The 215,556-nt window shown below is 47.2% G+C and overlaps 9 protein-coding genes across 13 annotated transcripts; 5 read left to right on the top strand and 4 right to left on the bottom strand.

Moving 5' to 3' along the window:
* Positions 1-31,431: 31,431 nt before the first annotated feature.
* Positions 31,432-54,657, top strand: LOC310831458 (E3 ubiquitin-protein ligase RBBP6-like; the record flags this gene model as incomplete). Of its 2 annotated transcripts, XM_083712004.1 has the most annotated exons (14): positions 31,432-32,293; positions 37,222-37,321; positions 40,597-40,633; positions 45,270-45,314; positions 47,618-47,706; positions 47,835-47,931; positions 48,508-48,647; positions 49,300-49,472; positions 50,424-50,527; positions 50,845-51,164; positions 52,202-52,301; positions 52,383-52,461; positions 52,556-52,613; positions 54,288-54,657. In XM_083712004.1, exons 1-14 carry the CDS (start codon positions 32,128-32,130, stop codon positions 54,655-54,657), a joined length of 1,878 nt encoding a protein of 625 aa, XP_083568130.1. In that variant the 5' UTR covers positions 31,432-32,127. The 2 variants fall into 2 exon arrangements, with proteins under 2 accessions (XP_083568130.1, XP_083568131.1); XM_083712005.1 differs by lacking the exons at positions 45,270-45,314; positions 47,618-47,706; positions 47,835-47,931; ... (6 more) ...; positions 52,556-52,613; positions 54,288-54,657 and having other exon boundaries at positions 40,597-42,083.
* Positions 54,658-55,012: 355 nt separating this feature from the next.
* RBBP6 (RB binding protein 6, ubiquitin ligase) lies at positions 55,013-61,045 on the top strand. The gene is made up of 3 exons (XM_083712006.1): positions 55,013-55,114; positions 56,160-58,026; positions 58,163-61,045. The coding sequence occupies exon 3, from the start codon at positions 59,357-59,359 to the stop codon at positions 60,854-60,856; it is 1,500 nt and encodes a 499-aa protein (XP_083568132.1). The 5' UTR covers positions 55,013-55,114; positions 56,160-58,026; positions 58,163-59,356; the 3' UTR covers positions 60,857-61,045.
* A 26,025-nt stretch (positions 61,046-87,070) lies between these two features.
* Positions 87,071-124,804, top strand: TNRC6A (trinucleotide repeat containing adaptor 6A). Of its 2 annotated transcripts, XM_083711988.1 has the most exons (24): positions 87,071-87,324; positions 89,232-89,279; positions 98,329-98,419; positions 98,910-98,931; positions 103,368-103,727; positions 104,802-107,429; positions 108,358-108,522; positions 108,846-109,027; positions 109,182-109,262; positions 109,507-109,558; positions 110,364-110,506; positions 111,578-111,727; positions 113,777-113,908; positions 114,288-114,416; positions 114,504-114,598; positions 115,975-116,195; positions 117,315-117,446; positions 118,762-118,920; positions 119,484-119,624; positions 120,401-120,514; positions 120,723-120,941; positions 121,506-121,576; positions 121,720-121,859; positions 122,601-124,804. In XM_083711988.1, exons 1-24 carry the CDS (start codon positions 87,320-87,322, stop codon positions 122,980-122,982), a joined length of 5,862 nt encoding a protein of 1,953 aa, XP_083568114.1. In that variant the 5' UTR covers positions 87,071-87,319; the 3' UTR covers positions 122,983-124,804. The 2 variants fall into 2 exon arrangements, with proteins under 2 accessions (XP_083568114.1, XP_083568115.1); XM_083711989.1 differs by lacking the exon at positions 111,578-111,727.
* A 206-nt stretch (positions 124,805-125,010) lies between these two features.
* On the bottom strand, positions 125,011-143,963 carry LOC310831448 (uncharacterized protein). Its single transcript, XM_083711990.1, has 11 exons — positions 143,392-143,963; positions 143,030-143,287; positions 136,554-138,809; positions 135,336-135,448; positions 134,610-134,668; positions 131,990-132,138; positions 131,484-131,649; positions 131,187-131,378; positions 128,357-128,587; positions 126,324-126,480; positions 125,011-125,543 (listed from the first exon to the last, which is right to left on the bottom strand). The coding sequence occupies exons 1-11, from the start codon at positions 143,474-143,476 to the stop codon at positions 125,469-125,471; spliced, it is 3,741 nt and encodes a 1,246-aa protein (XP_083568116.1). The 5' UTR covers positions 143,477-143,963; the 3' UTR covers positions 125,011-125,468.
* Positions 143,964-145,206: 1,243 nt separating this feature from the next.
* NDUFAB1 (NADH:ubiquinone oxidoreductase subunit AB1) lies at positions 145,207-149,907 on the bottom strand. Its single transcript, XM_083712003.1, has 4 exons — positions 149,656-149,907; positions 148,430-148,552; positions 147,879-147,966; positions 145,207-146,338 (listed from the first exon to the last, which is right to left on the bottom strand). Exons 1-4 carry the CDS (start codon positions 149,839-149,841, stop codon positions 146,247-146,249), a joined length of 489 nt encoding a protein of 162 aa, XP_083568129.1. The 5' UTR covers positions 149,842-149,907; the 3' UTR covers positions 145,207-146,246.
* Positions 149,908-152,085: 2,178 nt separating this feature from the next.
* On the bottom strand, positions 152,086-167,726 carry PALB2 (partner and localizer of BRCA2). 2 transcript variants are annotated; one of them, XR_014557872.1, is made up of 13 exons: positions 167,286-167,515; positions 165,888-165,947; positions 165,300-165,399; positions 161,964-163,634; positions 160,373-161,127; positions 158,798-158,872; positions 157,469-157,630; positions 156,938-157,182; positions 155,774-156,128; positions 155,482-155,598; positions 154,348-154,435; positions 153,575-153,723; positions 152,086-152,785 (listed from the first exon to the last, which is right to left on the bottom strand). XR_014557872.1 is itself a non-coding variant. In XM_083711962.1 (13 exons), the coding sequence occupies exons 1-13, from the start codon at positions 167,466-167,468 to the stop codon at positions 152,551-152,553; spliced, it is 3,843 nt and encodes a 1,280-aa protein (XP_083568088.1). In that variant the 5' UTR covers positions 167,469-167,726; the 3' UTR covers positions 152,086-152,550. The 2 variants fall into 2 exon arrangements, 1 of the variants encoding a protein (XP_083568088.1); XM_083711962.1 differs by having other exon boundaries at positions 155,774-155,935; positions 157,097-157,182; positions 167,286-167,726.
* Positions 167,727-167,783: 57 nt separating this feature from the next.
* DCTN5 (dynactin subunit 5) lies at positions 167,784-178,732 on the top strand. Of its 2 annotated transcripts, XR_014557873.1 has the most exons (7): positions 167,784-167,941; positions 169,085-169,153; positions 169,779-169,897; positions 170,929-171,040; positions 176,837-176,939; positions 177,076-177,256; positions 177,293-177,432. XR_014557873.1 is itself a non-coding variant. In XM_083711963.1 (6 exons), exons 1-6 carry the CDS (start codon positions 167,894-167,896, stop codon positions 177,171-177,173), a joined length of 549 nt encoding a protein of 182 aa, XP_083568089.1. In that variant the 5' UTR covers positions 167,784-167,893; the 3' UTR covers positions 177,174-178,732. The 2 variants fall into 2 exon arrangements, 1 of the variants encoding a protein (XP_083568089.1); XM_083711963.1 differs by having other exon boundaries at positions 177,076-178,732.
* A 21,092-nt stretch (positions 178,733-199,824) lies between these two features.
* Positions 199,825-201,533, top strand: LOC310830957 (ras-related protein Rap-2c-like). The gene has a single exon (XM_083710794.1). It carries the CDS (start codon positions 200,114-200,116, stop codon positions 200,759-200,761), a length of 648 nt encoding a protein of 215 aa, XP_083566920.1. The 5' UTR covers positions 199,825-200,113; the 3' UTR covers positions 200,762-201,533.
* Positions 201,534-203,254: 1,721 nt separating this feature from the next.
* Positions 203,255-214,606, bottom strand: PLK1 (polo like kinase 1). Its single transcript, XM_083711987.1, has 10 exons — positions 213,594-214,606; positions 211,617-211,785; positions 210,620-210,764; positions 209,869-209,962; positions 208,649-208,868; positions 207,585-207,743; positions 207,392-207,469; positions 206,427-206,581; positions 205,460-205,642; positions 203,255-204,023 (listed from the first exon to the last, which is right to left on the bottom strand). The coding sequence occupies exons 1-10, from the start codon at positions 213,993-213,995 to the stop codon at positions 203,817-203,819; spliced, it is 1,812 nt and encodes a 603-aa protein (XP_083568113.1). The 5' UTR covers positions 213,996-214,606; the 3' UTR covers positions 203,255-203,816.
* Between the last annotated feature and the right edge of the window lie 950 nt (positions 214,607-215,556).

Below are 215,556 nucleotides of genomic sequence, written 5' to 3'. Positions count from 1 at the left end.
ACCTTTACCTTTAAATGGTGACCTAACTTGATGATGTTGAGCCCACCCCAATTTTCATCCTACTTTTGATCCGAGAATGCCCAAGGCACTCTGTTTCTGTTTGTTTAAGCTGGTTGGCATTTCCCTCTATGCCCACCCAACAGTTTCTCCAAAAGATACCAGCCAAGTGCTCTTTAATGCAAGAGTCTTTTAATGGGTTGGGGGGAGTGCTGAATCAGGCAATTATTGGTGGGAAGTGGCCTCTAAGGGAGAGCTCTTTCCCCTAAATACAGGCTGTATTCCCCCCCCCCCACCCCTTATCTAGAAAGCTTTACATAGTGCTTAATCAGAAAAGGGGGGGACAACAAGCTCTAAGCAGTTTAGGTAAAAACAATAGAAAATAGTCAAAAGGAAAACACTGGTAAAATCAAACTTTAAAGACAAGTAGATGTAGAAAATTGAATAAAAAAAACAGGGAGGAAACAACAGTTTTTAAACAAATACACATATCGCAATTTTGTGTCTGGGTAGACTGGTCTGAACAAACAAGCCTTAAGCATTGGAAACAGTTCAACAAAGGTGTCTGAAAAATAAGAACATTTTAAGAGTTGGGTCAGCACAGCATTCTTTTCTCACAGTGGCCAACCAGATGCCCGTGTGAAACCCACAAGCAAGATTTGAGCACAAGAGCCCTCTCCCCTCCTGTCGTTTCTGGCAACTGCTATTCAGAAGCATTGCTGCCTCCAACTGTGGAAGCAGAGCAGAGCCCTTGTGGCTAGCAGTCATTGATACCCTCCTTGAATCAGTCCAATCCTCTTTGGAAGCCATCCAAGCTGGTGGTCATCCCTACCTACCGTGGGAATGAGTTCCATAGATTAATTCTGTGCTGCAGGAAGAAGGACTTTCTTTTTATCCTTCCCAAATCTTCCAACATTCAGTTTCATTGGATGTCCACGAATTCTAGTGTCATGGGAGAAGGAGAAAAACTTTTCTCTTTCCACTTTCTCCGTGTCATACATTATTTTATAAACATCTATCACGTGTCCTCTTACTTGCCTTTTTTCTGAACTAAAAAGTCCCAAACAATGTAAGTTTTCATCATAGGGAAGTCGCTCCCTCCCCTTGATCATTCTGGTTTTCTTTTTCCGAACCTTTTCCAACTCTACAATATCCTTTTTGAGGTGAGGCAACCAGAACTGTACACAGTATTCCAAATGCGGTGACACCATAGATTTGTATAATGGCAAGAACACCTATTATGTTTGCCTTGGTGTCCTGAAACTCAAACTGTGGCCAGTCTCTTTTGGAGGAAAAACTGTTAAACAGTACCGGTATTTAAAATAAAGAGCAACATAGCAGGAGAGCAAAGTTAAGCAGCATCCAAATGTTTTCTTTTACCCCCAAGTTCCCACTTGACTATTATTATTATTATTTTAAAAATAGTATACAACCCTTCATGTGTAGATCTTTGGTGGGCTTAGGGGAAACATCATGTTGAGGTGGGTGGAGGACAAAAAATTGGAAATACTCAAATGGCTGAAGCTTCTTTTTTAACCTCTCTGAAAGAAAGAAAACTGCAAGCATATTCCCTCTGCTTGCAAACGTATTTCGAGAGCACCCTTCCTAGGACCTCTGTGTCCTTGAGAAATATTTAAAATGCAAAACTTATCAATATTAAATGCAGCTTTTTTGCTAGAGGCAGTGTTCCTGACTGTGAACCATAAAACAGACATAGACTTCCTGTATGGTCTGTAGGAAGGGTTGTGGTTGGAGGTGGAGAAGACTTTTGCTAGGCTGGGGTGTGATGGGAGGGGGGCTCCTTACGGCAGTGGGAGACTTTGAGACACGCATGCTCAGTGGTGGAGCCTCTGGTTTGCATGCAGAAAGTCCCAGGTTCAATCCTAGCATTTCTGTCTGAAACCCTGGAGAGCTGCTGCCGGTCAGTGCAGACAGTACTGAGCTAGATGCAGCATTGATCTAACTCTGTATAAAGCATGCTCCAATGTGTCACTTGAGCACCATCTTAAATACATGGTGACTTCCAAATGTTTCAGCCTACAACTTGCACCAGCCCCAGTCGGCATTTTGGAAATCGCAGCTTAAACCTGCGACTGTAAGAGGAGGATCAAAGTTGTTGAGGGTGTTTGTTTTTGAGAGAGAGAGAGAGAGAGAGAGAGAGAGAGTCTCATCCTACCCCTGGAAGAAGATATTTTGAGAACGAAGAACTCGATTCCATTGAGTTAGATCCAAGAATGAGATATTTGTGGCAGCGATGGGTGACGTGGCCAACTGTGGGATGCTGACTCGCGATGCCAAGCACAGACCAGCTGCTTTGTGGAGGAGAGATGTGCCTGTGGATCAGCAGAGGGGGCGGATCCTGGTGCCAGCTCATAGCGGAACCCTCTGGAGGTATTTCTCTCCGGAGCGTAACACATGGAGCCATGTGGGGCATTCGCCACACTGAGTGGGAGGGGGCCACTCTAAAAGGAAGGTACAAAATGCCAACAGCAGGAAGGTGACCTTCAAGCCCACCGGCAGTGGAGGTACGCAAGCTGGCGACCCCTGAAAGACATCATGGGTGGAGGGGAGGGTCCCAAGCAGGTTCTTTCAATTTGGGTTTGCTTGGAAAATATTCAATTCCTTCTCATCCTTTTTAAAACAAGAGCTATACCACCCATTACAGAGACTCTCCTGGAAAGCTCTGGTGCTTCTGCTGGAAAGCAAAGTGTGGGAAGAAGAACCATGCAGCTCACGGTTCAACTATGGAACTCATTCCTGCACACAACTGTCAACTTTTCCCTTTTTTAAAGGGAAATTCCCTTATTCCGAATAGGATTCCTCGCAAGAAAAGGGAAAAGTTGACAGCTATGTTCCTGTAGGAGGCAGTGATGGCCACCAACCTGGATGGTTTAGGCTGGTGCAAATTCATAGAGGAGAGGGCTAGCGATGGTTATTAGCCACAGTGGCTATGCTCTACCTCCACAGGTAGAAGCAGCAATGCTTCTGAATCCCATTTGCTGGAAACCCCGGGAGGGGAACGGTCTCTTCTCCTCTAATCCTGCTGGAAGGTTTTCCACTTGGGCATCTGTTTGGCCACTGTAATGACAGGCTGTTGGACTAGATGGGCCAGTGGCCTGATCCAGCAGGCTCTTCTTATGCTATGTTCTTGTGAGTCCGTCTGTATGAAGGTCCCCAAGCCATGCAGGTGTCAGGATGCTGTCAGCGGCTCCCAGCTGGTTGCCCAGGAAAGTATAAAGACAAAGGAAAGTTTCTCACCGGCCTTTTTTATTTCAGTCTTTATAGAGAGAGGCTATAGAACCCATCCTCTTGGATAATGGTGTTGTCCCAAGTGAATCTACACACACACACACACACACAATATCTCTCTCACTTCCCTCATTCATCACTTCTATGGGTGCTGCTATGTGGCCTCTGTCTCCGAGTTCTTTGCTCTCCTGCTTTTAAGGCTCGCTGGGTTCTGGGAGATGGAGGGTCTGGAATGCTTTCTAATGACAACGTGTCAGCCAGTTACTGCTCTGGCTCCTCCACTCCCAACTTTTCCCCAACATCTGCCTCTGAGCAGTAACCTCCCTCAAACTACTGTTGTAAATCTATACTGTCTTCCTCTTCTCCCTGGAAGGGTCAGGATGGGGAGGCAGTCTCGGCCATTCCTCCTCTGCCCAGTCCCTGACAGCAGGTGACTCTGCAGCATTGTGCCCTCTGACTGGCAAGCACCTTGAAGCCTCTGGATTGGCCAGGCCTTGTGCTGTAAATACAGTTGGTTGGAGAGCATAGGAAGATGCCCTATACCAAGTCGGAACATCAGTCCCTCTAGCTCAGTATTGTCTGCTCTGACTGGCAGCGCCTCTCCAGCATATTCACCTCTCGACAGAAGTGGAGTCAAACCTCATAAGGACTGAGCAACTGGAGCTCAATTGAGAGAGAAATGGGGGAAAGGGGGGCTGAAAGGCAAACCTCTGTGTCTCTTTTTCCGCCATAGTTCTTGCCCAGGATCAGGGTATTGGCCAAGAGAGGACCAGATTGTGTTACCAAGATCAGGTGCATAAACTCACTGTCTCTTTAACTGTGACCAGCAGGTTGCCTGCTGGACCTAAATCATCCTATTCATTGAGCTCTACACAGCTTCTGGAAACTAAACTGCTGCATTTAATTGAGTTACATATATAAAGATTCCAGGCAGGTTTCTTAGCACACGCGTGCAGTCCAGATGTTTAATTCTGCTGGAATGCAATCTCCTTTGCAAGAAAGGGAAGGGGCAATACTTTGCTGGTGATGGTTCTGCTTCCACTGCCATTAGCAGATCTCGTCATCCCTACCTGCAAAAGCACAATCCTGGATTAAGAATCACAGCTGGTTTATTGACTCATCAAATGATTCTGCAGGCAGGGCCTCAGTCTATTCCCTAGAAAGATTTTCTCCATGTGAAAGTTGTAGGCAGACCCAAATCCTGCAATCGGTCCTGCCTGCTCCTATAATATTTTCACCAGAGACCCACACTTCAACAAAAAAAATAATAATATTTTTTTAAATCCCTCTATTTGAAGAGTTGAAGACTTCAGACAGGAACAGCAGGGAAGCAATTTGGGGTCCACATTACATAATGAACTTGTCATTCTACAACTCTAGAAGTATTGTGCTTGTCAGAACATGGCATGCTCCAGAATCACCAATCCTGCCAGACTGGAAGAAGATGGCCTGAAAATTGCATTAGAATCATAGAATTGAAAGTTGGAGGGTACCCCAAGGGTCATCTAGTCCAACCCCCTGCAAAGCAAAAAATCACAGCTGAAGAACCCCTGGCAGATGGTCATCCAATCTCTGTTTGAAAACCTTCAAGAAAAGAGAGTCCACCCCCACCTTCGAAGGGGGTCCATCCCATTGTTGAACAGCTCTTACCATCAGAAAGCTCTTCCTAATGTTTATGCAGTTTCTTGCCATTTGAATTCATTGGTTTGGGTCTTCCCCTCCGGAGCAGCAGAAAACAAACTTGCTCCATCTTCTGTGTGACAGCCCTTCAGATATTTGAAGATGTGGTGATGCTTCATGATATGCTGTCCCTCCCGGTGGGTACTGTAAGGATGAAGATGAGAAATGATGACTGCCCCCATCAGTCAATGGGAACAGTGTGTCTTCATGTGCCGCAGAATCCAGGGACCTTTTCAGATTCTTTTCATACTGGTGTGGCGAGCTGTAGCCGCTCCAAGTGGCTATAGTATAGATGTTTTTACAAAAAAGGGAAAAATAAAAAGCAGCCCTTGGGCCGCAATGTAAAATTGTAAGTAGTTTTTGAAAACAGAGGCAGACATTTGTGTGGATTTTTAAAAATCTGCTCATGCATCTGAAAATGGACCTTCAGCCGGTCACATATGAAATAGACATGGGCTGTATTAAGACCGTTCCATCCATCCTTAGCTGCAATAATACTTCCTTTTGGCTCAGTGGTGAAGGGTCACAGCTCAGTGACAGAGCATCTGCTTTGCATGCAAAAGGTCTAGGTTGAGTCCCCCTGGCATATCCAGGTAGGACTGGGAATGCCCCCTGCCTGAAACCCTCAAGAGCCACTGCTGCCATTCAGTGTGTGGACAAGAGTGAACTAGGCAGACCAGTGGTCTGATTTGGTATGTTCTTCCCTGATCCTGTTCATGCAAAACTGAGCTCTATCAGTTTCTTCAGTCGAGTCTCATTCTCAGCAAGGCTCCCCATTTCAAAATCCAAGAGAGGTACATTCTTTGCACTGCTCTACATAGACTTCATTGTATTAGGTATTGTCTCTTGTACCACAGCTACAGAGGCTTGCTGTCTGAAGTGGGGCTCAAATCTCTGCTGGGGTGGAGGGAGAACACATTTGAAAAGTGTTACTCCACCACTGAGGCTTCAGTTCCTGCCCATATCTCTCCCGGACACACAAAGGTGGTTTCTCAGCAGATCACCGCGCCCAGTCGCAAGGCGGGATCAGCTTTGATTCAGGCTCCATACGAGCATTGCCAGGGCCAGACAAAGACATTTTGCAGCCTGAAGCAAAATAGCTCGTGTAAAAGTGCCCTAGGCTGGTCACGCTATTTTAGCACTTGAGAGAGGAAATCTCACCAACCATTCTCTCTGGGAATAAAAATGCAATACGGTGGTACCTCGGGTTACATATGCTTCAGGTTACATACGCTTCAGGTTACAGACTCTGCTAACCCAGAAATAGTGCTTCAGGTTAAGAACTTTGCTTCAGGATGAGAACAGAAATCATGCTCCGGCGGCGCGGCAGCAGCAGGAGGTCCTATTGGCTAAAGTGTTACTTCAGGTTAAGAACAGTTTCAGGTTAAGAACGGACCTCCGGAATGAATTAAGTACTTACCCCGAGGTGCCACTGTACATGGCATTCAAAGTCAACTGCCTTGAAGGGTTCTTAGCAGCAGTGGCTGCTGTCCATTGAGAATGGCGAGGCAGAACCAGTCTTGGGTGTTGACAAGGTGGCAGGTCCAGCAATAACATGTTTCTGCAGATTCCTAGTGGTGTGCACACTCTCTGTTTCACAGTTGCAAGGACATGTCAAAGGGAGACCTGCCCTGTGAAACTTGTGGATTACAATACAGGCAATGACCATTTTGCATGGGGGTTACATTACCGACCAACCCCACCCCACATACACACTGACAGAGTGCACATAAGCCCGCTTGGCCCCACCCCATTATGCCCCCCACCCCTGTTCTGCCCCCACCCCCTTTTCCAGCCACTTCTATGTTGCAGCAATATGCACATGCGCAGTCACACAAATATTGGACAAGCATAAAACGGTTGTTGCCTTATGTAAAGCATTTCAGTGCCATGGTTTGCAATTTGAATGGAGACAAAGGATGTTTAGCACATTATACATATTAATTGGCTCACCAATGCCAAGGTGTTTGTCTCATCAAGAACTGTTTAGTGATTGTCCACTGTTTACATAATTATCCCTGTACTTTTATGAATTTCATTTCCAACCGACCTCACTGTTTACAATCCCTCCCTTCCAAAAAAAGCCAAACCCACATGTGAATGTATACCTGGTGGCCGAAGATCTCACTCCCATGCATTTGGTGAAGTGGACTGTTGGTCATGGAAGTTTATGTCTTTTTGAGGTGCCAAAGGACGTGGTTATTATCTGAAGAGGATTACCAGATATAAGTTGAATCCATGCAGAAGAGAAGGAGGTCATTGCATAGCGAGTATCACTTACTTCCTGAGCAGCATCTAATATAAAGTATACATTTTTACTGCTCTTTATAGACATGCTTTGAATTTCAGGCACTGCTGGCTGAAATCCTCTCACACACACACTCGCTCTTCCCCTTGGCATCAGACTCCTCCTCATCAACTGGGTGAGGAAGGACTGCTGCTGCCTGCATTACACCCCATTGGTGTGCATCTCATTGCATCAAAAGCATCCAGGGCTGGGAGCTGAGCTCCAGCTGTGACCAAACAGCTGGGCAGATGAACTCAACGGTTGTATGGCCTGCAGCTGATCAATCAGCTTGGGGTTAAAGCATCCCCTAAGCATCCAGCCAGTGACACACTTCTGGCTTGCCTCCCCAATTTCCACAATAATACTTAGTTTCAACAGTGAAGGTCCTTGTGGTTATTTGATTCCCCTCCTTCCTTTCAGGAACTGACTGGTTTTTGAGGTAGATTAATTGCTTTATGGTAATGCTCAGCACTGGAGCTCATTAATAGATTAGAGTATGGTGTGATTTGAGCCTGTTTCAGTCCAACCTTTTCAACTATTGATAAAACACAGATGGAACCCAAATGTTTTGGAGATGGCAGAGCAACTCAGCCCCAGCCCCTCTGATCTTAAACCCTATACTGGAATCTCTTGGCTCTTATTTTCAGTCTATTTTTAATTGTAGATAGTTAAATCACACACACCTTCCCTCATTGTCTAGAGAGGAACATTCAGTCATTTGTTCATGAGCATTTTAGTGTCCATGTGTGTCAGAGAGGAGCATAGCTACAAATAAAATGTGCAACTCCTCCACGGTTCCCCAAGTCCCCAAGTGAAGGGGTGGAGGTGTTGGGCCTAGTTTCCTTTTGAATGACACAGAGCAAGGGCATTTTTGTGGTATCTTTATATTTACTCTGCCTTGGTTCTTTGCAAGTAGCAAAGCAAGTCAGATGTTACAGCACTATGGAGAGCTCAGAGGGACCCACTTGCTCCAAGGCAGCACCATGGACAGCTCCAAGGTAGCAAAGCAGGTCGGTGTTGTAGCACCACAAAGCACTTAAAGTGGGCAACTGGCTTGGACAAGGACTAGGAGTGCCTCCAGTCTACCTCTCTTACGGTGTCTTTTCCTCCAGGGCACAATTAAAGTTGTTGTTTTCCGCCCAAAATAAAATAAAATAAAAGCTAGCCCGATCCATTGGGGGACTGCAATGGGGAAAGGCATGAAGAAGAGCAAGTTGGTAAGTTTATTTTGATGAAATACAATAATTATCAGGCTTAGCAGCTGTTGCTATTTAAAACAAGCAAAAAAAAAAAAAGCAGGGCTCGCATTGAAAAATGTTTTGCAAACCAGTTGCACCAACAATCTGTTCCAGCCAAACCAGCCATTATGGAATCCGTATAATAGCAGCAGCTCATTACAGAAAAGTTAAATTGCAAATCATTTTTTTTCCTCCCCTGCACAAAAGCAGGGAGATGAATGCACAATTTTGTCTCAAAGAGAGAGTCTCTTAATTTTTGATGTGGCTGCCAAAAGATACCTCACTTCATACTGCAGCTGCTTCGCAGGGACTGATTGTCCGTTTCAATGACAGGAAGTTTCTGTTTCAAAAGAAGGATTTAAGAGCAACAAAAAAATGCAAGTTAAAAAGCCAGAAGTTTACCAAACTGATATCCATTTTTTTTAAAAAAGAAAAAAGAAAATTGGCTGTCCTGACTATTCAGGAGTATGTTTTAAAAGGCAAATTGCCATGTGTTCTTGTTTGCAATTTTAGGTGCCACTTCACCCATGACAAATTTAATAGGCACATGTTAACAGCCTCTCATGGTGCACCCACAGTGCTGTCCCACAATAGTGCTAAAAAATGAAGAAGCACCTCAAATGTTATAGTCTTAGTGGATATACGTACCTTTAATGCATTGGACTGTAGGAAGCTGCCATATACAGACCACTGGTCCATCTAGGTCTGAACTGTCCACACTGACTGACAGTGGTTCTCCAGGGTTCCAGGCAGGGAAGACTTTCCCCAGCCCTATGCAGAGATACTGTGGATTGAACCTGGGACCTTCTGCATGCAAAGCAGAACCTCTATTCCACAAGGCCCTTCCCCCTAAAGATAACAAGTAAGATTCTAGTCCTCATGGTTGTGAAGAAAGAGCTGATAGAATAGGAACACAGGAAACTGCCTCATTGGGGTCCACCTCTCTCAGTAATGTCGACACTGACCAGCAGTGGTGCTCCAGAGTATCAGGCAGGGGATGGTCCCAGCCCATCCTAAATATGCCCTTAGTGATTGAACCTGAGACCTTCTGCAAGCAAAGCAGATGCTCTACCACTGAGCTACTACAGCCCTTCACGACACTGACCTGTAGACCACTGACCTATCTAGTGCAGTACCATCTACACTGATCAACAGCCAACTCTACAATTCTATAATTCTATCTAAAGTTAGAGATGGGTGGATTAGTCTATTTCCAGTCTGCAGTCAGTTTCATTTGCATTCATTCAGAACTCCATCTGTCCTGTTTTTTTGCTTCTTCTTTTTAAGGTTGTGTCCATATTCAAAAGAAATTGAAACACAGGCAAGGAGCATCTTATATTCTGTAGCATTGATTGTCCACTCCAGAAAGAGTTGATTAATCCAACAAACACCTTGGATTCTATAAGCTGGAAGGTTCCTGGAAGATCTTCTCGATATTGGGCGATATCCAATGTTAGTCCTATTCTGAGTGTGGCTTAGTTGGATATCACCCACCATATATTCTTCTTCTCCCTAATACAAATAAAGAAACTGTAGCTAAATTCCTGTTCCTGTTGGGAGCAATGAAGACATGAGAAAAAATCTTATCCAAATATTTGCAACCTTGTTTTCCTAGCTGTTGAAGCAGATGTTTAGTAATCTGGTATCTTACTTGGTATGTAAATGGATGTGTATGTTTTATTGTGAGGTCGTTTGATGGGATCGATGATGGATTGATTCTGCTTTTTTTAATAATAAAAAAGGAAACTGCACAAAGTTTTGCATTTAAATTGTACACGGGTGGGGAGCTCTTTACAGTCCGCATTCATTTCTGGATAACCTTGGGAGAGGGGCCTACATGCCAGTGGTGAGTGGGGCCAGAGGCAAAAGTGGGTACGGGAAGGAATGTCAATGCTACCTTTGTACACACCTGTCTCTATTACCCCATCCCAGTGGTTTTCAACCAGTGTGCTGTGGCACCCTGGGACGCCTTGAATGATGGTCAGGGGTGCCGCGGACAACACTGGCCTCTGTCCCTCTTTCCTTCCCTCCCTCCTCTGATGCCCTCTTCCGTCTCTGACTCCCAAAGGCTTGCACAGCTGTTTGTTGCAGTAGCTTTCCTGGCTACAAGCTCCACAGGTGAATGATGCCCCTGGGACTGGCCAGGGGGTGCTTCTCAGTCCCCTGTGGGGCAGTGTGAGCAGGCAGGGAGGGGGTAGCTCAGAGACCAGAGGTAGCAGCTGCGGCTGCCCAGAGGACTCCCAAGGAGAGGGGAGAGGAGAGGAGGCTGGTGGAACACTCCACAAAGCATGGTGTGTGAAAAAGGGGGAGAGTGTGCCAGCTCTGCAAGTAAGGGGTGACATAACTGGGCACTTGAGGGCCACAGGGGTGCCGCAGAAAGAATGCAGTTGGTCAAGGAAGCCGTTGACTCAGAAAGGTTGGAAACCTCTGCTCCATCCAGTCAAGGAAGAGGCATCATCAGCACTCATCCAGTGTGTGGCCTGGAAAGAATACAATGGGCCAGGTTGAGGGGCTGGAGGGCCACATTCAGCTTCCTGCAGAGGTGAGTTCCATAGTTTAATCATGTGCTGCGTGAAGAGGGAGTTTATTTTATCTGCCCTGACTCTTCCAGCATTCAACTTTCTTAGATGTCCCTGAGTTCTAGTGTTATGGGGAAAGGAGGAAAATGTTTCTCTATCCATCAGCTCAGGATCTCCCTTCATTCATCTGATGACATGGACAGCAGCCCTCAAAAATTCATCTGATAAAAATGTATTCCTTTACGCAACAGCAGCGGCCAGAATACTGATCGCAAAGAACTGGAAGGGGGAGAGAATACCATCATTATTAGAATGGCAAAGTAAACTCTGTGAGTTTGTAGAAATGGTAAAATTGACAGCAACTATTAGTGACCATTCAAATCAGAGAATAATTAAAGAGTGGGAGGGAGTGAAGGAATATACGAAAAAATATGGTTCCGGAACTGGAACCATAATTGATAACGTGTAAATGTGCAGGGGTAAGCAAGGAAATAATAAAAGAATCAGCTGAACAATGATTAAATTATAATAACACAACAAAACGGAAGGGAAAAAAATCACACATGGGTGAAGGGGACCGGGGGGGTATAGGGGAATTTGAAATATTATTTATAATATAAAAGCTTTAATATAAAATTTCTAACTGTGTTACATTTGGATACAGCAAAGAGAAGTTTAGAGTATTTGGTATATTTTAATTTAGATAATTATGTAAAAGGTTTATGTTAGAAAATGAATATGGATGTTGAATTTGATGTTTGTAATTTTTCTTTTTTTTGGTTTTGGAAATATATATATTTTTTAAATGCATCTGATAAAGTGGGCTGCAAAAACAGGGGGTTGGGGTTTTGAGCCTCCGGCGAGCGACAACAGCTTTAAGAATTTGCTGCATCGCATCACAAGTTCCATTGGCCCCACCGCTGCTGCTGTGTTCTTTGAAACCTAAAAATATTCCTCTCCAGGACCGAGCACATAACTTATAAACACGAAAGCACTTATTATCGTTTAATCACCGGCTTTGTCCTCGCCACCCTTAGCAGTCGCTCCGTGCTCCCATCAAGATGAAAATTAATTTGTCATTTCAGCTGTATTTTTAGGAAGGGATTTCTCTCCCTCTCCCCCTCTCTCTCTCCCACTTCAAAACAATACACAGCGCTTGGAGATTGCTCCAGAAACACCCGTCTGCCCTCCTTGCACCTTGACTGACCTCATGCCCTAGAACAGACTTCTCAACCTGGTGCCTGCAAGATATTGGGAACGACAACTCCAGTCATAAGAATGTAAGAAGGAAAGATGAGCCTATGGCATCAAGCCAGTGGCTCATCTGGTCCAGCACCCTCTTGTCACAGTGGCCTTTGGGAAATGCACAAGCAGGATTCAAGGACAAGAGTCTTCTCCCCTCCTGTGGCTTCCAGCAACTGGTATTCAGAAGCATTGCTGGCACCAGCTGTGGAGGCAGAGCACAGCCATCCTGGCTAGTAGTCATTAGTGAGCCTCTCTTCCATGAATTTGCCCAATCCTCTTTTAAAGCCACTTAAGTTGGTGGCTATCACTGCCTCATAGGGGGTGGGGGGTTTCCACAATTTAACAATGCACTGAATGAAAAGGGTTGTTTTGTATCTGTTGTGAAATTCCAACATTCAGCTTCATCAGATGTCCACAAATCTAAAAGGCCCCAGATGCAGCTACCTGTCTTCATAGAGGAGTTGCTCCATCTCCTTGAATCATTTATTGAAGGTTGAAAAAGGAGTACAGTGGTACCTCGGGTTAAGAATTTAATTCATTCTGGAGGTCCGTTCTTAACATGAAACTGTTCTTAACCTGAAGCACCACTTTAGCTAATGGGGCCTCCTACAGCTGCCACACCGCTGGAGCACGATTTCTGTTCTCATCCTGAAGCAAAGTTCTTAACCTGAGGTACTATTTCTGGGTTAGCGGAGTCTGTAACCTGAAGCATCTGTAACCTGAAGTGTCTGTAACCCGAAGTACCACTGTAACAGCATTGCATTATCTGGATTTGGGGGATACCCTGTGAACTAACACAGATTCCTATGTGCTAACTCAGCCAGGATTCATAAAAACTGCATATACACTAAACACAGAGACTGGAGTTTGAATCTGTGAGGTGCTTTATCAACCTTCTATAGGAATGGTTCAACAGATGACAGCTGCTCAATGAGCAAGGAAGACAGACTTTGGTTTTTCTGCTGGGCTACCTGAAGGTGGCAGCTGAAGAATATTTGTGCTATTAAGTTCCACACAGCTCTTCATTGCTTAGAGCGAAGGCATTTATACTGTTGACATCAGAAACTTGCCAAATATTTTGAAGAGTGACTGCTATCTGAAATGTAAATGCTTCTGGGCATTTGCAATGTAAACCAACACACACAAAACCCAGCGCAAAGAGTGTTGAGCTTTGCAAATAATTGAAAGCAATTATGCTGTCATGGTTTTTATGCTGCTGTAAGACACCTTAAAATCCTATGGGCAGAAGGGTGGTATGTAAACATTTTGAATAAATAAATGTAGTGCACTATAAGCCAGCAAAATATCAATCTATTTTTCTGGCCTGGTTTAGGGACAACAGCTGCTTTGATAACTATGTATTAAGTATTAATGTGTAAGTATTTTTATAGAGTTATATACATTGTTGTATGATCTGTGTATGTGCTGGTTACCTTAGGAAACCTGGACCGTATAAGCATATAATATGCACATGTTATTATAATGTAATGATGCATATAATAGGCAATCATTGTTCACATTTTAAGTGGAATCAGTGGGAAGTAGGGGGGAATATCTGCTTCTTCTTGCACTAAAGGAGCAAGATTGGAATTGGGAGGAAATCTGTGTGGATAAGCACAACATTAAGGGCAGATCTACACCATAAGAAAGCACATCCAATGGCTCCCCCGAGGAATTTTGGCAACTGTAGTAAAGGGCACTGAGAATGGTATCTCTGTGAGGGGGAGACTACAGATCTCAGGATTCATCTGCAGAGTCATGTGCTTTAAATGTGCGTTGAATGTGTGGATCTGCTGCCAGATTTTCAGAAAATGCCATGCATCCATGACATCCAGGCAGCACAATGGAGAGCTCCAAGTGACTCATAAGTTGCTCTGGCAGAAGCTGGAGGTGAACTGAGGCTGTGGGAGCCTCTTCCCCCAGATCACCTTTCCCAAACTCTACCAACTTAGCCTGAAGACCTGGCATATTCCCAGCACTGTTGGGCAGGTGTGGTAGTGCAGCAAGCACTTGGTTGCTCTTGGTTGCAAGTCAGGCTCAGGAAGGATCCCAACATGGGCTATGCAGAGCCCAGGCCGCCAGACTCAGGTTTTCTGGGCTCTAAGCCATCAGCATCAGGACCCTGGCCCAATTCCCCAGTGGGTGATGCAGCAGCTTCCTGATTCCACCCATAACTGTGGGGAAAAGTTGCAGGCTCAAAGTTTTGTGCAGTTGTAATATCAGGGCTGATATTGAGTTCTATAAGGCACCCTCAATTCAGTTAGCTCATACGTTGCTTAAGTAAGTGTTAAGTATTCATGGGAATAGCAAAAATGAGAGGTGAAGAATCTGAGATCAGCTGAGGCAAGCTAGGACTGAGCTAGCTGAGAAGTGAATAAATTACTCTTTCTTTCTTTCTTTCTTTCCTTCCTTCCTTCCTTCCTTCCTTCCTTCCTTCCTTCCTTCCTCCCTCCCTCCCTCCCTCCCTCCCTCCCTCCCCCCCCTTCTTTCTTTTGCAAGTCCCTTTGGTGTTACCTCTGAAGGTTCAAGGACCTGTGAAATAAGAATGGAAGAAGGTGACTTATACTGAGTTCAAACCCTTAGTGCATCAAATTTAGTATTGTCAAGACTGAATGGCAGATGCTCTGCAGGGTTTCCAACAGAGATCTGGGGTCTTAGTGGACCTCAAGCTTAACATGAGTCAACAGTGCAATGCTGCAGCAAAAAAAGCTAATGCTATTCTAGGCTGCATCAACAGAAGTATAGTGTCCAAATCAAGGGAAGTTAATAGTACCGCTCTATTCTGCCTTGGTTTAAGAAGGATATTGAGAAGCTGGAATATGTGTAGAGGAGGGCAACCAAGATGATCTGGAAATCAAGCCTTATGAGGAATGGTTGAAGGAGCTGGGTAAGTTTAGCCTAGAAAAGAGGAGACTGAAAGGAGATATGATAGCCATCTTCAAATATTTCAAGGGCTGTCACATGGAAGAGGGAACAAGCTTGTTTTCTCCTGCTCTGGAGGGTATGACTCAAACCAATGGCTTCAAGTTACAAGAAAGGAGATTCTGACTAAAAATCAGAAAAAACTTTCTGACGCTAGGAGCTGTTTGACAGTGGAATGGTCTCCCTCAGGAGGTTGTTGACTCTCCTTCCTTGGAGGTTTTTAAGCAGAGGTTGGATGGCCTTCTGTCATGGATGCTTTGGCTGAGATTCCTGTAAAGCAGGGGGTTGGACTAGATGACCCTTGGGTCCCTTCAAAACTCTTCAATTCTATAATTCTGTTCTCTCTCCCAGCCCTACCTAGAGATACTGGTGATTAAACTGTCGGAATCTCCACTCAACCGAGCTCCTCCGAGCTCCTCTGGAATCGCCCTCCGACGTGATTAACGACCTGAGCCTCTGATAAGGCTCCAGGCTCCCTGTTCATCAGAGTTTCCAGCACAGGGAAGAGACGAGAAGTTTGAGCTACATTGCTAGGTTTTATTACTAAGCTACGAAGACAGAAAAGAAATACATCCTCTCTCTGTGAGAGCAGAGAGCAACTGAACAAACAAAGAAGACAGGAAACCAGTAACGTCACATCCATCTCCCATGAGACTGCCAACAGTATGGAATCTCTGGAATATAAACAGAGTCTTGTGACTCCAAGAACTGCACAGTGGCAACAAACAGAAACTAACATAAACCTGGGACCTTCTACATGCAAAGGGGTGGTCCTCCTCCAGATTGTGGTCTCTCCACTTCCTTAAAGTCCTGGAGAGCCACTACCAGTCAATGTAGACAATTCTGAGCTAGGTGGACCATTGGCCTGACTTGGTATAAGGCAGCTTCTGATGTTCTTATGTTCTCCGCCAAACATACGGGGTCAAGCTCCTGGTCCATGTCGCTGAAGTTTGTTTGAAGTTCTTTTCCAGGCAGCGGCTTCTCAAGATTTCAGACAGGGAATCTTTCACAGCCCTGCCAGCAGATACCATCAGGGATTGAACCTGCAACCTTCTACATGCAAAGCAGGTGGTTTTCCACTGAGCTTGACCTCCTTGTGCATCTTCTGCAAGGGGAGCAGGAGCTCTCTGTCAAGTGTCTGCAAACTGAAGCTGTGAGCTCTAAACAGGCTGGGGAGGAACAAAAGGCTCAGGAGCGCAGGATTGGCCCTCTGGAGGCTCTGCAGAAAAACAGCATAGAAAACCATGTCTGTCCCCAAAGAGACACTGATGCCTTTCATCTTTATCAGCCAGAAAAGACAACAGAGGAGAAAGTGTTTCAAGTGTGTAATGGAAGCAAGACACCTCTACAGTCCAGGTGTGAAAATCACCTAGGCAGCTTCATGTGAAAGAGAGAAAGGAATCTGTCACACGGGTGAAGGGGCACAACATCTCCTACCAGTGTATAGGAATGTTCGGATTTTCAATGGCTGCAATGTAGCCAACAGTACAAATTTCAGCTACCCCTGAGGAAGGGACTCCTGCCCTGTTCAGAGCTTGGGACTAGGAGTTGAAAATAGGTTAACCCTTGTATCTTTGCAATGCAGGAAATAATAAATAAAAGGAAGAAAGGAAATAGGATCTGGGGCTCTGCTCTGCTCGGTCGGCACTGCTGCTTGTTTCAGATGCAATTTGCAATAGCCTCCCCACCTCATTATCTCCCCTTTATTTAGTGAATGGATCTCCAGCCTGAGAACTCCATTGATACTGTGGAGGCTGCTCCATTAGGCTAAATGGTGAACGGCTTTGCCACTGTAATAGGAATTTTGAGGTCTTAGATATATGTTAAATGTTCATAAGTGTACCAAGAGCCTTCCCATTGGCTCAGGAATTGAGTAATCAGCATTTTAATGGGTGACAGACTATCAGGAAAGACAATCAGGAAAGGCAATCAGGAAAGGCAATCAGATAAGCTGGCAGACAGGAAAAACAACAACACCTTTTCTGTGATGTAGATAAGTTTGTGAGGAGTGGTCTTGGGTTACACCCCTTCTGTGATGTATGTATGATGTATGGAAGGGTGGTCTTGAGCTCCAGAGCAGGGAATTTAAAATGTCTATATAACGCCTTGTGAGCCATTCTTCTGGGTTCCTCCTCCTTTCCTGCGTGAGGGGAGCACCCTGTTGAAACAAATCAATAAAGATCAAGCTCACTAGCTGCTTTGCTTCTCAATATTCTCTGGTTGGCCTCTGTTATTTTCTCCTACCAATAGGCAACCTATGTAAGGACTCTATATGGGCTCTTGGATACCCCATAAGGAAAAAGGGCAGATTTGGTTTACAACACCACCCCGCTACCTGCCTTCAGCCAGACCCCAACTACCTAGCTGCTTTCTCAGAAGCAGGAGTACTGCCAGTCAGCTTCTTCTTCCTCTACCAGCTTGGTCTTGCGTTTGTTGAGCTCAGCTGAGAGGAGGATGTCCTCATGTCTGGCCCTGGCCTGGTGCTGGATGCTGAGTCCTGGGTGGCGGCGGCTGAAACCAGACACTCCCCAGACCAAGGATCTTGAGGAGCAGGCAGGAGCCCCAAATCCAATGCTGAAGATCCCCTTAAGGGGCCCTTTCGGTAGAGTCCTGGGACTCAGCTACATTGGTCAGAAAACAGCAATTTGAATGTCTTATAAACGTGCAACACCAGATGGCGACAGAGAGCAGGAAATTTCTGACTTATTTATAGTGGGGTTTTCCTGTGTGTAGATCCACGCCGGTGGGGAAAAAAATCCTGGAACTGTCATTCATGGGTCTACTCATGAGTAAGCAGTCCCTGATACTGCTTCGCTGCCAGCAGCTGTGATTAGGGTTAGCTATGATTCCTACATTCCTTCCTCTTGCATAACAATAAGACCACAGTAGAGTCATCTAATGAAGCTGAAGAGTTAGAGATAAAGGGCAGACAAAAGCAAGGACCTCTTTAGACAATCTTTGGAATGAACATATTGAAATCCCTGCAGCTGGGTAATAGTAACAGCAGCAACAATGATACAGTACAGAAGGTGCGAGGTGGGGAGGGTTCATTTTAGCATTGCACAGAGCGCCACTGACACTTGAAAGTCCAAATTCCATCACTGTCATAATTGAGCTTCGTAGCTAACTGGGACTGTGTCCAGCCTTCCCCAGTCAGGTGCCAGTCAAATGTCTCAGATTGCAGCTCTCATCACCATCATGGTCATTTGATCCTGGGGGTGATGGGAGTTGCAGTCCAAAGCATCTGGAAGGCACCAGATTGCGGTAGGCTGGTCTGTCCATTGCAGCTGGCTCTCTGTCCAGCAGAATCTCCACTGCAGGACATAACAGGGGGGAAAGAGGATTGTTGCAGCCACTAGGTTTGGTAGTTGAGGGGTTGGGGTGGGGTAAAACAGCCAGAGCTCTCTTCCTTTGACAATTATTTTAACGAGCTGCAATCTCTGGCAGCCTGACATCAGTGCAGTGCACGCTGCATTAAATGCACAAATAATGAATATATATTTGTTTCTATCTGATCAGCATCTTTGAGGTTCAGAAAGCTCTCATATCATCAGATGCTCCAGCAGGGATGGTCACATTGTGCTTTGCTCTGCAGGAGCGAATCTGTCAATAACTTTTTAAAGCCCTATTAGGAAACATGAATTGACAGGAAGAGCCAGGAGGGAAAGTTTGCTATTCCGGCTCATGGCCAAGTCTTCATTATGCACAACAACAAGAACTCTCCCCCATTTCTGTGCCGAGGCAACCGAAAGCCAGTGTACTAAATACAAGATGTAAATTAAGCAAATGGGCAATTTAAAAAACCCCTATCATTTTGCATTCTGTTTCTGCAAGCCATGGCAAGAAAGAAGGTGCTGAACTTTCCTCTCCTGATCAGTGGAAACTCCTGCTCAGTCTCATCACTGGGTTCTGTGATTTCATTTGCTAATTTTCAAGCTTATTTCCTACAGCCATGAAGACTAGAAACTTGCTTTTTTCATACGTTATTTACTTAGCACCATCCATACACAGAGATGGCTCGTGTGTGTGTGTGTGTGTGTGTGTGTGTGTGTGTGTGATTTCATTTTAAACTGTTATTGATATTAATGTTGTTGTTTTTTAGTTTTAGATTTTATGATTTATGTGTAAATTGTATTCCATTTGGTTGTGTACCTTTTGATGTGCTTTATTCATTGTCTATGACTTTTGTTATGTTGGTAATTATATAAATCTTGTCATGTTGTAAGCAGCCTTGAGCATAGTTTCAACTATGGAAAGGCGACATACAAATAAAATGATGGTGATGGTGATGATGACGCTTTAGTAAGGATGAAAAGTCAAGTCCCTGATTCAGGGGAGCTTATAAACAAGAAAATGAAGGGGGGGATTGAGGAAGCCTAAGAGGTTGGGGTGGGGAATATACCCTTATTTTCATTGCCCCTGTTTAGGCTTAACTGCATCTAGACATGAAAACTAGGTGGGTTTTCTGCTTACCCATGGCTGGGAGCTCAGTAGCTCTCATTAGACTACCACAAGATTAACAGTTTCAGAGTTGATTTGGCCTCTGGAAGTGGAGCACATATTGATGAATGGAGACAGCAGTGTGGGGTAGATTTGGTTAAATTCACATTTTAATGCAAACCCACCTAATCTGCACTTTCGGAAACAGCAGACGGACTGAAATGCAACCATCCTTTAAAATTGACACTTTTCCGAATTTTGCATCAGAATTATTCAACTCAGAAATGTGTACAAAAAGGCATGTATGGGGTGGGGTTAATTTCATTTTATAACTTATATAAAACAGAGAGAACAAGTATAACAACAGATGAAAATTAAAGGATGAAAAACAGGCACATAGAATGAATGCAGTTGCACGTGGGTTAAAACAGCAAAGTCCAAGTACAAAGTATCAGCACTATCAGATTATCAAGTTGGGGGGAGTCTTTATATTGCTGAAAATGCGTATATTGCTGAAAAATGCAGAATGTCCAGGGAAATTATTTGCCAAAAAATGCATACAAGAGCAGAAGTGCACACTAAGATGCCGGTGAAATTTCATGAGGACCTTTTAAAAAAATATATTGCAAACTGATGCGGAAATGTGGCAAATTAGAATGAGGCAAATAGGAAAGTGAGAGAAGCAAGAATTGACAGCTGCATCCATCGCTACGTGAGAGGGAAGTTCTGTGCTGTGCTGACTGAGCTGCCATTTGGGTTACTTTTAAGAAGCAGCCACATGGCTGGTGGGTTGTTTTCTTCTCCCGCAAGACCTTTACACAATGCGCAGTGAGGCAAATTGGGGCAAAGAGAGCTGACCTTTGACAAAAGTGCAGGCCTCCCATCCCCTTCTGGGAATAAGAATTACCTGTAATTTGGTGAGGACTTACACTACAAGGAGATTAAACAGGTGCAGGCAATGGCTCAGCTTGGAAGGTGGTTGGGGGGCAGGCAGGCAGTGTTTCGGAATAAATCAAGAGCCCGCAACACCTTCCTGCCAACTGATAATCACCCGCCACCTTTTCTTGAGCACAGGCGGACATTTCCTCCAACCAAAAAACCATAAGGGTTGCTCTTAGAGTGTCTCCCCACCCCCCACCCACCCCCCGGCAGGTTTTAAAAAGTTCCCTTCTGTTTTTAGAAGCGGGTCTGGAAATAGAGATCAGAGTGTTAACGGAACTGTTAACGGAGAAATCTGAGGGCTCCCTTGGACAAAAAAAACAAGGACACCAGTTAGGAATACCAGAGCAAAACAGCAGCCAGTAGGTTTGGTCTTTACTGAAGCCTGTCGCAACAGGACTCCCACCTGCCACAAGGTGGAACAAGATGGAAGCCCCGAACAAAAGAGAACCCAAACTTTTATTAGCTGCAAATCCCCATGTTACACACACCCCCAAACTACATCACTAATACATCATGGTTATATCATGAAAGGGGAGGTCTGGTGGCAATAATCTGAGAATCCTGGACCCTGCCCCGTGGTTCCCCTTGCCCTCCACCGAACACCCATCAAGTGTAACAAAAGAGATATTTACAATATTTACATTTCCCTGTTTCCCACCCAAGTTAATCACACCCTTTTGTCTTCATCTGGGTTTGTTATTTCTGCAATGGCTACCTGTCTGGCACTCAGGTATCAGGATGCCAGGAATTATCACTCAGGCAGAGGGGCTGCTGAACAGCTGAGCTCACATATCTAAATGAATTTCCGAAGTTCTCCCAGTTGTGATAGGAATTTTGAGGTCTTAGATATATGTTAAATGTTCATAAGTGTACCAACCAAGCACGTACATAGATCAACACAAGAAGACCAACCTGGAACCATTTTGATTCCCAAACTGGGCAAATGTTTTCCCTGCAAGGAGAGAGGGGGGTCAGGGAGCCCTCCCATTGTCTCAGGAATTGAGTGATCAGCATTTTAATGGGTGACAGACTATCAGGAAAGGCAATCAGGTAAGGCAATCAGATAACCTGGCAGACAGGAAAAACAACACCTTTTCTGTGATGTAGATATGAAGTTTGTTGGGGGTGGTCTTGGGTTACACTCCTTCTGTGATGTATTTATGATGTATGGAGGGGTAGTCTTGAGCTCGAGGGCAGGGAATTTAAAATGTCTATATAAGGCCTTGTGCGGCATTGTTCTGGATTCCTCCTCCTTTCCTGCGTGTGAGGGGAGCACCCTGTTGCAACAGATCAATAAAGATCAAGCTCGCTAGCTGCTTTGCTTCTCAATATTCTCTGGTTGGCCTCTGTTATTTTCTCCTACCAATAGGGAACCTTCGTAAGGACTCTATATGGGCTCTTGGATACCCCATAAGGGAAAAAGGGCAGATTTGGTTTACAACACAGTGAGCCAGTACACAGACACATTTATCAGTGAATTCTTACATTTGGTATCATGCAACAAAGGCCCTTTGAATAGATAGGAAGAAACTGTGATGAAGTGTTTTGTAGGGACAAACCACAAAAGTCACAAAAGTGATTGTACTGATTTTGGCAGTGGGCTGCATGTGCATGATATCTGCTGGAGGGGCAACCCCCCCAACCTATACATAAATTCCTGCAAAAAGAGGAAGTAGGGAAAGTAGCTATACAGTGAAGCAAACAAAATTCTGTTTTTAGACGCTGCATTTCCACTGCTGGCAATGCAAACGTTTGTGTCCTTACAGAGAGAGACATACATTAACCCAACTTCTCAGAAGGTCAAAGCAGAAAGTCTGCAGTTGTAAGACTATCAATGTAAGACTATCAATGGCTACTAGCCATGATGGCCCTGCTCTGCCCCACAGTCAGAGGCAGCAATGCTTCTGAATCCAAGCGACTGGAAACCACAGGAGGGGAGAGTCACTGCTGTTGTGCTCAGGCTTGCTTTGCGGGGTTCCCATCTGGTTGGCTACTGTGAGAGGACAGGAGACTGAACTAGATGGGCCATTGGCCTGACCCAACAGGCTATTCTTACGTTCATTAAGTTGGTAGTAATGTTCTGAGCCGGAGAGATAACTCGGGCAATGGCCATGGTGGCTCTAGGAGCACTCCCAAACTATGGACAAAACTACACCATACATTTAAAGCTCATCCAACACACATTTAAAGCACATGACTCCTCCCCTTGAACTCTGGGAACTCCTGTCTGGCAGGTTACTTGATTGGATTTCCTGGGGAGCCTGGCTAGTCTTTTGTAATGATAAATACTAAGTTCCTGGGCCAGGTCACAGGCTCACACCCTATTCTTATCTTAAATGTTCTCTTAAGACAGGATTTGTGAGGAAAGAGACAATGGGGAGGCTTTTCCATTTTCCTTTGACCTTGCAGAGAAAACATTTGGTCAGTTTGGGACAGTTTGGGAATCAAAATGGTTCCGGGTTGGTCTTCCTGTGCTGATCTATGTATGTGCTTGGTTGGTACACTTATGAACATTTAACATATATCTAAGACCTCAAAATTCCTATCACAATATAAACTACAGTTCCCTGGGACAGCCGTGCACTTTCAATATGCAGTGTGGATCTACCCTACATACCTGCTTCTTCAGAGGGAGTGCAAACCCATCCATATAAAGACATGGCTTCAAGGGAAATGGCTATTCTTGCAATGCCCCCCACCCCACAGTCACTCCTGCTTCTCTCCTAACACTGTGGACTGTATTCTATGATCCTTTGACCGCCAAGGATCAGATGCTCCTCCTTTCCTACTCGGTACCCTGGGCTCCTTCAAGAGGAAGGGGGTGATATATAAATTCAATAAATAAATACTTCGTCAGCCTACTTTTTGCATGCTGCACTTTTGCAGATTGATTCTTGGCAGTTGTTGGGTTTTTTTATACATATATATAAATGTGTCTGTCAGCTGCTTTGAGAAGCTACAGGTGTATGTTAAATGCTTGGAGAGGCCTGGCTTGAAAAGCAACGTGCTAGCACTATAAATAAAAGGGACGCGGGTGGCGCTGTGGGTTAAACCACAGAGCCTAGGACTTGATGATCAGAAGGTCAGCGGTTCGAATCCCCGTGACGGGGTGAGCTCCCGCTGCTCGGTCCCTGCTCCTGACAACCTAGCAGTTCAAAAGCACGTCAAAGTGCAAGTAGATAAATAGATACTGCTCCGGTGGGAAGGTAAACGGCGTTTCAGTGCGCTGCTCTGGTTCGCCAGAAGCGGCTTAGTCATGCTGGCCGCATGACCTGGAAGCTGTACTCCAGCTCCCTCGGCCAATAAAGTGAGATGAGCACCGCAACCCCGGAGTCGGCCATGACTGGACCTAATGGTCAGGGGTCCCCCTTACCTTTACTTTACCACTATAAATACATTAAAAAATGGGAAACTGAAAGGGAAGCCAAATGTAGGGAGTCACAGGCTAAATGGCTTGGAAGGACCAAGATCCCAAATAAGCCACCTGGGTAGATTTGATACTGATAATAGAGGCAAGATACTGGAGAGGCCTGACCCCTATCATTCAGGCTTGGGTGGCTTTTAGGTTAGACAACTGTAATTCACTCGATGTGAGGCTGCCTTTGAAGACAGGAACTTTCCTTGGTACAGAATGACACTTCATTTTGAAGCAGGTTTTCTTTTCCTTTTTTATAATATACATAGGCTGGGAGGGAGAGAGGGGAAAAAAACATATATTTACATTCCCACCAAGCACAATTAATTTTTGAAAAGTCTTGTCCGCATCACCAGCAAATTGCCCCTGACAAATTATACATCTACTGCTATTTATGTGCGGTCAAATACTATAAATAAAGCATTTAGTAATGAAATAAATTGAATTCTTTCACAGCTAGATCTAAAAAGTGTTTTGAAGTCTGGCGTTCAGAAGTCCTGCCTTGTTCAGAAACTGAAACAGCAGGCTTTCCAAGAGAGTTTTGCTCTGGCTTCCATCACAGGGTTTTTGCGGGGGGGGGCAGGTAGCAAGATTGGCTGCCCCTCACAGCAAGCCCCTTTTCGGTTAGAGCCATGGTAACTCTTTATTATTTATTTGAAAGCCTTTATACACTGCTTGATATTTCAAAAAAAATAAATCTCTTTTTTAAACTATGACAGCAATCTCCTACACACAGAGACACTCACACAGCCCCTTCTCCTCCCTGATCCATGCAGATCAGCGGAGAAAGAGTGTCTGGTTACCCCATTCATCACCTGATCAGTCTGAGGACCAAGGAGGCGGGACCTGCACCCCCTTCAGGCTGCTTGGGGCTCCTCCAGATGTCCCTTTTTACTGCACATTCATGATTGAGTTGTGCTTATGATGTTACTGGGCTGGTCATATGCAATTCCACGTTCTGTACTGCTTGCCCACAAAGGGGGAGGGAAGTTCATGTGATGAAAGACATATAATCCCCACATGCCTAGACACTTGGGGTTCATGCTAGTGGCAGTTTAGGATCAATGTTGTAAGAACCATAAAAGGTAGAGGTAAAGGGACCCCTGACCATTAGGTCCAATCGTGACCAACTCTGGGGTTGCGGCGCTCATCTCGCTATATAGGCCGAGGGAGCCGGCGTTTGTCCGCAGACAGCTTCTGGGTCATGTGGCCAGCATGACTAAGCCGCTTCTGGCAAACCAGAGCAGCACACGGAAATGCCGTTTACCTTCCTGCTGGAGTGGTACCTATTTATCTACTTGCACTTTGACGTGCTTTCGAACTGCTAGGTGGGCAGGAGCCGGGACCGAACAACGGGAGCTCACCCCATTGCGGGGATTCAAACCGCTGACCTTCTGATCGGCAAGCCCTAGGCTCTGTGGTTTAACCCACAGTGCCACCCGCGTCCCATATGTAAGAACCATAGAAGCATATAATTGTAGCATTGGAAGCGACCCTGAGGATCATCTAGTCCAACCCTCTGCAATGCAGGAATATGCAGGTGTCGCATGTGTTGTAAACAAAAATCTGCCCTTTTCCCTTATGGGGTATCCAAGAGCCCATATAGGGTCCTTACGTAGGTTCCCTATTGGTAGGAGAAAATAACAGAGGCCAACCAGAGAATATTGAGAAGCAAAGCAGCTAGTCTTGATCTTTATTGATCTGTTGCAACAGGGTGCTCCCCTCATCCGCAGGAGAAGAGGAGGAACCCAGAACAATGACGGGCAAGGCCTTATATAGACTTTTGAAATTGCCACCCTGTAAATCAAGACCACCCCCCAGAAACATCATACATACATCACAGAAGGGGTGTAACCCAAAACCACCCCTCAGTTATATCGCACCTATATCACAGAAAAGGCGGTCTAAAACAGAAATTTGAATGTTGTTTTTCCTGTTTGCCAGGTTATCTGATTGCCTTTCCTGATAGTCTGTCACCCATTAAAATGCTGATTACTCAATTCCTGAGACAATGGGAAGGCTCCCTGACCCCCCTCCCTCCTTGCAGAGAAAACATGTGCCCAGTTTGGGAATCAAAATGGTTCCAGGTCGGTCTTCCTGTGCTGATCTATGAATGTGCTTGGTTGGTACACTTATGAACATTGCCATATATCTAAGACCTCAAAATTCCTATCACACATACGGAGATCGAACCTGCAACCTTGGCACCTTCGTACACTTCTGAGATCTGGGAGGGACTTGGGGGATGTGGGCTGCCTTTACACTCTGAATAACTTATAAAGAAGCTGTCTGGCGAATGCAGGGTGTTTTGGTCTCAGAGTTCCTGGGTTTTAGGAAGTTTAGTAGGGTCTGGTAGGTAAACTAGCAAACAACTTTGTTCTTGGACTAGGACAAGGCAACACTTGAGTGCAAGTTGAGTGCAGGTTAGCAACTGCTTTGGTACATACCAGGTCCCTTCCCATCTAGGCTGCGGGAGTAAGTAAGAGGGTGGCAGCAGCAACCATCTGAGAATAAGACCAGTAGCAACACTCCAGTGCTGTTGTGTTGCAGCAGAAGAAGGAGAGGGGTACGAGAGGCTCTCTTGGACATCCCTGCCACCGGCCGCTTCATCACAGGTCAACTGCCACTTTACCAGTCAGTGTACATCCTGTAACTTCGTGCTGAAATCCCATAACTTTTCATAAAACAAACACTCTGAGATTTCTCCCCCTCCACACACACACACTTTTCTTGTGCTTTGGCCCCATCAGACAGCAATGAACAATACATAAAGCGTAACAAATCAGAACTGATGTTATTGTGTCAAGAACATGGTGCAGAATATAATGGTGCAATAAATCACCAATCTAGAGGGGCTCCCAAGTGGGTGAACAGGTCTAATCTTAAACCCACCACAGCAATGTGTTTACAGTGGTACCTCGGCTTACATACGCTTCAGGTTACATACGCTTCAGGTTACAGACTCCGCTAACCCAGAAATAGTGCTTCAGGTTAAGAACTTTGCTTCAGGATGAGAACAGAAATTGTGCTCCGGCGGCGCGGCAACAGCAGGAGGCCCCATTAGCTAAAGTGGTGCTTCAGGTTAAGAATAGTTTCAGGTTAAGTACGGACCTCCGGAACGAATTAAGTACTTAACCCGAGGTACCACTGTGTTTGACTTTTTTTGCTGCCCTAACCACAACATTCATGGGGTCTCAGGGAGCCAGAAAAACTGAGTCTTGATCAGATTCCCAGACTGGGAGTTCTAGAAAATATGGTTGGGCTCTGTCTGCCAACTTCATTCCTCCTACAGTTTCCTAGCAGCTAGCAGACCACCTGTGTGCTCTGCCTCCTCAGGGCTGGAAAATTTCAAAAGGAGAAAGGGGTGCATTTGAATGGTAGGCTAGCAAGGGCTTGGCTAGTCAAACACAGAAAGTCTGCTGGGCTTCGTGGCCTGCATCAAGAGATTGCAACATCTTCCGTTGCCTCCCAGTGCCCACTGCTGGCCAGTTGTGGGAAGGCGCCACAAGCCAGGATTGCATCCCACAAACTCTGTTTGAAATGCAGATCAAGCAGGAGAGCAAAGCCATTTTTCAAAGTCCTGGAAGCCAGCAACTCTCCTTACAGCTAAAGCGCTGAGGCCAAGACAAAAAGTGGGAGAATTCAGTGTTACATTTTTAAGCTTGATGTTTACCAGCCTGTGCCTCTTGGAAAAGAACAGCTGCACAATTGGGGGGGGGGGCTTGTTTCAAATTAAAGTTTTGTTTTGTTTTGTTTTGTTTTGTTTTGTTTTTTGTTTTGTTTTGTAATCCCATGAAGTGTGGGATGCACCTCTAGACAACCTGGTTTCTGAGCATTCATCCTGACCCGTTTTCAGAAGAACAGACCGTGTTGACTATTTAATAAGCATTCATTCTGATTTGTGAGCAGAGATGTTAGATGTGCAAGTGCTATTATCCCACACTTTCCAGGGCATTTCCCTGCTGCAAAAAGTCTGATCCTTTGGAGAAGGATGTTTGTTGTACAACAGCTTCAAATCAACATGCATTGTGCAGCCTGTATTTGCTGGCACATAACAGCTCCTTTTTACCATTTGAGCTCGCCTTGTATTTTTTAATTGCGTTGTTGCCTGCCACTCTGTAATGCCACTTACAGATTCTAATATAAGTAGCTATGAATTAGGGTCCTCAGTCAGAATGGATGCCAGTATGCTCCAAAGTGACCAGAAAAGGTTCAGTGGCCACGTTGACTCTTGCCACTCGCCCACCCTCCTTAAATAAGATTAAAATGAATATTCCGCTCCGGTGGGACATCACAACTCTTTCCTGGAGGCTGGAGGCCTCTCGGGAGGCTACTTTCTCCCCTTGTGTCTTGAGCAAAGAGTCTTCCCTCCTCTCCTCCCCTTCAAAGGATTGTTGCAGACCCCTCCTTCTATGCACCCCCTGGCAACTTTTGTCATTTACTCCTTTTTGTCCTTCTCCCTAGACAGTGTTCTCTCTCTCTCTCTCTCTCTCTCTCTCTCTCTCTCTCTCTCTCTGCCAAGCCTGTAAGAGAGCACAAAGTTGCTGTTGTTGTTGCTAATTTAATTTACACTGCATAATTGCCCAAGTGGCTTCTATGCAGTTTGAAGCACAGCAGAGGAGCCCACTGATGCTTGACCAGGTGTGCTGGCACCTGTGTGACATCTGCTGAATTAACATCGGCCAAATCTCAGAGAGAGTGGCATTTCAGAGAGAGTGGCAAATTTCAGAGAGAGTGGCATTTCCCATCTCCAGCATGTAATGCCATTTCAAATGGACCCTTTCAGAGTTGGTGGAGGGTGGTCTCCCTATAGATTTTTCTTGTTCCTTCAGGTATAAAAACATCTAAGCCCAGGAACTTTTCTGAATTAAAAATTAACCAAGTATTGTTATGAGTTTGGGGGGAGGAAGTAGGCTGTATGTGAAACCCTTCTAACCCCTGAATCCAGCAAGGGTTAAAATATAACCCAGACTAGCTTCCTGTGTTTAGGCGATCACCTGGGTGACAGGCAGGGCTTTTTTCAGCCAGAACTCAGTGGAAATCAATTCCGGCACATCTCAGATGGGCACCATGGCCATTATAATAGCACAAGGGAGGAGTTCATGGTGAGTTCTGGCACCTCTATTTCTAGAAAAATAGCACTGGTGTTGGGCCATTATGAAACAAAGGAAAGGGGGCTCTGAGCAAGAAGGCAACTCAACTGAGAGATAGTTATAAGGTCAAAGCCTGAGTTTAGAATTGAGAATTGGCAGTGATGTGACCTAGAGGTAAAGCAACAAGTTGGAGAGAGAGTCAGAGCAATGCTTGATTTCTGTTTGAATCCGAGGCTGCAGCTTTGGGAGAAAAAACCCTTTTTGGGTGTTAATGCTATGAACCCCTCTGGTTCAGGTTGTATATACGTGTAAATAAACACCACCTATCATAAAGACACGGCAGTCTCCGCTGTGCCTCATTCTAAAATGAAACAGGAACCCTGGGTAAGCTCCTGGAACCCCTGAAATCTCACACTGCTCAGAGAGTGGAGAGGTGTGCAACAGTATATTCATTGAAAAGATCTTGCTACTATGAGCCATTATGTCACATCCTTCCACAAAGTGCTTGCTCCATCCCTCTCTCTCCAATGTTGCCAAATGCCTAGCACAGTGGTGAGGTTCCAGGGGCTGCAGTAGAGAAGGAGAGCCACAAGGGGGCATCCCGTGAACATCCACATTGGCTGTGTTTATGTCTGCCCGATCAAATCCTGGTTTTGTAAGCCATGCAGGTGCTTTCTGCACCCATCCAACGCTCTTTCACTCCTACCTTTGCACAAGCAGGGTCTTAGTTGATCACAGCACAATAAAATAGAATCAGAATTATAGAGTTGGAAGGAACCCCAAGAGTCATCTAGTCTATGGATGTAGCAAGAAATGATGGTTAGCTGCATCTTCCTGGTTAGGTTTCCCTGCTTGTGGCAAGGCAGAAGTGAAGCATGAGCAGCAAAGGATCTGGACTCCAGTGTGCAGCACCCACACATACTCTTATCATGCAATAAAACTTGCACATATTAAGCCAATAACTGACCATGTGAACACAGCCACTGAGTGTAAGGTTGTGGGTCAACTCAGTGGCAATAAATCCTTCTGTTCTGTTACAAACTAATATGCAAGGAGGGAGGGGGGTCAGGGAGCCTTCCCATTGTCTCAGGAATTGAGTAATCAGCATTTTAATGGGTGACAGACTATCAGGAAAGGCAATCAGATAACCTGGCAGCTAGGAAAAACAACAACACCTTTTCTGTGATGTAGATAAGTTTGTGAGGAGTGGTCTTGGGTTACACCCCTTCTGTGATGTATGTATGATGTATGGAAGGGTGGTCTTGAGCTCCAGAGCAGGGAATTTAAAATGTCTATATAACGCCTTGTGAGCCATTCTTCTGGGTCCTCCTCCTTTCCTGCATGTGAGGGGAGCACCCTGTTGCCACAGATCAATAAAGATCAAGCTTACTAGCTGCTTTGCTTCTCAATATTCTCTGGTTGGCCTCTGTTATTTTCTCCTACCAATAGGGAACCTTCGTAAGGACTCTGTATGGGCTCTTGGATACCCCATAAGGGAAAAAGGGCAGATTTGGTTTACAACACAGTGAACCAGTACATAGACACATTTATCAGTGAATTCTTACATTTGGTTCCAGTTACTGATAGGTAGCCGTGTTGGTCTGCCATAGTCAAAACAAAAAACAAAAAAAATCCTTCCAGTAGCACCTTAAAGACCAACTAAGTTAGTTCTTGGTATGAGCTTTCGTGTGCATGCACACTTCTTCAGATACTTCTTCAGATGGTATCTGAAGAAGTGTGCATGCACACGAAAGCTCATACCAAGAACTAACTTAGTTGGTCTTTAAGGTGCTACTGGAAGGATTTTTTTTGTTTTTTCTTACATTTGGTATCATGCAGCAAAGGCCCTTTGAATAGATAGGAAGAAACTGTGATGAAATGTTTTGTGGGGACAAATGACAAAAGTCACAAAAGTGATTGTGCTGATTTTGGTAGTGGGCTGCGTGTGCATGATATCTGCTGGAGGTGCAAACCCCCCCCCCCATACATAAATTCCTGCAACAAAAGGTACTTCCCTTCTTTATGGCAAGGATTTGGGCTTCCCCACTCACTGTGCTTTCTTTCACTAGTCCATTATTTCAATTCATGTATCCTTGTATCTAAACATATGCACTGTATCCTTGTACGTATTTTTCATATATTGGACTGATTTTTTTTAAAAAAAATATGTATATTCCATATTTTAGACTTTTATATAAAATAAACAATAGACAGGGCGAAATTTAAATAGGTATCCTGCAATGTATCTTTGAAAGCTACAAGAGGGCTGCGTGCCTCCAAAGCCAGCCCCCTCCTCCCCATCCACCATCTTCGGCTTCTCTCCTAGAAGGGCCCCCCACCCCGTGCCCTTGCTGCCTGCACCTTTAAGAGGGAGGAGCCCCGGGGGATCACGCGGCTGAGAGTTGAAGGCTAGGAGGAGGAGGAGGCGGAGGGCTAAAGCCCGGAAAGCACCGCTCTCCTTCCTTCTTTGCCCTCCCTCCCTGCTTGCCACCCCCGCCCTTTTCCTTTGTCATAATGCGCAGGGTCACGTGAGGCCGAAGGTGGCGCACTGTGACGCATGCGCAGACCAGTAACCCGGGAGGGGGGAGGGACCGCCTGCGCCTTGCGCTGCTGTTGTGCGTGGAGCGGCAGTTCCCTCCCTCCTCAGCCCCTGCGGTCGCTGCCCGGGAAACCCCATCGAGCGGAGGAGCGGTAGCGGCGTCGTGAGGGGAAGGAGTTGGAGGCCGAGGCCCAAGACGACGAAGGAGGAGAAGGAGAAAGAAAAGGAGCGGAGGGAGACCGGGGAAGAGGAAGAAGGAAGGAAGGAGAGAAAAGGAGAAGAGAGGTGTTTTAGGAAGCCGCCGCCGCCGCCATGATGGCGGCCTAGCCGGCCCAGCGCAACGCCTGACGGGAGCCGCCGTTGCTGCCGTCGCGTTGGACCATGGCGGAACGAGGCGGCCTTTGAGGAGGAAGAAGCCGCCGCCTCACACGGGAGGACGCCCTTCGCGGCCCTTTTTCTCCCTCGAGGCATCTTTCCCTCCCCGCCCGCCGCCGTAGTCTCGGCGCCTGCCCATCCCCCACCCGCGTAGCGCCCCCCCGTCCCTCCCTCCCTTCCACCGCCATGTCCTGCGTGCACTACAAGTTCTCCTCGAAGCTCAAGTATGACACGGTCACCTTCGATGGGCTCCACATCTCGCTCTGCGACCTCAAGCGCCAGATCATGGGCCGCGAGAAGCTCAAGGCCGGCGACTGCGACCTCCAGATCACTAACGCTCAGACCAAAGAAGGTAGGAAGGACGACGACGGGCGGCTCTCGTGCGCTGTTTTCTCGTGTCGTCGTCGTTTGGCTTTCTTCTCTTCCTTCTCTCTTGTGGGGACACGACCAGCATCCCTCACACACGGCGCGCGCACACCCACCCACCCACCCGCGATCCAGCTCCCCCCCCCGCACGCGAAGTGCTTACCCACATGATGCGTACACACATACACAACAACATGGGTTTAAAGGGCACGTTTGCACACACAGGGAGCAGAAATAATCCCGGGGGCTGGGAATTGTGGCCTTGTGAGGGGTGGAGATGTGCTTTAGATGTATGGATGGTGATGTATGCAGCCACGGTCTAAATCGGGGCATGAGTGACAAACATCCTTGACTCAGAAAGCTCTTCCCTTATGAGGGTTGTCAGGCCATCTTTTCTCCAAAGTGTATGGGTCTTTATCTTCACATGCTTTCACTTTGCTTTCTACAGAGTCAGGCCACTGGGCCTGTTTGGTATCATTGACACCTTTGGTTTTCAGGGTTGGGACCCACTACTGGGTCATGGTCTGATCTAAGATATTAAGTGCCAAGTGGGTTTCCCAGTGCATATTTGGTGGGACTCAGGCCTGACAGTATTGAAGACTGCTGCCAGAGGCTCCCCATGATGTCAGTCAGACTGGGGAAATTCCCAGCCTTACCGAAGACGCCAAAGTGTGAACCTGGGGTTTTCCACTGTGCCGGTTTTAAAATTGTGCAAGGGTTGTTATAAAATTTTAGGATGCACACACATATCAGACACACACTCCACAGAAAACCAATCCTTCACCCTTCAAAATTTAGGAAATATTTCCTGAGAAAATTGCTCATTATTTTAGCACACAGAACAATCCCAGAAGCTATATTGGCTCTCCTAATACTAGAAGAGAAACCTTTCCCAATAGTTCTTTCAGTTCCAAATCCTTCAAATCCCATTTTAAGGGGGTATTTTGTGTATGAATAGGAAGTGACCTGGATTCAAGAACTAAAGTATTTACCATCTCAAAAGAATGGTCAGACTGCCCAGGTACAGTCATACCTGGGGTTGCGATCACTGCGGGTTGTGCGTTTTTTGGGTTACGGATGTGCTGAACCCGGAAGTACTGGAACAGGTTACTTCCGGGTTTCGACGCATGTGCAGAAGCGCTAAGTCACCTCCCGCATGGATCACGTCCACAACCCGAGGTTCCACTGTAATGCAATTAGTTAAAGGGTTATTAGGTATCCTGGCAGGCAGGAGAGGAGCCTCTCTCAGTTTTTTGTTGTAGACTGCCTCCTTGTTCATGATGTTTTTAGGGTGGTCTTTGGCTAAGGGGTTGGGCAATGTGTAAAGTCTTTAAAGGGGCTTGCACATCTTTGTTCTGGATCTCTCACCTTACAATGAGGCAGTGGCTTTGTTATAACAGAAAAATAAAGATCTGCCTTGCTTTCACTGGATCCTGCCTCCATCCATCTTACCCATTATGGACTTGGGGAACTCAGAGTCCCTTGGTGAGTTGGGCAGCAAAAACTAACCCCCAGTTCTACAACAGGCTAAATACAAAGGGAAAAATACGAAGCAAATGCTCCACTGTTGAGCTAGGCATAGGAAAAGTGAGGGCCCACAGTTAAGCTGTGGGCAATATTGGGAATTTGAACCTGGAACTCCTTAGTCTTTGTCCAGGACTCTTAGCCATCCCCAGCCTGATGTTTTAGAGAACAGCTCCCATCAGCCCTAGCAAGCATAGGGTCAGAAACTATGGGAGTTGTGTTCCTAAAAATCTGGAGGGCTCACACCACTGTACACCTTTTCCGTTACCTACCTTCCTTTCATAGATTGGTGTGTGTATGGGTAGCCAGTGGTCAAGCTGTTGCCCTGTATGTGATGAGATGAATTACTAAGGTAGTAGCATCTTTAGTCTTGTGATCTTCTAGGTCTCACCACCCCAGACCCAAGGGTATATGGCCAATAAAGAATGCAACTACTCATGTAAGCAATTTAAAGTTACATTATATAGCACTTTTGTGCCTGCAACACTATGTTACTTCAGTAGTCCTTACAGCAGCTTGAAGCACATGCTTCCCCAACACTACCTAGTGTGCTAAAGGTAACAGTTGAATTGGGGAAACAGTTTAAAACTTGTTTCATCAGTGTTACTTAGTTTCCCATTCCAATACCAGAGTGGTACACAAAATTTTTACACTGCTTCCCTGAATATGTAATAAATACCTAGAAAAATATGTAGATAAATAAGTAGAGAGCTTGGCTTGTATCTGGTCATAGTTGAATCCATCAGAAGTTGTTGAATCCATTAAGAAGGCCCCTCAGGTTTTTTTTGTTTTGACTGCAAGTGAGGCTCAGGTGGCCTGATTAGCTGGTGTCTGTCTGTAGCAGCAGTCAGCAGCAGATGCGTCAGAGGAAGTGCGTGATAAACAGTTGTTGGCATGAGCCATTCCAAGCCACTCACTCCCAGTTTCCGGCAGTTCCAAGATTCCACATACTGTTTAAGCAGTTACATCATGGCTAATAGCTACTGGTGGCCTACTTACCTCTGAATTAGTTAAAATCTTATTATCCTTGTTGCCTGATGGTGTGGCATATGGTGTTATGTCAAAACATACATACTGAATTTGTGTATGAATAGAGCTGCTTGAGTAGATTTACGATCTCCTGATTTCACCATTGGTACAGTATAGGGACACTCTGTAAGAGCCTAGGATGAGGAGGGGTGCTTTGTAACAGTTATGTCAGGAATAGGGAACTTGTGTTCTCCAGGTATTGTTGGCCTCCCGGCTCCCATGAGTTCCAACCATCATAGTCAGGGGTGACTGGAAATCTAGTCCTCCCACATCTGGAGGAAACAGGTTCCTTATCTTTGGCTTATGTCAGCCTAGGGTGAATACACTGGATACGATTCGTTTCCTGATTGGTGGTATGCCTGGTGGACAGTGACTTTGATAATGTCAACACTCATCTCAGTAACCTCCTTGGCATGCTAAAAAGTGGACCAAGACTGTCTTTATGTGAATCTTTAGGAAAGTACAAGTCATGTTGGCCCTGCTGAGGATATGTGCATTTTAAACATTGTGCTTGTTACCACAAATCATGGCAAAAAAGCAGACTTCAGACTGCCACAAAAGCTTCTCATATGTACAAGACTTTATGGAAGAAAGAGTGTTTGTCCTGCATGTATGTGCATTGTGTGTCTAAGGCAAGTCCCGGAGGTTGTCGTGTGCAGACAAAAAGCTCCAAACTAACTGCTCACTGAAAATGGCATGCACCCCACTGAGAGAGTTCACTGTAAATGTAGATTAGATGTGTCAGGACTGAATTAGGCAATTGGATTAATGTTTATTAGGCAGCAAGGTTATAGTAGTTCATCTAGTAAGGCACCCCAGACAGGTATCCTGGGGGAAATAGGCTGTGTCACATTTATCCTCACACTCCCTGTTTTCCTCCCCCTCCCCCCACAAAGTATGTGTACTATTACACAAGTTTTGTGTTAATTCCTGGAAAGTGTGCATAATTCCGGCAGAATTGCTGTAGAAAGACTGTTTGGGAAAATAAGTTGAAAAGTAAACTATGGCAAGTTCTTGGTGTGAACACAAGCCATTTATTTCCTCAAGAGAATTGTACAGTGAATTCCTTAATTAATTTTCATGTCAGCTAGTTAAATTTTTATGACAATAGCTGTTTCAGTTGCTGAACTATCTGGAGTTTTTAAAAAAACAACCACCAGGTCCCTGGGAAATTCAGTCATGTGTTATGCTTGCCATTTTTATGCTCTTGTCCAGGGAAAATCAGAGACATCTTCACCAAACACACTGTTAGCTTATTGTGCCCATGCATATATGATGTGTGTTAAAACATCCACATTGGCACAATGATATTAGCAGCTCCAGGTTGGTGGGGGGTAGTTAGTTGTAAGCACCCATCCTAACTATGGAGCCATGTGTTAATCATTTTATAACTGGGTGCTTTTTAAAGAAATAGGGGTATGATTTCAATGTATGGGGTTGGGTGGCTTAAATATTTTGGGTGGAATCCAACTAACTCCCTCTCTGATTAAACCCATTGGAATTGCTGGACCTAAGATAGCTGTTTTTATTCATTTCAGTGAATCTCCTCCAACTATAACTGTTATTAGATAAACCTTTTATAATAGGAGGGAGATCCATGTAATCCAAATACTAAACTTGTGGTTTGTACATTAACACATCCTGTTCTTTGCAACCTTTCACAAGGACAAGCTAACATTTTGGTTATGTGATTTTGGCAAAAAGAGATAGAACATTTTTCAGTATTCCCAAAAGGGTGAGTCCAGTGAAATTGCCACCTCAGATCATTGTGCTATAGTAACTGCCATACCTGCTTTCTTGGGAACACTTTGCAAACTAGACTACAAATTCATAGACTTAGGTTGCAGACATATATATTGCAGACATATATACCCTTACCTGATAAACTCAGTAGGGTTTACTTTTGAGTATACATGTATAGGGTTGCAGACAGAGCGTGCATTCCCAATGCAGTGTGAAGTTCCAGACCACTCTGTACATAAGTTATCTTTTTCTTTAAATATCTCCCTATGAAATCCTTGTTCTGGAGTGCACTCTTAATTGGCAGGGTCCATTTAGCATTTTAAAACTATCCCAAAGATGCTAAATACGGTCCTGTCATACTGTGCTTTTAGCCAGTGTCCTAATAAATTACATTTCCATTAGTATACATTCTACAGGTCTTGGGTATATTAAGGAAAGTGGTCCAAGGTCCACTAAATGCTACTTCAGTAATTGTGGGATAAGTATTAATGATCCCAAATGGTTACAATTGCTGAAAAGTCCCAGGGTTTTGTGGCTTATTTTGAGAAAATTCCACATTGGTTTTCTTTTCTTTTATTCTGAACCTAGCATACATGTGTTTTTTCTCTCCTTTCCTAGAATATACTGATGATAATGCCCTGATTCCCAAGAACTCATCTGTTATTGTCAGAAGAATTCCTATTGGTGGAGTAAAATGTACAAGCAAAACATATGTCATGTAAGTGTCTTTTTTTTTGTTCCAAGTACTAAAATAAACATATGGGTTCTAACGAACATGTAGAAGCTTAGTGATGCAAGAAACATAGTTTATTTCTGTTACATGAAAAACATGCATGCAAATTCATTTTGTCATATTTGACCATGCCAGCATATGTAAGTTGCACATTTCCATTTCAGTCTATGGCAGTTACATTCCTATTTATTCTCCTGACAAAGTTACACTTTCCAACAGAAGTTACAGGAAAAGCAGTTTTCTATTTGCTAGTTTGCTGGGGATTTCCATCAGAATCCTCTCCCCCACCCATGCAGTCTTGAGTTCCATGTGAGTGAATTAGGCACATCCAGCTTCTAGTTGGTAATAAGTTATGTGTTTTGATATGTTTGGTGAGAGAGGGACAATAAAGTCAAAAAGGTTATTTTGTTTACTGAATAATACTTTAAAATTATACTGTGCCCTTTCTGGTAGTCCTTTGAAAATGATGAATCGGAGTTGGAATGGACCCCTGAGGGTCATGCATGAATGAAGTCCAACCCCCTATAATTTGGCATCACAGCTGTCCAACCTTAAAAACCTCCAAAAGGAAGTCTACCACCTTCCAAGGGAGTCTGTTCCACTATTAAACAGCTCTTACCATCAGATTTCTTCCCCCCCCCCCCCAATGTTGGGGGGGATCTCTTTTTTGGGGGAATCTCTTTTTTGTCATTTGAATCCATTGGTTAGGATCGTCCACTCTGGAGCAGCAGAAAACAAATTTGCTCCATCTTCCTTGTGGCAACTCTTCAACTGTTTCTTCTCCAGGCTAAACATCCCTAACTCCTTCAATAGTTGTTCATGAGGCCTGGTTTCCAGACCCTTGATCATCTAGGTCTTCCTCCTCTTCACACGTTTCAGCTGACCAACTTAAACAGCTGTGCCCAAGAATTAGCCCTACATCTATTCTTGTTTAATTTTTTACATTCTTTTACTTAGAGGCACTTGAAGTAGATTATTCCTCTCCAGTGAATAGACTTGTGTTCCTGCAGTTTTGGAATTTGGAAAATAAACTAGACTGAAATCCTGAGTGTGGGGCTGATTCTTTGTTGTTCAATTCTGATTCTTTGTTGTTCAATTCTGAACAACTCCTGGAGATAGAATATTTTATGTTTGGATTGACTTTGGGATGATAGAGATTAAATTGTAAAAGGAGTGGCTTTTTCACATTATGATGCATTATAACATTAATTATGATCAGACAATGTTGAGCTGAATGATGAAAACAAATTTCTATGGTATGTAGAGACAGGATGAGGAGAGAAACCCTTGGGACTGGTTTTTCATTATAGGAGTTTGGGCTTGTCTACGGATTGCTTAATGAGATCTGCATTCTACATGTGGGTAGGAGTTCCTGGACACAGGACTCATTCATATTGCCTTTTGGGGAGGAATTGGGTGGAAGCAAGCAAGAGCAGCGGATGCTGGGCAGGGCAAGATTCTGGTGGATTGTGCTTCTGAAGATCATGTTTTGAATATTTTAAGCAGATACTGTTCTAGTCCTCTTGTGCATTTGTCATAGCATGGGGTAGTTCATGATATCACCTCTCAGCCATCAATAGCATAACATGTGAATGGTGTGTTTGTGTGTGAGAGGGGGGGAGAATAAGAAAGAGGGAATCATAGAATTGTAGAGTTGGAAGGATGATCTAATCTAACCCCCTGTGATGCAAGAATATGCAACTGCCCCATACAGGGATCAAACCTGCAATCTTGGAGTTATCAGCACCACACTTTAACCAGCTGAGCTGGTCTTAGGTTTGATACTTGGTAACTGGATGGCACCCTTCCACACAGCTGACATAGGTATGATGGGTTAGCACTCAAGCATAATATACTCTAGAGTGAACATTGACTTGTTCCTTTAAAGTCAAGTGAATACAGAGCACATTTGCTTATGTTTGCAAGAGTTGCTTATGGTAAAGATGTTGTACATTTGTAGGGTAAAATGTATCGCAAACATATCCTCAGGAACTCTTGAGTGTAATTTTTGCTGCCTGCTGAGGCCAGGTCTGGTGTCTACTCCATCCCACCTGCCAGGCCAACACTAAAATTTCTTGCTGCACCATTCAGGCACTTAATGCCTGTCTTCCCACCCCAATGCTCGCTTAAGCAGCCTGCTTTCTCATCCTACAGAAAAATACTATTCCTGGTGCAAGGACCAGTTTTCTGCTTAGAGTTCCATTCCTTGGTATCTGTCCACCCACCCCTCACACACACACCATGGAACATGCTAGTTGAGTGTGCAGTACTAACCCCTCACCCCATGTGTAGTTTTAACTTAATGTGTGCCTGTGGCCTTCGCTTTGTACCACCAGAGATCATGGTTAGGATTAGTTCTTTCCCCGTAATAAACATGATAGACATCAACCTCAAAAATGAGACAACAAAATAGCAGGATTCAGAGAATTTTTTAAAAAAATACAAAATTGCTTTTATCTTGGGTTACTTGCTGCTTACATTTAAACTCTTTTCAGTGACAAATATGTAAGGCATGTGGTATAAGGCCCTATGCAGACATTGGCTTTGGACTTGCATGCACTCACTCCTTAACAATTGTGAGGAGATCAGTAACTTTTAAGCACCGTGTGGTTCTCTGTAACATCTAGGCTGTGGTTACTTAAACAACTTCTAACGAGAAGAAGCTAGCAGTTTCAAATCCTGCCTTGTTATCACAAACCTTAGTTTAAACACAGTTCCCCGAAGTTAAGATTTCATGGACAGTTGTGCTTTGTATAAAAGCAGGTGCTTCTGCTCACCCACAGGCATTAAAGAAGGGGAGGGGCTCACCATAGCTTATGCACATAGCAGAAAACCATGGTTTCCCATTACATCTGAATCAAGCTTAAGTGTGTTCATTTTATGATGGCTATTCTGCGGGAGATGCAGTTGATTAATACTGTTCTCTAAACAGTTCTCTCTGGGCCAAGTTAGCTTCCTTGTTCACAGTTTGGGGAGTTGACCTTTTGTATAACTTTGTGCAGTTTCTGTCTCTCATGAAATGGGTAAAAAGTTGTAAATCTAACAACAACAACAACAACAAAATAATTATTTATACCCCGCCCATCTGGCTGGGTTTACCCAGCCACTCTGAGCGACTTCCAACAAAATATTAAAATACAGTGGTCTGTTAAACATTAAAAGCTTCCCTAGACAGGCATACGGTTTGTATCTAAGGTTTCCTCTGTTTTGTGCTATATGCCATTACTGTTTTTCTGACATTCTCTATTTTCTCTTTTTAGAAGTCGAACTGATCCAGTGAGTGGAACTTCAAAAGCAGTATGTAAAAACACAATATCACACTTTTTTCCTTCTACACATTCACTTAATGTTTTTAAAGTAATGTAGCAATAAAATACTTTTCTAAATATTAATTTACATTGATTTCTCACAGAGAACCATTTATATTGTAAATACAATGTATTTTGAATCAGTATAGCAAAATAAGCAATGCAGATCATTTTAATGTGAATATTGACACTTGTGCAAAGTGACGCACTGTATTGCATATTGAATGCAAGATTATTTCCTGTATGACTATGTGTTGTACAGATACTGTATGATCATTTATAGATCATGTAAGATAAGGGTTTCACTGCTAAACGTGATTACCTTGTTCAACATCTGTGTGTCTCTAGTTAGTAGCTATATGTTTGTATAGGTTGTTGTGTGCCTTTTTGTTTTCTTGAAATAAAAACATTTGGAGTGTATCTTTTTTTTGCCACTATTGCATTGTATCACCTAGGCTTTGTTCTAAGTATTTCCCTTTATGGTTTTTGAAAATGTTGTCAAAAACCACATTAGTGTTAAACTTGTTTTTTTCCCTTTTAACTTGGGGTTCAGGCACATGTTGAAACATCAAGAGCAGTTTTATGCAGCTATAAATGTACCCTGTCATACACAGTCTTTGCACACGACTTCCAATAGCAATAAGAATTTTTTAAAAAACCATCTAGAACTGGTATCCTGCACTTGCTTCCGGTTTTTTGTGAGCAAGCACATAATTTAAATTTGTCACAGTAGTCAACATACAGGAAACATATTTTGGCATAACAACCCAGCTACAAGTCCTGCTACCTTTTTAAGAAACCTTCCCAGTTGAGGATAACTTGCCTTACTTCTTTCCTCTTCACCAGACAAATTCCTTAATGTTATTTTATATTAGATAAACTCTTAAATTGAATACTCTAGTAAATCCTTCTGTAGCATACCATTGTTTGTGTATGATAACATTGGCAGCATTTTTGTTTGATTCTGGTGTATTAATTTTAGCCAGTACTAACACATATTCTGTTCAGTATGGTTTTCTTAATTTAAGATAATGCAAACCTAGTTCTAATTATTTTTCAGCTTGGCATATCTTAAGTGTACTTGTTTAAGTGTAGCTGGCTTTCTTTTTAGAAGAATCAAACCCAAAAAGTTATTTTGTGGATTTACTGGTCTTGGTGACCAGTGAGAATATTGATGAAATCATGGTTAACTAGAAATGTTTGGTCTTTGTGTAGCCTTTCAAAATGTTAAACCATAGGCTGCATTTGACAACTCGTCATACATGTTTTAAAACTGCTTCCCATTTATAGTGACCCAATGACTGCTGTAATACATAATATAGTGGATTTGTGTAAGCTACACTTACCTAATTCTTTTTTCATGAGCAGTCCTTTTCTTTGCTAGTATGTATATAAACACGACTATATGTTCGTAAATAAAGTTCAACATTCATTTAGAATATTGTGTTCCCTGGCATGTCTATTATACATCTGGGTAGTTCTTGTAGTTTGATCAAATGTTTTTTAAATGTGTTTTTTTAAAGCAGGCTTGCAAACAGGTCCACAGAACTTGCTAGCCTACAAACTTTTATCCACATTGTAACTTATTTGCGTTCTAAAGTGGGGGGGTGATGGGTGTATACTTTTTTAAGCTTCCCTGTCGTAAGTACCTGGAGGTGATTACTACTTCCTGGCCTAGAGGGTGGCTGTTTAAAGCCTGCTTTAAAGCTAAGGCGGAACACTTAGTTCCTTTACATAATTCATCTGCTATGCTGTCTTGCCCAGATGTCAACTGAGAATTCAAAAGAAAATTCTTTTTGGAAATAGGTCTTTCCAATTCTGTGTGAAGTGTTCAGTGCTCTGGGAAAACTTGGTCTAGATGGTGGGGAGGAGACTTTAGTGCTTCCATGTGGTATATGACAAAGCGAAAAACTGTAGGCTTGGCACTGGGCTGAGAGGTATAGAGTGCAGGTTTCTGTAGTCTAAAAAAGTCAACATGTTCTGGATTGTCAAGAATTCCCCAAAGTAGTACCTCTTTGATTGTTGTCTTAGTATCCAAAAAGTACAGCAACTTTTTGGGTGGGCTTTCTGCATCTAATATAGACTGCTAATGTTCTTGACAAGGCCTCCACAAGTCAGGTTTCCTAAGAAGGCAAGGTGTCCCACACACAGATTTCCTCTCCTGTGTTGCAAATAACTTGGGATCTAGGAAGTTGTGAACTCAATCATGTGCAGGGCTGGATCTAACATGATCCTTAGTGCCATGGCTCTGGGGTTTTCTTAGCTTTTTGTGGCGCTCTGAGTTCATTGTAGGGCATGGGTTTGACTGGGTGTGAAATGTGAATCAGCTGTTTGTGGCCATGCAAAGGAATGGAAATCAGGGGACTGACAGAAACCTCAACTGGAATTGATGACTTTTAAGACCAAAGAGTTTAGCATTAAAGGAATGAAAGCAGCCAGAGGACTTCCAACTACTAGGAGACCCAAAATTCACTTGCTTGTGGTATTTTAGAGGCCAGGATGCAGTGTGTTCCCTTGTCCCTATTCTCTTAGGCAATGCTTTGCTTGTAATCTGTTCAGTGCTTTCCATGGGAAATATTACCTCTGTGCCCATGTTCCATAACTTGCTTCATATGGCTGCAGCTGCTTACAGTAAATAACACTTGATGAGCTGTTAAGCTCTTCAGTTTACCTGCTCAGCCCGTTACCACACACAAAAATAACTGCCATGATACAGGTTATGAACTCATTTTCTTGAAAAGGCTGCCTTTAGAAAGCTGTGTTTGAGTATACTGCTTTAATTAAATTGCTGCATAGTTCAAGCTACAAAAAATGTTAGTAGTCAGATAGCTCTGATTGTGATTGGTGGGACATTATGGAGATGAGGTCATTGCAAATAACTCTGCGTTGGCTGATGCTGGCCACCCAGCTTTAGGAATGGTGACCAGGATCCACTCTTAATGATGTCCAAGTGTAGTGCTGGTGGGGTTGAATGGCAGCTATTCACTTGAGCAGGAGAAAGTAAAGGGGTACTCTCATAACTTTGGGCAAAGTGTGAAACCTATTGACTCGAGCATGTTCCTCCAGTCCTGCCAAACAGAGTCCTACAGAACTCCACAGAGGCAAGCTTAATTCTTTTTCAGGGTTAGCTTCTATCTGCCTAACCCCATGTTTCACTGTCCCCCTTTTAGGCAGACATTATTGTAACACTAGTCACAAACACCTGAAATGTTGGGAGTTAGAAGGGAAATGTGTGTTTTATTATCTTAACATAAATCCATTTTTCTTCTTCAGCAACTTTTTGCATTACACTTGAAGACCATAAAACAATGCTAGTGTTTTACGATGTTATATTTCTGATTGCTTTCACTTCAGAGCTACCTGTAGGCACTACTTAAAATGTGTCTTAAAACTTAACGTTGAATGTTATATCCTAGGATTAGCCTCTCAAAAATGTGGCTTTATTTACTTGGCGCCAGGCATGTAAGCGCTTGAGAGCCAATCCTGGTACCTTCAAGCAAGATACCACCATGAGAAGCAATACATGTTTTCATTGAAATTGTTTTCTAAAGTAGTAGCTAGAGTCCTATTCCTTATGTCACAAGAAGAGCTATCTTATCTCATTACTGTATTTCTGGTATTGAATGCCGCCTTATTCCAAAGTTAGTTCAAATGCAGCCCTTGCATGCACAAGTCTTTAGGATGCTGAGGCTGATGCACACCAAAACATCTGGAGTGCACCAGGTTAGTGAAGGCTACTGCTCTACAGTAAATGAAAGAAAGTTGATCTACACAATCTGGTTTAACACTCATGGCACCTCCAACAAAATAAAATCTTTTGCTTTAGGGGGCTTCAGTTCATTTTCTGAGCAGCATCCCAAGACTTGTCACAGCACTGAAGTCTGATTTCTTGCTATATTATGCCATTTCTCTTAAATGGACAGTAGCTGTAGTTTAGCCCAGTGCTAGAAATCAAGTTCCTGAACTGATCCCTGGACTTCGAAAAATATTTGCCATTACTGATTTAGATATTACAAACAAAATTCTTTAAATGTTACCTCTTTATTTCAATAGTTTCCATTAAAAATGTACCGTAATTTGAGAATCATATAAATATTTTAAGCACTTAATTCCAACACTTTTCCTGCCACAGAGCATTTAATTAGTACCCTGTTGCTATCGACATTGGCTTTTTTGAGTTAAGCATTAACAAGTTTCCAGAGGCTTGAAATCTGCCAGTTTTATATTTTTTAATATAGGAAAATATTTGGCTATTTTGTGTGACTGCTTTGTGGAACCTACTACAGCATGCTATTACATGCAGAATGAAGATTTTTAACTATTGAAAAAGCAATTTATTTTTATTGTGAAAAAATGTAGGCTTGTTTATGTTGATCTCTGAACATAAGCCTGATGAGTTGATTCCATTGAGTGAGTGCAGCATTAGTTGCTCTCCTGTGAAACTGAATATTATGTATACCTGACTGCACAAACTGTACAGACAATGATATGTTTTGGCCAAAGGCTTCATTACTTTGAAAAAATGCCTCTCTGTAGGACTAGATCTTAATAACACAGTAGAGGCTAAATATTTTGCTTCATTTTGATTGTGGAACTTGAATGTGTGTTTAATTTTTTATGAACAGATTGATGACTCTTCTGCATCTATTTCTCTGGCCCAGCTTACAAAGGTATATATACATATATTCTTGTCAAATATAGCCAAATAAATTGTTGCTTGCTTGGTATTTTCAATGTTTTTATGCTGTGATCCTTATCTGGTTAATTTCTGTTACTAGTGCAAAGCATTTTTAGTAAAAAGTACCGAGCCTAAACATTGAAAATGTGTGTATATTTATTGATAACTATCCTGTAAAGAGTAGTTCCCAGTATGGGAAGATAGAAGGGGAGTCCCTTATCAGCCTCAACATAATGTTGCCGTTTTACTCATCTTCAAGACACAAAGAAGAAGCACCTCCGAAGCTGTTTTATCGTTTCTTTCATACGTTCCATTAATTTTGCATTGGAAAAATAGCACAAAGAAGAATTTTAATACTTTGGCTATTTATGGACTCCTAGGATTTCTCGGTGTGACAGCCAAAATAGAAGTATTTCCCTATCACATGGACACTTTACATGATAATTTTGGGATTCTGCATTCAAAGCCAGTGATAGTGCAATAATTTGCATAAAATTTGATAAAAGTTGTACACTTGTAGTGTATGCAGTGGGCAGCAGCTATGCAACTAATTTGTTTGAACACAGACTGCGTAAATGTAACTGTTTATAGGAATATACCAATGTGTATGTGTGGCATATTAGCAAATGTGACCTTCTGAAACTGTTGTATCTGCCTTGTTTTGCTATGAAACTGCTTGCATTTTCTGCTCAATAATGTGTAACTTTGTCTGGGAAAGCACTAGTGATAACGCTCATCAAGTAAATTAGCTGCTCTTTAAAATTCCTATTAAGCAGTGTTACCTAATACATTTGTGTTCCCTTTGTGAATAAAGACTGAAGTTATGTGTTTCCAAGAAAAACTTTATCTAGTAAAGTTGGGAAACTCTGAAGTGCATTTGCAAATACAAAATTTAAGTCAAGCAAGGTAGCTTTAGTTTGGTTTCCATTAGTGCTGTCCTTAAATTTGTCCTCAGTTCTGTAAGCTCATGTCAAGTTCTATTTTTATTGAGGTGTGAAAAAATGTCCAAGGGGTATACAAGTTACAGAGAACTTAAGTATTTCTGACTATTTTGTAATATAAAGTAGTTGAAAACTGTTACTTGCTTTAAAACCTCTTCAATGCACAGAGTCTTTGCATAGAGGAAATGTGTTTAACAGTTTTCTGTTTTATTCCTATTATGTATTAAATGCCATATTTGAATTTTGGTCTATTCCTACTAATGTTTTGTGCTATTGGATGTGTTCTGTAAAACTGTTTGGGTTCAAACAAATTAGCTCAGTATTTGTAAAATAGTCTTCTGTAAATGTGAACAATTTAATAGTTGTTAATCTGGAATGTTAAGAAAAAATATGTATTTTAATCAACTGTTTAATAAAATGTTGAAACTAGCTGGTTGCTTTTGTGGATGAATGTATAAAGTATGTGTGGCTGATCTGAATGTTAAGTGACTGAATATCTGAACAGTTAGTAAACCAGTCCCTTAGACCCTGCTTGTATCTGTTTATAGAGTGTAATGAACCATCCTAACAGGTACCAAGTTTCTGGAAACATTAGCTCAAAAGGGAGCCTCACATTTAGGGCTTGCACCTTAAGGGTATTGTCATCTTGAAAGTTGTGTTTCCAAAACATTTTGTGCTGTCTTTAATTCCAGTTGGGAAAAATTATTTTGTCTGAATTTTTTTGTGCGTTGGTGCGATGCAGTTTTTTTTATACATTCAGTTGCAATCAGGCATTTTCCTATTAAAGACATCTGAAAGGGAATAACAAGCCCATTTCCCAAGTTTTTAAAGGTGGTCTAGCTGGGCTTTCTGAACCCTCAGTTTTCAGGATGACATTGTCCTTTTAAATATTTTAAGCATAAATAATCCATAGCATTATATGGCAAATTGAGGCAGTAGTGAACAGCATCACTTTACAAAAGGAAACAGCTCAATGCCTTTTATCTTGTAAGTATTACAGAAGGCATCTTTCAGAACACTTAACTCCAGACCATTTAAATTTATCACGGCAAACTGGAGCAGTTACACAAGCCATTACATAAGATACAAACTGCACCTAAGGTTTAGTTAGAATGCCCCAGCAGAGTTTTTTATCTTTTCATTTTAGGTTAGCAAGTACACAAACATCATGTAATGGCATAAGGACTCCCTGGAACATCTTCAAGACAATCTGATATTAAAGAGCTGTTTTTGAGGCAACTTTCAGTTAGCTTTGTGCTGCTCTTTACAGGATTGGATGAGTGGTGTTTGTCTTTGACTGGATGGACTTAAATGTGTTTCTAATGTGTGTGTCAAATGATTACCTATTGAACAGACCGCCAATCTGGCTGAAGCCAATGCTTCCGAAGAAGATAAAATTAAAGCTATGATGTCACAGTCTGGCCACGAATATGATCCAATCAAGTAAGTCTTCAGCATGCCACAAACCAATTTTTTTAAAAAGCTAACTTTGGAAAAATTTACAGATTTACTATCTTCTTAATTAAAGCAAAACAGCAAAGAAACACACTTCTCTTCTTACACCTTTTTAGTTACATGAAGAAACCCCTGGGTCCGCCTCCGCCAACATACACTTGCTTTCGTTGTGGAAAAGCTGGCCATTACATAAAGAACTGCCCGACCAATGGGGTAAGGGAGTGTGGAATGGAAGTTTTGATTAGTGTTAACTTGTTTATCTTTATTTTCATAGACCTCCATTAAACCTGTAGCAAGAAAATTAAAGTTTTATTCCTTGGCTTATTGTATATGGGGGAGTGTAATATCCTGTTAAGTCCTTCTTTCTCTCCACTTTCAGATTGTGTCTGTCTCTTCAATGATCCATTTGCTAGTGCCACCTTGTATTTCTATCACTGACTCCAGTAATGCAAGATCAGTGGGGTTGAGGGAGGGCTACCTGTCATGGATTATTATTGCGGGGCACTGCTCACTATGAAAAGTAGTTTCTTAATGCTAGCTTACAGTAAACATTCTAAGAGCAGTAGACAATTTTGTTCAATTCTTTCATGCTTCAAATGGGATGTGACTGACTTAAATAGCATCCTTGGTGCAGCTGCAAAGTTCATGTGCCTGAACAATGTGCCTGAACAATGTTGTTTCAACACAAGCCAAGAAGCTTGTGTTGGGCAGGGGTTCTGTTTGGAGAAGCTGTTGAATCTTTCCCTTAGAGCTTAGAGAGATCTTTTGTGTTTTTTACCCCTTCGATAGGACAAAAACTTCGAGTCTGTTCCCAGGATTAAAAAGAGCACAGGAATTCCCCGAAGTTTCATGATGGAGGTGCAGGACCCTAATACCAAGGGTGCCATGCTCACAAACACAGGGAAATATGCCATCCCGACTATTGATGCGTAAGTATGCAGGTCTTTAGAACCTTTAGAACAGAAATGTTGTCTCTAACGTTCAATATTCCTAGCTAGAGCTTTGCAACTAGGGAATCTTATTTATTGTAAACAGCATATTTGTTTAAAAAAAAACAAAAAAATGTCATAATAAGAAATAATTGTGAGTGTTTGTGACAGTTCATTTATGGCATCAGACAATGTCTTCAGCATCAGACAAAAACATTGCTTTTCAAAAACACCTCCACAAACACCTGGTTTTACCATTTTGCTGCTGCAGTAGAGGGAAAGCCTCCTGTTTATTGATTTCTCCTGGAACTATTCTCTTTGATAATTCTGGTTTGATTCTGTCCTCCAGTGTTTTGGTTTGAAATTGTAAACTGCTTGAGTTCATTGAATATAAGGCAGGATGTTGTTAGAATATAGTATTTATTTGACTAGGCCTGTGACTTGGGTCAAATCCACACCATAAACAGAACATTACTTCTATCCACAAACTGTAGCTTGTTAAGAGTGCTGGGAATTGTAGTGTTGAGTTCTTTGGGCAGAAAGGTGGGACACAAGTGGAATAAATAATAATAAATATTAAACACATATTTAATGCTTAACATCATTTATTGTCTCACCTTTTTAAGACCAAGATGTGTGTCTGTGTTTTCAGTGCTGCTTATGCTATAGGAAAGAAAGAGAAGCCCCCTTTCCTGCCAGAGGAGCCATCGTCTTCCTCAGAAGAAGATGACCCTATTCCAGATGAGCTTTTGTGTTTGATTTGCAAAGATATAATGACTGATGCTGTGGTCATTCCCTGCTGTGGAAACAGCTACTGTGATGAATGTGAGTTCCATGAACTGGCTTGTGTGTCTGAAGGGGATGGGAGAAGAGCAAGGCTGATTGGGTTTTCCCACCTCTAGCGTTACCTGAGAAGGAGAATAGAAGGGTTGCTTTTACTTTAAAGTGTTGGGTACTTACTTGCACCTGGACTGCTTCATTACTTTTTTTAAGAGGCAGGAACTGGACTGGGGTTTTTAAACCAAAATTTTTACTCTTCCTTTGACCCACAGAATTCTACTTTTTCCTTAAGTTCATTGGTGTTTTGGGTATATGATACACTCTTAAGATATCAAAAGCCCATTCCACAGTAACTCAAAAGTGGCTTAGTGTAGTTGCACCTGTTCTATGGAACAACATCCCACTTGAGATAAGACAAGAGCTGGCTATCTGCACTCTTTTGAAACAGTTGAAGACATTTTTGGTCTGCAAGGCTCTGCCATGGGTGCTTATTTTGTGTGGTTTTCAATTTCATCCACTATTATTTTCTGTAGATTATAGCTGTTTTGTACATCATCTTGATGTACAAAAGAAGGCAATTAATAATAATATTCATAATAAAAAAGCTGAAACTGTTGTCTTGCATAAATTCTGACCTGGAATGCTTTATAAAGCAAGGACATTCCTTTTCAGGCATTGGAGTTTCCCTCTGCACCTCCATGCCTCTAGAAGGACAACCACCCACCCCCTTCTGGAGCAGCGGCTTTTCAGGAGGCATATGGGACTGCAGTGGGTGTACAGCTTTGGGACATGCTATTAGATTTCTGTACTGATCTACTATTTTGTAGCCTTTGCAGTGTCCTTTTAGTTACAGTACATCCACATTTAGAAGTCTTCTGGAATGTGTTGTTGTTTGCAGTCTTAGTAGCTGTGCTAGTACATGTGTACCATTGAGCAGAGTGTGAAGATTTATATAACAGTTACACATTTCACATGGCATTGAAAAATCATTCACAGGTATCAGAACATCACTGCTAGAATCGGAGGAACATACCTGCCCAAATTGTCATCAGACAGATGTTTCTCCTGATGCGTTAATTGCCAACAAATTTTTACGCCAGGTAACTTGAGATCTATCTGTATCCAGTTCTGCATGCCTGAGTGTACATCTCTTTCCCCCTTATTCTTACTGATCCACTGTGTTTGCCCGGATGAGATGGGGTGGGAGTTAAGCTGGTTTGGTTCCTCCATGACCTGCCACCCAAGAAATTGACCCACATGCTGTGTCCTTTCCTGCAGTAAAGGTATCCACAGCAAGATCTGATTTTTTATGACCTCACCAGGCCTGATAACAAGTAGCACAGGTGTTTTGATGCAATTTTAGGGAAGCTTTGATATGCTTAATCATTTCTCTTGACTGGTGATTTTTCTTCTCTAGGCTGTAAATAACTTCAAAAATGAAACTGGCTACACAAAAAGACTTCGCAAACAGGCCCAGCCACCTAGACCGGTAGTTCAGCGGAATGTGCCTTCATTACAAAGGCCAACAGGTTCCAGACAGCAGGATCCCCTCATAATTCCAGCCACTTCTGCTCCTCTTCATACGCCTGCATCCCTCACCTTGTCATCAGCTCCTGGCCAATCAGTATCTTCAACAGCCACGTTGTCAGTCAGCCATTCTGCCACCACATCTGCTAGTGAGGTCTCTGCACCAATGTCCCTGGGAATTCATGCTGACAAGCCAGAAGGACCTTTCCGGTAGGTTGATTTGTAGAAAGAGGCCACTAGATTGACAGCTTGGCTTCGCTTTTAAACTGTCCTGGGCTCTGGTGGTGTTGTGTCTAACCATTTGTATGCCTATCTCCCTGGAAGGATTGACTGCCAGTTCTTGAGTGTGTTTGTATGTCTTAGTAACTTTTCTAAGGCTGGCAGTGAGTTTTCAAGTTACATGGGGTTCTTAGAAATCAAATCCAAAGTAAGGTATTTCAAGTCCAATGCTTGCTTTTGGCCTGTTAAAATTGAGTGTTCTTATGAGAGGGAAATGATGCTTATATGTTTTAATGAGTTACTACATTGTTTTGAATTTCATTCAATCTCCAGGGATTGATTCATATTGCTATGCTTTTATCACATTTTGCCTTTTAAAATTTTAGGTTTGAAATCTTAAAAGACAAAGTGAGCTAGGTGAAGCTGTGAGAATATCCTAGTGAATTTCAAGAATTTCTCCTTTGGGTGCTGCAAGCATCCAATAAAGCAATAATCACTCTTTATTTGTATTATTTGATTAAATTTCAAACTACAATGTTCTCATCGGCCGTCAGCTCAATTCAGATAGTCCTCAAGAGCCATGCCATGCTATAAATTGCCAATTTGGATATCACAGCAAACTGATTAACTTTAAACAAGAAATGGAGAATGGGAGGCAGGGCAGGAGGGACCTGGTGAATCCATAGCATGTCAATTCTCCTGAAACCATGCCTTGGAAGGTTCTCTGGAGCCTATCCACACCACATGAGGCAGATTAACATCTCATTGAAAAACTTAGTCATAGCACAGTTCCTTTCTGATATATGCACCTCATCTGTTTAACCGCAAAACACTTTCTTCATAGAGAGGTTCTCCCAACCATTTAATTATGTGTGTTGATTTGTTTTGCCTGCCCTTCCCCACCTTTTTAAAGTATTGTGAATATGACTACCTCCAGGGTCTGCAGAATGACTTTGTAGCACCCAGTCTCTCGTTTTCAGTCTCTTGCCTAGTAGTTCCTAACCTTGAATTTGCCTCTTTCTCTGCAGTGAGGGCGATGGTATTGGACCAGCTGCTGCTATAGTGACTGCCTCAGAACACTCAAAGCCACCTTCCACACTGTCAATTAATACTGTGATGGAGGAGAAGGTAAGCTTTGTTTTGGAACTAAACTTGTTTGCACATTTTAGCAGCATCACAGTCTAACTCTGTTCCTCTTCCTTTCTGCAGGGCTATCAGGTTCCTGTGCTTGGGCAGCCAGCTTTGCCAGGACAGATGGGCTGTCATGGGCATTCAATACCCACCATGGGTAAGTGGTACAACTTTGCTCTTGGCTATTTTTTACAATAGGCCTGCCATCTACATTTAATAAGCAATAAAACTTCTTCCCCTTTTCAACATAGGTCAACCGATGAGAACTAATCCTCTTCGCTCTGCAGGCAATAGGTCAGGCTGGGAGCCGTAAGTATACCTCCAAAACATATTTTTTGTATCTTAGGTAGTAAGTTTAGAACATGATAAGCATATTAAACAGCTTGATATGCATAGAGAGGCTTTTTTAAAAGTTGCTGGTTAAAGGATCTAGCTTGGTATCGAGCAACACTCTAACCTCACTCCATTTTTTAAAGTGTCAAACTGTTATTGGGATCCGGGGACACCTTTAAAGTCCTAGATTAGAAATAAATATGATTGATTTCAAAATAACTCCAGTTTATTATAAAAAATAATTTTTATCGATACTGCATTCCAGAAAAATAGAGCTGTATCCAACGAAGACATTGCATGATTGAAACAACTTCTGCTTGTGCAATGGACCTTCTCCTCCTGCTGCAGCCCCACCCCTGAATCTGCTCTGGAAGTTCCCCAATACCCCATGGCAGGTTTGGGAAAAGATATTGGGGGTGCTTATGAGGAGGAGAGAGGGAAGTTCCGTTTCACAAGTGGAAGTTATTCAACTCAACACAGTTGAATACAAACTCTTATCTAGTCCAAAAGCTATTGGGGATACATTGAACCCTACAATGTCTATTCAAACTGCTCTTTGAGCTATCGGTAAGCCCTAGAGGAGAAAACAGAAGAGATGCATAAATGAAATACTGAACTTTTAACAGAAGAGAAGATGAACTAGAACCCAAGCAAGGCCTAGTAGGTTTTTTCTTACAAATGATAAATCAGTGTTGAAAGCCAGCTTAGAGGAGAATTAACTGCTTAAGATAAGATTCATTCCTGTGATTTAGTGGACCCCTGCAATACTTCGTTCTGGGGCTTTGTACACACAGGAATGTACAGAAAAACTGGACAGAAGATGTACTCCAGTACGCTGAACACTAAAGTTATTTTACCTACCCTGTTTTGATAAGTTGCTGGGGATATAACAGACCCCAGTTAGTGAGTAGTTTCACTTTCCCATTCATTTCAACAGGGTAAATCAGCCTCGGACAACTTAGTAAATTAACAATTTTAAAAATAATTGAAAGGAGGCAGGGAGCAAAATGAGATGTTACAGGACAACTGACTCCATAATTGCTGAGGAATATGTGGAGTAGGTTTGCAAAACATTTTAAGCATATTTGCAGCAGTTGCAGGTACCAACATCAACATCATTAGCTGCCATTGGGCTAAAATAGGTAGTTTTTAGCACAGGGTGAGAGCCGGGGTTTCAAATTGCCAGGCAGCAGAATTTAGATTGCTTGAAGGCACCCTCAAGTTTTTGAATTGCAAGCCATAGGCAGAGGGTAGAGAAATCCAAACCCTGACAGGTCTGTATTAGACATACTGTGCTAGGTATCCTTTTTTAACATCTACAAAATGCCAGTGTACAAAAGAAATGCAGTTGTGATGGGGATGCTGGATGGCAGGCATTTAAAACAGCAGCAGTAGCAGATTAACTAATGTTCATGAAAGGCTTGGAGGAGGAAAACTGTGGTAAGTGTTGTGTGTGACAGGGAGGGCTCTTGGGAGGATCTGTTGAACCGGAAGTGCTGAGGGGGAGCAAAAGAACAGTTTAGACTGGGTAGGCTGTAAGACTGAGGATGGGCAGTTACTGCAGAGGGGTGCTATCCATTTCACGTTTCTCTCTTGAGAACAAGGGGCAAGTGTAACACTCAGTGACAACGTGTTTTTGGGTTTCTTTAGAAGTTCAAACCGAGGACGCCCGCATAGTGACCGTACACAAAGGACTCAGGCCCCAACACTGCCAGCATCAACACCAGTCTTTGTGCCCGTGCCTCCTCCTCCCCTGTATCCTCCTCCTCCCCATGCACTTCCTCTTCCACCGGGGGTACCTCCACCACAGTTTCCTCCTCAGTTTCCACCTGGTCAGCCTCCACCTGCTGGGTACACTGTCCCCCCACCGGGATACCCCCCAGCTCCAGCAAACATATCAACACCTTGGGTACCAACACCAGTACCAACGGCTCATTCAAATGCCATCCCAACGACACAAGCACCTCCTCTCTCTAGGGAGGAGTTTTACAGAGAACAGCGGAGACTTAAAGAGGAGTAAGTATTTGGCTCTGAATGAAGTTCCGTTATATTTCATTCTTCTGTTTCCGTAGAATATCAGACTGCAAAACTATGCTAAAAATGCGTCTGCCGTAAGCAAAAATGACATATAACGTGAGATTTCAAATGTTGGTTTTCACCAATAAAAATAATCCTTCAGATCTCAAACCCAGAAAACTGTAATTCTAACAAAATGCCATGAAGCATCTCTTGGAAACCTGCGTTGCTTTTTGCTTTGTTGTAGCATGTTCACATCTCAGTTGCATGCAGAGTCCTTTTTTGAGTGGTGTGGTTCTCTTAATGCCGCCTTTAACATTGCCCAATGACCTGACATCACGATCTCTCACTTTTGACAGGGAAAAGAAAAAGTCAAAGCTTGATGAGTTTACAAATGATTTTGCTAAGGAACTGATGGAATATAAAAAAATCCAGAAGGAACGCAGGCGCTCTTATTCCCGGTAATTGTTTTTATTGTGCCTGTATAGATGAGCCGGAACAAAATCCCCCGTTCTTTTCACCTTGCAGATCCCCTACTCAGTCCCTGGCATCATATCTAGTTTTTGGGTCTTATGTAGTACAGAGATGGGGAAAGATGCTACCACTCAGTGCCAATGGTACTGGGCAAGGTGGGCTAACAGTCAGACATAGCATGGCTTATTGCAGGTACAGGGAACCTCTAGCCCTCCAGATAATGCTGAAGTACATCTCCCATCAGCCCCTCAGCAAGCACAACCAATGGCCAGGGATGATGGGTGTTGTAGTTCAGCAATATCTGGAGGGTCAACACTTCCCCAAGCCTGGCTTACTATGTTCATAGGCATTTTTCCTATGAAGACTAATGCAGGATACAGATTTGCATCTGTTGCCCTACATTTCAACCTTGATGCTAACTGCAGGCAATGAGATACAACTTCTTTTCCCCAATATTCAGAGTAACAACATGCTCTGAATTTGCTAAGGCTTTGAAAGAAATATTGTTTTGGATTTTTAAGGGTTAAATAGTTCCTGGGCTATTTTGAGAATGCGCACAAAATGTCCAGTAGTAGCTTTCTGTGAAAGTAAACTCTGAAATAAAGCCTAACAATTGTCTGCAGACCAAATAATTTCTGGATACTTTGTTAGCTAGTCACATAGTGCATGAAAATGTTTCCCAAAGAGGAGCTGTCACCATCAGCTGGTGAATTGCTTCTTAAATATTGGGTGTACAAAAGCAATTTCTGATAACTGATTTGGTGCAGAGTGAGGAGCTATTCTTCATTGACAATAGTGATAATAATAAAGCTGTAAAAGTCCCACTGAGCTTGAATGAGTTGTTAGGGGTGCCCAGAAGAGCTCTGTGCATTGTCTCCTTCTAGGTATCTGCAGTGACTGCTTCATAACAGATTCTGTGACAAAAAAAGGGAATGCTCTTCACTGTGGTTGTGCCACATAATTTGTACAAAAGTGAAGAGGCTACAGTTACACATCTTTCCTTCCCCCACCCCCTTTGCTTTGTTTCTTAAGGTCCAAATCGCCATACAGTGCATCTTCATACTCAAGAAGTTCCTATACATACTCCAAGTCCCGATCTGGCTCATCTCGTTCTCGATCCTATTCTCGGTCATTCAGCCGTTCCCATTCCCGCTCCTACTCACGATCTCCTCCATACCCACGGAGGGGCAGGGGGAAGAGTCGGAACTACCGTTCCAGGTCAAGATCCCACGGCTATCACCGCTCAAGATCCAGGTCACCCCCCTACAGAAGGTATCATTCTCGATCGAGGTCTCCAGTTTACAGAGGCCAGTCCCCAAACAAGCGCCCTGTTCAGCAGGCAGAAGGGGAAAGGGAATACTTCGGCCGATACCGAGAAATTCCACCTTACGACATGAAAGCATACTATGGCAGATCCGTGGATATGAGAGACCCATTTGAGAAAGAGAGATTCCGGGAGTGGGAGACCTACCGGGAGTGGTACGAGAAATACTACAAGGGCTACACAGCTGGAGCCCAGCCCAGGCCTTTGCTTAACAGGGAGAACTTCTCCCCAGAGCGCTTTGGTCCTCCTGGCCCTAGGCGAGAGAATTCCCCATACGTTCGGGGCCGTAGAGACGATTACCCTGGAGGGCTGGGCCATCGGAATCGGAATGTAGGTACTGGCTACTCTGAGAAGCTTCCAAGTAGAGAGGGCCATGGCATGAAAGAGGTGGCCAAACTGAAAGACAAGGAGGTTGAGATCCCACCAGGAGACGGGAAGGGAAACAAACACAAGAAGCACCGCAAGAGAAGGAAGGGGGACGACGGCGAAGGCTTCTCCAATGCTGACCTTTTGGAAGGCTCACGGAAGCCACGGGATCCTGCCCCTGGGGAAGAGGGCAGCAAGCCTGACCCACTCTTCATGCTCCCAAGCAGGGATGATGCTACTCCTGTCCGAGATGAGCCAATGGAAGCAGATTCCGTTGCCTTCAAACCCACTTCTGACAAGGAAAGGAAAGAGAAGCCAAAGGCAAAAGCCGAGAAGACAAAGCGAAAAGCAGAAGGCCCTGCCACTACCAAGAAAGAGGTGCAAGTGAAGCCAGCTAAAGCACCCCAAGAGAAAGTGGAGGCAGATCGTGAAAAATCCCCCCGGGCAGAACCTCCTGTGAAAAAAGCCAAGGAGGAGTTGCCAAAGGCTGATCCTATTAAGTCAGTGTCCTCTCAGAAAGATGAGAAGGCACTTGGTACGCCACGCAAGGTTCATCCCCGAAGCTCAAAAGAGCATCCAGAAACCAGATCAACCAAGGAGGAGAAGGCCAAGAAAGATCCCCCCAAGGAAGTCAAGCAGGAGAAGCAATCGAGTAAGGAGGAGAAGTCAAAGAAACCTGTGGACAAGAACAAGCCTGTGGATGCAAAGCCAGAGAAAAGGAAAAGGAAAGCCGAGGAAAAAGGAGACAAAGATCACGAAACACCGTCAGTAAAAATGTCCAAACCTGACATTGTAGAGTCGAAACTGTTGCCAAAGGGGAAAACTGAGCCAGAGGGTGAAAAAGCAGAGAGGACCCCTGAAAAAGACAAAGCTGTTTTGCCAGTTGCTCCTGCAAAAAAGATTAAGCTGAACCGAGAAACTGGCAAGAAGATTGCCAGTGTTGAAAATGCCCCCCCAGTGAAGGAGGCTCCAGCCGAGAAGCCTGAGCCACCCCCCAGCAGCAAAGGGAAACAAGAGAAGGCGAAAGGGAAGCTGAGGAGGAAAGCTGCAGCTGCCGATGGATCTGGTCTGACGCTGGTTGATTATACCAGGTACCTCCTGATTAAAACTTAAAAATTAATTTCACTTCCTCTCCATGTCATGTTGAGTACTGCCTCCTTTCTTAGGCTTTGATTTGGCCTCTTAAACCCATGTGGGAGTAGAAGATAAGTAGCTGACGTTGGCTGGTCTGGATCTGGATATTTCGTCTTATGGACAAGCCAGATCAATCCCTCTGATACAGATCAGTTGCCCTCCAGTCCCAAGCAGTCCAGACTGAGTTGTGGCCTTTTAATTTCCCTTCTAGCATGAGGTTTTTTATGAAGCAATTTGCCCACCTTTCCTTGAAGTCTGGGCTGTGTCGGTTATTTTGTGCCTGTGGCTAGGTAAAGTGCACTTGCCATTGGCCCTGGGTAGCCCATTGGAAATCTCATTTCAGCATTTTCCATCGAAGGGAAGGAATCATTGCCTGATGTGGCTTACTAGTGTTAATTTATCAGTTCTACTCTGATCTGTGGGTGAGGGGGCCGTTCAGAGTTCCTCATTTGCCCTGGAGGCCCATCCCCCCCCCGTCATCATACCCACCTGTCACTTAATATCGTTTGATGTCAGGTGAGCAAAGTGCCCACATGACAGGTGGGGAAAATAGCCTAATCGGCTGTGTCAGGCAATGATTATTTTCCCTTGGTGGAAAATGCTAAAATAAGACCTGCAATGGGTCACACATGCTTGATAGGAAGGCTACATCTGGATTTAGATCCACTCAGGAGCTCCTGATTGAAGTTCCCAAGCAGACCTAATGTCTGCTGAAAGCAGTACAGTTTTATATTCCATGCCAAATACAAAGAAACAATTGGGAGCCTCTGCAAGAACCACTTGCATTTGGCACTGTTTCAGTTTGGCACTGAGTGCCCACTATGCTACTTTTGGCCAGGTTAGATCCACTCCAGTGGATCTGATCTGGCAGCATTCCTTGCCGCATTTTAACAACATTGAATGCATGGCACGCTCGCAAAAGAACAATCCCGCCTGCCAAGCGTGGCCTGCAGAAGGTTTGCCATAGCTGAATCCAGCCCACTGTGTCAACAAGGTTCCCTGCGCCTTTTGTTGTCAAACAGAAATCTCTTGAGTCACGACAGCCCCTCTCTCTAAAGTGTAGGCTGTGAAGAATTAAGGCTTGGTTACTAAGTTTAGTTTTCTGTAGTGGGAAAATGCACATGTGGCCTGGAAAGGGGGGATGGGACTCTGGACCCCAACGTTCCTGAGGGAAAAAATAAACCCCAGGCCAGTTCCTTGATGCAAGGGCTGTTTTCTATGTGAAAATAAAATAGAAAAGTGGGGCTTTTAGCCCTGCAAAATAATGAATATCCCCACAATCTAAATTTGGAATGAAATTATGCTGCTTTGATGTCTTCCTTAATAGGCTGTATTTGGTTTTTCCTTCCTTAGCACCAGCTCTGCTGGAGGAAGCCCTGTGAGAAAGTCAGAAGATAAGCTGGACATGAAGCGAACTGTCATCAAGACCATGGAAGAGTACAACAATGACATAACAGCCCCTGCCGAAGATGTCATCATCATGATCCAAGTTCCTCAGTCCAAGTGGGATAAAGACGATTTTGACTCTGAGGAGGAAGAAGAAGAGGAGGACGTTAAATCTGTGCAAGTTCCCTCTGCAGCTGGGAAGCCCTCAAGTGTCATCAAGAATGTCAGTACAAAGCCATCCAACTCCCTCAAACACAGTGAAAAGGATCCTGAAAGTTCACAGCCTGAGTCCAAAAACTCCAAAACAGTGTTATTGTCCAATGAGAAAGGGAAACTCAAAGAGAGGGATCACACTGCATCTGACAAAGACTCTTCTGAGAAAAGGAAGAGTGGCACTCAACAGGAGAAGGAGCGCTCCGAACGCAGTGCTGAACAAGGCAATGCAAAGAACTGCTCTTCTAACTCTTCCAAAGAGGCCAGGTCTTCAGATAAACATGAAGCTGCCCATGGGTCCTCTGGGAAGGATTTCACTCCTAACTGGGACAAAAAGTCTGACTATGACAGCAGCAGTAGCAGAGACTATTCTGGTTCCAAGCGAAGAGAGGAAAGGAGCGACCTGGCACGGAAAAAGGTCTCTCCTCCGCGCAGCCGTGATTCTGCCACCTCTGGACAAAAAAACAAGGCCAGGGATGAGCGAACGGAGCAGCCCAAAAAGGAAGCTGGGGACTCAAAGCGAGGCAGTTACAGCCCTCCGAGGGACCGGAGGCCAAATGACCACAAAGCTGCTTATGACTCCAGGCGTTCTGCAGAACAACACAAGTCCCAGGAGAGAAGTTCGGGCAAGGAGAGAGAGAAACGCCTGTCCTCTGAGACTACCTGGAGCAACAAGGAGAGGGTGGCAGGTGGGAACAAGTCCTTGCACCGGCGCTGCTCACCAGAGACAAGAGAGCCAGGGACAACGGTGCCGAATGACAAGGGCACCACCAAGCCAAAGCCTCTGCCCAGCCACTCTGCCCGCCTCTCGTCTGACCCAACGAGGGAGACCGACGAGGCAGCTTTCGTCCCAGACTACAATGAGAGCGACAGCGACAGCAACGTCTCTACAAAGCAAGAGGACTCCCCTGGAAGAGCCACCCGGGAGGGGAAGGATAAGGCCCCTGAGAACAGTAAGCCTAAGGAGGGAGCGGTGGGGGCAGCAGTCTTGGCCCCCCCAGTTGGCGGGAGCCAGAGCCAGAGCAGCCCCAGCATCAGCCGCAGCCAGAGCCCTTCCGAGAGCCAAGGCCGGAGCCGCAGCAGCAGCGCCAGCTCGGCCGACAGCCAGGACAGCAAGAAGAAGCGGAAGAAGAAGGACAAGAAGAAGCACAAGAAGCACAAAAAGCATAAGAAGCACAAGAAGCACGGCGGGACAGAGTCGGAGGCAGAGCGGAGCCAAAAACACAAACACAAGAAGAAGAAGTCGAAGAAGAACAAGGAGAAGGAGAAAGGAGACGACCAAAAAGCTAAGGCGGCCCCCCTCTAGGGCGGAGGGCGGGGCAGGGGGTGAACCGACCTACAGAGGGACTGAGTCGCCTGTGTGAAATTTTGTTATAATGTAAACAAACGAGAGCCTTGTAAATAATGCCATGACGGGCCCTGTGCTGCACTTACACAATTGCTGCTTGATTTGATTTTTACATCAGAGCTTTATAAAGTGAACATTTTGTACAGACTTGTGAGTTGTGACCATGTGATATGGGGGAGGGAGGTGGGTTTTTTATTTAATTTTATTTTTATTTGGGGGGGGCTCTTTTAACCACCATTAAAATAGTTTGGGTGGTGTTTACTGTACTGTGAAAAAATTCACACTTTTTTTTTTTTAATTGCCTGTCAGGAAAAAGAAGGGCTGATATCGGTTCTAAAATATCAGCCAGAGGACTTGTGGAATGCATTACAGCCCTGTTCTGTTACTTTTGGATTACAATAAAAAGAGAATTCATTAAACTTTATAATCAATGTGTTAGATTTGCAGCACCAGCTTTAATCAGGCAAGGAAGGGAAGGTGACCCTCACCTCCCCAATGAGCTCTACCCTTCATGAGAAATTGTCTGTCTCCGACAGAACTTATTGGTTTAACACAGAGAATGTTAAACTGGAGGGTGGGTGGCTAGGAAGCTCTGTGAGCATTAATCTTTGAAAGCAGTCAAGTTTGCTCTTCCATGTAGAGAACTTGGACTAATAAATGCATCATCCTAGGAGGCTGAGTGCTTAAAGCAGCACTCCTCGAGCTTGTGGGGGTGGGCTCCCTTTGGGGACCTGAACACGATGTGTGACCCCTTGCCATTGGACCCATATTGGTCCACATTTTGATGCATAGTGAGGATGGTGGTTGGGGTAAACTGGTTTAAATGGAAGCTTGGCTTTCCAACCTGGCTGATTCAAGGTTACATGACAGCCAGCAATAATTGCCTCAGGCAGGATTCCAGACTGTCACAGGGCCCTTTAGCTTGGTGAGTAACAACCCAAACCCTATGCTCTGCTAAGCAGCCAGAGCAGGTGGCTGGGGCTCATTCTGTGCAGCTAGCCAGCATTGGCTCCTGCCAGCAATTTGGGAGAGTCATTTCAGCCTTTCATTGTCAGCACTGTCAGTTGTCAATTCTGTCAGACTTAAGATTTTTGGAGGGGAAATTGTTGTTTTTTTTGTTGTTGTTTTTTGAAATTAGCATGTTTTATTGCCTCAAAATATTAAACACCAAGTAAGGAGTTCCTGTTTTTAATAAGGAAAATATATATCCTGCAGCATTAAATTGCAACGCTATATTTTTAATGCCTCCAAATTTCAGGTAAAATCATGGAATGGTGCTGTCAGTTGAACATGAAATTTTCTCTGACACTTTGGAGAGTGGGTGCTACATTGCTCCTGCTCTCCTCAGTGGGCCAAAGAAAGTCCTAATATTCCTCCACGGTGTTAGAGCAAGCAGATAAAAAGGTACAACTCTAACTTGGCTGTTTCACACTAATACTTGGCTGTGATTCCCTCCGTTTTCCTAGCACTACACATGGTTGCAAAGTGGTCACTGGGAGTTTCCACAAGAGGTATTAAACAAAAGAGGAGCTTGCTGGATCAGGCCAATGGCCCATCCAGTCCAGCACCCTATTCTCCCAGTGGCTAACCAGTTGCCTCTGTGGGAAGCCTACAAGCAAGACCTGAGTGCAGCACCTCTTTCCCCAATTGCATTTTCTAGCACCTGCCATTATTGCCTCTAATAGTGGAGGTAGCACAGCCCCCTTGTGACTTGCAGCCATTGATAGCCTTCATCTCTGTGAATATGTCTAGATCACCTTTAAAGCCACTGAGGTTGGTGGCCATCACTAGTTCTTATGGGAGCAAATTGACATAGGTAGACACTGTTCTGTGAAAGGCTGTTAAAAGATGGACTCCAGTACTCCTGCCACAGGTGATCTAGACATAATTCACAGAGGAGAATATGGCTATCAATGGTTACAAGGGGTGTGTGCTACCTCCACTATTAGAGGCAGTAATGATCACAGAAAGGAGGTGAAACACTTCCCTTTTTTTATACGTACACTGTGATCCTGTTACTGCAGCCTCAGCTTTCATTAACATTTCTGAAAGACTTTTCACATGTACCGCTGCCAAGTCAGGACTCCCTCATCCGACTTATAGTTGTGACTTTGGTGCCGAAACACAAGGCTACCTTTCATCTCTGGAATTTCATCTCAGTTTCAGCACAGCTTTGTCCAACCTGCCAAGTTCATTTTCATCCTTGATTTTGTCTTTGGTGGTTCCCCTCACAACTTTGTGTCATTTGCAGATTTGATGAGCTCCCGTATGCCTTTGCCACCACAAATTTATAAATACATTTACCAGCTCGGGACCTAGGCCAGAGCCTGGTGGCGTTCCAGATGAGACAGCTCTCCAGGTGGATGTAAGCCATTAATGGGTACTCTGGTGCTGTTGTTCAACCAGCTGCAGATCCACCTAACAGTAGCTTCATCCTGCCTGTACTTTAACCACTGGTCAAAAATACTATCATGAGAGAATTTATCATATGCTGTTTTGCAACCAAGTTATACTGTCTACCACATTTCCATGAACTACTAAGTTAGTAGCTAACATAAAATTGATTTGGCATGTCTTGTCCTTCAGATAGACCCTCACTGGTTTAGTAATAAAACTTCATTTCCCATGTTTTGAAGGGGGCAGGTATATGTTTTTTTCTCCCATATCAGTTTTGTCCTAACAGTCAAGTTATGTTTGGACCTGGGTATATGAAATTCAGAGTTCCACTCATCCTTAACATTTCAACACCACCTTGAGCAATTCATCCAAGGCTGTTGGAGAAGCCCAAACACCAATAACTCTTCAGAACATACTGGGGTATCTCTTAAAGTTGGTTGCTTAAGGATATTCACTTAAATGTGGCTTCTTAAAAGTGGCATCCCATTATGCTGAGGACTACAACCCTCTTCAACAACAACTCTCCGGTTCAGTGTTTTGGATTTGGTTCCTCCCTATCTGAGATGCTCAGCATGTTAACAGTTTTTTATTTAGCTGAGCCTTTTAATTTCCCCATTAAGGGATCTGAGCTCTGCATGCTGCCTTGATTAAGGAGAGGGAAATTGCCATTTATAGACTACCATTTATGTTGACTTTAAAACTTGGTTATTTTGCGCAGTACTGGAGAACTGCATCTCTCTCAAACTGACGGTCCTTAGAATCATGGAACAATGCCTCCTCTGACCACTTCAAGGGCCACCATATTCTCAATATGCCAAGAAGAGATCCATTGGAAGCCAGAATTGGACTTCCCTGCAGACAGAGTGTTGGGTGGGCTGAAGAGGAGCTGGCTTGTTTAGACAGGCTCCCCCATGTACAGTAAGGCAAGGAAGAGGCTGCTTAGTAGGTGTGAATTTACAGGTTCATCTCTTCCCCTTGCCCCAACTTTCTAATTACACAGGGTACAGTACTTGGCTATTCCTCTGTAGTTAATGATGGGAAATAGGCCTCCTTTGGGGGACCCAAACTGCTTAGGCAGTGAAAATGTATAGCACTTGATAGCTGTGGTTGCAAGCATCTCTGCTGTGACAGAGCTAGTAAAGGTAAAGGTACCCCTGCCCGTATGGGCCAGTCTTGACAGACTCTGGGGTTGTGCGCCCATCTCACTTAAGAGGCCGGGGGCCAGCACTGTCCGAAGACACTTCCGGGTCACGTGGCCAGCGTGACAAGCTGCATCTGGTGAGCCAGCGCAGCACACGGAAACACCATTTACCTTCGCGCTAGTAAGCGGTCCCTATTTATCTACTTGCACCCGGGGGTGCTTTCGAACTGCTAGGTTGGCAGGCGCTGGGACTGAACGACTGGAGCGCACCCTGCCACGGGGATTCGAACCGCCGACCATGCGATCGGCAAGTCCTAGGCGCTGAGGTTTTACCCACAGCGCCACCCGTGTCCCTGTGACAGAGCTACACATAAACAATTGTTAACTTTACAGCTCATAAGCTCATCTGTATTGCAGTGGGCCTATAAACACACAAAACTTTTCAAATACTCAGAATACACTGAATTTCCAGATTTCTATGCAAAAATAATTACTGCTCCAGATGTTTTAGACTACAGCTCAGTCCTGCCCTGGGCCATCTCACAACACCATAATATCCATTGTAGCCAAGGAACTAACATCAGAAAAACAGCAGCACAGAAGTCAGGACACCAGACACTGAAAGAGTCGGCCTGGGTGAACAGAGCAGTCAGCCTTGCCCAGCCAGACACCCTCCAGATGGGAGAGGGTTGGTTGTATGTTGCCTCCTGTGAATACCACCTGAGGAAGCTCCCTTACACTTGAGTCAGACCATTGGTACATCCAGCTCATTACTGTCTACACAGACTGGCAGCAGCTCTCTTAAGGTTTCAGAGAGGGGACTTTCCCACCCGCACCTGGAGATGCCAAGGAATTGACCTGGGACCTTCTGCACACAAAGCAGGTGTTCATCATTGAGCTGAGATCCTAGTCCTAGTGGTTTTGAACAAAGGTCTGATTTAAACAGGAACACAGCATTGGCCCATCTAGCTCATTACTGTCCACTGACGAGTGGTGGCTGTCCAGGTTTTCAGGCAGGGACACTCCCTGCCCTATCTGCAGATGCCACCAGCAGGGATCCAACCTGGGGCTGTCTGTGTGTAAAGTGGATTCTCTGCCACTCTGGCCTCTGGTTTTCCTGCAGCCAATCTCAACTTTCTTCGGATTTCCTTGTGCTCCACCACTCAAGGGCATTCCCTGTGTAGCAACCAACCTGGCAGTTTTCCAGTGCCGCCCGCCCGCCCTTCGTCTGGCCTGCTCATTTCCAGAGAGACAGAGCAGCTCATCTTGGCTGATTGCAGTTCCAGGTTCCTCTCTGTTCTTGTGGATGCCGCGTGCCACTTCCCAGGCTCTGGGGAGCCGGTGGCACCTCGCCCAGATGGCATCTCTCTCAGTCTCAAGGAGGTAGCGGAGCGCCGAGGAAGCTGCCTGCCACTAGCATCCTCCGCAAGGGACAAAGCTCAGGCAAGTTGCCTCCCAGGAAAAGAGGGAGGGAAGGCACTTCATGTGCCAAGGTGCCATCTGGAGCATCTCCTTGGCCTACATGAATGCCTCCGTGCCTGGCACCAGCCGTGGATCCCTTTGTGCTGCAGAGAGCCGGTGGGGGGTGCAGCCTAAGACTTCTCCGGCATCATTCGTCAGCCTAACTCTCCTTGTGCCGGCAGAGCAGGTAGGAAGCAAGCCCACCCCTTTTCTCCCCCTTAATTGGGGGCACAGGCTGCCCTCAGCCATTGTGCACCAATTCTGGCTCACTTAATGGTATTGGTTGCATTTGTATCCCACCTTTTTTTCCAAAGAGCTCAAGGTGGCATAGATAGTTCTCCCCCCCAAAAAAAAAAAAAAATTCATTTAATCCCCATAACAACCCTGTGAGGTAGGTTAGGCTAAGAGGGAAGGACTGGCCCAAGGATGCCCAGTGAGCTTCATGGCTGAGTGGGGATATGAACCCTGGTCTCCCAGGTCCTAGACCAGGGGTCCCCAAATTAAGGCCCGTGGGCCAAATAAGGCTCGAGGGACTCATTTATCCGGCCCGCGGTGACCCCCACCGCCCGCTGCTGCTGCCCACTCTTACCGGTGCTGGGCTGTGCGACTGCCCACTTCCGGGTTGGAGGAGCACCGAAAATAGCTTATGTGCATGTGCAAGCATTATTTGTGCATGCGCAAGCATTATTTCCAGTGCACATCTGGATCAGAGGAGGCCCGTGCACATGTGCACAAGCTATTTCCGGTGCTCCTTTGACGCGGAAGTGCGCCGGAAATAGTGTGTGCGCGCATGCTCCCCCCCCCCCTGGCCTGCCATGTGATCGGCACTGGAGACACCAGTCTGAGGCGTGGTAAGTTTGCTGACCCTTGTCCTAGACCAACACTCCTCCCCACTACACCACACTGGCTCTCAAAAAGCTCAAGGCCTATGAAAATCTGAGTGTTTGCATTCCTTCCTTCATTCATACATCCATTACATTTCATAGAATCCTAGGATTGTAGCGTTGAGAGGGATGCAAAGGGCCATCTAGTCTAACCCCCTGCAATGCAGGAATCAATCCTTTTTGCTCCATTGAGCACAAGGGTCTCCTCCCCCTTCGGTGAATCTTCACAACAACCCTATGAGGTAGGTGACGCTGAGAGGCAGTGACTGGCTCAAGGTTGTCCAGTGAGCTTCATGACCAAGTGGGGATTTGAACCCTGGTCTCTCCCAGGCCCTAGTCCAACACTCTAACTCAGGCATCCTCAAACTTGACCTGCCAGCTGTTTTGGGACTACAATTTCCATCATCCCTGAGAACTGGTCCTGTTAGCTAGGGATGATGGGAGTTGTAGTTCCAAAACATCTGGAGGGCTGAGTTTGGGGATGCCTGCTCTAACCTTTACACCACATTGGTGGTCAACTCTAGGCTGTCACAAGGATTTGTTACCCTTATCTGTTGGGTGGCCACCCTAGGTGGCAAGGAAATTACCCAACACTGTGGTCCCTGACCCCAAGAGGATTTGGTGCCTTGACTGGGAATGCAGGTCTTGCACCAAGAATCACCTCCTGGCTAACCCTCCCTCTGCTGCTTTTGGGCCTCTGGTTTCTGCCTGCAATGCAGCTCCTATTGATTCTTCCCTTAGGCTATTCTGGCTGTTCTCCAGCCAATCTGCTCAGCTGCTCTTGGACCCAGTTCAGTCTTGCCAGTCTGAGATTGCTCATCTTCTGTCTTGACTTGATTTGGCCCTAGGCTATGGTGCCGATGTGGGAAAGATTCCAGGACCCAATGCCGCAAGTCCATCCCAATTCAGGCTTCTGGCTCCCATTCCCACCAGCCCACTGTTTCAGAGCCATGTGTGTTCTGTGATTCTGCATAGTAGTCTGGGATGAAGAGTAACATGCTTGGATCCTGATCAATTCAGCACTTAATTCCTTCCCCGCCAGCAAATTGCTAGTGCATATGACTGCCAAGTAGGTCCAGATGAAAACGCAGAAGCTGATGAAATCTATCCAATTTGGTTTCTCTCATTTTCCAGTCTCAAATTCAGTTCTGCATATCAGTGTGTGTTTTTTTAAAAAAAATAATAATGTCATTTTAAAAATTCATCAGCTTTTTAGTGTGAATTTCTCCTAATATGCATGATAGTCTATGAAACTGCCTGATATAATGGCTTTTGTGTGTTAGCTTCACTAATAAAGTCGTAACTTGATTGCCGAACACCCTGAAACTCGGACATTTTGGCTCCCAAACGCTGCAAACATGAAAGTGATTGTTCCTGTTTGCAAACGTTCTTTTGGAACCTGAATGTCCGACGGGACTTCCTGCAGCCAATCAGAAGCCACGATTTGGTTTAAAAATTTTTTGGAAGTCAAACAGACTTCTGGAATGGATTCTGTTCAACTTGCAAGGTACGACTGTATATGCATATTTATGCACACATAACCCCAGTATACACATTTATGAGTACCTTACTGGGCTGGAGAACTGCATTGCAAAATTCAGAGAAGTACAAATTTCAAAAGGTGGTTGTGTTTTGGATGACATGCTGTTTTGGGAAGTGTAAATTGGGTAGGTTTGCCTTTAAGTGCAAACTGAAGTTAAAAGCTCCCCTATCCCAACTTGCCCACCCAAGCAGCAATACCCTTGCTTCACTTCATTATCAAGATCTTTCTTTCTTTCTCTCTTTCTTTCTTTCTTTCTTTCTTATGTTTGGGATGTTGCACTACTACTAGCTCCCTATTTCTTAAAGTTGCACAGTTCCATCTTCTGGGGGGAGTGGGAATAGATCAGGATTTAGCCTCAATCAGCGTTGGGGGCTCAGGCAGGGGGTGGAACCAGGTTTCTGCCAACCATTTATTTGTTCTCGTCTTTAAGAAACACTGTCAAGCACTGTGGATCTCCGCAGCCATCTCTAATATGCACGGCTTTAAGATTTTAAGTCTTTTTAATTGGGAACTGAGGTGGTAGCGCTGTTCAGCCTTGTTGGAGATGGCTGTGAGTTGCCTCTCGTAATTAGTCATTAGGACGAGCTGCCCGTGCACCTTAAGATGCAGGACAGGGAAGCCTGGCGGTGGTTATGAGTTATGCTTCCCCCGGTCTCCTTTGTGACAGATTCCAGCTTGAGAGAGCCACAACCCTGCAGACGGACGGCAGAAGCGTCAGATCTGCGATTAACAAAGGAGGCTATTCAAATGGAGTTGGCACTGGTCCAGGTTGCGGTTTATGAGAAATCGAAGGCGCGGGTATTAAATATTCATAGGCAGGTTCATTGGCATTTAGCTGGCTTTCTTCTTCTTTTTCCTCGCAACCCCCCCTCCCCCGCTCGCCTGCCCACCCCCTCAGGAACAATTGCTTAATTGCAAAGGTTAAATGAAAGCTTCTGCAATGAATTCATTCACTGAGACGTTAAAATCCAGGCACATTTTGGGGTTTTTTTGGGCGGTGGGGTGTTGCCATGTGACTAGTGACCTTGATCACATGACAGCCCAGACTGGTGCTAAAGGCAGCATGTGACCCTAAGGAGCTATGTGAGCTTTTTTTAAAAAATTAAATACAAAAATATCAGGAATTCTGTCCTTCCTCCCTTCACCTGCTGTTGTAATAGTTCATTCCCTCCCCAGTTCTGAGTCCCTGGAAAGACCACCTGGGCATAGTAAATCCTGCCTGCCCAGCTCCCTCCCTGCGCCATGAGACTCCTGCCCCCCTCCCTCTCCCTGCGTGTTACACCGCCCTGTTTGGTAAGTTAACAGATACTTTGAGCAATTAATTTGCGCAGCATTTCCCAGAGTAACTCATTAGCATGCACACTGCACAGCCGGCGTGGAGGCTGCCTGACAATGCCTGGTGCGCCAGCGCCACTGCAGAGGGTGCCTTGTTCCGAGTGCTTTGCCTGCGGGCTGCCGTTGTATCTCCAGCTCGGGGGTGGCGGCGGGGGAAGGGGGCTTCCTGGGAATGCCTTTTTCTGTTCACCCGCTGGTTTGAGAAATGCTCTCTGCAGCCCCAATGTCTGAATTGGTGCAAGCAGTGGGGCTATCGCCCAGTGCTTGGCACCTTGTTGTGCTTGGAGAGTCTGAGCCTGTCGAGAGAATTTTGGAGGGTGGCCAACCAGGAACCCTGGTTTGCACCCAAAGGGTGGTTGTTCATCCAAGTAGCGGCTTCTGAAGCTGGTGGCGAATTGTTCCGGTTGCAGGCGGGGAGATAATTTCCCTTTCCCTCTGCCCAAAGTGGGATGTCACTTTCCAAGACGCTTCAGTGTCAAAGCTTGCCAGTACCCAAAAAGCAAGCTGGCATCCCGGCACTCAGTCTTTTGTGATGTTCAGGGATGGCTCCACTTGCTCTTCTGCAGTTTTTAGCCGAAGCAGTCCGAAATTTAAACGGAGGCAGGACATCCCGCTCTCTCTCTCTCTCCAGGTCAGCAGACTGGCCCTTCATTAGGATGCAATGCCATTGTCGTTACCATGGAGATGGTGGGAGGGGACTTGGGCGGGGGTGTCCGGCTGACTTAGCATGTGGTGTGGTTGGTAGCCATGCTCAGAGGAGGAGGATTTGAGGCAGTGAATGATTGCCCCCATCCCAACACCCCGCTTTTGTTTCATTGTCAATAGAGAAAACTGGAAAAAGAAATTTCATCGGTTATGTTCAAGAACATTGCCTTCCTCCTTGGGAACAAAGATGGTGCATATATTTGCATCTCATTTTAGCGATAGCGGTGAACCTCAGCCTTCCACCTCACAAGAGGGGATGGCTCCTACAGCTGTGTAATAAGAAAGGGGTCAGGTCAGTGTTTATAGAGGGGTTATTCGTTTTATTCTGCATGCAAAAGAGTTCCTCTTTCTGGATGAAAATGTTCCTCCCAGGTGATGCTTAGGTTAGTGGGAGGAGATGGAAAAGAGAGAGCATTGCAGTGGGAAAGCAGACTTCATTCAAATTACATTTGGGTGAGCACCAACCACACAATTAAGTTTGGATCCTAATTTAGCACTTTGGAAAGCAACTTGCCTCAGTCCAAGGCACTTCGGAATCTGCCCAATTCAGTTCAGAACTGCCAGGGTCTCTTTTGCTTCCCTCTCTTTCAGTACTTCAATTTTAAAAATAAAATAAAATAGATAAATCCCCTTTTGGCAGAAGTGGCTGAAATTTGCAGGATTATTAGCTGTTGCATAGGGGGTCAAACCTACCACTCTGCCAGTAAATTTTTCCTGGGGCTTTTTGTCCTGGGCACCTTTAAAGTTTTTCTTTTAAGAATGTTTTATAATTTTCATTACTTTTGTAGGCAAGGTTGCCCCAGCTGAGGGCATCAATCCTGCCAAATTTCAAAATAACTGCAGTGCCCATTCCCACAATGGCAGCAATTTAAGTTTTAGTGTGAGTAAAAAATTGAACCACTCTGTCTCCTTGCTTTGTGGGCAATTGGAATGAAAATTCCAAGCACAAGAGAGGTGGCCCAGGGTAAGAAAATTGCCAAATAGCAAATAAATAGGTCCAAGGCTTTTTTTGCTAGGCGGCTTTAAAGTTGATTTTAGGATGAGAAGATCAAGGATGGGAATTTGCTTCCTGGGTAAAATAATTGCCTCTCATTACAAGTTGGATTCGTGAGGAACATTGTAAGCTGCATTATACCAAGTCAGACTTACCCCTGGTCCATCTGACTCAGTGCTGCCTACACTGACTGACAGCTTCTCTGTAGGGTTCTAGGCCTGGACAGGGGGTTTCCTGGCCCTACTTGAAGATGCTGAGGACTTTCTGCATGCCAAGCAAGTGCTCTGCCACTAACCCACAGCCCTTCTCAACAGAGCCCTCCATCCACCCTCTCCCCACGCTGGCTCTCTATTCCTCCATCACCCTACCCTGAGCTCATGGCATTATGAGAGGTGCCAGAGCTGAGCTCCTGAAAAAAGCCCTGGATTTACCACCACAAGATACAGGGATGGCCACCAATTTGGATGACCTTAAAGAGGGATTAGACAAATTCATGGAGGTCAAGGCTATCAACCTCCCAATAGTGGAGGCAGGATGCCTCTGAGTAATATCAGTTGCTGGGGGTGATGGGGTTGAGGTGGTCCACTCCTCACTGGTAAACTCCTTTTTTTTCCTCTAATGGACTTTGCTTTAATGGAGGTGTTTATTATATATTTTAATTATGGGTGGCTGCAATTTTACATTGGGTTACATTCCTCTTATTTTGAGGTTGGCCTACAGTTGCTTGTGAAACTCCTTGGTATTTTTTCCTGAAAGGTGGCATATACATTATTATTATTATTATTATTATTAAGAAGAAGAAGAAGAAGAAGAAAAGTGTGGTGCAGTGGTTATAGTCAGATGCAACTTTGAGTCTGAAGACCAGAGTTCAAATCCCCACTTAGCCAGTCTTTGGGGCCACTCAGTCCCTCTCAGCCTAACCCTATTACTGTGGTACCTCAGGTTAAGTACTTAATTCATTCCGGAGGTTTGTTCTTAACCTGAAACTTTTCTTAACCTGAAGCACCACTTTAGCTAATGGGGCCTCCCGCTGCCGCTGCGCCGCCGGAGCACAATTTCTGTTCTCATCCTGAAGCAAAGTTCTTAACCTCAAGCACTATTTCTGGGTTAGTGGAGTCTGTAACCTGAAGCGTATGTTACCTGAAGCATATGTAACCTGCGGTACCACTGTATTATGGAGAGGCAGGACCGCTTCCTTCAGAACAGCTCTAGGGGAAAATATACAAAATATACAAAAGCAGAGATTATTGCATTTATTTCCCCTAAGCCCAAAGCACCAGATCTTTCACAGAACCTCTTGAATTGTCTTTACAGAAACATAACTTAGCCAGGCAAGCGTAGCACTGGGGAAAGCTTTTGGTGAACAATTCTAGTCTTTTAAAACCAATGAAGCCAAATTTCCAAAATAGGAAGAATGTTGTTGGGGCGAAAGGGCAAGGCAACACAGAGAGGTTTGCAAATAAAAGTTATAAAGTCGGTCTAATATAGCTAGTTATATGTTACCTGCTTTAGTGGAGTCTTGGTCATCAGAGCATGTGCAGACTTCCTTGTAGAAGAGAAGTTCTGAGAGAAAGCATCTTTGGACTTCCAGTTCAATGTTTCTGGGAAGACCAAAGCTGAAGCCTTACATATTTGGGGGGAATGTGAGATCAGTAAGAGCTGGGTATCCATCCTAAGATGAATTGTTTAGCCAATCATGAAATCGCCTCCATCTCTGATGTCAGTGGTTCCTGTGGCCAGCCACAAAGCTACTAAAAGTCCAGTTCAACCTCCCTAAAGATTCTGAACTTACAATACAAAGGCCCAGCCAGTTCAGACCTGTTGAGTCATTGGACAGAGAGGCTTAGCCAAAACTACAACTAATCCAGAATGTGGCAGCTAAACTGGTGACTGGGAACAGCTGCCAAGACCATATAACACCAATCTTGAAAGACCTACACTGGCTCCCAGTATGTTTCCAAGCACAATTCAAAGTGTTGGTGCTGACCTTTAAAGCCCTAAACGGCCTCGGTCCAGTATACTTGAAGGAGCACCTCCACCGTTCTGCCCGGACACTGAGGTCCAGCACCGAGGGCCTTCTGGCGGTTCCCTTGCTGTGAGAAGCCAAGTTACAGGTAACCAGGCAGAGGGCCTTCTCGGTAGTGGCACCTGCCCTGTGGAATGCCCTCCCACCAGATGTCAAACAAAAAAATAACTAACTTTTAGAAGACATCTGAAGGCAGCCCTGTTTAGGGAAGCTTTTAATGTTTAATAGGTTATTGTATTTTAGTGTTTTGTTAGAAGCCGCCCAGAGTGGCTGGGGAAACCCAGCCAGATGGGTGGGGTATAAATAATAAATTGTTGTTGTTGTTGTTGTTATTTATATTCAGAAACAATGCAGCCTGATAGCTTTCTGTTGAAGGCTAAGTGCAAGAGGTGAGAAGCTCTAGGGGGCACTGTTGAGCTGCATCAGAATATTGGGGTTTGTCACAACTAAGAACAGTGGCAGAAAGCTCTTGCCTTGACATCCTAAGATGGGCACCCAAGGCCCTGCTCTGAATGCCTCCTCTGAGAGATGGCCAGAGAAAGGCAATCTCTGTTTCTCTGTGGCAGCCCCTTGCTTAGAGAGTGCTCTCTTCTGGGAAGCCCACCCAGCACCAACATTGCCTTCCTTTGGGTGCCAGACAAAGACGTTATCTATTTTTCAAGGCTTGCAGATGATAGCGAGGAAGCTGCCTTATACCAAGTCAGTTCTTTGGTTGAGCTAGCTCAGTATTGCCGCTCTGACTGGCAGCGGCTATCCAGGGGTTTTAGACAGGGTTCACTCTCAGGCCTACCTGGAGATGCTGAAGACCTTCTGCATGCAAAGCAGATGCTCTTTCACTGAGCTATGGCCTTTCACCATGCAAGTCAGACCCTTGGGCCACCTAGGCCAGTGTTGTCTACACTGACTGTCAGCATAGAATCATAGAATCATAGAGTTGGACGAGACCACAAGGGCCATCAAGTCCAAACCCCTGCCAAGCAGGAAACACCATCAGAGCACTCCTGACATATGGTTGTCAAGCCTCTGCTTAAAGACCTCCAAAGAAGGAGACTCCACCACACTCCTTGGCAGCAAATTCCACTGTCGAACAGCTCTTACTGTCAGGAAGTTCTTCCTAATGTTTAGGTGGAATCTTCTTTCTTGTAGTTTGGATCCATTGCTCCGTGTCCGCTTCTCTGGAGCAGCAGAAAACAACCTTTCTCCCTCCTCTATGTGACATCCTTTTATATATTTGAACATGGCTATCATATCACCCCTTAACCTCCTCCAGGCTAAACATGCCCCGCTCCCTTAGCCATTCCTCATAAGGCATCGTTTTGAGGCCTTTGACCATTTTGGTTGCCCTCCTCTGGACACGTTCCAGTTTGTCAGTGTCCTTCTTGAACTGTGGTGCCCAGAACTGGACACAGTACTTCAGGTGAGTGTGATGGCCTGGGATTCCAATTCAGAGGCTGAACCAGAGGAATCCCAGCCTGCACAGGAGTCCCCGCCTCCAGGGCCGGCTGAACTGGGGCAAGGCCTAGATTCTGAGGAGCCTGCACCTGTGTCAGATCCTCAGGAGCAGGCACCAGGTGAAACCATTCTGGCCCCAGAGGTGCTTGAGGACTCAGTGCCTACAGGTGAGCCTCCCCCGGGGCCCAGTAACCCTTCAGCTTCTCCTGAACTGCAGAGGCTTAGGGCAGAGAGGCGAAGGGAACTGGTTTCTCCCAGGAGGAGTGCTCGCCTTAAGGCCAGGAGAGGCGGGGCTCCTGGGGGCCGGGACCGCCCCTGGCCTTAGAGAAGATAAAGGTCAGTCAGCCCGGTCCCAGGTTGCAGGAGCAACGTCGTCATTGAAGAGCTGTTTCGGCCAACATCCAGTCCTGTCCCTCCGGTGTTCCTGTTCCCTGCCCGGCCTCCTGCTTCCAACCTTCCTGCGTTCTTTTTCCCCGCCCGGTTTCATGCTTCTGATATCCATGAGTTCCTGTCCCCGCCCGGCTCCCTGTTTCGGACCTCGCCTCACATCTTGTGAACTCTGACTACGGTAGCAGTACCTTCCCCCCGGGACCAGCACAGTGAGGTCTGACCAGAGCAGAATACAGTGGCACTCCCCAGGGTTTGAGGCAGGGTTTCCTCCCAGTCGCACCTGGATATTGAAGCTGGGACTTTCTGCATGCTCTGCCACTGAGCTTTGACCCTTCTCTGGATGAGTGAATAGTAAAAGGTAAATGTAATGGTCTGGCTTTTTGGTGGTTATTTTTGGGTGATCATGCCTGAACTGAGGAAGATAGTGGTTTTTTTTAGTGACTACTGTGATGAACACTTTATATAATGCATAATTCATTATTTATATGTTGCCCATCTGACTGGGTTGCCCCAGCCACTCTGAATGGCTTCCAGCAAATTAGCACAGTAAAACATCAACCATTAATAACTTCCTTATACAAGGCTGCCTTCAGCTGTCTTCTAAAAGTCAGATAGTTGCTTATTTCCTTGACGTCTGATGGGAGGGCGTTCCACAGGACGGGTGCTGTGTGTAGAAGCACTTCCTTTTATCTGCCTGAACCTTCAGACATGACACAAACTGGGTCTCACTCTATCTGGTCCATCTTTCTGATGCTCCTTCTGGTCCTTCAGTCTCCAGTTCCTCCAAGTCTAGTCTAGTACCCGGCTGAATTCCCAGTTCCAAAATTCATGGGAGGCCCATTCCTTGCGTTGCTCTGTGCAGAAGCTGTACCCCACTGACACTGCCTCATTGTCTCTTTAAACTCTGCTACTGAATCAGATGCCATGCAGGTGGAACAAGCAGACAAACATGGTCCTGAGAAAGCTCCAAACACAGGCCTTCAGCAGGGTTTCTCATAGGGCAAAGCAGGCTAACATGTGTCTCCCCAGGTGTTTTTGGACTACAAGTTCCATCATCCCTGAGTGTTGGCCATGCTGGCTGTGAGGGCTGATGAGAGGTGGAGTCCAGCAACATCTGGAGAGCCACAGGTTAGCCACCCCTGGCGTAGCGGCAGGTAGGATCTGTACTTGGTGAGATGTCACATGCTTCCCGCCCTGCTTTTTAACACAGCACACCGCCAATCTTATCAAGGCAATTGGCCTTACATCTTGGATGCAATGAATAGGATGCATTTAATAGAGCTGGTTTTTGCCCATGAGTCTGAGCAGGCGTCTCTGGTTGGGAATGAATGGAACCTAATTAGGGAGGGGGGGATGAGGGAATCCAGGAGAGGTGCTGATCCCAAGGAAAGCCAGTGATAATGGGGAAATGAATGAGCTGCCACCGTCAGCGGAGAGACGCTATAATTATCTTGGCCTGACACGCTGCAAGCTGTCTGTGATAATGAGGCAGTGCCTCAAATCAAATTAACTGGCATTATTAAGCACATGGCGCAATGCTTTTTTTCGCCACAGTTGCGGCCCTTTCCAAGAGCAGCATTCCAGCAGGACAGGGAAATTATGGGTTCCAAAAAGCAGGTGTTGGAGTGGCTAGCGAGATTGTCAGACTGCTAGGTCCGGGGTTCAGATCTCTGCTCCTCCACAAGGTTTACAGAGGGACTCTGGGCCTCACTCTCTCTCTGTCTCAACCTAATCTACCTCACAGGGCTGTTGTAAGGATAAAGGGGGAACTATGCCTGTTACTCTGAGCTGTTCACAGCAGGAAGGATGGATTTAAAATGCAATGATGTTTTGTCCTGCATGAGCTGAGTTGCCAACTGAGCAGAAAAATATTTTGCTCGGCGGGTTGTTTATGTTTGTTTGCTTTTTGAGTTGCAAGCCTCACAAAAAACAGTTGAGGGAGTTGGGTATGTTTAGCCTGGAGAAGACTCTGAGGTGACAGGATAGCCATCTTCAAATAGTTGAAGGGTTGTCACATGGAAGATGGAACAAGTTTGTTTTCTGCTGCTTCCGAGGGAAAGACCTGAGTCAATGGATTCAAGTGATCAAAAAAATGAGATTCTGACTAAACGTTAGGAAGAACTGTCTGATGATAAGAGCTGTTTGACAGTGGAAAGGACCCCCTTGGAAGGTGGTGGACTCTCCATTGGAGGTTTTTAAGCAGAGGTTGTATGGCCATCGTGACGCAGGTGGCGCTGTGGGTTAAAGCCTCAGCGCCTAGGACTTGCTGATCGAAAGGTCGGCGGTTCGAATCCCTGCGGCGGGGTGCGCTCCCGCTGCTCGGTCCCAGCGCCTGCCAACCTAGCAGTTCGAAAGCACCTCCGGGTGCAAGTAGATAAATAGGGACCGCTTACTGGCGGGAAGGTAAACGGCGTTTCCGTGTGCAGCTCTGGCTCGCCAGATGCAGCTTTGTCACGCTGGCCACGTGACCCGGAAGTGTCTCCGGACAGCGCTGGCCCCTGGCCTCTTGAGTGAGATGGGCGCACAACCCCAGAGTCTGTCAAGACTGGCCCGTACGGGCAGGGGTACCTTTACCTTTACTGTATGGCCATCTGTCAGGGTGGGATGATGTGCTATAAATGCGGTTTAAACGCATGGTGCACTTTCATGCACAATCAGTAGCATAGGAAGGCAGGGGTGGGGCGCACTGGGTGGCACGGTGGCTGGAGGGCCTGGCTTGGATAGGGCTATCTTCCAAAAAAAAGCTCAAGAACTTTGGACGGTCTCCAAGCTGCAACTTGTTTTCATTCATCATCACTGACCATCATTCATCCCCATTCATAATTTTTTGAAATGTCCAGGGAGGCCGTCAGATGACCAGTGAAACAGGCAAGGCAGGAATCCCGCTCAAGTTTACTTTTGCTTAACTCACCACCCTCATTCTGGAGATACAATTTTGTGCAAAGGACCTAATGGATCTTAATCTGGAGAACAGGTCGACATGCCCACATTCTCACACACTGCAATTTGTCAAGCTAACAAGACCCGCAGAGGTACCACACATGATTCATTAGACTGCTATATCTGGAAAAGAGGTGGAGCTCGGTGGTCAGTGGAGCATCTGCCCTGCATGCAGAAGCCCCCAAATTCAATTGTTGGCATCTCCTGGTAAGACTGGGAAAGAGTTCCTGCCCGAAAACCTGGAGAGCTGCTGCCAGTCAGTGCAGACAACACTGAGCTAGATGGACTGTTGGCCTGACTTGGTGTGCAGCAGTTTCCTATGTTCCATGGGTTTATATGATTAATTATGGGATGTACATGTGTGGACTCGCAGACACCTAGGGAAGCATCTGAGAACCTTCTGGTAAGCTGTTTGTATGGATCTCCAAGTAAGATCCATGCTCTGTACCTGAGATTCTGGGTGTCCCCAGACTGCCACTGTTGTTTCAGTAGGGATTCAAGCACCTACCATAATTTTAGGTTTGCACAGTTAAAGTGGATTATTAAAGCACTCTGTTGCCCTAGTGCAACAAATCCACTTGAAAAATAAAATAAAAACTACGGTTTTGAAAAAAAAGCGATGGAGAAACGCATAGAAAATGAACAAATGGTTAACGGGAAGACATATAAACATTTCACAAGCGCCAGTCAGGATGCAGAACGACTGCTGCTCATTCTCATCCAGCCATTCTGCAAACATATCAGGATGGATGGGGAATAAACATGTCCTCTAGAGGAGCCCCAAGTAAGAACCAGTGTAGCCGCCATGCCTCTTTCTTTCCAGAAGACAATAATGAGGAGCACTGTGTGAATTTTGGGCACCGTATCTTGAAAATTATATTCAATGAATTAGAGAAGAGTGTGTGCTGGGAAGGGAGAGGTGCATGAAGGAACCCCTTTTTATTTGGGGTGCCCCCATTTTGCTTCTGAGCTAATTGAGGGGATGACAGACCAGCTCTGGAACATGTGAAGTGCAATGGGTGTGCACAGAGTGTTTCCCACCATTGCTGAATAATCACTGCCGGCTGTGTTACATGTTTTAGGATGGGTAGGGAAATGGCAGAGATTCCCCCCTCAGTTCCAGGCTGCAGTGTCCAGTCCCTGCCTGCAGGAGGCAGCAAAACACCTCCTTTTTGCTTGCACATAAGCTCCAGTCTTCCTGTGTTGTGTTTGCATGTATGGCTGTAATGCAATTTATTTATTTTTAAAATCATTTTCTTTTACATGTTGCAGCTTCAGGCGCTGCACTCATCTGTCCGGGTTTACAGCGGGGCATATGGGTACACATTCACCAGTTGCATAAAAGATCCTGGAGTTTGCTACCACCACAGCTTCACCTCCGACTGCAGCAGGAGGTGGCCATTCAACATGGAGTCATAGAACTGTAGAATTTGGAAGGGGCCCAAAGGTACATCTAGTCTATGGTTACCAGATTCTTTTTCCAATGAATCCGGGGACACACTTTGTTTTTTTGTTTTTGAAGCTGAGTAGCAACAGGGAGGCAGTAGTGGGGATGGTGAGGCAAAAGACCCTGGGCCCAAGCACACATGCATATTGTATAAAGGTGCAAAGCCCTTCTTTCGCACCCTGTGAAACATAAATGCGCAGTTTTTTTAAAAAAACTGGGCAACGGCGCACTGCGCACCTGTGACTCCCGAGCCTTCCCCGATCTCCTTCCCCTTTTGTTTTGACAGATCAGGGGAGGCTTGGGAGTCACGGGCGGGCGGCCATTGCCCAGGAGGGGTCAGCCTGGTAGCGCAGTTGGCTCTGGCTGGCTTCAGGAGCTGCTTGCTGCCGTGGCGCAGGAAAAATGGTGGGCACCATGGCAGAGAGCAGCAAGCAGCTCCTGAAGCCAGCCAGAGCCAACTGCGCTACCAGGCTGGCTCTGGGCTGCTGAGGCTGCCGCTGCCACGTTTCCCGGGGACAGATTTGCACATCTGGGGCCATTCCGGAGACGGGAATCTGTCCAGGGACAGATTTGCAAATCAGGGGACTGTCCCTGGGAACTGGGGACGTCTGGTAGCCCTAATCTAGTCCAACCCCCTGTGATGCAAGAATCACAGTACTATGGAATTATTTGACAGGACTTGTGGAGAGTATAGATAGAGGTGGGGGCCCAAGAGCCACATTCCCCTTTGGCCTGTTGTCTGGGAGTCCCATTGCAGCAGTGGTTGTGGTGGCCATATTTTGTGTCATTTGCAAATGGTTCAGTCCCCAACGTCTCCAGCTAAGAGGTTGCGGAAGAATTGTTGAATTGGAAGGGACCACGAAGGGCCATCTAGTCTAACCCCCTGCAATGCAAGAATCTTTTGCCCAACAGGGGCTCAAACCCATGACCCTGAGATAAAGAGCCTCATGCTCTACCAACTGAGCTATCCCAGCAGTTGGAAGACCCATGGAAACTAATAAACATGACTGACTCAGGCCCATTCATTTCAATACCTCTACTCTGAGCAACTGCTGACTACAATCCACTGTCTTATTTTCAAGCAGTTCTCGGACGCTCCATAGTTTGCCATTCGTTCCGTGCAGGTCCCCCCCGCCCCCGCTCCGACAACCAGGTGGGTTCGTCTGAGATCGGGTAACACCTAGGAATTATTTTCTGCAAATCCTATTACAGAATAAGTGCATGTGGATGTTTAAAAATCCAAAACGTGCAAGCTTTGGGAAGTGGCCGAGGCATGTCTCTTGTTGTGCAGGGCCCAACACCAAGTACTCAGTAAGAATTTACTTTAAAAGAAAAAAAGAAAAAGAATTAACTGTACAGCTAACTTGCAGTACAACTAGCATATGTGTCTACTCAGAAGTCTCTTTGTATTTAATGCATCTAACTTCCAGTAAGTATCATCATCATCATCTTTAATTTGTATACCGCCTTTCTATCTTACAATACTCAAGGCGGTTTACAAGCTGAAGGGGAAAAAATGTACATCTTATAACAATCTAATGCAATACAAAAATGTGATAATAAAACAACTTTAAAATAGGCAACCTCCATCAAAAAAGTAACATTCAACAATCATTAGAATAGTATCATCAGCACAGGTTGGCAGCCTAGGTTTTGCTTTAAGCAGGATAACTCTGAATACCAGTTGCTGGGAAACACAAGAGGGGAGAGGGCTCTTGCACCCGGGTCCTGCTTGCTGGCTTCCCACAGGCACCTGGTTGGCCCCTGTGAGAATAGGATGCTGGACTAGATGGGCCCGCTGTGTCCTGACCCAGCTACAGGACCCTTGCTGTAAAACCTCCAGGTCCAGAGGCAATCTATCTAGATTCCTAGGTTCAGAGGGACATTTGGCCACAGCGAGACACAGATGCTGGACTAGATGCCCCTCTTTGGCCTGAACCAGCTGACTCTCCTTATGTCCATATGTTAGAGTTGTCATGGGGGGCGGAAATAGGGTCCTTATGCCTTTAACAGCTGTATCTCCACAGGACCAACAGAATATGGCTGGCTTCCCTATGGTAAGCATGAGTTTGCCCAGAGGTTGGGTGGGGAGCACCATGGCAGCCATTTTGTGACTGGCACCCACAGTACTCCTCAAAATTTGAAATGCGCCTCCTGTTCAAAATTTGTCTTAAGCAGAGGGGGAACTGTGTCTTGTTTTGAGAAGTGGTGGTGTGGAAAGTTGAAGAGATTGAGACACACAGAGAGGAGTAACTATATTCTGTGTCAGTGAATCTGACCCCTAATGGGGAATGTAGAGAGGGAAACAAGAGGAATGTGCAAAGAGGCAGCCCTTGAATGAGGCACATAAGTATTATTTTGTTCCAATAAAAGGGATCTCGTTTCTGATAAAAGCCTATGGAAGAGCTACAGATTGATTTCAGAGATTTTCCTTCCTTCCATGCTGTGTTTCCCCTCTGCTTCGTTTTCTTCCTCCCCTTTCCCATGAAGAGAGAAACGGACGAATGCCGGCTACTTTAATGTTCATTAAAACAAGATAAATTAGTCATGCATGAATAACAAGGCCAGTTTGTAAGCTCCTGCGTAGCATCGAAGTGAATGATTAAACATTAGAAATAACTTTCTGATGGCAAGACTCTGGAATGGATGTCCACAGAAGGTGGGTGGACTCTCCTTCGTTGGAGGTTTTTAAAGAGAGGTTGGGTGGCCATCTGCCAGGGGTTCTTGGTTCCTGCATTGTACGGGGCTGCACAAAATGAACATTGTGGTCCCTTCCAACTCCAAAATTCTTTGAAAGTAAGAACTAGGTTTCTAGATCAGGTCAAGGTCCATCCAGCCCCCTGTATCCTGTTCCCAACAGCAGAAGCTTTTGGGGGAAGCCCATGATCACCGTTCCCCTCGTTTGTGCTTGGCAAATGCTTCTGGGTGGTAGGCTGCCCCTGTACATGGAGGTTTTACCATCTGCCATGATGGTCAACAGGACACCCTCCCCTGGGCGGCCATTCTGGGTGCCCATCCTCCTCAAACAGCCGCCAGTGCTACACTTGGGCTTCATGCCAACATTCCTCCGCTTGCAGATGGTGGTGCTGAGCCCAACTGGAGCACACAGGTTCTCCTCCTCCTCCTTCTCCCCCCCCCCCCCGCACCGCCGGCTGGGCCGCCTTGGTCTCCATGGCAACCTGCATTCCCTTCTGCGGTGCTTCTTGCCTGTGCTTCCCAGCTCCCCCCCATTTGTATTCTGCTCCTTTGTCTCCTATTACAGGTTGGCAAGTTGCCAGGCCAGGCATCCATTTCAAAAGCAGCCTTTGTTTTTATGGGCAAAATGGCTAGTCAGGAGTGGACAGGAGCAGCAGAGAGGAGGAGGCTGGACATTGCGGGGGGGGGGGAGAGCAGGACCACATGCACACACACCACACCTGCAGCCTGGGAATATCACCTAGACAAGGCAGCCGCCTGGTTAAGGGAAGCCTAGTTGATTAATCCTATGAATTTTAATTGATCAATCCAGCCTTCCCTAAACTGGTGCCCATTCATGTTTCGGATTGCGAGCCTCATCAAGAGTTACTCTCCAAAGCCTCTGGGGGCACCAGCTTGGGGAAGGCTGAATGAATCCATCCGTTAGGTCTGGATAAAACCTGAATAAATTGAATCAAATCTCTGTTTTTGGAGAAACAGCTCTCCAAAGGTAGTGTGTGTCACTAATTTGGAGAAATGTGTTTTTGTGTGTGGCTGTGTCCTCACAAACACTGCAGGAAATGGGAGGGCCTGGCTATGCATGAAGAGAGTATGAAATTGAGAGTAGAGCATTGCCCTCATCTCCAGTTTGTAGGCTTCCCACAAGCTTCTGGCCAGCCACTGTGAGTACAGGATGCTGAACTACTTGGGCCATTGGCCTGATCCAGCAGTCTCCTCTTAGGTCTTTATGGTGGGAGCAGGGCTACTTAACCCTATCCCTTTTGCCCACTCAATACTGGCCCTCCCAGCTGCTCCCCCCACCCGACCCTGCGCCTTTTTCCCAATTGGGGAGAAAAGCAATTTTGATTTGACTAACAGTCGATCACCGAGCCTAGGACTTGCCGATCAAAAAGCTGGCGGTTCAAATCCCCGCAACAGGGTGAGCTCCCATTGCTCGGTACCTGCTCCTGCCAACCTAGCAGTTCGAAAGCACGTCAAAGTGCAAGTAGATAAATAGGTACCACTCCAGCGGGAAGGTAAACGGCGTTTCCATGCACTGCTCTGGTTCGCCAGAAGCGGCTTAGTCATGCTGGCCACATGACCCGGAAGCTGTACGCCGGCTCCTTCGGCCAATAAAGCGAGATGAGCGCCACAACCCCAGAGTCGGCCACGACTGGACCTAAAGGTCAGGGGTCCCTTTACCTTTTTAACAGTAGACAGGGAAAGGGTTAAACAGCAGGGGGGGCCTCCAGCCCTCTCCTCCTGCTTTCAGCCCCCCACATCACCTGGAGTTTGGCCTATAAAAGGGAAGGATCCCATTCTCATTTCATCAGCCCTATTTGGGCTCTTCTCCTGTGCAATGGTGGTCAGACTGGAGATGAACCAGAAACCCACAGGTTCTTCCCAGGCTTGGCTTCATTTTTTTATTTTGCTTCAGCAGCTGTTTTGACCACAGCTCAAAAAATAAATAGGTGCACAGCCTGACCCAGACTGACTCAACCAGAAGCATCGCTCAGAAGTAGTGGGATTGACTCCTGAGTTCACAGAACTCAACTAAGATTAGTTTAATCAAAGGACTGGCATGATATTCTGCTTCTTCTCTTTTCTGAGAGAGAGACTGACTCCAGGATCGAGGGCAGGCCTCAATTCATTGCCCGTGCTTTCTTCAGCTTTCTCTTCTTGGCCCCAGCCAAATATGGGCAGGATTTGGTGTACACAATGAATCACCCGCTGGACTCCAATTTGAACATTCTCTGAATGGATCAGGGGCAACACGAACCTCATGTTAAAATTACGCCCACTGTGTTGTGCATCAAGGACTCGTTGCCATACAACTAATTTAGACACAAATCAAATATGTTTCCAAAAACTATCGGTTTGCTCATGGTTTTTCCATTCTCCTCTCCTTAAGATGCTAGACAAAGGCCACAGGAAATTCACCCCATTCCCTTGATTTTCCCCTATTGATGTTTTCTCAGAAGCCTTGACTACAAATTGCAGACCCAGGAAGATAAAGGAAGGGGGGGCAATGCTTTGATTGTTATGCTTCAAGTGTTCTGTGAATCCTGCGAGTCTTTTGTATTTAAATGCTGTTTTTGTGCCTTGACTCAAAATAAATCAAGCTGGTGATGGCAGGAATTATGTGATCTCTCTGACTGTGGAGCATAAGAGCAGAGTTGTGACTGGAGATAGATAGGCTGAGAAATAGACATTTGACTGGTGGCCTCATACTGTGGTTATTCCTTATTAGATTCTTTTATCCAGGCTGTTATTGAACTTATGCTTCACTGAAATCAATGAGCAAATATAGTAATGAATTAATTTAAGTCATATTGATTTCAAACGGATCTAAGGTCAGATCCAGATCATGACCTGTTAACAGCTTGCAAAGGAACTCAAGGGCAGCTCAGTTGTTGGGATGCCTCCAGCCTGTCACTAACTTGGAGGAGGGTTCAAAGTGCATACCGGAATTTTAGGCTTGTGCAATTAAAGGAGATTAAAGTGTTCTGTTGCCCTAGCAAAACAAATTTAAAAATGAACTTTTTGCAGTTTGGAAAGTGACAAGAAAATCAGGACAAATGCTCATTGTTGTATAACTGTCCCATAAATAAATCAGAGTGGATGCTCAATAAAGACTGGTCATCATGTAACTTCTGCATAAGCTTTCTATAAGCAAATCAAGATGAATGCTCAGTAAACAGGAAATCTGGAGGAACCCTTGGTCTCAGATAAGGGAAACCCACTGCCAGTAGAAATCCCTCCTAGGCTGTGAAGCTCACTGACAAACCTTGGGCAAAATAGTTTCTCTATTTCTCTCCCTGTCTCTCATAGCCCAACCTCATAACTTTCACAGGACAGCTGCAGGGCTAAAACACATTGTGAGACTGGCTGGGGCTGATGGGAGTTGTAGTCTAAAACATCTGGAGGACATCAGGATCGTGAAGGCTGATATAAACAACGACAAGGCTAATTACACTGAACAGTTGTAATTGCTCAGATCATCAATTGTATTTCTGAACAGCACGAAAAACATCAACCCCTTAAGTTGTTAGAAGCAAAGCATCAGAGAGACATGAGAGAAATGCTGATAAGATGCCATATCTTATGGGCAAGAGTAGCTCATTAATGGGGCCGGCAGCAGAGAGTCATCTCTTATTCTATTGGTGAAGGAGGGGGGAAGGGGAGTTGCTACCCTTGACCTAACCTTGACCAACAGGGAAGAACTGACCGAAGGAGTGGAAGTGGCAGGAACCTCGAGGGAAAGTGACCGTGTCATCTTGGGATTTGTGATAGAAAGACATAGTCAAGTGTACACCATGGAAGGCCAAGTTCACACAGCTCAAGCAACAGTTGGGTAGGATGCCACTGGTACACATTAAAAGAGGGAGGGAGGTTATAAAAAGTGAAATACTGAAGGCACAGCCACAAGCTGCGGAGGGTGGGGTGGGGGGCTGAGACAGCACAACTGTGGCGTTAAAGGGACATCTATGGGAGATGGGAGGAAGGCCACATTACCAGGGAAGGGCCATTGCTCAAGGGTAGAACACGTGCTTTGAATGCAGAAGGTCTCCGGCTCTGTCTCCCGAGGCATCGCCAGTTAGGGCTGGGAGAGAGATTCCTGCCTGAAACCCTGGAGAGCCGCTGCCAGTCCGTGTAGGCCGGGGTGGCCAACACCCAAGACACTGCGATCTACACACAGAGTTAAAAACTGCCAGTGATCTACCCCCTTTTGGGGGGCTCAGGTCAAGGTTGTTGAGCTTTTTTTAGGAAGGAGGGAAGCCCCGCTTTTTGGAGGTGCAGGGCTGTTGAGCTTTTTTTTTTAAGGGGAGCCAAAGTTGTTGAGCTTCTTTGGGGGGAGCCAGTGATCTACCAGTGATCTCCCACAGACGTCCGGTGATCTACTGGTAGATCACGATCTACCCGTTAGACGTGCCTGGTGTAGGCAATATTGAGCGAGATGGACCAAAGCCTACTTCGCAGGGTCGCTGTGTGAATAAAATGGAGTGCGGGGAGGGGGAGCGTGTGCGCCACCTAGCGCTCCTTAGAGGAAAAGAGGCGCGCTATAATAAATGCAGCAACTGAGCTGATGAATAAGCCACTTCCCTACATCCACGGAGAGGACTCTTTTGCCCCTTCTTCCACCACATTTTTTCTAACACTTCGTTCCACGGCGGATCCGCCGCGCCAATTCGACCTCCCTCCCTCCCTCTCCCGCCCGTTGCTAGGGCGCCATGTTGGCGGCGACGGGAGCCCCGCCGGAAGTGCTTCCAGCCGACGGGGGGAGGCGGGGCGTCCGCTTCCGGGGCGTGGCGGCGACGGGGCTGCTGGGGAGTCTCCTCCGTGAGGGAGGCTGGAAATGGCGGCGGCTGGGAGGGGGGAGAAGAAGAAGAGGCGGAGGCGGAGGCGGCCGACCCGGGTGGAGCAGCAGCAGCAGGAGGCAACCGAGGCCACCCTGCCGGGGACCCCCAGGCCGGGGCGCCGGGAATAAGAGGCGGAGCAGGCGACACCCCCGCCGCCCCCCCCCAAAGCACATGCGGTAAGGAGGGGGCGCCGTGGTCCGGGTTAGGGGGGGTGTCGTTTGCAGGACAAGGTGCAGCCGGGACAAAATTTTCCTCTCAGATATATCTCCCCAACACCTTAAAAAAAAAAAGCCCCTCACTAAACATGGCGCGCGAGGGCCGGGCCTGCCCCCCCCCCATTTTGCTGCTGCGCCAGCGCTCCGCCTTGCACAGAGCTGCCCGAGAGAGAAATGCGCGCCCCGCCGTCGCCGCCCCGTGCCCGCGCTTTGCGTGCGCCTTCGCCCCGGGGAGGCTGCAAAGCGGTGCATGGCGCCCGGGGGGAGGAGAGGGAAGAGAGAGTGGGGAAGAGAGAAAGAGAGTGTCTCCTCCTCTTCTGTTTACTTCAGCTGCAAATGCAAGAAAGCGTGAAAGGGGGCCCCTGCGAGGAAGCGGAAATTTCGCTTGCCCCCCCCCCCGCGCCGGCCCGCAGCAGAGGATGGCGCGAGAGGAGGAGTGCAGCGCAGGCAGCCGTCCACCCATCCTGCGCTCATTGCAGACAGGAGGCGGTGGGGGCCCTTATGCCAAATGAGAAATACTTGTAATGATGCTGGTATGCAGCCTGCTAGCCCCAGATTTGCCTAGATGGAAGGAAAGAAAAGGATGCCTCCCCCACCCAAAAAATAGCATCTAAGTAGAACTAAAGGGGTGCATGGGCAGAGGAGGTGCTTTCAGTCGAGCTCCCTAGGGTGCATTCTTAGATGGAGAGGAGGGGTGCCCCTGTTGTAATAAATAGCAGAAAAGTCTGTGCCACCCTGTTGGCCTGACAGTGGCTGTACCCTTAGGATGCCCTCTGTAGATCCCTGCAGGGTGAGCAGCGTTGAAGGGCCTCCATAGAGTAGAAGTTGCTGAGCTTTTACCTCTTTAGCTGCTATGTTCTGAAACACCCCCCCCCCCTTATTTTAATTGAATGAACGCTGGTGAGGTATGAAAATGCCACCCCATCCATTTGTTGGGCACACATTTGTATACAATAGCAGCTGCGTCTTTAGCAAAACAGCTGATACAGTACAAGTAAGTACGTCGCCATGTTCTGTTGCAGGTAGAATCTAGCCGAACCGTTAATCCACCTCCTATAATTCCTTTGCTCTGAGCCCAGAGGGTGGGAAGTTGTTACAGCATGTTTCCAACTCAGCCATAGATTCAAATCCCTTTTGGGACATATTTGAGAGCACTTAATGTTGTGATTCCATGTTTGGTGCTTAGGCCTCAGTCCCACCTAGGGCAGAGTGTTGCAAGTATGGTGTGCCCTACATGCAGTGAATGTTCTTGTGGAGAACATCAAGCAATAGCAATTTCTGTTCTGAAGCTATATTATTAATAGACTTTCTGTTTGCTAATCTTACAAGCTGGTCTGAGCTGTATAGTTCTAGCTTCTTTGGGACAGGGCTTCTCAATGCATTCCAGCTTTGTCTCTGGTGCTATCTGAGTCTATCCTGTTAGCTGCTTTTGCGGGCCTCACTTATCTTTCACCTGCACCTTCACATTAGTTCATCTGATTAAATGGGTCGTTGCCTACAACAGGAGTTTTAAATGTGTTGGTTTTGAAGGTGCCACAAAGCACTTCCCTTGGGTTTTCTTGCAAGCAGTTGACACGGCTGTCTTCCTGTTGGTGCCAGAAATACATGTTGTGCTCAGAACGGGACTGATGAGGGTTTTCAGCTGCTGAACTCTTGTTTCTCCTGCACCAACGTATGTGTTTGTGTTCACTGCTTTTCTCAGTCAGCTAGTGCATATGTGTATTTTTATTCATTGCATATTCATTTCTCATTTAACTGAGCACAAATCCTTTAAATCATTGGTCAGACAAGTATGCCTGTATTTGTACTTCTGATTTGTTACTGCCTGGGCTTGTTTTCTTGATGGGTATATGTGTGTTCTTTTTCAGAGTGTTGGAAGCTAAAGCTACCAAAGAAGTCGAAAGAAAACTAAGCAGGTAAGTCAGAAATAAAAGGGCAGAGAATGAACTGAAGGGCATGTAGGAATTGGGAACTTAGACAATTGACAGTTTGCATGATTTGTTTTAAAGAAATGTGGTGAAACTTCCTTATAAAAAGTAATTGAGCAGAGGGGTCCTTTGTGAAGCGGCGTCCTCCACTCCTTTAAATATCTTGCCGAACATATTTTCTTTTGCTACATTTAAACTGTTGCCAGAAGCAAGCAAGAACAAAAATGAATGCAGGGTTTGTTTGCTGTATGTGTTTTTCATCCTTGCCTAGCCAAATGGATTTTTATTGGCTGGAAATCATCGCTGGCCTTGAACTCAACACAAGCCGCATCTTGTGAAATAAACATTTGTTCCTTTCTATGTGCTGTATTAAGGAGTGTGAGAAGTAGCTGCTTGCTAATAGCCGGGGAAATTTGAAACTTCCCATTACTACAGTAGTAATAGAAACTTTGGAATTAGCTTAAGAGTTTGGAGTGGGAATGGGGGGTAAATATGTGACCGAATTATTTTTCAGTACTTTTATTCTCCTCCTTTATCTTTGCAAAGAGGTAGACCACTATTCCCGTAGTGCAGCTAGGCAATTGAGAATGAGCAGTGCACTGCAAACCCAGGTCACTCAGATCGAAACCCTGAAATGTACCTGCTCAAGTGCTTTCTGTTTTCTTGCATTACGCATATTACGTATTGTTTCTGCACTTGTAAGGAACTGATCTTTTAGTGTGGCAGCACCTACACTTTGGAACTCCCTGCCTATTGATATCAAGCAGGCGCCTTCACTGTACCCGTTTGGGCGCCTGCTTAAAGCATTTCTGCATATGTAAGCCTATCCAGTTATGTAGATCTTGATGAATTTTAGTGTTTGTTTGTTTTTTGCTTTTAATTATTTTGATATGTCTTTAATTGTTTTTACCTTTTTATTTAGGATTTAAATAATTATTGTATACTGCTTAATAGTTTTGTAAACTGCTTTAGTGGTATATACATTTCATTAAATAGAAACTAAAAGCACTTTTGATTAGGGATGCCTACCGAAATATGTTAAAAGTTGACCTGTGTTTTATTTAGTAATTTTAGCTTAACTACTGATTTTAATTACATTCTGAATTTTTTTGAAAACAAATACACCTATTAACTTTTTTTAAAAAAATGTATTGCATATTTCTCTTTTTTATACACTATTTACAGTTAAGCCATCTACAGATGGATAAATAGTGATGTCTAGCCCCACCCAGACCCCCCCCCTTGCCGCACTCTGTGTTTGATAACTGCCCTCCCCCTTAACTGGCCACAATTTGGTCTTAGCCAATAGACAGGAAGTTAATTATTTTAAATGTCTGTATACCTCATTTCAGCTCCATCAGCCTCCCGAGCATACACTCAAATGTTGAGAAATGAAAACTGTATCTTGTCAAGATTTATACAGTTAAAAACAAGACATCCTGAAAAACCCTGACAGAGTTTACAGAGCAGAAATCAAGGCTACTACACCTTGCCTTGGTTTTGGTTTTTTAATGTATAGTAATTGTGATAGTTCTGCACATCAGTAGAAGGTCAAGAAGAGTAGTTTATTGATAATCTACTGAACATTGCCATTTAATTCTTAGAAACATAGAAACAAGCATATGTGCCATCACTGAGCTATGGCCCTCTCTCCTCCCAACAGTTTCCAGCTGCCATTCATATTTCAGTACTAGTTGGTCGCTGTAATACTGGGAGGTGAAAAGTTCCGATTCTTGCTACATTTTGTAATCCAGGGCTGAGTTGATGTTTAATGGCTGCTTGGAGCCTTTCCCAAGTTCACAAAAATAAAATAAATACTTCAACAATAAAACCCATATGCAATAACAGCATGAAAATGAACAAGAGCTATAATGAAAGCATTCAACTTTGCATTGTCACAAGTGAGGAGTAAATAAAAAGGAATATATGTAATCCCTTTCAAGGGAGGTGTTCGTACTTCTGCTTTTGAAGAAAAGCATGCTCCCAGTTGAAACACTCGGCTGCAAATGCTGCCAAAAAGGGCCCTGTCCTCTGCACTCCCCAATTCCTTCTATTCTCTATTCTCCTTGGAAGGAAGGGCCCCCTTTTCTGTCCTAGAAAAGAAAACAGTTGAGAACTCTGATTTATGCAAAGGACTTTGCTCACACGATATTCTTGCCGTGAAGCAGGTAGAGAAGCAAGTGTAAAAACCCTGAACTCTCCAAGGATGCCTTTGTCATTGTGAACACAGCTGTAGTTTTCTTGGTCAAATCTGTTGCTGCAGGCGTGTTTAAAGTGAAACTGGCAGTGGAAGGATAGTGTGTTTCATTACAGGAGGATTTTTATAGGGTGTCATGGGACTCCCATCAAGCAAATGAATGGTCAGGGGCCTTACACCTCACTGGCAGAGGGTGGTTTAATTGCAGTATCATTTTTACCCCTCTAATCTGTGCGCGTGTGCAGCTAGGGTAAATTTGAAATAATGGTACTGCTTATACTGAAATCACCCAACCTGGCATCTCTGGTGCTAAATAAATAATTGCAACAGAAGAAATGCTGACTAACATTAGAACTTAATGCCATCAAAGCATAAGCTGCCACTGCTACACCCCTATTGGGGTTTAGAAGTGAAACTTCTAAAGGACACGAACTTTCTTTAAAGCAATCAGCACCTTGCTGCATAAAAACAGTATAATAAATGTTGCATTTGTGGTGAGGATGTTTAGAGTGTGTGACATAAGCTATCTTGCCAGAGCTTAGGAGCTCATGCAAGGGGGTTCTGTAACAAATTTTCAGAGTGTTCAATAATGGTCTGAGTCTCCTTCCTGAGCCAATTGCTGCTGCCTACAGCACTGCTCGTGCTGTGGAGTGGTTCATCATAGACAGGCAGGAATCTTAATGAAACTCTGAGCAGAGTTTCTAAGCATGTGGTCAGATCTAGGACTGGGCGATAGCTTGTTTTCAATGTTGCAATATATCAGTTAAACATCTTGATATATCACAATATCTGAAATAAGGAAGGAACTTTGCAGAGGCGAACAGGACAATGTCCTGGCAGCTGCTACTACTTAGGGGTCTAAAACGGATAAATGACAATATTATCAATCATCCCACACTCAGTTTCATCAGCAGGCAAGCCAAAATGCATCGCAACAGGACTTATGGCTTTGGGTTTGGCTACCAAATGGTCCTGTTCAGACAATCCAAAGTACAGCGATGAGTCATAGTGAATAGAAATAATATGGGACTGCCACACTGCCAGCAGGCCTGCTAGGAAGCAGCGGCGGCGGCAGCGGCATAAACATCTTGCCATGATTGCGGTATGTGTCAGCAGTAGCAGTGATAACCTGCAAGGCCTGGCGGTGGCGGCGGCAAAATCAGTGGTGGCCTGCAAGTCCTCTTGGCAGTGCCAGGATCTGGCGGCAGTAGCAGCCTGCGAGGCCTTGCAATGGCAGCACAAACAGTGGCACAATGTTTTGCTGGTGAGTTATCACAATGTTGAAAACCAGATATCGCCTAGCCCTTACACACATTGTGATTTGCAATATATTGCCAGCTCAAATATTATGAAACAAAGCGGTTTTGGATAATATATCACCCAGCTCTAGTCAGTTCTTGCCATTTGTTATGCCCTCTGAAGGCACACTGGCTTCAGAGAAAACTAATGATTTTCCTCCTTTAAGGATCTGAATGAACTCCCTTGGCAAAATATGCTGTTAAGGTGGTGGCTCAACAATTGTGCTTGTGTACTCTGTTTGGGGCAAAAATACTGACTTGTTCGTTGAACCTTCAGGAAATTGTCCCCCCTCCCATTAATTTAATAGATGTTTCTGCACCATCTAACTTGACATGGAAACCCCATTGGATATGATTGTCTGACATAAACCCTCCACACTGTTTTCTTTCTTAAGATCATTTATACCCTACTTTTGACCCTTTTGAAATTGTAAATCACAGCAAATCACAGCAGGGATGTGGGCACACACAAATTCCAAACAGCTGTGAAACATTAAAAAAGAAGAGCTGTTTTGACATTGACTTGAGCGTGCAAAATGAAACAGACTTGTGGAACCTACTGCCCTGTGTGATCTGACGGTCTAGGAGCTGCTACTGAGAAGGCCTGATTTTACGTCTCAATCTTCCGCACGCTACAAGATGGCCGTACATATAATAGTTACTTCTAATGACTGAAATGCCTGGGGTAGGTTTACAGGACAGTGGAAACTTGGCCTGCAGCAGTTAGTGCAGAGATCTGTTGGGATTGCAATCCACAGCTGATTTATTTTGGGTTGCATCCAAAGTAGCTCTGAGTAACACATTCTGTCAGTGCAAGTGTTTCAGTTTGTGCATTGGGATGTCACTCGCCCCTGCAGAATCTTTCCTGGGGTTCCCCAAGACTCTTTAGTAGATTTGGAGAGGGTGCATGTGGAGAGAGAGGGAAAGTCCGTCTGGGCAAGTGTACACCCTTGCACTGACTGGACTGTTAGTTGTATACTGCCCTACATTTAGGTTCCAGCTCTCTTCCAGGGAGCTCAGGGTGGAGCACATCATTCTCCCCCTCTCCACAGTATCCCTGTGATGTAGATTAGGCTGAGCAATTGTGACTGACCCAAGGCCTCCCAGTGGCCTTCATGGCTGGGTGGGGATTTGTGCCTTGCTCTGCCAGGTCTTAGTCTGCTTATAGGACTGCTGCCCAAACAGTTCGTGTGCCATCCTTCTCATGAAATAATTTAAAATATTTATTGTTTATTTACAGTATTTATAGCTCCGCTCTTCGTAATAAAACAGAGAAAAACAACATGCAGAAATTAAAAAACTCATATAAACAGGACCAATAAACAACCAGACAATTCTGTTTTAAGGTCAACAAGCAAAATTGCAGCAACATAAATTAATATTTCCAATTTATTGAAGTACAGGCCTCAAGTTCAGCTGGGTTGCCAGGTAGTGATGTGTAGGTGGATTTGGTGGCCTTCTTATCTCCCTAGCAGCCAGCACAGGCAGTGTTCCGGAACCTTCAAGGTCTTGGCCTAAGTGGATGCTATAAATGACTTCCAAGTATTTGGAGGTTCACCATCGGAAGTTGTGATGAGTCAGAAGGGGCTGTGGAAGCAGCTCCATTTAACCCCTTCCAGTGCTTGGATGCTGCTTGAGTCAAGAGCAACACTGCCAACCTCCTCCTGCCATTATTATTATTATTATTATTCTTCAGATGATGGCTTACCCCACCTTCCAACTTGATTGCCATTGCTGCTTGACCATAACTTTTGCAGAGTTTCTAGCTTCCCTTCTTCTGGGTACCTTGACTTCCAGTGCAAGTCATACAGACCATATGTCTCATATTCCGCTTTGCTTGCCCCCAAAGTAAGAGTGCTGTGAATGAGTTGGCTGTGTATGGATAGTTTGCTCAGCTCCATTGCTGATTTGCGGGAGTCCTTGAGCCAGAGGTGATTAATATTTGCTTAAAGGTTTTGTCGTCTTGACCTCAAAGCTTTGAACTAATCATTAGTTGCATTTCTAAGATGGGTATTCCATAAATGCACCAAGCAAAAGGCACATAATTTGAGTGAGGCCAGCTGCCTTAAGGCCTGGAATCTAGCACAGGCGGATGTCTGTTTCAGCTCTTTGATTTGCCCTTTTGTTCTTAAACCGAATGTAACTGATTCTTGGGAAGGTTGGCTTCTGCTTGACACTTTGATGTTTGTGAATGAAATTGCTGTTGAGCCTTTGTAAACAGACTGCCTGGGTGCTTAAACATACAAAGGGTATTCGAAGGTAAAATGCGAGCTCAGAGGTGTCCAGGGAGAAAGTTTGTACAGCATTTTTGCATCTTACGTGTAATAAACTTGTGAGATTTTGACCATATGCAGTCAAAGGCAAGCTGATTGAAATTGTGCAAGTTAAAATCCGAGCAAGGCAGAGAGATGGGGATATGCCTGTAGTATATCTCACTTTCAGCAAAGCATTTGACAGACACTTTGTGATAGCCTTCTTGATAAGACAGTAAAATCACGGGCTGGGCTTTTGTTCCCAACCAAAAGCTACCCTCCCATCTTTGATTTTCTTCTGTGATTCGAGGTGCAAAGGACATGCTATTTTAAATATTTAACAAAAGTTAAATACGGCTTGATTGTAAATAGAACCTCCAAGACAGGCATGTGCTTGTCCATCTCCATCCGTTTTTCAGGCAAGATCCCTAAGAGGAGACGGGAAAGCATCCTCACACAGCTGCTCTGAACAGTGGATCTCAATAGAAAAGACCAACACTGCCTCTTGCTTAAACTCCATGGGCACAAAAGGTTCTCCTAAAGTAGCCATGTGCAAAGTCCGTTTTGGGGGCCTAATTTGGCAGTATATGTCCCGGGATAAAACCCTCAAAAAAAGATCAACAACTTTGGTCGGCCCTCACGCGTGTTCACGTGTTCACTTCATCAAATCTTGCTCTCTATGAAAAAAGTGTGGGCACCCCTGCTCTAAGAGGTGTATGACCAATATTTAAATGATCAATACAAGACAGTTAAAGGCAGGTATATTAAATATAAATAAAATATAATTAAAATCAACTGTTCAGCTAAAAACATTTAAACACATGTCTGGATACATGCCTGAACAAAAATAATTTTAGCAGTGTGGAAAAGAGTACACCAAAGGCACTTTTTCTGATGTCACAGTGTTTCCTGAGTATTGATACTGGTTAAGTATCAAGTGAGAGGCAGTGTGGTGTAGTTTGAAAGCACGTCAAAGTAGATAAATAGGTACTGCTCTGGCAGGAAGGTAAATGGCATTTCTGTGCGCTGCTCTGGTTTGCTGGATCTCTTTCAGGTCTATCCTGAGTGTATGCAAGCTCCTAGTTTATCTCAAGTTGGTAGAAGAAAAGATTGCTTGCTTAGTTTGTCTTGCATAGTACTGTGATAGACAGCACCTAATTACTTCCATATGAAGATTTATCAGGCTGCAGTGCAAAAGGTGTGAATAGTGTGTGTGCATTCAGTTGTCTGGGCTTCTTTGAACTCTCGGTGTGAACTGATCCCTGGGTGTGGTCTTGTGCAGGCAAACCTCATTATCTGTGGACTAAATCGCTTCCCTATCTGCTTATGCATGCTGCTTTATAACACCAATGGCCCCCTGGGTCCCCACAATTTGGAGTGTCAAGTCTCAAGAGGACTTGAATTGTAATGCAGGCATGATTTGCACACACACACACACACACACACACACACACACACACGTGTGTGTGTGTGTGTATATATATATCACATTGTGATTGCTTGGATCTATTGACTACTTGGGTAAATGCTACACATCTGTAAAAGGTTTTCAGTGGAGCATATTATGAGGGGGACAAACATGCTTGCTTTCGGTCTAATTTACTGTCCCTGTAATTGCCTTAAATTGAGACTTTGGGGTTGGTTGGTTGCAACAAGATGCGATAATTGAGGACATGTGGCACTTAAGTGGGTCAAAACGAGGCCAATAAAACTAGGAGTAGAATTCCATTACAGCTGGAAGGGCTTCATAAAGCAACAATTGTCAAGCTGTTTGCTTAGACCCATTGAGTCAGGCTAGCGCCATCTTGCGGAGTCTGCTGTGCCTTTTTGTTGATGCAGGGAGCAGACTGACTTGGCAGCAACTTGAATCCCCTCACAGTCCCCACCTTGCCCTACCAGGACCAAGCTATACCTAGCATGCAATCATGTGCCACCTTGCCCAATTCTAGCTAATTAGTGAAAAGCAGCCTCTGGAGGCTTGCAGTCTTCAGTGGAGCACAGAGTGGGGTGAAAAGGCTGCTTAACCCGTCTGGCTGCTTTCTACTCTAAATAACTCCTTCCCCAGCTATGTTCATGGAGGTAAGGGACTTAGCTCACTTAAGGGGAGAAAAGCAGCTGAAAGGATTAAGCAGCCAGCCCCCCCTGCCAATGCCCTGTGATTGCAGCTGCCTTTTGTCAGTTAATGCAGGTGGAGTGTCCTGAGGGTGTGTCTGTTTCCTGCTCAGTGATTCACCTTTGTCTTCTTCAGCACAGTCCCATGTGGAAGGAATTGGTTTGGAAGAGAGCCTCCCATGGCAATTCAGAAAGTGATTTCCTGGCCTTGCCTGTTGTTGTTTGGCTTAATGACCCTCTCTACTTCAACGCAATTTTCATATTTTCCCCTTACTTTTAAGGCAATTATTGTTATAGTGTCATCTACGTATCTTACTGTTTTAAGATCTGTCCCAGTCCTTTTTCTTGATGTGTTATGGCTTTTTCAGTTGCGAGCCTCTCTTAGTGGTACAAAATTTAGTACTGATTTAGTTATTTAATTAATTTGAACAGCAGGAGCTGTAAATATATAGACAAAGTTGTTTTGTGGTTTTAGCATTGTGATGCCTTTAGCTGGGCGAGCTGGTGTCTGCCTTCTCTTCCACACCCAACCTTGTATGCTTCTTGTGAGGGCAGAACTCAAAATATTTCACCATCCTGCAGGCCTCTCTTACCTTTGCTACCTTTTCCCCAAACCCCGCGGCCTCTTTTTTTTGGTTGCTAAGTTTGGGAGAAGTGGAGGGTTTGTTGTTTGTGCAGCTTAGTTGCCAGCACTTTCTTGCGCTACCCTTCCTTGGTTTGGGAGCCCGTGAGGCACTGCAGACCTTCCTTGCCTTTTCAGTGGGCAGCAGTTCCTCCTTTCCCTTGTTTCTAGTTTTGCCTTCGAGTAAGTGTAACAAATAAAATATTGAAGATTAAAAAAAAAATCCGTGACTTGCACCTTGTTAAAAGCATTTCTAGTCCGAATTCAAACTGAATTAAAAAGTGCACGCCATAATTCTTTGTACGCTTGCAGAATTAAAAGGTATATCTAGGAAGATACTGCTAGTATTATTAAAGTTAGAGTAACAGACATCTTAATGCTTTTCAGTATAGTAGGCAGAACTGGACTTATAATTCCTAGCAAATTAGTGTGGGTTGTATCCAAGTAAGTTTTACCCACAGTAGACCCAGAGTAGAATAAATTGGGGTCCATGCCCCGCAGGGAAGACATTGGCTGTGTGTCTTTGGAGATCTAATTGCAGCCCTGTCCTTCTCAGGGAATTGGTGCAAGAGGAGGAAGAACAGTTGATGGAAGAAAGGAAAAAGAGGAAAGACGACAAGAAGAAGAAAGAAGCTGCTCAGAAAAAGGTGAGTCAGAAACTAAGGCACTTAGTGGGTTGTAATGGCCACCAACTTTGGCAGTTTTGAAATGCGCTTAGGGAGATGCGTGGAGGAGGAGATTCTTGATGGCTACTAGTCATGATGGAACAGCAGGAGCATCTTATTGGCCACTGTGAGAGACAGGGTGCTTGACTGGACAGGAGCCCTTTGATCTGATCCAGCTTCAGGGCTCTTTTATGGGCCCAAAATGTATGTGTTTGTGAACCTCACATTGCATGATTATCAGATGTTTTAGCCTTTAATGCTGGGAGTTCTTTGCGCATAGGGGGAGAATCCTTCAACTTTAAAGGGATCTGACTACAGTTTTATAGGGAGGAGGGGAGACAATCTTGCTTCACATTTATGTTGAGAAAGGGTGCGTATGCTGATAATGCCCTATAAGCTGCCAGTTTGTGCCCAGAGTTGGGAAAGCAAGTCTCTGATAATCATTAATTGGGTTGTTGTTGTTGTTTTTCAGGCCGCTGAACAAAAAAACAAAGGTGAGTTATTTTATGGTTATTGGCTTGGCGTAACTTTGATACGACTCTTTGTCTGGTGAAGAGCTTTGAGTGCGCCTTTGGTGGGCTGGAGATTCTTCCATGAGAAAGCCTACAACCTGGCTTTTTAGTGATGAAGCCTTTTCTATTTGAGACACCACCTTTTTTCTTTCCAGAGGGGTGCATAAAAGAATCCTCACACCTTTGAGCTTCCCCCAGCCCATGTCATGTTGAACACTGAACCCCCTATTCTAAAGTACAGGCTGGAAGAGATGAGCAAAGAGCTTTGAAATAGGAGAGGAGGAGGAGAGAAATTCCTGCCCCATGCCTTAATTCAGGCATCCCCAAACTCGGCTCTCCAGCTGTTTTGGGTCTACAATTCCCATCATCCCTGACCACTGGTCCTGTTAGCTAGGGATGATGGGAGTTGTAGTCCCAAAACATATGGAGGCCCCAGTTTGGGGATGCCTGCATTAACTCTTGTAATTCAAAGCCCTTTCCTAGTTGTTCGAGGCTGGAGAGCAAAGTCCCCCTCCCCAGACCCAGTGGTCTTCCTTAGATACCAGATATTGCTGCACATTTTAAATGCCTGCATTCTGTCTAAAAGCAGGAAATTTGGAACAACATCCAAGGATGTCCACCTGCTTGCACAAGGGAAATCTGCTTGTGCAATGTCGCTTCTGGTTTCTTTGATTTTCCCCTCCTGCACCCCTCCATGCACTCACAAACTTGCTCTGGAGGGTCACCAAAACTCCGGAGCAGATTTTTTGGGTGTGGGTGAAGCTTCAGGGGAGGAATGGAAGAAGAAGCCCCACTGCAAAGGCAGACACCCTCTCATGCTATGTTGGCTCTCACCTATGCTTTTGTTTATTGGGTTTTTTAAAAAAAACTGTATCCTGTACTTAAATTCCTCTTGTTAGGAGATATTTCTAAGATAGTACTGCAGATTGCACAAATACATTTGCTCTGCAAATCTTTTGTTCAGCAGATTGATTTTTTTTGTGTCCCTTGATGTCTGGAGTCATCTAATGTTTTGTTTCAGATTGCATTAAGTGCAAAGCAGAGTAAAAGAGGGATTTGGGGGCAGTTATAAGACTTGAAAAAGGCTTCCTTTCTTTCAATTTAATTTTACTTTTCTCATGAGTGAAACTGGCTAAGAGTCCTTTTGGCATTATAAGGGTGCTCTGAGTAGTATCTTCCAAAATACTAGGCATCTTAGATTAGGAAACAAAAGCTTTTGTATACTTCTTAAGTATACTTAAGAATGGTGCATTTTGAATTATAGGCCAATTTGCTTCAATTAAGGGTGTCAGACCAGCTTGTAGTACACACGTGCCCAGGGTGGATAAAAATTAATTAACTTTTTAAGAATTAAAGGTGCCGCTTTAATTTAGAAAAGCGACAATAGCCTGGTTTAAAAGAAAAATCTGATCCCATATAAGTCAGTCTTTTTGGTAGAATTACTTCAATAAGTGTACATAGGATTCAGCTTTAGCCTGCAAGTAAGTGATCTTGCTTAGTCTACTTACATGTGCACTTACATGTGTAAACAAAAGACTATTGTTTTCAAGTGGTTATAATTTTGCAGTGCAACGCTAATATGGGCAGTATTGCAACAAATTCTGGATTTTGCTTCTTGGCTTGTAATTAAGGTCCTGCTTAATTACAGACTGCAGTGCTTTAAATATTATAGTGCCTAGTCAGTATGGATTTTGTTCAGGAAGTATGTATACATTTTGAAATTGGAAACCTGATTGAAGGCTGCAATCCACAGGCAGGCACAGGAATGCTTTTGAATACCGATTGCTGGGAACCACAGGAGGGGAGAGTGCTCTAGCTCTCAAATCCTGCTTGCAGGTTTCTGACAGGCATCTGGTTGGCCACTGTGAGAACAGGATGCTGGACTAGATGGGCCCATTTGGCCTGATCTAGTGGGCTCTTGATGTTCTTAGGGGATCTTGTACAATCCCATAGCTAGGTCTATGGCACTCCCTACTTTCAGCAGACCCTCAATCGGCCTTTTGCCATCTTTCGGATTGCTCTGACAATCACTTAAATTAGTCTTTCTTAAGGTTTAAATAAATATACCCTACTGGAGCCTGGTGGCATGTTCCGTTTGTTTGTTCCAGTTGTGATGGATGAATCAGAATTGTAGAGTTGGAAGGGACCCCAAGGATCTTCTAGTTCAGGGGCCGGCAACCTAAGGCCCATGGGCCACAAGCGGCCCACAGGGGGTTATTTAACCAGACCCCGAGCCACCCATTCGGTGAGTCCCTGCGCGTTGCGCTAAATCGGTACAGCATGGCGCAAGGACTCGCTTCCGCAGTGCGGGAAATGGCGCAGACGCAAGAATTCACGTCAATGCAGATGCTGGAAATCGTGTGCGTACATGCATGCTATCCCCCCCATGGAGGGATTTCTGCTGGAGTGAACCAGCCCAGGCAAGGTAAACCTTGCCAACCCCTGTTCCACAACCTCCTGAGGGAGACCATTCCACTGTGGAACAGCTCTTACTGCCAGAAAGTTTTTCCCCTGATGTTTAATTGGGATCTCCTTTCTTGTCATTTGAAGCCTTACGTTTGAGTTGTGTGACAGCCCTTGAGATATTTGAAGATGGCTCTCGTATCTCCTCTCAGTAAACATACCCAGCTCCTTCGACCCTTTCCCATAAGGCTTGATTTCCAGACCCTTGATAATCTTGGTTGCCCTCCTGTGTGCACATTCCAGCTTTTCAACATCTTCCTTAAATTAAAACTTTCTTTCCTATAAAGTAGTATAAAGTGCCCTTTTTCTTATTAAACCTAAAGTTGGTTTCCTTTCACATCAGAACTCCCAGAAAATCTTGCACACTCTTAACTGTGCTTTGGTGAGCCATTGCTCTTTTATCTGTAAAAGGGCAGGTATTTCCTGTCAAAAGTCCCCACCTTGACTCATTTCCTGTTCCTTCTCATGGCTCTAGGGGAGTCAACTGCAGCTATCCATCCTCCCCAGGGGCCTCCATTGGAACCTTTGCATTTTGCATGTCTCATCTTGGTGATATGAAATCCACATGTGCCCTTTAGTACCCCCAGACTGGCAGCTCAGTGAGGCACTCAAAAGGAAAGTATGTTGCTATGTTTGTAAGTGACAGTGAAAGCAGAGAGGTCTAAATGCAGCCTGCTTTGTGCCAGAAAAAGGAGTGAAACCAACACTTGCAGGGTGGTTCTTCAGCTAGTGAAACTGTTTCCTGTCTGCACTGAAGATGTTAAAGCAACTGTAGTTTTGTTTTCATGCCTAAGTGAAGAATTGAGAGAAGAGTTCTACTCACTAACTAGCCCTGTAAAACTATACCCTTCCAGCAGTTAAGTGATGTTTATGCAGCACATTGAATGTGCTTCTTCTGATCTCTATTGTAGAGTTTTTTTAAAAAAAATTAAAACAGGTTTTAAAAAATTAAGATAAACAAGGCTTATGCTTCTTGAAAACATGTTCTTTTCTCATCTCCCTTGCTATTAAGTTTAGAGGCAAGTCAAGGGCTGCACAACTGCTTTAAAGTTTCTGTTTAGTGCTAAGAATTTTTCCAGGGAGAATTGGAAGTGGGAAATTGAATGGTTTTCTTATGAAAATTAACTGAAGCCATATTTGAGCATGCAAGTGTGTGAGCCTGGGTTGCATTGGAGACAAACAATCACTCATCTCTAGTAACTTGTGGACATACATTGGTAATTGAACATGAAGATCACCCCTCAAGTCTGCCTTTCCTCCATCCTTCTTTTTTGCTTTTTCTTTCTCCTTTCTGACTACCAACATTGATTGAGTTCCTCCTGGTGCCTGTTTCTCCATGAGATTTGTCCAAGCCAAACTTGTCTTTTTTCCCAGAGATGCTCAAGCCAGCTGTTTATTCTGTTCCTGACCCCTCCGCTCTAAGCCACTGGGGTGCTTCATCATACCCATCATCCCAGCGGTTCCATTGCCACTGGGAGGGGGAGGGTTTTCCAGCAAGAGCAGGAACCACCTAGTCTGTCATGTATATAAAGCATACAGTCAAACCTTGGAACTCGAACATAATCCGTTCTAGAAGACCATTTGACTTCAGAATTGTTCAGGTTCTGAGGCACGGCTTCCAATTGGTTGCAAGAGCTTCTTGCACTCAAGCGGAAGCCATGTCAGACGTTTGAGTTCTGAGGAACGTTCTGGGTTTTTGGCGTTTGGGAGCCAAAACATTCAAAAACGGAGCCGTTTGAGAATCAAGGTTTGACTGTATAGCTAACGCCTTTTTAAATCCCTTGTGTAAGTTCTATGTTTTACAAGTCTTTTTGAGAACAAGCAATTGTGTGTTTTGTTGAATAAATATTTGTTGTTGTTTTTTAATGGTCCCCTAAAACAATTTACTAACATCTGCTCTTCCCCCCTCTTCTCTCTCCCTCCCCCATCAAACATCTTGCTTTGGGCAAGTGCAGTGCCGGAACCTGCCAAGCCCAGTGTCAATCAGCTATTATCTGCCACCTCCACTGCCGGCACAACCACAGCAACCAGCAGTGTTGGTGGCAATAATAATGCCAAGAGGGCTTTGGTCAGCAGTCAGCAGCAGCAGCAGTCGTCGTCGTCCTTGCCTCGCTACCCACCTCGCGAAGTCCCTCCGCGGTTCCGGCACCAGGAGCAGAAGCAACTCTTGAAGCGAGGGCAGCCACTGCCGGGGATCGCTGCAACCCTGGGGGCGGCATCTAAACTGCTGAACGGCCAGTCTGAAGGGAGTCCAGTAACAAGCGAGCAACCTGCAGTGGGTGGCGAAGGGCAGAGCAGCAGCAAAAAGCAAGCAGGTAGGTGGTGAAGACTTCCCAATGATAGGGGCAAGTGCCTGTAAACTCTCTGGCTCATTTGGCAGGGGGGCTGCACGCTTTGGAGGAAGGCCCAACCTAGCTCTTTTCCATGCTCCTTAAGACCCATTTCGCCTTCATTTCTAATTGTCACAACTCTGCAGAAACCGGATGTTCTTTTCCTGTGCTTCATGCCAAGACTGCAGCTGCAGAACCTGCCAAGGCACAACACATGGTCTCTCTGCCCTCAGCTGTGTCACCTGCCTTTCCACACTTGGGGGGAGTGGAGCAGGCAGGAGGAATAATACACTTGCTGGCATCAGTTCTTCCTTCACACTTGTGACCAGAGGAGCGCTAGAGAGTTTCTCCACTTAAGAATATAGGACTGTTCTCAATGTAGTAGGAAGGTTGGTGCACCCATTGTGTGACAACATTTTGAAGAGGAGCATAATGGGGGCACATGCTTTCTATATGCCAGCAGTTTACTCTCAGAGTGATAAGAGGCTGGATGTTAAGAAGTCTGCACAGACAGCAAGCTGATGTGGGCACTTGTCAGTTGATCAGAGTGACCAGAGAGGTGAATGAATCTGGAGCCCTGAGCAGGGATGAGTTGACCATTGCGAGACCACAGCAGACCAGAGAAGGCCGTAATAGTCTAAGCAAGAGAGCTCCAGAGCTTGGCCAGAGTTCTTAACAAGAGGGAGGGGCCAAGATGAGCTCCATAGCCAAGGCACTCTTCCACCATTCCACTAGCTGCACTTCAGCTACCAGTGGGATGTGGTGAGACGCCTCTCCTGTAGATCTTAATGAGTGGAGAAGGGGGAGAGGCAAGTCATTTTAGGTATCGGGGCTCATTTCACTTGTGGAATATATGGACATACCTGTGCCTGCCCTTTTGCTAAGAATATTGCAAGTACCTAAGCCATGTACTTTTGCAACATCTTGTGGTCCTAGTTTTCCAGAATTCTGGAGAGTCTTCTTGCCTCTGTTTCTTTGCTCACTGTACTGAATGTTTCTTTTTTGCTGTACCATTTCCAAAGATGATGACGACGATGTCTTGTCTTCTCCTCCTCCTAGATCTGAACCACAGCACACTAGGATCCCATTATGAGAACTCTCAGTGGGGAACAGTCTCTTCCAGTGGTGACTCCAGAACAAACTGGGATAAAGTTATTGTAGACGGCTCAGACAAGGAGGCATGGCCCTCAATCACCGGCAGTGACGTGGAGCTGGCTTCAGAATGTACGGACACTGACTCTGCTTCTGCCTCGAGTTGTGGGTCGGAGAGGAACCTCATCGCCATGGCTTCAAGGGGCCCGGGCAGTGAAGTGAATGGCCTGCGGAACGGCGGCGGCGGCCACTGTCCTCAGGCCAAGTTTGGCAACAGTAGCAACAGCAATAACGTGGGCAACGGGAGCGTTGGCAGGTCGTGGGGCGTGTCCCTCGGCTCCCTCGTGAGCTCCTGCTCGCCGATGCCCACCGATGCTCCTAATGGCATGTCGGAAAGTAGCAACAATAGAATGAACACTTGGAGCGCGCTCAACTCATCCAATGGAGGATTAAATCCCAGCACTTTGAATTCCAACGGCCACCGCAGTGCCTGGCCTGTCTTGGAGAACAATGGGCATGCCCTGAAAGGGCCCGGAGGAAGCGGTAGCTGCAGCACAGGTTTAGGTCAGATAGCGAACAATCAGAGTATGAACTCGTCCAGCCTTGGCGGCTCCTGGGCCAGCCTCCAGGAAAACTGTGATCCCCAAGCGAATGGTACAAGGAAGGCTTCGCGGAGTGGGCAGCCTCAGAGCCTTAACCCCGAAGTGAATGGACCAAATAATAATAACACTACTAACTTTATGACCTCTAGTTTACCAAACCCTGCTGGTTCGATGCAGGTGACTGAACCGGCAAGTAGTAATACAGGGCCTGGGGCCTGGTGCGTGAGTGCCAAGAGCAGTCGGCCTCAGCCCCAGGCCTCCTCTCCAGTAATAAGCAGCACTTCCGTTTCTCACCTGAGCAATGGTGAAGCAAAAAATGGTGGAACTCCCAGTACTCTGTGGGGCACCTACAGCCCCGCTTACTCTGGAGACACCTGCTCAAACAGCCAAGCCAATAGCGACACTGTGAATGCAAACCTAATGCAGCCTGGGCTCAGCGGGACCAGCAGCACTAACTTTGAAATCAATGGGGAGAAAGGAGCAGGGGCGTGGGAGGCAGCAGGCGGGGGGGCCAGCGCCCAGAATGTGGTGTGGGGGGGTGGGATTGGAATGGGCTCTGGAGGAGGAGGAGGCAGCGGCCGGAGGGGTCCTGCCCAAAGCACCACCTTAGCCGATGGAGAGTGGAACAAACTTCCAAGCAACCCTCATGCCTCCAAGGGCGGCAGCGGGAACAGTAAGAAGTTTACAAACATGCGGAAATCTTCTGAGGAGGAGAGTGCCGCAGTCGACATCCAGAGTTTTGCAGCAATTCAGAATGTGGAGCAGAACGGCGGGTGGACAAAAAGCAGTATTGGGGATAGCGACGGCAGTACCGAGAGCCCCGAGGAAAGATCCGCCACGGAAGGGGCGAACCGCGAAAGGAGGAAAGCTGACCAGCACGCATTGCTCCAGAGCATAGTGAACAGGACAGATCTGGACCCCCGGGTCCTTTCCAATTCCGGTTGGGGACAGACTCCGATCAAACAAAACACTGCCTGGGACACAGAGGTTTCTTCAAGAGGGGAGAAGAAGACTGACAATGGGACAGAGGCCTGGGGGGGCTGTATGGCCCAAGCCTGCGGCTCAGGGGGCCTCACAGAGAGGTCCAGCTTGCATGGCAACAACGCTCCATCCAGCCAGGGTTGGGGCGATCCAAAGTCTGCTACAAGGTGGGGGGACTCCAAAGTCTCCAGCACCCAGGGGGGGTGGGAAGAGGGCTCTGCTTCCACTGCACAGGCCAAGGGCAATCAATCATGGGGGAGCGGCAAAGAGGACAGGTGCTCATCATCGCAGTGGAGCGACCCAGACAAGCTCAAGCAGGGGTGGGGAGATGGGCAGAAGGCAAGCCCCGGGTGGGCGGCCCCAGCTGTCGACGGCTGGGGGGAGAACCTGAGAAGCAATCATTGGGGTGAGGTGAAGAAATCCAGTTCCGGCAGCAGCGACAGCGACAAGTCGACCTCTGGCTGGAAAGAGCCGGGCAAGTCCGGCGCTGCGCACTGGGGGGGAGGCGGCGGCAACAACAACGCCAAGCCAACGAGCTGCACGGGATGGGAAGAGTCAGCCAAGCCAAGCCAAAGCCAGGGGTGGGGAGAATCTCCTAAGCCAAGCCGCTCCCAGAGCTGGGGGGGAGAGGCACCCTCCAAGCGCCCTCCTTCCCCAGACTGGAGCAAGCAACAAGAGGTGGGCTGCTGGGGGGCACCGTCTGCGGCAAGCAAGCCGCCGGCCGCAGGATGGCTGGGAGGACCAATGCCGTCCGCAGCCAAGGAAGAGGAGCCCACCGGGTGGGAGGAGCCATCCCCTGAGTCCATTCGCCGCAAAATGGAGATTGACGATGGAACTTCCGCTTGGGGCGACCCGAGCAAGTACAACTACAAGAATGTGAACATGTGGAACAAGAACACTCTGAACAGTGGCAGCGGCTGTTCAGACCAGCAGGCACAGGGACTGCAGCAAGGGCTTTCTTCAAGCGCCGTGAGCAGCATGGAGACTGGTGGCGGCAGTGGCAGCAGCTCTGGTAAGGCTCCATTTTCCATGATCTGCCTGACTGAGACAACCCTCAGGCGCTACTTGGGGGGGGCAAGGCTACTGGAGTGTCTCCAAAAAGCTAGCGGGAAGTCCAGAATATACCATGGCTTCCAGGTGTGGTTAGTCTGGAGAGAAACAAACCATCTTCCCATGTTCAGGTATCACAAGTCAGGCTCCGGCTCATTTCCTGGTGGAGCAACAGGAGCAGGGCAGAAGCAGAGCAAGCACTATATTAGCTGCATTGCACAAGCATACTGCTCATTTGTGTTTAACCATTGTTTGTTTTTAAGCTATGGTGTAAAGTTGGGTGCAAACCATGGTTTATAAAATTGTGTAGAGAAGTAGCCAGAAAATCATTCAGTGGTACATCTTAGCCTTGTCAAATCAATGAAAACTCACAGTTGTTGAAAGGTCCTGGGAGATTTGCAGAAGGTTGACTGATTTTGGTGTCTTGCCTTTCAAACAATACAAAGATACCACCAACACCCTTCAGCTGCCTTCTAGTCAATTCCTACTTTTATTTTGGTTTAATTGCAAGGAGCAAAATAAGAATTTATATCCTTTTCTGTGAATATTTTGGGGGGATGAACAAGTGCCACACATAGCATTTTTCTTGCTCATTGATCAACAGACATTAATCATTAACACAGCAAATGGGGCAACCCAGTCAGATGGGCAGGGTATAAATATTATTATTATTATTATTATTATTATTATTATCTTCTTTGAAGATCAGTTTGTGTTGGTGGTAGGATAATGTGAGCTTTCCATTTGGTTATAGAACAGCTTTCCTCACAATGGAACTGAAATTGTTACTAAAAACGTCACTAAATTTTCCTTAAACGATCCAAAAGTTAGCCTAGCCATGTGTTGCCTGGCTTTGGGACCAGCTAATAATGTGAACCTCTTTTTGAAAGGTTGGGGAGAGCCTCTTCCTGCTCCTGTTACTGTAGACAATGGCACATCAGCTTGGGGCAAGCCTGTTGATGCTGGTACGAGCTGGGGAGAATCGGTCGGTGATGCTGTGAGTGCCGGTAGCTGGGGGAACACATCTGCTGGGCAGCAGGCTCCTCATAAACCTGGTACGTGCTTTTCTAGGTGGGCTGGAAGTGGGGAACTGCACTAGGGAAGTTGCCAGCTGTCAAGGTCTGGGGGGTGCAGGGAACCAAGGGTGTGTTTCTTTGGAGAGCTGAATTAAGAAGGGAGGCCCTACGACTTGGGTCTGGGAGATCTGCGTTCAGATCTCTCCTTCGTCACTGGCTGCTGTTAGCTTGACTCTTGTTCTTTGTAAAATGTGAATAACAGCTCCCCAGGTGATAGTGCTGCGTAGTGGCTATAGTGAGAGCAGGGGGGACGTGTTGTAGCTGATGAGTAAAAAGTGATTTATTTATTTTATCACAATCAGGACCTAAGTCTATGCAAGTTCCAGATGGCTGGTGTGGGGGCGACATGCCTTTGCCAGGAAGCCATCAGTCGAACTGGGAGGAAGAGGACGACGTTGAGATTGGGATGTGGAACAGCAACTCTGCCCAAGATGCGAACGCCTCTCTACACTGGCCACCATACCCTAAAAAGATGCCTTCTAAGGTAACCGAGTTTAGCTGCAGAGCAAGACAGAGAAAAGCTCCCTCTGCCTCTTAAACTACCTGAAGCCTGTGCCCCATTAAAGTCCTATGTAGGTGTTGATCAGTAGCCATATATCTAATAATGAAGTTTCCATGCTGTTTGTGGTTACTTGTAGGGAACAATGAAAAATGGAAACAAGCAAGACGAAACGTGGATCAATCCATTTGTGAAACAGTTTGTGAATCTCGGCTTCCATGTAAGTCCTGAAGTGGGGCGTTCGTGGCAGGGCAAGGACTCATCCCGTGGCAATTCATTCTTTTTCCAGCCCTGCTTCATAGTGCCTGCTTTTTTCACTTTTTGCTAAGATGCACTCTGTAATCTTCTGCCTGCCTGCCTGCCTGCCTGCCTTCCCTCCCTCATGAAAAGCAGAAGGGGTAGCCTGGAGTATACCAGTAAGCAGAGGCTGACTGTAATTAAGCTCCTCTTGGTTATTCCTTTAGAGAGAGTCACCAGAAGAAATGATGCAGAGCAATAAGATGGATGTATCTGGAGGTAAGTGCAGGCATGGGGTTGTGGTGGGATGAATGAAAGGTGACACAAGATAGAAGGGGGGGTGCAGAGTATCTCAGTGATAGAGCGCTGGCTTGGCTTGCAGAAGGCTCCAGGTTCGTTCCCCAATGGCAGCATCTTCTGGTAGGACTGGGAAGGACTAGCCTCTACCAGTCCATTTAGACGGGCCAATGATCTGTCTTGTTATAAAGACAACTTCCTAGGTTCCTGTTTATTTGTGGTCTTTTAAAAATGGTGTGCATTTCTAGCCCAATTGGCTCAGGCCTTGTTAAAAAATCAGCAATCCCAGTTATCACTTGCGCCTAAAGCAAATGAAATTGAGAGTATTGTTGTCAAAAAAGACTCCGTTTCACCTGCGTTGTCTTCGCAGGAATTTCCTGTGCGCAGTTTGGACTGCTATTTTCATCCTGGCTGGGGCTGATGGGAGTTGCAGTCCGAAACAGCTGAAGGGTGTCAGGTTGGGGAAGGTTGCTTTAGGACAGGGGCACCCAAACTTTTTTCAAAGAGGGCCAGATTTGATAAAGTGAACATGTGCGAGGGCCGGCCACAGTTGTTGAGCTTTTTTAAGGATTGTTTAAGGATTGAAGTTAGTGAGCTTTTTTTACACCAGGTTATATATTGCCTCGGGGGCCGGATTAAATCAACCAGCAGGCAGGACTTTGGACATGTCTGCTTTAGGAGAACTTTTTGTGCCCATGGAGTTTAAGCAAGAGGCAATGTTAGTCTTTTCTGTTGAGATCCACTGTTCAGAGCAGCTGTGTGAGGATGCTTTCCCATCTTCCCTTAGGGATCTTGCCTGACAAACGGATGGAGATGGACAAGCACAGCCTGAATGCTGGAGAGTACAGCCGGGTGATAGGAAAGGGCCCTGGCGCCCGTCCTCAGATTTCCAAAGAGTCTTCCGTGGATCGAAATCCTTACTTTGATAAGGTGAGAGAGCCTGTCTCCTCCCAAGGGACAGTAAAAAAACAATTGCTGCTGTACTCAATAAAATGATTGCTCCTGTACTAAAAAAATAATTGCTGTGTTACTGAAGAGTTGCATTGTGCTCCTCACTATGTCTACTCCAAAGTAAGTATTCTTAATTCAGTGGGGCTTCCTCCCAGATGAATAGGATTCAGATTGCAGCTGTAGTGTGCTTCTGCTTAACCTTTAATTTTAATTCTAGGCTGCCCATCTCCAAATGAGTGAGTGGGAGACTTACTCTGGTGCCTCTAGAACCCAGAGCAGGGGAAGATTCTGAGGGACGCTGATGTGTTTTCACTGAAAATAGTTTGCAGGGTTGGAGGACTAAGTTCAGTGCATAAAATGAAAGCCCAGCACCCTCCACCAGGAGCATCTAATGCTGTTGCTTTTGCTATGAGTCATAGCCCTTAAGAGAGGAGTCTGCACTCCCCTTTTCTCAATCAGGGTGGGCATCTCAGGAAAGCATTTTTACTTCTGTTGTGCTTAATGTTTGGTTTAGTGAACCGCTTTGAGTTCACCTTCCTCCATCAATGTGACTCATAAATATTATTATTAGATATTCCACAAACTCATCCTTTTGGCTCAGGATTGCTGCTAGCGCAACAGGACTCCCCCTGCTCTGTGTCTGCCAAATGGGCTTGGGAGGGATGGGGGAAGCCCTACAATAGATTGGGGGGGGGGGTGTTCCATTGCACTAGCAGCCATCCTTTCACTGATGGGACCCTGACTTCATGCTATGCTGAATACAACCCACTATTATTTTATCAATAATTTTTTTTATAAAAAAATTGGTAAACTGCTTAGAGGTTTTCTTACAAATTGAACAGTATATAAAATAAAAAGAGTATCTGCCATCTGCTTAGAGAACCATCTGGCTCTGGACTGCAGTGGCACTAACCTCCTCTCTCCTGTTTTCTGACTTTTTCTCCCCACCCCGTTGATGCTGGACTTGTCTGCCTCTTCCTGTCCGTCTATCCGTCCTGCTGCTTGGCTTGCTGTCCAACCCTTGCTCCTTCAACTTGTCTGCCCAACCAGGATGGCCTTGTTGTAGCAGACGATTCCCAGAACATGCAGTTTATGTCCAATCAGAACGTGAAGTTTCCCCCTTCAAACAGTGCACTACCTAACCAGGCCCTTGGCTCCCTAACAGGGCTGGGTATGCAAAACTTGAATTCTGTTAGACAGGTAAGGCTGTGAGCATCCTCTTTACATGATGTTTCAACAAAGCCATTGGGTACTTCCTCAGATTTTAGCATGCTGTCTCATCCCCCTTGATTTACAGACATTTAGAAAAGATGGCAGCTTAAACCTTTTGGTCCTCTTCCAGTTAGTGCACACATGGTTTTATAAAACCTGCAACCCTCTAGATCAGTGTTTCCCAAACTTAGAATAATCATGTGCCCCTTTTTGCAAGTTTAATCTTACCGGCAAACCCCTTCTGTGGCAAAGTTCATTTGTGGGTATTTTTCATAATAATATTTTATCTCAACTAGAGCAAATTCTTTTGTGTACCCTTAGAAACCCTTTCATGTACCACACTTTGGGAAACACTGCTCTAGATGCATATTTATTGTAGCCTCTCCAGTTCAAATATCTTTCAGGCAGGAGAATCTTCTGTCATCCTCTAGATCAGGTTTCCCAGATTCGTTCTTGGTGCCAGACAAGGTGTGGGGGGGCTGCTGTTGTGCTTGCTGGCTTCCCTCCCCCAGGGTTCAGTCATCTGCACGGCATTGTAAAAACAGCCACGGTCGGAGAGCACCTTCCTTCCTTTTCATTTGCCTCATTACACCATCTTCTCTTTACATGTGCCTGTTACTCTCCTCTGCTTCTCATTCGTAGTTTCTTTTTAACTTCACAACCCTCCAACCGCTGTCCTCATATTCGCAATAGCATATGGAGAACTGAAGGCAGAACAGAATCATAGGGTCACCTAGTCGCAACTCCCCGCAGTGCAGGAACCAGACCCTTGGGTGGACAGGGCTTGTGTTTACAGCCCGATCTGAGGGCAGTGTGTGCCTATTTTTGCAAGCACAGGCTTAGTCTTTGTGTTCTGGTTGTTGGCATGTTCACTTTAGTCCAGAAAGGGTGGTTGGGGCGAGAAGAGAAGCAGTTGTGCCACTGCAGTATGTCTTCCCTCAGGGCATCCCCCTCATTAACCAAGGATCCTGTTACTGGTGAAGGACTTAGTGGGTTCCCAGTGTCTCCTTCTGTGGCAGATAGATTTATCATACTGACTGGAGCTCCATTGTGGTGTAGCATTGTGTAGCTTGAGCTATAGATTTAAGACTGTGTTTCCTAAACTTGGGTCTCCAGCTGTTTTCAAACTACAATTCCCATCATCTCTGACCACTGGTCTTGCCAGCTAGGAATGATGGGATTTGTGGTCCAAAAAAACAACAACTGCAGACCCAGGTTTGGGAAAAACTGGTCTTAAGACATGGAAGAGCCTGATTCAAATCTCCCCTGAGCTTTGAAAGATCACTAACTGGCTTAGGCAAATCCCAATCCCTTCACTTGAACCTACATCCCACTTCCATCGTAAGGACAGTGTGTATGTGCCCGCCCACACACCTAGGCAGTGCTTTTTTCTGGGGGGACGCAGCGGTACATGTACCCTTAAACATTTTGTGAATCTAAGATTGGCTCATTGAGTGGCAGTATTTCAATATGAGTAGGAAAATGAGAGTAATCCCTAAACATTTCTTTTCAGGGAGAAAAAAAGCACTGCACTAGGCATGCTTCCCTCAGCTCCTTGCAGGAGTGCTGGGATGCAGGCATTCTTTTTTCCTTCCAGGCAAAAGAGTTTCAGGGTCTACTAAGAGTCAAGGATATAAGAATGTCAAAAGAGCTCTGCAGCAGTTGGAGCCTCACAGTGGCCAAGCAGATGCCCCAGTGGGAGGCTCCGTAGAATTCAGAGGGAGATGGAAACTTGGTCTTACTCTCTGGTTTCAGGGTGATGCTTGTTTGCTTCAACGTACATCTCGGCTCCAAGCTCACCTTCTTAGAAATGCCGCCTTCCTACCAAAACAGCACTAGGCTGAACAGTTGTCCGTTTCCCTACATGTGCTGAATGCAACGCTTAAGGGCAATGCAAGAAGCAGCTACAGTAGCCAGCAGACCATACTTTCTGTCACTCCTGACCTAAGCTGCCACTTTATGGTTATGTACTCCTGCTCCTGTCTTGGGAGAGGGTGGGAACAGCTGCTCAGCCCTCTTTTTACGTTCTCTCTGCAGAATGGCAACCCCAGTATGTTTGGAAATCTAGCAGCACAGCCCCGGAGTATGCAGCCGTCTCCAGCACAGCCTCTTAACTCATCTCAGCCTAATCCACGTGCTCAAGTGCCTCCTCCATTGCTCTCCCCTCAGGTGAGGCTTGTGAAAGAGAAGGCCTGGCCTGATGTTGGTTGGATGGGTGTGCTAGTTTTGTAAAGACATTCCTCTCTTCAAAAATGATGGCTGCCAGGCTTGGTCCCAATAGCACCTGCCCTGGTACAAGCAAACACAAGTCACATTCTCCACCTCCCACCTCTCCTCTTCTCCCTTCCACATCCCATTACAGGACTCCCCACCCCCAAGTTTTTAAAGAGCTAAGTTAAAGGGCCTCCAAGCCAAGCAAGGCTGCCAGTATCTGCTGGGGCAGCTCTTCCTGCTTATGGTGAGAAGGTGTTGGTTGCATGTCTCCCTCCCTCTATCCTAGCCAACTTCCAACCTTCATGTCATTGTCATGCTTTTCTCCGCTTTGTAGGTTCCAGTATCCTTGCTGAAGTATGCACCAAACAACGGGGGCCTGAATCCACTCTTCGGCCCGCAACAGGTAGCCATGTTGAACCAACTCTCCCAGCTCAACCAGCTTTCCCAGATCTCCCAGTTACAAGTAAGTGATACACTTCCTCCCCCAACTTTGCTTAGAAAGTGCTCATCCTCCCTGACTCTGCCCTGACTTCTTCCTGACTTTTTGCAGCGATTGCTGGCCCAGCAGAGGAAAGTGCCGAGCCAGAGAAACATGTCCTCTGCTGGGGGTGGCGGCCGCCAGGAGCAGCAGCAGCAGCAGGTAGGGTTTGGGGAACCTTTTTGTTTTCTCTTTCATTTTTAATATTGGTTCTGCCTTCTCTTGACCTGAATTGATTGGGAAAGATCAGATTGAATTGGGTCTTTCTCCGCTGACCCATACGTTATCTCCTTCTTCACAAATCTCTTGTTGGCAGTTCAGGGCTGTTTGCCTGAGAACTGGAATATTTCATGGGAACGGTGGATAGCCCTTTGCAAAAGCTAGGGTGCACTTAGCAACACACCTTGGCAAAATAGGTGAATCATCTGTTGTGGAAGAACTAGCTCACTTCTTAATTTTAATCTCAGGGTTGTGGGTTCAAGCCGCACGTTGGGCAAAAGATTCCTGCACTGCAGGAGGACCCCAGAGTGGCTGGGGAAACCCAGCCAGATGGGCAGGGTATAAATAATTTATTATTATTATTATTATTATTATTATTATTATTATTATTATTATCATCAACATCATCATCCCTTCCAACTCCACGATTCTATGATTATCCTATTTTCCTTCCTGCTGCCTTCATGCATGGCCAAAGGAGCATCTCTTCTCTCTCCCCCTCTCTCTCTCTCTCTCTCTCTCTCTCTGCTGGATAAAGTTATTCTAAAGGTTGTTCTAATTGGACCACTTTATTTCATAGAACAAGAGCAAGTTCACCACCTATGTTTTGCAGCCCAGATCAAGGACTCACTTTGTTTAAATATTGTACATTAACAGTGACCATTTTGCAGGTTGAAAAGAAGATAGGTTTTATTTACAAATAACAAAAGTATTTTCACATCAATTGCCAGCAATACATAGACAACGTTATTTAAGATTGCATCCATATTGCGGATTCAAGTCATGTTGGTTGTGTGTGTTTTCTGAATTATCTCTGCTGCTTTGTTTGACTATTATAACAATGATTATTACGGCCTTTTTTGCTGGATGCTAAGCCAATTCCACCTTTGTGCACAGGTTGTAAGGGCAGAAAGTATGACCCACTAGACTGAATAAGAAATTTAGGATGCCGCTTTAGACAGAGTCAGGCCATCCAGCTCAGTACTGTGTACAACAATGACTGGCAGTAATGGCTCTCCAGGATTTTAAACGGGGGGATCTACCTGGGTATTGCCCCTGGGACCTTCTGCACACACTGAGCAGCTCAGGTGCTGATAACACCAAGGTTGCAGGTTCGATCCTTGCATATTCATGCATTGCAGGGGGTTGGACTAGATGGTCCTGAGGGTCACTTCAAGTTTTACAGTTCCATGATTCTATAGCTGCCTGCTATATATGCCGTGGCTTCTGTTTCACAGCTACAGTGGAGCCACTTCCTAGTTGTTCAGGCCTCAGACAGGACATCTGTCTCAAATACATTTCCCCCCTCTCTCTGTTTGAAGAGTCGCGCTCTCAATATGCAGCAACAGATGATGCAACAGTCTTGTCAGCTGGATCCAAACCTACTCATGAAACAGCAGCAGCAGCAACAGCAGCTGCTCCCATCCCAACAGCAGCTCCATCATTCTGCCATGAAGTCTTTCGTGGAGAACGTTGTGCCCCACACCAACCCAGAGCTGCAGAAAGGGCCGTCACAAATCAATGCATTCAGCAACTTTCCCATAGGTGAGTGTCCTCTCCACCTCGTCTTATGGCTAATCTGCATCAGGTGACCAAGGCTGTGAGCTGGGTCGGTGCTTGGTCTTAGCCTCTCTCAAAAGAGAGGCAGTGGCTGCCTGGCTAAGCCTCTTGTCTCTGATTCTGCAGCCAGCAATAACAATCCTGCTAGTTGGTTACCTAGCTTTCTGTTGGTGCCTGACTTCACCAGATTAAAGACATAATCCTCAATGGAGGTCCCCCTTTAGGCTCCTCAAAGGAAACAGGATTCCCAGTTGCAAGTGAATGTATAATTTAACAGGTTTTCCATTCAATTCCATTCAATCAGCTGCTTTGATTGGCAGAATTCAATATTTTAGTGTGGCAGCACCTACACTGTGGAACTCCCTGCCTCTTGACATCAAGCCAGCGCCTGCTAGAAACATTTTTATTTAGACAAGCCTACCCCAAGGTTTAGAATGTTGACATGAGCTTTAATCCGTATTTAGCCTTGTTTGAAAGTCTAAAATTTATTGTTAATTCCTTCTTATTGATAAATGTTATGAATTGAATAAATAAAATTGTTTCCTCCCAAGATTCAGTTTGAATTCCACCCTTCAGTTTGAGGCTTAATGACTAGAGCCTTCTGAAACGTGTCCCGTCTTGCAGTTTAAGAGCTGCTGCTTTTGTTTTGCTGAGGGACAGTCTCCCAGCTCAAAAAATCACAATGCCTCTTTTGGGACCTGAGTACAGCAGCAGCACTCTGCTCGCTTGTGGTTCTGAGCAGCTGGTATTCATAGTGAATCCTGCCTCTTGACGCTGCCATAAAACTTAGGGAACAAGCTGTACTACCAAAATGATTAAGGTTTTAAATGATAATTTTAGGTTATATTTTAGTGATCAAAATTTAATATATATTTTTAACTGCCGCTATATCTGAATTGTCTCTGTCATACCCAACTGCAATTCAATGTATTCCTGTTGTGTTTTATGATTTTCCTGATATTGTAAGTGACCCAGAACTGGTCTATGACGATAATAATAAATTCTGCCTCTTGACAGTGAAGGTAGCAGAGGCCTGTTTTATTCAGACTGCTATGCTTAGCTGAACTGGAGTCCAGGGAGTGTAACCCAATTTCTTCGATGCAGGATTGAACTCAAACTTGAATGTAAATATGGACTTGGGCAGTATTAAGGAGCCACAGTCCCGGCTGAGAAAATGGATGACTGTGGACAGTATTTCTGCTAACACATCGTTGGATCAAAATGCCAGCAAAAACGGTGAGTGGAATGCAAGGGAGGGGGAGCAAAGAGGGCCCCAAACACCAGGTGCAAAGAGGGCCTCCTGAGGATGGGTGCTGCAGAGAGAAGGGGTGTAATTTGTGGATGTTCATTGTGAAAGGTGGCAATAAAGCTTTCATACCATACACCTTTTATTCTGACTAAAGCAGGCTTCCTCAACCTCGGCCCTCCAGATGTTTTTTGGCCTACAACTCCCATGATCCCTAGCTTAGCAGGACCAGTGGTCAGGGATGATGGGAATTGTAGTCTCAAAACATCTGGAGGGCCAAGTTTAAGGAAGCCTGGACTAAAGGATGCAAATTGGTACAATATCTGAAAGGTTGCATATTTTGGATGCTTTTTTCTGAAATTAAGAGTTGATGTAGCACTCAAAACTTTTTTCCCAAAAATCCTTTGAGGTTTATGCAAAATGTGACGAGAGTGGCAAGAGGAGAGAGGAGTGGTCTGTGAGTAGGCAGGGGAAATGGACTTGGGGCCACACGGGGGCAAAATGTCATGTAGGATGCCAAAGCTGTCCCCCTAGAATCTCTGCCTCCCGAGAGCCTTCTGGCAGTTCCCTCACTGCCAAGAAGTGAGGTTACAAGGAACCAAGCAGAGGGCCTTCTCAGTAGTGGCGCCTGCCCTGTGGAATATCCTCCCATCAGATGTCAAGGAAATAAACAACTATCTGACTTTTAGAAGACATCTGAAGGCAGTCCTGTTTAGGGAAGTTTTTAATGTTTGATCTTTTACTGTGTTTTTAATATCCTGTTGGAAGCCCCCCCCCCCCGAGTGGCTGGGGTGGTTGTTATTATTATTATTATTGTTGTTGTTGTTGTTGTTGTTGTTGTTATTATTATTGTTGTTGTTGTTGTTGTTGTTGTTTGTTTGTTTGTTTCCCCAGCCACTCTGGGTGGCTCCTTGCATGGTTATTTTCTCAGAGAGGCCCTTGCATGGCTTGAAGCATAATCCCACAATCACACTGGGGTGTATTGTTTTGGTTGCCAAAGAAAGCCGATGGTCTTGGGAATTTGCAGCAGTTGCCTGCCAGATTCTGCCCATGCAGGCACATCTCATTCGCCTTGGCTGCCAGCCATAGCTAATTTAGAGGAGAATGAAGACCTTACCCTGGACCAGCATGACACCTGTGTGCAAGTGGGGATGTGACCTGCTACACCTTGGCAGGGACTGGAGGACTACTTCTGACTTAACTCAGAATGATGTTCTGAGCTGTGGGTGTAAAGGAAGGGGTTAATCTGGTGGTTGCTGTTGGCAGCTCAGTGCCCAAACTGATCAGCAGTCTCCTCTCTTCCAGGTGCTATTTCAAGTGGCTTTAGGTTGGAGGAAACTCCCTTTGTTCCCTACGACTTCATGAACAGCAGTAACTCACCAGCCAGCCCTCCTGGATCGATTGGGGACGGCTGGCCACGTGCCAAATCGCCTAACGGTTCTAGCAGTGTCAATTGGCCACCAGGTGGGTGACTTGCACCAGTCTGTTCCCCCAAGATTTGGGGCTTGGGGCACAGGAAACCAAGTTCTTCCCTTCTTGGGCTGGGGAAGATGGTGGAAGCAATTGGTTGAAGAGGGACTTGAGAAGTCTTTAGGGAAGGGTAGAGGAGTTCACCTACGTTCCTTCTCTGGCCGTGACAATAAATTGTGGACCTGAGAGGCAGCTGGAAGTATTAGTTTTGTGCTAGGAAGTTCCACAAGTTAAGTTGGGGGGGAGAGGACATGCATGTGATCTTGCAGCTGGGAAGGGGACTACAAAGGTGCTCCTAAGAGGATGCATTTCTCTCCAAACTTTGATAGAACTTGGGGGAAAGCCCAAATCTTTTTCTGAGAATTATCTGAGAAGGTTCAGTCTCGTTGTGAGTTGAAGTGGGTCCCCCATCCCTGCCCTTCCCCTGCAGTCTGAAATAACAGCCTCGGCCCCACCGGCACCATGTACGGTGATCATCTGCTCAGCGTTCACTCGGAGGCTGAATAGTTCTTCCATGGAATAAGCTCAGCCTCCTGACACTTTTTTCAAAATGCTAGAATTTCGTCCTGGTGAGCCGTGGAAAGGTTATCCAAACATCGACCCTGAAACTGACCCGTACATCACTCCCGGCAGCGTCACAAACAATCTGTCGATTAACACTGTGCGGGAGGCCGACCACCTCAGGGACAGGAACAGCGGTATGTATCTGGGAGCAGAGGCTGGTCACTTGAGAATTCTGCACAAAAAGAGCCCCTTCAGTGGTCCAAAGGTTGTGCCAGTTTGTATTTTTCTGAGTTTTTTGTTATCATGCCTGATTTAAGTGGCTTGGTCTTTGGCAAGTCTCTAGAGGAAGGAAATCCTGCAGCTCTTGAGACCTTTGCTGAGTCCTTCTCCATACCCAGCAAAGTGTTACGCAAAGGAGAGCACAAGGAGCTGGTCAGGTCTCGCTTGACCTGACCTGAGCAAGAAGGGTTCCCCCAGCCCCTCTCAAAAGATTCTTGGTGCTTTCCACCATGGAGACATTCTGGAAAGCCCAGGTGTGAGGCAATCGGGTCCACTTGGATTTTGCACATCCTCCATTCTGCTGCAGTTGGGTGAAGCAAGCCTTGCATGCTGCTTCTGCAGAACTCACTAACCAGTGTGCATCTTGGCAAGAGTGGGAGAAGAGGACCGGAACGCCTTAGGGTCCCCCCCCCTTGAGTAACTTGCATCCAGCCATGGCTTGATCCCTGAGTTGAGGTCTGTTGGTCTGAGCAGTGCTGGGGGAAGAAGGGTTCCTGTGGGCAGGAGAGAACTGAGCTGTGCCTGGGTGACCACAGCTCGCCTGGGCTCTGCATTCCAGTTTGCAGCAGGGTTCAGACCTGGAACCTGCATTTCAATGCTGCAGCGCATATGAAGAAACAAAGGAGCCTGTCTCTCCCTTGCTGCTGGTGTCCTCCAGGGGAGTGATGAGCTGTTGACTTTTTCCTGTTAGGGTCATCCTCATCTCTGAACACCACGCTGCCTTCAACTAGTGCCTGGTCATCCATTCGTGCCTCCAACTACAATGTTTCCCTCAGCAGTACAGCACAAAGCACTTCTTCTTCAGGTGAGGTCGGGTGCGTCACACACAGGCCAGGTCTGCCCCCTCTTGGATGCCGCCATGAACTCATGCTTCTCCACCCAGCCCTTAACTGCCCAGAGTCCTGTGCTGCCTGGATCAGCCCATGGGGAAGATTGGGGAGGGGCACCAGGAACAGCTCTCCTTTTTCATTATTATTAATTTTTCACATGCCTTTGGTTTCCTTTCCTCCCAGCCAGAAACAGTGACTCCAAATCGACGTGGTCTCCTGCTTCCATTAACAACACCTCTCTGGCTCACGAGCTGTGGAAGGTTCCTTTGCCACCCAAGAGCATCACCGCTCCCTCGCGCCCACCACCAGGACTGACCGGGCAGAAGCTGCCTCTGTCCTCGTGGGAGAACTCTGCGCGGCTCGGGGGCAGCTGGAGCAATTCCGATGCCAGATATACCCCTGGTGAGGGTCTGGGTTGCCTTTGGCCAGGGTGGCTTTTTGCCTGCAGAGAGGAGGGGGGTCTGCGGAAGGAGAAAGAACACCTTTCCTTGCTTTCGGTTCTTGAGGCTGCAGGAGAGCTGCCTTGTCACAGCTGGTAGCATTGCCTGCCAGGACAACCCAAGGTGGTGGCGAGGGGGGCACTGGAAATTAGGATCATGGGCCATCAATCAGGAGCTGAAACAGGGCCTGAAGTTCAGACCCTCCCTGCACTCTGTCCGCTCTCAAATCTCCCTGCTTCTTGCAGCATCTTCAGCGCCAGCCTTCTGAACTGACTGGGAACATGGCAGCCTGAGGGCATGGCCAACGAGCTCTGTACCACAGTTATCCTTCTGTTGCAAAGTCACTGTTGCTTTAGAGTGGCTGGTTTGATTCCCACACACGAACTAGAAGCCTCTGGCCTCATTCAATATGGGGTGAAATCTGGCCCTTTTGTAGGTGGGGCAGAGGACTTTTAAAAATCCCATGTGGGGCCTGCAGGCACCTTTTCCCACGACGGCAGTGTCATTTTTCTTTTGCTTCCGGCAGGTTCAAGCTGGGGTGAGAGCAGCTCAGGGAGAATAACCAACTGTCTTGTCCTGAAGAACCTCACACCTCAGGTGAGTGAGGGCACAGCTTGGCCTTGTGCCAGTAGCTTGCAGGAAGGTTTGAGCCCTGTTCCCCTTGCCCTGAGGGCTCAGGCAGGTAGAGACAGTGTGTGATTATGTGTGCCTCTCTCCCCCCCCCCCAATGCCCTATCCAGATTGATGGCTCCACCCTGCGGACACTGTGCATGCAGCACGGGCCGCTGATCACATTCCACCTGAACCTGCCCCACGGCAATGCATTGGTCCGCTACAGTTCAAAAGAAGAGGTGGTGAAGGCACAAAAATCTCTCCACATGTAAGTATGGCCGGGAGCCTGGGAGGAAGAGGGGAGGTGCTTTTCTGTCCTGCTGCATGGGGGGGGCAGGGGGCGCGGTGTGCAGAAGGCAAGGATTGGGGCCTCAGGGGAAGCTGAGAGCAGCAGCGTCTAGCTGGCACACTTCCGTGTAAGTGGGTGGTCCCTTATGATGCCCCTCACTGGGCAGGGCACAGATGTTTCCCATAAGAAACGTTCAACCTTATGATCGACTCTGTTTCAGATACACTGCTGGAAATGAAATGACCTGGGGGGCTGAACCTGGGACCTTCTGCCCTGTCCCTGAGCTACGCTGCTTCCCCTGAAAAATAAGATGCTAGTCCTCATGTTTCTGAATGAAGGGCTGGTCTTAACTGGAAGCTGCCTTATACCGAGTCAGACCCTTGGTTCCATCTAGCTCTGTATGGTCTACTCTGACTAGCAGGGGTTCTCTGGGGTTTCAGGCAAGGGGGTCTTTTCCCAGCCTTACCTGCAGATGACATGGGGGGGCAGTGTTTGAACCAGGGGCCTTTTGCATGTGGAGCAGGTGTTCTGCCGCTCTCCTGCCTGACTGGCGCAAGCCAGAGCCTGAATAGTGGGAACAGGGATGCCTGCTGCAATCTCTGTGCGCGAGGAAGGCAGGTGGGCTGGAGTAGTGGAGGATGAGTCGGGGAAGAGAAGATGCAGCCTGCTTTTGAGGGCTTGTGCCCGCCTCAACCCATTTCTGGGGCTCTTTCCGTACAGGTGTGTCCTCGGGAACACTACGATCCTTGCTGATTTTGCCAGTGAAGAGGAGATCAGCCGCTTCTTTGCACAAGGCCAGTCTCTCTCCCCCTCCCCTGCCTGGCAGTCTCTGGGCACAAGTCAGACCCGCCTGGGGCGCCTCGATGGCTCCCACGCATTTTCCAACCGCAACGACCTAAACAGCCACTGGAATGGTGCTGGGCTTTCAGGAACGGGCAGCGGAGACCTCCACGGCACATCCCTCTGGGGGAGCCCTAACTATTCCACAAGCCTCTGGGGTTCCCTGGGCAGCAACGACACCAGGGGAGGGCTGAGCAGCCCATCCCCCCTCAATGCTTTCCTCTCCGTTGACCACCTGGGGGCCGGAGGGGAGTCCATGTAGCCACCTCTTCTTCTTTCAGTGAACAAAACTGTGACCTCAAAGCAGCACTAAATTTGGACTCCCTCTCCCCCCATCCCTCCCCGCCAACCCACCCTCCCCACTTGCAGCCTCCAGGGGTCACCTGTGGAAACGGTTACTTCGTGCGCACATTTCCTCCCCTCTTCCCCGCCCCCTTTGTTTTAGCCCAAAACATCCCAGTTTGAATACTTGAATCGTGCAGGCCAATAATTATAATGTGAAAAAGTTATAGATTTTACACTTCCAGGATATAGTGCTATACATAGTTTAAAGAAAAAACAAAACTACGTAGAATCAGCTTGCTTTTCATGTGTTCCATCGCTTTTTATTTTATTTTATTATTTTGATTTTTTGCTTTGTGGATTCATCATCATTGTCATCATCATTCTTACTATTTTTGCAACTTGCTGATGATGGAGTTTGAGCTTTCTTAGGCTTTGCACAGACTCTGTCCTTCTCCCTGCCCCACAATCGTCAAGGTGGGGGCAGCAGCAGCAGCAGCTCACGGGTGGCGCTTCCTGGAGGACAGACAGAAGGATGCTCCTTGCTTTGGACCAGGCTGTGCCCCACTATGCCTTGACGCCTGCCTGCCCACCTAGCCGCCACGTGGCGGCCCTCCAGCGCCCAACAATTGAATGATGAGACTGGTACCTAGGATGCCAAGCGGAAAAGCCTTGCACCTGTTTGTTCATGTGGAATTAAACTAAAGAATGGAGCTCTGCAGTTTCTGAAACTGCACGCACAGCTATGACTGGCAACCCGGTCTGCTTGTCTGGGCAGGGGGTCCTGCACTTTCAATAGGCGTTTGGTATTTTTGTTTTTGTTTTATTTTGGGGGGGCTCCTGTGTTGGGGTGCTGCCTTGTTTACAGAAATCTTTTATTTTCCTTTTTTTTCTTTTTCTTTTGAGAAACAATGTTTACTCGACCATCACTTAAATATTTTTTAAAAACAAAAAAAAAATTGTGGATGTTAAAAGATGCTTTCTATCTCTGGGAATAACGAGCAGTGTTTGGCCATGTTCCATTTGTGTTTTTTCTATTCCCACCTCCTAAATCTAAGAGCATGGCTCTCAGGAAAAACCAAGGTCCCTACGTAAAACTCCTTGTAGTTTCTTATAGGAAAATAACTTTTAGCACTGATTACTACTTGCTCTGTAAACCTCCTTCTGCCAAAAATTGCTTCAAATCGCTGGAGTTCGACATTCTGTGCTTTCCAATGCTGTCTTTTTAATAGTGTGGGGTGGGAGAGGGGTGCTTGGCTCTTAATCTCTAGTTTCCCCCCAATTTTTGTAAAGCCGGCCCCCTTGTTCCTTTCCTCCTCCCCCTCCCCCCCCCTTTGGTGTGGCCCTTCTTCCTGCTCTCGTGACTGTGTTCAGTGTTTAACCTTAAAGCTGAAGTAACTATGCAGACTGTAACCAAGAACTTGGGCTTACAGAATTTTGTTGTATAAATTTTAAATGTTTTAAAAGTTCCTGCAAATACTTTTCTTGTGAAAGTGTTAAAATCATCTTCTCTTTTGCCACAAATGGTGTTATTACCTGAAGCTTGTTTAGTTGGAGGATGAAAGACTAAACAAGGATAAAAAAAGAAAAGAAACCAATTTTTTTAACTGTGCTGAAAGACGCTCTCATTTCATTGCCTTGATTCTAACTGTTGTGTCTGAAGATGCAAAAGTCGCCAGTGGCTTTTTAACTGTTTACAAATAGAGTGTGATTGTAAAATGTACAGTTTGGGTTGTGTTCTAATTATGAAGTTTCTCCAGATATTAATAAATCATGACATTTTTTGGCTGCTTACCATGGAACGGTCTCATTCGTGATTTGTATTGTTTGTCCGTGTGTCTCCCCTATTCCCCCTGGACCCTCTGCTATTGGTGCACAGGCAGATTTCCTACATTATGCTAGGTTAACAAGGGTAGTATTTGTGTGTTTCCTTTTAGGGCCAGCTCCCATCTTGACAGGACACTTAGAAATTGAGGGGCGTGTGGGGAAAAAATGCTGGGTTTTGGTGTGTTTTTTTAACTCTGGCATTTAATACTTCCATTACAGCAACTTGCACAAAACGAAACAGTAACTGCTCTTCCTCCTCGCCCTTTAATCCAGTTACTTGTCCAGCTTTTTCTGTCAAGGAGATTCCTGTCTCCAAATAGGAACTAACTCCTGCGTCCAAATAGGAACTAACTGCTCAGTCTTGTCCCAGTGTTGGATTCCAGTGCTGTGCTGTTCCTCCCAAGAGTAACTACTCGTAAAAATAAAAATAAAAAATCCAACACCAAACCAGTAAGGCTAGTTTACTTGATGGTTGAGCCTCCTCAAGCCTTTGCATTGAAAACTGACATCAGCCACCTGCCTTGATGGGCTTGCACTGTTCACAGGGTTCAAAGCCACCTCAATCTCTGAGCTGGTCAGGTAGAAATTAAAAGGTTGGTTTCGAGCACGTTGACACGTCCTGTGTCTGACTGGAAGGATTCAGGCTGTCCAGCTTCTCTCCAGGTTGACCAGCTCCATTCCCTCGCAGTAAGAGTGAGGCCTCTGGGCTTTGTGCTGCGGAAAGGAGAGACAGTGGAGCTCCAGGGATTGTTTTGTACTGGGAATGCCGCAGGGGGCTAATTTGGCTGAAAGGGCCCAACCCCTCTCCCCTTTCTGCTGATTTCTATTATTATTTATTGAATTTATATACCACCTTGGGGAGGGGTCTCAGGGTGTTTCACAGAATAAAATCAAGATATAAAACCACAAAATACATAATTAAAATAAAAACAACAACCCAATAGCCCCCCCCCAAAAAAAAACAACCAACACATTTTAAAAGGGCATAGGATGTAAATCAGATCAAAGGCCTGGTTAAAAAGGAACGTTTTCGCCTGGCGCCTAAAGGTGTATAATGAAGGCACCAGGCAAGCAATCCAGAGATGGGGAGCCACTGCAGAGAAGGCCCGTTTTCGTTTTCTAGGGCCAATGAGCAGATGCCACAATATAGGACTATTGCTTTATGGGTGAGCAGCCAGACAACTTACTGGTTGTTGCCAAACTGATGGAGTGACCTTGAGCAAAAGTCTCTTCTCGTAGTCTCCACCATAATCAAGTTACATGAGCAAATTTATATCTTATACCCTCTGGACCCCTTGGAGATTCATGATAACATGCAAATAAGGGTGTGTTTTTTTGTTTGTTTTGCAATATGGGAACGAATAGTTGTGTTTCATCAGAGTTCTGTTCCAAACTACCCAGTGCGCTTCCGTGCCAAAGCGCCACCTCTCCAAACTAGAGACCCACAGCCCAGGGAAGTGTACCTGCTTTCCCCCTGCCCTGGGCCTCACTCACCACTTGCTCCCTGGAGGGGTTGTGCAGAGCAGGGCAAGGGCTCCACTGAATAGGTTCCATGGGCCAGCTGGAGACGGAGACTTCACTGGCCTTCCCAGAGTCTATCATAGGGTCGTTCATGCTGTTGGAGCTCACATCCCAATGGTTGTAATGAGCGCTAAAAAGATTGGAAGGAAGATATCCAGGATGCAAAATGGGAGGAAGCCTTATCTACACATGCTAGACTGTACTGGGGCATTAGATGCAAGGAAACACACATTAAAACGTGGAACACCCAACTCTCTTCCTTGGAAGCCCATGACTTTCCCTGAGGAATGAAAGTAAGGCCAGCATTTTGCCACATCCTACTTAAAAGTGATTTAAAGCGCACCAGGATCAACTACGGTGGTGGTTCAGGGAGAAAGAATTGTAGATTTTGTCAAATGCCAATGCAGTTCTTCCACTGGCTTTCCACCCACTCCAGGGTTCACCAGAGCTTTTGGAAAAGGGAAAGTAGCACAAGTAGTTGTGCTGCAACTATTGGATGCAGCCCAGTATCTCTCTGTTGATAAGGAACTACTGCCATGGTGCATTCTCAGGAAGGATATTTGAGGTGGTCTGCTTCTGAATAATGAATACCAGTTGCTGGAAACCACAAGGGGGGGGGCTCTTGTGCTGGGGTCCTGCTTAATGGATTTCCCATTGGGGCATCTGGTTGGCCACTGTGAGAACAGGATGCTGGAAGGGATGGGCCCCTGGTGGCACCCCTTTGGCCTCATCCAGCAGCTGGGCTTATCTTTAAACCCTTCTCCACTTCTTAGCAGTAATAAAATATTGGGCTTCAGGCATCTGACCCAACTCTAATCGATGAGATAGTTGGGCATGTGACTTTGACCCTGAATGGTTAAAACCTCTTCTCCTAGTTTCCCCTCTTGAGCCCTATCTCCCCACCAAGCATCTACCCCCACCCAGCAGAAGGAAGATCCATGGTTAGATCAATGCTTGCATTCCAAGATTTGAGGTTGGAGGAGGAGGGGCTGAAGGGAGGAAGCTGAAAGTCAGATGCTGCCTTGGGAAAAGCAGCCAAGAAATTGGAGCACAAGGCTGCAGTGTGGGGGCTTATCTCTGCATTTCTGCCGCCGGTTATCAAACTTTTCCTGAGTTCCTCTTTCCATGGCGCTATTAGAGGCCTTATGGTTGGGGAGGTTTTTTCCCTTTAGCACCAAACAAACCAGCATAAGTGGAAAGTTTATGCCAGCTGCTTGGCCTCAGGCCAGCCAGGAGGTTAGCTGTGACAATTGAAGGTCAGTCCTCTGGGCTCAGCCTGTCCTTTCCTTGGGGAGTTCCCACCTCCCTGCCCAGCCTGCTCTCCACCCTGCTGGGCTGTTGCCTGCTGCTGGGGATCAAGCATGATTTGCTTGCTGGGGGGTGGGAAGTCGCTAAGCAATGGAAAACCTTTGCATATGCTAGTCTATATGTACAGAGGGCAAATGAAGGTGGTTTGTGCAGCTCATCTTTTAAAAAACAGGAGGATGAATTTACACTTGCCAAACACAGAGGTAGTTGTCTTGATCTGGTCAGACCGCTGGCCCACCTACAGTCTCCTTCACTGACTTGAGAGCGGCTCTTTGGGGTTTCAAGCTGATATATTTTAAAAATGGGCGTTTGCTTTTACAGCCCAACTCTCCATCAAGGGATTCAGAGTCCATTATCAGTCAGAGAAGAATGGATGGAGCTAGGAACCAGTCAAAGCAAAGCACATCTTTATTTTCCTGTTGCAACTGAGTCCCCCACCCACCCCCATCTTTGCACGAAGGTGAGGAGCATCCAGAACAAAGGTGTGTACGGTCTCTCCCAGCCCTACCTGCAGATGCCGCTGGGGATTGACCCTGGGATGTTCTGCATGCCAAGCAGGTGTCCCATCACTGAGAAACTTGAAACTAAACACTGTATGCCCCTGTGCCATTACAGCTGCAGTCCTTGAAACCCCTTTTCACCAGAACCCTTCGTGCGCTACCCTTTACACCACCCACCATGGCTGCAGTGACGGTTACCTCGGCCGGCCTGCGGCCCCGATGCAGGGGGCATCCTGCGGCTGCTTGCAGTAGCCGTCGGGGCCCATGCAGTCGTCCTGGCAGCTGCAGCAGGCTGTGTCCAGGATCTGCAAGTGCAGCAGTTCTTCCGAGTTGCTGAAGGCCGGGTTGTCCAAGGAGACTGCTGAGGCCAGCCAAGGCTCCGACCAGTAGTGGGCCGAGACATCGTCAAGGCGGCAGAAGCGGCGGTAGCTGGAGGGGTCAAGAGTTTATGATCCCTTATGTTGCTATGAGTCATAGAATCGTAGAGTTGGGATCCCCAAGGGTCATCTAGTCCAACCCCCCATGTAATAGAAACATGTAATGGAAAATCCTAATACTGTAAATAGAGTTACAGATAGGTAGCCGTGTTGGTCTGCCATAGTCAAAACAAAAAAAAATTCCTTCCAGTAGCACCTTAAAGACCAACTAAGTCAGTTCTTGGTATGAGCTTTCGTGTGCATGCACACGAAAGCTCATACCAAGAACTGACTTAGTTGGTCTTTAAGGTGCTACTGGAAGGAATTTTGTTTTTTGTTTTGACTGTAAATACAATTATTTAAAAAAGCAAAAACAAAACATGCTGAAGTAGCATGTTGTTGGGAAGTCCTTGGTAATAAAAAATTATATGCTGGTGGATGGTAGGAAACCTCATAGCAGTTTAGAAAAAGAAATTATTAGTAAAAGAAATTAAAACATTCAAAAAAATTAAAATGGCCAATATACACACCATCATTCTAAAAGCCTGAGCAGGGTTGTCTAAACAAAAATGTTTCTAGAGGCAGGCACAGAAAAGAGTACAGTAGTACCTTGGGTTACATATGCTTCAGGTTACATACGCTTCAGGTTACAGACTCCGCTAACCCAGAAATATTACCTCAGGTTAAGAACTTTGCTTCAGGATAAGAACAGAAATTGTGTTCTGGTGGCGCGGCAGCAGCGGGAGGCCCCATTAGCTAAAGTGGTACCTCAGGTTCAGAACAGTTTCAGGTTAAGAACAGACCTCCGGAACAAATTAAGTACTTAACCCAAGGTACCACTGTACAATGAAGGTCAATTCCCGATGTCAAGAGTCTGGGAGTTCCAGACCGTAGGTGCCGCCACACTAAAATATCTATTTCTTACAAATGTGGAACAGGTATTATGTGACACCTGTAACAGTGCCAGTTCTGCAGGTCAAAGTGGTTGAGAGGATGTTTATGGGGGTTAGGCAAGATGCCCACAGTGAGACCTTCTGCCCAATCTTTTCATTCTAGGAGTGAGATTGCACTCTGCATATGCTCAGAGCCTAGAAAGGGGATTGCATTCTGCATATGCTCAGAGCCTGTAGCCAGAGATTCAAGCCTGGAGTGCTAAAAAGCACAGGCTGAAATGAATCCCCCCTGTCTCTCTCTCAACACAAAGCTCAGTTACACACACACTACCCCCTCACACCCCACCCCCGGATTTCCCTTGGAGTTCAGCCAGAAGCTGCTGGCTGTTTGCTTTTCCCTTGAAAGCAGGCCTGGCGGGAGAAAATAGATCCCTCAGCTCAGCCTAGCAGCCCTCATCCCATTTCCCACCCACCCACAGCCCCACACTAGATGGGAAAAGGCAAGAGCCCTGAGATCTATGGGTGAAGGGTGGTATACTAATCTAATAAATAATAATAAGGGAAGAGCAATGAGTGAACAGTCCTGGGAGCCCAACAAGGCCCAGAGAAAGGGAAGCAGCAGAGACTCAGCACTGCAAACCGCCCCTGTGGGTGCCCTTTCTAAGAGAAGAGGCTAATGAGGAATGTCATGAACAGGGGGGAAGACATCATAGAATTGCAGAGCTGGAAGGCATCTCTAAGGGTCATCTAGCCCAACCCCCTGCAATGCAGCAATCATAGCTAAAGAAGCCCGGACAGGTGGCCACCCAACCTCTGCTTAAACACCTTCGATGAAGGAAAGTCCTTCCTCTTCAAAGGTCAGGGCCAGATTAAGACCTTTAGATGCCCTAATCACTTAATTTTGGGTGCCCCTATATATATATCTGATTCAAAATACAAAATTCAATTCAAAATATGAACAATAACAAACCATAAAATAAAATTTTATTTATTGAAATGAAACAAAACCTACAATAAGGATAGAAAATAATGTTTATCTTTGTATACTTTATAGTTGAAAAGTTTTCTCCTACTTTTTCTAATTGCAAAGTCGTGGATCGGATCCTCAAAACTAATCTTACCTTAACGCATCCACTTCTGTACTTAGTAGAGATAAGACATCAAGCCTGCCTTGTTGCACAGTTGTGCTTTTGGGATTTTTAATATACAGTGGACCCTCTGGATAGGAACTTAATTCATTCTGGCTGTCCGTACGTACCCTGAAAAGTCCGCAACATGAGGCGCTGCTTCTGTGCACGCACGTGGCGTGATAGAGAGCTTCTGCGCATGCGGCGAAACCCGGAAGTATCCACGTCCAGGTTTTCTGCGTTCACAACCCAAAAAGTTACATTACCCGAAGGTAACGTAACCCCAGGATCCACTGTACTTCAGCTGAGAAAACGAATGCTCAGGTGAGCAATTTGTGACCGTTTATTGTTAAAAATCCAGCTATGGAAAATGTCTAACCCTAAACCCCTTCCCTTGATGCCCTAAGCTTGTGCTTATTTTGCTCCACGTTTAAACCAGCCCTGTCCAAGGTGGCCAATGGCACTGTCAAAGCAGTGCATGGATTAAACCAGCAGGGAAGGCAGGGAACCAATGGGAGCAGTGCCCCAGTTTCTCTCCCTTCCTTCCACCTCCATGGAGTCCAGGAAGGGAGGAGAAGGGGCAGGGTCTCACCTGCTCTTGGTCTGATCCGCTCTGGCCTCCAGCAGCAGCATGCGAACTCGGCGGATCACCAGGCCGGCAATGGCAGCTCCGACCACCACCAGGCTCAGCAAGAGGCCACAGGCCACCCCCAGCAAGCCCTGCTGGGTCACCTTGTAATCACAGCGCACCCCCAGGAACCAGAAGTCGCTGCCCACGGGACACCTGGGGAATGAAAGGGGGAAACCATCAGACAGAGGCCTTGAAGGCAGAGACGTGTGTGCAGGGGCAGAGGAACCGGGCGCAAGGCCAGTGCGCCATGGCACTCACTGGCAGACAGGCGTGTGGTTGACGGCATGGGTGCAGATGCCCTCGTTCTTGCAGTAGTCGCGGTGGCACGCGGAGGTGCAGACTGCACTCCCGTCTTCCCCAGTGGAGACGCACTCGTAGCCGGCTTGGCAGGCGAAGAGCACGGAGCAGAGGTCCAGGTGCCGCTCTGTAGGAACAGGCAACAGCTCAGTGGCAGAGCCCCTGCTTGGCATGCAGAAGGCCCCACGTTCTGTCACCAGGTAGGGCTGGGAGAGACTCCGCCCGAGAACCCTGGAGAGCTGCTGCCAGTCAATGTAGACCTAGGTGGGCCCACTGGTGAAAGGCAGCTTCTGATGTGTTTATGGAAAGCAGCCACTTTGTTTAAAATCTTGAGGACTAGAAACTTGTGGGGAGGGGGCCATTGCTCAGTGGGAGAGCTGCTGCTTTGCAGGTGCGCAGGTTCTGTCCCCAGCGGCATCTCCTGGGCAACTGATGTCGGCTGGGTTGGGAAATGGGCAAAAGCTTACCCAGCGTCGTGCTCTGCAGCACCCGGGCATTGCCAACCCATAGCCCCGGCCGCAAGCGCTCCGAGAGGGATGAGCGATTCAGAGCAGCCCACAAGCCGGGAGCCGCTACCAGGAAGAGGGCATCAAATGCCACCACCACACTCCCGGGCCTGCAGAGAGAATAAGAGAATGGTAGAATTGCAGAGGTGGAAGGGTATTCCAAGGACCATCTAGTCCCATGTAATACACAGAAGGTGGCAGAAGGGGCAGCCCCATCTGAGTACTGAGACACACACACATACAGTGGCACCTCAGGTTACATCCGCTTCAGGTTACAGACTCTGCTAACCCAGAAATAGTAGCTTGGGTTAAGAACTTTGCTTCAGGATGAGAACAGAAATTGTGCTCCAGCGGTGCGGCGGCAGCAGGAGGCCCCATTAGCTAAAGTGGTGCTTCAGGTTGAGAATAGTTTCAGGTTAAGTATGGACCTCTGGAACGAATTAAGTACTTAACCCGAGGTACCACTGTACTACCATTCCTAACACAGGAAGTTTCAGGGTCTAGTCATCACCCATAAGCAAAATTATTTTGCAGGGACAGGTTTGGAAATGTGACTCATGAACGCACCAAATACTTTAGGAAATTCCTTGAGTTCTGTGAGTTTTTAAAGGCCTTCCTGCAACCAGCCTCTCCTGGTGATCCAACTCTGCCATTAGATGGAGCTGGCCAGTAAGTTGCCTTCTTCCCTACCCACCTCCTGCACCCTCAGAGATTCCTCAGAGTCATCAAGGCCTTCCTAATGTCATCTGCCTTCCAAGGAGCCACCCAGGACAATTTTGAACTTTTGCATTTTCACCTGCTACACAATGGTGTCAGTCATCTTGCCCTCCCTGAGCCCTGGGATACGGCGGACAAGAAAACCCAAAGAGAGAGGTGGATGGATGGATAGATACCGGATTGATTCACCTGATGGTGATGTAGCCAATCGTAAACATGTTCCTTTGTTTGCTCATACGGTTTTAGCTTCCATTTCCCTTCAACCTTAGTTAGTAGCTGATCATAAGTTGCCCAATTGCTTCTCATATTAATGGTTTTTGTACTCATTACTTCGAGAGGTGAAAGCCAATGTGGTGTTTTCGGCTCTAACAGATTTTGATATCTTTCCCAAACTTCGATTAGCGGCCCTCTAAAAATGTGATTCGCAAACCCCTTGTGTTCTTTCCTTTTGTTCTTCCATAAGTACGCGTGCCAGCCGAATCTATTATCGAAGCCCTCTAAGTCGAGCAGCTCCGTATTCACCAATTTTACCCATTCTTTTATCCAACATAGGCATGATGCCTCATAGTACAGTTTCAGATCCGGCAGGGCAAAGCCCCCTCTTTCCTTTACGTCTGTCAGTAATTTAAACTGAATTCTGGGTTTTTTGCCCTGCCATATGAATCTTGAGACTATCCTTTGCCATTCCTTAAAGATTCGACTCCCTTTGATTATAGGGATGGTCTGGAATAGAAACATCAACCTCGATAAGACATTCATCTTGATTACATTAATCCTTCCCCAGAGTGACAATTTTAGCCCAGATGTTTAGTAGAGATATCAAAGAAAGAGGCTATGCAGATAAAGACTCAAAATTCCAGACAGAAATAATAAACAATAAAGTGAAAATTATATCTAAGATATATAGGATGTTGTTGGACTGGAATTTAGGCGATGAGGAAGTCAAATCGGTGATGATCCATTGGTCAAGGGATATAGGTCATAGTATACAGTTTGAGGATTGGGAGAAACTTTGGAAGGAGGGGGTAAACTTTACGGCGTGTACTTCGATAAGGGAAAACGTCATGAAGATGTTTTATAGGTGGTACTTGACACCCATGAAATTATCAAAAATGTATAAGGTGGATAATAAGTGCTGGAGATGTAAAGACATAGAGGGCTCCTTCTACCATATGTGGTGGGAGTGCCGAAGGGTGAAACAATTTTGGGAGAAAGTACACACTGAATTGAAGAAGATATTAAAGTACACGTTCATAAAGAAACCAGAAATCTTTCTTCTAGGGATATTAGGACAAGAGATAAAAAAGGAAGATCGCAGATTGGTATACTATGCGGTTACGGCAGCAAGGGTAGTATTAGCCCAGAAGTGGAAACTACGGGAAACCCCAACGGTGGAGGAGTGGAGATCTAAGTTGTCAGATTACGCAGAGTTGGATAGATTAACAGGAAAAGTTAGATACATAAGAGACCAAGTGTTCACCAAAGATTGGGAAAAGTATGTAGATTATCTGGAATGTATTAGTGAAGGGCAAATAACGCTAAAGGGATTTAGAGACGCACTGTGAAAGACTAAGAGTTATTGTGCAAAGCAAACAGGAATTAGGAATCGGTATAATGACAATATAAGTAATGAAACGTGTAATTTTATTTATTGCTTCGAATGATTTACGGACAGGCTGAAGGAAGCCCCGTAAGAGACAACTATGTTATGGATGATATGGAAATGATAATTGCTGTTTATTATTTTTAATTTTTCTTTTCTGTGTATTTTCTTTGTATTTGTGTGTTACTTTGTGTTCTTTTTGGAAATAACTAATAAAAAAGAATGAGGACATAAAAAAAAAAAAAAAAAAAGGATAGATACCGGATTGCCTTCACTTCCAGTCGCTGAAATCCCGGCAGAGAATCGAAGAGAGGTGTGACCTTAGAGAGAGAAAAGGGGAAGGGGAAGGAAGGGGAATCAATTAGTCATTGATTTATGGAGCTTCCATCTCCAACCCTTCACCAAAACAGATCCCGGGGGGTTTGCTAACATGAAATAAATCACGCATTAAATACAATTAAATTATAACACCTGCAACAAAACAGACATAATTTATTTAAAAAATCCCTCAGGCATTAAAACAATGAAGCATCATCAGTTCAAAATAATAAACTCTAGGAGGGGTGGGAGAACCTTAGACCTGGAGATGAAATGTGGCCCTCCAGTCCTCTTCACCTGGCCCTTGGAACTATCATCAGGCCCCACCCACTTTCCCCAGGCCCCACCCCTCATTGGCCCATGCTTCACACCCTCCTTGAGTACTTCTGCCCAAGCGGAATGATTTCCTTGTACTCTAATCATGACTCTTGCTTGCCTGGATGAAGATGAGAGGGAAGGGTGCATAGAAACCTGCCGAGTGTTCAAAGGAAAGGTCAGATTCCCATCTGCAGCCCCGCCAACTTTTGCCTCTAGTCCCGCCTCGCCCCCATGGCCATGTGGCCCTGGGAAGGTTGACCAGCAGGGAATGTGGCCTTTAGGCTCTAGGACCTTGGGCAACCCAGTTAAAATCCCACCCAAGTCCTGGGTAAACAGACATGGCTAACCCACCGTTTCGTTGACGCTGAGCACCAGGCCCTGGTACTCGAGTGAGTCGGGGTTCCAGAAGCTTCTGGAAAACTCCATGGCCAGGACCAGCTCACAAGGGATATGCAGGAGAGTGGCTGCAGGAAGGGAGGAGAAGGAAAATAGGACCCACCTCAGCCCAAGGTTGGGGGTGAGGGAAGGAGGGAGAGAGAAAGAGAAAGAGAGAAGAGATTCTTTAGTAGTGATTCCTGCTTTCTACGTATGAGTCTATGATTCGATTACCACCTTCAGGGCCCCAAGTGATGTCAGCTGCCACAGCATGGCAGGATGGTGAGGGTGGATCCACCTGCCCCACAAGTGTAGGGAGCACAGAGGCTGCAGGCTTATAGCATTAAAAAGGAGAGCCAGGAGTCTCTGCAACAGAAAACTTGCTTCAAATAGGCTAATGGCCACAGCTGTAGCTGGACCAGGAGAATGGGTGTAGAAACTGAGCATTCCTTACAGGTTTTTCATTTTATGCCCATGCTTGTGGGTTTCCCACAATGGGCGCTGGGTCAGCCATTGTCAGAACATGGTGCTAGGTGGGGTCCCGTTTGGCCTGACCAGGAAGTCATCTTATGTTTTTACGTTCAGACCCAGACCAGCTTAGTTCCCGCAAGGTGGTGGGGCCTCCTGTGTGTTAAATTCTACCTGAGGATGGCTGGTCCATTAGGGCAAAAGGGCACAGCTGCCGTACGCCTGGATTTTCCCGGGAAAATCCTCTGCCAGCCACTACCTTCTGCCTTTTAACTTATCAACCAATCCGGGAGCAGCCATGGCTGTCCTCTTCCTCCTCCCCACTTCTGTAAAACTCATCAGGGGAGAGGAAAGCGTTGAAACTAGAATCAGTTAACTCCAGCTATTTGTGACCTCTCTGCCTTCAGCCTTACCAGGCCCAACAGGCACTACAGAATCATAGAAAGGTGGAGTAGGAAGGGACCCCAAGGGCCACCTAGTCCAGGCCCCTGCAATGCAGGAATCAGAGAGGGGAAAATCCCCGTCAGATGGCCAACCAACCTCTGCTTAGAAACCTCCAATGAATGAGAGTCCACCGCCTTTGCAGACAGTCCTTTCCAGTCCCCACTAAACCTCGGCTTACAAGGAACTCACCTGCCACAGTACCCCCTCCTAGCTTGCCAACCTTGCCCCCCAGATGAGCTCTGCTTCCCTCCCTCAGTTTGCAGAGAGAGGTGCCCCACTGACCTTTCAGGCGGGGCAGCTGATTCTCTGCCACAAAGACCTGGTGGGCTCTGGGGCGGCCTTCCCTGGGCACGGCCAGCTCCAGTTGCGTTGTGGACTTCTCTGGTGTGGCTGGCGAGAGTCGGGTGCTGGCAACGACAGGTTCCTCCCTTGCAGTGCTCTTTGGTCCTGGAGCTGGCATAGACGGCTGTGTGTGCCCACTGCTCCCTGTTGGAGTGCCTGTTGTTCGGACAAGACCCTCCGGACTAAGCGGAGAACGGGCAATCTCCCTGATAGAGCCACCTTCAGCTGTGGCGCTGGGCCTCTTCCCCCATTCCCAGCTCCTTGTCCTGCCTGGAGAGGTCCACAACCGGTGGGTCACGGGCATGGTCCCAGTGGCTCCTATCTTGCTTGTGGGCACAGCCGTTCCAGAGCCCAAACGGGAGGAATTGGCTGCTTGGGAGTGAAGCTCTGGATTCAACGAAGGAGCTGTGCTCACATCATCTCCCTCTGGAGTGAGCAAGGCAGCCTCAGAGCCCACTGGGGTTTTGGTTGGGCTGGGAGTCCAGCCAGCGGGGGCACCCTTTCCTGGGAGGCTGCTGGTGCTGGTGAGGGGCTCTGCTGCCTCTGTGGCTTGCCAAAGGGACCCCTCTCTTGTTGCCTGCTGGGTGGGGAGTGTTGTGGCTTTATGAGGGCCCTCCCTGGCATCACTAGGCACCCCTGTTCTTTCTCTGTAATTGACAGAGACCTCCATTGGACTGGGGACCATGGTGGGCAAGGTGCCCTCTTCTGCAGCCCCCTTAGGTGTCAGCTGCCTTGGCTGTGAGGATGGCTGTTCAGGATCGCCCCCTTTCGTGGGCCAGGCACTGCCAGGCTCTGGGGGGCTCTGAGATCCTGGCTCTTCTGTGGCTGTGGAAGCCCCGCTGGAGACAATCTCCGCAGCCGTGAGCGGGTCTGTGGCGTTCTGAAACATGGGCACGTCTGTGCTGGCATGCCCACCTGCTCTGGAAGCTCTTGGTTCTTCCATGACACCACCCGGGCCCACAGACGAGGTGAGCAATGTGGACCCAATAGGGAGGTTGCTGGCAGAAGCAGGATGGGTGGCAGAGTCTGCCAACCTCAGGGGCAAAGCTGTCCCCAAGTGGAAAGATGAGGATGAGTGGGGAGCCACCTCTGTACGATGTGGGGATTCTGCAGAAGTAGGCTGAGCATCCACTACAGGCTGTGCTGCCCTCATGGCTTCTGTGGAATTGTGCACCAGGGCTGTTCCACTGGGGACAAAATTGCCTGCGCGTATGGCTTCCTGGGTCATCTCCATCATGTGACCCAACCCTGCCCTGGATCTCGGCGGCGTTGGGAGTGGAGCCAGGGTGGGGCCAGGATCAGAGGGTCCCATGGCACCCCAAGACTCGTGAGATCTGGTTTCTGGCTCCACGCCTGGTGTGCTGCCCCCTGGCCCCTCAGCACCCACCACAGACGGGGCTGTGCTCCAGCCCTGTGGCAATATTTGTGTTGTGATGGTTGCCACATCCTCTTCCTGGGCTGCCCCAGTACCAGCCGCAACTGGCTGTGGAGTGGAAGCCAGAAGAAGGGTCTCCTGAGTCTCTGCAGTGGGTGACTGGGTCTCCTGGGGCCTCAGGCTGCTGGCTCTGGTGGGCATCTTCAGGTCATCTGTAGGGCCCACGCTGCGTGTTTCATTCATAGCACTTGGGGGTCCCTGGCTCTCCGGCCAAGGGTGCTGAGGCTCAGCCTGGGTCTGTGTAGCAGCTTGCACTTTGGAGGCCAGAAGCAGAGAGGGGCTGGTGGACTGCCAGACCTCAGGGGCTTCCTCTCCAGTTCCAGGGCTGGAGGGTTCTTCCGAAAGAGAAGAGGGCCAAGAATTTTGACCTGCAGCACCCTTTGGGGAAATGGGCCCAGGAAGCAACGCTGAGAAGGTCACAGGCTTGGTTGTGATGAGGCGTGGACTTGGTTGGGGCAGCCCACCAACCCCCAATGTGCTCTCTTGAGTGGGGAACTGAGTGCCTCTCCCAGTGGCAACTGCTGCTCTGCTTTCTTCCACCTCCGTTGGCCTCCTCGATGTTTCTTCTTGGCTGGCATCAAGGACAGCAGATCCAGTCTGCAAGTCTGGGTGCGACGCAGTGGGGACAGCAGCATCAGTGGATGAGGGACGGTGCCAGGTGATGCCAGAGGGCTCAGCGCTGCCATGGAGGAGGGTCTTCAGTGTCTTACTGGTGCTTTGCCCTACAGGTAGAGAGTCCTGCAGCCCAGAGAAATCTGACCCTGTGGGGTGGAGGGAAAGCAGAGGCAGTGAGCTCCCTGGGGGGAAAGTCGAGGGGTAGCACCATCTTCACTGCCACCCCTACAGGCAGAAAAGCAGAGGCGTCTTCAGGATCTGAGCTGCAAATGTCAGCAAGTGCCCTTTGTTCAACCAGACGCAAGGAGGTTAAAGCACCGGGAGGTACCAGGCAGTGGTGTTGTGCTGATGCTACACGCTGGCAGCCCCGGGAGGGTGAATAAGCCAAAGCCCCCAAACCTCCTGTTCCAAAAATGCATTTAAACACAGAGCTCTCTCGGTGCAACTGTAAAGCTCCCTTGTTATTTTTGCAATTGGATGCTGGATGTACAGTGGTACCTCGGGTTACAGACGCTTCAGGTTACAGACTCCGCTAACCCAGAAATAGTACCTCGGGTTAAGAATTCTGCTTCAGGATAAGAACATAAATCGTGCTCCGGTGGCGCAGCAGCAGGAGGCCCCATTAGCTAAAGTGGTGCTTCAGGTTAAGAACAGTTTCAGGTTAAGAACGGACCTCTGGAATGAATTAAGTTCTTAACCCGAGGTACCACTGTAGTTGTTGATGCAACCTTGCTATATTTATAGCACTGAAGTGTTTTGCTTTGTTTTTGTCTGGTGTTCTCTATACTGTTGTGGTGTTTTGTTGCTATTAGGAAATTATTTTTGCACTTTGATTTTGAAATGCTCTCCTCTTTTCTTTGTTGTAAGCTGCTTTGAGCACGGAAAAGCAGCATACAAGGAGAATCAATGAGTGATTTGCTTTTGATCTGGTTTTGCTGGTTTGGGGGTGGAGCAGCTGCCCTGCTTCTCACCGGATTTCTGCACCATGCATGGACACCACACACACATCCGGACCGTAGTTACACAGCTCTCAATCCCAAGACGAAGTTGGGAACCGAAACCTTATGCAAGAACATGGGGTGGGGCAGAAATCTCCCCCCAGCCTCCCAGGGGCCACAGCGTAGCTATTGGGTAAGAATGGCTCTGGAGCTGCCGTCTCAGTGGCAGAATATTCGACAGAAGCCCAGCTAATAATCCAGAACAGGCACTCAAGACAACCCACCCAGATATTCTGCATCACTCTCTCTGTGTTGCCAAGGCAACAAGCTTTCTCTGGCACAGACCGCTATCTGACACGGCTGGTTCGGAGGAGGAGGCTGGCATCGTGTCTGCTGTGGAAGAAATCCACGTTTTGTACGAGGAACTCCTGGATCCTCTGCATTCATATGCTCATATCCGAGACACAGGACTTGATGGGTGGGGGCAAAGCAGAAGGCAGAGACCCCAGGGAATGAGGAAGGGTGTGCATCAGCAACTGTAGGATAAGTGCCACTACTCTTTCCTGCATCCACACACACAGCTGCGATGTCATCCATCATAGCGAACATCTGGATTCAGGCAGAGCATCATGCACCCCATAGTTATCAGTCTCTGATAGGCTTACAACGACTACTTCTCGTCTGATTGCCAGTGGGGAAGGAAAATCCTCCCTCCCCTAAGCAGCCAGGTTGTCCTTAGAGCACTGCCTGTCACTCATACAGATGGACTGAGAGAGATAAGCCCAGGCCAGTAAGAGCCTGCGGTATATTAAGTTGGCAGCCAGACCACCAGGCCAGTCTAGGCTGCCCATGACCTCTCTGATTAAGAGTTGACTGAAACCTTGAAGCCTTTGCCCTCCTACTCTCCACCTAAGGTTGAACAATCAAAGAGGGGCATTGTATCAGCCCTGCATCTCTTGTCCTGAAGACGGGGGGGGGGGGGCAGAATACGGCCCTCCATGACTATCTGGCCCTCACCTGCCTTGCCATCTCCTCAAGTGCCCTTGAAGTGTAATGATGTCACTTCGCTTGCCCGGATGGAAGACAAGAGCTGTGCAGAAATATCTGACTTTTGTGTGGCTGGAAAGTAGAAAAGTGGAGAATGGCGGTGGAAACTGCTGTTTTGCCTCTGGCCACACTCACTTTGACCCATGACTCTGTCCACACCTGGCATGTGGTCCCCATAAAGTTGCTCGTAAGGCAATGTGGCTCTCAGGCTCAAAAATGTTCCCCACACTTTGTCTTACAGAGGGGAAGGTACATGCCTAGCCACACTCTTCCAAAGGAACAGAGTCATAACTCGCTGCCCTCCTCCCATCCCAACCTAGAGATGAGCATCTAGACCACATAAGTGTTCTATGAATTTGCTGGCATTGCTTTCTTCTAAACACAACCATGTGTCAAGAGCAAGAGCTTCATTCCTCCATCAACGAAAACCCTAAGCAAGGTAAAGGAGAGTTTGGGTCACTAGCAAGAGGTTTTCATTGGGGTTGGTAGGCAAGCATGAGATGGACATATTTAATCTAGGGATTGTGAAGGAAAGCTAGCCCTGGATGGAAACCCCAACGGCTCTGCTGGGATCCCACAAAGGCAGCTGCTTCCTACTGTGGTTCTGTTGCTTTTTTCCTCTTGCATAATATTTCCATTCTACTCAGTCTAGGAATGCAGCTCTAAGAAAGATACCCAGCTCTGGCACAAAGCCAGCACCAACCCCAAAAGACCTGCCTGCAGCTAACTGCACACCCACACAGATACATCCTCACAGCACCATAAGGTGAGATGATGTCTTTCTGGAGTGGAGATAGGAGTCGAGCAAGGGGACAGGCGGCGGCAAAGGTGCAGATACCTGTAGACAGAGCAGCACCCTGCAGATCAGACTCCTCCTGGAACATAGCAAGGGAGGAAAACGAAGAGCCATGTGCAGAGTGCTCCTTCCTGCCCCACGAAGGAGCCACAACCAGCCTCCAAAACATGGCAGACATTAGGAAGAACATGGGGCTTCGCAGCCGGGCATTATCCTTTGGGGGTGCTGCCAGGGTAAGACTTGGGGGCAGAGGTCCAGGCCCCACCCCACCCCACTTAGCAGAAGGAGCAGCTGGTTTCCCGAAACGCAGCAAGAGCAGCGTGGGACATTTTGAAGCCAGTGAAAAAATGCACATGGCCATCTAAAGGGGATGGTGCTTGTGGGTGCTTTAAAGCTATGGACTCCATTGTCCACAGCTGGAGGCTGCTATGCTTCTAAATACCAGTTGCTGGAAACCAGAGCAGGGAAGAGCACTCTTGGGCTTGGGTCCTGCCTATGCGTTTCCCACTGGGACATCTGGTAGGCCACTGTGAGAACAGGATGCTGGACTAGATGGGCCACTGGCCTGATCCAGAAGGCTCTTTTTATTTTCTGATTTTCTTTTTAAAATTTGGCACCCTCTTCTACTTTCTGCCTTCTGTTGTTTGCCATTGCTGCAGCGCCCCCTGTGGTGCCCTCTTGGCTCTGCACACAGTGTGGTAGCATTCTCCTAAATCTGCCTCTGCTGCTGCTGTCCTACCTTACTAGGCTGTTGTCAAGATTAAAATATGAAAAGCCCCATGAACATTTGAATGCACTAAACAATTACAGTACGGCACACGGCCATCATACTTATGTAAGCAGTTTAGCTATTTTTTTAAAAAAATCAAGTGTGGCATGTAAATCTTCCTAAATGATGAGCAGTAATTTATTAATGACTGGGGGTGTGCAAAAATGTTCCCTGTTGGAAGGTCAGGTGCACTGTATCTTCCATGAAGCAGGGGGCTGGGGAGCTACCCTGTGGCTCCCAGATGATGCTGAGCTCTCATCACCCCAAACCAGCACAGCCAAAAGTCAAGGAGGAGGATGGGAGATGGAGTCCAGACACATCTGGGGGGGTGGGGTGGCACAGACAAGTCACTTCAGTGATCAAAATTGGGGTGAGGTCGCCCTGCAGCACCAATGACTCCCAAATTCACCCTCCCCACACCAGACCCAGGTTCAGACCTGCCAAATCTCCACCACCCACCCGGTGCTGGCATTTCCAGGCAGGCAACAAGTGGTGGAGTGGGGGGGGGGGTCCTCGGGCGAGCGAGACGCCTTGTTGGGGTGCCCCATGCCTGAGGCCACTTGGCTCCCCCAGGGAGCGATCTTCGGCTCCAGCGTCCCCAGCCGGCGAAGAAGGGCTGTTGCCCGGTTTTGGAGGGCGCTGGCAACATCATCCGAGAGAAGCGGGTCTCTGAGCGTGTGCAAAGAGCGCCCTAGCCTTGCCCACCCCCGGCAGGCAGTACCCGACGGGGCGGGGTCTTCCCCGATGCCAAGGACAGCGAGACCGATCGCCAGCCGGGCGACCTTCTGGAGCCCTCTCGAGGGAAGGGGTCCTTACCGGAGGAGGGGGTGATGGCGAGGCCAGGCTGAGGAGTCCTACCGGCGCCTTGCTGGTCCCCGCGGGGCCGCCGACGCTGCCGCCCGCCTTCCCGGCCGCCCCCCTCGAAGTCCACCTGCAGCGGGTCTGGCGGGGCCGCCGACGCCGGCGCCTCCTGCCCCTCGACGGGGAGCGGCTGCCTGGGGAGGAGATCCGAGCAGGGGGGGCCCTCGGGGGCGGCCGAGGCGTCCAGGCGTCGCTCGCAGCCTCCGGAGCGCCCTGCGCGGAGAGAGACACAGGAGGGCAGGAGAGGAGCCCGCGGTACCCCGTGGTGCCCGACGGAGCGCCCGGCCCACCCCGCGCCCCCCTCGCCCGCGCCTTACCTGCGGCGGCCAGCAGGGCCAGGAGCGCCACGAGAGAGCAGCGGAGGCGGCGGCAGCAGCAGCAGCGGCGGCGGTGGAGGTCCATGCTGCGCGCCCGGCTCCCTCCGAAGCGCGCCGCCGTCGCTGCCAGGAAGCGGAGCCCCCCCCCCCCTCCGCCCTGCTCGCCACCTCCCGTGCGCGACACGAGCCAGCGAGCGCGCGGCGGGCACAAAAGGAGGAGGCGGAGAAGCAGCAGCAGCCGCCGCCGCCCCAGACCCGGAAAGCGGAGCCCCCCGGCTTGGAGACGGGAAGTCCCCGCCTGCTCCCAACTCCGGGACGCCCGCGGTGGCACGACGGGAGGAGGCGAGGGAGGCAGCAGCCCCAGAGCTTGCCGGCGCACGTGGGGAGGAAAAGTTGCTCTCTGAGCATCTGCAGAGTGCCCTGACTGGCCCACGCCTCCCCCTCGAGGGAGGGGCGTGTGGGGCCAAGAGCAGCCGAGGGGGTCTCCTGGTTGCCCTCTCCGGGACAGGCACTCGGGGACTTCGACTGACGCCCTGCTAGGTACTTCAATCCCAGGGACTCCCTGGCCCTCTGGGAGCCTCCGTCTAGCAGGAGGCAATTCAGGCGCTGGTGGCCAAATGTGGCACACCAGGCTTCTCTCTCTGGCCCTAGGGAGCACACACACCCTCCCCATGTTCCTTCCTCCTTGGCTGAAATGTGTCCTTGAACTCTCTGATGCCTGTTTGCAGAGGTGAAGGTGGGGAAACTAACTTACCGTAAAGAGGAAAAATTAGCATTAGTTGCTCTGGCATTAGTGTGCCCATCACTGTTACGTGGTTTTCCAGAGGAGCATGGGGGAAAGTGTCCCCACCCCAACCCCTCTCCCTTGCTTGGAACCCAAGAAGTCACCTCCACTTGGCAGCACAGGAGCAAGAGGCCTTGGTAGCTGAGCAGTTGGCCACCACTACATCCCATCATGCTAGCTCAAGGAAGGGTGCAGTGTGGTCCTGCCCCTGTTGCTGGCCCACAACTCCCACCATCCCTGGCCATTGGCCATCATGGCTGGGGCAGATAGGAGCTAAGGCTTCCTGGTGGGCCACAAAACCCCCATGCCCCTGCTCCAAACACAACAGCAGAGCAAGTCCCAACAGGCAAAGCTCTTGAATCGGCAGGAACTGGCCACAGAATACATGGGGCTCCAGAGAGCCTTTGCAGAGCATCTAAGCCAGGGGTGGGTGTGGGGACCTCTGGGCCAAAGGCTCACAGGACCCTCCCTGAGCCATAGTTTCACCCCTCGCCAGCTCAGCTTAGCACATTCCTTGAGTTTTTCTGCCTGGCTGGAAGGTGTCCTTGAACTCTGGACAAGTCTGGCTGGAGGATAGTGAGGGGTGTGCGTAGAAATCAGCCTGCTGTACAAAAGGGAGAATTCACATTCATGGCTCTACCTACCTTTGCCTCTGGCAAGTGGCCCCTCGAATGCAGCCCTCAGCCCAAAAAGGGTTCCAGCTGTCTGACCTGAGATCAAGAGCTCCTCCCACCTCTTGGCTCAGCAGCCAAGAGGTGCCTTTAACAGAGTTTGGTCAGTAGAGCATGAGACTCTTCACCACAGGGTCATGGGTTCGAGTCCCACAATTGGGCAAAAGACATTGCAGGGGGTTGGACTAGATGACCCTCAGAGTCCCTTCCAACTCTTCAATTCTATGAGTTCCCCAGATGCAAGCAGGGAGAAGGACCACACCTCTTAACCAGAAGAGAACAGGAAATGTAGCTGTAACCCTAACCTTGAGACACATAATACACACATGCTTGGAACCAGTGAAAATCAGAATAAAGGAGTCAGTATCAGTCTTTTTATTTTGGAGGCCAACATATATTACACAGCTTTAAATACAGCAGCCAACAGGACCATTCCTCTGAGCGTAATAGTGATTCAATACAGCACAGAGCTTCCATGACACGGTCCCCTCTTCCTGCTGACATCATCCTAGCCCTCAGGACAGAACAGTTGCCTGTGGATGGGAGAGGGAGACATGTATGGCTTAGAAACGCAAAAAGATCACCGAGAAGTAACACACAGTGAAATACTTCCTTATAAACTAGGGGGTTCCACTTCCTTTTGACATGCTTTTGACTGATCATAAAGGAAAGAGAGGTTGTTATAGAGCTAAAACTCAACCTCTCATTCTACCTCCACCCCTGGTCACCCTTTCAACTTCCAATGCCAGTTATTGCTGCCTCTCCACTCTGGAACAGCCTTCACTTACTCTTCTTTCAATTTGCCTTGCATTTTATTTTAGAATAAAGTGCTCCCTTTTCTGGAAAAGCTCTAGTCTAGGGGCACTCGGCTACCTAGGCATAATGGGACCTTTGCTGTGCTCCTCTGCATTTGGTAAAATGCACTAGGCCAGCTTGTAGTAGCCTCAGGCCAGCTTGTAGTAGCCTCAACTGTGACAACGTCACAGGGGGATGATGTTCCCTTAGCACCAGAGTAACTTCCCACAGCTGCGTGTTGCTTATTCCATGAACATGGAAAGGTGGATTACGGACACAGATAGAGGGCTGTGTCCTCAAGCAAGTGTAGGAGAGGCAGCAGGCTTCCAAGCCCTTCCCAAGCAAATCATGAATCAAAGAATCCACTCTCCCAAATAAGTTTTAATGAGGGGCTGCTCCATGCTACCCAAGATTCTCTATCTAGCAGAGGCTGATGCCTTTGCATGAAGAGCATGAAGTCCTCCCCAAGACATCCATCTTCTGCTTCCCTTGCATCAGGTGCCCTCTGAACGAGGAGAGAATCACTCCATGCAGGTTTTCTACCACAAGCCCATTGCACACTCCTTCCAGCAGGAGTCTCTACTTACTCAGCTCGACACAAACAATTATTCGTACACGTCCTGCTTATCGGCAATGTAATCTACAATCTCTTGCGGACACATCAGCTTCTCTGCTTCCACATCAGGGATTTCAAATCCTGAAAAAGATGTGGCCTGTTTAGTCCAGAGGTGAAGGAATCTCAGTCAACAAGACAAGGGATCATGATGTAGTTTTTCAAAGGAGGGGCAAAAGGGGTGCCATGTAGTGCAGGAAAGTTAACAGAATGATATATGTCCCCTGGAAGTCAGGGTGTAAACATACAAGAACAGCTCGTAAGCACATTTGCTTATGTGATTCTCCCGGACACTCCTTTAAGTGCTACTAAAGAGTAATGGGTTAGGGTTAGGGACAACTGGGCAACACTGGCCTGTAAGTGCTCCAACTGGAAAACAGCCTCTAACAAAGGTGTCATGGACTTTGAAGAACCACAAACTCAGGATAAAAGGCAGAAACGTGCTAAGAGGAGGGCACATTTGGCAAATCCTCGTGATCAACTCTCACCCGGAAACCTATGGCCCCACTGTGAAAGGATGTGCAGATCCAGAATTGGCCTCCACAGTCACCTATGCACACACCATATTCATGGAAAACAATTTTACACGGCTACAAGTGATCACAAAAAAGTAGAAGTTTGGGTAACGTACCAGGCCCCTTATATCAGTGAAAGGAGTTCAGCAAGCTGGGATGTGCTAAAATGCATGAGCTCCATCTTTTCCCAGTAGTCTTGTCAGAAATGCAACTGGAGATGGACCAGAACCCAGTGGCAGAAACCTCCCTCCCCCTTCTTTTTCTAGATGAAGGTAGTCCCTGGTTCAGCTACTGGCATCTGTACTTAAAAGGATCAGGGAAGCAGCTGATGGGGATGTCTCTCTCTGCTGGAGGCTCTGGAGCGCTGCTGCCAGAGTAGATGATACTGGACTTGAAAGACAAATAATCTGACCTGGTATAAATTCCTACAAGTCCAAATCACATATCAGTATGCAAAGCAGTGCAAGATGGTTGAACCTAAGCAAGGAAGTGGTGCAATGATGGATATGCCATGAAGCACAGAATTGTGGGAAACACCAATATAGAGAGAAACTAAGTGAGTGTAAACTTATAGTAAAAGTTTAAATAAGAGAGGAAAGGGAAATGTGTGCATATCTAAGGAGAATAAAAGGATTGTCACGTTAAAAGCCTAGTTGGGCAGTTTGTATAATGGTGTAAGTAGCCAACATGGTGTTCTCCAGATGTTGTTAAACGACAACTCACAGCAACCCCAGCCCAGTCAGGGATGATGAAAGTTAACAGCACAGCAGCATCTGGAGAGCAGCATGTTGGCTATTCCTGCTAGAATGAACACCCAGACTGCTTTGCCAAAGGAATGCCACAGAGCTGATGTTCCCTGACACTGTGACAGAGACATCAAAGGGCACACCAGGTGGGCTGTTGCCAATGTTATGGAAGACGAAAACATCTGCATTCCAGGCCTGACTAACTCAGATGCTCAGAGCAACTGCCCAGGAGTGTTACTTTGTTATGTATTAAAGTCCATTTATTTCTCAATTAAGTCGGAGCTCCACAGCAGGCACACTCTGACCTTGTGACATTCTAACAGGCACATCTTGTGATGTATTTGGACACATCAAACACATTACCAAATTCATCTTCCATTGCCATGATGATCTCCACTTGGTCCAAGCTGTCCAAGCCCAGGTCTTTCATGAAGTGGGAAGTTACTGAGAGCTGGAAGACAAAATAGAAAACCCCACATTGTGGTATAGTAGACAATGTCCATAACCATCCAAATAATGTCAAAAGTAAGAAAATAGGGGCCAAAGACTCCAGGGAGATTTGGGTTTTACTACATAGAAGTCTTCTCTCCACTCCGCCCAGAACATTGTTCTGACTTTGTTCCCATTACTGGACAATCTTAAAGTGAAATTGTCCCCCCCTTATTGTTCATTTCCTATTTCCTCTTGGTGTCTGGATGCTCACTTGTTTCATTAAGCCAGAGAGACAACTTTCTTCCTATCATCTGCTATGGCCATAACAGATGACCTGTTTTAGGAAGATAGGGAACACACCTTTGTGGTTCATTCAAAGGTGCAGTTTGCTTCAGTGCAAAATGTATGTTAATCATACACATGAAGAATCCGGGACTCAAGAAAAAGAGGGTCAAAACAGAAGCTGCAACCCAGTTACTCACTTTTTCTGGATCTATCTTATCATACAGTTTCAGGACGTAAAGAACTCGATCTTTGATGTTATCCAGGGTCAAAGGAGGCATCTCAGAGTAATGACGACATAATTGAATCAACGATCCAGAGACCTATAGGAGAAGCCAGAGATATGTTTTTCATGATTTGGGAATATCCTCAGCACCCTCACCTGAAATACTAACTCTTTACAGGTGACACCTAAAAAGAACTGGTCATTAAAGCTCCCCAGATATTCATAGATGGAGACACTGCAGTGTGCATGTTTGATTTTGAAACACAGCTCCTGAAAATCTGAGTCTGATAAATCATTCTCAAGCACTAAAATTTATGGCAAACTAAATGCGCCTTCAAAAAAACAACTTTGGCTGAAAAGCAGAGTCTCAGAATATAATTCCTAGGGATCAGATGCCACAGGGAACTCCAAAAGCAGGGAGGGCAGTGCAAGGGGTTTTCCACTGGGCATTTGCTGCCTTGGTGTGCACACAAAATCTCCCATTTCATGGCGGAGCACCTTGTGCTTGTGAAGGAAGCCCAGCCTACAATCCAGGGCCTGTGTGGTTCAGTGCCCAGAGTGCTGGACTAGGACCAGGGATACCTCAAAGTTCAAAATCCTCAACGCAGCCACAGAGCTTACTGGGCAACATTGGGCTGGTCTCTCTCTCTCTCTTGAACCTTCCTCAAAGGCCTGTTGTGAGGCTAAAAGGAGATGGAAGAACCATCCTTGCCACCGTGAGCTCCTTGGAGGGGAGGCGTAGCACATACATAGATTCACTTATTTACATACCGCTTGATTGTAAAAAAACAACGAAATGAGCTTTAAATCTCAAAGTGGTAACAAATGCAAGAATAAACGAAACTGGGACTACCCCACCAAGGAAGCAGCAGCAGCAGAATCATCTCCCCATGGCAGAAGTAAAAGGCCAAGAAAGGCCACGAGGGGGAGGCACCACCCTCTTGCAGCGGGGAGTCGGTGCTGCTTCAGGTTTTGACCCCATTCTTTGTTGCTATTCTTGATCCAGCTTTAGCTGTGTTAATTAATATCATTATTTTCGGCCATTTGTTGGTTGAAAGGCGGGGTAGGAAAACGATAAAACCCCGAATCTTGCGCGATCCGCTGGGCTGGGTTCCAGACCACCCCCGAGTCGGGATCCCTGGCGGCCTGCAAAGCCGAACCCTGCGCTGCACCGGACGGGCTCCCGCCTGCGCTCTTCACCTGCGGCGTCAGCCTGGCGGGTCCCGGCGGCAGGAGGGGGGCCAAGAAAGCGAGGCGGGAGGCGGGCGGTAGCGGGAGGCTGAGACGTCCGAGCGGCGAGGAGGAGGCGGAGAAGAAGCCGCGGCTCCCGCTGCAGCACCGGCGGCGGAGGCAGGTGGAGGAGAGCAGGAGGACACGGGCCGCCATGATGACCCCGCGAGTGCGCCTGCGCCGACGCCCACAATGCCCCGCGCCAGCCCGCTCGCCCGCCGGGCTTCAAGGGTATTGAGGAAGGGAGGCTCCCGGCATGCAGCGCGCCGTGTTTGCATATGCAAAGCAAGCCCCGCCTTCCCCTCTGGCTCACGTGGTGGCTCCTCCTCTTGCCCCGTCCCGTGACTCAAATGACAAGTAACGGACCTCAGTTAATTTCAATGGGTCTACTCCGAGTAAAACTGGAGTAGCGTCGATAGCCCTCCAGGCTGACTCATTTCCCTCTTCCCTCCTGCAGCCCTAAGTTTCACTGCCAGCCAGCACCTCCTTTGCATGCAGAAGGTCCCAGATAGGGCTGCGGATATTCTTCTGGTGAACTACTGCCAACCCGGGCAGACAATCTGGAGCTAGATGAGCCAAGAGGTCTGACTCCATAAAAATAGATTACAATGTTGCCATTGAAACCAGCCTTTTATTCAGAGCAACAGGGACTGGAATCTTTGCCCACTTTGAATCTAGGCCTTTCGACATGTTATGTGGCTGGCATCTCCAGGAAGACCTAGGAAAGACTCCTACCTGAAACCCTGCCACCAGTTAGCAAAGTCTGCCTCCAGGGCACATGGACAGGATGAAACCCTTTTGGGGAACACATGCCTGCAGAGGGTGTAGCTGTGTAGTGAATGTGCACACACACACAAGCCTCCCACCCCCACTGATCATTATAGAGGTGTGGGAAACCTTTGGCACTCCAGAGGTTGCTGAACCACAACTCTCAACATCCCTGGTCACTGGCCATGCTTACTAGGGCTGGTAAGGGACGCAGGTGGCCCACTTGGGCTTGCCAATAAGAAGGTTGGTGGTTCGAATCTGCATGACAGGGTGAGATCCCGTTGATCTGTCCCAGCTCCTGCCAACCTAGAAATTCGAAAGCATGCCAGGACAGGTAGATCAACACCACTGCAGTGGGAAAGTAAATGGTGTTTCCGTGCGCTCTGGCTTGTGGTTTAGTCAGAAATGCCGGTTCCCTTGGCCTTAAAGCGAGATGACCGCTACACTCCATAGTCACCTTTGACTGGACTTAACCGTCCAAGGGTCCTTTACCTTTACTACTAGGGCTGATGGGAGTAACATCAGTAGGGTCAAAGCTTCCCCACTCTCACTGTAGAGGGAGTCGTTTTTTCATCATTACATTAAGCATTATGCTAAACCTCCAGGATTTTTTTGCATTCTTTTTATGGGTAACGGTCTGGAAGCCTCATTCTTGTCAACAGAATTTTCATTCTACGACAGACAGCAGGAGGGTAGAAGGGAAGGAATAGGAGGGACCAGTCAGGTGCAGTACAGCACCCCAGATCCTCTCTACTTACTTTGTGCTGAGGGGGGCAGGGATCCCCCTTAGAATCAGAATTGTAGAGTTGGAAGGAACCCAAAGGTCATCTAATCCAACCCCTGCAATGCAGGAAACTCAGCTAAAGCATCCATGACAGATGGCCATCCAACCTCTGCTTAAAAACCCCCCAGGAAGGAGAGTGTACAACCTTCCAAAGGAGACTGTTCCAAACTGTCAAACAAACAGCTCTTACTGTCAGAAAGTTTTTTCCTGAAGGTTAGTTGCAATCTCCTTTCTTGGAGTTTGCAGCCATTGGTTCGAGTACTACCTTCCAGAGCAGGATAAAACAACTTGCTCCATCTTCCATGAGACAGTCCTTTAGAAATTTGAAGATGTGTGCCTGAAATCTCAAATACAGTGGTACCTTGGTAGTCAAATGGCTTGGCTCCCGAACAAATCGGCTCCCAAATGCCGCAAATCTGGAAGTGAATGTTCCAGTTTGTGAATGTTTTTGGAAGCTGAACGTCCGACATGGCTTTTGCGGCTTCCAATTAATTGCAGGAAGCTCCTCCAGCCAATCGGAAGCCATGCCTTGGTTTTCGAACCATTTCAGGAGTCAAACGAACTTCCAGAATGGATTAAATCTGAGAACCAAGGTACCACTGTACTCCATCCCACTTTCATGCCAGCTTTCTGTAGACCATTCTCTGCAGCCCAGGAGGATAATTATGGAGAGGGAGACATCATAATGGACAGTAAAGGATTAGCTGCTCCAACACTTGCTTTCTTCTTCCCTCCCCATTCCCTTTTCCTTTTCTGTTGTGGCTATTCTTCCTTTTCTATTGGGTCTATTACCATTGTGAGGCTGGGTGAATGGACTGTCTTATCTTTCAATGATACACATACAGCACTTGGAAAATTTTAGGCAATTTATAAGTGTTTAGAAACAAACCCGTCACCTAGAAAACTTTATACATTTTTTGAAAAAGAAATTTTAATATTACATTTAAGACACTCCAGAAAATGTTTTTAACAGTTCAAAGCCTGCCCAAGAGGGTGAACAGTAAGAACAATAGATTTTGCACAATGCTGTGCCCAGGGAAGCCCATTGGGGTATGCAGAGAAAACGTTCAAAGTGGATCGTGCCCATTATCAATTCCTGAGACCAGCCTTCTGGGATAAAACTACCATTGGCCCCAGCAGGCACAACTATACTGGCAATGCCAGAATAAACAGAATATAACTTTCTCCTAGGGCTACTTCATAACACTTTTGAAATTGGTTTATTCCTGAAAGCATTCAACTTTTCAGAGAAATGGATCCACTAGTCCTTACATGTTGTTCAAGTGCAGGAAATCTTGTCCAAATTAACTCATCTAACCAAGCGAGTCCCTCAAAGCTGTTGTGTAACTGTAAATGTAAACACTGCCGTCCTTTTGCCCAGCCAGCAGACAAGTGTCAGTTACAGACCATCTGGCGAGAGACCAGCTCCCTTCAGAGTTGGGGGGCAGCAGAGCCGTGCACTGCCCCCAAAATAAATCCCAGACAGCAATGGTTCCAGATGTTAGCACAGCTGCTGCAGAAGCGCCCTTCACTTCACCCTCCAAGTACCTAGAGCCAAAAGCAATATCCAGATTAATGCTGCCCCATAACATAATTATTTTTTTAAAAAAATTAAAGTAGAACTAAAATGCAAGAGTATAAAGTCAAAATAAAAAGAAGAAACATAGAGGACTCAAACAATTAAAAACAGATTTAACATTTTTCTACAACTTTATACAAGGCTGTTTTCTTAAAATCACAACAGTGCTTAAAAGCCTGGATCCTTAAAAAGCCTGCTTAAATAAAAGTGGAAGTTACAGCATGTTTTAATGATCCTCATCATCAACCAGGAAAAAAAGCTGTTTGTGGAAGAGGTCCAGGATGTTCAAAGGGCAGAGAAGGTGGCAGGCAGAAAGTGGTCTGCACTTGAATGATAACCCATCATGACACACACCAGCAGAGGCTTCATTAGGAACTCCTGACATGAAGAGCTGCAGAGGAAGCAGCTCCCTCCACCAGAGTCCAGGAAGCTCCAGTGCTTAAAATCAGATTTACACAGGAGGCTGGCAGGAAGGAGGCAGTGCCCTCCCAGTGACCTAGAGCTACAGAAGCATCAACAGGAATGTAGCTCCACTGGGCTGGAAAGAAAGTGGGGGAGGGGAAGCATATGCCTTGAATACAGGACACCCCCAGTCCTTGCTGCGCCCAGTTAACGTTATCAGAGGTAGCAGGACTGGGAGAAACCTCTGCCACAGAGCCTGGGAGCTGCTGCCAGCCAGAGTAGGAAGAAATGAGCTAAATGGGCAGTCAGATCCCCATACCCTAGTTTGGCTGCAATCTGCTCTAACAACAACTTGCCTTCCTGTGATTCCCAGGGGAAGGGATAAGGACATCAGCCTGGCACTCCTCGCTGTCTTGGGGTTGAGTGCAACCACCTGGAAGGCAGGGTTCAGCCATGAATTGCTCTCCTTGGCATGCGGGTGGCTCAGAACTACGAACAGGAGGCCCTGATCCACAAGGAAGGAAAAGCAAGTAGAAATGTCAATTCAGCAAGCAACAAAAGTAGCAGCGACTGGTGGTGGAATTGTGGGGAGGGAGAGGAGATCCCAGGCTCAGGAAAGTGGTACCCCCTTAACAAGATTGTGACTCTGTTTCTAACCCACCTCAAAGACTCAAGGCATGCTGCAGTCTGAAAGCTGCACGCAGCTTGCTGCAAACCTGACTGAAAGCAGAGCTTCTGTTAAAATCTCAGATCGGGAAACATTTTGGTCTGGCTCTTAGATGCCAATCCAGAAACATTTTAACCCAGGGAACAGAAGACTACATTGATGGAGACTTTGCTGATGGCCTTACACTGCAATGTGATGTAGGAGGGAAGGCAAGCTCCTAGGAATGCAGAACTAAAGGGATTTAGGGCCTTCAAGGTCAAAGTTGGACCTTGGTGGTGTCTAGAGCTAGGGAGCTAGTGCAACACAAAGACCAGAACATCAGGGGAGGGCACGGGAAAGGTAAGTGCAAGGGTGCAACTTGAATCCCAGATCCCCTTTTCCCCAAGATGCCTTGCTCCTTGACCCAGCCCAAACTGCAGCACTATGTATTTCACAGAGCAGAACCTGCTTTAAGAGACATACCGAGTCAGAATAGGCTTTGTGGCAGACAGATCCTGGGTAGGAAGAACCAAGGGGAACCTTCCTCAGCAGCTGCCCAGTTGTCAAGTTCCTGCAAAAGGAGAAAGCAAATGTCACCTGCTCCTGTACAGAGTGCAGCAAAAGGGGGCGGGTGTAGAACCAAACAGTGAAAATCTTCTGGAAGGCCTGTAAACAACATCTTGATAGTCAGGATAACTCCAAGACTAATTGTTAGTTGCTGCAAAAATGAGGTCACGTATGTTTATCTGCTTTGAAGCCTTAGTTCTGATTCAGTTAGGAGAGGAGAGACTTCTCCCGCCGGCTGCCTGTCAGCTACTCCCTTATCTAAGGAGATGGATGCAAGCTGGGAAGGGGCCTCTAAGCCAGGGGTATTAACTGGGCTACTGACGCCAGCTTGTGTAGCTTGCTTTGTGTACAAAGAAGGGCCTGTAGCTCAGTGGTAGTGCACCTGTTTTGCATTCAAAAAGTCTTGGGTACAATTTCTAGCCCCTCCAGGTAGGGCTGGGAGACACTCCCCAGTCTGAAACCCAAGAGAGTTTCAGTCACTTCCAGGTTTCGATCGTTTGGGAGCCAAACGTTTGAGAACTAGGCTGTTCAAAAACCAAGGTACAACTGTATTAGTATTAGTATTAGTATTAGTATTAGTATTAGTATTAGTATTAGTATTAGTATTAGTATTAGTATTAGTAATATACCACTCTATACCCACAAGTCTCAGGACTGTTCACAGGAAATCCACTATCAATCATTACTTTCTGGGCTTGCCAAGATTAGCATGTTAAAAATATTGCTTACACCCCACCCAAAAATTAAAACAATATAAGACAGATGTATGCTGTTGAATTACCAAGTCTTAATTAAAAAATAATAATTTAAAAATATTTAAAGTGTCCTTTACTAGCCTGCTCTCCCCACAAACAAATATTTCCTCTCATGTGAGTGGGAGTGGAATATATGTTTATAAAATTGCAGTGTACCTTTTTCTGGTTTCCTTATGAAATATAAGTCAAACATCAGAGTCTCATTAATTTAGGACACTGGGAAGTTTTTAGATTTAGATTTAGAGAAAAACTTTGTTCTGGCAGTGGTGCAAGTAAACTCCATACAGATGCTTACCAGACCACCAAGCAATCTGTGGTAGTCAAGGCAATTAAAGCCTCCTCCATCCCATCCACTTCAGCAAAAGCCAAAACAGTCTCTTCAGGAGGCATCAAAGCCTGCCTCTCTTTACTCCTAGAAACAAAAGAAACCCCCAGGAATGTTGCAACCAAGCTGAAAGAAGTAGAAGATGTCTCAAAGACAGCAAAACACCTTTTGTCTCTGCTGCTGCTCCAGGAGATCAGTAGACCGCCCCCCCCCCCAACACCAACTTTCCTTTCCCACTGCTGCTGCCACCGCCACCTCTCACCTTCCTGTCTCAGAGAAAGAGAGGACTTCCACTTCTTGGTCTTGGAGTGACCCACAACTACTGACCAGCCTCCTATTCTTTAGTCCAAGGACAGCATTTATGTTTCCAGTTTTGACGAGGGGTTGCTTAACACAGCCATCTTCAGAAGAATAAAACAAGAACCTAGAAGAAAAGGTGACATGTTAGCTTTTGGCCCCGATTCCAAGCATGTTTGTAATCCCTCTCCCTTATGTCAACGGCACTTACTTCAGGCAGGTATGCTGAGAACCTTATTGTATTGGTAACATCTCTGTGCTACCGTGCAAGAAAAACAGGGTTATTTGACAAGGCAGTCCTCGTAATTCCTTGCCTCTGTCTTACAGTATGTATTGTGAACTTCTGGGTTTTGGGTATATTTATGTTCACTACAAAAAGGGTCTGCTATGTTCAGCTCTTTTACAGAGCACTGCAAGGAAATTCTGTATTTCTGCTTCTCCCAAAAGCCACGAAGTCATTGATGGGAGGTTTCCTGTGTCTTTTACTATTTATAACTCAGTAACCTGTAGCACCGCTTGCTGAAAAGGTGAAAGGTAACTGTACTGGTCTGTAAGAAGCATTGCAAAATCCATATTAGAGCAATACCTTTATTAAGCCCGCTGAAATGTCGCAAAATACTGTGCAAGCTTTCGAGTTCTCCGAAATGGAGAACATAAAAAAGGCCCTGCTGAATCAGACCAAATACCGAAGGCCCATCTTGTCCAGCATTATAGAGGCCAACCAGATGCTTCTGGGAAGTCCACAAGGAGAACCTGAGTGCAGCTGTAGCCCTCTCCTCACTTGTGATTCCAAACAACTTGTATTCAGAGGATGCTTCCTCTGAAAGTGGAGGGAGAAGCCATCATGACTAGTAGCCATTCATGGCCTTATCCTACTCTTTTAAAGCTATTCTAGTTGGTAGATATAACTTCTAGGAGATCTCCATCAGGCTAGATGGCAAGCAATGCAAAGTGGGGTAGGGGGAGAGACACAGATGAGGTGCATTTGAGAGTCTGCACACTATTTTGTGACATTTCAGCCAGCCTAACAGAAGTACAGTTGGTTGAGTTATTAATACCCAAAGAGCAGGGCATCATGTTATAAGAGGGTAAATCTCACTTCTCTGCAGCAGCACTCAGAAATAACCACAAAGACTTAACTGTCAAGCTTCCTTCCTCAAGGCCACAGCAGTAGAGCCAGCCTCTACTCAGAGCCCAAAAAGCATTTTTAAAGTAACACTTAAGGTGCACAATGATTATGTTGCAGAGGAACACACATTTTGGATCTCTGAAAACAGGCACAACTCACCTGATCTCTGAAATCTCCAGTCCTCCCAATGCAACACACACAAGGCTCTGGACACCTGGAAGAGGGACAATCTGAAAGACCGGAACCTGGGGAATCAGAGAAACAGGAATCAACTCTCTTCCTCCTCATCCGTGCTCCCCCTTCCAGGACAAGAAGAGCCTGGCTGCTGGAAGAGGCCAAAGGGGGCCCATCTAGTCCAGCATGTTGCTATCCCAAGGGCCAACCAAATGCTCCAATGGGAAGAAGCCGAGAGCCAGTTTTTGTTTCCAGAAGTTACTCAACGGCAACTGCAGCAAGTTGCAGGTGATAGCCACCAAGGGGCAGACCACACATATTCTATTTCAGCAGGAGCAAAGACCCCTTCTTTCTAACCTTTGTAAAGTGCCAGGTGTGTACAGAGTCCCAGTGGCCGGACTCCAGATGCCTCCAGAGGGAAACGGAAGCCTCACAAGCTGTCACAACACACAGTGCTGTGAAGTCAGCGGCCTCCCACCACACGGTGCCCACGTCCACCGAGCATGAGCCAGAGCAGCTCTGTACAAAACAAGAGAGAAAGAATCAATAGGGGGCAGGTGGGAGGGAGGGAAATGTTGCCAGCAAAGGCAAATCATGTGCCACAAAGAGCTTCCAGCAGCAGCAGCGGGTTGGTGCTCCCCTACACAGGGAAAAGCAGCTTACTGGACACGTGCAGGCACCAGACCAGCGGCTAGCTCAATAAAGGGGCTGAGGCTCAAGCTTGCCAGGAAAGCATCTGCACAATCCAGGCCTTCCTCCCAATATGGACCAGATGTGGTCTCTCGGTGCTTCATTTCTAAAGGCCTTTCTCCTGTTCATGCCAGATGCCCTGACGACGTCAAGTACTTGAACCCGGCTAATCCTGCCCTTCCGCTTCTTCCCCACCTCCTGAGTCTGAGAGGGAGAGCACACATGGGCACCCAACCACAATACTTCTGTCCTCCGCACACACACATGCAAAAAAACCCCAGCATTTTTGGCACTATACTGGAGGCCTGTCCTAGGAAAGGAGAGAGTGAAGGGAGGATGGAAGAGAAAGGAGAGCACCCAAGAGGGTGGGGGCCACTGTGCCACTCTCCTCACTCCACAGGCAAGTGGCTTCTGCACCTCTAAAATATTTTGTTACCTATTCATAACCATTTCTGAGCCACTTAATTATTTTAACCCCTCCCCCCCCCTCTCTCTCTCTTTTCCCCCTTCTTTTCCTTGTCCTCCTGCGATGAGGCTACATTTTAATATTTTAATGTTCCATTATTTTAATTGTTGTGTTTTATTTTTGTTTTTAAGTTTGTAATCATTCATCTTGTTTTTATTATTGCTTGTAAGCCGCTCTGAGCCTGGCCTTGGCTGGGGAGGGCGGGGTATAAATAAAAAAATATTATTATTATTATTATAAGCAGTGTAAGCTACGTACAATAAAAATACAATATTCATTATAATGATAAACCCAAACCAATAAAACAGAATAAAAGCATATAAAAGGAAAAATAAACAAAAGCGTGAATCATTCCTAGCAAGCCTGAATAACATTGTCCACGCAGGGCCCAACCTCCAGGGGGAAAAGGACACATCTGTGTCCAGAAGTAGGTAGAATCGGAACAGGGCGTTTAAAAAAAAGTGGGGGCAGACATGCATTTACATCAATAAAGCACTTTTTTAAAAAGTGACATGGTTTTCTTCTTTGACCTTTAGTTTTGAGGTCATCTGCAAGCTCCCTTTTCTCTGGCTGTCCTCTGCTGGGTCTTCCACAGCCACTTCGTTCTGCAATAAAACATCAAGGTAATAAAATGAAGAACCATATGGCTTCCGGGCAGCAGAGTTCCCACCTGCCTCCAAGCACCAGGCACCTGGAATGCTAATAGTAGGTTGATAAGCAATGCAATAATTGTTAGTCAGATAGGTACTTGATGTTTTGCTAGATTTGTTTGGTTTTATTTAATTGGAGTGTACTGAGCTGCCGAAACTGTAAGTGTAATCTTTTAATGTATCATATATTTTGATGTTAGCTGCCCTGAGCCCGGTTCTGGCCAGGGAGGTTGGGATATAAATAAAATGTATTATTATTATTGTTATTATTACATCTGCAGAAATGTGATTTTGGACAGACAAGGGTACCTAAGCTTGGCTCAAGCACAGTAGTCCCAAATCAAGATTCCTGGAAGTAAAGGTGAAATATGAGCTCTCAATATTCCAAACCCTTGTATGAGGTTGAGAACCTTTGGTGCTCCAAATTTTGTTGACCTGCAACTCCCATCATGCCTAAAGGGGCTGTTGGGAAATGAAGTTCAGAAGCATGTGGAGCGACAGAAGTCTCCCACCCAAGGTAGGCTATACATCTGTACCAAGGATTTATGCATGAAAGATACTGCCTAAGGGCGGAAGCTTGAACTAGGCTGCCTTCTTTTGGACGCAAGGGTATTCCGCACCTAGTAGGCTAAAAACCAACAGTGACTTGCCCCTTGCTGGGAATGGTCTTGGAATGCTCATGAACATTCTATCTGCTCAGAGATAAGGTTTCAGCCACAGTACCCTGGCAATTGATGCAGCTTCTGTGAAAGAATAGTCGATCTGGCTGGGAAAGGTGGGGGGACTCTCACACAGGGCTGAATGACTGGAGAGAGGTGTTGGCAGAAACAGGCTGAGTAGGCAGGATTGTTGAGCGATGGGTAGCTAAGGGGACCCAAGTGAACTCCAGATGAAGGTGACTAAAGAAAGGGGGCACAGTAGGCAACAAGAACCTGAGGAATGGGCAGAGGCTGAGGGATGAAGGGAGGGAGAAATAGGCAAGACATGGAAGCAAAGAAAGGGAAAGACGTAGAGAGGCTGTGGGAAACTTAGGCAGGGCCAAAGAACAGGGAGTGTCATGGAGTTCTGGAGGCAGCCAAGAGAAAGGAAAGAAAGGGGTACACAAGGGAGCGAGTTTTGATTATAACTGCAGTTCCTGGAAGGTCAAGCCTGCAGCTCTGACAGAAACGCCTCTGCTTTCTCCTTGGGAATCCCAGAGACCTCTACAATTATGACCGAAAGCAGAAAGCAGTTGGTACTACCCAGCAAGAGTGTGCGATCACTGATTGATAATTACAGCAGAATGTGGGTGGAGTGAGTAATAATGTTCAGCTGCATTTTTAGCTGCTCTTTTGTTTTATTGAACACTCTTAATTATATAACTTGTGCTGTAAATATGATGCTCTGCTCTTGTTGATTATTGTTTGTACACTGTTTGGAAAGCAGCACAGAAATTGTATGACTAAACCAACCAACCATAGGCTCCTCTGCTCTTTCTTCCTGTTTGGGGGATTCCTTGTAACACTCAACAGACTCGCCAGCTGATAGCAGCCTTTCTTCAAAGCTGGCCACGTCCTCATCAGGCTTCCAGCTCTTTTCCCTTTGGCCTTGTGACCATGAGGGCATCCTTTCGCCACCTCCCTCTTCTTCCTCTTGCCTGCTCCTGGGCAAGGCAGAAATACCTGCAGAGTCCCCTGGCTCAGGGCTGGTATGAGCTTGCAAAGCAGATGCGCCAGGTGTGCCTGGCAAGGCCTGGGAGGCTGGGGTTGCCCCTAAACGAGGGAAAACTGGGGTAGGCATCTGGGACTCTGGGACACCCTCCAGGGCTAGAGAGAGGAACAACTCAGTTGATGGTGATGGAAGAGCTTTCCGAGGGGAGCCCACTGGAAAGGGTGGCTCTTTCTCCAGGAAAATGGGATTCTCTCCTAGTGCTGAATCTTTCTCAAAGCCAGCCCCACTAGTGTCCTGGAGGCACTTGGCTGACTGGCCAGTGTCAAAAGTCTCCGGCGGATTTACAGCACAGGCTTTGAGCTTTTCCAGTTTAAGGAGCCCAAATTCATCTTCAGGTAGGTGGAATTCTTGGAGATCTAAGCCACAGGGCAGCCATTCAAGACTGGACATCTTACTTCTCTTGGCGTGAAAAGGAAGGGGCAATTTGGAAGAACCTGTCCCAAAGAGGTCAAGTGAAGTAGGATCCCGAGATTCCACAGGCAGGCTGGCCCTCCTTCTCCCTGCAAACACAAAAGAGAAACAGCTTAGCCTGTCATTCACTGCAGTCGTGAGGATCTTACTCTAGAAGGGCTCCTGGGATCCTTAAAGCCACCCTGCTTCAAATTAGCAGCAGGAGACCTGTTGGTTCGAAACATGCTCTCAGTTGTCCTTTGCTGAACAACCTAGATGCTCTAAGCTGTGAACTCCCCTGCATCTCAGGATTCTCCTGGAAGAAATGGACAGATGCAAATGACCTGTGTGCTTCCAGGGACGTTTTGAAAAACCTTGACTTCTGCCCCCATCCCCCAGCTCAATAAGGCCCCAAAACAATGGGGAAATATCAAAGGCCACCAAGGGGCCTGTAAAATGAGCATATAGGGATCAGGCTGGAAATCCAAAAGCCCTCCCCATCCCCAATTAGTATGAGACACAATCAATCAATCAATCAATCAATCAATCAATCAATCAGGGAGCTCCTCTTGTGTGCCAGCTGCACAGCACCTCCAACTCACTTCAAAGGGGGCCAGTCACAAAGAACTTCCTAAGGAGATCCTGCAGGTCAGCCCACCCACCCTCATGAAAATACGCCACCTAACGGAGCTTCCTCAACTTGCCTCATGGGGAGGGGTCTCCACTGAAGATGCCAAGCCAGTGTACACAGGAAATGAGCAAAATATTCCCGAGGGGATATTTATTGAGGCCTTTCATGAGAGCCATTGGAGAAATTGGTGGGCTCTGTGGTGCCCACAAATACTGCATTGGCGGCCCTTGCTCTAAAGGGACCAAGTAGGAGCCCCCTCCCCAAGCTGCCCTGGGTGATAAAGCTGAACGAGCTCTGGGTCCAGGGGGCACATACCTTGGGATGTTCCCCTCCGCTTGCATTTCACAGAGGCAACTAGGGGTGCATAGTGAGGCAAGGGGTCTCTATCCACTTGTGCCAGATTGACCCCAGCGTTGTTCCGATTCCCAGCCTGCTCACGAGACCCCCTGTCAGGACAACATGTCTTGTCATTTTCTTCCAGGCTTCCCATGAAGCTGGAGGGAACATTGGCCTTTGAATTCACCACCTGTGAGACATGGGCAGTCTCTAACTCAGTCTCAGGGTGTGTGGAAGCAGAAACTGCAGACTCTGCCGGCCATTTTCTTCCACTCCGCTTCGATTCCACACTGCCACCAGCTGTAATGTAAAGCATTGTGTCTTTGTCTCTTCCATGGTGGTTTTCCTTCCTTCCCTGAGCTTCACTTGGCACAAGAGAACTATCAACCTTGGAAATTGTCAGCTCCACATTCTCTGCTGGGTCCTCCACTGTGCAGGACAAGGCCTTGTGATTAGACCTCCCTCTCAGCCTTCTCTTTCTTCTGGGCTGCCCTAGGCCTTCACTCTGTACTAGATCCCCGCTGGAAGATGTCCTCTCATTAGAAAGAGACTGAAGAGGAGAAGTGCCAGGGCTGGCACCAGAATCGGGAAATGGGAAAGGAACAGCCTCCCTCTGCTCACCACTTTCTGTCTGCCCTTGGGAGGATGACGAGGCTGGATCTGTGCTCTTCTCCTTGCACACAATTCTCTGTCCTTTCCTACTTTTGCCCAGCTGGGTTTGAATGACGGCCGCCAAGTTCACCTCCCTCTGTTGACTGGACATTCGCCGTGTTGTCCTTACGTAATACTCAACAGGAAACAGGAGCCCCTCAACTACTGTGCAAGAGCTCAGCACATCTTTAGCAGGTGTGGCTAGAGCCCTATCCAGGAGGGGAGATCCAGCTTCTTTAAGCTGATCCCCTAAACCCTTTCCACTGGGCTTGCTGGTGGGAGCGTCACCACTGCTGAGCTCCAATTTCTGAGGTTCCTGGCATCGGCTGCCTTCTTGCTGCATTCCATCCCCATGTGTATGAAAGGCAGCCTCATTGGTCACAGCTAAGCCTGCAAACTGGCCTGCCTCCTCCTCCATCTGTGGAGATTTATTCTGCATGTCTGCAGGTGACACAATATTCTTGACAGCTGGACCTCCAGAGCTATCAAATAGGCTTTCCTCACAAAGATGCTCAGGTGAAGGGTTCTGGCTTTTACGCAACAGATCATAAAGAAAGGTGGTTTGCCCAGATGTTTCTTGTAAACAATCCAGATGCAGCAACACAGGAGAAACATTGCTGCCTCTTCCTTCTTCAGCTGTGTTCCCTGAAGAGGCCACTGGGATGCTATGGTCCATCCATAAACTGTCACTTCTGTTGAAAACTGGCGACCTGGAGCCCTGGGAGCTCTCTGGCTGTGGTACCACATTTCTCAGAGGTGTATCCCATGTAGTTTCTTCTTTCTCCTCCAAAGCCAAAGATGCTCTCTGTTGCACTTTGGTTCTACTTCTTAACAAACTTTTCTGGTTTTTCTTAAGAGCAGGACTAAAGAGAACCCTTTTGCAGTCCTGGTTGCTACATGAAGAACTCAAGTTTGCTAGCAAGCTGTCTTCTTGGTTGAAGGCTTCAGGCTTGAAGGTGACTGAGGCAGTTTTTGCAGTGTTCTTCTTTGAACAGCCATCTGTGAAGGAAAAAATAACAGCACTCTCCCATCAAGGAAGCACACAGCACAGCAAAACGAAGCACATTTTAATCAAAAAAGTTGAAAACTACAAAGGCAGTTTAACATAAGACTCTGTTTCACTTCCTAAAGAGTGGAGAGGAGATTTCAGGCTTGACAAATCTACTTTCCTTTTTTAAAAAAATTAAAACCCAGAGATTCATCAAACAGAATCTGGTACGAAAACCACTTAGAATTAAATAATTGAGTGCTGAGGAATTTCTTTTGACCGCTAGAACTGAGCTCACAGTCCTTGTACAGTGGTACCTCCGGTTACAGACGGGATCCGTTCCGGAGGCCCGGCCATATCCCGAAAAGTCCGTAACTGGAGGCACTCTTCTGCGCACATGCCACATTTGCAACATGAAGTTTGTGTATCCAGAGGGATACGTAAGAAGAGGTACGATTGCATAGAAAAAAACCGCTTCTGGTTACACATACATATGGTATTTTCTTCAGATTACCAATACAGTGGTGCCCCGCAAGACGAACGCCTCGCAAGACGAAAAACCCGCTAGACGAAAGGGTTTTTCTGTTTTGGAGGCACTTCGCAAAACGAATTTCCCTATGGGGTTGCTTCACAAGACGAAAAAATCTTGCCCCCCGGCGGGTTTTTTTTTTGCTTTTTTTGCCCTTTTCCTAAGCCGCTAAGCCGCTTATCAGCTGTTCTGCTGATAAGCCGCTTAACAGCTGATCGCTGGAAGCCGCTTGACAGCTCTAGCACTAATCCGCTAAGTTGTCAATGGGCTTGCTTCGCAAGACGAAAAAACCGCTAGACGAAGAGAATCGCGGAACGGATTAATTTCGTCTAGCGAGGCACCACTGTATGTGGGAACATAGAAAGCAGTATAACTAGAGGAACAGCTGTATAATATCGGAGCTGTATAATATAAACTGGATTATATTGAATCAGACCATTGGTCAATCTAACTACTGACTACACTCCTGGCAATGGATCTCCAGGGTTTCAGGCAGAGAGTCTCTCCAAGTCCTACCTGGAGACAGATTTATGAACCTGGTGAATTCAAAGCAGATGCTTTGCCACTGAATTGCAATTCTTCCAAATGTTTGATCTCAGCCTAGAGGCGTGCGATAAAAAGTGCCTCTGAACATGTCTGGAGCACATCTCCTCTGCACAATTCATTGTGGCTTATCCATGGATCTCACAAGTAGAAAGCAAAGGCTTCCAGTCTACCCAGCACAATTTTTAAGATGGCTTTAGCCCCAGTTCCCCTCATTTTAGAAAATAAGCACTCACAAATACCCTAGAGTAAGGGGCTAGTTCTGAACTGGGACACCAGGCCTTATCTGTACATAGCCAAACAGAAAATGTGCAGGATTCTAAGTGAACAGAATCCAAGACCCCAACAATGCAAAGATTTGGAGCAGAAACAACAGAAGAAAACTTAATTTAAGTTTTATGGCATCTCCCTGTAATGGTCTCACTTAGTCCTCAGCCCAAGAGGCCTGCCCAAGAACAGCATCGTGTGCAATAATTACAAAAAGTGCTCTGCCTTTTGGGAAAGGTAGAGTGAGCTGAGCCTATAATACAAGAGCCATGGAGCAATTACTTCATCAGGACAGATAAACACCCAAAGAACCATGGATCTGCCTTTCCAGGCTTACCTGCAAGGTCCCCCTCAGCTTCCTCTTGCATAAGCAACAGGTTTTTCTCTGCAACCGTTTTCTTGACATAGTTGTTCACCTTTTCAGCTCTTTCAGCACGCTACAAAAACAAACAAACAAGGATAATGGGAAGACCGGCGCTTAATCAGATGTGCTTCCATTTTCTGCCAAAAATATTATTATTATTTATTAAATGTTTATATCACTCTTTATGAGATGATCACAGGGGAGGGGTTACAACATAGAAACACAAAAATACACACTATAGTAACAAACAAAACAATACCTCCCCCCCCCCCCAGTTTAAAAGGCCATAGAGTGTTTAATTAACCAAGGCCTGGAAGAAGAGGGATGTTTTTTGTTTTTTGCCTGGCACCTAAAGATATGTAAGGAAGTAGTCAGGTGAGCCTCCCCAGAGAGCACATTCCACAAGCAAGGGGCCACTGCAGCAAAGACCTGCTCTCGTGTTGCTGCCCTCAGTACCTCTTGAAGAGGAACATCGAGAAGGGCCTCAGGTGATGAAACATGTTCCCCAACTGAAGAAATCAGTTGCTTATAAGTCCTTGGCAGACACTATTGTTTACTTACCTGTAACCTGTGGAATGTTTTGCTGTATTCTCTTTTCAATAAGGCCAACTTTTCTTTCAGCTGGAAGACAAAGATGTTACAAGGTGGTCACCACAAGTTGTTTTAAAACAATGTTTGGGAAGGCAGCAGCTACATGAACTGCATTGCCAAACACTTGGTCTTGCTGGAGGAAGGAGGAACACAAGAATGCACACCGAAACAATGTACTCAAAATGAAAGGTTCTGTGAACTTAAAACAGCATCCCCAACAGTATAAACCAGCCTCCCTCAATTAGTGCCCTCCAGGTATTTTGGAGTGCAACTCCCAACAGCCCCAGCCAACACAGCTGTATGACGTTGGGGCTGATAGAGGTTATAGGCCTAACATCTGGAGGGCACAAAGTTGGGGGAGGCTGGTTTAAACAGATCCCCAAAAGGAGTACATAGGAAATTGCCCTATAGTGAGTGAGATGACTGCTCTATCCAGATCAGTAGTGTCTCTATACTGAATGGCTGTGGCTCTCCAGGGTCTCAGGTAAGGGCAGCTCACCTGGAGATGCTGAAAGTGGAATATGGGACCAGCTGCACGCCAAGCAGTTGCTCTACTGCTAAGTTATGGACCTATATATGGGCCAGTGGCTCGCCAAGGTTTCAGATAGGGGTCTTTCTTACTCCCACCTGGAGATGCTGATGGGAACTGAACATGGAAGTTTGTGTGTGCAAAGCAAGTTTTTATATTCCTTCCCTACAAAGTAAGAATCCATCTAGCTCAGTATTGTCAACACTGGCAGTGGCTCTCCAGGGTTTCAAGCAAAGGTCTTTCTGACTCCCACCTGAAGATGCCGGTGGGGACTAAAAACAGACCTTTTTTTGTATGCAAACTGGAGTGAGAATGTTCTTCCAAGCCATGATCTTTCTCAACCTTGGGTCTCCCGATCTTCTTAAACTACAACTCCCATCATATCTGACCCCTCGCCATGCTGGCTAGGAATGATGGGAGTGATAGCCCAGCAACATCCGGGGACCCAAGGTTGAGGAAGAATACAGTCCACATGGTCCAAATAAACAGCTGGTTTAAGCAAGGACATAGGAAGCTGCCTTACACAAAGTCAGATTATTGGAGTCCATCTAGCCTGTACCGTCTACACTGACTGGCAGCAACTCTCCAAGATTCCCAGCCATATCTGGAAATCCCACTCGTGGGGCCTTCTGCGTGCAAAGCAGATGCTCTATACCGCAGAATGAGGGCCCTCTTCCCCTGTCCCGCCTCCTGAAATCTCCACCACAGAAAAAGAGGAGAGGGGCGGGCCTTCCCTCCCCAGCTGCCAGGCCAAAGTCCCTCTCTTCAAGAGACCTTTCCCGCCCTTTCCTCCTCCAGCCAAAGCCCCTCCCTCTCGCCCCCTCTCGCCCGGCGCCCACCTGGGCCTTCTCCTGCGCGTTGAGGGCCGGGAAGTGGCCCCGCGGAGGCTCCATATCTCCCGCTCTCTGCGCGCCACGCACCTCGCGCCAGCTGCGCCTGCGCAGTAGCAGAACCAGCGAAACGGCGTCCATGGAAACGCAAGATTCGCCAGGAGCGAGGGAATGTCTCTGCGCATGCGCCATGTCAAGAAACGGGAGCTAGCGCCATAGAGACGGAAGGTAGAGCGGCTCATTCCCCCTCCCGCGCCGCTATCACCCACCCACTTAATATTGCGCTTTATTCTCCGCAGCTGCGACGCCAGAGTGCGCCCAACAAAGGGATGTCTCTAGTCAGAGCCGAATGTTGAAATAAGACAGGGCACCATAGAGAATAAGGCAAGGGAGGGGGGAGTCGCCTTGTTTCAAACAGAAACCGGAAGTAAACGTATTTACGTCACTTTCGTCTTCAGTCATTGGCTGGCAGTGTTTGGGGGCCTCCGGGAAGGTCTGTGCTGATAGGCTGCAAAGTCTACGGCACGCAGGAGGGTGGAAGTGGGACGCTTCTACGGTAGCCCCGCGGGGACAATAGAGACGGGGAGCCGCTCTGGGTGTGACTCGGGGGCTTCGCGATGGAGCTGAGCGAAATGCTCTACAACAAGTCCGAGTACATCGAGACGGTGCGTGTCGAGTCAAGGCGCTAGTCCTCTTTACCCGGGAACCAGGCCAGTGGGAGTGGGAGAAGCATCGCCGTGCCAGGGCGCTCACCTCAGAATAATGCATGAAACGTATAGAGGCAGAGCGGAGGCCACAATTCGTTTCCTCCTTCCTCCCCTCCTTTTCTCCTCGCATGCCTTGTCTTTTTTTATTTTAAGGCTGCGGGCGGGGCTGCCTTTTTTAAAGTGATATATAAGCCGCTCTGGAAGGCCGCCCCCATTTTTTTGTCTGAAAAGCAGCATGGAAGGTGTCTAAAAGCATCAGAGTGCGGGTTGTGATGGTGAGGTCTGGAAGGGCCTTTGGCTAGTAACCCAACCCTACTTAGCTTCGGAGGGTGGGGGCATGCTGTGAAGAGTCCTATGCCATGATCACTGTACATGGACTAAGGTGGCCCTCTAGGTACCTGACTCCTAAGCTGGCAAATGAATGAAGCAGACTTCCCTGGCCTGGTGCCCTCTGGGTGTTTTGTATTCCAAAGCATCAGGAGGGCACCTGATTGCTGAAAAGGTAATAGAAATGGCTATTTGGAAACTAACCAACACCTAGTGAAGCAGTTTCAGTACCGACAATGTGTGTTTCCATTGGCTGTTCCCAATTAATAACCAGTTACCATGAACAGGAGGAGGGCTGTTGTAATTCATTGGTCAGTCCCTGCTTTACATGCAAAACCCCCAGGTTCAATTCTCAGCTTCCTTGGGGTGGCTAAATAGAGAGCTGTTGCCAGTCAGTGCTGAGGGAGGTGGGACAATTAATATGTCTGGGTATAAGGCAGCTTCCTATGAGCTTATATGCTATTGTTGTGTTCATGCAAAGCTGCTAAGATTTATTTTTAATGCACAGTGAAATAATAAAATAACAGCACAACAGCACTTAATTATCATATCAAATGAAATGCACACACTCACCCTTGAAGTTTGAGAAATACTTAGAGGCAGGCGCCCCACATGTAACATTATGGTAGTTAATCTGGTGGCCATTGGGTTACAGATAACTATGGCCGTTTGGTGCTCCCACCCATATTGCAAAGATCGCAGGGCTCTTGCCCAAGTACCTTCTCCAAGAGCTTTGTTGTTGCTAATCATTTCTGCCTTTCTCTATCTCTTTAGGCATCTGGGAACAAAGTGAGCAGGCAATCTGTGCTGTGTGGAAGCCAGAACATCGTGCTCAATGGCAAGGTGAGAGGCTTTTGAACTCCAGAGGCTGCCTAAGGGACAGGGTAGGAAGGGATTGTAAGTGCAGTGAACAGTTCATGGCCTACTGATAGATTCAAAGGATGGAAAATAAGACCTCTTGTTCAGGTAGGCCAGTGATGCCCAAAGTGAGTGGTACTGCTCCCTCGGGGGGCGGGGGACAGTGGGATAACCTGGAGAATACTAAGAGGCAAGGGGGCTCTTGAGGTGGGCCCCTTCAAGTGTGCTGATTGCTTATTTACATTGACCGGGCTACAGCAAACTGTGAAACACCTTTCTTCCTTCATATTTCAAGTTTTACTGCTCTCATCATTTTCAAAGCCATTTCCTAAATTTATGTTTTAAATTGTTTCTATGCTTTTTTTAATTGTGAACCACCTAGGGAGACTCTTTAATGCAGCATAAAAATACTAAAATAAATAAAAGATAATCTTGACACTGGCTGCACCTGGGGGTGGTTCTTACAGCAACCAAGGAAGATGAGCCATTTAGTGTGTTGTTCACATTTACATGAATCCCATCTTTTGCATGTTTCTCACGGTCCTATCAGAATGCCATCCTGCTTTGAGAAAGCTCCAGAACTGCAGTAATTCTCTTCTTTCCCATTCAGACAATTGTCATGAACGACTGCATCATCCGAGGGGACTTGGCCAATGTGAGAGTTGGGCGCCACTGCGTGGTCAAAAGCCGAAGTGTCATCCGTCCACCTTTCAAGAAATTCAGCAAGGGGTAGGAGTTGCTTGGGACAAGGTGGGAGGGCTTCCTTGAAACAGGGTAGTGCTGAGTTTTGAGTTCAAGGAGCTGGGTTCCTTAATAAACATAAAATCATCTAGACTGATAATCCCACTGCTCAATTTTGATATCTTCCCCCCCTCCCTTGGAATATTCTTTGACAGAGGTGACAACTATCCATAGGAGATGATTGAGAAATCATCACATACACATCCTAATTTCAAAAGAGTGGGGGTTACTGAAGGTGACCGATGCCTCCTGGCTCCATTGTTTTGTTCCATTTTTAGATTAATGAATTTGAGTAGAGAAGAGTGTATACCATTTTTTAGCCTACATATCTGTAGTTGGATAGCTCCAGCAAAGCCCCAGCAACCAGCTGCGCATCAGGGCTTGCATAGTGCTGTGTTTGCTCACCCACATGGTTTGATTTCAGTCATGATGCCATGCCATTGACAGACGAGTGGCCCCTCCCAGCTGTCAAACTTGACCCATGGTTGGTGGGGGAGATTACCAGTCCCACCAGCTGAATCTACTTCCTCACTCAATATAATTGTTCAAAGAGTGCATGGGACCTTTCCTGGTGATGATAAGCCTGGGGGAGTTAAGGATCCCACATACTTGGGAGTGGAGACTTTGCTGAGAGGGTGACTGCTGTCTCAGTGGAACTGGAAGGAGACCTCTGCATTGGCCTCTAGCCAAAAGACAGCAGCCCTAGACATTGTGGGGCTGGTGTACTGCCTTACATCTGCTTCTTGACATGGCTGCAGCCAAAACCTAAGGACGGGCAGAGCAGAAGAGCTTTGGTTGGAGGTTGCCAACCGTGAGGAATTCGGAGGGGGGATCCAGGAAATCTTTGTGTTCTTCCTTGCCAATCCCACTTGGGCGTTGGTAGCTCCTGGGCATGCTGCAGGTTGTTTGTTATGGTTCTGGGGCTTCAATGATTAGATTTTATTTTATTTTTGGTGGGGTAGGTGTTGCTGGCTATAAATATGCCCCCCCCCCAACACACATGTATATTTATTCTTCAGGGTTGCATTTTTCCCTCTGCACATTGGTGACCACGTTTTCATTGAAGAGGACTGCGTCGTCAATGCGGCTCAGATCGGCTCCTACGTCCACATAGGCAAGAACTGCGTCATTGTAAGTGTGTCTCCCCTTGGGCATCCTGCAATATTTATGCAGTATAACAGTCCCACTGAATTTCAGGCAGTTGCACAGGGGCCAAATGAACCTAAGAAGAGCCTGCTGGACCAGGTCAAAGGGGGCTCATCTAGTCAAGCATCTTGTTCTCATAGTGGCTAACCAGATGCCTGTTGGCAACCAGCCAGGGTATTTATTTGGCTCAGAATCAAGTTTTACTTATTTACTGCATTTATATGCCGTCTTTCCTCCAAGGAGCTCAAGGTGGACTACATCAATCTCCTCTACCCTGTTTTATCCTCACAACAACAACACTGGGGAGATAGGTTAGGCAGTCACCGACCCAACGTCACCTAGTGAACTGCTTAGCTGAGTGGGGATTTGAACCCTGGTATCTTCCAGGTCCTAGTCTGATACCAACCCTTACACCACACGGCTCTCTAGTTCACCCTGAGGCTCTTGTAAGCCTGGGTGCCTAAACAGATTACACCACAGTTCAAGATCCACGTATGCACCCATTCAAATGGAACTTCCTGGCCATGTCCGTGTTTGGCTGGGGAGGCAGGCGGAAGCTGAGACCCATTCATATGCCAGAGATTTCAGCTTGTGGAGTGGAGCCTTCTGCTCCTGGTCAGCTGCTTGCTGTGGCTGCCAAACTCCATTCCCAGTTGCTGTGTTCCTCTCTTGTCTGCAGCAGTCCAGGGCACCAACTAATGGCAGGAGGGTGAGGTCATGGCAATGGGAATGGCTGTGGCTTGGCAGGCCTGGGACAGCAGCAGGAGTTTGGTCTGTGCAGTTCTTTTTGTGTTGTGGGGAGTGGACGCAACTTCAGACCGAGGGAACTGAGAAGCAGGCCCCAACTTCTGTATGCAATGCAGATGCTTTAGCGCTGAGCGTTGGGAAAGGGCCATAGCTCATTGGTGCAGCATCTGCACTGCATGCAGAAGGTCCCAGGTTCAATCCTCAGTAGCATCTCCAAGTAGGGCTGAGAGAGATCTCTGCCTGAAACTATAGAGAACCATTACTTCCAATCAGTGTTGACAATACTGAGCTAGATGGACCAAGGGCCTGATTCAGTATAGGGCAGCATCCTATGTTCTTATGAAAAAGTTATTGAGTGAATATGTGTGCATAGCTTCTGCACTGCACAGGATGAGCAGCATGCCAGTGACAGGGCTGATGGCCAAATCCAGTCACCCCCTGTCTTCATGCCTGGGCAACCCCAGGATATGGGTAAAAAACCCCAGTAGAGTCCACTCCTTGTAGAGATCAGAGAAAAACACACACACAGGAAGCAGGATTCTTCAGTATGAGTTTTACTGAGGCTTAAATTCATACAGGAACTTACTAGATTCCCAGTAAGGCAAAATCTTTGCTCCAAAACGCATCCAGGTACAGAAGCAAAATCACACAATATATATGGAAACAAAAGTAAAGAGCAGGATGAAGGACAAAAGATAAAATGCCCAGCAGGCAGGGGTATGTATCTCCCACTGTGGCAACGACCTTGACTAGATAAATGCAGCTGCAAGCTTGTTCTGTTGTGAACATGCTAGAAAGTTCAGGAAGATTCTAGTAGATTCTACATCCATAAAACTTCCATCCCTGACAGTTAGAACCTCTCTATGCACCTAACCCTTTCTGAACAGACTTAATGAAGCCATTCCCAATTAACAGCCATGGGGCTGTATCTAACTCCTGTTCAGGGTAGACCCACTGAAATCAATGAACCTAAGTTAGTACTGTAATGTCCATGACTGGTAATGGGTCTGCTCTGAATAAGGCTAACATGGGGTACAATCCAATGATTCATCAGTGTGTGAGAGAAACACAATTTGTCTGAGAGAAAAAGGCGGCATATCTGTGTAATGTGGTTAGCGATAAAAGATACACCCATACGCTTATAACACACAATTTCCATGGCTCAGTGTAAGAACATAAGAGTCTGCTGCTGGATCAGTACAGTGGCCCATCTAATCCAGCATCCTGTTCTCACAGAGGCTGAGCAATTGCCTATGGTAAACCAGCACGCAGAATGCAAGAGCAGCTCTCCCCTCCTGTTGTTTCCACCAGCTGGTATTCAGAAACATTGCTGCTTCCAGGTGTGGCGGGACAGCATAGCCCTCATGGCTGGTAGTCACTGAGAGCCCTCTCCTCCATGATATTGTCTAGCCCTCTTTTAAAGGGCCTTCTCGGCAGTGGCACCCTCCCTATGGAAAGCCCTCTCATCAGATGTCAAGGAGATAAAGAATTGCACAACTTTTAGAAAACATCTTAAGGCAGCCCTGTTCAGGGAAGTTTTTAATGTCTGACATTTTATTACTACAGTGGTACCTCGGGTTACATACGCTTCAGGTTACATACGCTTTAGGTTACACACTCCGCTAACCCAGAAATAGTATCTTGGCTTAAGAACTTTGCTTCAGGATGAGAACAGAAATTGTGCTCTGGCAGCGTGGCAGCAGCGGGAGGCCCATTAGCTAAAGTGGTGCTTCAGGTTAAGAACAGTTTCAGGTTAAGAACAAATTGAACCCGGAACAAATTAAGTACTTAACCCGAGGTACCACTGTATTTATATTTTTCTGGAAACCACCCAGAGTAACTGAGGAAGCCCAGCCAGATGGGCGGTGTATTTAATAATAATAATAATAATAATAATAATAATAATAATAATAATAATAAATATTTATATCCCGCCCTCCCCAGCCGAAGCCGGGCTCAGAGCGGCTAACAACAGTAAAATGATACAACATTCTAAAATCAGTTCATTATAAAATCAGTTCAAATCAGATTAATGGCAACCATTGGGCTAAAGTTCTATGAGGATTACCGAAGGAGGGGGTCAGGCTGTGCCTTGGCCAAAGGCCTGGTGGAACAGCTCTGTCTTGCAGGCCCTGTGGAAAGATGTCAAGACAGGGCCCTAGTCTCTTGTGACAGAGCATTCCACCAGATCGGGGCCAGAGCCGAAAAAGCCCTGGCTCTGGTCGAGGTCAGCCTAACCTCTCTGTGGCCTGGGATCTACAAGATGTTTTTGTTTGAAGACCGTAAGGTCCTCCGTGGCACATACCAGGAGAGGCGGTCCCGTAAGTACAAGGGTCCTAGGCCGTATAGGGCTTTAAAGGTTAAAACCAGCACCTTAAACCAGATCCTGTACTCCACCTTATAACAACAACAACAACAACAACAACAACAACAACAACAATAATAATAATAATAATAATAATAATAATAATAATAAATAATAATAATAATAGTTATCCAAGTTGGTGGCCATCCTGCAGCAATATAGCTGTGAAGCTGTACCCATGGGACCTGTTGACAACTTGCCCAAGTGCCTGTCGAGAGATCCCAGGAGAGTGTATCAGTCTAAGCCCCAATTGTTGCAACCTCCTCCTTTGTCTTTCACCATCCAGCCCTAGTATTAAAAAAAAGTCCTGCGTGACTCAGTGTTTGCACTTTAAATGCCACTTGGCTCCCCTGCTCTTTTGTCAACGGGCATTGCATCGGATCTCTCCTGCCTGCGCCCTCTTTGTCAAAGTGGCCTGAGCTCAAGCGCCAGCTGCTCGTGGGGGCTGCCCTGAATAAGCACTTTGTTCCCAGAGTTGGCACCAGTTCAGAGCCCTTGGTTTGTCAGCCTTGCTGTTGCTGGGAAATGTGAAGAGGACAGCCAGGATAGCTTACCTGAACAAGATACCGCTGTGGTTTGGCATGTGTGGAGATACCTGAGGAGGGGGCATGTTTCCTGGACACAAGAAGAGCCTGCTGGATCAGGCCAAAGGAAGCCCATTTAGTCCAGCATCCTGTTATCACAGTGGCCAACCAGATGCCTGTTATGGGAAACACTTAAGTAGGACCTGAGCACAAGAGCCCTCTCCTCTCTTGTGTCTCCCAACTGTGGAGGCAGAGCATAGTCATCCTGGCTAGTAGCCATTGATAGGCCACCCCTCCATGAATTTGTACAGTCCTCTTTTGAAGACATCCAAGTTGGTGGCCATCACTGCCTCCTGTGCGAGTGAGTTCCACAGTTTAACTATGCACTGTTTTGAGGAAGTTTAACTATGGGCCATTTGGAGAACGACTTAGTTTTATCCGTCATGAATCTTCCAATCTCCCTGAAAAGTGGGCCAGAGTCTGTGTCTCTTTAAAGAGAGGGCACGTCCTGATCTCCCAACGGAGACTTCCTGGTGGGAATGATTCCCCTCTCTGGCAGCCAAACCAAACAACAAACTTCAGAACGAGGTAACTCGAGAGCTCTCTGAATCTCTCCCACGTCCCCACCTGAGCAAACATTGTTAGGTTTTTATTTGCTGAGAGAACAGAGCTTCTGGCTGTCCCGGGACTGCAGTGTGTGGGACGTGACTCCCGCTTAACTGTCCCAGAACCTGCCTTTGGCACCTGACCTGAGCAACTTGGCTCTTCTCATGCCCAGGAACTGCAGCCCAGGGGCGTCTGAAGCGAAAATACACATTTGCCAGAACAGTAAAAGATCCGGTGTTCATAGCTACGTTTTGCTCACCTGCTCAAGCAGGTTCTATGGGAACTTCAGCTGGAGGGGGGGAGCTGTGTCCCTGCAGATGGAGTTGGACTATACTGAAGTTCCCATTAGCCTTGACCATCTGCTGCATTGGCTGGAACTGATGGATTTGGAGGCATGGTTTCCCCAGCCTTGAACTAGAGTGTGGTACAGAAAAACATAAGACAGGCCTGCTGAATCAGGCCAAAGGGGGCCTATCTTTTCACAGGGACTAACCAAATGCCCCAATGGAAAGCCCACAAGCAGGATCCAAGCACAAGAGCACTCTCCCGGTGCTTTCCAGCAACTGGTATTCAGAGGCATCCTGCCTCTGACAGTGGAAGTAGAACAGAGTCGGTGGCTAGCAGCCATCAATAACCCTCTCTTCCATGAATTTGTCAAATCCTTTTTTAAAACCATCCAAGTTGGGGACCATCATTGCCTCCTGTCGGACTAAGTCCCGTAGTTTAACAATGCAGTTATACACACACACTCTTGGTGCTTTTTCATATCTTTTTATTCTTTGCTGGGTGGTCTGCAGACCACACTAAGCCCCCCTCTTCCTTCCTCCCAGCTGTTCCTGTTGGCTGTTGGCTCTCTGTGCCATGTGTGGAAAGGCTTTGGCCCCCCCAGATGTTGTTGAACTACCACTCCTATCAGCCCCAGCAAGCATTGCCAATGGCCTGAAATGATGTGAGTGTTAGTTCAACAACAGCTGGAGGACCAAAAGTTCTCCACCCTGCAGCTGGCCAGCTGCTCCTTTGTTAAAATGTCTGATAAAGCCAGACATTTATCTCTCGTTCTTCAGGCATGCTGGCTGTGCACGCTCCCCTGATCCAAGCTCCCTGCACATTGCTCTTGCTACAGAAACACAGAAGGGGGGGGGGTGAGCAGCACTTTGATTCCCTACCCAAAATTAGCGCTGCAAACCACACAAATTGTAGAGTTGCAAGGGAGTCCTCTGGGCCACCTAGTCCAACCCCCTTCAGCACAGGAATGACAGCTAAAGAATCCTTGACAGATAGCCATTCCAAGCTCTGTTTAAAAACCTCCAATGAAGGAGCGTCAGCAGTACTCAGAAGGAAAGTCCTGTAGTGCTGCAGTTGGTGAGAATGCCAGTTAAGAACAAAACCACCCACTTGGATGCAGTTGAGCATTGGGCTGCCTGCTGGCCCTTTAAGCCTGGAAATCCAGGTCATGAGTGGCAGGTGGAAGCATGGTTTCCCCATGGGAACCTAGGGCCTGTTCTAATTCCAGACTGACTTGTGGCACATCCTTTTTAGGGTCGCCGGTGCGTCCTCAAAGACTGCTGCAAGATCCTTGACAACACAGTCTTGCCTCCGGAAACGGTGGTCCCACCTTTTACCGTCTTTGCAGGCTGCCCAGGTAAATGGGGGGGGGGGAGGGGGAGAGGCTTGCCCTATAAAATTGTGTGTGCCTTACTCAAATTGGGACAGTGGCCACACAGCAAAGGATGTTCCTTAATGCCAAGCTGGCTGCTCACACTCCACTTCACCCCCAGGGCTCTTCTCCGGAGAACTTCCCGAGTGCACACAGGAGCTGATGATTGATGTCACCAAGAGCTACTACCAGAAGTTCCTGCCTCTCACCCAGGTCTAGCCGTCTCCACCTGGCCCTCCCGTGGCCCTCTGCAGGAAGAAGAGTGGGAAGGAGCTTCGGCGTGACTGGCGTGGCTTGTGAGAGTCCTGCAAGCAGTTGGCTCCAAGCCCGACTGGCAGACTCTGCAAGAAGCTGCCTTGTGTAACACCATCTTCCCTTCTTGGGCATTCCCTTCATTCCTCTGCCTCACCCCCTTGTCCACGATCTGGACTGTTCTGTCCCATATGGGAGGCCTTTCTGTGCTGACCACCATAGCCCTGCCACTGACCAGCCTGGACTAACCCCACTGTCTACTTCGCTTGTGAGAGACTCGCATGTTATTTATCCCTAGATCCAGGGTGCATTGGAACGTGAAATGGGCAGAGACAAACCTCCTGAGCGGGAGGACGGATGGCCAGCCTACAAGCGAGGGGGGAGTCTGTGTGCTTCTGCTGTCATCTCCCCCCACCCAGCACATTCCTAATTAGAGGCCAACGTGACCAGAGGCCCCTCAGCACCCTCTCCTCCAGGCAGGTGTGTATGTAGCCTCCCTTCCTGCCTGCCACCCTCTAGTGGGGAAGGCTCTGCTCCCTGCCTGGACAAGATGAGAAAGTGCTCATCTATTTGGCCCTTGAAGGCTTCCCAGCAAGCCTCCATCTCCACTTCATACGACTGTTGTGAAGGCCATCGTAGATGTGGGACATGCACTGTGACCCAGATCAGACTGTCCAGACTGTCCCTTTATCAGCTGCATATTTTTCAGGCAGCGAGAGATATGTGACTCAGAGAAAAGGGTGGCGCTGAGGAGTTGACCTGGCACTTAACCATAGCAATCCACTCTTGAACACATGCCCTCGGCAAGCAGCTGCTTTGACTCGTTTCCTCCTGCAGGGGGTGGCTTTGTAGAGGTTGTTTCAGAGCATAGGGCTTGAGTGCAGTTAGGAGGTGGGTGGCCTTGTGGATTTTGCACAGGGGTGGGGGTCCCTGTACAGGGTTATGATTGGGGGTAGTATGTCTGGAAGGGCATAGGGCAGGGACAGGGCTCCTGTGGTTATTCGGAAGCTGCTAGACTCCCAACTCCCACCTTGCCTGACCATTAGTCATGCTGGCTGATGGGAGTCCAGCATCATCTGGCAGGCCACAGCTTCCCCATGGCTGGGTCATCTGCAAGAGAAGGTCGTGTCCTTCCCTTTAGGGTAGACACTGCTGGAAAACATGAAGGAACCAGCTTCCATCTGGGGATGCAAATGACTCCCACCCCTGCCATATACACTCTACCGATCCTTTGCTTCTTTCCAGGTCAAACCCCCAGTCCAATGGTTTGGTGGCTGTGCGTATCCCTGGTTCCCACCCAGCTGCTTCCCGAATGTTGGATACAGGGCCAGCATACTTGCAGGCAGGCGGGTGGGTGTGCTTCTTCTTTTCATCTGTTCTACGGCACGTACAGCTTTGCCACCCATTAACTAGCCATGGCCTCTCCAAACACAGAAGCCTGGAGGAGCTGCTGTTAACCATCGCGTCACTGTCCGCCTTGTTTATACTTTGCTGTCCACAAATTAAAATCCTCTCAAGTAGGTCAAGTGCTTTGAAGTGGTAATTTTCCTCCAACAAATCTTCTGGAAACAGAGCGGGGGGGGGGGGGAGTGTCCCGCTGGCGTCACCACCCACTGCTTTGGCAAGGGGCGGGGGTGCTAGCTGCACCTCTCCTTGGTGAAATCTCCAACTGCTGAATAAATGGGGCTGCTCAACCAGCCACCCAGACTAGCCCAGCCCAGCTACCTGTAACTGATTCCACACATAGAATTCTAGAATTTGGGAGGGACCTCAGAGGTCATCTAATCCAAATCCCTCTAGCGAAGGAGAGTCCACCAGGGGACTCAGTTTCCTCTTACTTTGTGTTTAAAATGGCCTTTCAAAGAGCTTTTGCAACAAGAGATGCCTGTGTCAGCCTGACCTCCAGAGCTGTTGGCATGGCACCAAAGGCCATGTGGAGGCAGTTTCCATCCACCAGGGCTGTGTTTTCAGAGGGTGGCCTTGGGATACAAATCTCAGCGTAGACAGGAGGGCTTCTGCCTCCAGTGCTGCTGCCTGCTGCTGCTCTCCTTGATGCCAGCTAAGGAGGGAAAGGATGAGCGCCCCCTGGGTTCTTTGTGCCAGGTCCTCCCTCCCATGTCAAACAGCTGCACGTGGCGGTGAACTGCTTTGAGCGTGTGCTTCCTGAAAAGAGTCCAGTTTGGACCCAGTGCCTGAAACGGTACAGACCCAAGGCCCAGCAAACTTATCATGGGGCTCTACCAAATATCCTGCAATGCAGCAAACGCCTCTTATGTTCTGCCTTATTTAATGGCCTCTGCTGTTGGACCGCTGCAAGGCCCGCATTGGAAAAAGACCATCCTTAAGGTGGCCAGGATCAAAGCTGCTTGGGACTTTAACCCCCCCCCCAATCCAGCCGGGTCCCACAAAACCAGCTTTGCAAATGCAGGGCTGGAGGGGCTCTTTGCCAGCTGGGTGGGACTGACCAGTTGGGTGACCCAAACTCGAGCAATGTCAAGGGCTCCTTTCCAGCTGCCCAGTTAACCAAAGAGTTCTCTTAAAAGCCTAAAGCTGCCAGCAATGTGCCCAAAGGCTCTCTCAGTTGCTCAATGCAATCTTTCAACAGCTCACGAATATCTCTGTGTGTTCCCCCCTTAATCTCTCTGTGTACTCAACTGAACATTTCCTGGACCGTGCAAGTGATAAACGGCCGGATTGGAGGGCTGGCCCTGGCGTGTCCCATCAGAAGGGCTGAGAGCACCTTTGTCGCCACCAGAAGCAGACCTCTTGCTGCATGCTTGCTATATCAGGGCCGATAAGGGCCGCTATCCTTGAAGGTGGCTATCAGGGTGAAGAAACCAGAATAAACAGTTGTGAAATGTGCAAATGCGACTTGTGCCGAGCTGGGCACACTCTTTGCAGAAAGACTGGACCAGGCTGGAACTGAACTGCCCAAGGGCGGTTGGAGGAACATTGGAGAAGCTCAGCTCCCAATTAAAATGAAAAATGTAAAATGTGAATCCTGATTTGCAGGTGGTTGGGCTAGATGACCCCTGGGGTCCCTTCCAGCTCTACAATTCTATGATCCAGCCTTTCCCTGCAGTAATGGAAGAGCTGATGCCCTTCAGTGAGCAGTCACTAAGGATGGGTCCTGGAACAAGGCCCTCAGCTGTAGCCACCTGACTGGTTCTGCATGCTCTCTCCCTTACCTGTCCTCCAAGAACCCCATGCTGGTGTCCAAGGAATTTAGTTCCACAAGAGGCTGCAGTGGCAGGTGGAGCTTGCAGACAGCAGTGGCAACCCAAAAATGGATGGCAGCAAAGAAATCATAGAATTGCAGAGTTGTGAGGCAGCCCCAGGGCCATCTAGTCCAATCCCCTACAATGCAGGAACCCAGCTAAGGAATCCCTGATAGACAGCTATCCAACCTCTGCTTAAAAACCTCCAATGACGTGGGGTGGGATGCTTCTGTGGTCTTAAGGCAGATCCATGCTATATATTTAAAGCATATTCAATGTAAAATCTTGGTATCTGCAGTTTCTGCCGCACAGAGCTACCATTTCCAGCACCCTTAGCAAACTGTATCTGCCTAGATTCTTTGGAAGAAGTAATGTACTTTAAATGTGTGTTGAATTGTAGAGTTGGAAGGGACCTGAGGGTCATCTAGTCCAACCCCCTGCAATACAGGAATATGCTTTAAAGGTATATTGTCAAAAGGGATTTACCTTGAGGGTAAATCTGTTGTTCTCTCCCATGCCACGCACATGCAGTGGCTGGCATAATCAGAGTCTGAATAGGGTGATGAACTCTTTCCCTTCCCAACCAGCAGGCTGCCAGGGGAGGGAGCACTGCTTGCCCATGCTGTGGGGTCTGAAATGATCACTTGACAAGGTTTTCTGTCTTAGGGAGAAGTCAAGCTACCTTGCTGGAGGTGGAGGCCTTAGATTCCCCCCTCCCACAGCCAGACTGCAGTACACCCCACCCACCCCCCAAAAGTGAAGAAACCAATCAAGACCACAATCGAGGGCTGGCTATGGTGTGTCCTATTGGAAGTGCTGAGGTCACCTTTGTCACCGTCAAAAGCAGAGGTCCTGCACGCTTCCCACATCAGGGCTGATAAGGGCCATCATCCTAGAAAGTGGCTATCAGGGTGAAGAAACCAGAACAAACAGTTGTGGCAAAGGCAAAGGCAACTTGTGCTGAGCTGGGCACATTCCTTGCAAAGAGACTGGGCAGGGCTGGAACTGAACCAGTCTCTGCTCCTGGAGAATGTCAGCTCCACTTAAAATGGAATTCGTAAAACGTTTGGGATTTCTGCTTTGCAGGGGCTTGGACTGTGTGATCGTTTGGGTCTCTTCCAACTCTACAATCTTTTGGTTCTATGAATAAAGCCAAACTGGTACCTGGGAATAATCTACTATGGGGCAGAGCCAGAAAAGAAACTGGCAAGGCCACCGCTTCTTGTCAGTTACAGCTGTGCTACGAAACCACTCAAACCTTAATCATTTGTGATCTGCAGCCTGTTCTGCATAAGGACGCCTTCCCTCTCACAGACCTTGTGTGGCAGGGATCTATTTACTGCTCCTGAACCTCAAAGAGCTTACTGCTCAGCAGCAACAGGTCTGAGAACAAAGATGTACACACAGGGAGCAGCCACTGCGGTCGACCCACACCCATCACAGCCCTCAGGGGGCTGCTCAAGCAGGAATGTGGCCCTTAGGATGGAAAAGGTCTTCACTGGCTGGCAGAAGCAGTTCTTTAGGGTTTCTAGCTGCAGCCTTGCCCAGCCCCACTTGGCACTGCTGGGGACTGAACTGGGCATCCTCTGTGTTCATTGCAGGTGCCCAGTCCCTGAGCTACAACTCTTTCCCCCTTTGTCCCTGCTGAGAAGGCGGCTCTTCCTCTCTGGCTAGAGTCACAGGGGTGATTCATAGGGGTGCTGGAGATAGCAACCCCTATATTTCTTTTTTCCCCAATTTTTTTTATTGGTTTTCACAAATTCAACACACACGCACAAACAAACAAACAAACAAACAAACATATATCCTGTTTAGGTCTTGGTAACATTATTAAGTGACTTCCTCAAATCCCCTTGGTTGAATTTCATTATATCTCATTTTAACAGTTTTCCAAAATCAATTTTCTCAAAAAATTAACTTGGTCACTTAACATCTTTCATTCTTTCTAGTTTGACTTTAAGCATCTTAAATCTTATCCTTACATATTTAAATCCTAAGCCTATGTATTTATTTGCAAGCTTTTCTAATTAAGTTATCTTAACATATTTAGCTAAGTAGTCTTTAAATTTATTCCATTCTTCCTGGTACTCCTCCTCCTTCTGGTCACGGACTCTTCCAGTCAGGTTGGCCACCTCCAAAAAATCCATCATCTTCATCTGCCAATCTTCCCCTGTTGGTACTTCCTTTGTTTTCCAATTCTTTGCTAACAAAAATTCTTGCTGCAGATAGCAACCCCTATCTTGACCACCTCACTAAGCTTTCCGTACACAGCAGGGGTGGGGAACATTTTTGGCCCAGTGGACCAGATCTTATCTTCCCCAACCCTGCAGGCCAACTTTGAAATGTGGGTGGGAACGCCTGCCTGTCAATCGTCTGATATCCCAGTGACATCAAGTTTAACCCACTGGGCAGACCAAGGTTGGCAGAGTGAACTTGCACTCACGTCCAGTTTGCGAGCGTCTGACGGGTATCTGGTTGGCCCCTATGACAACAGGATGCAGGACTACATGGGCCACTGGCCTGATCCTTCAGGCTTGCCTTAGCTTCACCCAGCAGGACTGAATTCTCTGCTGATGAGTGGAGACTTCAACCTTGCCCTCTTCAGGGGTTTGAGCAGGATTTAACCACCCTCTCATCAGCTGCTTTGATTGCACGAACCAGTTTCCTGTAAGGAACTGGTGGTGGGTGCAGCCAATGCAGAACTGAACCCCACCACACTGCCCATTGAGGGGGTGTCAGTTGATGGACAGCTAGTTGTGGTTTTACATAAGGGCCCTCATGGGTCAAATTAGACTGTGGCAGCCCAAGGTGGCCTGGGAGCCAGAGGTCCTGTCCCCTCTCCCCCATTACATAGGAACACAGACCCTGCCTTAAACTTCCAGACCCATGGCTCATCCAGTATTGTCAACCCTGACTAGCAGCTGTCCTCCAAGATTTGAGGCAGGGAGCCTAGCACAACCCTCCCTGATTTAGTTAAGTGGTGCAGCTGCCTCTGCCAATGCCCAGCCCTGTTCTGATTCAGCAACCATTACAGGGAAAGCACCCTTTCCTTAGTTCGGAAAACTGAACCCACTTTCTCAGTCCACACACACCCACACTTACATCCCAGCCCCACCAAACACACAAACCGCATTTCTAAAAATACACACCTGCCTTCCTTTTCCAATGTGTCAATACCAGCAAGATAAAGGCTATAATAAAGTCCCTTTCAATTACTGTTGTTTGCAGATCTTGGGCCTTGGTGTTGTTGCAAAGGCAACCCGGCCTCTCATGAGGCACCAGGTGGATTGCTGGGCAGCAGAGCACACCGGAAGCCAGCAGGAGGGATGGGCAGCAGAGAGTGGAGCACTGGCAACACTCTGAAGTATCCTTAAAATAAGAGACCACCAATACTGCAGAATCTTGCAGGGGGTTGTACATCCTTAACATGCCTGAGTTGCAAAGAGGCCCAGCTGATTTCTTGATCATGCAACACAAGGGCTGCATTTGGACGCTGCTGGTGAAATAAGTTCCTCTCTACACCTCCCAAGCACCATCAGTGCTATATTCTGCTTTTGGTCAACTCTCACAGCCACGTATCGGGCAGTGCCTGCGACGTCAATGATATCATTGGAGGCAGTATGTCTGAATACCAGTGGCCGGGAATCACAAGCAAGGAAAGAGCACTGCTGTGGCACTTGTGCCCTGCTTGCAGGCTTCCCATTGGGACATCTGGTTGGCCATTGTGAGAACGGGATGCGAGACCTTTGGTTTGATCCAACGGGGTTCCACCATTGAGCTATGGCTCCATCACTAAAAGCTATGCAAGGACCTCCAGTGTCAGAGGCAGCATGGCCTTGAATCCCAGTTGCTGTTGCACTCATGTCCTTCTTGTGGCTTCTCATTGGCTGTTGTGAGAATAGGATGCAGGACTAGATCCCCCCCCCCTTTGGCCTGATCAGCAGCCAGACTCTTCTGATGTTCTTAAGATAACTCAACCGGCTCATCCCTGCGCAATTACAGGACTTTTAAACGGGGGGCTTTTAATTTGCTTTTCAATATTTTATACAGTCATGCCTTGGTTCTTGAACAGAACCTGCTCTGGAAGTCCGTTTGACTCCCCAAAACATTCAAAAACCAAAGCACAACTTCCAATTGGCTGCAGGAGCTTCCTGCACTCAATCGGAAGCAGTGGAAGCCGCATCAGCTGTCCAGGTTCCAAAGAACGTTTGCAAACCGGAACACTCACTTCCAGGTTTGTGGCATTTGGGAGCCAATACTATACGTTCAAGTGGCAAGGCATTCAACAACCAAGGTATGACTATATACAGTTTTTAAAGAACTTTGAGCAGCCCAGTCCCACCTCCAGAGATGTCTCACCATTTCCCTTGCCTTCTATCACCATCACCCTGTCTCTCTCTCTCCCTTAACTTTTTATTGGGCTTTATAAATATCTCTCTCACCCAAACACTTGTATTTGCATACTTGGTTGTTTGAAGAACGGATCAGGCCTTTCTTGGGAAGTCTAATGGGCTTTCCAAGGATGTTGGCTTGGATATGTGACATGGCAAGTCAACACACCCAGCTCTGCTGTGAATCAAACAAACGGCAACAAACCCACCTAAAGGTATTTGAAGCAAGCCTCCATGGCTGGTCTGGCTAGCATTTCCCCCAAGGGAGCTAGGTGGAACAGTGATGGACACTGGCCCTGAGACCAACTCCAGCTAGTAAGATCTCTGTTTACCCAAGGGTGCATGCCTTCCATAGACCGCCTTCCTTTAAAGCTCTGCAAGCCATCCCTTCAATAAAGACCCAGGCAGGTGCAAGCACTGAATGAGGCCTCATCAGCTTGAATGAGGCTCAGCAGAAATTTAGTCTGGTTTGTTAAAGGATTTATCTCCAGGTAAAAGGCACCCTTGGGGTAAGCCAAGCATAGAATCTTAGAGTTGGAAGGAACCCAAGGGACATCTAGTTCAACTCCCTGCAGTGCGGGAATCTCAGCTAAAGCATCCATGATAGATCGCCATCCAACCTCTGCTTAAAAACCTCCAGGGAAGGAGAGTCCACAACCTCCAGAGGGAGACTGTTCCACTATCGAACAGCTCTTCCTGTCAGGAAGTTCTTTCTGATGTTTAGTCAGAATCTCCTTTCTTGTAACTTGAAGCCATTGGTTTGTCCTACCCTCCAGAGCAGGAGAAAACAATCATGTTCCCTCCTCCATGTGACAGCCCTTAAGATATTTGAAGATGGCTACCATATTTCCTCTCAGTCTCCTCTTTTCCAGGCTAAACATACCCAGCTCCTTCAAGCACTCCTCGTAAGGCTTAGTTTCCAGACCCTTGATCATCTTGGTTGCCCTCCACTGCACATGTTCCAGCCTGTCAACATCTTTCTTAAATTGTGGAGCCCAGAATTGGATACAGTATTCCAGATGCGGTCAGAGCAAAGCAGAATAGAGTGGTACTATTACTTCCCTTGATCTGGACACTATGCTTCTGTTGATGCAGCCTAGAATAGCCTCTTTTTTTTCTTTTCTTTTTTTGCTGCTGCATCACAGATCTTGGCTTGTCTTTCCCCTTCTTTCAGCCTAGGTGGGGAAATCTGCAAAGGGTTTTGGTTGCTTTGTTGTTGTTTTACTACCATCATTTTCATTTTATATACCGTAGATAGACCTCTAGTCAAACAAAAAGGGGGGTTGCCACAATATATACCAACAAAGGAAGCATAATGCAATCTAAAGAACAAACATTTCAAAACAGTACCCAACTCAACATGACTGCTACTAAAAGCCAAAACACAACCACACGTGGATCACAAAACACAAGAGGTAAAAGCTAAGTCTTTAAGGCCTACTTAACAGTGTCAAAAGTTCCATAGTGGTGGAGCCACCATCAAGAAGGACATGCTGTGTGTTCCTTCTAACCTGATTGTCTGTGGAGGAAGAAGCCTAAGCAGGAGCTCTGAAGTGGATCTTTAGGCAGGGGCAGGTTGATAGGGGTGCAGGCTGCCATTTAAGAATCATGGCCCCAAACTGTTTGAGGCTTTAAAGGTAATTGCCAGCACTTTAAATTGGGTGCGGAAATGAACCAGATGTCAGCAGGGAGGCTGTTCCACCAAAATGGGTGTTGCGATGCTCTGCAAACCTCCAGAGTGCCTGACCCACCAGAAGGGCTTCATCTGATCATCTCAGTGTCCTAGTGAGTCTATATAGGAGAAGGCAGCCTTTCAGATAACCTGGGCCTAAGATGTTTAGGGGCTTTGTTTACCAACAGCAAAAGCTTACATTTGCCCTGATATTATATCAGAAGCGGCGATACATGCTGGACTCGATGTACTGTGAACATAGTCCCATTATTTTGCAAATATTCTTGAGTCGCTGAAGCAACATTGAGGGGCGTTGCCGCTCACAATCTCTTTTGGTATACCATGCTTTCAAAATATAATTTGTATTGTTTGGTTACTGATTTACTTGCGATGCCCTCAAGCAAATATACTTCCATGTGTTCTGAATAGTAATCCCCACAATTACTTTCCTTACAATTCAAGTCAATTCAAATAAAATCTCAGCACAAGTGTTTTGGGAACTTTCCGAGGCCACGGTGCCCCATGAAGCTGTTGTCTTCATGTTTCTTGTTGTCTAACTATTTTTAAGGACTTTTATTATTCTAACAGGACTTTGCCTCCCTGAGCAGTTGTGTTGCTTCTGAAGAGATCATTTTATCTGTGCTGCCTGCCTGCCTCCTATTGCATTTTGCTGTATCTGACTAAATATTATATTGATACTGCACTTTGTGTTTGTCTAATTCTGATCTCACTTGCTGGTAAGGCAAACAGAGTGATGTGTTAGAAAGCGTATCTATAAACAAATGAATAAGTACTCTACAACATAACGTTGGCAAAAATAATAATCAAATAATCGTTTTTTCCCCTATGTTGGCTCAGAGCTATCAAACAATGGGCATTACTCATCAAGCTCTGAAACTATTGGAATAACTAGTCATGTATAAGTTTCGAATTAGTCACACAAGTGCTGAGATAGTAACATTTATTAATCTCATTAGTCATGGCCACCATTCTTCAAGATGGCACCCAAACAACCAAGATTAGAAAAAAGCGACCCAATTCATATCCTACACATCTCAGGAATGATTTTCAGTTATTTAACAAAGTTCCCTAAAATAATGCACATGTGGGTTAGATCCATCTTAATCTTAGGGTTGTGGGTTTGAGCCCCACGTTGGGTGAAATATTCCTGCATAGCAGGGGGTTGGACTAGATAACCTGCATGGTCCCTTCCAACTCTACAATTCTATGATTCTATGACTGACAGGCAGGCACCTCCCTTGTCCTGAGTTCAAAGCCGGTGGTGCAGGAGATGGACACCTGGGGGACTTGTAGAGGGGCTATTTTCCATAGCGCCAACATGTCCCTTTGCTTGTTGGGTGTGCAGAACTCCTGGCAAATGGTCAGAAGAAGCTGGGACATTGCCCCAACCCAATGAGGTTAGGGATACCTGCTTGTTACAGCAGAAAGAAACGCACAAGACCTGCCCAGAGAGAGGGAAGGCACAGGGTTCCTGTGATAAGCAAAGAGGGCAGGAACTTGAGGGTGCTCCCTCCTTCTTGTCTATTTAATAAGGGAGTAAAGGCAGAGATCAGCCATGAAATGTTAGCATGACCCGAGGAAGTTCTAGAACCCATATTAGGAGATGCTTTGCTTAGTTCCTCCAAGCTATACCAGGACTTCCGTGGAGACTCTTTTCCAGGCTGAGTCACGGATGAGCGAAGGCTTTAATGCAGAGCGCCAAACTGGACAGGAAATCAACAGAGTTGTTTTTGTCTACCTCCTGCTCTCTGGGAGAGATAAGGCATTGCCAAAGGGCATAAACAGTTGGCAGGGAGAGCGCGTCCTACTCCTTACCGACTGTACCTACCTGTTTTCTTACAGTGTGTACCAGCTGGTGGGCAGCACTGAATTCATTTCTTTATCTCTAAATAAGGAATCCTCACCACCACCTGAAATCTGTCTGGCTGCCAGAATGCCCACTTCCCTACTGACCAAATAACTTACTTGTTGATAAATGCTTCATTGGACAATTCTGAAAGATGGTAACTCTCAGAATGGATTTTTTTAAAAAATAATCTTTATTACTTTTAAGACTTACAAGAAAAGAAAAAAGAAAAAAGGTGAGAGAAAAAGACAAAATAGAACAGAAAAGAAAAAAGAAAAAAAGAAGAAACAATACAATATATAAGCAATACAAAACACAACCTTAACACACTAAACAAAACAAAACAACAACAATTTAAAAACATATACCATACCATTTCATTACTCTATCTTTCATTCCCTTATTTCATCGACCTCCTCACACCTCCCTTTTTGTATTCCACTTCTGTTACTTGTTTCAGCAATTCCTTTCCATCTTTCTCTATTTTTATCATTATGAATATCTTAAGATATTTTTAACCTTAATTTCCATTAATACTACTTATTTATACTTAACTCTTTATAACATTTCTGCTATAGCCATAAAGTTTCATTCCAACAATTTTCTAACACTCATTAATTTTACAATATTTCTATATATAAACTTTAAACTTTCCCAATCTTCTTCCAACATCTCTTCTCCCTGGTCTCGTATTCTGCCAGTCATTTCCGTCCATTCCATATTGTTCATCAACCTGGAGATCTTCTGTCTGAGGCTCTTAAATCTTTTCCAAGTCCCTTCTGCAGTTTTTCTTCATATTCCTTGATGCTGAAGAGCAGGTCTCGGGGGGGGGGGGGCGACCCAACCACGCCCCCATTCCCTCTCAACAGACCAGCCAACTCTCCACAGCTAGAACCAAGGTCCATACAATATCTCAAGATATCTCAATCTCCTGACCCAGATTCAGGACCCAAAGGTCAGTAAATCCCTGAATGAAAGAGTCTATCCAACCTTCCTTCTCCTGTCCAAGCAGGGCTCCAATCTTCAAATTCTGACTTTTTCTATATTCATTCATAAAAGGCCTCCACTTATAATCCTCGATTTGCCTCTGTAAGGCTGGGGCTCCCACTTGTATTACTTTAGGTTCAACAACAACAACTTCTCCTTCGTTTTCTCCCCAGTTTGTCCTGTCAAAGTAGGTTCCTGTGTTAAATCCTGAACAATTTCTGTATTGATGATCACTTTTTGTCCCAAATTAATCACTTTTTGTCCCAAGTTCTCAAGTTTAGTATTCATAACATCCGTCTTCTTGTGGAGCTGTTCCAACGAATAGCTTATCTTACATAATACAGTCACTAAGGCTCCTTCTGTCAACATTCTTAAAATCCAAGGTCAATCTCTGATTCTCACAGTTCTTATCTTGCAGCTGGAAAAACCCCAGCTCCACTCTTGTAACAGTTTCAAAAGCTCCCTCTAGAGGGAAACAGTCTCCACTTGTATCAATCCTTTCAAACACAATTTAAACTAAAGTTAGTTTCAATTTTCAGTTACTTTTCCTCCTTTTTAAATGCAGAAGGGGACAATGGAAACAATATATTTCTCTTATTTAGCCATCTGTCAACATACTTTCTGTTCACAGTCAATGAACTCTCCCAAGACGTCAATCTTACTGGCAGCCCGTTTCCAGGTTCAGAGCAGTGGTAATTTGATTTTTCACTCTCTCCTGCAGGCTCACTAGGTCCAAAATTTCCCCCCTCTTCTCCTGCTTCCAAGGGGGGTTTAATAGTTTTAACCGGTGGAGATTTAATCCTTTACAAAAGACTTTCCAAGGGTTTAACTTGCAACATTTTTGCTTCAATCTATTTACAAAAGAGGAAGGCAGACTTCCTGTTTAAAACCTTCCCGTTTCGATGCCAAATTAATAAATTTAAAGATCCAATTTTCCGTTCTACTCAGGGGTAGTTGTTTAAAATCAAATTCTCCACAGGAAAAGGTCAGCGCTCTCTGCCAACAGTGATGCGGCTTCACTCCGTGAAAGAAGCAGTCAATTCGAAGCACCGCGCCGCTCACCCCACTTCGCTCCGGATCCCCAAATCAGGGTTTCCCCACGAGTAGGGGAGGCACAAAAGGTGCCAGCCGAATCCCAGGTTCACAAGCTTCTCCTGCCCGTGATTTCAGTGGGTCTCCGCCTTCGCCGTGGCAGTCAAACACTGATTTCCACGGAGCAAATTCCTCCCAATCAGAGGAACTCCGCCATTGCCTGGAGGCGCCAACCCGGAAGTCCTCCTCAGAATGGAATTTTTGTGGGCCTGTCTGAATATTCATGTATAGCTTTGCTTCTAATTGCATGTATCTCTGACCTGTGACATTTGGGTGAAAGGAAAACTAGAAATATAGTAGGGAAATAAGTAAATACACAATAACGGTGGTTTCTCAATCTCTTAAGCTTTGGCGAATCCTTTTCGCATTGAATACCTTCTGAGGGACACATGTGTGAGGACCACAGAGCACCTGCAGGGTGAAGATCTGGCATGGTGAGTTGGCAGCCTGTAGACCAAACCTGACCTGGCAACACAGCAGTCCCTTTTCTCTGGACTGTGACCTCCCTCCTGGGTCTGCATCTCATCCTCCTTTGTTTGTGTGATATGGGATGGAGATTCCCAGAGTGCCTTTGACTATAAATCTGCTTGCCAACATTCTGGCAGCTACACTTATTTTCCCAATGCCGTAATTTTCCAAATATATACAAAAGATGCAATTGGGGGTAACCTGAGATATGAAGCAGAAAAGCCAGGTGCCACCCCCTTCCCCAACCTGGCTGCCCTCCAGATGTTTTGGACTACAACTCCCTTTGCAAGCAAGCACAACTTGTGGCATTGCACAGCATTGCCACGGATCATGAGGCATAAGAACAGAAAAGCCTGCTGGATCAGGCCAAAGGGGACCCAGCATCCTACTCTCACAGTGGCCAAACAGATGCCCCAATGGGAAGCCTGTAAGCAGGATTTGAGGACTGTCCTGTGGTTTCCAGCAGCTGGCATGCCTGCTAAGGCCTTACCCTAAGGGCCCAGCATCCTGAAAGCCCAACATGAGACAGCCTTAATGCTGCTCTTAAACCAGCAGGGTTAATTTTTAAATCACAAAATGGGCTGTGGCCCAGATGCATCTGAAAACAGTCTCCTGTCCTCTGAGCTGCACATTTCAGGAGAAGCTCAACCAGGATGTGGGGTGGGGGTGGGCAGCTGAAGTTCAATGGAAGCTTGTCTCCTCAAAGGTCCCCTTGGGCCTAAATCTCCAGCTGGGAAGGCAGGGAGCAGGCCAGTGAACAAGTAAACACCACCCACGGGGAAAGGCCGAGCCTGCTGCCTCTCCTCCCTCTGTTTCCACTTGCGTTGGCAAAGCTGTTTATCTCAGCAGCTCTTTTGTGATCTGCTTGGATCACCCGGGCGCCCTGCTGAGTGCCAGTGGTGGTACTGATTCTGGGACTTGACAACCACCTGCCCTCCCTGTTCTTCATCTTGGCATTTGCCTCTTCCCTTTGACCTGTGCCAAAGGAATTGAGAAGGCAAATATTTGTCCAGGAGAGAGCTGGCAGGTTTCCTGTCCAGCAAGATCCCAGCTGTTGAGAAGAACGGCGGCCGCTGTCAACAGCAATAACGCACCTGGCTTGCTCTGAAGAGAGGGCTTCTCACCAGGGCCCGAAACAGCACTGGGGCAGAGAGGAAGGGTCCTGCCCATGTCTTGTGGCCTCCTCAGAGGAGAAGGCAGGGATCATGTGCACAAACAGCTTGTGGAAATAACAAAATGAGCATCTGTAACTATCTGCAGGCCTAGCCAGCCCCCAACTAAAAATGTTTTTAAAAGTAAGAAGGCAAAAAGGGCTCTGATGCTGACATGGGACCTGTTTGCTGCTCTGGGTCATCATTTGGGGGCCCTGGACTCTGGCCCTGAGGTCCAGTTCTAGCTGCACCCCAAAGATGTGAAGAGGCAAGGGAGAGATGCTGGTCTGAGATGACCTGAAAAGACTGACCCAACATTAGTCAAATTTGCATCCAACTCACTTGTTGTAAACAGTACTTCTCAGCCTAATTTCATACAGGTGACAAGGTAGGGAGGGGGGAACAGGGTGAAAAGGGGTGGCCTAGAGAGAGAAAAGTGGGGTTCCCTGCCCACAGTATCTCTGGCCCTGCCCATGGCTGGATTCAACCCTGCCCATTGCCACTACATGACCCCCAACAGTTCCCTGAGGGGATGTAGCTCTCAGCAGCAAACAAAAGTCCCCTTCCATTAGGATAAATCAACATGGCTTGTGGTCTATTGCAGCCTAATGCAGGCTAGGGTTCCCCAGGTGTTTGGGGTTTGTATCCAAGACCATAGGATGCTAGAGCAGGTGAGAGTTTGTCCAAAACATATGGAGGGGGCTGGTTGGCAAATGTGAACACTTCTGGTCATCTCATTATTGTGGAGATGGAAACGGTTCAGAAAAAAGCAAGTAAAATGATTGAGAGGGTGGAGCAACTCCCCTATGAAGAAAGGTTGCCGTCCAGGGGACTTTTTAGGTTAGAGAAAAGGGGGATTAAAAAGTGACATGATCGAAGTTTATAAAATTATGCCTGGTTTGGAGGAAGTGGCTAAAGAAAAGCTACTATTCTCCTTCTCTCATAACATTTAGATCTCAGTGGGGAAACCCAAGGAAGCTGAATGCTGGAAGATTCAGAGAAGATAAAAGAAAGTCCTTCTTCACACAGTGCAGAGTTAAACCACAGAACCATGGATTGTTGAATATTGCGTTATTCGGTATAAGTTGTTTATTTTAAAGTTACTGTGACTTTTTTGTATCGGATCAGATTGTTATTGGGTGTGTGATCTTTGCTGTCTATTTTCTTCAGCTTAGAGAAAGGCGGAATACAAATTAAAAGTGAAATGCAATTAAACATGCTCCCATAGGAGGCAGTGATGGCCACATGGCTTCAAAGGGGAGCAATACAAATTCGTGAAGAGGGCAATCAATGGCGACTAGACACAATGGCTATGCTGACCCTCCATGGGTCATAGGAATGGACAGTGTTCTTGGGCTCAAATCCTACTTGTGGGTTTTCCTCTGGGGCATCTGCTTGACCCCTGTGAGAACAGGATGCTGGACTAGATGAGCCATGATCCAGCAGATGCTCATTTTACGTTCTTAATGCTGGTACAGTATAAGAAAACCCTGCCCCGTGTTTGTGATTCCTACCAGGACAAGAGACTTTGCCACCCAAGTGACAGTGGCACCTCTGGTTGGTCCCAGCTATCAAGCCAGACTTTGGCACTCGCAGCGAAGGGGACAGAGCCACACAGCTGCCAGGCGTGGACCACATCTGGGGGTGGTGGGTGGGGTGGGCGTTACAGAACCTTTGCTCCCTTCAGAAGTAGGGGAGAGATCATGGACCAAAGCCCAGGCAAGGAGTTCCCCCTCAGCATGAGATGTGTACACAAGGCCAGACAGGAAAATATCAAGCCACCTCCCACTTGGCAAATAAATTTGTGTGTGGACAACGCACTTCGTCTTCTGAGGGCTCAGTGAAAGAAACATCCTTTTGTAAACCAAAACAATGCATTATCTGTCAGCAGGAAACAAATAAACCAAGGACAGGTATCGCTGGCCAAAGTACAGGTATTCTGTTCTGCAACGTTCCCATGGGATGCCTCAGTGAAGGAGGAGGACTCTCTGGGTTTTAAACAGAGGTTGGATTCAGGTTTTTGCAGGGGGTTGGACTTGATGACCCTTGGGGTCATTCCCAGCTCTACAATTCTACAATCCTACGGGGGGGGGGCACCAGTGGGCCACAGACCCATAGGCGCCGACTCCATGGGGCCTGAGGGGGCCCGAGCCCCCTCAAAAATTCGTTTGGGGGGGCTCAGCCCCCCAATAATTTAAGAAAATTATTACCGTAAACTTCGCTCTATAACACGCAGATTTTTTCTCCTAAAAAGTAAGGGGAAATGTCTGTGCGCAGGGGCAAAAATAGGCAAAAATCAGGCAAAAATAAGATCGGGCGGGCGGGCGGAGGGAAGGCAGAAGCTGCTGCTTTCCTGCATTCTGCCTCAGGGTCTTACTGCCCACCCGCTTCTGTTGCTGCGTTTGCTCAAACTCAACAAAGAGCAGGGAATCCCCTGCCCTCCTGGCAAGCAGAGGGTTAAGGAAAGGATCGAGTCCTTCCTTCTAATTCTTTCCTAGTCACACTGCGTGCAGGCTCCAGCCCACCACCTCCTCCTCTCCGTGCTCTAGGGATGCAGGTGGGAGAGAGAGAGAGAGGGCTGGCTTGGGGGGGGGACTTTTGCCTTCCTTTCCTCCCCCCCACCCCGTTAAACTCCTCCCCTGCATTCTTAGCCAGCTGCTTCTCCGCACACCCCTCTTGTGCTTCTTGTCCCTTCTGTGTTTTTCCTTCCCTCCCCATTTAAAACGTGGTGACAAAGCACGGATCCACATGGATCCTCAGGATTTTTGCATTGGGTCACCCCAAATTCACCATCAGATCACATTACATGTCCATGGCTACAGTCTGTACCAAAAAAATCACGCACCCACTGTTGCCTGGGGCTGCAATGGTGCAAAAACGTGGTTACAAAGCATGGATCCACAGGATCTTTGCACTGGGTCACCCCAAATTCACCATCAGATAACATAGCATGTCCATGGCTACAGCCTGCACCAAAAAAATCACGCACCCACTGTGGCCTGGGGCCACAATGGTGCAAAAACGTGGTTACAAAGCACGGATCCACATGGATCCTCAGGATTTTTGCATTGGGTCACCCCAAATTCACCATCAGATCACATAGCATGTCCATGGCTACATCTTGCACCAAAAAAATCACGCACCCACTGTTGCCTAGGGTCACAGTGGTGCAAAAACGTGGTTACAAAGCACGGATCCACATGGATCCTCAGGATCTTTGCATTGGGTCACCCCAAATTCACCATCAGATCACATAGCATGTCCATGGCTACATCTTGCACCAAAAAAATCACGCACCCACTGTTGCCTAGGGTCACAGTGGTGCAAAAACGTGGTTACAAAGCATGGATCCACATGGATCCTCAGGATTTTTGCATTGGGCTACTCCAAACTCACTGTCAGATATTAAAAATCTTTATAAAATAGAGAATTAAATACATACAGAATGTTAAATTTTCAGTTTCGAAATATTAGTACTAGTTTAGTTCTGTATTTCTATATTACTATAGTACTGTATTAGTTATTTTCAAATACTTAAATATTTTTAGGGTGTAAGACCCAATTAAAGCCCGTTATTTACATACAGTATTACAGTATTTACATACAGTATTAGGCATACTGTATTAACTTTATTAACTGTATTAAAGCATTAACTTTGAGATATTATTTAATGAACCCTCAGACTTATTCAAAGTAAGCTTAAATTAGCTATTTCACTTATTAATCAAAGTGCTATTACTGTGCGACAGCAATATTTTATGTTTTATTCTTTTAATGATAGTTTAGGATTTATTTAAATATCATTTCAGTCTTTTCAGAGCTATATATTCACTGCTCTGTAATAGTCTATAAGCATAATTGTTACTGTAAATTAAATTAGCTTTTTACGAAAATACCGTGCGTGTTTATGTTTTGTTTCTTTTTTCAAAGCCAAAAAGTGTTTCAGGCTTGTCGAGTTTCCCGGAGTGTGGAGTTATAGAGAGTCGAGTTTTCGGGGTTCTAATGTTGATCATATGACTCTAAAATACTTTTAAAAAACTTTAAAACTCACTAATTTTCATCTAAAATTTAGAAAACTTCCCGGGGCAGGACCCCGGTATGGGCCCCCCCAATATTTTTTATAAGTCGGCGCCCCTGCACAGACCCCAGTTATGGAACCTCTGGAATAGCTAAGACACAGCCTCTTCTCCTGTACCTCCACCCTCCCAGGCAATTTGAGGTGGGAAATCACAACCAACTAGCAATAATACATAACAAATAGTTTAAAATATTATAGAGTGTCCTGGCTCTGCACAGCTCCACAACATCCTCTGCAGCCAAATCATCAGAAAGGTTTTCTGATGTGTCCATGCTGGGTATGAAAAGGGTCATTTGCTTGGGGTCCAATGACGTTGCATTTGTAGCTCAAAGCTTCCCTCCTTCTTCTGGAGTGACGTTCTATATAAAAGACTTGTTGCTGGCCTATATTCCAAAAAGAATCAAAATACTATAAAAGGCAATAAAATACTATAAAAGGCAATAAAAACAATTAAAAAGCAGCTGTAAAGACATCATAAAAATAAACAAGCATAGCAACAGAGGGATGCACATCATGTAGGTCAGGGTCAAGTCATTTCCAGAAACAAAACACCTGTTTATTGCACAATTAAATGGTGAGGAAGTGGGTCAGTTCCTTCTCCCCAGCCAACTCCTCTGCCTTCACGTGCATCATCCTCAGAAAATTTGGTAACCCGAGGAAGAACTCCCAGACGCAATAGGTGCAGGTGGAATTGCAGGAGGAGGTGGGGAAGACTAGGAAATCTGAATCCCCAAGGCAGTCATGTGACACCTGCCAATCATTCCAACCTCCTACAACCACCAGGTTTCCTTTTCCAGCTATCAGCTGCTTGGCAGATTGGCTGTGATTCCAGCGTTGCAGGGGTTTGGACTAGATCAGTGTTTCCCAACCTTGTGCCTCCAGATGTTTTTGGCCTACAACTCCCATCATCCCTAGCTAGCAAGACCAGTGGTCAGGGATGATGGGAGTTGTAGGCCAAAAACATCTGGAGGCACAAGGTTGGGAAACACTGGACTAGATAACCCTTTGAATCTCTTCCAACTTGACAATTCTATAGTATTATGAGAGCCACTTCCCTGCCTGCTCCTTTTCTCTGTGCCCCCCCCCAACCCTGCAGAATATATGCAAGCCTTCCCCATCCTAGGGCCAGGATGCTGTGAGCTGTCATCCAAAACAGCTGGAGGCCATCAGGCTGGTCCATGCTAAGGGCTTGGCATCTCCCTCTCTGTTTGACTTCCCAGGGCCTCTTCAAAGGCTCTGGCTTTCTAATCCCAAACCCAAACAGGGTGGGTCAGCCCAAGTGAATGACAGCTTTCCCAGCAAAAGTGATTCAGCCGTATCAGAGCAACCATTGTTCTTCAGAACAACAAGAGCAGGAATAGCCAGAGGAAGGGTTGTTCTGCTCCAGTGAAGGAGGTGGTCATGGCTGAGCAGGGTTCTGGCCTGTTTGAGCCATAAGAGTTCATTGTACCCTAGAGGGCGGATGGCACCAGGTGCACACTGTAATGTTAAGGACCGTCCTTCTCTGTACTAAACAAAGAGACTTCAGGAAGAAGGGAAGCAGAATTTGCACCTTTTTCTTTTCCTAGCGGCCTCTCTGCTGCTGTATAGCAATGAAGGCTTTGGTGGGTTGGCTCACACCATCTAAACCAAATCATTTAAAGTTTTATTTTTCCCCGGGGGGGGACCCTTTCCCCACACCCCCAGGAGCCCTCAAACAGGGCTACAAGGCTCCTGTTCAAGGCTGGATGGAAGCCTGAATAGGAACACACTTTTTAGAGAAAGGGCTTTTACTGCAACTTTGCTGATGGCAGTGGTGGCTGGTCGATTGGGGCAAATGGGGCATGGCCCCACAACTTCAGCTTTGACTCCTCCAAGCTGTGCTGCCTTCTTACGACCAGTCCAGGAGGTAGCCCTGCCTGTCAACTACCTCCTCCTTAAGGATGGGGCCAGCGGTGGGGGGGGGGAGTAGAATTAATTGGCTCTGTCTGTCACTGACACAACCTATTGTTGGCTGCCCCACCAGCTCTGCCTAGTAGGCACCAGGCACCACTGGCTGCAGGTCCCCACTTCTTTTCATTATTGCCTGGAGGTGCACAATGAGTTGGACCTGACTGCAGACACCCTCCCATCCAAGTCTAACACCGGCCGCTGAATTGCATCATTTTGTTGGAAGGGGGCACAGATGAATGGTTCCAGAAACCATCAGAGTGGGGCAGCTTTTAAAGGTTTTTTTTGTGGGGAGGGGAAGCAAGGGAGGGGGTGTGAAACACACTCTTCCTTTGCTAGAGGTAGTATGGCGGGGCAGGACAAAATGCACCATCCCTGTAGCTCTGGCAGGACTCTGAGGACAGCCTGACAAAGCATCACTTTTCAGTTAAGACAACTTTGCAGCTCCTGGCACTGGCATCTCTAAGCACCCCCTGTTCCTGTCCCAGTAAACCTGACCCAGTTTCTCATCCTAGGACTCTACAAATGTTTTCCTTCTGGGCACTCCTAGCCAAGGTTGTTGGCAGAAGGGAAGTTTTCCATCTGCGGATAACTCCCTTCCCAGGGAATTAATTTTTCTGCCTTGAGAGGCTGAGATGCCACACATGCCCCAGGCTTTCTTGGCCACTGCAGTTAATAAATAAATACATTTCGAAACCATTGCAGTGTAAGACCAAGTCTGTCTGTTTCCCTTTCCACTATAGGAGGAGAAAGTGTTGGCCAAAACTGGACAAAGGCTCACTCCTTGCACTGAGGGTGGAGAGGGGAGATGCTGGTGGCGTCCAAGCTTAAGGTCACTCAGAAAGCACTATGGGCATAGCCAAGGGGCCCAGATCAAATAAATAAATAAATAAACTGAGGTTCTGCTCCCTCCAGCATGAAGCCTGCCCCCGCTATGCCCATGGACCGCACGCCAGGGATCAAGTCCCTCCTCTACCAGAAACTCACACCAAATTAAACCACACTCACACCAGATCCTAGGAACTGTAGGTTGTTAAGGGTGCTGGGAATTGTAACTTTGTAAGGGGTGGTGCTGTGGGTTAAACCACAGAGCCTAGGGCTTGCTGATCAGAAGGTCAGCAGTTCGAATTCCCGCGGCGGGGTGAGCTCCCATTGCTCGGTCCCTGCTCCTGCCAACTTAGCAGTTCGAAAGCACGTCAAAGTGCAAGTAGATAAATAGGTACCACTCCGGCGGGAAGGTAAATGGCATTTCCGTGTGCTGCTCTGGTTTGCCAGAAGCAGCTTAGTTATGCTGGCCACATGATCTGGAAGCTGTACGCTGGCTCCCTCGGCCAATAAAGCGAGATGAGCGCCACAACCCCAGAGTCGTCTGTGACTGGACCTCATGGTCAGGGGTCCCTTTACCTTTACCTAAGGGGTAGGTTACAGGAGTTGGGGGTGCTTTAAATGTACCATGTGTGTGCAGCCTGTATGCAGCTTTGGGTATTATTAGTACTGTAATAAGTTCTTTGGTGTGTTCAAAGTGCTTTGGCTATGAAAGCAAGCTTCACAACACCTTTGTAAGGTGGGCCAGTGACACACCCCTGTTGCAGATACAGGGGCCAATGCTGAGAGAATACCCATTATTTGTTGCGAACAGGATTTATATCTTGCTTAAATCATCCATCACCTCTAAGTGCTTGGAAGTGATTTGCTGTGTCAAAAACTGCACCAGTCTGCTGCCATCTGTAAAAAACAGCAACAAACCAACAGAACAGAGGCTTACCCTAGAAGTCTTTTGTGCGGGGAAGGGGAAACCACGCAGCGAAGTCCTGTTGCTAATGCTGAGAAGCCCCTTAGAGCGTGCTCGGCTCCCAGCGCGCGGAGCCTTCCGGGGCGCGCCCGCGAGGCAATCAATTGCCAGACTGGCGGGCGGCCAGCAGGCAGCCCCTCCCACCGCAGACCGACCCGCCTGAGCCCCTCCTCCGGCTGTTCGATTGGCCGCGGGCTGCAGCCTCAGCAGATAAAGCGGCCGCCCCGTCGTAGCGGACCGACCAGAGATAAACAGCTCCACGATGTCGCTGAAGCCAGAGGCTCGGGTGCGTTTGGTGTTCTTGGGCGCAGCCGGCGTGGGTAAGACGGCGCTGATCCGCCGCTTCCTGCACGACGCCTTCGAGGCCCGCCACCGTCGCACCGTGGAGGAACTGCACGTGCTGGAGTTGGACCTGGAGCCACCGGGCCCGGCGCTGCGCCTCCGCCTGGAGCTGCTGGACACGAGCGGCAGCTACAGCTTCCCGGCCATGCGCCGCCTCTGCATCCAACACGGCGACGTCTTCGCCCTCGTCTACTCGCCCCACGAGCCGGGCTCCTTCGAGGAGCTGCAGCGGCTGCGCGATGAGATCCTGGAAGCCAAGCCCGGCGCCCCGGTCCGCCTCGTGGTGGTCGCCAACAAGTCCGACTTGTGCCCGGCCGCTGGCAACAGCGACCGCCTGGCCGCCGCCACAGTGCAGCGCGAGTGGGGCGCTCGCCACGTCGAGGCGTCAGCCAAGCAGGGCTGCAACGTGGTCGGGCTCTTCCAGGAGCTGCTGGGCCAAGTCGACGTGCTCAGCGGGCGCCTCAGTCCGGCCCTCCGGCGCCGCTCCATCCCCGACCCGCTGGCCAAGGAGCCGACGGCGTCCACGCGGCGACGCCCGAGCAAGAGCCCCAACTGCGCCATCTGCTAGCCGGAGCGTCGGAGGAAGCCCAGCGGCCGCTGCGGCGCCCCTTTCCTCGTAGGCAGCCGACGGGGCGGCCGAGGAAGCGAATGGCGTCGAGCACGAGTGAAGCAGGAGGAAGAAACGGAGCGCGTTTGCCTCTCCGGAGTAGCGAGCCATGCAGAGACGCCTCGCCCCGGTGGGTTGAGGCTAGGGGATCGAGTCCCAAAAGACACACACACGTCCAACCCGGCGGGACGACAGAAGCAAGTGCCCTTGTTTTGCATCTGGTGCCCCCGCGGCGGACTGCGCACTTGCCCCCAGGGTCTCGGAGCGCAAGAGTTTCGGCTCGAGGAAAGGACACACCCCTTTGTGCCAAGCTGCCTGGCTATCGAGGTGGCCCGTTCCAGGACATGGACTCTGCCCAGCCTGCTCTTGGCAACCTAGTGGGGGCGCTCTCTTCCAGAAGTCAGGCCTCGGACAGAGCCCAACAGGGGCTCCGGAGGCTGGACTTCTGCAGGAAACCTGGGTGCCTGGCACTCAGTTCCAGCTGGCTGTTTCCAAGGCATTGTCCACTTGCCTGTTCTTGACTTGTGTATGGTGGAAACAGTACAGTACTTACTGCTGTACCTTAACAGCATTGCTGGCTGGGGGGCTGATCCATTAGGATGGAGTATGGGGTCTGGACAGAGTGCTTGCACCTGTGCTTATTTAAAGACGATTCTGAACTTGAAGGAATGTGACTTGTTTTTTATAATACAGCATGTAATCCTGTTTTGGAGAATAAACTGTTACTCCCTTGTTTCATAGTGCTGTGGTGAACCAAGTGGGTGGGCCATCTCAGTCGGGAGCTGGGGGTGGGGGACCACACAGAGGCCAGCTCAGGAACAGAGCAGAAGGTCCCAGGTTCAGTCCTCAGTGTCTGAAACCCCAGAAAGCCAATGCTGCGAGTCAATGTAGACCAAGCACCCCCAAACGTGGCCCTCCAGCTGTTTTGGGACTACAACTCCCATCAACCCTAGATAACAGGACCAGTGGTCAGGGATGGGAATTGTAGTCCTGAAACAGCTGGAGGGCCAAGTTTGGGAGTGCCTGGTGTAGACAATACTGAGCTGAAAGGACCTTGGGAGGGCAGATTTGTGAAAACTGCTCAGCCCGAATGGCATATTAAATTTGAAACATTAGCAGACCCCCCTCCCACAGACCCACAATTCCCAGTTTGCAGAGAAGAGGGATTGTCAGTTGTAGCTCAAGGAGCAGGGGTCTCCTAACAACCCCCAGTACCCTTAACAAATTTCAGCTCCTAGGATTCTTTGCTTTCTGCAATATCATCACTTTAAATGTATGCTGTGGATGAGGTTCAATTGCCAGCCCAATCACCTTCAAGGCAGGTGTGTGTCCTCGGGCAGCAACATGAGTTGCCAAAACTGGGCAGCTGCAGCCTCCCCTCAAGCATCCAGTAGGAGGCTAACCACTGCACAGCTGTTTGAAGTCCCTTTGCTCAGGATGCCCTGGCCTTCTCACTAGATGGGTGGTGCACCTTTAGCCTTGCAGGTGATTTTGAACCGCAACTCCCATGATCTTTGGGTGCATGCTTTACGAGGCTGCTGGGAGCTGTAGTTCAACATTTGGAAGACCAGTTTCCCCATACCTGGTCGAGGATAGAGAGGTGCATCTTTGGTGCCAACATCTTACAGCTTTGCTGCCTGAAGCAGATGCGAGTTTCACTCCAGATAAGCTGGAGGGCAGCAGGAAAGCAAAGGCTCCCTTCTGCTTTTCCTCCCATACAATTAATATTAAAGGTCATCTTCCTCATGTTGCATCCAACACTTGCTCTGTGAAACGTCCTGAGGCATGGCGTCCAGCATCCTATGTTAAAGGTTGGCAAGTTTTAATTCTTTTTACTGTTAAAATTGCTGTGCGCACCGAAAGATACCCATTTCGCAGAAGAAACACTGATGATGCTTAGGCACGATCACTACCCTCCCCCTGCTAAATCCCTCCAAAACTAAGAATGGTTATGCTGCAGAGTGGGAGACCAGAGGTCTAGCACCACAACTGTGAAGGGCTGGTGGACGTTTTTCACCTGAAAGGGAGAGCTCAACTGTGGAGGCAGTCCTAGCTAGATCAAAAGGGAAGAGGCAGCCAATGAGTCTCTTCTCTAGAAGTGGCTCTTCTGAATCTAAAAGGGAACTTATCCATTGATGCTCGATAGTGCCCCAATCCTCTGGGCTGGGTTTGTCATTTTGGGACCTGGTCCACTTCTTCCAATGTGTCCATGCAGAGAAGGCACGAAGGGGCCACAGTTTCTTACAGCAGAGCAGAGGCCATTTCAGTATGTCTCCTAGGAGCCTGTTCTCTGTGTGGAAGGAGACTTGCAGCCCCAGGAAATAAACATTAGGGAGTAAAGGGAACAAAGGACTTGGGATATGCAACTCTATTAGAGGGTGATGTGCAAAAGTGGCCAAAGAACCCTTTCAGAGTTACAAGGGTGGAGAAGGCAGTGTGGAGTACCCCGCAGAATGCTTCCAGAAAATCTTCTTTATTAAGTAATGTACAAAAAGTTTAGTTGGTGTAGACTTTAGTTTCAATATTTAAAAGTCTGGTGGCTTAGAGTCAAAGAACAAAATGCCAGACAGTTTAACTACAGCAGGAAGAGGAGGGAGAGTGCCCACAAGAGGAAGGCTCAGCAGACAGACCACGTACAAGTAACTCACATGGTGTAACCGAAACCCCCAACTCTTAAGTTGCACCAGAGGCCTCATTGGGCTGGGCTGAGAGGAGGGAGAAATGGGGGCTTTTTCTCCAGCAGAATCGGGAGAAAACAAATCCTTGGTTGTTGTTTTTTTAAAAAATAAAGAGTCTTCTAGGCTGGGCTGGGGGGGGGGGCATTTAGCCCCCCTGTAAGGAGCACCGCCCAACTAGAAGCCACTCCCTGGCCTGACCCCTGTGCCAGGACACAGCCAGGCAGAGGTGACCCCAAGCTGGGAGGGGAAGGCAGGAATGCCGCAGCCCTTAACAGTATTGGAACTGGAAGAGACAGCGAGAGAGTCCTTCGCTGCTGCACAACCACAGCAGCCAGGTGCTAGGTAGAAGGTTTGGGGCAGGGAACGCCCTGCTTGGAGTTCATCAGCTTCTCCACCATGGTGCGGGCATAGCGGAGGCGGCTGGCCAGTTCTTTGCAGCAGCCAAACTCCTCAATCAGACTCAGCTTGTAGGTGCGGAACTCCCGCTTCTCATTGATGTAGGTGACGGCTGCCATCAAGGGGCACAGGATGACCTTGGTGTGGTCCTGTGGGCAGAGGATGGAAAAAATACATGCAAGAGGCAAATTAGCACCAGCTGGGCTCCTTCAGCTCTGAGAGGCAGCCACAGGGGATTAGGATGGTGGCATTAATGCTATGCGAGGTAGCAGTTTGTAAAACTGCACACAAGACAAAGCTGGGAAACCAGCGGTGCCTATGATGACTATTCTGGGCTTTCGCAACTCCTGTTGGTCCCAGAATCAGCTTGGCCAAGGAGGGAGGTTGGTGGGAGTTGGAGTCCACAAAAACCTGGCTATTCCCGATATAAGGAATATCTGGATCAAGGTTTCCCATACTTGGGTCTCAAGCTGCTTTTGGACTACAACTCCCATCATCCCTAGCTAGAAGGACCAGTGGTCAAGGATGGGAATTGGCAGTCCAAAAGCAGCTGGAGCCCTGCTCTAGATCCATTTAAGCCAGTGCAGGTAATTTCATGCCCAGGGCCTTCATGCAATCCTCCATTTGTGCTCAGAACTCTCCCCAGGCCACCCTCAACACTGGCCCAGCTTCAGATACGCCTGGATGGGATGAACCCTTCAAATATTTTCATGCCTCATGCTCACCTGGATGGAGAAGGGAGGGGGTCAAAATCTAGCCTGCTGCACAAGGGTGAAGTTTGTGTTGGTTGCTCTGCCCCCTTTTGCCTCTGGCCCCACCCACCACTGACATGTGGCCCCTAGAAGGCTGCCCAGAATGGAATGCGGCCCCTGGGCTGAAAGGATTCCCTGCACTTTGCTATAAGCAGCCAGAACAGCATTTCACAAACACGCCGGCTTCATAATCTCAAGAGGAGTTCTGAAGCCAAAGGAACTAGAGTAGAAAGAGACTCAAATCTTGCCCCTTAGAGAGACAAAGGCGAAGAAGCCAGGGCATCCTCCTCTGCGCCCTTGGAGGCATCTCGCACACAGTGTCTCTCCTTTGCCTGCTCTCAGCTCCACCTTTACGCCATCAATGGCTACAAGCTATGATGGCTCTGCTCTGCTTCCACAGCTGGAGGCAGCAATGCTCCTGAATGCCAGTTGCTGGAAACCGCAGATGGAAAGAGGGCTCTTGTGCTCGGGTCATGCTTGCAGATTTCCAAGGGGGCACCTGGTTGGCCACTGTGAGAACAGGATGCTGGACTAGATGAGCTATTGACCAGATCCATCAGGGTCCTTTTAGGTACAGTATTGGGGGGGGGGCAGCATTAAACCTGTTAAAGGAGAGATGCCTGTGACACCCCAAGCTGAACCAGTTGACAGCATGGACAGACAGCCATTATTATTATTAATTCAATTTCTAAGCCCATCTTTCCTCCCTAAGGAACCCATTGATTGTCCCTTTTGGAGGAGGGGGGGATAATTTCTAGCTTCAAAACCCACCCCCAAATACATGCAGGCTGGCAGGGTGGGGAGAGGGAGCTTCCCCGCTCCTGTTAGGTCACCTGGAAGAAGTTGATCTGCACAGTGCCATTGCTCAGGTGCAGGATGATGGCGCTGCGAGTGCGGAACCAGTAGCACATGTAGGGGAGGCGGGCCAGCTCGTCTCCCTCTCGGGGGGTGATGTTGGCTCCCGCCTTCAGCAAGTGCTCACTCATGTAGTTGCGGAAGTAGCTCAGCAGCGTGATCTGCAGGTGACAAAAACAAGGGCCCACGTCAGCAAAACAGCAGCGGAGCAGAGGCAGGCCTCAAAAAGCTACGTTCCAGCAAGGCTTGATAAAAGGTTATTGGCAACAGAAGCCCAGATCTCATAAATGCATCCTCCACCCAGCAGGATTTAAATGCCCCCCCCAAGCAACACAGACAACAGAATAGTATGAAAGAAAGTCCTTCTTCACACAGCGCATAGTTAAACTATGGAACTCACTGCCACAGGAGACGGTAATGGCCAACAGCCTAGATGACTCTAAAAGATTAGACAAATTCAGGGAGGAGAGGGCTATTGATGGCTATAAGCTATGATGGTTATGCTGCAGATATTCAATGTTCTGAATACCAGTTGCTAGAAACCACAGCAGGGAAGAGGACTCCTGGGCTCCCATCCGGCTTGCTGGTTTCCCACAGGGGCATCTAGTTGGCCCCCAGTGGCCACAGGATGCTGGACTAGATGGGTCACTGGCCCAGCTGCAGGGTTGCTCTTAAATTCTTAAGTAGCCTCCCACTTGCAGCCAGCAAGAGCCAACAGCCCTCTTGTTGCCACCAGACCCCCAACCTCACATCGAAGCCGCCCCTTCCCAAAATGAAAACGGTGGTTTCTTTCGCAAGGGAAAAAAATACCCTGGGGCTGAGCGATGGCTGGAAGTCCCTGGCACCTTCATCTCAGATACAGAAAGGCAGCTGCTCAGTGGCAAGGGTAGGGGCACTTTGCACATGGTCAGATTTAGCTGCCGCCACGAGGCTCGAGTCACTGACCTTCTTGCTGAAAGCCTCTGGGTAGGAACGTGCGTTGAAGTACGACTCAGAGCCGTTTTGCTCAATGTACTGCAGGCTGTCCCCGTCGTTGTACATAATCAGGCGGGTCGAGTCGTTGAAGAGGACCCCAACACTGTTGTCGCACAGCTGGTAGCCTGGGGTGCGGAGAACAGAGGAGAGCACTCAAAACCTGCCTTAATTCCAAACCAAGGAGAATCTTGCCTTTCCGTGGTCTCAACTGTCTCCCGCAGAGAACCCAATACTCTTTCCCACCCGAGTGGCCAGGGGCTTTGCCCACAAAGCAGGTGCTTTGCATCTGTTAATCAATTGATTTGTATACCACCCTATGCCATCAGATCTCAGAGGCCCCATGGTCATGCTTTGGCAGATGTTTTGGTCTTGAAGCAGAGCTCCGATGTTTCCTCTTTCATACCAACTAACCACAGGCACTACAGACAATAACATCACATCTCCACAATTTCATTGCAAGCTCCTGCCCCTTAGTGAGACCTGCCATCCTGGGCTCCTTTGGGAGGAAGGTTTGAACCCAAATGAATGAATAAACGCTGACCAACGGCTCCACCTGCCAACATCTCGCTTAATTTCTGGACAGATGTTCCACCCCTAGATTTAGGTCAAGGCTTCTTTTGGTATTCTCCCAGTTACTTTTGGTATTTCCCCCAACATTTTAATCTGAGTCATGAAAAAAAAAAATCCGTATAGCCACAAAAACCACATTAGCATCATAAAGGGAACCAGCAACTCTTTCTTTTATCTTGCGGACCCTCCCCACCTCTTCCTTTGCAACTGCCTCCCTGAGCTGAAGGTACAGAGGGAGTAAAAGGAGGCTGGAGAGGGGTGGGGAGCACATCCTTCGGAGGTTGGATCTGCCGCCAGAGGCAACTGCTTCACTTTGCCTCATGGCCGTTTCCCAAAGTGCACTCCCCACCCCCCCGACTACCCACCTAGGCCGTACTTATCCGAGTAGTCCACCCATTTGCTGACCCAGAAGATGGGGATGCAGGCTGGGTCCTCAGCCTCCTCTGAAAAAGAGAATTGTGGTTACCAAATGGAGGTTAAGGAAGAGGGAGTGAAGCCCGCAGGCAAGTAAGGCTGGCTCAGATAAAAGACACACACACACACACACACACACCACACCTTGTCTGATGGGTGCTCTTTCTGCGGGATTGGACCCATTGACCAGTGTCAGCTGCTGCAGGAGATCAGCCAAGTGGCTGTCCACAGGACTCCTAGGCTCCCGCAGGGCCACCTCTTCTTCCTTCTCGGGCACCTTCTCCAGCGCAGGGCTCTCTGGTCCTGTGTAGGAAAGAGAGAGATGCATGCTGCCTTGTTCCACTCTTGGCTCATGGAGCTCAGCTTCCCAGTTGGAGATCAAACCCTGTGCAGCCTCAGCCAGACCCACACACCTTTCCCACAAGTTCGGCTTACTCCATTTTGCCTGGGTTTCGCTGGCAGAACTGGCACAACTACAGGTGCCACATTATGCCCCTTCCGCAGTTGTAAGTATTCAATCTTTTAGTGTGGCGGCACTTGCATTATGAAGCTCCTTGCCTGCTGAGATCAAGCAGGCATCTTTGCTGTAAGATGCCTGCTAAAAACCATTCTCATTGGCCCAGATGTTTAGAAAGTTGGTGCGAGCTTTAATCCTTTTTCAGCCCGTTATTATTTTAGCTTAAGTCTTAAATTATTGTTGCTAATTGTTCTTAGTGATAATATTATTGTTATACTATTTTTTGTACATTGCTTTGAGGTTGGGGTTGTTTTTTTTTTTTTACAAGCAAGCAGTGTATACATTTCATGAAATAAATAAATACAGTTGTACATTGGAAGTCAAATGGAATCCGTTGCGGAAGTGCACTCGACTTCTAAAATGTTCAAAAACCAAATTGCAGCTTCTGATTGGCTGCAGGAAGCTCCTGCAGCCAATCAGAAGCCGTGGAAGCTCTCTCAATGTTCGGGTTCCAAAAGAATGTTCGCAAACAGGAGCAATCACTTCCAGGTTTGCGGCGTTCGGGAGCCGAAATGTCCGAGTTCCAAGGCGTTCGGGATCCAAGGTACAACTGTACAGGCACTTTCCTTGTCTATTGGTGAGTCTTATGGAACATTCTAAGTGTTGTTGTATCACTCCTCCCCCAGCCCCCTTATTAAGTTACTACCTGGGCTGCAAGCGCAGCCAAGCCTTCCCCCGCTCACTCCCTCACCTTTGTTGACCACTGTGAGAGGCTTCCTCAAGCTGGCATCAAACCCGCTGGGGGCCAGAGAAAACCTAGGGGGTATCGTGAGGCAAGTGGTGGGCAGCCGTGATGGGATGTAGCCCGTGGTGAAGAACTCATCAGTCAGCAGCTCATCAATGGTGGGGCGGGCAGCCGGGTCGGACCGCAACATTTTCTGGATGAGGGTAGCAGCTATGGGGTTGATGTGCTGGAAAGGAGGAACAGTAACGTTGGGAAATGGAAGGAACAGAAGACACAGGCAGGCGCACCAGCCCCACAGCCATGAACTCTAAACAGGGCCTGAGCTACTAAAATGTCCTGCTTCACACAGCACACGGTTAAACTATGAAACTCACTCAAGCAAGGATGGCCACCAGCTTGGGTGTGTTTAAATGAGGATCGGGCAAATTCTTGGAGAAAACTATTAATGCCTATTTGCCAGGATGGCGATACTCTGCCACCACAGTTGAAGGCAGCAATGCTTCTGAATGTCAGTTGCTGGAAACCACAGCAGGGGAGAGGGCTCTTGGGATCAGATCCTGCTTGAGCATTTCCCATAATGGGCATCTGGGTGGTCACTTTGAGAACAGAATGCTGGACTAGATTCAGCCCTATTTGGCCTAATACAGCAGGCACTTCTTATGCTCACACTCAGAGCACAAGGCCAGGTTCTAGGTTCCATATGGGCAGGGCTTTCTTTCTGGCATTATCCAATGGTACTCAGTACCGCCACCCCCCCCCAAAAAAATATTGTGCTAAGGTAAATGGAGGGTGGGGAGAGGAAGCAAGCAACCATAGCTAAATGGGGGGGGGGTTGCAAAAAGTAGGAGGTTGAGGAGGCAGTGGGGGGGGGGGAAGAGGCCCGAGTAATTCACTGCTGTGTTCTTCTTCTCTTTAGCTTATAATCAGTGTTGGGGAAACTTTGGCCCGTTAGAGATGTTGTTGTTCTGTTCATTAAATGGAATTCTGCTGTGTAGACATAACCCTAAACTGCTTTGGGGACAGCTTCAGTTCTGTGTTTTGTGCAGACTTGATTGTTTTCCCCAAATTCACCCCACCTTGAGCCCTCAAAACGACTCAGCTTAGAAATTGGAATGAAAATCCCCCTCCCAGTTGCTGCCAACTCCAGTTACAGGAGTTAAGGGGTGCCCACTTCTGACCCCCCCCCAGTCAAATCCAGACTCTCCCATATCCAGGGAAGGCTGTACCGATGGAATGGTGTACTCGTTGTTCTTAATTCGGATGTACGTTTCTTTCAGACAGGAGGTTTCGAAGGGGGGCTTCCCAACCAGGAGAGTGTACCTGCAAGGAGAGACCATATATGGAAATCCATCAACTGTGGGTGCTGGGGGTGGAGAGGAACGCTAGAGAGCCCACTGCCCACCCAAACATTCTTTCTCTCCCTCTTTCGTAGAACAAGCCATGTTTACACCGCTGAAACTCTTGTTCCTCAAAATGCACAGAGCATGACCCACCCTGCTTCTCACCCCTTCCCAGCACATCCAAGGTGGGGATGGAGGGAGCAGAACATAAGAATCTCCCCGCTTCCTTCCAGTTTGTGCAGAGGGGAACAGAGACAGGCTGTGCCTAAACCAGCCTCCCTGCACCCCAACTGATGTTCTCCAGAAGTTTGGGGCGAGAATTCCCATCCTAGGCAAAGACACCAAAGGTATTTGTCCTGGGCAGTCATCCCCACCAAGAACAAGTGATACAACCAGGCACATCCCTGAAAAGTCCCTTCCCCGTGAGAGGCACCCCTGGAAAGGAAACTGGAAGTGTTTTAGGGGGACAGGACAGCACATTTTTACGCAACTTGTGGAGGGAAGAGAAAGATTGGAAGTTCTAACACCACCTGACTTCATTAACCCAACTTCCCCTCTACTGATTTCCCGCCAGCATTGATGAGGAAAACCCCTGGTGTCCATTAGATCCACTCAAGTCTTACACAGCAAAACGTACATGATGCAGCCGAGGGACCAGACATCCACTTCGAAGCTGTGTCCCTTCTTGCCCAGCACCTCTGGGGCGATGTAGTTGGGCGTCCCGCACAGGGTCTTCTTCCGTTCACCATCATACTCCACCTTGGTGGCTAAGCCAAAGTCCCCTGGACAAACAGGAGGAACACAGAGGCTTCCTTGGTCAAGGCTACGCCAGAGGAGCCCCAAACGGAAGCATTAAGTAGCTTCCTTTTCAGAGGCAATCAGTGATGTAAAGGCCCAAGAAAGGGCAGGGAATTTTTAACACAAGCACACTTCACATTGGAAGGTTTGGCTTCTCTGCACCCAAGCAGCACTTTGGGGAAAGTAGCATTCCACAATACTGATGGTTCCTAACAATATGGTTGTAAGCTGTTTAATTCTTTTTAAAATATTGCTTTGAATGTCGAAACCCACCCTGAGACCTTTGGGTGATGAGTGGCTAATAAATGTGTAAGAATAAGAGCCATTTAGTTCAAACAGGGAGAAACCGGACAGTTGTCCCATCCCAAGAAGCACTCATACAGCCTGGGAAATAATGCAATAGAAGGCAAATATACACATTTGGAGTAGGGCTGCTATACATCCGGACATTACCGGGATTTCAAGGTGGAATTGACATCTGGGGGGGTGGGATTTCCAAAAGGCAGCACTTTGTCCTGGATCTTAGGGGTCAATTGAAAAATCACATTTTTTGGGAATTTTTGTATTGAAATATGTCAACCCTACATTTTGAAGCCAGATAAAGCCCACTCAAATTCCTAGATTACACCATCAGATTGTAAAAACCGCCTCCAAGCTAAATGAACAAAAAAAAAACAGGTGTTCTGGTGCACCAGCTGGCATCCAATTGTTTCGTGTCCAGGCTGCTTAAGCTCTCTTTCCCCTCCACATGCAGCACGATAGGAAACCTCCCTCCCCAGGCAATGAGCCCATGGCCATATAATTCCTAGGCCCCCCACCCTGCACAAACCCCTTACCTATCTTCACCTCCATGTCGTCATTAAGGAACAGGTTGCCCAACTTGAGGTCGCGGTGGATGACCCGGTTACTGTGCAGGTACTGGCAGCCCTGGATGATCTGCCGCAGGTAGTAGCGAGCTTCGGGTTCCGTCAGCGCTTTCCGTCGCTTGTGCAGCTCCAGAAGAGACTTTGGAGAGGGAGGAGGAAAGAGAAAAGCACCTTAAGGAGATAGTCACTGAACTGACCAAGGCGGGCAGGAGCTCCTCTCCAGGAAGCTGCCTTAGAAGACCGTCAGACTGCAGGTCCATTTAGATCAGCGCTTTCTATACAGAGTCAGACAAGGCCACGGCTTTCCAAGGTTTCAGGCAGGGGGCATTCCCAGCCCTATGTGGAGATGCCAAGGAAGCTCTGTCCAGTGAGTGACAGACAGCCCCCTCCCTAAAAATAAGTGTGGGGCTGGAATGGAATATGATGCAGTTCACAGCAATTCTCTCGCCAGCCCTGGAAAGTTTGGCCAGGGTACCAGAGTGGATTGTGCTTTTCAAAGCGCTGATTTTAGCAAGGTGTTGACATGTAGCAACTGGCCCAAGGTCACACCCAGTGCACTTGATGGCTGTGTAAGGATTTGAACCCTGCTCTCCAAGGTCCTTGTCTGACACTCTAAACACCACACCGCACCAGCTTTCTGCCACGGGGTCTCTTCTGATGTTTTGACTGGCAGGCAAATGCAAGGACGCCAATATTACCTTCTCTGCCCACAGTCTACTTCTGTCGACCTCAGGCCCACCTGAAACCTCCTTTCCCTGCTCCATATTCCACCTCACAGCAGGGGTTCCTGCCATCTCCGGGTGGGTCCTATGTGATGTTGCTTCCCTATTTACACCAGCCTTTGGTGCCTGTCACAACAGCTGTGTGGTGTACCAACCTCCCTGCTTTTAAGTCAAGGTCTGCAAACATCCCCAGCTTTTTTGTTAAGATTCCTGTATTGCAGGGAGTTGGACTAGATGACCCTCGGGATCCCTCCCAACTCTACAATTCTATGATTTTAGGATCGCCACAGCTCAGCCAACGGGCAAGAGGGGTTCACAGGTGACAGGTAGACTACAGGCAGTTTCTGGGACCTTTGAAATGTGGACCATAACTTTAACAGTTTCATCACCCCTAAGGCACCAAGGCCATCTTTCCCAGCTAAAAGCTGACAGCTAAACTCTGGTGCTTCCATGTATTGCTCAACTTCCCAGATCTCAGTGAGGCTCTTCAGAACCAGTCATCTCATTCCATAGCCAGGGATGAGAGAGTGATGAAGGGTTCAAGCCTTCCTTTATTCAGTTTATTTAATTTGTATACCACCCTTCATCCAAAGGTCACAGGGCTGTTCACAACACAGAAATACAAGATGAGGACACAAAATACATGATAAAACAAACCAATAACCCCAGATAAGTTTAACTTAGGAGGGAGATGACAGCAGCAGCTGAACTTAAGTCAAAGGCAAAGGCTATTGATGGAACCCTCCATTTCTGGAGTGAGGGAACCTTCCTACAAAGCAGATATGCCAAGACTTAAGGAGAAGGACCACCTAGCCTGGTTGTTGTTTGATGGGGACTGGTTGTGGTGAGCGATTACGGGAAAGGTACTCTGCAGGTGCTCAGAGACGGCTTGAATTATCCCCTAAGTGCCGAAAACAGCGACTTGGAACGACACATCCAGTCGCTTGGGAACGCGGCCAACAAAGGCGCCCACCTTACCCCACCGAGAGGCCGTCGCCTGGGGAACCGGATCCACGCCCTCCCCTTGCCAAACCGAAGCTATGGCTACGGCCTGGCAGTTCCCAGGCCTGCCTAGCCAGGGGCTCAGAGGGTCGGTCCCTTCAAGCCCACCCACCCCCCAGCCCGGGGCTCTGCAGCGCCCCTCCGGCAGCCCCGTCGAACAGCGAACCCCGAGCCCGCCGCGGCCGCCGCCCTTTGCGCGCCCTCCCCCTTCCAGGGTCCTCACCCTCCGCCGGCAGAGCTCGAGAACTACAAAGACGAAGTTGGCGTCCTCGAAGAAGCCGTGGAAGCCGACCACGTGGCGGTGGTGGAGGCTGCGGTGGATGGCGATCTCCATGGACATCTTCTCCTTCTGCGGCGCCTTCAGCAGCAGCGACTTGGGCACGATCTTGCCCGCGAAGACCTCCTGGCTCTCCACGTCCGTGATCTCGTAGCATTTTGCGAAGCCGCCCTTGCCCAGGAAGCGCCCCAGCATGTACCGCCGGCGGCTCCGCGGGTCCAGCAGCACCTCCGGGATGGCCTTGCTCTCCTTCAACGCCGTGGAAGACGCCCGGCTCCCCCCGGCACCACCGCTAGGCGCCGCCGACGCCCCCGGGCGGGACCCTCTGCTGGGCACCGCCGCGCTCATCCCCGACGCCTTCCTCGGATGCTGCTCCCGAGGCTCCTTGCGCTGCGGTCCCGTTGGGCCTGAGGGTGAGGATGGCGGCGGCGTGGCTCCGTGACAGCGATGAGCAGTAGCAGCCACAGCGACCCGGCCGACGGCTTCTGCTCGGTGGCTGCACCAATTTCAAACCTAGAGCCGGAGCGTTACGGAGCCCCGAGCGCGCTCCTCATTGGCCGGCAGGATTTAAACTCCAACCCGCCTCCAACGCCGCGGAGCACGACGGGAACCGGAGCCCGCGAGGAAGGGAGGGAGCTAGCGGGACCGGGAGGCCGTCACCGTCCCAGCCCCGCCCCGACAGCAGCGAGCAAAGCGGCGCCAGCGCAGCCGCCCAGTGCGGCTTGCGCAAAGCTGCTGGTGCTGCTGCGCGCATCCGTGGGAGTCCGACCCGTCTTACGCAGCTTTACTCCCGAGTAAACATGCGGAAGGGAGCGCTTCCAAGTTCCGTCGTAGGTCTTTGCTGGGGACCCCCGTCGGGCGCTGCGTTGCAATGCAATGGAGCGGGCCGGGCTGCAGGCGTAGGATTTTTTTTGGGAGAGCCTCTCCGCCAAGTGCTTGCTCACGTCTTCGCCTAGAATGGCGTCGCCTTCTTGGCTTTTCAGCCGTTGTTGTATTGGCGGTTGAGGTTTTGAACTTACTGCTATCAATCTCTCTGTTGTCGTGAGCCGGGCTGGAAATGTTAACATTAAAGGACAGGAGGCAAACTAACATACTAAACTGATTTCAGCGTCCATACATTTGTCCCTTGTTTATAATTTTATGGCCCTAAAGAGCGCTCTATTATATAAATATATTTATATATAATTATATATATATTTATATATAGGCAGTTTTAAAATAGGTTTATACACAAAATAAATAACCCCACTTACTTCTGAGTAAGCCAAATTTAATTCAATGGGACTTCTGGGTGGACATGAGTAGGGTTGCCTATAAAGATGTGTTGTGTAGTGGACTAGGACCTGGGAGACCTGGGTTCACATCCCCACTGCCATGAAGCTCACTTGGTGTCCTGAGACCTGTCTCTTAGCCTAACCTACCCAACAAGGTGCTTCTGAAGGTAACATGGGGAGAGGGAGAACTTTGTAAGCTACCTTGAGAGTGAAGAATGTTGGGCTATCCGAATACCAGGGAGAATTTACAATTTGGTTATAATTGTTTATAATCCAATATTATTTATTTGAAAAACAATGGGAATGGAGTTAGGAGTGAACACTAAGAGAATAATAAGCCATTGTTTTGGTTACAGTTGCTTAGGTCAGGGGCAGGCCCCTTCAGATCTGTTGTGAGACTCCCATCAGCCACAGCAGCCAATAAAAACATAAGAATAGCTTGCTGGATCAGGCCAAAGACCTCCAGCATCCTGGGGGAATGCTCCAATAGGAAACCTAGAAACAGGATTCCTGATCAAGAGCTTTCTCCCCTCCAGGGCTTTCCAGCAACTGGTATTCAGAAGCACTGCTGTCTCTGAGTGAGAAGGCAGAGCATAGCCATCCTGGCTAGCAGCCATTGATAGCCTCATCCTCCA

This window comes from Podarcis gaigeae (genome assembly GCF_964106915.1).
Source record: "Podarcis gaigeae genome assembly, chromosome: 14".
Taxonomy (NCBI): Eukaryota; Metazoa; Chordata; class Lepidosauria; order Squamata; family Lacertidae; genus Podarcis; species Podarcis gaigeae.
The sequence above is the reverse complement of the archived record's forward strand: the minus strand, read 5'-3'. Positions and strand labels throughout refer to the sequence as shown.

Excerpts from the sequence above, each read along its gene's own strand:
- NDUFAB1 (XM_083712003.1), bottom strand. The coding sequence starts at position 149,841 with ATGGCGGCCCGTGTCCTCCTGCTCTCCTCCACCTGCCTCCGCCGCCGG. Across the intron at positions 148,553-149,655 it reads CCGCCAGGCTGACGCCGCAG|GTCTCTGGATCGTTGATTCA; the intron begins GTGAAGAGCGCA and ends CTTCTCCTATAG. Across the intron at positions 146,339-147,878 it reads GGCAATGGAAGATGAATTTG|GATTTGAAATCCCTGATGTG; the intron begins GTAATGTGTTTG and ends CATCTTTTTCAG.
- DCTN5 (XM_083711963.1), top strand. The coding sequence starts at position 167,894 with ATGGAGCTGAGCGAAATGCTCTACAACAAGTCCGAGTACATCGAGACG. Across the intron at positions 167,942-169,084 it reads AGTCCGAGTACATCGAGACG|GCATCTGGGAACAAAGTGAG; the intron begins GTGCGTGTCGAG and ends CTATCTCTTTAG. Across the intron at positions 176,940-177,075 it reads CGTCTTTGCAGGCTGCCCAG|GGCTCTTCTCCGGAGAACTT; the intron begins GTAAATGGGGGG and ends CTTCACCCCCAG.
- LOC310831448 (XM_083711990.1), bottom strand. The coding sequence starts at position 143,476 with ATGGACCTCCACCGCCGCCGCTGCTGCTGCTGCCGCCGCCTCCGCTGC. Across the intron at positions 131,650-131,989 it reads GCTGCAGAGCACGACGCTGG|AGCGGCACCTGGACCTCTGC; the intron begins GTAAGCTTTTGC and ends CTGTTCCTACAG. Across the intron at positions 126,481-128,356 it reads GGGGCCGCAGGCCGGCCGAG|CGCTCATTACAACCATTGGG; the intron begins GTAACCGTCACT and ends CAATCTTTTTAG.
- PLK1 (XM_083711987.1), bottom strand. The coding sequence starts at position 213,995 with ATGAGCGCGGCGGTGCCCAGCAGAGGGTCCCGCCCGGGGGCGTCGGCG. Across the intron at positions 207,470-207,584 it reads AAGAGCACCCATCAGACAAG|AGGAGGCTGAGGACCCAGCC; the intron begins GTGTGGTGTGTG and ends TCTCTTTTTCAG. Across the intron at positions 205,643-206,426 it reads CAGAGGCTTTCAGCAAGAAG|ATCACGCTGCTGAGCTACTT; the intron begins GTCAGTGACTCG and ends TGTCACCTGCAG.
- PALB2 (XM_083711962.1), bottom strand. The coding sequence starts at position 167,468 with ATGGCGCATGCGCAGAGACATTCCCTCGCTCCTGGCGAATCTTGCGTT. Across the intron at positions 165,400-165,887 it reads AAACATTCCACAGGTTACAG|CGTGCTGAAAGAGCTGAAAA; the intron begins GTAAGTAAACAA and ends TTGTTTTTGTAG. Across the intron at positions 154,436-155,481 it reads ACAGATTGCTTGGTGGTCTG|GAACTTGACAACTGGGCAGC; the intron begins GTAAGCATCTGT and ends CTCCTTTTGCAG.
- RBBP6 (XM_083712006.1), top strand. The coding sequence starts at position 59,357 with ATGAAGCGAACTGTCATCAAGACCATGGAAGAGTACAACAATGACATA.
- TNRC6A (XM_083711988.1), top strand. Across the intron at positions 103,728-104,801 it reads CAGCAGCAAAAAGCAAGCAG|ATCTGAACCACAGCACACTA; the intron begins GTAGGTGGTGAA and ends TCCTCCTCCTAG. Across the intron at positions 111,728-113,776 it reads ACTTGAATTCTGTTAGACAG|AATGGCAACCCCAGTATGTT; the intron begins GTAAGGCTGTGA and ends TTCTCTCTGCAG.
- LOC310830957 (XM_083710794.1), top strand. The coding sequence starts at position 200,114 with ATGTCGCTGAAGCCAGAGGCTCGGGTGCGTTTGGTGTTCTTGGGCGCA.